The 264,012-nt window shown below is 34.3% G+C and overlaps 34 protein-coding genes, 4 long non-coding RNA genes, 2 other non-coding genes and 1 pseudogene across 55 annotated transcripts; 25 read left to right on the top strand and 16 right to left on the bottom strand.

The window, feature by feature from the left end:
• Positions 1-2,782: 2,782 nt before the first annotated feature.
• LOC110666353 (uncharacterized) lies at positions 2,783-3,362 on the top strand. Its single transcript, XM_021826808.2, has one exon. The coding sequence runs from the start codon at positions 2,968-2,970 to the stop codon at positions 3,256-3,258; it is 291 nt and encodes a 96-aa protein (XP_021682500.2). The 5' UTR covers positions 2,783-2,967; the 3' UTR covers positions 3,259-3,362.
• A 903-nt stretch (positions 3,363-4,265) lies between these two features.
• On the bottom strand, positions 4,266-4,619 carry LOC110666413 (josephin-like protein). The gene has a single exon (XM_021826898.2). The coding sequence runs from the start codon at positions 4,617-4,619 to the stop codon at positions 4,266-4,268; it is 354 nt and encodes a 117-aa protein (XP_021682590.1).
• Positions 4,620-6,868: 2,249 nt separating this feature from the next.
• Positions 6,869-7,808, bottom strand: LOC110666352 (josephin-like protein). Of its 2 annotated transcripts, none has more exons than XM_021826806.2 (2): positions 7,558-7,808; positions 6,869-7,473 (listed from the first exon to the last, which is right to left on the bottom strand). In XM_021826806.2, the coding sequence occupies exons 1-2, from the start codon at positions 7,639-7,641 to the stop codon at positions 6,973-6,975; spliced, it is 585 nt and encodes a 194-aa protein (XP_021682498.2). In that variant the 5' UTR covers positions 7,642-7,808; the 3' UTR covers positions 6,869-6,972. The 2 variants fall into 2 exon arrangements, with proteins under 2 accessions (XP_021682498.2, XP_021682499.2); XM_021826807.2 differs by having other exon boundaries at positions 6,869-7,452; positions 7,558-7,804.
• Positions 7,809-9,686: 1,878 nt separating this feature from the next.
• On the bottom strand, positions 9,687-10,814 carry LOC110632451 (formin-like protein 6; annotated as a pseudogene).
• A 3,205-nt stretch (positions 10,815-14,019) lies between these two features.
• LOC110632449 (phosphomethylpyrimidine synthase, chloroplastic) lies at positions 14,020-17,747 on the bottom strand. Of its 2 annotated transcripts, XM_058138099.1 has the most exons (5): positions 17,355-17,747; positions 17,148-17,275; positions 15,734-16,560; positions 14,699-15,375; positions 14,020-14,235 (listed from the first exon to the last, which is right to left on the bottom strand). In XM_058138099.1, the coding sequence occupies exons 1-5, from the start codon at positions 17,654-17,656 to the stop codon at positions 14,226-14,228; spliced, it is 1,944 nt and encodes a 647-aa protein (XP_057994082.1). In that variant the 5' UTR covers positions 17,657-17,747; the 3' UTR covers positions 14,020-14,225. The 2 variants fall into 2 exon arrangements, with proteins under 2 accessions (XP_057994082.1, XP_057994083.1); XM_058138100.1 differs by lacking the exon at positions 14,020-14,235 and having other exon boundaries at positions 14,695-15,375.
• Positions 17,748-18,295: 548 nt separating this feature from the next.
• Positions 18,296-25,868, bottom strand: LOC110666412 (ATP-dependent zinc metalloprotease FTSH 9, chloroplastic). Of its 6 annotated transcripts, none has more exons than XR_009144853.1 (14): positions 24,568-25,865; positions 23,742-23,807; positions 23,519-23,653; positions 23,337-23,402; positions 22,804-22,989; positions 22,629-22,715; positions 22,426-22,539; positions 22,193-22,317; positions 21,998-22,106; positions 20,966-21,094; positions 20,128-20,448; positions 19,922-20,045; positions 19,242-19,485; positions 18,296-18,561 (listed from the first exon to the last, which is right to left on the bottom strand). XR_009144853.1 is itself a non-coding variant. In XM_058138096.1 (13 exons), the coding sequence occupies exons 1-13, from the start codon at positions 25,447-25,449 to the stop codon at positions 19,367-19,369; spliced, it is 2,463 nt and encodes an 820-aa protein (XP_057994079.1). In that variant the 5' UTR covers positions 25,450-25,868; the 3' UTR covers positions 19,003-19,366. The 6 variants fall into 6 exon arrangements, 3 of the variants coding, with proteins under 3 accessions (XP_057994079.1, XP_057994081.1, XP_057994080.1); XR_009144854.1 differs by lacking the exon at positions 18,296-18,561 and adding an exon at positions 18,602-18,950 and having other exon boundaries at positions 24,568-25,866; XR_009144852.1 differs by lacking the exon at positions 18,296-18,561 and adding an exon at positions 18,602-18,982.
• Positions 25,869-27,884: 2,016 nt separating this feature from the next.
• LOC131175191 (small nucleolar RNA R71) lies at positions 27,885-27,992 on the bottom strand. The gene has a single exon (XR_009145353.1). It is a non-coding gene; the product is annotated as a small nucleolar RNA R71 (small nucleolar RNA).
• Positions 27,993-36,651: 8,659 nt separating this feature from the next.
• On the top strand, positions 36,652-41,611 carry LOC110666411 (uncharacterized). The gene is made up of 6 exons (XM_058138430.1): positions 36,652-37,822; positions 37,946-38,961; positions 39,309-40,373; positions 40,696-40,908; positions 41,116-41,280; positions 41,426-41,611. Exons 1-6 carry the CDS (start codon positions 36,652-36,654, stop codon positions 41,609-41,611), a joined length of 3,816 nt encoding a protein of 1,271 aa, XP_057994413.1.
• Positions 41,612-43,239: 1,628 nt separating this feature from the next.
• On the top strand, positions 43,240-45,459 carry LOC110666349 (sugar transport protein 8). Its single transcript, XM_021826805.2, has 4 exons — positions 43,240-43,487; positions 43,618-43,937; positions 44,044-44,670; positions 44,850-45,459. The coding sequence occupies exons 1-4, from the start codon at positions 43,346-43,348 to the stop codon at positions 45,321-45,323; spliced, it is 1,563 nt and encodes a 520-aa protein (XP_021682497.2). The 5' UTR covers positions 43,240-43,345; the 3' UTR covers positions 45,324-45,459.
• A 1,223-nt stretch (positions 45,460-46,682) lies between these two features.
• Positions 46,683-48,689, top strand: LOC110666409 (sugar transport protein 6-like). Its single transcript, XM_021826895.2, has 4 exons — positions 46,683-46,866; positions 46,952-47,271; positions 47,366-47,995; positions 48,145-48,689. Exons 1-4 carry the CDS (start codon positions 46,734-46,736, stop codon positions 48,631-48,633), a joined length of 1,572 nt encoding a protein of 523 aa, XP_021682587.2. The 5' UTR covers positions 46,683-46,733; the 3' UTR covers positions 48,634-48,689.
• Positions 48,690-52,146: 3,457 nt separating this feature from the next.
• Positions 52,147-55,433, bottom strand: LOC110666347 (transcription factor DIVARICATA-like). 2 transcript variants are annotated; one of them, XR_002497148.2, is made up of 3 exons: positions 54,099-55,433; positions 53,075-53,627; positions 52,147-52,412 (listed from the first exon to the last, which is right to left on the bottom strand). XR_002497148.2 is itself a non-coding variant. In XM_021826804.2 (2 exons), the coding sequence occupies exons 1-2, from the start codon at positions 54,521-54,523 to the stop codon at positions 53,129-53,131; spliced, it is 924 nt and encodes a 307-aa protein (XP_021682496.2). In that variant the 5' UTR covers positions 54,524-55,433; the 3' UTR covers positions 52,544-53,128. The 2 variants fall into 2 exon arrangements, 1 of the variants encoding a protein (XP_021682496.2); XM_021826804.2 differs by lacking the exon at positions 52,147-52,412 and having other exon boundaries at positions 52,544-53,627.
• A 4,104-nt stretch (positions 55,434-59,537) lies between these two features.
• Positions 59,538-63,923, bottom strand: LOC110666346 (laccase-4). Its single transcript, XM_021826803.2, has 6 exons — positions 63,689-63,923; positions 61,787-61,938; positions 61,428-61,672; positions 61,158-61,286; positions 60,112-61,032; positions 59,538-59,977 (listed from the first exon to the last, which is right to left on the bottom strand). Exons 1-6 carry the CDS (start codon positions 63,800-63,802, stop codon positions 59,847-59,849), a joined length of 1,692 nt encoding a protein of 563 aa, XP_021682495.1. The 5' UTR covers positions 63,803-63,923; the 3' UTR covers positions 59,538-59,846.
• Positions 63,924-66,496: 2,573 nt separating this feature from the next.
• Positions 66,497-69,663, bottom strand: LOC110666345 (phosphatidylinositol N-acetylglucosaminyltransferase subunit P). 4 transcript variants are annotated; one of them, XM_021826800.2, is made up of 6 exons: positions 69,508-69,663; positions 69,253-69,331; positions 67,964-68,200; positions 67,424-67,496; positions 67,131-67,249; positions 66,497-66,960 (listed from the first exon to the last, which is right to left on the bottom strand). In XM_021826800.2, the coding sequence occupies exons 3-6, from the start codon at positions 68,148-68,150 to the stop codon at positions 66,836-66,838; spliced, it is 504 nt and encodes a 167-aa protein (XP_021682492.2). In that variant the 5' UTR covers positions 68,151-68,200; positions 69,253-69,331; positions 69,508-69,663; the 3' UTR covers positions 66,497-66,835. The 4 variants fall into 4 exon arrangements, with proteins under 4 accessions (XP_021682492.2, XP_021682491.2, XP_021682493.2 ...); XM_021826799.2 differs by having other exon boundaries at positions 69,253-69,417; positions 69,508-69,662; XM_021826801.2 differs by having other exon boundaries at positions 69,253-69,323; positions 69,508-69,654.
• Positions 69,664-72,345: 2,682 nt separating this feature from the next.
• LOC110666344 (uncharacterized) lies at positions 72,346-73,398 on the top strand. The gene is made up of 2 exons (XM_021826794.2): positions 72,346-72,542; positions 72,643-73,398. The coding sequence occupies exons 1-2, from the start codon at positions 72,509-72,511 to the stop codon at positions 73,095-73,097; spliced, it is 489 nt and encodes a 162-aa protein (XP_021682486.1). The 5' UTR covers positions 72,346-72,508; the 3' UTR covers positions 73,098-73,398.
• A 10,650-nt stretch (positions 73,399-84,048) lies between these two features.
• On the bottom strand, positions 84,049-86,080 carry LOC110666343 (protein OCTOPUS-like). Its single transcript, XM_021826793.2, has one exon. It carries the CDS (start codon positions 85,872-85,874, stop codon positions 84,147-84,149), a length of 1,728 nt encoding a protein of 575 aa, XP_021682485.2. The 5' UTR covers positions 85,875-86,080; the 3' UTR covers positions 84,049-84,146.
• Positions 86,081-88,526: 2,446 nt separating this feature from the next.
• Positions 88,527-89,453, top strand: LOC110666432 (putative esterase C31F10.02). Of its 2 annotated transcripts, none has more exons than XM_058138102.1 (3): positions 88,527-88,823; positions 88,902-89,036; positions 89,137-89,453. In XM_058138102.1, the coding sequence occupies exons 1-3, from the start codon at positions 88,626-88,628 to the stop codon at positions 89,278-89,280; spliced, it is 477 nt and encodes a 158-aa protein (XP_057994085.1). In that variant the 5' UTR covers positions 88,527-88,625; the 3' UTR covers positions 89,281-89,453. The 2 variants fall into 2 exon arrangements, with proteins under 2 accessions (XP_057994085.1, XP_021682608.2); XM_021826916.2 differs by having other exon boundaries at positions 88,535-88,823; positions 88,902-89,042; positions 89,137-89,448.
• Positions 89,454-89,628: 175 nt separating this feature from the next.
• Positions 89,629-91,019, top strand: LOC110666342 (uncharacterized). The gene is made up of 3 exons (XM_021826792.2): positions 89,629-89,972; positions 90,156-90,296; positions 90,729-91,019. Exons 1-3 carry the CDS (start codon positions 89,781-89,783, stop codon positions 90,870-90,872), a joined length of 477 nt encoding a protein of 158 aa, XP_021682484.1. The 5' UTR covers positions 89,629-89,780; the 3' UTR covers positions 90,873-91,019.
• A 4,589-nt stretch (positions 91,020-95,608) lies between these two features.
• LOC110666339 (probable anion transporter 4, chloroplastic) lies at positions 95,609-99,494 on the top strand. 2 transcript variants are annotated; one of them, XM_058138031.1, is made up of 8 exons: positions 95,609-96,108; positions 96,396-96,622; positions 96,764-97,127; positions 97,295-97,339; positions 97,443-97,589; positions 98,197-98,334; positions 98,449-98,482; positions 99,219-99,494. In XM_058138031.1, exons 1-8 carry the CDS (start codon positions 95,659-95,661, stop codon positions 99,392-99,394), a joined length of 1,581 nt encoding a protein of 526 aa, XP_057994014.1. In that variant the 5' UTR covers positions 95,609-95,658; the 3' UTR covers positions 99,395-99,494. The 2 variants fall into 2 exon arrangements, with proteins under 2 accessions (XP_057994014.1, XP_057994015.1); XM_058138032.1 differs by lacking the exon at positions 95,609-96,108 and having other exon boundaries at positions 96,478-96,622; positions 96,709-97,127.
• Positions 99,495-100,711: 1,217 nt separating this feature from the next.
• On the top strand, positions 100,712-104,804 carry LOC110666338 (calmodulin-binding receptor-like cytoplasmic kinase 1). Its single transcript, XM_021826788.2, has 6 exons — positions 100,712-101,325; positions 101,641-101,885; positions 101,973-102,141; positions 102,404-102,493; positions 102,767-103,065; positions 104,130-104,804. The coding sequence occupies exons 1-6, from the start codon at positions 101,106-101,108 to the stop codon at positions 104,454-104,456; spliced, it is 1,350 nt and encodes a 449-aa protein (XP_021682480.2). The 5' UTR covers positions 100,712-101,105; the 3' UTR covers positions 104,457-104,804.
• A 974-nt stretch (positions 104,805-105,778) lies between these two features.
• LOC110666337 (alpha-glucan phosphorylase, H isozyme) lies at positions 105,779-114,861 on the top strand. The gene is made up of 16 exons (XM_058137601.1): positions 105,779-106,240; positions 106,315-106,551; positions 106,877-107,056; positions 107,622-107,798; positions 107,874-107,959; positions 108,144-108,333; positions 108,541-108,633; positions 109,570-109,754; positions 109,888-110,005; positions 110,094-110,222; positions 110,689-110,907; positions 110,996-111,199; positions 111,884-112,042; positions 113,111-113,374; positions 113,875-114,065; positions 114,434-114,861. Exons 2-16 carry the CDS (start codon positions 106,333-106,335, stop codon positions 114,558-114,560), a joined length of 2,541 nt encoding a protein of 846 aa, XP_057993584.1. The 5' UTR covers positions 105,779-106,240; positions 106,315-106,332; the 3' UTR covers positions 114,561-114,861.
• Positions 114,862-115,988: 1,127 nt separating this feature from the next.
• On the bottom strand, positions 115,989-121,637 carry LOC110666336 (zinc finger CCCH domain-containing protein 40). The gene is made up of 5 exons (XM_021826784.2): positions 121,447-121,637; positions 120,084-120,234; positions 119,705-119,974; positions 118,791-119,014; positions 115,989-117,076 (listed from the first exon to the last, which is right to left on the bottom strand). The coding sequence occupies exons 2-5, from the start codon at positions 120,186-120,188 to the stop codon at positions 116,203-116,205; spliced, it is 1,473 nt and encodes a 490-aa protein (XP_021682476.2). The 5' UTR covers positions 120,189-120,234; positions 121,447-121,637; the 3' UTR covers positions 115,989-116,202.
• Positions 121,638-123,413: 1,776 nt separating this feature from the next.
• LOC110666335 (uncharacterized) lies at positions 123,414-124,807 on the bottom strand. The gene is made up of 4 exons (XM_021826779.2): positions 124,364-124,807; positions 124,032-124,127; positions 123,750-123,887; positions 123,414-123,668 (listed from the first exon to the last, which is right to left on the bottom strand). Exons 1-4 carry the CDS (start codon positions 124,595-124,597, stop codon positions 123,627-123,629), a joined length of 510 nt encoding a protein of 169 aa, XP_021682471.2. The 5' UTR covers positions 124,598-124,807; the 3' UTR covers positions 123,414-123,626.
• On the top strand, positions 124,183-124,254 carry TRNAG-UCC (transfer RNA glycine (anticodon UCC)). Its single transcript has one exon. It is a non-coding gene; the product is annotated as a tRNA-Gly (tRNA).
• A 4,598-nt stretch (positions 124,808-129,405) lies between the features above and the next one.
• LOC110666332 (protein GRAVITROPIC IN THE LIGHT 1) lies at positions 129,406-134,020 on the top strand. The gene is made up of 3 exons (XM_058137447.1): positions 129,406-129,533; positions 131,851-131,997; positions 132,100-134,020. The coding sequence occupies exons 1-3, from the start codon at positions 129,487-129,489 to the stop codon at positions 132,872-132,874; spliced, it is 969 nt and encodes a 322-aa protein (XP_057993430.1). The 5' UTR covers positions 129,406-129,486; the 3' UTR covers positions 132,875-134,020.
• LOC131174403 (protein GRAVITROPIC IN THE LIGHT 1-like) lies at positions 132,881-134,020 on the top strand (the record flags this gene model as incomplete). Its single annotated transcript, XM_058137448.1, has 1 exon — positions 132,881-134,020. A coding segment is annotated over one exon (858 nt), but the record flags the coding sequence as incomplete, so codon positions are not given.
• A 407-nt stretch (positions 134,021-134,427) lies between these two features.
• Positions 134,428-139,433, bottom strand: LOC110666333 (mitochondrial uncoupling protein 2). Its single transcript, XM_021826777.2, has 9 exons — positions 139,078-139,433; positions 138,112-138,327; positions 137,949-138,027; positions 137,675-137,808; positions 137,122-137,220; positions 136,912-137,016; positions 136,126-136,200; positions 135,636-135,722; positions 134,428-134,912 (listed from the first exon to the last, which is right to left on the bottom strand). The coding sequence occupies exons 1-9, from the start codon at positions 139,273-139,275 to the stop codon at positions 134,874-134,876; spliced, it is 1,032 nt and encodes a 343-aa protein (XP_021682469.2). The 5' UTR covers positions 139,276-139,433; the 3' UTR covers positions 134,428-134,873.
• Positions 139,434-140,157: 724 nt separating this feature from the next.
• Positions 140,158-143,182, top strand: LOC110666331 (proliferating cell nuclear antigen). The gene is made up of 4 exons (XM_021826773.2): positions 140,158-140,668; positions 142,088-142,240; positions 142,344-142,441; positions 142,616-143,182. Exons 1-4 carry the CDS (start codon positions 140,350-140,352, stop codon positions 142,844-142,846), a joined length of 801 nt encoding a protein of 266 aa, XP_021682465.1. The 5' UTR covers positions 140,158-140,349; the 3' UTR covers positions 142,847-143,182.
• A 936-nt stretch (positions 143,183-144,118) lies between these two features.
• LOC110666330 (neutral ceramidase 1) lies at positions 144,119-150,428 on the bottom strand. The gene is made up of 10 exons (XM_021826772.2): positions 150,300-150,428; positions 149,836-150,215; positions 149,213-149,421; positions 147,944-148,288; positions 147,156-147,420; positions 146,795-147,065; positions 146,556-146,681; positions 146,236-146,299; positions 145,343-145,509; positions 144,119-144,955 (listed from the first exon to the last, which is right to left on the bottom strand). Exons 2-10 carry the CDS (start codon positions 150,156-150,158, stop codon positions 144,407-144,409), a joined length of 2,319 nt encoding a protein of 772 aa, XP_021682464.2. The 5' UTR covers positions 150,159-150,215; positions 150,300-150,428; the 3' UTR covers positions 144,119-144,406.
• A 12,937-nt stretch (positions 150,429-163,365) lies between these two features.
• LOC110666329 (protein ROOT PRIMORDIUM DEFECTIVE 1) lies at positions 163,366-166,625 on the top strand. Its single transcript, XM_021826771.2, has 2 exons — positions 163,366-165,413; positions 166,424-166,625. The coding sequence occupies exon 1, from the start codon at positions 163,892-163,894 to the stop codon at positions 165,272-165,274; it is 1,383 nt and encodes a 460-aa protein (XP_021682463.2). The 5' UTR covers positions 163,366-163,891; the 3' UTR covers positions 165,275-165,413; positions 166,424-166,625.
• A 23,955-nt stretch (positions 166,626-190,580) lies between these two features.
• LOC110666328 (chromatin modification-related protein eaf-1) lies at positions 190,581-204,906 on the top strand. Its single transcript, XM_058137534.1, has 5 exons — positions 190,581-190,822; positions 190,903-194,031; positions 194,206-194,779; positions 204,177-204,402; positions 204,801-204,906. Exons 1-3 carry the CDS (start codon positions 190,784-190,786, stop codon positions 194,392-194,394), a joined length of 3,357 nt encoding a protein of 1,118 aa, XP_057993517.1. The 5' UTR covers positions 190,581-190,783; the 3' UTR covers positions 194,395-194,779; positions 204,177-204,402; positions 204,801-204,906.
• A 371-nt stretch (positions 204,907-205,277) lies between these two features.
• Positions 205,278-207,367, top strand: LOC131174415 (uncharacterized). Its single transcript, XR_009144690.1, has 3 exons — positions 205,278-206,135; positions 207,074-207,133; positions 207,303-207,367. It is a non-coding gene; the product is annotated as an uncharacterized LOC131174415 (long non-coding RNA).
• Positions 207,368-207,563: 196 nt separating this feature from the next.
• LOC131174413 (uncharacterized) lies at positions 207,564-208,070 on the top strand. Its single transcript, XR_009144688.1, has 2 exons — positions 207,564-207,724; positions 207,813-208,070. It is a non-coding gene; the product is annotated as an uncharacterized LOC131174413 (long non-coding RNA).
• A 3,622-nt stretch (positions 208,071-211,692) lies between these two features.
• Positions 211,693-212,274, top strand: LOC131174414 (uncharacterized). Its single transcript, XR_009144689.1, has 3 exons — positions 211,693-211,913; positions 212,032-212,083; positions 212,204-212,274. It is a non-coding gene; the product is annotated as an uncharacterized LOC131174414 (long non-coding RNA).
• Positions 212,275-216,214: 3,940 nt separating this feature from the next.
• On the top strand, positions 216,215-220,049 carry LOC131174490 (uncharacterized). 2 transcript variants are annotated; one of them, XR_009144807.1, is made up of 2 exons: positions 216,215-218,902; positions 219,123-220,049. XR_009144807.1 is itself a non-coding variant. In XM_058137998.1 (2 exons), the coding sequence occupies exons 1-2, from the start codon at positions 216,410-216,412 to the stop codon at positions 219,396-219,398; spliced, it is 336 nt and encodes a 111-aa protein (XP_057993981.1). In that variant the 5' UTR covers positions 216,215-216,409; the 3' UTR covers positions 219,399-220,002. The 2 variants fall into 2 exon arrangements, 1 of the variants encoding a protein (XP_057993981.1); XM_058137998.1 differs by having other exon boundaries at positions 216,215-216,469; positions 219,123-220,002.
• Positions 220,050-221,879: 1,830 nt separating this feature from the next.
• LOC110666327 (tubulin beta-2 chain) lies at positions 221,880-223,685 on the top strand. Its single transcript, XM_058137968.1, has 3 exons — positions 221,880-222,431; positions 222,522-222,791; positions 222,887-223,685. The coding sequence occupies exons 1-3, from the start codon at positions 222,038-222,040 to the stop codon at positions 223,564-223,566; spliced, it is 1,344 nt and encodes a 447-aa protein (XP_057993951.1). The 5' UTR covers positions 221,880-222,037; the 3' UTR covers positions 223,567-223,685.
• Positions 223,686-225,621: 1,936 nt separating this feature from the next.
• LOC110666326 (uncharacterized) lies at positions 225,622-229,140 on the top strand. Its single transcript, XM_021826767.2, has 3 exons — positions 225,622-226,018; positions 226,330-226,372; positions 228,654-229,140. Exons 1-3 carry the CDS (start codon positions 225,746-225,748, stop codon positions 228,800-228,802), a joined length of 465 nt encoding a protein of 154 aa, XP_021682459.2. The 5' UTR covers positions 225,622-225,745; the 3' UTR covers positions 228,803-229,140.
• Positions 229,141-230,563: 1,423 nt separating this feature from the next.
• LOC110666408 (uncharacterized) lies at positions 230,564-231,852 on the top strand. Its single transcript, XM_021826894.2, has 3 exons — positions 230,564-230,660; positions 230,746-231,072; positions 231,609-231,852. Exons 1-3 carry the CDS (start codon positions 230,564-230,566, stop codon positions 231,767-231,769), a joined length of 585 nt encoding a protein of 194 aa, XP_021682586.2. The 3' UTR covers positions 231,770-231,852.
• Positions 231,853-232,408: 556 nt separating this feature from the next.
• Positions 232,409-237,499, top strand: LOC110666324 (uncharacterized). 2 transcript variants are annotated; one of them, XM_021826764.2, is made up of 3 exons: positions 232,409-232,646; positions 233,852-234,146; positions 237,019-237,499. In XM_021826764.2, the coding sequence occupies exons 2-3, from the start codon at positions 233,881-233,883 to the stop codon at positions 237,239-237,241; spliced, it is 489 nt and encodes a 162-aa protein (XP_021682456.2). In that variant the 5' UTR covers positions 232,409-232,646; positions 233,852-233,880; the 3' UTR covers positions 237,242-237,499. The 2 variants fall into 2 exon arrangements, with proteins under 2 accessions (XP_021682456.2, XP_021682455.2); XM_021826763.2 differs by lacking the exon at positions 232,409-232,646 and having other exon boundaries at positions 233,253-234,146.
• Positions 237,500-237,850: 351 nt separating this feature from the next.
• On the bottom strand, positions 237,851-239,160 carry LOC110666407 (uncharacterized). Its single transcript, XR_009144820.1, has 2 exons — positions 238,861-239,160; positions 237,851-238,101 (listed from the first exon to the last, which is right to left on the bottom strand). It is a non-coding gene; the product is annotated as an uncharacterized LOC110666407 (long non-coding RNA).
• Positions 239,161-239,263: 103 nt separating this feature from the next.
• LOC110666325 (mitochondrial import inner membrane translocase subunit TIM10) lies at positions 239,264-242,545 on the top strand. Its single transcript, XM_021826765.2, has 6 exons — positions 239,264-239,418; positions 239,509-239,559; positions 239,719-239,771; positions 239,991-240,029; positions 240,162-240,231; positions 242,294-242,545. The coding sequence occupies exons 2-6, from the start codon at positions 239,515-239,517 to the stop codon at positions 242,342-242,344; spliced, it is 258 nt and encodes an 85-aa protein (XP_021682457.1). The 5' UTR covers positions 239,264-239,418; positions 239,509-239,514; the 3' UTR covers positions 242,345-242,545.
• Positions 242,546-256,118: 13,573 nt separating this feature from the next.
• Positions 256,119-260,940, bottom strand: LOC110666321 (serine/threonine-protein kinase BSK5). Its single transcript, XM_058137641.1, has 10 exons — positions 260,527-260,940; positions 260,222-260,430; positions 259,948-260,083; positions 259,565-259,698; positions 259,361-259,466; positions 259,159-259,244; positions 258,729-258,917; positions 257,926-258,090; positions 257,028-257,141; positions 256,119-256,600 (listed from the first exon to the last, which is right to left on the bottom strand). The coding sequence occupies exons 1-10, from the start codon at positions 260,609-260,611 to the stop codon at positions 256,358-256,360; spliced, it is 1,467 nt and encodes a 488-aa protein (XP_057993624.1). The 5' UTR covers positions 260,612-260,940; the 3' UTR covers positions 256,119-256,357.
• Between the last annotated feature and the right edge of the window lie 3,072 nt (positions 260,941-264,012).

Below are 264,012 nucleotides of genomic sequence, written 5' to 3'. Positions count from 1 at the left end.
TTATTATTTTTTTAATGTTTTGGTTATTAAAATATCATTTAATAAGCTTGAGAGAAAATCTTAATTGCATATAATATTTTCTATTTACATTAGCGATTAAAAGGTGAGTCATTGCGAGATGAGCCGTTTATCGTTACGATAGAAATCAAGTGGAAGTGAAAGTGCAGTGATATGTGCAGCTGAGGCATCCTAATAGACTGATAAAATTTGTTTATATGATTTATAATTATGACTTTTAGTTTTTTTAATATTGATTAAATTATAACTATTATAATAAATTTTTTATTATAAAGAATTAAGTAGATGATTTTATAATTATAGTGGAAATGTCGTTTTGATTCATATAATTTATAATAATTGTGACCCTTAATTTTTTTAGTATTAATTAAATTGTAACTATTATCATATATTTTTTTTTATTAAATGCCTTATAGGTCTATTAGTACCTATATATTAATACATGTCATCAACTGACATCGTTAAATGATTAGAGAATTCAACTCAACTCAACTAAACCTTTATCCCAAGAATTTGGAGTCTATTATATAGATTCTTTTTCTTCATTATAAACGATTTTAGTTAAACCTTAAAAAATGTGTAATGCTTTTAGATTATGCTGTACTATTCTCTTTGAAGTCAGTTTAGGTTTACCCTATCTTTTCTTTCTATCCTATAACCTAATGTGCTCTACTTGTCTAATTGGAATTTCCGTATGTCCTACATGATTAAATCACCTCAATTTTCATTCTCTTAACTTATCATCAATTGACACAAAATAGAGAAATAAATGATTAGAGAAATAAGGACAAAATAGATAAATAAGAAAAATTATTATAAAATTAATTAAGAAATAAGAGTAAAATAAGCAAATAGATAAAAAGCTAATAAAGCGATTCTTAACATTTTGATGAAGTTCATTTTGAGACCAACATATTCAACTCACAAAAAAATTTTAGATACAATAGTAATTTTCAATTAAATGAATTCATCGACTAAAGTAATTAATATTAGGAGTATTTACATATTTAAAAAAACAATTAAATATCCAGTTAAATTTTGCATCTACTGAAATTAAGGCAGAAAAAGGAGGATTTAATTGTTGTCATGTCCAATTGATGCACCGAATATAAAATAAGATTTAGAATTTTGTTTTGAGAAAAAGATAGAATTTTGAATTTCTATTTTGTTCTGTTCAATCCATTGAAATAAATTTCAAATGTACAATAAACTTCAAATTTAATAAACCGTCCAATTGCAAAAAGGACAATCGCAACCCGCGAAGAAGACCCGGCCAGATTCTGGTGCTTGACATCTGACGAACACCATGCCACCACTACTTGACTCCATCCTCTTGGACATCATTTGTGGACCAACTCCAATTATTATCTCGAAAACACAAGAATCGAAGAGAGAGAATTTTCGGGTGAGGGGATGATAATTTCTTTTCTTTTTTTTTTTTTAATTTGAAAATCATTGGGATTTTAATATTATTTAAACTGAAATTGAGTAATTTAAAAAAAAAATATTGCATAATGATAACGAAGCAATCATCAAGTTGATAGTGGATGAAATTAATCCTAACTTCTCAAGTTTTTCATCCTAGAATTGCGAATTTCAATAATTCAGTTCACATTCTTATTTTATGGTGGTGTTTATATACTGATTGAGCACAATTTTGTTCTGGTGGCCTCATATTAATCTGGTTCATATGAAATCCAAAATTTTTATATGAGAATTGAAACTAGGAGCTTTTGGGCCTTGAGGACTCCTTTCACAGCGAGAAGCAGCACTTTGCCCACATCTCATACCAAACAAATCCACATATATGGGATTGAAGAGAGAAAATACTCTCAAGCTTGTTTTCTTTGCTCTCTCGAACTTATAGCAAAGCTTTTAGTTTTTCTATGACCATCCTTTGTCTCAAGAAAGGTGTTTTCTATTCTCCGGTTTGGTTGAGGGCCCCTCAACCCTTTTGTTTGGAGTTTATAATGGGTTTTGGTTGTTTTGGTTAGTAGATCTTAGGTGCTTGGTGAGGGATTCTTGTGATGATCTGCTTGAGACTGTTTGAGTGTCTCGTGCTGAGATGTGAAGGTTCTTTCCTAAGTGAAGAGACTCTGGTTTGCTGAAGGGTTTCACCTGTTGCAGTGTTTCAAGCTTCTGTTGTTTCTATGGGTCTTATTTGGTGGCTCTGCTCGACAGGAGGCATTGGTAGTTTTAACTCTGAGGATTTACTTCTACATTACAACTGGGAAGGCCATCCTCACAGCTTATAGATAGTCATGGAACTTTAAGGCAGCACCTCTTTATTGTGGTGGCTCTGTTTCAAGATTTGTCTGTTGGATTGTAAGTTTGGCTCACGATAGTTGGTGGATGTGCTGTGGGACTTTGGGCGACTTTGATCGTCTCTTTTTTTGACTTATTGGTTGCCTGAGTTGGTTTGTTTAGTTATGGGTTTGGATTAGTTTGTTTGTTGGGTCGGGCTTACTGTTGGCCTTGTATAGTGGCCCTTTTGTATTTGTTTAATCTTTTGTAGACCCAAGTTGTACTAATTGCCTTTATAGGCTTTAAATGCAAATAGCATATTAAAAAAAAATCCACAGATAAGAGCTGAATCCGATGGTATACAGGCAACCAAGTCGATGGCTTATCATCATGCCACGTGTCAAATTTTCATCGATACTTGCTTTGAATTTTTTTCTTATTTTCAACCTCTCAAAATATTAAAAAAATAAAAACCATTAGAAATATGCAAGAGCAGCAATCAAGATAAGCCACTTGTGGAGAGCTCGTGGCACAAGCACTTTCCTCCATCTCTCAACTCCCATCCAACGACTATAATTTCACTATACCAATAGCCAAGAAAAAAGAAATATATTACCATAGCCATACCCTCTCGATAGTTTCACTATCCTCACCTGCACATTTGAGAGGAAGAAAATAAAGCAGAGCTAGCTAGTAGAAAAGATAATGGCTTCTCTCCCAATTGGCTTCGCTCCTCCTACTTTTAGAGTGTATGCAGCCACAGCAGCAAAGGAAGCAGGTGGCAGTAAAGAGGAAAAGGGCTTTCTTGATTGGGTCCTTGGAAATTTGCAGAAGGAAGACCAGTTCTATGAGACTGATCCTATCCTCAAGAAAGTAGAGGAGAAGAGTGGTGGTGGTACCACCAATGGCCGCAAGAACTCTGTGTCAATCCCACAGAAGAAGAAGGGTAATGGTGGAGGCTTCGGTGGATTTGGTGGGCTGTTCGCCAAGAAATGAAATATAGAGATATATTAGTCTGTTATATTTGTGTCTCTGACTCCATTTCGATGTCCTTGATGATTCTTAAATTCCAAACTGTATGTGTTCTCTCTTTCTTTGCACATTACTTTTTTGGTTAAATTTCTTTCATGTCTATGGGGTGTATGAATTCATTTCAAATCACTTGCTAGGCCTTTGATTTAATATTGATTGATTAAGACTTGATCTATAAATTAATGGATCATCATCAATTTTTGTGAAACAATGAATCTCTAATCCAAAGCATTAAGTGGTACTTAGCTAATGCAAATGTGAGGAATTATATTCAGTTGTTTCTCAGAATTTAAGAGCAAAATTAGAGTTTTGTATCATGAAAAATCCTAAGAATCTAAGATGCTTTAATGTTCATCAGCATCCATTACATATATATACATTTAGATTGTAAACTAAAATGGCTTTCAAGTTTCCTCAACATCTAATATCTTTTAAGTCTTTGAATTTTTTTATTCTTCTTCCTTGACATCATCTGCAAATTTGATGTTTTCAAAAGGGTTTACTCTTCTTGTTTCTTTTAATTCCTTACACCTCAAAAAGCAAGAAAAAGATGCGAAAATGGGTAAATGAAAAATACAAAAAAGACATGACTACGAAATGAGTACATGCATTTGTTAAAATGGAAGTTCCATAAGGACAAATGAGATGGTTTTGGCAAACAAGGAAGATGGGGCATACTCAAGTTGCAGGACAGCATGAAGGATGTTAGAGTTCTACCTAAAGCATCAATGGCTGATCATGGCATGCTTTGAGAGCCGACCAAATAAAACAGCTTTGCCTTGTGCTATTTTAATTTTGAAATAAAAGCTTACAAAAAAGAAAAAGGGTTTCAGCTTGTTCAATCAGGCCTGCAGGAAACATTCCCTGTAGAAGAACTGAAACTAACAAAATTCTTTCTCGCATTTCCTAAAGGTTTTATTCTTTCTCACAATTCCTAAAGGTTTTATCAGGAAAAAAAGAAAAATCAATATTTAACTAGGATTTCCAGTAGCAGAATTTGACCTAGGGAAAGAAGAAGAGTTGATGAACTCAATACATTCTGTTATGGCCTCAGTTCTGTGAGTATCAATTGGAGCCACAAGAGGCCTTGGTCTTCCTGCAGATGATGGTCTCTTCCACTGTAAAGCTTTTGCCACCTTACTCTCAAGACGCTTGAGAAAGTTCAAGGGTGAAATTTCTGATCTTTTTGGTAGTCTGAATCCACAACAACATCCGGAAAGCCCTCTGTTCCCAGCAACTTTGTTACCAATAGAGTTCTGTTTTTGCGAAATGGCTTTCTTGCTGATACTTGGAATATGGTACTTTTGATTATTCTTTTTTGACATGACTATAGCTCGTCTCTTTGATAGAGTGTGTGTGTGTGTGTGTGTGTGTGTGTGTGTGTGTGTGTGTGGGAGAGAGAGAGAGAGAGAGAGAGAGAGAGAGAGAGAGAGAGCAGAAAATAGGTGGAAAATGGGGCAGAATTGCATTAATGAGATCTAGAAATATATAAAAGAAGAGAACGCTAGAACAATTCCAAAAATGAAAAAGCCATTTGTTTAGGGGCAAGAAAAAATGCTATGAAAAGTTGTTGGTTAAGACGGAAAATGCATGATTACAACTATCGAATTGTTACTTCGATATAAAGTAAAACATGAAAGGATCTTAAAAGCAAATTCAAATAATTGATGATTCAGTTTCTTTTAAGCACTTTTTCAAGGGGTATTTGTTGCAAAGTAACAGAAGATCATTATTCTACAATGCATAGTCAGCAGTTTTCCTTCATAGAAAAGTTTGGTCAGTTTCTCTTTGTTCATTTCTTTCAAATGATAACAGTTCACAGTCTAAATGAATATGCAAATAATAGAGATTTGATTTTCTTCAGAAAACACATACATCATGACAGATACAGGAAGATGCCCCTGCAAGACTACAAATGAAAAATAGAGAGCTACTATTATTTAGTGGGGACAAAGTATCACAAACTTGAGGCGTGAACAAAGAAAGCACCTACACCCCACACCCACACGAGGGCTATAGGCATCGACTAAATCACAAGGTTGCATCTAGCAGGAAAGATATTGACAGGAAGTGGGCTCTCTTGAAAACCATGCCTTAAAAGAAGAGCTTAAAATGTTTTCAGGCTTCTAACCCCATGGATGGTCCAAAGAGAGAGGAAAGTTACTTGAGACGATGGATATTTTCGGGAAACTATCTATTTCCTTAAATTTAGTTTTTCAAAAGGGGGTTCAAGACGGGCATCTTTAGGTAAAATCTGCTTGGGTGGCTTATCCAATTTGTATATAATAATAAAAAACTTTTTGAATTATGAAAATCCTTTACAGGCATAATCTTTCATTATTCAAGTTGCAATTCCTGGTTTTTGATGCACCAAGTCACAAAATAAGTGTCTAAGGCAGGTGCGAAGAATATTGAAAAGTTGCATAGCAGGTAAAGATCAATGCGTGATGGATCTAAAATTCCCAACCTAAACCTCCAAGAGAAGAAGAGAACCTTTCATATGGATTGAAACAATAACTGTGTAAGAGCGCACGAGAGGAAAACATTTACTTCCTCGTTATAAAATGTTACGTTATAATTGTGGAGGCATCTAAGCAGCATATGAAGATTGAAAACCATTATATTACCACTGATCCATGACATTTTGCAGTAACAACAAAAATATTTATCTTAGTACAATTCTCTTTTTATTATGCTTCCATGACTGAATTTATTCCTGCTTTGCCTTGCGCTTTTTTTTTCTTTTTTTTTTTTGGTCTAAGATTTACTAGTAAAAGCATTCGAATGTCGTCAAGATTTCTTGGTATTGACAATATCCAGTGAAACAAAAGCTTTGAAGGAGCGAGCTTGGAATAGAAGAAAATCATGTATTCATTTAGTATTCAATCATCACCTATGCAGTCGGGTGAGGATTTAGTGATTTTTACTCTTACCATCTGCCAAAACCATGGCCAGCAAAACCCAAAACTCGATTTGCAAAATTATCTGGCTTGTTTACCAGTTATTTACCTAATTCGAAGTGCTTTCATTTCCTGAGGGAACATACTCTGCTGCACTCTTTCCTTCCCCGACTAATTTTAACTGTATAGTTAGCTAAGCAAAGTTGAGGCCAAGCTATTGCACGTAAGAAAGCTTGACAGTCTCTCCAAACAAGAAAATATCAACAATAGCTCTCAACTCTTGTTTCTGTTAAGAGGATGAAATCACAACCTATAATTCCTATGACTAAAAGATGAGAATGGCTTTCACAGTTGACAAAGCAAAAGGAACAATTGAGTTCAAAGACCACTATATGTGAGGATTTAGCATCATTTTCTCCACTACTTATCCATAGTGTTAATCAACAACAACCTTTAAATTATGCTTAAAAGGCCCCTAAGCTCACTTCTGAGATCTAGCTACCACATGAACCCCTTGGCAACATTTTCTCTTTACTCCCTTAGTAATTTGCATGAAGCACAAATTATTTTCTTAATCACGCGCTTCAAAGTGGAATGGGAAGAATTCACCCCCAACTTACTAAATCACCCTAAATCAAATGATTAAAAAAATGTAAGAGAAGAAGAAAGAAATCTTGTAGAAAGACTGTTGCATTTCGTTTTGCTATTGAAGTGTAAGTACACAAAGATTGATGTATACAAAGTTCTATGACCACTCAAAACCAAAAGAAAAGAGAAGTCACTCTTTCTCATTCATGACAAGCAACACTTCCCCACCCTGACCAATAATGCAATCCAAGAATCCCCTGACCTCATCAGCATCCTGAAAAGCCATAGGCTCACTAAGATCACTGTCCAAATTATACCAAACCCCGCCAATCTTTCTCAAAGCAACCCAATGCCTACTCTTCCAAAGCCCAGCATACCGTCTAACTTGAACATTAAGCACTATACCAAACAATTTACTATCTTCAGACCCATTACTATGATTATCAAGATGAATTGAAGAAGCCCCATTTCGCCGGTCATGCCAAGCTACAGTCTTACCTTTCTCTTCAAGGGCGGCTATCAAGACGTTTATGTCATAGTTTCCAGTGAGGGAATTATGATGAGGCTTGAAGACAATAGAAAAGGGTGTCCGGTTCTGCTTGTTTGGATCATCCAAAACGAGTTTCTGAGCAATTGCATCCAAGCTGGCTCGAGTAAACTCATCCTTTTGCTGAAATGAGTGACATGGGTTCTGATTATGAAAGGTTTTTTTGTGAAAAAATCGAATAGAGCAAACAAATTAGAAGAGAAGAGAGAAAGGAATAGGGAATAGTACCTGGAAGAGATTATTGAGGGCGTGCAAGAGGCAGAATTGCAATCTTTGCTTCTCGTGATAAATTTGAGGCTTATCGAACTCCATCTACCTTCGACAATATTTTGAAGATTGAATCGCGAATAGTTAGAACTTGGAAATTCGAAGGGAATTTTTCTGGAATTGGGAGGTTTTTTTTTTTGTCGTTTTCTGTGAAAATCTCAACTGGTTGCGAGTTATTACGACTTGTGAGTTCAGTTATCTCAACTCCGTCGCCGGCTGAGCATTCAATGCTGGTACGACGTCGTTTGCATGAATTTGGCTTGCACTCAAGTACGGTAGGTTTATAGTTAAAAAATGGGATAAAAAGGTCTTCCCTCCGTGAAACGAGCCTAAACAAGAATCCAGACATGCACAATCCAACTAACTCTTCATTTAAAAAAAAAAAAATTCAATTTTTATATAATCATATTATTTTGAGTTAATTTTTAGTTTATTTAAATAATTTTTAGTTTATCTAAAATAATTTTTTAAACTGAAAAGAAAAAAAAATATTGGCCTCTTAGATTTCTAAACATGTTATCATAAAATTATGTTTCAGAGGAATAAAAAAAATTGTCACTTGAGTGAATCTAACTAGAGGTAGAAATTCTTTCTAAATATTTTATTTGGTTGCAGATCATTGGTGTCTTCCTTATGGAAACTCCACAGCTTATCGATTATTAACTTAAAATTATAATTATGTACCTATTGAATTTTAATTTTATGTTGCTGACCCTTTGATGTCTTCCTTGCTGATGCTTACTCGGACTGAATTTTATGTCCAAGGTTCATGTCCAGTTGATTAAATTTTTCACTAACCAGTTAGCCTTATCCACTTGGCTCTACAGTCCGAGGGGAATAAATGAAAACAAGGGCTCATTGTTTTTATTTGATAAATGTCCGTCCAAAACAGAATGCTCTTACCATTTGCTATTGTTCCTCTTCTAATGGAAACAAAAACAGCATTGAAGACCTTATGCCAAGGCAAGGTACCTCTTCAAGCTAAAGAAATGAAAAGAAATGGGGAGCAATAAAAATCTTTTCCTCCAACATTTTAGTCCACAGACAATCAGCTTAATTTAGATCATTTTCATGAGGTGCTGAAATCAATACCAGTAAGCCACTGGCCTCATGAATTGTGGAGCAATTTGTAATGTGCTGAAACACATGAAAGCTTGAGCATGTCGCTTGAATAAAGTTAAGAGTCGAGAAGTTAGTAAGTTTGAACTGTTATTCCAACATACTGATGAGCTCACAAAAACTTAATTATGTGCTATCATCTATAACTAAAATCTCTCTCACATTAATCAATCACATTTAAATTTCAAAGAGAACCTGAGCATTATTAAAAGAAAAGAAAAGAAAAGAAAACAAAGAAAGACTGCCCATTTTAAGAACATGACTCTGAAGAACATGTCTCTGAAAGCCAACATTTCACGCACGACAAGCTACCCATCCATCTATGTCTACGTCCCCACATCAGACTGCTGCCATTGCCCATGGGCAATAAAATCATATAAGAAAACTCTGCAATGATACAGAAAACCTCATATATAACTGAGAGTCCTGTCTTTGCCCCACTGGCTTCAACTCCTTACTTCACAACTAATCACAAGCATAGTGATCATCCTTCAGCTAGTACAGCTGATAATTTGAAATAAATAATATACAATAGTTGTGCATCTATTCCTATCGTGTTTAATACAATCGCAACAAAAAATTTGTATATCAGAAACTCTATCACTTCCAATCTGTACCATCAAAAGGTTTTAGCCAATTTCAATACAACAAAAACTCAGAGCAACAGATGAATGACTATGAGGTGTTTCACCAACTGCTGATTCATGACAGCCATCTTCTGAACATAACAATATCACTAGGAAGATAGCTATATAATCCATATCTGAAAGCCATATTATATTTGTGCTAAAAGATATTAGCCTGCTTTTTTGCCAATCATGTATTAAGGAACCCACAGGTTATTAGTTAATGCCACTATCAAACATTTCGCTCAACACCTAAGCATTGTATTCTACCCACCAAGTTCAACAATGTAGACAGCTAAAGAGAGAGCCACATAAGAGACACAAGCCATAAGCACAAGTAAACTCTTCCAACAGAAAAACCAAGCATCTGGTCTTATAATCACTCGCATATATACAAGTATAATCCATAAAGCCACAAACTTTAAATATTGACTATTGTGAATTGTTAAAATATACCTTTCTCTCTAACAATTGCTTGAATACTCACGGCGATAATCACGATAACCGTGACTATCACTACCCGCAACTTTCCCTTTCTCATAGTTACTCACTTCTTCCTGATCTTGATTTAACCATCCAATAGTGCCAGTAAGCTGGCTCCCAACGTTAATCTTGGCTACCTCGAAGAATAATCTACGGGAGCAGACGGCCCACTCGGCACACAATAATTAGGAGTCTCTTGCAACGACGCCGGCGGCGATCGCGATCGCGATGGCGACGGCTTGAGCTCATAAGATGATGACAACGATGAATCAACGGGAGCAGAAGGCCCCCTTGGCAGGTTGTGACTGGATGATCGATTATACAAGGGCCGAGAAGGCAGAGGCGCTTGCGGAGGATAATAGGAAGAATAATAGCCATAGTGATCAGAGTATGGGTACGGCGAGGGAGGGAAATCCCTGTAATCCCGTGCCGGAGGAGCCGGAGGTGGAGGACTGGGATTGTAATACTGACTATACGTAGGGAAAGTATGGTAATCTTGTATCATCGGAGGCAAAGATTGTTCTTTCACAGCGAGTTTCACATGGACCTTACCCTGTGGACGACCAGAAGGACGAATGACCTCGAGAGAGCGAACTGAGTTGTCAGACTCGTCGCAGCCGAGAAGCTGACTCAGTGGAAACTTAACGGTACCGACGAGGGGCTTGGGAGTTTCAGATGGCTTGCAGTGGAGGATCTCGAGCATAAGGATCGAGTCACTGACGGGACGAGTAATAGGCAGAGTGAAACGCTCGTTCCAAACGGGGCGAGTGGAGCCCGAGTCATCGGAGTGAGTAGCGAGCCGGTGATCTGAGTTGTCGAGATAGAAAATAGCATATGGCTTCAGATCGCCCTTTCGCCAATTAACATTTTTGAGGTGTTTAGCTGAGATTACTGTGATCTCCAGATCGAAATTCCTGGAGGCAGAGTAGGCCATGGTTGCTCTGCGCCGTCGCGGTTGCTAAGGCGAAGGGAAAGATCAAACTAGAGAACTGAATTTAGAGTTGGTAAATGGATAATGTTGCGTAGGGTCCACTGTGGGTACGGAGATCGACGAAACGACGCCGTCTTTTTGACTTTTTTTTGGTCGCCTAAACGATGCCGTTTCGATTCTGTAACTTTTTTGATGATAGTTATAAAAATGGTCGGCAGCACATCAAGGACGAATGGCAGCCTCTCCGAGAACCCACCGCCCTTCACCCACTTCTCTTTCTTCCCTCTCCTCCCCACTCTTCCAAATGCCTAAACTCATATCTCTCTCACATTCGAATATGAGTAATTTTCTTGTTCTAACGGGTATGTTAATCAAACGAGCTTCACATAATTAGAGGATGGACACAAACGCACACGTTAAACTAGCATGTGCTTACGCATATTGTCAAGTGTCGCTGGAGATTTATATAATACTCCATCTGTACTATAAAGTAGTGCAATTTATATTCACAAAATTTCAGATATTTCATTCCTTGAAACATGGAGAATGAGTCTTCCGTGTATGTGAGCCCCTGCTGTTTTTCTACAGTTAAAAGGATATGATGAGTCTCTCGGGCTTGTGTAGTTTCTTGGATACTGTCAGTTGACAGACTTCTATCACTCATTTTTTAAAATCTTGATTTATGACACAGAATCAAATTTATTGTGACAAAAGCGATGAGAGTTTTGTAGATATCTTGACCTATGATCCATGACAATCCATATTCAACTTGTAGAAGAATTGTACTAAGAAAAACAATTATTTTATTTGATGACTGCAGCTGAATCATATTGTTTTGTATTAATTTGCACTTTCTTTTTGTTGAAAAGTGCATCCATTTAGATCAACTACTTTGTCATGGTTTCTTATCTTTTGCTTCCTGATTCCACTATTGTTTCATCTTGAAATAGCACTATTTTATGTCTATAGAGATAGGTAAGGGAAGCTGTCCCAAATTCCAGGGGTCAAAAATTTGTAAAAGAGATGAGCATAAGTCGTTACATTGGATAGTTTTGGTTGCTTGCATAGTTACTCCTCTTTAGAAGTTGTAATTGCACCGGCTGAAGAAGACCAACTAGCTATTCTCATTTTCAAAAATTATCGGATGGAAAAAGAACATCTTACCTCTCGCTCATCGCAATTGTAAATTTTTTATTTCTCAAGAGGTAATTTTATTAGATACAGTGCTTAGACACATTGCGATTTTATGTACTAACTTCTGAACAGAACAATAACTTTTCTAACCCTTTCGTTGAGAATAAGTTTTTTAAAGTAAAAAAAGATTATTCAAAATTTAAAAACCTTGGCCAGAAAGTTTTTTTAAAATATAATTTTTGAAAGTTTTTGAAAAATTTTTATTTTTCAATCCATCTAATTGCTGAGTTAAAAAGTTAAAACTTTCAAATATTTTAAAAAAAATCTTTATTTCTTCTCAAATACTAAAAAATTATAAATATCTGAAAACCATAAAAAATCTTATCCCGAAAAACTTTATTTTATAAATCTTTAATTTAAATTAATCATCTCATGAGGTAACAGAAAATACAAAAAATTTATATTTATATATCAATATCTGCACACATATAATAAAATTACTTTCAAAATGAATTTCATCATATCGTAATAAGTAGTGCTTCATTAGAATTTTTTTATTTATTCATTTTATCTCTATTTTCCTAACAATTTTACTGTATCAATTGATAACATCTACCGACATGTAAATACTAATAAATTTATAAGGCATATGATAAAAAAATTATAACAATTGTTACAATTTAATTAATACTTGAATAATTAAGAGTTATAATTATAAATTATATAAATCAAAGTAATTCTTTTATTTTTTACTATAATGATGAAATTATATTTTTAACTATTTAGATAACAAAATTTATTATAATAATAAAATTTAATTAATACTAAGATAAGCCACGGTCCTAGTTATAAATTATACAAATCAACATCACACAATAAAAATCAAATTAGTCACCCTCTAATGCAAATAGAATGTATAATATCTAATTAAGATTCTCTTAAATTTATTACATAATATTTTAGTAATCAATATATTAGAAGAAAATAATGAAAATTTTACATAAAAATCATTAAAAAAATCTTCATCCAATAAGAATTTATTACACATTTTATTAATAATTTATTATTTATTCATTATATTCTTTTTAATTTATATTTATTTTCTTCATATTTTTACAATTTTTTTTATAAACTATTCTTAAAACATTTTAAACAAATTAAATATAGATATATAGAAAAAATTATATTATTATTTTTATTTAATTAAATAATACACCAACAATGATTATACCCACACATTACTAATGATAATAAAACACGAAACCGATTGATTGAGGAAAAAAAAAAAAACCCTGAAAAACAATCATCTTAAATTTCATTTTTAAAAATAGTTTAAAAATTATTTATTTATTTTAGAGTAAGTAATTAAAGTCCTCTGACATGTAATCATAATTTTAACAACATAAAAAAAATCTTGCAATTTCATCAACGGTATCAAACAAACTTTATTCAAATAAAGATAAACTGGCTAAGAGTATACCTTTCAGCAACGGCATCAAGATACTCTTGCAAGCAATTAAAAGAAATAACTACTAGACCATTAAGAGGCTTTTTTGGTTGCTGTTAACCTTTTTTTAAGGCACACAATAAATTATTATTATTATTTTTTCCCGGAAAACAAATTGTTCCTTTTTTCAGGAAGAGAGAACAGGCGCTAGTTCTAATATTCACTTCTATTTGTCATCAGATATAATCCATATTTTGGGGAATAGACGTTTTTAATTATTTTGAATGATCTTACCATGTATTAACAAAAATCAAATAGATGGCTGATCAAGTAAGATTCGACAAATTCTCTCTTCCCTTTTTAAAATATTGGTTGTAGAATTGCATAAATTGTCAGCCATGATGACGTTGCAGCCACCGAAGAGATAATCCCGGGCTTCATGGCAAATCTACACAATATGGATCAGCTTGCCCGAGCAATAGGAAGCTGCCTCCCTGTGCAAGAACAAAAAGGGGAAAAACAATTGCACGCTCCCTACGCAGGCATTATCCTGTTCAGGTTCAAAGGGACTTTCTCAGCCTGACCTGCTCTGTCTTCTGACCAAATGGCCAGTTTTAAAGCAGAAAACAGGCACCCCTGGTGCGTTTCTTTTGTTAACAAAGCAACCCAAAAAACAAAAGGAATTTAAGCATAAAGATTATGTAGCAATTGCATTATTGCTTTTTATTACTGCAACACACAAGAAGCAAACTAAGATAAAACGTTTCCCGTTCCTAACAAACTAAACCATCAACTTACCTCTATCTGGAAAGCAAAAAGGCATATCCCTTTTTTTCACAACCCAGCTATGCATCACGGTTCCAGCGCTTTTTTAACCAAATCCATGCACTCATACACTCCTGCAAGAAAATTCCAGTAGACATTTCATTACAAGTTTTGAGCGATAAAGGCTAAAGTCCAACTGGATAAAAAACACAAATATGATACCAAGCAGTAACGAAACCTTGATCCAACAAGGCTACTTCTGTACAAGCACTAGCATAACTAAGACTAATTACTGTATTTACGATCTTTTAGCGGACAAAGGTGTGCACTGTGATCATATGATAACAATAGTCCCATATAATCAGCATTCCTTGCTAGCAACCACCTTATAAAATTATATTTCCACTGGTTGGTCCCATATTACACTAAATCTTGCTAGTAGATGTTCAAGCAGCAAAGTGAGCATGTAGTAGTTGCAATTGGAAATTATTACTGTATTATTTACTTACACTATAGATCACATTCACAGATTGCAATTCTAAAACTCTCCAACATTAGTACAAGTCCTTTTTAGGTTTAAGTGAATTTGATCCTTACCTTTCAGAGGATTTAATGTAACTTGCTGGCAGGTAGATTTCTCCACCAACTTCACCATGTTGTTCTCCACTAACAGTTTTCTTAGCAGCCAGGAATTCAGCACTCATGGCATCCATCCCACGCTGCACAGCTTCCTCAGCACTACCATAACCATGCTCCTCTGCATACTTCCGCACATCCTCTGTTATCTTCATGGAGCAGAACTTTGGCCCACACATAGAGCAGAAATGTGCTACTTTTGCACCTTCTGATGGCAGGGTTTCATCATGGAAGGACATTGCAGTCATGGGGTCCAAGGATAAAGCAAATTGATCCATCCATCTGAACTCAAATCGGGCCTTGCTTAATGCATCATCCCAGGCTTGAGCATGAGGGTGACCTTTTGCTAAATCGGCTGCATGTGCAGATATCTTATATGCTATAACCCCCGCCTTCACATCATCCCTATTTGGCAATCCAAGATGCTCCTTTGGCGTGACATAACAGAGTAGAGCAGTGCCAAGAGCACCAATGTTGGCAGCACCAATGGCAGAGGTAATGTGATCGTATCCAGGAGCAATATCTGTCGTCAGGGGTCCAAGTGTGTAGAAAGGTGCTTCATTGCACCACTCTAGCTGTTTTTGCATGTTCTCTGGGATTTTGTGCATAGGAATATGGCCCGGTCCTTCATTCATAACCTGTAAATACATCCCATCAGGCAATCAGTAAAACAAATTTCTGGACCAAATAAATCAGAGATGTGGGCTTGTAACAGAAAAAATATGTTGAAGTTACCAAATGCTCATTTAGTATATTGTTTATTTTTGCCATTATGCTATATTGCAAAGGACTTATATTTGAAAAAGGCATCATGAAATTTACAAAAAAGCTATATGCTATATGCAGAACATCATATAGTGCAAACTTAACCAAACTCAGATTTGAATAAATTATGTAAAACCACAAGACCAGCAAAATGAAAATATTAATTCTGCAAATTTTGCCTGTTTTCTGTAGACACAATGCAAGAGATTGCTACATTAGTAAATTCATTACCTGTACATCCTTCTCCCATGCTCTACGGGTTAGTTCCCCTTGAGTCAAGAGCTCTGCAAACTGAGCAGTATCATTTGCATCATATATGGACCCAGGTCTCAGCCCATCGCCAATTGAAAGAGCCACATCATATTGATTACAGATGTTAAGTATGTCGTCCCAGTGTTCATAGGCAAAATTCTCCTTGTGATAAGCCAAACACCACTTTGCATGAATTGATCCTCCACGAGAAACAATTCCCGTCATTCTTTTTGCAGTTAAAGGAATGTATCGTAGAAGAACCCCCGCATGGATAGTGAAATAATCAACGCCCTGCTCTGCTTGTTCAATCAATGTGTCTCTGAAGACTTCCCAGCTCAGATTTTCAGCAATTCCATTAACTTTTTCAAGTGCTTGATAGATGGGTACAGTTCCAACTGGTACAGCAGAGTTTCGTAATATCCATTCACGGGTCTCATGAATGTGGCGACCTGTTGAAAGGTCCATGACAGTGTCAGCACCCCACATGGTTGCCCATTGAACCTTATAAACTTCATCCTCAATAGAGCTTGCAACAGCAGAATTTCCAATATTTGCATTGACTTTGACCAAAAAATTTCTTCCAACTATCATTGGCTCTAACTCTAGGTGCTTCTTGTTGGAAGGGATTATTGCCCGTCCACGTGCAACCTCTGACCTCACGAACTCTGGGTCAAGTTTCTCACGAGCAGCACAATACAACATTTCCTCAGTTATTATTCCTTGCTTCGCATAGTACATCTGAGTGTACCTTGGTGAGCCTAGCTTCTCCCGCCTATCAACCCAGTCTTTGCGCAGTTTAGGAAGTCCTGTTTAAACAATCACATTCAAAAGATTCACTAAATAAATTCATGATTCAAACCACTCTAAGCCTGAAAATATAGCCAAGAAACAAAAGGAAGGCAGGGAAAAACTATGAAGAGAATAAACTTAAGGAAAACTAGCACAGCAAACTATACTAAGCGACTTTAAGAAAAACCAGTCTGAATTCCTCTGAAGTTCCTCAAATTCCAATAGACTAGAATAAACTGCAATGCATATCCTTCCTAAGAGTCTTTTCCCTTTTGAAGCAAACAAGAGGAGAACATAAAGGATTACCATACCATGTTGCGACGACAGTTATATGAAGTTATACATGCCATACTGAGCTTACATCCAGTAGCAAATTATAAAATTGATGCCTTGTTATATGCATTAGTAAATTGTAAAATCACAAACAGGCAGAAAATGGGATTGATGGAACAACCTAGACACCATTTAGATTAAATCAATAAGATCTATGGAGAAAAGTAAAACAATAATTATACAGTCAATATTGTGAAATAATCCATGCAAAAACATTTTAAGTAGCACTCAACTCATTTCAATAATGTAAAAGTAAGAGTGAGCTCCGTACCTATTCGGGGACTAATGTTTTGAGGACCACTGGTATCATAATTATCAAAACTGGGTTCATCCCCAGACAAGTGGACCAGTCTGAAAGGAACTTTGAGAACATGACCAGATTGTTCGTGAACAATTTCCCTGTAAATTATTCATGCCAGAAAATCACATATCAAATCATATGTGAAATATAGATAGAATAGATGGAAGAGAAAGAAACCTGTGTTCTTTGGTACTCCTTGGAAAACACTGTTCGAAGGAGGGAAGAGGAAGGAAATCAGGAGAAGAAGGATCAACAGTATGCTTCCTCTGCTTAGTTTTATCTGAATTGGTTGTTGGAGGATCAAAGGTTAACGTCGCTCTGGGAACAGATGAAACCAAAGAACGAGGCAGCGTTTCTTTCTTAATAAATCCACGCCCAGCCACAACATCAAACCTCGGCGAGAAGGAGCTGCTCGGAAACTTCTGGGTGCCATTTTTGCACAAAGCTGAGGCCAAACTAGTAGCTTGCACCGAAGCCATTTTGTCACCAGAAAGAAAGAGAGAGTCTTGTCTGATCAAGAAGTGAGAGTGAGGAGATAAAACTGAAGTAGGCGCGGTCACGAGTTTTGCTTTGGCTTTTTATTTATAGGCGGTGCACCTACTGCTGCTATCCTCTCCAAAGCATAAAAGGTTTCCAAAAGTGAATGCTTACGTCTTACGTGGATAATAGGTCAGATATATCAGTAAAAATCTACAACAGTGTAAATGTCGCTCACGTGCACCTCACCAGGTATGGTCGACATTGGAGGAGCGTTAGATCATTTCGCAGATTGACACAGTGGTAGAGGCGGCGGCGGCTAAATACAGTGCGTCAAGTTGCTAGATATGGAAAATTTAGAAATTTTAATTGAATGAAATAATTTGTTAATAGAAATTTTTTAAATTTTGGCACAATATTTAACTAATTTGTTAATTATCTTCATAAGAATTTTAAGATGTAGACTTTATATAAAAATAAATTTAATAATTATTAAATTAAATATTTATATTAAAATTTATATATTTATTTATTCAATTACATATATATATATATATAAGCAATATATTTTTTTTAATTGATTCTACATAAATTTTAATATTAAGTTAATAATTATTTATTTTTATATAAAATCAACCTTATATCAGAGACCCTTTGTTTTTATTAACTTCAATTTGGCAGCAAAATTTACACAAGCTTTTTTACTTGATCAAGCAAAGATGCTACACAGGGATTAACGAAGATAATTGATTGCATAGGAGGAAAACCAAAAGAATCGCCTGCCGGTTTCAACCTTGATTCCATTTCCATACGTTTGTAGATAGAGCTAGAAGAAGACTACTTCAAGCGCTGCTCTGGATGTGATCCTCGCAAAGGTTCAAGTACTCTTTTTACTTTTTCTTTAGAGCTGTAAAGGAATTATCATGCTCAGAAAGCAACGTTGATAGTTTAGTCTCCCAACAAAAATATCAATATCATATGATCAAGCACTTTTCATCCTTCATGATATTTTCTTTCATACCCACTAAATCTGATCTGAGCATGCAAGCTACATACTTCATTACCTTACAGGGAACATTACACAGCTTATTTAACAAATTCCTGATTTAACAAACTCTCCCTCAGAATTGGGATTGCATTTTCTTCAAAATAAAAGGGTGAATCGCCAGTCGTTAATTTTCCAGTAACTTTTTTCTTCATTTTGGTCATCAACTTGTAATCAATCATCTGCTGTAGTAGATACTGAGTGATTGCCCCCACCACCGCCACCACCACCAATCATTTGCATGCAAGAATCTATATAATGTTCGATACAAGTTATGATATTCCTGCGATAATATGCACAACGTTTGCAGAAAAAGCTTTGCATATCTGAAATATTATATATTTCACTGAATATAGTACAATTTCAAAAACTGCACAGAATCTACAGCCAATATAGGACAATTTCGAAGACCAACGTGCAGGAATCAAAGATAACACTAGAATGGCAAGAAGCTTGAAAAGGCTCTGGAAGAAAAAAATCTTCAGATTTCCCCCACTTCGTCTATTTTTAGGTAGTTAATATCAAAATGAACAAAAATTTACCTCAGTGAAACTATACAACGTTGTGAGGCTAAGGTCAGGCCAATCACAAGGTTGCGCTATGATGAGCTATAAGCCAACTTCGTGTTTTGCTCAATAATGAAGAGCTGAATGCACAAATATTGCTATCACAAGCCAGCCTGCAGCGGAAGAAGGGGCTTGCCTCTAACAAAGATTGCAAGCTCTTTTGGAGCAACCACCAATTTTAACCACTCTTGCAGCTCCTCACCTTCTACTTTCTCTTTTTCTACACCAAAAAATGAATAAATAATGTATATTATTACAAGATAGAAATTGCAGATAGCAACATTTCCGAAGGACAACTAAATTTAAGCCAATTCCTCGATAAAAAAAAAAATTACCATGGGGATATAAATCCTTCATCAACCACTCTAATTTCATTTGCATGCCAGAATGGAGATAAGGACACCAGAAAGGCAAATATTTGACAAGATCTAGGGTCTGACAATTACAACCGTGCTAGCTTATTTAACATATCGAGGAAAAATAATACACCATAAAAGTCAAGCACCAACCACAATTTACAAACATTCTTGTTAATGAAAATGAAACAGATAAAATACTGGGAAGGGAGCAGCAATTAATGAATAACTGGGAAATGCATCAATTTGATAATGTACAGAGTATCACAATATTAAAACAGCTAAAAAGCAACATGTTACCTTCTAGGTGGGCGCCAAGCCCTTCCAAGATAGTGGGATTAGCACGAACAACAGAAAGTGCTACATCCAGGGCAGATTGCAACAACGCTTTCACCTCTATTTGAACAAGATCAACAAGATGGCCCTGTTATATTCAGTTTTGGATTAGTCATTAAGCAACAGTGTAGGAAGAAAGAAAGAGAAATAAACTTTGAATAACCCAGGACCTGATCCCTTCCCCATAGAGCAACTCCAGACTCATCCATCCCACCTCCAGAAAGTGTTGCTAGAGACACAGGTCCTATTGTCTGATTAAGACCATATTCTGCTACAGCCTTATATGCCATGTCAGTAGCTCGCCGTATATCATCCAGTGCACCTGTTGAGACACGACCTGAATACAGAACTTCTTCCGCTGCACGTCCTCCAAGAAGAGTAACCAAGCGACCACGTAACTCATCAATAAAGAGCAAATATCTATCCTCATTTGTTGGCGGTATATAAGTAAAACCCAATGCCCCTCCTGATCTTGGCAATATGCTTAACTTCTGATGAATGAACAAAAGTAATTATTATTGTCCATCCATGTTATGCAGATAGCCATACACGGCCGAAGAAATAACTTGTCTGGTATGCCTGAACTATAGGGCCCTTCAAATTCTATGCAGCACTTCAGAATCGGTACTTCATACTCTAATTATTAAACATCAGACCAATTCTAATCATCCCTTTGCTTTTTACATTTGTGAAAAAAATAGAGAAAGAAAGTCAACTTATTGGAATCCAACAATTTTGTTAGACTTTGATACTGTAAGTGTGTAATGCCAATATAAAGCATTTAAACCACCTAAACTTCTGTATATACAAAACATCTCAACAAAATGCTACGCATGCTACAACCAATAAGACAGTAAGACAGTAAATTTTTTATTTTTCATCCCATTAGCCCTCTCATTTGGCATATCATATCTTAAATGGATGCAGCTTCGGTATTCTTGAATTTAATTCCAAGGCATTAACACGAAGAAAAACTTGAGGGGAAAAAAAACTGCTTCCATGTTTTACCTCAACACGAGGTTGCCCCCCAGGAAGGAGGTTAGCAACGGCAGTACTAACTACTGCATGACCAGCTTCATGACGTGCAACCACAGCCTTCTCACTTCCTTGTAACTTGGCAGTCTTTTTTTCTATGCCCTACATTTAAAAGTAATTTAATTCAGCCCATTCCTTAGCTTAGTTTCAATGTTTACTCTTCTTTTTTTTCTTTTTTTTTTTTTACTTAATTGAAATGTTAAAAAGGAATATCTTATATAGTGAACATAAAAAATACTAAAATTCAACTCAAGGATGCCAAAGGAATGGCAACCCTTGTATAAAAGGTTCACAAGAATAAATGATGTCTCCTGTACAACACAACCAATGCAGAAAGAGATGAATCCTATACAAGGTGACACATTTATCAAGCATATCATAGCCTGTCTACCCATGAAAAATTGACTAGCAGACCAAAATTACCAGGCAAAAACCAAGAGTGAAACTTATACAAGGTGACAAATTTATCAAGTCTATCATAGCCTGTCTATCCATGAAAAGTTGACTAGCAGACCAAAATTGCCCGACAAAAGCCAAGAGTCTTTGAATGTAAAGAAATGTAATTTTCTTCCTCAAAACTCTCCCATGTTGGCAAATTCTAAGAGGGAAGGAAAGATCTTTGGTATCTTACTGCCTAGGGTCATCAAAACTAAGGGAGCAACATGAGCGCATTCAATTAAAACACAGAAAGGAATATACATTAAAACCAAGAACAAGATGTGCAATAAACATAAGGAAGAACATGGGCACACAATTTATGAGCCTGTAAGATAAAATGATATATTCAAGAGAAGAAAGGAACAAGGAATCAACATGGAACATTCTTGAAGATCAATGCAGGAGCAAACATCACAAGTGAACTGATGACTACAAGGGGCTTGCAAAAAGAATAAGTCTTAATAACATCCCAAAATTGAGCTTCAAGTTCAGTATAGCCTTCAGGGCCCATCTCCTATGCCACACACACACACACACACACACACACACAGAGAAATAGAGAGATACTGCTATTGACCGCTCCACCGCCTGAATGAAATCAATTTTTTCCACTAATAATTTGTTTTCCCTTCCAGCCAACAAAGCAGCTTCATTTACTAGATTTGCAAGATCAGCCCTGCAAAATATAAAATGGAAAAAGTCACTTCCGATACATTAGCTAAAAGTAGGACATTGAAGTCTCTTAATCAGGAGGAAATTTACCCAGTAAAACCAGTGGTCATAGATGCAATGTCACTAAGGTCAACATCCTCGCCAAGAGGAAGCTCTTTCTTGGAAGCATGCACTTTTAAAATGGCTTCTCTTCCATTCCTATCAGGCGTTTCCACCTATAGAGTATAGACCAAATGAGATAAATGTCTGAGACAACTATTTAGTGGAACTAGCTTGCGTGTCAATCTTGACCATCCAAAATGTGAAGAAGCTGAAATACAAACCATAACCACACGATCAAATCTTCCTGGTCGGCGAAGTGCAGGATCTAAGACATCTGATCTATTTGTTGCACCAAGAACAATCACAGCAGAGTTGCTATCAAAGCCATCCATTTCCTGAAATATATTTTCAAACATTTTAACTTCCATATGGACAGAGCAAAGATGTTTGATAATTCAGAAGACTACAGAACTAGGGAGTTTACAGTGAGCAATTGATTCAAAGTTTGCTCCCGTTCATCATTGCTGACAATGCGAAATTTTCCATCGCGACTTTTTGCCACAGCATCTATCTGTATGAAAGAAAAGACATGATCAGTATTGGCATGTTCTAGTAGTAAACATGGTTACCCAACTCAATAACCATTCCTGAAATCTTACCTCATCAATAAATATTATTGATGGTGCCTCCTTCTTTGCTCTAGCAAAGAGATCTCTCACACGGGAGGCGCCCATGCCAACATATAACTCCACAAATTCACTTGCAGAACAACTAATGAAGGGCACTTCAGCTTCTCCAGCAACAGCCTTTGCAAGAAGAGTCTTACCAGTCCCAGGAAGACCCACCTGTAAAATAGGCAAAGTGATACTCTCATATGCAATATTTCCTCTTATATATATCCATCAGAATCTAGTCTTCAATAGAATCAACACAAGTTAGAATACAAGCAGTTGATGTATGCAAATGAATATATTGCAGCAGCATAGCAAATGCTATAATCATTGCACAAATTTAGAGCAAATAAATAAAACTATGATGATTAGTAAACATAAATGTGTTTAACATTTTAAGGATGGAGATTTCTGGCCATAAATATCTCACCATTGCCAAAATGTTGACAGCAGACCCTCAGAAATTTCCAGAAACAAGGCTTTTAAGGCAATAAAATTATAGCTAAATTTCTGTGTCTTACCAAGAGAATACCTCGAGGAGGACGAGCACCAAGTCTTATATACCTGTCTGGATTCCTGAGGAATTCCTGGGCAGCAGTGAACATCATAAAAAAAAAGCCATTTCCTAATTAGTAGGAAAGATTTGGTACATCCAATAGACAATAACAATCCATTGAAAGTGACAAATCTAATACTAACATACCACAATCTCTTCCAACTCTTCTTTAGCCTCATCAACACCAGCAACATCAGCAAAAGTGATTGTGTCCCCTTGCTCAGACACTTTTGAACCTCCAGAACCTCCAGACTTGCGGTTCCTAATTTGACCAGGTGTATGCTGCATAACAGGCATGTATAAACTCAGAAACTTATTTTACTTAAGTGCATTCTCTTCCAAGTAAAGCAAAAGGCTTAATAGGTTGCACCTGAGAAAAGCTAACAGGGAACCGGTGAAGAAGCCCTGCAAGCACAGCCACATAGAACAAAGCTATCTGTGCAGAACAGATGAAGTCATAGATGAGAAACTTCATATGAGGCACATAATCTGCACCATGCACATGACTTCATAAAAAATAACCTATTATTCCTTCCAACTGTTTAAAACATAAGAGGTGCACAAATGAATTCGGTTCATTATATCATTTAAGTATGTACTTTTTCAACCCTAAAACGAAGTTAAAATGAATGGTTGTACATTTAAGTGCGCATATGAGAGAGATGTTGGAGCAAATAGAAAATCATGAAAGGAAACATTGGCAGATCATGCCAACAAGTCAACACTAACAATGACAGAAATGGCCCAAGAGCTGTCCACTCCCTAGGTAGGTTGCCTGATTGCCAATGCTGATAGGATGATCCGATTAAAGTATAATTTCAAATGTTGATCAATAAATGATCAATATCCAATCATTTGGGAATTACTTGACCTGAGTAGTATTTCCTAGGCAAACGAAGTACCCTGTGTTGAAATTCAATATCTTTATAACTACTGTTCTTGGCCATCTTGGCACTCTATTAAATTCAAATATTTAGTTATTAGACTACACTTAATCTAGTAGTAGTCCATCCAAACCGATGGTTGATCACTATCAAACCAATGCAAACTCGATAGTTTCAGCACAATCATCTTCCCATGGCTATATCTTAATCAACTTAAAGAACTTCTAAAGTAAATAAAGATGCTGAATTTACACTAATTACTAGCACCTCAGCTTCTTGAAATTACAAAAATACACCACCAAGTAAACTCACCAAAGCGGAGTTCAAGAACCCACCGGACCTCTTATCAGGGGATCCAAATTCCACCTGATTCTCGAGCATCTTCTCATAAGGAGTCTTGATATCACTCGGTCTAGTAGTTGTATACACAATCCTCTTAGTAGTAGGTGCCACACTCCTCAACAAAGACTCCGACTCGTGAAACTTAGTATTGACCACTTCGCTACTCTCATAATTACTACTCCTTTCATTTTTCAATTTGAACATGATATGTATCCCATCAACCTCCACTTTCTGCACTTGATTACTATTAATCTTGCCCAAAAACTCACTGTACGGCACACTAATAAAAGTCGTCGGTTGCCTCGGTTCCGACCCAGGTAAAGGGATCCCAGGCCGAAGCAACCGCATGACGAACATAACTATCCCTAATTGCAAAAGCAAGACACTAATTTCCTGCGCTTGAATCAACGGTTGCCATTTCCAGCTCTGTTTCTTCGACCACCACCAATGACTCTTCCCTTGCTTCTCTCTCCTCTGCTTTGACCCCGAATTCGGCGGATTATTACTCACCTTCTGGCCTTCGCTCTCGCTCCTTTTTTCGCCGGAACTTGCAGTAGAATCACTATCTTGACAGTTAGCCAAAATTCTATACTCTCTTATCTTCTGATTCCTTAAAAAACCTCTTCCCCAAACACTCAACCCTCTTCCGCCTCCTTGAAGAAGCGTTTTGGAAGAAACCACAGGAGGAAACGACACCTGATAAGGAATACAACGATGCGAACAGTGGTGGAGAAAAACCCTAGACCGGCAACGGAAAGGGCACAAACCATAGGAATAGTGAAGGTTAGAGGTGGAATTAGCTTGAAACTTCGTGTGCGTTATTGGCCTTAGAGTTTCGATCATCGATGACATGATCCCTCCCACAAAACCCTACTTAACCAAACAAATCAAATGGTACGTTTATTTATAAGTTATTCTCTAAGAAATAAAAGATACACTGGGAAGGGGAAAATCGCCGTTGAATATCAGCCGTTGGATTGATAGAAAAATGAGATGATATGAGATAATAAACCGCCTGCTTTCCGTTTTTGGATTCGTAGTTGATAATTTCTGTGTCTCTCTTTATGTGTTATCGTTATCGGCTGTTCGACCTTGGGCACTGACGTTGAACAGGATAGAGGTGTTCGAAGAAGACTTGGGTGCGAGGATGCGCATGGTTGAATCTGTGTTCTGAGATTGTGAATAAGAAACGTGGGAGATAGAATCGGAGGTTGATCCGATCGGAGCTTGGCGCGAGAAGCGACACACGTGTGGAGGGAGAGGACCACACACAGGCTTGAATTTTTATTGGGCTGTGTTTGTGGCTTTGAGATATTAAAATCAGCCCATTTTTGTCCATATTCGGCTAGAGGCTATTAGTTGGTGGGCTGTAATAATTTAATATTATTGATACATGCATTTTGCATAGTCATTTAAATTAAATTTTATAATCATTTTATTCACTTGTTAATTATTTTTAGTTAATTTTATTAATTATTTACATAATTTTTTATAATTATTAATTTTTTGATTAATTTATGATTTTATTTTATTTTGTAGGTAAAATAATATTTTTGAGGGACTAAAAAAAAATTATGCTAGTGAGGAGTGATTCCTATAGCTAAAGATATCAAAAACAAAGTTTGAAAGTTAAATTTATTTTCATTTCTTCTTCACCATTTTCTACATTTCTCTAACTGAGTTTTTTTAGTTTTAGTTTATTTTTATGATTTATTTCCTCTTTTATTTATAATTTCTTGTGTTAAACATGGATTGTGAATAGTTTTTTTTTTTTTATTCTAGAGTAAGGGATATAATATTTTAGTTATTTTTGTATATTTGAACTAGGTTAGTCATAATTTAATGAAATTTATGATGTTTAATCTATTTCTTGTATACTTATTCACATGCTTAATGAATGGCCCCATTAAGTTATGTTCTTAATCCTTGGTTGAAGCACCGAAAGAAGAAAACCAAGTGATAGTTAATCAAGAAATTAGACTTAATTAACTTAGATCTAGAAATAGACTAAGGGTTAACAGGGTTTTAATATATTGATTAAAGAACCTAATGGGTCTTGGTTAATTTTAACTCCACAAAAGTAGGATTAAGTTAATTAAAGCACTCTTTGTCTCACTCGAAAAAGTTTTCAAAAAATTTTATAATTAATTTCCTTTAAACCCATAAATTTCATAGATTGGGCTAGTTAGTAAAATCCCAAAATGACTTAAATATAAACCTTTAACTCCAGAATCGTCTTTTATCAATTATTGCTTAGAATTTTACTTTGAGTGTTTAGTTTAATCTCATTTTATTAATTTTTATTATTAATATTATCAATTTCTTTATTTTGCGAATTATTAAATTAGTCATTATTTAAATTTAGTTTTGCATTTTCATACTTTATACTTCAAATTCCCAAATTTCTTTTATTTATTTGATTAAAATACAATTTTAATATATTTTATTTTACATCAAAAATTCAATTGAAAACACAAATTTCCGTGGGAACGATATCTTTTTTCTATATTATTTGAATGACCCGTGCACTTGCGGTTGGGACACATCAAGTTTTTGGCGTCGTTGTCGAGGAGTTGTTTGTTTAAGATTGAATTCTTAATTATTTTAGTTGTTTATAGTTTTTTTTTACTTTTTTTATCTTTTCATTTTTTGTGTTTGTTTATTCTTTTTAAGTACTCTTAATATTTTATGAGAAGAGCTAGAAGTGCAAGTGACACATCCTTATTGTTTAATCCTGAAATTGAGAAATTTTGTAGAGCCAACAAGAAAGAGACCAGAAAAAGGAAAGAAGCCTTGAGAGCAACTGAAATTGAAGCAAAAATGGCTGATGAAAGAATTAGAATTGGTGGTGGTAATGCTGAAAATGATCGAAACAATGAAAATGCAACCCAAGGTGAAGAGGTTGTAAATACTAATGTGCCTAGGGAAAGTATGATGGATCATGCATTTCCTTGTTTTGATGACTTGAAAGAGAGTATAGCAAGACCAAGAATTGATGCAAATAGCTACAAGATGAATTTTGGGGTTCTTCAAATGATTCAAAATTCTCAATTTAGGGGACATCATTCAGAAAATCCACTCACACATCTAAAGAAGTTTGCTATGATTTGTGATATACAAAAACAACCTAGAGTATCTGATAATGCAGCAAGATTGAAGCTATTCCCATTCTCTTTGAAGGATAGAGCATTGGATTGGTTTGATTCTTTACCTCACAACTCTATTATAAATTGAGAGCAACTCACTAATGCATTTCTTGCCCAATACTTTCCACCTGGAAAAACTCAAGAGTTGAGGAATCAAATGATTGCTTTTAGACCAAGAGAAAATGAGACTCTTTATGAGTCATGGATGAGATGGAAGGAGTTGGAGAGACAATGTCCACATCATGCCATTCCTAATTGGATGATAAACCTGAATTTTTACACAAATGTCACTCCTGCTATCAGAGGAATCATTGATGCTCAAACTGGAGGGGAATTCATCATTAAGCATGAAGATGAAGCTTATGAGTTGTTAGAGAAAATTGCAAAAACACTCATCGATGGAGTAGTCCAAGAGGGTCAACTCCAACTCAAAAGAGGCAAGTTGCTGGAATGTAAGAGCTTGATCCATTCAACATGATCAATGCCAAATTTGATGCACTCACTAATGTCCTTGCTAAGAAAATGGAGGATTTAAGTATGCTAGTCAGTTCATCATCATGCTCTGGAAGTTCTCAACAGGTTGCTTATGCAGAAGGAGCAATGAGTTGTGGAGTAGATTATCCTTCATATGCTTGGAGGAATCATCCCAATTTTTCATGGGGGAATCAGCAAAATCAAGCTTCAACTCATAACTTTCCACCACAACAACAAGGGCATCAATACCAACAACCTAGGCAACCACTATCTAGTTTTCAACAAAGGAATGCAAATCCTGCACCTTTACCAAGACAACAAGAACGAAGTTCTACCACAGAGGCTTTATTACAACAAATTCTTGCTAATCAAATTAAGCATGATGAAGAGATGAGAGAGATGAAAGCAAGGCTAGAACAAATGCAAACACACAATAGAATGCTGGAAAATCAGATTGCACAACAAGCATGCTCATCAAGTACCAAATCTATGGGGAAACTTCCTAGTCAAACAAAAAATCCAAGGAAGCAATGTCATGCCATCACATTGAGGAGTGGTAAAATAGTGCATAATGAGAAGAGTGAAAAAGTTGAGAAGAGAGAAAATAAGGAAGATGTTGAGGGAGATGAAAAACAAGAGAGTGAAAAAGAGAGTATAAGAAAAGGTAAAGAGGATGTTGAAGAGAAAGAAGAGAAATACATACCTTCAGAGCCTTACAAGCCACAGTTTCCCTTTCCACAAAGATTTCAAAAAGCCAAGCTTGATAAGCAATTTGGGAAGTTCTTAGAGGTTTTGAAGAAGCTATATATAAATATGCCTTTTATTGATGTTCTTTCCCAAATGCCTTTTTATGCTAAGTTTCTGAAAGAAATTCTCTTAAATAAGAGGAGACTTGAAGATTATGAGACTGAAGCCTTAATTGAGGAATGTAGTGCTATTCTCCAAAGGAAACTTCCTCCAAAGCTCAAGGATCCAGTGAGTTTTTCAATTCCATGCCTCATTGGGGAATCATGTTCTATAAAAGCTTTATGTGATTTAGGGGCTAGTGTAAGCCTTATGCCCCTCTCCATCTATGAGAAGCTCAACATGGAAGATCTTAAGCCAACCCACATTCTCTTCAGTTGGCAGACAGATCAATTAAGTATCCAGAAGGGTTTTTGGAGAATGTACCACTGAAGGTTGGAAAATTCTACATCCCAATTGACTTTGTCATTTTGGACATGGAAGAGGATTCTCATATGCCAATCATTTTAGGGAGGTCTTTCCTAGCTACAGCTGGTGCTTTGATTGACGTGAAAGGTGAAAAGCTTACTCTCAGAGTCAGAAAGGATCATTTAGTCTTCAACATTGGCAATGATAAGAAGAAGCAACATGAAGATGTAGACTCTTGTTTGAGAATTGATATAGTTGATGAGTTAGTAAAAGAGCACTTTAGAAAGAGCTATTTGAAGACTTCTCATGAAAGTTGTCTTATCCATGAAGGGAGTATCAATGATGAAAATCCAAAAGAGGCTGCATTTGCACAACATTTGAATAGTAATCTACCTTGTCCTATGGCACCAATCTTTCAAGTTGAGCAAGTGGAGAAAAGTGAAGTAAAGCAACCATCTCTCAAAGAAAAAGATGCACCAAAGGTTGTCAAGAAAGAAATAGTCGGATTTTTAGACAAAGCAACAAGGATCTTCTAATGTGATGGAAAGAAAATGAAGTATAGATTCATTGAAGCACCTATTGGAAATAGAGGCAATAAATTCCAATTCCAGCCACTATGAAACATGACAAGAGTCCAGCTAAGGACTATAAATTAGCGCTCTTGGGAGGCATCTCATGTTCTTTTATTTTGCTTTTGTTGATTTACTTTTATTTGCATTACTTTTGTTTTTGTCTTAAATCTCAAATTCAATTTTTGATATTGTTGAATTTTGTTTTTTGTATATGTATTTCAATGGATGAAGGTTGTTGCACTGCTGGGGAGTTACTCTTAATCTGATATGTTATCCATTAACTCTCCTAAAATTAGTTTATTTTCATTGCTTCCAATGCAGGACCCCTTCTTAGCTTATGCAGAAAAATTTTTCAGCAAAAAGGGTCTGCAGCATATGCTATTTACTTCTTTGTTGAGGTTAGGCATGTATCTTTTACATATTTGTGCTTATCATGTTGATATGATGGTAAGTGGGTCATTTTAGTGGTTTTGAACTTAATTGGATTGTGTGATTCAATGTGCACATGCTGCATTTTATTGGCATAACTTGGAGAGCCTATTTTATTTTGTGGATAAGTGCATCTTTGTGTAGATTTTTATTGAGCTTTAATGTGCTAGAACGTTAATTTGTAGGGTTTGAGTTGAAATGGCATAATTCACAAATGTCTCTTATGCAGAACTTACTTCTACCGGCTTGTATGGTGCAATTGTGATAGATTCTGCATATATTGATGTGTTTTTTTTTATGATAATTTCTCATGGTTTATGCTTCACAGGGTTACATTTCTTCATTCTCATATATTTTTCAAACTTGCAAAGCATTTTTTATTGTAATCTGAATCTTGTTGAAATGTGCATAAGTAACTGCATAACTTATACAGCTTTCGGGTCTCACTTTGCCTTAATTTTCATTTCTGCTGAAACCTGCATAAGCTCTTGCATAACTTATGTAATCCTGCATAACTAAATTTTTGCCATTTCATTTCTTGCCGAAATCTGCATAAGGGCATGCATAACTTATGCAATTCTGCACCACCAAAATTTTTGCCATTTCCATTTATGCCGAAACTTGCATAAGTGTATGCATAACTTATGCACTCTTGCATAACTTCAAATCCTGAAATTTTCATTTCTGCCAAATCCCGCATAACCAAGTGCATAGCTTATGCACTATTGCATAACCAAATTGACTGGGATTTCTTTTCTGCTGAAACTTGCATAAGTGTGTGCATAAGTTATTCACTTTTGCACAACTAACTTTTTAGAATCCCCATTCTTGTTGAAACTTGTATAAACACCTGCATAAGTTATGCACACCCACTTTCCCCTTATGCAGAAATTCGCACATCTTGTGCAAATCAAAATTTTTGCACAACCCACTTTCTCACCTCCCACGTCCTGTCATTACTGTTCACAACCACCCTCCTTCTCATTTTTCTCGGCATCAATCCCTCACCCCCCTTACCTTTTCGCCGACCGATACCCTAACTTCCCCTCTATCTCTTTTATTTTCTTCTTCCCTCCTCCATTCCTAACATCATCGACCACCACTACCATGGAAACGGCTCCCCCTTCCCCTCAAGGCTCTCCTCTCCAAGTCACACCCCTCACTATGCAAGCCCCCAATCCCGATTTTCCTCCACAACAAACCCCTCCACCTCCATCACCTCCTCCAAAACCACTCCTTCAGCAGCAGTCAGCTCCATCCAGTCCTCTAGCAGCCTTTGGACAAGGGCAAGACCATAGAAATATATTAGTTTTTATCTTGCCCTTGTTCAACTTCTAAGAGCTTTTCTTTTTAGATGTGCTGGAACAATTTTAGTCTGTCTTGAATTCTGTTGTCTTGAAATACAATTGGATGGCTATTCCATTGGTTTTGCATTGCTTCTCTTTGCCTTTGCTGCTCCTTTATGCATACTTGTCAATACATTGTATATATTTATATACCTCTGCTGGTGTTTTCAAGTTTTTCCTTGATATATCATTATGCTGCAACTATTCAATATACTACACAGGCTATGAAACTACTTATGCAGCTGCTTTTCAACTTATATTTCTCCTTATGCAATTGTTCTGCATAACTTATGCAGTCCCTTATGCAACTCATGCTATACTGCACAGCTTGTGCAGTCTCCTTATGCACCTGTTCTGTAAAGCATTTATTCTGCAAAACTTGTGCAGCTTTCTTATGCATCACCATCATCTTTTAAATTCACATTTTAGATGATAAAACATTGCTCTATACCAGGTAACTCTTTCTTTTTGCTTTTAAATTTAACTATTCCTGGTTATTCCTCTTTGCTTTGAGTTTTCATGCTGCACTGCCTTAGACATTGAGGCCAATGTCCAATTTTGAGTTTGGTGGTGTGCATTTTGATTTTTGCTACATTTTTCACATTTTGAGTATAGGAACATCTCCTTCCATTCCATTTGTTTATATATATTGTAAATATTTTACATACACATCCACACATACATATACATAACACATTCACATACACATTACAAATCACTTAGAAATTGTACACATTGCATACAAATAGATTTCTTCCATTTAGTTAATGCATTGCTCATTTTTAGAAATCATGCATCCATGAAATAAAATCTTTTGCCAAATCCCTTGAGTAATGAGAAGTTGCCTATGAGAGTGATTTGACTTACCTTAAGTTGGGTTTGTGGATTGAAAGTTTTCTAAGAGGTGTAAAGTTTTGAAGTGTTTATCCCTTACCTATATCTTCTTAGCCAAAAAGCCACCCAACTAGTCCTTTAGAGATTGGAGTGTTTAGATGGAGTTATTGGGTAAAAGGTAGTCAAGTAATGTCTCACCAATCCTAGAACAAATTTTCTAAACCTTTCAAGGCGAAATATTAGCTTGTACTTGAAAAGGGAGATGATTAGGCATTCTTTGATTTAAACTTTTTCATTTTAAATCTTTGGCCTTTTTCCCAATTAAAACTAACTCTTGTAAACCCCTTTGAGCCTTTATATTCCAAATTTTTCTTGAAACCCTTATTGCTACCTAGCCAATGAACCAAACACTCTAACCTTTTCATGAGAATAATTATTTATAATATTAGGTACACTAAAATAAATAAATAAAAAAAAAAGATATAATGAAAGGGAGAAGAAATGCTTGTCATCTTGTAAAAGTGCTAGTTTATGTGCTTTTCACTATTGTCATTCAAATTGAAAGAAATCCACCCAAAATAATTAAAGGAAATGAGTTTGGGGGTGACATTTTTAGAGACAATCATCAAGAGAAAATATAAGATACAAGTTTAAAGTATCAAAGTATCCCTTCATTTTATGTATTTTGTAAAATATGCTAGCACTTGAAAAAAAAAATCTCATTGTGTATCTCTCTCCTCTTTATATATATATATATATATATATATAAAAGGGGTGTACCTTATGTTTTTAAGATTGAAAATATTCTCATACTTTGAATCCCTTTTACCCTTTTCCTTCTTAACCTCATTTTGAACCCCATAGCCCCATTACATCCCTAAAAGACCTTTGATCTCTTGATAGTACTTGCTACATTAGTGGAGATAGGAGTAGGGAGTTTGCCTATAGGATTGGAAATTTATTCATTCACTTATTAAATTCCATCATTTTATATAGAGACACTTTGGTTATTGATTATTCTAGAATTCCTTTTGAGCATGACTTTCTCTTTTAATTGGTTGGTTGGAGAATTTTGGATGATAATTGACTTGATGGCTAAGCGGTGAAAGCTTGGATAAGTATTAGATTCTTTACATCTTGAAGATGGGTATATGGATTATTGGTATGACTAAAGGTATGTTAAGTTACTTTAATAGGTGATTTTCATAGCTCTTTGGACAAGGCACCTCTAAAAATTGTATTATATTTTAAAGTTTGCTTGAGGACAAACAAAGATTTGAATTTGGGGGTATTTGATACATGCATTTTACATAGTCATTTAGGTTAGATTTTATGGCCATTTCATTCACTTGTTAGTCACTTTTAGCTAATTTTATTAGTTATTTAGATAGTTTTTCATAATTATCAATTTTTGGTTTAATTTATTATTTTTTTTATTTTGTAGGTAAAATAGTATTTTTGAGAGACTAAAAAAAAATTATGCCAATGAGGAGTGATTCCTATAGCCAAAGATATCAAAAACAAAGCTTGAAAATTGAAGAATGCAAAGTGGCAAAAAACTGCATAGCTTATGTAGTCTCGCACTCTGCTTATGCAGCTTCACGGAGAAAGCCCCTAAACTTGCCGAAAACTGCATAAGCTACTGCATAACTTATGCAGTTTCACGCCTCATTTATGCAACATCACGGTAAGCACCTGGAATCACCAAATTTGCTCAGAATCTGCATAGGAAGTTTGCATAACTTGTACAAATTTTCATAATGAGCTGGCAGAAGAATTTTTACACATGAATCCCTTCCTTAAACACACTATTTTAGGGTTATTTGTCAGAAAGTATAAATAGTGCCCTTAACTCATTTTTGGGGAGGAAGAAAGAGAGGAAGACAAAAAAATGGGCAAAAAAACAGAGGAGCAATCGACTTTCATTCTTGGGAAACAAAATCTAGCTTCTTCTTCTCTTCTTCACCATTTTCTACATTTTTCCAATCGGGTTTCTTTAGTTTTAGTTTATTTTTATGATTTATTTCCTCTTTTACTTAGAATTTATTGTGTTAAATATGGATTGTGAGTAGTTTTCTTTGATTCTGGAGTAAGGAATGCAATATTTTAGTTATTTTTGTAGATTTGAATTGGGTTAGTTCCAATTTAATGAAATTTATGAGGTTTAATCCATTTATTGTGTGCTTATTCACATGCTTAATGAAGGGCCCCATTAAGTTATGTTCTTAATATTTGGTTGAAGCATCAAAAGGAGAAAACCAAGTGATAGTTAATCAAGAAATTGGACTTAATTAACTTAGATCTAGAAATAGACTAAGAGTTAAGAGGGTTTTAATAGATTGATTAAAGAAAATAATGGGTTTTGGTTAATTTTAACTTCACGAAGGTAGGATTAAGTTAATTAAGGCACTCTTTGTCTCACTTGAAAGAGTTTTCAAAAGATTTTATAATTAATCTCCTTTAAACCCATAAATTTCATGGATTGGGCTAGCTAGGAAAATCCCAAAATGACTTAAATATGAACCCTTAACTCCAGAATCGTCTTTTATCAATTATTACTTAGAATTTTACTTTTGAGTGTTTAGTTTAATCTCATTTTATTAACTTTAATTATTAATATTATCAATTTTTTTTATTTTGTGAATTATTAAATTAGTCATTGTTTAAATTTAGTTTTGCATTTTCATACTTTATGCTTCAAATTCTCAAATTTCTTTTATTTATTTGATTAAAATATAATTTTAACATATTTTATCTTACATCAAAAATTTAATTGAAAACACAACTCTCCGTGGGAACGATATCTTTTTTCTATACTATTTGAACGACCCGTGCATATCGTCTTTTATCAATTATTACTTGGAATTTTACTTTTGAGTGTTTAGTTTAATCTCATTTTATTAATTTTCATTATTAATATTATCAATTTTTTTTTATTTTGTGAATTATTAAATTAGTCATTATTTAAATTTAGTTTTGCATTTTCATACTTTATGCTTCAAATTCTCAAATTTCTTTTATTTATTTGATTAAAATATAATTTTAACATATTTTATCTTACATCAAAAATTCAATTGAAAACACAACTCTCCGTCGGAACGATATCTTTTTTCTATACTATTTGAACCACCTGTGCATTTGCGGTTGGGACACATCAATTATTCCTATTAATTTCTAATTCTTTCCATTTAAATAAAATTTTCTTTTATTTTATATTGTGTAATCTATTGGCCATGAAATCAGATTGGCTATGCTAACTGAAAAGATCTGTTGTTTACGTTTCAGTACGTGTCCCTGGACTGGAACCTTCTACAGTAAGTGGCTGAGGCTGACTAATCCAAAGCGTAGTTGTCGTTGATGGTGAGAACTGAGAAAATAAATGGAAGTTACTTTCAAAAATCATTCATGGAATTAAGAAAAGAAAAAGTTAATGAAGGAAAATGGGTTGAAGATAGATGGTTAATGGAGGTAAAAGTTAGAAATGTTTTACTAAATTTCTAAAATTACAAAGACCAACATAATAATGATGCAATATCCAAAGACAAATTTGTATTCACCCTATATTCAAAGCTCATATACATCTTTACAATGCTATGAACTTCCCATGATTTTTTTTTTCTCCTTGAGTCCATTTTCTTACTTCAATAACAACCGCCAAGATACCTGTTTTCTATTTTGTTCTATTCTCAAAAATAGTAATTTCAAGTCCAAAATAAGAGGATCTCTCATAGCTCTCAACCAAACAAAAGTGATTGAACCAAATTTTCAGAGAGCAATCAGAGATTTTTTGGTTGGTCATCGTTTCTGGGTAAAACTGCCCTCTCGTCATCCTAATCAATTTTCATTGGTGTTGCAAAAATCATCTTAATAACCTACAATTTTTTTTTCTTAAGCGGGCTTTTAGATTTCCCAGTCATTTTTTTAACAAAGATCTCTTTCCTTTTTTTTTTTTTCCCTAATGTGGTTTTGTCATTATGATAACTTCATGTTAGTCTACTCTTCTGAAAATGCCTATATTTTGAAGGCAGCAGCTTTGTGAATTACATGGGATGATGCATTTAAATCTCTTTGGTTCTTTATAGATTGTTCAAAGAAATAAAAATGAGTATTGATGCAAAGGACATTCAAATTCTTATGTGGAGAACTTTTAAATTTTCCATGAACGCATGCTGTAGATTTGTACAGAACCATGCTTTTGTTTCAGGTGTATTGTTATTCTTGTTTGTTCTTTACTTGTTTCTTCCTAAAGTTTTCCATTTCTTGCTTTACTCTTCTCCATTTCTGGCCTGCACTGCTGTTTTTATCCAATTTTATTTGCATTCGCAACGTTCAAAAACCCAAAATGATGTGAAGGATCAAGCAGTATCATCTATAAAATCCCAGCCTCGAACATCTGATCTTGTTTTCAGTAGAGATGATAAGTCTTCTTTACAATCTCAAACACTATCACATAAAAATGTTAAAGAGAAGCACAAAGAATTGGAATCACAAACAGTTGTGGAGGAAAAAAACATGGTTTCCTCAATTCCTAATGATGATTCCATAGGTAGAGCTGTCCTGAATGAAGGAAAATCAAGAGAAATCACAGAAAATGATCCTGGAAAGGGTGTCTCGCGCAATGTGTCTATTGGTGAAAATATTGCAGCAGTCGGTGAAGCATCAAAGCCTAATCTCTCATCCTTGGATGGCTTGGGAGTGCAGGCTGCGAAATGTGATGATGGGGGTGAGGCAGAGGCGGAAAACTCAAGTTCTGAAGAGGAGGATGAAGAAGATAAAAAAGGAGGCAGGAATAAAGCTGTAGAATGGACTGAAGATGATCAAAAGAATCTTATGGATCTTGGGATAACTGAGCTAGAAAGAAACAAGAGGCTGGAAAGCCTAATTGCGAGACGTAGAGAAAGAAAATCATTCAAAATGCAAATGGAGAAAATTCTAATCGATGCAAACAGTAGCAGTCCAATACCAGTCGCTCCAGTTTTAGTTGCAAATGGCAATCCTTTTGAAGTTCCTAATAACCCAGATGAGCAAATTCCTGGTTCAGCCCCTTCTGTCCTGTTGCCAACTCGGAATCCATTTGACCTTCCTTATGATCCACTTGAAGAAAAACCCAATCTCATGGCAGACAGTTTCCAGCAAGAATTCATGGCAGCCCACCAGAAAGAAATGCTCTTCTGCAGGCATGAAAGCTTCACTTTAGGACCTTTTTTTCCGCTGGAAGGCAAGCACAATGAGTATGATATTGCAGGAAACTCCAGGTTAAGAAGGCAGCAAGGTGAGGCAACATTTTATTTTTGTCTTTTTTTTTTTTTTAACGAATGTCTTATATTCTTCATCTCAAAAAGAAAATGAAACCAGCAACTTCTGCTACTATGCTGAATCAATAAACATTTTGCAGATAAAGGAAATCATGACTGGCTAGTTGACCATTTATTACCCAAAAATGGAGAAACATTGCGCCGTGCATTAAGTGTTACTGATCTTGTAACAGAAGAAGCAGAAGCGGAAGAAGAGGAATCTTCCAACCACGCTGGAAACCAACCTGAAGAGGATGGAGAAGCAGACCACTGTAGGATGGAAATGGAAGGGCAAAGGATAGAGAATACTCATGGCATGGATTCAAGCTTAGGGATAGGAAGCACCATTAAAATGAGGACACATACCATCAATCAGAACAAAAATGAGTCAAACTCATCATCTTTATCAGAAAATAATAAAAGGATTATCAAACCAAACAAACTTGAAATTCTACCGCCTGTTTTTAGATTTCCTGATGTGGCGAATACTCCTTCACCAAATTCAGCTCCCTGTCCAATTCCTAAGGCCAGAACAGTAAATGAACTAGATTATGAAGCCAGCCCATCTACAATTGACAGATCAAGATTAGATAACCATTTACTTTACACAAATAATGGGCCTTGGCATACCCCTACCAATTCCATAGCTTCTGACATGCAACTGGAGGTCTCAGAAATTGGTTCACCTCCACTTACAGGAGATGAATCTGCTTCATCTAATGATGGAGATTCCTTGACTTATGATGGGGACGTAGAGAAGGAAATTACTTCTGGCAGTGAAGAAATGTGGGGAGCCTCACCTCATGCACCCAAAGTACAAGAACATGAAATGGCATATGGAGAAGTAAATGAGGTAAGTAGGGAGAATATTACAGGAGGCTTTTCAGGTTTCCACAAGGAACCTGAGGATCCAATTACATCGTCTTCAAGAATTGAAATACCTCAGGAGGGTCATACTCATTCAATTAATTCTGATCATAAGATCTTCAATGACATGGAACAAGTAGTTAAAGAAGTAGGGGAACAGAGGCCTTCTAATGCATTACAGGGATTTTCACTAGAAAAATCAAAGGGTGGAACGAACTCGCTTCGTGAAGGGTATTTGCAGAATCCGCAGGTCAATTAGTTTTAATACTATTGAATACTTTTGGCTGCTAAATAAATTTAGATCAACTTGCAATTTAAGCTTTGAATGACTCAAATATTTTACTAATCATCCTTGAAGTAAAGATATAATTTAAGTGACAAAACAACTTTATAATTAATGCTTAAGTAAATAGTTTAATTCTCGTGGTTGTTTTCTATCTATTTGGAGATTTAGTGAATCAAAAAGATATTTTTCCCCATCTTCTGAACATAAAAATTAATTGTTTTTTTGTGCTACTTCTCTTATCTCAGAGGAACGATAATAATTTTTAAAAATTGATAACTTACAATTGCAATCTTTTTTGGTTATTAAAACAGGCATCATCGAATCCTCCTGAGAAGTCTGTGGAGGAGTTGAACATTAGTTATGATATTGATGTCCCAGTCCATGCCTTGGATGATTTGGAAGGCCCAAAATCAGTTGAAGATAGGAATATTGGAGCTGAAAAATCCAACATATCAGAAGTCAGTGACATTTCAAAACTAGATGAAGAAATCAATTCCGAATCTAGCAAGCAGAGTGAGAGAAATTATTTGAATACTCCTGAGACGTCTGTAAAGGAAGTGAATGTTGCTTCTAGTGTGGATGCTCCAGTAGTTCACATGAATAGTGGTGCAACTGAAAAATCCATCAAGCAAGAAGTTGAGTTCCTGTCACAACCAGACAAGGAAAGTAATGTAGAATCTAGCAAGCATATTGAGAGCAAGTCATCAAATTCTCCTGGGATGCCTGCAGAGGAAGTTAACATTCCTTATAGTGTAGATGATCCTGAAGTCCTCATAAATGTTACTAAGACAGACATGAAAACAAGTGAAAATAGGGATAAATTTGAAAAATACATCGAGCAAGAAGTTTTAATAGACTTGTCAAAACGAACCAAGGAAAGTACTTCAGAAATTGTCAATTACACTGAAAACAATTCTGATAGGCCTCCTGCTAATCAACCCATCATTGAGTTTCTAATGCCGACCACAGAAGACAACAATTCTAATGAAGGTAAAGACGACTCGATACCATCTAGAGATGGTCAGAAGGAGCGAAGTACCCCAGAAGTTCGGGTTTCTGGGGTAAACCAGAGTTCTAATGATCCCTCTACATCAGGGATACAGCCAGAAATGACAGTTCAACAAGCTTCTACAGTTTCAACTTCATCTTCATCTCCCAAGTCTGTTTTACCAGACAGAACACCTTTAGATCAAACACCGTCAGATCTCAATCAGCACATGCATGCAGATGTTTCAGAATCTGGTATGGAGGAGAGGAGAGTAAGACAGAAGTTGTTATATGAACAAGTAACTGAAATTTTAGCCCTCACTGCAGCTCAAAATGCAGATCATGTAACAGATCATCCATCTACTGAAAGCACGTTCAAAAAATCTGAGGTCAGTAGTTCTGTAACACTTGACAATTTAGCAAATCATTAAGCCTGATCCTTAAGAAGCTTGATCCAAGCTAGGAAAATGTAATGATGTCAACTAAATTTTCGCTTATTTTGGCACAAGTATTCTGCATATTCCCCCTTGCATTGCTGACAGTATTAAAATACTATTATGTGCAATATGATCTCTCCCTCTCTCTGAGGAGACACGTGTGCACACTTATCTTTTCTGTTGATCTTAGAAAACTACTTTCTGGATAATTATGAGACAGAAAAACTAATTTAAATAAGATTACAGAACTTGTGCTTGCTCCTTTTGTTAACAGGAAACATCTATTACCCTTAAGAAATCAAATGATGAAGCCAGATGGATGTTCAACATAAACAAACCAGTGCAAGGTAATGGGGAAACCAAGGAAGATCTAAAATCTACGAAATCCATACTTGATGAATCGGAGACATCAATCAGTAAGGAAGTTGCTAAAGAGCTATCAAAACCACCTGTGGAAAATGTTCCTGATTTTACAGTAAAAGAAGAGGTATTAGTATTAAAATTGTTTCTATTTGCCATTGAGCTCCTGTCATCGCAGCACTGAATCACAGTCTATCATTTATATTTTTAATTTTCTACTCGGTTTATATCATGTGCCAGCTCAAGCTATTGCATATGTATCAAAGAAAACAAATTAGCTATGCTATGCTTTAAAGGAAAAATTAATATGCATGCCTTTCATGACATGGAATAGGATCCTCCAAGGGAATTTACACAATATGCTGATGGAAACTCAGGACCAAAAGATGCTCAAGGCGAATTGAAAGATTTGACAGAACACAGAACTGCTGCTAACCCAGCACAACCTGATGTTGAAAGTGATCATTTAGACATTTCTGTCACCATTGGAGGAGAAGAGGTGAATATAATGTTTATTTTTCCAGCAATTCAATCCTGCTGCTATTGCATGAAACTACAAGCAACTCCTTTCTAGCAAGTTCCTTCCGATTTTTATAATTTACAATTTTGATATAGTTGACATCTTGTGACATTGATACAAACAGGCTCTTCTGCAGAACTCTAGATCCATTAATGATGCAGTTGCTGATGACATGGTGATCAAGGAGAAGCTTGAGCTTGCTGCAGGTGAATCCCAAAGATTAGGCAAAAAAGCTGATACTACAGAACCATCAAAAGCCATGGAGGATACTTCTTCAGTATGCATCAAAGATACAAAAGCTGAAACATGACACAGCAAGCAACACTTTAAATCAAATAAGAAACATTGAGGATGCTGCACCAAGAGAAGCTAATGATAAGCAACGGTTGCTGAAGTCTCAAAGGTGAATCCAAATGTCTAACTCAAGACATAACAGAGTCACCATGAGATGATATGTATGAATTGACAAGCATCAAAGCCAGCGATTGACAAGTACTACTGAGAAGTTCCAAAAATAGAAATGGAAACAACTTCCATTGTTGAATCAAGTCAACAGAATAAGAAAATTAAAGTTTTAATATACGGTTATGAATTAGTATGCAGATGAAATTATAGCTATTGTATAATTGCTCAGTATTGCAAATTCTTCAGTGAGTTTTTACTATGAGCTTTACCATCACAAATATCAGCTGATGGGAAATTTAAACATTAGTTGTTCTCATTGCTTCTGGTTTTCTATTTTTTGACATGATTTTTGTACAAAATAAAGAGAAAGTTGTGTATCATATCAAAATTTTGACGAATTATTAATCCTTTTCTTATTTTATTGGACATGCATTTAAAAATAAAGATAATAAAAGAGGTGTCATATGGCAGTTTTTAAACATGCTTATTAGTCTATGCGGCAGGTTATAATAAAAGAGGTGTCACACGTACAGACTATTTATTGTTTTATTTTAATAATATAATTTAATAAATATTTTACTATACTTTATAATTTCATAATTATATTACAAAATTTTAATAAATTATAATTTATTTCAAAATTAATAATTAAATAAGTTGATTAATAGATTTTTTTAGTTAGTTTTTCAATTATTTAATATATGCCAATAAAAGGATAAATAAAAAAAATACATATGCTACTTAGCAATTTTGAAAATATCATTACTAAAATTCTTATATTTTAAATATAAGAAATATTTTGAATATATATATATATATATTAAAAATAATTCATATTTTTTAATGTAATTAAAAATTTTAAAAATTGATTTTAAGAATATATATAATATGATGAATATAGTTTTATAATTTTTGAAGTTGTAAATTTATGAAAATTTTAAAATTATTAAAAAATATACTAAAAATAATTTTAAATTTTAATAGTTAAGATAAGATTTTTATAGTTAAAATTTGAAAATATTTAAACAAATTAATTTAATATAATAAATAATTTTTTTAGATAAATTTAAAAATAAAAATAATAAAAAAGTGTCACTTCATAATTTTTAAATAATTTTTATAGCACACTCTATAATAAAAATGTACCACATATTCTATAATAAAAAAAGGCACACCTTCATAAAACTTTTTTAAAGGTTTCGCTTTAATAAATATATAGATTTTAATATCTTTTAATTAACATATTTAAAAGTATATGTATTTTTAATGGCAGTTTAAATAGAAATAACAAACATATCTTTAATATTGGTTTTTAGTGGGTAAAAGGCTTATCCAAGAAAGACAAAGTAAAATGAGAGGGATTTAAGGAATCGATAAGATGCTAAAATTTTTAATTAATAGATATTAAAAATTAAACAAAATTACTTGCCAGATGGACATATGTGATTGGACTCCTAGAATTTGAAGTTCTGTTGGACTCAAAAACAAGAGTTGGCTTCCCCATGTAACAGCCGCAATGGAAAGTCGCTTTGCCTGATAAAAGATAAAAACCTTGGCTTATAGTCTATAAAAACAGACCTCTGTTTTCATCCCAGGTCTTTGGTTTACATTATTTCATAGAGGAAGTAAAGGTCCCACCATGCCTGGCTTAAGCAAGGTTGAAGCTGCTGCTGGGGGTTGTCCTCCGGACTTCTCCGCCAAGCTCACCAAGCAGGTCGTTGTTTGTTCCATAATTGCAGCCGTTGGTGGTCTCATGTTTGGCTATGATATTGGCATATCCGGTACGTAAACTCACCCACAATCTTTCCTCTTTTCTTTTATTCTATCTTGGGATCTAGGGCTATTTTAGTTTACTCTAAATTCACCTGCCACAAACATATATCTCATAAATGAGTATTGATCTTTTTGTAGGAGGAGTAACGTCAATGGATAGTTTCTTGAAGAAGTTCTTCCCTACTGTTTTTGTCAAGAAACACCAAGCCAAGGCCAATAACTACTGCAAATACAATAATCAGTATCTTCAGCTTTTCACATCTTCTCTCTACTTTGCAGGCATTGTGGCTAGCTTTTTTGCTTCCCTAGTTAGCAAGAAGTATGGCCGGAAACCCACCATCCAAATTGCCTCTATCTTCTTTCTTATTGGAGCCGTTTTGAATGCTGCTGCTCAGAATCTTCCCATGTTGATCATTGGAAGGATGCTTCTGGGTGCTGGTGTAGGATTTGGTAACCAGGTGACTCAAATCATGCACAGCTTATGAGCTTCTTCGTGTAATTTAAATTGTTCTTGAAATTATTTTTTCTGTTACCTTCTAATTATTTGTGGAAATGCCATTGCAGGCAGTTCCATTGTTCATATCAGAAATTGCACCTCCGAGGTATAGAGGAGGCCTTAACATTTGTTTCCAGTTGATGATCACATTTGGCGTTCTAATTGCTAATATTATTAATTATGGTACTTCAAAGCTGCACCCATATGGTTGGAGGATATCACTGGGTGGAGCTGCAGGGCCTGCTATAATTCTTCTCTTTGGCTCTTTTATCATTGTGGAGACTCCAACGAGCCTTGTAGAGCGAGGAAGAAAAGAAAAAGGCTTATCTATTCTGAGGAAGATCAGAGGTGTTGATGATGTTGATGAAGAATATGCAGAAATTTTGAGTGCTGTTGAATTGGCTAATCAATATAAACACCCCTACAGGAACCTCGTGAGTCGATATAATAGGCCTCAACTTATTTGTGGCTCACTTCTTCAGTTCTTCCAGCAGTTCACTGGCATCACTGCAGTCATGTTTTATGCCCCTGTCCTCTTTCTGACTATGGGCTTTGGAGATGATGCGTCCCTATTATCAGCTGTTGTGGCTAATACTGTTAAACCAATATGCACAGTGGTGGCAATTTTACTTGTGGATAGAGTTGGAAGAAGGATATTGCTTGTTGAAGCTGCCATTCAAATGCTCATTTCTCAGGTAACCCAAAATTATTGAAAAATAAAATGCAAAATTATTCAGAATAGGCCATTATTTAAAAGAACTGTAGCTTTTTCATTTTAACCTTAAGTGATTAGTTCTGACCGTAAAATCAATTACTTTTTTCCCCATCTGTTGTTTAGCATTACTAACTCATATCATGGTTTTGTTCCTTATAGTGTGCAATTGGGGGAATTCTTGCATTGCACTTGAAAACCACAAATACCGTGCCAAAACATTATTGTGTAATTGTTATCTGCTTCATCTGTGTATTCTTGGCTGGTTTTGCGTGGTCATGGGGGCCTCTTGGCTGGTTAATTCCTAGTGAAACCTTCCCACTGGAGAGTCGAAGTTCTGCTTTGTTCATTACTGTTAGCATGAACATGTTCTTTACATTCATAATTGGCCAATCATTTCTCACCATGCTATGCCATATGCGATCTGGGATTTTCTTCTTCTTCGCTTTCTGGCTGCTTGTTATGGGCCTTTTTGCCATTTTCCTGCTCCCTGAGACGAAAGGAATCCCAATTGATGAAATGATTGATAGAGTATGGAAGAAGCATTGGTTTTGGAAGAGGCACTTCAAGGATTATGATGCTGGCAAGGGGGGGCAGGAACTCCAAGATAAACCAATGGAGAAGCCAATTGATTAAGATGTTCTGTTCCCAGACTTTACTTCTGCTGATTGTTAGTAAAAGATCAAATTGTAGATGGCTTACAGTTTTTTTTTCTGTTTTCCTTCTCCAGGATAATAAGAATGTTCTATGGTTTTTAATGGTTATTGAAAGGATACATGCAATTGATTTTCATTATCTTCCTCTTTTCTACTTCTTGAACACTGACAAAAAATGAGATTTGGCTTGATGGTAATGGATCTCCCAAACTAAGCCAACCCATTATCATCTTTGATGCAACATAATGCTCTGCATGAACATAAGCAGTAATTGCATTATATTCTTTTAAAGCCAACAGGTTTGGCCTTCTAATCTTATGACAAAAAACGCAGTCAAGTAATCAGTCTACTTTCTCTTTTGAAACCTAGCGGAATCCTTCCTGAAATTGATGCTGGAAGGGAGAAAGTTGTTGCAACTGTGAGTCCATTGTGTCAAGTGCGATGTTGTACCTGTTGCTGATTCATTATTTTATGCTTAAAGATAACTCTAAAAGGACAACAAAACTAGAATATACCAAATTGGGAAAATTGGAAGTTATATAGCTACAGAAAAAATTAATGCCACAATTCAAATCGTAAAAATATTTTCATATACCTTATACTCAGATAGCCAACTTTTTACTTGCAAGCTTAGTCTTCTTATGGTGTTAAGTGCATCTTCTAGCTTTGGAAGAGGTTCTAAGTTTGAATCCCCTCTTCCTCCTTTGCAAGAAAAGAAAAAAGTAAAATTATTTTTATATTTCTATTAAAAAATTATAGAAATTCCAAGCGCATTCAAGTAAGCATGAATTGCTTGGCCATTAGCCACACTCGAATCCCCTTAAAATATGTGATGACTGAGGATTTGCAGGGGAAGTGGATGACATGGTTAATTCAAGAACCGTTTATGTAAAACATTTAACCCTCATTAGATGTCTATAGTCTATACAGTAATATAAAGTTAGATCAAACTTTCTCTCCTGTCTATTGAATTTCTTTTTCTTGAATTTTCCAAGAGAAACGGTCTTTATGTTTTCTATCATATCCTCTCAAGCCCCTCAGATTATTCATGTTAGATTTTGACTGGGTTTGTTTAACAGCTAATAATGCAGTAGACTAAGTTTTTTTAATGTAAACTCTCTTTAATTACCCAACAATAGCAAGAAATTACAGATTCAACGGTCAAATATTGAAGGGGATATATTTCAGAAAAGTTGGGATAACTTGCTAAGAGAGATTTTAGGAACTCAGTGAGATACTGAAAATCTGAAAGTTGAGATTATTATATTGCCAAATGGCATTAACTATATGTATAATAGGAGCTAAAAATTAATCAGGTTTATCAAACAGTGAATTAAAATTAAGTGTTTCGCTTGATAGTTCCCTGTTCACTGATTGCAGAACTGCAACAATGCCTGGAAATATCATGGTGAAATCCTGCAGTGATAATGACTTCCCTTCCAAGCTAACAGGGCAGGTCCTTGTTTGCAGCATCATTGCAGCATTTGGTGGTCTCATGTTTGGCTATGATATTGGCATTTCTGGTACTATATGATCATTTTCCTTCCTGAACGTGCTCAATAGAGCATTAAGATTTGATTAATTACCGCAACTGCGTTTTTTTCCTAGGTGGAGTAACTTCAATGGATGATTTCTTGAAGAAGTTCTTTCCAATTGTTTATGTCAAGAAGCACAAAGCAAGAGAAAACAACTACTGCAAATATGATAACGAATATCTTCAGCTCTTCACTTCTTCACTCTACCTTGCTGCCATTTTGTCTAGTTTCGCAGCCTCTTTCTTCTGCAAAATATGGGGTCGGAAACCCACCATCCAAGTTGCCTCAATCTTCTTTCTCGCCGGAGCCATCTTGAATGCTGTTGCTCAGAACCTTGGCATGTTGATTGCTGGAAGGCTGTGTCTAGGTGCCGGAGTTGGATTTGGAAACCAGGTATACTATTCAGAACTAGTTAATGAGTTTTAGTTTCTTTTAGCATTTCTTGCCTTCTATATAAGTTCTGATGGGAAAATGCGAATTAATGCAGGCAGTGCCATTGTTCATATCCGAAATTGCGCCTGCAAAGTATAGAGGAGGCCTTAACATATGTTTTCAGTTGCTTATCACAATAGGCATTCTGATAGCCAATATCATTAACTATTTTACTTCAAAATTGCATCCATATGGTTGGAGAATTTCACTAGGTGGAGCTGCTGGCCCTGCTATAATTCTCTTGCTTGGCTCTATTCTCATCTCGGAGACCCCAACAAGCCTTATAGAGCGAGGAAAGAATGAAAAGGGTTTGGAAGTACTAAAGAAGATTAGAGGCGTTGATAATGTTGATAAAGAATATTCAGAAATTTTGAATGCCATTGAACTGGCTAAACAAGTAAAAAGCCCCTTCAGAAATCTCATAATGAAAAGGTCTAGTTGGCCTCAACTCTTTTGTGGCACAATTCTTCAAGTCTTTCAGCAGTTCACAGGCATCAATGTGGTCATGTTTTATGCTCCAGTTCTGTTTCAGACTATGGGCTTGGGGGGCGATGCATCGCTATTATCAGCTGTTGTCACTGACTCTATCAATGTGGCAGCTACATTGATTGCAATTTTTACTGTTGACAGAATTGGAAGAAGGCTTTTGCTCATAGAAGCTGTCATGCAGATGCTCGTTGCTCAGGTAAACAACCTCATTCCACTGAGCTTTTACACAGGTTTCTTTTCCTCTGACTTGAGCTCGAACTCGAAACCTTACAATCTTAAAAATGATATGAGTATCACTGATCCAAAGCTAATAATAACTCTGATATATGGATTTGTTTCTTGTAGTCTGTAATGGGAGCAACTCTTGCAAAGCATTTGAAATCTACAAACATAATGCCAAAGCATTATGCTGTGGTTGTGCTAATCTTGATCTGTGTGTTTGTATCCGGATTTGCATGGTCATGGGGTCCCTTGGGATGGCTAATTCCCAGTGAAATTTTCCCTTTAGAGACACGAAGTGCTGGTTTTTTCTTTGCTGTAAGCATGAATATGTTATGTACATTCCTAATAGCTCAAACATTCCTCTCCATGCTTTGCCGTATGAGATCTGGGATCTTCTTCTTCTTTGCTGCTTGGATAGTTGTGATGGGTCTCTTCGCCATTTTCCTGCTGCCTGAAACAAAAGGAATCCCAATTGATGAAATGAATGAAAAAGTGTGGAAGAAACATTGGTTGTGGAAGAGGTGCTATGAGGATTGTGGTGAGAAGAAATTACAAGAAAAAAAAGAGGACTTCAAAATCCAAGAAAATTTAGATGATAAGTCATTGGCATAGCATTTGTTAGCTTGCTTTTAAATGTTCCTTCATTATCATAAATGCAATTAACTTAATTTTTTAGGGTAATAAAAGGAATTATTTGTATTTAATTAATGGCTGAGGATAAAAGATCATTATTTAGTAAATCATCTTTAAACGTTATTTTTTATTATTAATATGTTAAATTGTCACTGCAGATATAATTTAATTTTTAATGTAAAATAGTATATATTAATATTATTTGAGACTCAATAATTTATAATTTTAAAAATAATTTCAATATCACTTAATTAAAATCTATAATTATAAAATTTAAGAGTTAAGGTCAAAATTTAAAAAAAAATATATAATAAATTATTTAATAAATTAAAATTTAAAAATAAAATTACAATCAACCCAAATTATTATATCAACAATGTTTTTGCCATTTTGGGTGGACCAACTTCTCCCCAAAACCCTTAAGAGTGATAGAAGAAAATGGAAATGCAACATATATTTTGAGTTCATTTGAAATCTGTTACGATCTCTTTTTGTCTTATTTTGAGACCTTTTCTTTTGGGTCTAATTGCTGGCCGCACAAATAAGGTGTAGCTTGTCTTCTTGTTAAACCCTTCAATCATTGGTTGAGATCTTAGGTCCCTATACCCACCATAAAGATATTTCTTCATCTGAGTTATCTGGCAACCATTTTATTTTGCGACTTTATTGCTATAAGCAAGATCCAAACTAGACAATAGTTTTTGCCATTATATGTTTTTGTGCCTAATGCTGCGAACAAATGCGAGTATTACACCTAAGAGATCATTTACATTTTAGGTATTACTATCTTGGATGCTTGAGAAGGAAATAGAAGTGATTCCTGAGAAATATCCATTGCCAGACACCATAGCAATCCAAGATTCTTCTTATGCTATTGGAGCTGTTGGTAAAGATCCATATGCAGAAGTCAGTACTGGTGATAATTCAGAGCTTGTGATCCCCTTCAATGAAGCTGATATCATAAGCTCAGTCGCTGATAGAATCCCCACCTTGCCCCTTGGTGATTTTGATATCTGAAGACCTTTAGTTTTAGATGCACGGCTCTTAGAAAAGATGGATGCTTTTGTTGCAGGTTGGTTGCCTGGAACTGAAGGCGCAGGAATCACAGATGTTATTTTCGGAGATAAAAACTGCCAGTGACATGGTTTAAAAAGGTTGAACAATGAATAGTGAAGATAACTTGTATGATCCATTATTTCCCTTTAGTTTTGGGTTGAAATACGATGTGGAGAAATTTTAGACCGAATTACTTCATTTACTTGAAGATAGGCTGGCCCAACTGCCCAAGATCCAAGTTTCTTGAATAAATTGTGGCTGCAAATACATGATGCATTAGTTCCTGCATTTAGCATTTGTGGTTTCTCGTCATGCACCACAAATGTGGATTATTTTACCACGATCCATGTCCATTCGCCATAATCATGTCAACTTTATGTAGTACCAGTATTTGTTTCTGGTCCAAGTTGTTTCATGGTTAGTTGAAAAGAGATAATCAACTTGGTAGTTGAATAAGGATAGTGAAGCTGGCACTGATCAATTGTGTTGTGTATGTGAGGTGTGTGCAGATATGCATAGGATGCGGTCATCACACAAGGGTTTACATCTGTCAATAAAAAAAAGTCCAGAAGACAGAACAGATTCTCAATCAGCGTTATTGATCATGGTATGTCCTTTTTACTATACCATTTTCTCTTCTCCAGAGATGCCTCAAATTGTGGTAGTGTAGTCTATTTGTTATACTTGAAGGGGTATGAATATTTCTGTGGTTGCTATTATTTATGTTATTGAGATTAATGTATCTTCTGTTCTCCCACTGCTCATCTTTTCTTTGATGTGCAACAGAATCACCAATCAGACTAGAGTTAGGAAACTAGGGAGGCAACAGGATAACCAGAAGGTGTGAACAGTTTTATTTGTAACTATTTAAGTTGTTGATGGAAATAAGAATAAAGTGAACAAGACTTGTTGAGAACTTGATGGAAAGAAATGACCTTATTGATAAAAATAAATAAATAAATAAAAGGGGATAAGCCCTATTCATGGTGTCCTTGCTTAATGGGAGGGAATGAATATAACATATGCTAATGACAAGGGTGGTTGGTGGGGCTTTTTATGATAGTTGCTTCGCTGAAATTAAACAATAGAGCCAACAGAACCAAAAATAGGTAAACAGTGAATGAGAAAGCAACAACACACCATAACTTTTTGAGTTTGTTTTTTAACCATTTGTCCCTTCTGATTTGATACTAACACTTGTATTTTTAGCAAGCAACTTTGCATCTTCTTGTGATAGTTACACACTATATGTCTCAGCAAATAAGATCTAGTGCCAATTGGCATCTCAATAAAATTCTATTGCATTATTTGTAATTAAATGCTATAACAATAAGTCGTTTGGAGGAAAAAGAAAAAGGATTTTTTTTTTTTTTTTTTGGTGTTATGTGTGGCGGCCTTTAATTAGATAAAACTTGAGGCTAAGTTCAGCTTTGTTGTGCTGCGTTGAATTATGTCATTTGAACTTATTAATAATCATTGCTGCTTTGTTTATATAAGATGATAAATCATTAATTTGATGTCATGATTGATTAAGAAGAAGAAAATATCTGAGTGGTTTGAGAGAGGGAGGGATGCAAAACCTAACTTGATCGCTGCACAAAAATGGGTCGCTTCATTGATCTTTATGATGATAATTGGTAAATCATCATGGTAATTTTGTCTTATTAGAGGCAAAATCATGAGTTCAACGCAGCACTTAATCGAGAGGAAGAAGTTTTTTTTTTTTTTTTTGGGGAAGACCGAAGGATACTTATGGCCAATGAAAATTTTATGCAATAAAAGAGAATCTCTATGCCCATTTGGGGATTTAAAAAACCTGGAATGATTAAGAAAAGGGAAATAAGTACCCTTTTCACCTAGTGAAAAGCAAAGATTGTTTTGTCTCCTAAGATGGGCTCATAATTGAAGCTTCTGATATAGATAATAGTGCATCTTTAATAGAGTTGGTTTGAGCCGTACAATGAGAATCACAATGCAATGTTGCTTTTCATGGACTTAAAACATTCTTGTGCAAGTGCAACAGTCTTGCCACCAAGGATGACAATCAAATGGGGATATATAGTTAAAGAATACCCACAAATCAAATTAATTTATTAATTAATTACAAGGGTATGCATGCCTGAATTCCGCTTGGTACTATATTATGCTAATTTAATCAATAATTTATAACCCTAAAAGGGATCTTCTCTTTTCTAGGAGGGTCTCATGAGAAATATAATGCAGAAAAATTTATCAAAGAAAAAGAAAAGAAAAGAGAATTGAGGAATGTGATGCAGATCAGCTTGATTTAGTGGACTGTAGAGTCAGCCTCTACTATGATTTGAAGGTCGAATACCAGTCAAATAGGCCATTTAGGGTGTCTGAAAAATTGATTAGTGAGACAGTTGCAAAAGGTTTAGAAACTAAAGTAGGTACTTAGTGCCATGGAAATCCAACTTAAAAATGCTTTGTGACTCAGCCAATATGATTTGAATATTTAGTTTACTTGTTCAACTTTTAGGAGATGGACATTAAGGGCATAATTTGGTTCTAAAAGTAGATCCATAGTTTAAGCTTGGACTTCTCTGGGTGCGAATTGCAGAACCAACAACAGCTATTCCAGAAACCACTGCTACCAATTCAGAACCTTAGACCTTAGTTCTCTGATTGCAGCAAATTCAAGATTTCTGTTCTCTTATTGCTGAAATGGATGAACTGTGAAGCTGAAAGAAGGGAAAAAAGAAAGAAAACAGAAGCAGAAAATTAAAAAGTAAAGGTGATTATATTTAACAGATTATATATTAAAAATATGCTCATAGAATTCATGACCTTATTATGCATCAACAACTATAGAAACAAACATAAAAATGCTAAGCTTTTATTTTATAATCGAAGATGCTTATTGTGTCGATCCCTTTATTTCATATCCTGTGTAGGCCTGAAATTCCTCAACGTTGTTTATTGATGCATGCAAATCTCTTTCTGCATTCTTCTAATCTTATCTTGGAGGAACCATCTTAAGTTATCAGATCATGGGGCGGGCAGGCAACTGTGAAGCCTAGTCTTACTTCAGAATCATTTACAATAACAATATCCATTGAAAACATTCCCCATGCTCATTTGGATAGTGCTCACCACTCTATACATTGAACGGATGACCTCAAATACAAGAATAACCCAGACCGGAGAATCTTCCCTCTCAGTTTCATAATTCAGAAATTCAAATGCCTGGTAAAACAGAATCCTTTATCCTCCAAGTTCAAGTGCCAACTATGGACTAAAGTCGAATTCTTTATGAAATATACAAAAAGACCCCCGGAAAACAAAAAAGTAAAGGAAAAAAAAAGGGTTGAAATGGAAAAAGAAATCACAGACAGAGCTATACCAATGAAACTAAAGAAGAGGTGGCATTGAAGAAATCAAAACCATTGCGGTAGTCTCATCCATGAGGGTGGTGCTGTGCAGATTGCATCTGAAAAGCTATACTTTGAGGTCCAATGTAAGATTCATGAACAGCACCTCTATGCAGATTGTGAGCCTGCATTTTGAGCCCATATGAGTTAATTCCATAAGAAGAAGACATAAACATATTCCCATGTGTTGCACTGAAAGCCATGGTCGCTCCAATATTGGGTTGATTCCATTGAAAATGTGTTCTAGGCATGGCTACAGCATTGGACTGCTGAGAAAGCACGGTAGTGGATTGATCAGGTGAAGGTGGTCTTTTACTGTCAGGCGGAGTTCTAATGTCATTAATGTTGACAGTTGTTATGTCATGGATGCTAGCTCTTCTCTTATCTTTCCCTCCTGAAAGCTGCCTGATAAAGTACTTCTGTGCATGACTAGCCACCTGTGTTGGTGTTCTTGTTACAACAAAATTCCGCGATATATTTCTCCAGTCTCCTTTGCCATACTTCTTCAAGCCCATCAGGAACAGCCTGCAGCAAATTGAGTTCTTATGATTTGTGGTTGATGAACAATATAATTATTAATATTATGGCAGGCAAATGTAGAATGTTATAAGGAATTTGCAAATGTATAACCAATAGAATTTAAAACGAAGTTCTGGCAGCTGTCGAAAACATGTCCATAGCACAAGCTCCAAAAACCAAACGAACAGAAGAAATAATTCAAATAATCTTAGTACAATTATGCCCTCTTCCAGATTAGATTCTAACATAGATTATACTACCTCTCTCTCTCTCTCTACCCATAAGCACTACATCTTTCCACCATATGATCCTTAAAATCAAGAGAAAACAAGATTTCAGAGAAAAACCTTCTCAACTGATACTTCCCATCCTAATACATAAAATTCAACTAGAAACATGGTGGAATTGTACATGGGCAAAAAAATGATAGTAGTCATAGAACATGAGCACCGACATAGTGTGCAAGGAGAAACTTACTTATGCTCTTCCTCTGTCCATGGAACTCCTTTCTTTCTCTCCTGATCAGCAGGCCGACCTGAAGAAGATCTCTTCCCACCAAGAACATAAGATTGTTTGAACCCATCATAGCTATTACTGCTAGACCAATCCAATGTGAAGGGAGAGGTTCTGTATCCAGGAATTGGAATCAGCCCTGCCTCTATATTGCTAATATCAACTTCTAATTCCCTGTAGTGCTTTATGACATCTCCTACGGTTTTCCCAGGGAGCATAGCAGCAACCCTATGCCATCTATCAGGAGTGTCCTTATCGTAGACTGCAAGAGCATTCTCGAAAATCTTGTTCTCCGCTGGAGTCCATATGGTGCTCTTGCTATCTTCTATTAGCCAATTTGTGCTTGAATGATACGATGCAGGTGAAAGAACTTCCATTTCCCACTTCATTGCATCCAATTAAGAAGCAAAACTATTATAACATGCCAGAGAATTGGAACAAATCCGCAATTCTTTGTTGAAACAGAGGGAAAGCAAAAAGAACCCAGAAAGAAAATGCAGAGAGGTGGAGGTTTCACCGCAAAAATATCAGTGTTAAATCAGGAAGCATTAGAGAGGAATCAGAATAGCTTTTTTCGTGGTGCAGTCATACCCCTGAGGAATCTAGAAAAGTCCCAACTTTCCAAAAATCAAACAAAATTTAGTACGACCATTTCTAATAATACTAAAAATAATCTCAAAATATTCCAGGATGGAACCCTAGAACCACTACTGAGATCTGTACCAAGTTAAACTTCCATGGGAAGCAAACCAGAAACAATTCTCAGGAACTGAGATAGAAGAAGCCAAGAATTTGAAAAGAAGAAAGCTTGGTAGTAAAAAGTGAAAACTAAGAGTAAAGCTTCTCTTTGCAGCTTCAGGCTCTTCGATGTATCCAAGCATGAGTAGGATAATAAAGAAAAAAAGAAGAGAGAAGCTAGAACTCTGAATAAAAAAAGTTAAAAAAAAAGGTTGGAAATGGAAAACCCAGGTGGGAAAACAGGTTAGACAGTGATTCTCTAAGGGAATTGGAGAAGTCAGAAAAGCTGGGAAAAGATCTCTCTGCTTTCTTCCTTTTACTTGAGGTCTGAGTAACAAAGAAACGAGAAGAAAGAAAAAGAAAATATATAGACAATACTCCTATGAAACGAGAGACCACAACGCTTGTTAAGAAGCTCAAAAGCAGAGGTACCTAGCTCCAAGGAATGAATCTAAGCTTTTTGCTAAAATCTTCAAGAGAGAGAAAGAGAGAGATTGAAGGTGGTGGGCTGTGATTGGAAGGTATGGGCTCTCTGGATACTGTAACAATGGAAAAAGTTCCCTCCTAGTCCTATTATATAAATAAATAAATGGTCATTCTCCTGTTTCTCTAATTTTTATTAGAAAATAAATAATAAAAATTTGTCCTTTAAAAAAATTAAAAATTTGATTGCAGAGCAGTGTTTAAATTCTTGCAACCCTCTTCCTTTTTTATATCCTTGTTTGAAAATCAAAATTTATAAAAATTTAATTTAAATAATTTTTTATTAATTTTTATATTTAAAATAAAAAATTTTAATTATTTTTAATTTAAAAAATAATCATTTTAAAAAATTATATATAATTATATAAAAATTTAATTAAAATTTTAAAATAATTTATTTCAAAAAAACCTACATATGTTTTAATAATAATAATAATAATAATAATGATAACCGTAAATTGTGACATTGTATAGTGAATTTGGCTTGCTCTCAAGGAAAGTAAATTACCAGATAATTTTGGTGTAAATTATTAGATAATAATTATTTTTTCAAGTGCTGAGTATATTATTTTTAGCGCATCGAATCTATCTGATAATTTACTTGTAGAAGTTCAACTATCGTAAACTATAGATCTGGACCGCCAGATAAAGCAACCTGTATGAAGATCAACCACTCCTGATGCAAAGTGATTTTTTTATTTCTGGTTTTTTATTGTTCCGTTATGGTCAGTTTCAATAGGCAGCCGCCAAAAGGACGGTTCAGATCATCAAACAGTAAAATCAAAATGGGGGCAACCTGGTGAGCATGGGACCCTGGCAATGTTACAGCACTTCTTATTGGGCAGTCACCAACCTCTGGGCCTCAGCCACCCAACCACCACCTCTCACATCTCCCCCTCTTTACCATTTTGACAAATGTTGCTGTTAGTTAGTGGAATTGAGTAGGAAGAATAATACTGTTCTCATTCTCAATCCAAGCGAGTGTTTAACACGACCTAATCAAAAGGGCTAGAAAGTTGTGGGACCCATTTTCTGTGTTTTGGTCACAACGGTGGGGCGTGAGCGGCACGCTCTGGGCCACATCGAATATCGCCACGTCCACCCTTTGGTATGGCTCCCTCTAGTAAAGCCTCAACGAATACAACCAAGCGGAAGCGGTCCCCTACTGATGTGACCAACTGCTCCACTGCTTTTGTCCTTATCCCTCCCACGCTCCACTCTTCTATACATTTCTAAATTAATTACATATAAAAAATATGCAATTAAGAAAAAAAAATACTATATAAATATTAAAGTTAACCGCCAATTTTGTTATTTTTATACTATTTTATTAATTTTTTAAATGAAAATTTTAAATTAAATAATATTTTTAATTTTTATTTTTAAAGAATGAGAAAGGGAAAAACAATCCAATAGATGTTCCCTTCCCCACAAACCGCCCTCCTCGGTCATTTTCATGATAGAATCTTTACGTATATATATACACTCAAGAGCCTAAAAATGAGAGCTAATCTTTTTTATCAATCAAAGTTCGGTAATGCTAACACCCCATTTGAATTGAGAAAAAATAAGAGGGGAAAAAAATTGGGAGTAAAATAATTTTATTTTTTATTATTTTATATTTGAATTGATAAAAAATAAAGAGAAAAAAAATTTTGAGAGAAAAATAAAAATTTTTTATCTACTTCTATTTTATCTTCAAAATAAAGAGAAAATAGAAAGAAAATATAAAAAATAATAAATATATTCTTATATTATATAAATTTTTATTCCTTAATTTGAGAGTAAAATTATAATTTTCACTATTTATAAAATAACTTCCCCTCTTATACTTTTCTTCTTTTATCCCAACATAAAATAGAAAATATACTTTTCTCTCATTATTATTAACTTTTTTTATATTTTTCTTATTATTATTTTTTTAATCCAAAAAAATACTTCAAAATTATATATATTAAATGTATTTATATATTATTTAAAAAAAAATACTTAATTTCAAAACATAAAAGCTAACTTAGGAAAACCCAAACCATACAACACAAAGGGTGGGTTATTTTAGGAACAACAAAAACAATGAGCTAGAAACAGAGGCCCAGCCCCACTACAAAAAGATAAGCTTTATTTTAGGCAGGGCTATGATTTGGTACCCACTTCCTTACATGTTATTTCCAGTAACCGACAACATGCATTTAACTTTCCTGAACAATTATTACAAAAGTACTGTACTTATATCTGTGCGTTGCCAGTTGCCACTTTCTTCTTCACCCTTGCATTTTCTTTATCCAATTCCTCAGTTTGCACAATATGAGCAATATAGTACTCAATCATTCATCTCTTACTACATTTATATTTATATATTAAGAGCTTCTTTTTCTATGCTAGTGACAAAAAAATTTACTTAGAATGAAAGTTTTCTCATTATTGAAGATTCAAATTATTATTTTTATGTCATAATTAATTAAAATTTTTGCAATAATTATACATGGAAAATGTAATGAAAGGGAGAGAAGGAGTGGGAGATGGACAAAAAAAAAAAATGGAAAGGAGGACCACAAAATGATTGCAAATAGAGATGGAGAAAAGGGGTAAATAGAGTGCGTTTAGCAATGTAGAAACCAAGACGGGGGCTTTGTCATAAAAAGCCAAAAGCCCAAAATGTAAAGATACTTTAAGCATATGTAACACGTTGCGTTGTTGACTGGTAAGGCCACCACTAATCATCTTTGTATTGGGCACCTCCATTCGCTCACCCCCATTCAATTCAAGGAGATTACGTGTCCATTAATAACCCTCCCCTCCACCATTCAAAGCTCGCATCATCTAGTCTCTTCCCCAACATCTCACTCTCTTCCTTTTTTATTTTAAATATATTTTATTATTGTTATACAAATTTTAATCACCAATAAATTGCTTAATTATGATATTAAAATTATCTTTGAAATATAATGAAAAATATTTTAATAATATTATTTAAATTTTAAATAAATGAAAAAAATATAACTCAATATGCTGAGAATTGTAAAAAAGAAGGTGGTCATTTTATTTGTATAACTTAATTATATTTTTATCCTACTTGTTAATAAAAAGTCAGAATTCTCTTTCTTTTTTTATTTTCCATATACATAAACATATTTATGCAATTGATTAACTTATGATTACATAGCTGAAAATGGTTAAATATTAGGCCAAAAGTGATATCTTATAGAATTTTTAAATTAATATATCATTTTATTTAAGAATAAGATCAAATATTTTAAATTGGACACCACCTTTTTCGATTCCTTTAATAATAATAATTATAAAAGTCACATCTTCTCTTAGTTAAGGGCTTTTTCTTTTTAATTCTTGTGGGAGAGTGCACGTAATTAAATATTAATATTATTTCAATAAGCATAAAAAAAAAAGTTTTTAGACGCCTTACGACTTACGCCCGTCATGTACTATGATTGTGACCATTCCAACAAGAATTTGAATCTGACTATTGAGTCTCCTTAATTTTTCCTTTTTACTGTTGTAATTCTCAAAGATTAGTTTACGATTTAATTTTAATTTCAATTCAGAGTTATATTCGATTTTAATTTAATTTTAAATAAATTAAAAATGACGAGCTTTTCATAGAGTGCCTTTTTAAGAGTTTTAATTTTAATTCATTTTATTTTTTATTATTAAATTATACTTTATCACTCTATTATTTAATGTAACAAATTTTATTTTATAAAAAAATAAAATTATGGTAAAAATCCAATTTTTCAAATAGAAACAGAACACGCCAACTAATAAGAAATCAATACTATTTAAAGATGCATGATTTGAGGACTTGATTTCTTCTTTATTATTTGGAGAAGCTTAGCTATCCTTTGAAGAAAATTAATTTGAACAGGCAGGCCTATTGAATAATGGCCCTGCTTCCAGATGAACTCAACCTCATGACTTTATAATTCTAATTAAGTATTCACCTTAATTTACTTGGATTTTAGTTTGTAAAAATGACAACCATATTAATTAAATAATTAATTAATCTTCCCCTTGCTTTAATTAATCACTTTTCTTCTCTAATGTAGAACTAAATAAGATTAGAACATAAACTAATATTAATTAAAAGGTAGATTGAAAATTTTCGCTCTCGTATCAATGCTACACCATGATTAAGGAAAACAAAAAGATTTATCAGTTATTTTGGAATTTTTAAATCAGCAAAATATATAATTAAATGAATTCCTGAAATATACATAACCTTTGGAGAGCAAAGTGTAGTACAAAATAAAAAATAAAAAATAAAAAATAAATTTCCGGGTTTTATTTGACTTTTACCCCGGGGCATGCAACTTCATTTTTCAGCTTCCTCGATCGAAAGAATTGTATGCTCTTACCAATGAGCATTAAAACAGCTCTGTAACTTTTCACACCTTTTAATTGTTCTCTTTTGGATAATTATCCCACACTGCTAGTTCCTTGAATTAAATGAAAATTTGTGTGCATCACTGGAATTCTCTAACACTTGGGTAGGTCATGAGGAGGAGGTAGAAGAGATTCGTTGGGACCTTTTCCATTATCTACAACGAACGCCATCTTCAATCCCCATGTTGTGTGAACTTCCAAATGGCAATGCATAAACCACACCCCTACAATACACAAAAGTAATAAATATATATATATATATTATCAATTGTTGCTACCCATGATAAAATTCAAGTGTCGTTAATTGATCAAAATCCTAGTTTGGAAATTTATCCCAAACTAAATTAAAAATGTTTACCTGGATTATCGGCTGTGAATCTTATAGCGGTCCATCCACCAGAAGGGACCCCAATAGTGTTCCTCTCCACAGGATCAACAAGATTGAAGTTCTTTGGATCTTTCTTTGGATTGAAGTTACCTGTTCCACTCCCAACTTGAAAGAAATTGAAGCCATGCAAATGGATTGGGTGGTTTTCTGGGGCAATCATCCCAGTATCTTGTAAAACTAGCTGCACCGTGGAGTTATACGCAAGTCTATAAACCTTTGTCCCTTTCATGGTCTGAAAGTTGGTTGGTTGTGTCCCTGTATAGTTGTATGGAATCGGTGGGTTGCCAGGGAAATCGTCAGTGAAAACTCCACTAATGTTGAAGAAATGGGCTTGAAGCAGTGAAATCTTTGGCATAACGAAGGTTACGTTATTGATATCCGCCACAACTCGGCTACCATTTACGCAAGTAGAGCAAGGATTCACTCCAAGCCCAACAGTGAAGAAAAGGGAATGATCGATCTTCAATGGGACTCTGGCAGGGTACTTTTTCGAGTTCAGGCTACGCAGAGCATTACTGAAGTTTGTTGCTACTGGGGTGGCGTTTTGGGGTGGTGGGGTGGTGAGGGTGGTGGCAGCACTAGCAAGGGTACCTGAATAATGTAAGGTGGCACTGGCGGTTACGTTGTCTACAGCAATGGGGGCGTCCATGAAGGGGGAGGCTGCAACCAGGTACTTGCCGGGGCTGCGGTCTGCGGTTAGAAGAACGTTTGTGGTTTGGCCTGGGGCTATGAGGATTGTATCAGTTTTGAAAGGTTTAACGTAGGCGGCATCAACCTCAACAACTGTGAGTTGGTGGCCAGCAATCTTGAAGAAGAGCTCTTCATTAAGTGCAGCGTTGATGATCCGAAGCATGTAGGTCTTGCCAGAATGTACTGGTAAGTTAAATCCTCCTGCAAATCAGGCAAAAACAGGAGCCAGTACACTCTATTTATCAAAGGAACATTAAATTTAGCGATGAAGGTATGAAATTTCCATGTGTTGTATGAGTAGGATATGATTTTTTTTTTTTTTAAACCTTGTGAAGGGCAGGCTGGGACAGGCCCTGGATGGCCATTGATGATGTGAGCATCTGAGACATTTGGTGCCAACCCAGACTTCATAGCTTCATTGATCACAGCTTCAACATCTGATTTCCACCATTCACCTACAAGTCCAACAAACCTAATTAAAAACGACTTCGTAATTAGAAGTAACTTCACAGGTTCTTTTCATATTATTATCATTTCTCTTTCAGAAATTGCATTTTCTTGTGGTTTTAAATTTAAACATAATTAATTAAGCTCACCTAGTATAATGACCTCTTCCTTATGGGGTGTGGGAAATGGATAAGGAACTCCACGCTTGGGCAAGATAACGATAGCACCATGGACAGTGGCCCTCAGCCAGAGGATATGTGCATGCCACCATAGGGTGCCCCTTTGGCCAGTAATGGTGAAATTGTACACAAAGCTCTGCCCTGGCTGGATTGGACACTGGGTTATGTATGCTGGACCATCTGCCCAACCAGTCCTCAGCTGCCTAATCCCATGCCTAAAATTAAGAATCATGATATCAATGCTTCTCATGTTAATAATAATAATAATAATAATAATAATAATAATAATAATAATAATAATGCGTTAGTGATTATATGAGTCCACCCACCAATGGATGCTAACATTGTATTTGACATGGTTGACAACCTTCACAAGCACAGTGTCATCCTCTCTAGCAACTAAAGTGGGTCCAGGGAACTTCCCATTCACAGTAACAATTGGCTTACATGAACATAATCTACTTGTATTTTTCATCACCACCTGCATAAAAAAATTGGCCATGAAAGGTATTGACAAGTCAATTAAACTTTGATTAAGATGACTCTACCTAATCATCTATTCATTATATATATATATATATAGAGAGAGAGAGAGAGAGAGAGAGAGGAACCAAAGCTACACCACACGGAATCTTGGATAGGAGACACTACTAATATCTTGGAGAATCAAATTCATTATATTAATTATTGTCTAATTTTTTTTTTTTAAACTAATGTAGCCAATATTATTAACACAGCCATTAATCGATTCAAATGGTCCAAGCCATTCAAAAGAAATCGAATTTTCAGACCAACAACTTATAAATGAAGACAACTGTTTTATTGTTATTTGAATGGAGTAGGAAGGGACAGATCTCCCATTAAAAGAAAAAATTGTGGTAAATTTTAATATGGCAAATAATATCTACGTACCTAATTAATGACTTTCGAATTAAGTAAGAGTAATTAATATTAATTAGTAGATATGCTTAACGTGAGGAAAATGAAACAGTTTTAATTATCTATCCATACATAGTGTGAATATTAAATTAAAACTTGGTGCAAGATATATTTTTCGTACGTGCATTTAATTTTATAATAACTATACATGTATCCCTCTCAGCTAATTCAACCTTAGCGATTAATCATTTTAATTAATTAGCAAGTGATTTTATTCACCAATTTATTATTTATAGTTTCAATTTAATTGAAATAATTAAAGAGATTTTTTTTTCACTTAAAAATTTCTTTAATCCAAATATGTATCTTATAATAAATATATATTTTAAAAATAAAATTAATATAGCATGCAAAAACTAAAGTCTATATATGATATCACCTTATATATCCCAATAATTAAAACAAAAAAAAATAATATGGTTTATTTTCTCTATTTTTTTTTCTTGAAGATTGAAACTTCCACGTCAAGAATTACTATACAGGTTTTAAAAAAACATGCTAGTACTTGTTGTAATCATCGTACATAAAGAGACATCAACATCTACATATTCTATGCACAAACTTCATTTTCATTGACTAAAACCTACTAATTTCATTATTTTTAGTAGGAAAAAAAAAATCCCATTTTTGTCATATGTGAAACATCATTCATTTGGTAGCTTTCATGAAAGAAGCAAATTAAGGAAGGAATTAATATATTAAGTTTAATTATGGGGTACGTACGTGTTGCTGAGTCATCTCAATTAAAAGCTTTTCGTGATAAACATCCAGAAATGAATAAGCCAAGAAAAAGAAATTATTAGTAATAAAAAGCTATAAATATAAGAAAAATGATTAAATGGACAACATATCAACCAAAAGTATATATAGTAAAGGGCCAGTTTAAGTTGTCATCAAATTAAAGACAGCTAATTAAAATTTTCTTGCGTCAGTGGATTTTGCTAATTGATTAATTTCTACACTTATATTCACTTAAACAAGAAATGTTATTATTGTAAGTTCTTTCTTTTTTTTCTTCACCTATATCGTAACTTGAGGGTGAAGCTCGATCCCAAGGCTTAACTTGCTGGGTATTATGAAACAGAGAGAGAGAGAGAGAGAGAGCGTGCAACTCCATTTTTTTAGGAATGAAAAGCTTTCTGGATCAATTTATTTTCGATTAAAATGATGAGCTTAGCCAGCTCTTGATGCGTCATAAAATGCACGCATGCATGCTTGCACCTCTTGACAAAAAGAAAAATGTAGCCAAGAAACAGGACCATTAGATATAGTTGAACGAATTGAGTACTCACATTGAACTTGTAGTGTCTAACCATGCACTCCACCGGTGCCGGAAAAAGCTGCAGGCAGGTCACCAGAGCTAGGAGCTGAATCCACGGTGCTATCTCCATCCTCCTCCTGCCCATCTTTTTTTCTTTCTCCCACAAGAGCAAATCTTTTTGGTGTTATTTTTCTTTAGTGCACGAAGAAATGTGTGACCGATGAAACTTATAAAGGCATAGTTTTTGCTGCCATGTCGTTTTAGGCAATTGGGTAGAAGCAAGAATACTTGAACGGAAAGCTCTCCTTATAGTATAGGGAATAAAAGAGCAGAAAGAAAACTGACTTGAAACTTCAAGTGATTTCTTGTGTATCACACAAAGTAGTTATCCATCAACTAAAGACATTTTTTGAAGCTAAGCTAGTTGAGCCTCTGGATGCCATTTTTCAATTGACTAGGTGGTCAGCAAATGGGTTTGGTCCAACCGTATTGGGTAAAGTACACCCGATCCCATCTAACATTTCACCAAAAAATAAGAATGCAACCATTGCATATTGCTTTCTTTACACTTTTGAGGTCAAAGAAGTGACATGGGCAAGAACCATATCTAGCATTTTGCTCACTTCTTTATTCTTTTCCTTTTTTTTTTTCCTTCTATTTATTAATTACTAGCTTTATTAGCATTTATATTCTATTTTAATGATTGTGGTTGAATTTCCACCAACTTGATTAGAAGTTATAAAGTGCCTTAGAAAGGCACCCATCAAGTTCTTATTTTGGGAACATTTGAATTTAATTAAAATGATTCAGAGATATAAAATTCTTATTATGCTCCTAATCTACATAAATTTGAATTTTTAAATTAAATGATTTCTTAACATGATCAAACTTAAATATTCATAATTCAAATTTAGGCTATTTTTATCTATTAATTAATAATATTATAATGCAAAATAAAGTGAAATTATGCTTATTTATTCTTCAAATTTAATTAATATTTACGTACAGAATTTGTTAGAAATATAAAAATCTTGAAGTATCACCTACATATTTGAGCTTTTAGATTCAGTGATCTTTTTTAACAATTCCAACTTCTTTAAGTTATATATATATATATATATATATATATATATATATATATATATATATATATATATACATCTTCCATAAATTATTTTACCAGAGATTCCCTTCATTACTAAAAAGGCAAAATGTTAAAAATGTCACAAAAATTTATTATTTTTATTGAACATGAAATAAAAATAATGCAAATATACAATGTTGACCATTTAACTTTTGGTCAATAATCATATTAGTGTCAAGAATCTTCTTCTCCAACAACCTCTTCAAAGTAGAAGATGGTTAAGAAATTATCTTCTTCTCCCTTCATCACTTTGTAGAAATTATCGCTAGATACATGATGATTGGCTCTGCATGTAGGAGTCAAGGACCGTTAAGAAAAGACCAATTACAGACTGAAGCTTGGAGTTGGAGTTGGAAGGGCGATTTCAATGGAGAAATATACAGAATATATATATATATATATATATATATATATATATATATATATATATATATATATATATAATTAACAAAAAAAAATTAAAATACGTACATATAATGATTGTATTATAACTATCATATCATAATGAATCTTATGTGGGTTTCATAATAAAAAAAATAAGTTAATTTAATTAATTTTAATAGTTGAGAGTTAATATTGCAAATAAATAAATGAAGCTAATATGATTATTTACCCTACATTAGAGGATTAAAATGCATCATTTACCTAAAAATTATGGATAATTACTATTTATCATATATGCACATGTATTAGAAAAATCTCCACTTTTTCATAAATGCTTCAAATTATAGTCAAATTTTATAATAAGTGCTCTGACAAAAATTTCAATTATATATATATATAGCTAGGATATTCTCTTAAAAATAATTTGAAATATATAATGTTAATAGCTTACTTAACCATTTCAATTTTTAATATATGGTAAAACAAATGATTACTCATATTTTAAGTTGAGTGCATCGATGTGATCTACTGACTAGATTTTAGTGGGATGTGACCATGTTAAACTTTTTTCTAATTTTCTTATTAATAAAAAAGTTGGCAACATTACATATTGATGATTTTATCATGATGAACATGGAAAAGAGAATCATGAAGAAGACATGAAAGAAGATAATATAAATGTGAAGGTATATTGGTATTATACATACCTTTGAGAAGTTAATCAAATATATTATATCAATATGTTTCACAGTTAATTAATTAATTAATTAAAATGAATGAAGTTAAAAGCTAGAAAGTAAACCTAATTTTCACGTGTTTAGATGAAATCCTTTAGAGATGATGATAAATGGAGCTGGTGGTTAGATGAAAGATACATATGAAATGTCGTCAATTCTGGTTGAGAAATGCTTGTTATGGATTTTGCTAGGGTGGAAATTTTTGTTCTGAAAGCTAGATAGGGTGGGTAACGGCTCATCTAATCAACCTTTCACTAGCTAATTTAATTCCACTTTGTGGAATTTTAATAACATGACAATATGGCGGCTAACAAATTAACCAGCTAATTGCTGTTACTTGATTGCTACTGCAATGCGATCTTTCTTCTAGAAAATTGGTTTTATAGCATAATTACTAACCAGTAGTGAGAAGGATCGAAGACATTTTGAAAAGATGTTTGCTTCCATTTCATTTCAGAGAGATTTTGGTATCCCTCATCATGCATCCAAGCGATCGCTGAGCTCATTTGGTCTGGAACTTTCCAGCAGCTAGAAGCTCGATGGATTACGTCCGGTGTACGAAAAAGCAAAAAAGTTAATCCAAGATTCATCTCACAGCACCATCATATTCATCAGGATTTATTGGAATCACCAATTCTACAATGCAACATACATACATACATACATACATACATAGAATGCCTATACAGTAGTTGGCCAAAATCCTGTCAAACTTTCATCACCTGTTCTTACTTTTCATCCTGGACTAGAAGCATGATGCAGGCTGATGTTCAAATCCTGTATGAAAGCCAAGGCTTTAGATTCCAAAGGCAAATGGCTCTTGTTCTTCTGGGTAATGGTCATTTAATTCCTTACAAACTGGAAGAAGGCAGGCAATGATGAGGCAGAGCAGACCCATCCAGGGGTGGATCCGTCATTGTACATTCTTGAACATGAGAATGTTAATTTTATCAATACTGATATCAGATATGGGTTCAATGGGCTGATCATCTCCCTCAGTCAAAGGAACAGACTCAGCAGGCTCCCTGCTGAATTCATCTGCAAAATACAAGCGCAGGATGATATAACAGCTACCAATAACATGGGTGTTAATAGAACCATAGCAAATGTCGTACCAACAATTACCGATTCAGTGAGAACCTTTACATTATTGATTGTGCTTAATCAATTTCTTAAAATAAAGGAACATAAACAATGAGCAAGCTTACCAAAAATTGTACTCAAGGAAGTTGGGGGAGGGGTTGACAAGAAGTTGAGGCCAAGGTAAAATGCAAGTGCTAGTACTACTGTAACCATAGCATAAGTTGGGATGGCCAATGCCCAGTACCTAAGAAATGTCAGCAACGAGTTAAAATAAGCCAATAAGATGGCTTTACACTTAAGCATTCCAGCTATATAACGGTGCTCAATGGTCAAACAAGCAATGTTTTTGGCAGAGAAAAAAATAAAAATCTAAGATCAAAACAACCTATAAAAAAGGATGATATGTAATGCCACTGACCTGTTGGGATAGTAAAAGACCCCAATTGAGTGCAAACAAGGTTCAGGAACGTATGCCCATACCAAGAAAATAACTGCTCAGGCAGAACAATTGAAATCAATATGAAATTAACAATTTATTCTTGAAGTAAATCCTTGAGTGGAATTCTTGTAGAACAACTTTGTAACAAAGGAAAGCAATTATATACACTGACCACTGATAGTTCAAATCGGATAATTGGAAGAGGTAAGAGATAAAAATACAATGTCAATGATGCAAAAGTACAATATTTATAGTATACGTAAGAATACATACAAATATTTTTTTTATCATAAGGTGTAACTGAATCAAGTTATTGTAACAGATTTATGAACTTTATCAAATCCAGACAGTAATGATAAAGAAAGCATTCTGCAAAGGTTAACTGTTACCTAGTAACTAATATAAATTTAGACATTAAACGAATTCATAGTATTCATGTGAATTCAGATTTCAGACAACAGCAACTTCAACACAACGTGTCAATGAAATATTAAAAACAAATGGCTGGAAGAAATGGACCTGTAGCAACAATAGTTGTAATGGACCCAACAAAACCATAAACTTCCGAAGTTTTTAGTCCATGCTCCCCAGACACTCCGAAGCCAGCAGCCTTGTCATTGGGGTCTTGAAAGTATACAGTTGCCCTCCTTCTCTTTGAAAAACTAAGGATTCTTCTAGGACTACTAACAGAATAGTGATCTTCCATGCTGGCTCCTTCAAAACATTCTGGTGTTTCACTATACTCACAAATTCTCACTGAAGCCACCAAAGACAATAGAATGAAAAAAAAAAAGTTATAGCTTGTGAAATACAATCGAAAGGGCAGAATGTGGATTATAGCCATAATTGCCTACAGAAAAATGCTATGATTGTTGATAAAATTTAAATAATTAGACACCTAACTGAAAAATATTTCGTATAATCAATAGCATCTAATAATATTGATCAGCACGACAACATCACAAAAACAACTAGGTTCTTATCAGTTATCACAGCTAATAAAGAATAGTTGTGTCATCCTCTATACCATAATTGGTAAAATAAATATCCATGATTATCCAAAACTAAATAATGTTTAATATATCAACTTCCAAATATGCACATGACACAAAAAAAATATTTGATTGATTTCTATTTCAACAAAAGAAAAGTAAAAAATAATTGACATCAACATAAAAATTTAATTTATATTTCTATCGCACTAACTTGATTGCACAGGATATTTAGACCATGCAAAATTCATAGAAAATGGTATATCTAGAGAAACATAGGTTAATCAAAACAGAAATAGCCATCCTGCAAATAATTGCACAATGATAGGAAATGCTAGTTCATTCTGCAAATACTTTTTCACTCATCCAAAAAATTGGGTTCTTAGACATCTATACAGGATCCCATTGGCGTCAATTTCACACAAAGCAAAAGGGGCTACAATTCACTGATAGGTCATTTTCATATGCCATTCATTTCCAACTAAACAGAACAAGATTTAAAATAGATTCATGAAAATTTAAGTTATCCACTGCTAAATTACTACTAAAAATGAAACTTAATGTAGGCTATGGCATCTCTTTTGTTCTTAGCAAGCAGTTGCAAGATATGAAATTAGTATCACAATTTGCATTAGAATTGCCAATGTAATTTTCTCTGAATACTAAAATGGTTATATCTTCCCAAGCTAGAAGGAAAGTGGACCATGATCCTATCATCAACATGCAAATGCAGAGGAATGTGTGTTTTACAGTGAAATGAAAAATCTTACCGGAGTTAAAAGAAAAATAAAATAAAATAATGAGATGGGTTATCACCTTAATGAGAATAAAATTCTTAGAATCTCGCTGCAAAGGAACAAAGAAAGCGGTTTGAAGCTGCTGTTACCCTAAAGATCTTCGTCGGAGCATCAGTGAAGGTAATTAATGGAAGTTCCAATCAAAAGCAGTATTGAAATATGGAAAATCTATATCCTCTTCCAGCTTAATTAAAGTAAAATTCAATCAACATAAAAGAAACAAACAAAAAATCAAATTTAATTTGTAAAAGAAATCTAGAGTCAAGTTACACACCGGACAGAGAGAGGATCTGAGACTGATGAGAGGGATATGGCGAGAGACCTGAGGCTGAGAGAAAGGAAGAGAGAGCGAACCGAGAAGGACGACGTGAGCAAGAGGGCTGGACCCTGGAGCGTTGGAGCCTGGAGGACTTTAGTTTAGGTCAAAACGATGTCATTTAATTTTAGTGATTGAAAAATAACACGAACTTTTTCACCCTGCGAACAGTTCACTGTTTCTTTTAAATAGATTTTCGATTTGATTTTGGTTCAATATTAAATACTTTTAATTTCAATTTTGATTCATTCTAATTTTGATTCTTAATTTTTATGCTTAAAATTATAATATTTTTTAATTTTTTTTAAATAAAAAATTATATATTTTTAATATTAAAATATTAATAAAAATATATTATTTAATTTTTATATTTTAAAAATATATATTATTTAATTTTATATTTTAATTTTATTAAATTATTTATTTATTTATTAAATTTTTTATTATTTATATTATTATTTAATTTATCTATTTTAAAAAAATTAATTATTTAATTTTTATATTTTAAAAAATACTACTATTTAGTCTCTCTATTTTAATGAAATTAATTAATTTATATATTTTTAAAAAATATTATATTTTGAAAATATTTTTTTTAAATATATATTTTTGGATAAAAATAAAAATTTGGCTATAAAGAGATAAATTATAATTTATATGTATTTTTCTTTAATTTTCAATTTTTTAGATATTATTTTTATATTTTTTATTAAAAAAATAATTTTTTTTCAATTATTTAGATATTTAAAAAATTAATTAATTTTTTATGTAAATAGCTTATAATAATTTTATAATCAGATAAAAAAATAAATGGAAAATGATGTGAATAAAGGTGTAGATATAGAAAGAAAAAAAATATCAAAAGAGAAATAAGAGGGAATAAGAGAAAGAGAAATAAGGAGGGAGAATTATAATAATTTTGATATAAATTAATGTGTTATTTTAAAATATAAAAATTAATTAATTTTATTTAAATAATTAATTAAATAATAATTTAATTAATATTAATTAATAAAATAATTAACAAGTAAATTAAACAGTTTAATAAAAATAAAATAAAAAAAATAAATAATATATTTTTTAAAATAAAAAAATTAAATATTTAATTTTATTAAAATATAAAAATTAAATAATAACTTACTCTAAGATCGACTTACATTTTAGACAGTGCTGAGAGTTAAGAAATTTTTTTTTTTTTTTGAAATGACAGCCTTTTTCACCGTCGGTATTACCGGCGGCATGCTACAGGTTACATGGACATGGCAAAAGCATGCTAGGGAGCAGAGATTCTCCCCCTGACCGTGCCGCCTTTGATCGTGTAAGCATGTCAGATAGAGCAATTTTTTAAAAATTTTAAATCCACGCCATCGATAATCTTACAAGCAGCAAGGAACACCAATGGTAAGACTGTGGTGAAGTTCACTCTGGTTTGAGAAATATTTTCCCGCACACTTAGATTTGAGCGCTTTTTTTTTCTTTTTTTTTTCTTTCCTTCTTTGGCAAAAAGCTCCAATAAGAGGGAAGCTCAAGATTAAAACACTTATGATCAAGTAGGCTTCAATCATTTTTCCTCACCTTAAAATAAGCAACTTTCGTTTTTTTTTTTTTTTTAAATACAAACTTTTTGTTGAAATTACCAAAAAAGGCGAGTAGTCTCCCATTTTGTAGAAACTTAAAATTATTATAGGAAATTTATTATTTTTTTTAAATAATAAAAATATATATCAATTAATAATAAAAATATAACACTGTTAAAATATGATAATTTTAACGAATTTCTTAATTTTATATTTTTATTGACTATTTAATACAAACCATCCATCTCAGCAAAATGATCTCAACTTTCTCATTCCTAATATATACTCATTCTTTCACAGCCCCTATCTACCCCCATCTCTTATTCTCTCTTCATTTCTTTTCTATTCATTGCTCTACCTCTCTATTTCCTTTTTTTTTTCCCTTCATTTCTCCTTTACTCACAACTGTATACCTCTCCATCTCTTGTCTCTTCCATTGCTCTTTGCCGACTGCTGTCTTCTTCTTAAAAAGGTAAAAGCCCAGTTTTGCATGTGGTTCCTTAATGCCACAGTCAGGGACGAGTCCAATATATAATTTCAGATGGGTAAATATGCATATCTTATGATTGAAAAAAAAAATAATGAAATAATGGAGCAAGATTTTCTTTTTTAATGGGGCAATAACTAAAATAAGACATATATTCATTCAAAATTTTGTTAAGGCAGTGGGGCAAGTGCCCCAGTGTACATCTGCCCCTAGCCACAACACTGCAGCCGCAACACCTTCCTTTCTTTTCATTGTCCTTTAATTTTTAATTCATTTTATGTAATTTGTAATATTATTCTTAATGATTGTGATTTTGAGTTAATCTGTTAGTGGAAATTTTATTTTTTAATTTTGATCTGATTTAAAATTTGTTACTTGGTTTAGAATTTGTGATTGTAACTCTGATTTGAGTATTAAAAAAAAAAAGAAATTTAAAAAAATGAATATTCAAATTGAATCAAATAATTTTTTTTAATTTTGATTTAATTGTTTATATAATTTAATTTAATTCGATTTTAATTTTAAATGAAATTTAATTTTTTATTTTTATTTTTTAATTTAATTTGATTTGAAAACCAACTATTTAGACACTCCTAATGAGAAACTGGTGGTCCTCTCGATTAAACGACAGGTTATATTTCGCATGGACAGGACTTGTCGGGCCTGAGACCACATTCGATTAACTTAAAATGGGCTTACCATTACAGTGGGCCTGACCTCATATTTTGGTTTTCCGATCTGTGCCGAATATGAAACGCCGCTCACGCGGTCATCTTATCTAAGGTTAGGTTAAGCTCTCCAGTCTCAACGGATATTTGCTTCGTTCGCAAACTTTTAACTTTAAACCACCGATAAAAGAGTTATACTCAAAGCAGTCATAGCCAGAGCCAAAGAAATGGTTCGTAAACGTTTTCAAGAAGCTAAAACAGGTATGAATTATAGTTTTTTCTTATTTCATCTAAACTGCTGTCCAACTGTTCGATGAAATGCTTGAAAAAAAAGAGAGAATAAACAGGTTAATGTTTTCAGGCTTTGAATATCTTAAAACGGTGAATTACGACAAGTACCTTAGGAAAGTAGGATTGGGAAAAGAAGACTGGTACTTTTGGAAGCAAGTGGGCAAGGCTTTGCTCTGCACCTACACACTATTTGGGGTTGCGTGGCTCTACAACGAAACATCGCCGCTTGGTTGGTGGACGCTAAAGCCAAAGCCAAAGGAGGAGCGAGAGCTAGCTCACTTGTATGAGAGGCGAGAGTTCCCATATCCAGGCGACACAGAAGCCATGGAAGAGTTCATTGCCAAGGGGGGAATGATCGGCACGACAATTGGACCCAAAGGGATTGTGGAAACGGATAAAGATGCGTATAATTATCAGAAAGAGTTGCAGAACAAGAAGTTTGAGCAAGAGGCGCAGAAGCTGTGGCTGAGGATGAGGAATGAAGTCATACAAGAGCTTCAAGACAAAGGGTATGATGTTGAGTGAGAAAGCCATTAAGGACAATCATGGTATGGGAGTTAAAGTGTTTGATGGAAGCTTTTCGGTTGTGGGTTTGTGCTTGTGTACATTTGAATGCCTGATGAATGTTTGTGTTGATGACAAGACTGAATTGTGCACTCCTGTCTGGCATGATTTCCCCAATATGATGTTTCAAATGGAAAAGAGAGACAATTGTGTTAAAGCATTAGTATTAGCATGCATGGTTTGATGATTAACTGTAACAGCAGAGTCCCTGTTAGCAACTGTGATGCATCATGTATGAATAATGGGTAGTCATTAGATTTTTTATGCTTCTTATAACCTCAATTACTCTTTAAGTAGCTATGGTTTTGGTTGAATGATGGGAGGTAAGAATTTTGTTGCAAAACATTTACTGAAACCCCAACCAAAAGCTGGAAGAATTGCAGCATCCAATAAAGAAATCAATTATACGTTTGTATCATGCACAAGGGGACCAACGCATGGACTGATACTAAGAAATAATTTAACTTTTTTCCCCGAATGGTTATTGATTCTATTTTTCAACATGGGCTCTTTTCCTTTTCTTCTGGAGAGGAACTTTTATAGTGTCCTGCCGATGAACAATTTTTTACTGAAAAGTGTCAATATCTTGCATGCTTGATTAGTTATGGCAGCAAGAACATATTGAAAACTATTCACATTTGGGCCACCCCTGAAGGGGCTCTATCATAAAAGATCAAGGGGAAACTTTTAACATATCTGCACAAGTGTCGATCATTGTGGATGTAGAATGCAGATGTTCTGGATGCAATTAAGATTGTTCGAAATTCAAACGTAACTTTCGCTCTTTCTAAATAACGATTAAGGACAAGCTACTGAACCTTTATTTGGATGAAGATTCAGGCCTTGGACGATGAAGATGTAGGTGAGAAGAGGACTTTGTACAAATCATAATCACCATCGAGTTTTGAAGATACGGGTAACGCAAGCTGATAAACGGCCACTTGCTCCTGCCCGTTTCAAGGGACCAAAAGGTACATAGCAGAATGCGGGAATCCTATGCAGAGAGAAACTCCAACAGGATCACACAAATCAATTTTGTCCAAAGAAGACTATTTTCATCAGAAGCAATTATTGGTAACCTGTAACAAGGGTTTGGGTCGGATCTTTGGGTCCCCACAAAAAATAACAGTGCTCTTCAGCTGTGTCACAGCCTCATAGGGCTAGGTAGTACAGGATTATTGATTTTTTTACCGCAAGTAAATTTCATTAAAGAACAAAAAGACCCAAAGGCCACTTATGGTGTAGGATTTAAGTTACTACCGATGAAACAAGCACCCAGACCAGCTGATAAACCATTCACAGTAACAAAATTAGAGAAAGTCTATGTCTAGGAATAAGGGTTAAAAAACACATCATGTTTGGCCCAATAGTTAATTCAGTTCTCACGTGTTTAATTTGGATTGATTTACCCTGACGAAAAAAAAAAGAGAGTGAACCACAGAGAAGTCTTGGCTAGGAGCTTTGAATTAAGTTAGATGACTAGAGCTTAACGTGAGTATAGTTCACCAGAGTCCGATGAAATGCATAACTGGTAACAGTCTATTTATACTGGAGAAGTATAACTCCAACACGACTTCTTTTCTGAGTATTTTTTCCATAATTGCTTTTGTATCCCTCCTTATTAATTAAAGGACAATAGTCATATCCTACACGACCTAAATTGACTTGGAGGAGAGTAGTACAATATGACCTAGAAGCATTACACATTTCTAAGGATTTAACCCAAAATCGTTCAGAGTGGAGAAAGCGAATCCATATAGCCGACCCCAAATTTTTGGGATAAAAGCTTAGTTGAGTTGAGTTGAGTCATATCCTACACCCTCTCATGAAACCTCAAGATCTCAATCATGTTACATGTTTCAGTAGTGTGAACAATAAAGGGCAACTCATCAACTGAATTATAACTACGAAAAAGCCTCACTTGGGTCCGAATTTGAGTTAAGAATAACTTCCTAAACACGATAAGGCATTTTTTGGCTTCCTCTTCATCACTACTTTTAGCATATAGCTGTCATTGACTCAAAATTACAGGCTTAATTTATGATTTATTCTAAGCCTTATTTTTTGCTATCAACTTTCTTACTATACTTAGCTCTCTTATTCTTGTATATATATATCTCTGCTGTAACTCATTAAAATACGCAAAAATATATAATACAAATATATCTTCTTGCATGGTATCAGAGCCATAATTTTATAGTTGTGAGATATTTGCTTTGGGTCTTTTGGATTGTTTGATTACTTTGTTTTTTTTTAGGCTTTCTTTGATGGATTTTCGTCTTCTCATTCCATCTTTTGTCCAGTAGTAATTATTCACTGCACCCATTTATTTTCACTTTGATTTTATCTCACAATTCTATTTTCATGGAAAAATTTGATGTGTCACAGCCTATTGGCACCATTTTGAATGGATCCAACTATGTTCTTTGGTCTTAAGAAATGTCTAGCTTTCTCAAAGGCCGGAAGCTATGGCGTTATGTCATTGGTGATGCCACGAAACCCACTGTGATCGAAGGTGAAGATGAATCCAAATATGCCGACCGCCTTGAAGAATGGGATTGTAAGAATCATCAAATTCTTACTTGGCTACGCAACACCTGTGTTCCATCCATCAAACCCCAATTTGGACGATTTGACACTGCCAAAGAAGTTTGGGACTTACTGGTCAAGCGTTACTCCATTACGAATGCTATTCATTGATTTCAACTCTATGGTACTCTTCACCGCATGCACCAAAAATCAGGTCAGCCTATTAATGATTTTTTGTCAGAAATGACTGCTCTATGGGATCAATTGTCATCATCTGAACCACTTTGGCATGACACTCCTGATGTTGAACTCTATGCTAAAGAAAGAGATGAATTTCGGGTATACCAATTTACTTTGGCTTTAAATGATGAATTTTGAGTTGGTCAGATCCTCTCTGTTACATAGGGATCCCTTTCCCAAACTTGAGATTGTAGTTACAGAATTACTGGCTGAAGAAGCTCGTTTTGCTAACTTGAAATCTCAGCAATCCATCATCACTACTGACACAGTGTTAGTAATACCAGTATTTTCTCAATCACAAAAAGTGACTTGCAGGTATTGTCTCAAGCCGGGGCATCTTATTTCCAATTGCTTTAAGTTGCAATCCAAGCAAGGAACTTGACGAAATAATCAATCACAATTTAAGTCTGGTAAGGCTTCTAATCACACTGCTACTGCTGCCACCGAAGGTTGGTCTTCTGGTGAAACATCTACCTTAGATAAACTTCTTAACCAGATAAATATTGATGCTTTAAAACAAGCCTTAGCCCACTCTATCACTGGTGTCCCCACTTCCACTGCTTCATCAGTCACTCTAGGTACATCTTCTTCTTGGTTTTTTTACTCTACTTGCTGTAACCATATGACAGCTGACTCTCGTCTTTTCAAAACAAAACATACCATATCTCATTCTCCTGTTATTCATACTGCTGATAACTCATGCATGTCTGTCAGTCATATTGGTGATGTTTCTGCTTCAGCTTTGTCTTTACCTAATACCTTTCTTATTCCTAAATTGTCTCTCAATCTTATTTATGTGGGACAATTATGTGATCTTGGTCTTAATTTACATTTTTCTTGTCATGGTTGTTATGAGCAGAATCCACAGACAGGAGAGATCCTTGGGACCGGCCGTAAAGTTGATCGTCTGTTTGAATTGACATCTCTTCACCTTCCCTCACATACTGCATCTCTTCCTATCCCTCCATCACAATGTGCTGCCTCTGTGTCCACCTCTACCTAGCATTCTCGACTTGGTCATGTCTCCTCTTCTAGACTAAAATCTTTATGTTCTAGTGGTCTTTTAGGAAATATTAAATATGAGAATTTTGATTGTGGTTCACGTGAACTTGGGAAGCGTCATGCTTTACTTTTTAATAATAGTGCTTCTATTTCCCTTTCTATCTTTGATCTTGTACATACTGATATATGGGGTCCCTCTCCTATTCCCACCATGGGCAATGCCACTTGCTTTGTGATATTTGTGGATGATTACTCTAGATTTACTTGGATTTATTTTATGAAAAACCATTCACAATTGTCTCAGATTTATGCTAATTTCACTACTCTTGTCAAAACTCAATTTTCCTGTACCATTAGAACTCTTCGAACAAATAACGCCATGGAGTATAAAGATACTGCGTTCCTCAATCTTCTCGCTCAAGATGGCACTACTATTCATCGATCTTGTCTAGGTACTTCTCAACAAAATGGTCGTGCAAAATGCAAACACAGACACATTCTTGACACTGTATGCACTCTTTTAATTTCTTCTTCTTGCCCTGAACGTTTTTGGGGAGAAACTGCTCTTACAGCTGTCTACACCATTAACCGCATTCCTTCTGCGACAATAAGTAATCAAACTCCTTATGAATGTTTGTATGGTCTCTCTCCTTATTACAGTCTTTTTTGTGTTTTTGGGTGTGCTTGTTTTGTTCTTCTTCAGCCACATGAACGCTCAAAATTGGAACCTCGTGCTCGGTTATTGTCACGACCCAACCTATGTGTAACACCACAAAATTTTAAATTTTTTTATTTTGTGAGTAATATTAATAATTTTATTTTATTTAAATTTTAGGAAATTATTTGAAATTTTTCGGATTTTAGAAATCGAGTTTAATTTCCCGAAAATATAAAAACTTTGATGATTTTTAAAAATTAATTTAAAAACCACATGGCAAAACTAAAAATATATTTGGAATTTACGAATTTTTCTGAGTTTTCTAGAAATTTTTCGAAATTTTTGGGCCTCGTTTTCGGTCCCAAGACAGAGTAAAAATTCAAAATTTTATATCTTGAATTGGACCGGTCGAATCGAATCGGACCGGATCGAACCGGTCGAATCGAACCGGCCTTCTTCTTCTTTTCTTCCCTTCCCCCGGGCATGCCGTCCCTCCTCCTCTCTCTCCCGTTTTCTCTCTCCTCCCTCACCCCCAGGCCGCGCCGCCGCCTCCCCAGCCTTCCCACCTCGCCGGCGCACCGCCCCGATGCCTCCCCACCGCCAGCCGGCCTTCCAAGCGGCTGGAAATGACGCGCGAAGCTCCCTCTGTGTGCGCGCGATGTTTCGGCGTCCCAGCCAAAATTCGGCCGATTCAGCCACCAATTAGGCCGGGTCTTATGTCAAACACCATCTACACCTTGAGAGCTTTCCATAGACACCAAGAACATCAAAATCCATCAAGCGGTTTGTTCAATTTTTGTCTGGGAATTTTAGCCCATTTTGACTTTTGGGCTAGATTTCTCGCAAACCGTGAACCCCACCAGAAAAACTGAGAGTACCAGAGCGCTCCACTTGTCGAGAGCTTCGCGAAAATATAAATTTCAAAATTTTCTGGCACAGTTTTTCGGTGGGTCCCACTGAATTTTGCAGTATTTTTCTGAACATTAAATGAGTTTAGAAAATTCCGTAAAAATTTTATACTAACCCCCGTGTTGTGGGCTTCGTGTAGGTACCTTCAATTAGCGAAAATTCAACAGTTTTCCGGGTCTGTGAATTTTCGGCCAGACAGACCGGCTACCAAAAAAGTCTTGGAATTGGATCAGGATTTTGGCTACCCCACCATTGTCAGATGCCTCGAGCGCGTTCCTGAGATCAGAATCGGCATTGGTAAACCTGAACCTTACTTTTTCGTAATTTTCTAGTGTTTAAATGGGATTGAAAATCTATAAAATATTTGTGGTATCTCAGAAAATTATGATTCTTTTTGCATTAGCCTAGTAATATTGCTAAGGACCGCGGGGCAAAGTTTTAGAATTTTTAGAGTTTATTTGGATAGTTTTTGCAAAAAAGGTCAATTATAAGGACTAAACTGTAATTTTATATATTGTGATTGATGACTGTTTGGATGGGCTTAGGAGGAGCTGTGTGATGTGATTGAGATGTGGATGTATGGTTGGTGGATATAGAAGTGTGTTTTAAACTCATTTGCAAATTGGGTAGGTCCTAGGTATAGGGGAGACTCTGCCGGATTTTCGGCACGACTTAGGACGTCTTTGGTCATTTTCTTAGTTTGTATTGAGTCAAATTTATTAAATGATTGTAATAAAATTGTCAGGTGAGCAGATGCCTTTCTTCCTCTACCCACCGCCACAAGGATCATGTCAAGTCTGTGAATAAAATATTAATTTTAATTGTAATTTCGATATTATTATATGTTCAAGCATGCCCATGCATCACTTATATGTATATATCTATGTAGTTAAACTCTAGGCACATTTTATGTTGCATTCACAACTGTTAAAGTGCCATAGATGTTGTTGTGGTAATTTGGAGCAATGTGCGTTGGCGCATGATATATGGCAGTTGATATACAGACTGCAGACACGGCTTGAGATCTTCACTGGGACCGGTCCTTCGGGTAGACATGGCTTGAGTTCTTCATTGGGACCCGATTTGGTTTATTAAGTGGAAGTCCGAAATGAGTTCTTGGGCACGAGTTGGAATAAGAGAGCTGTATAGGGGATCAGCTCCCATATATGTAGTGTTTGACATTATCGAGTGTGTGAGTGCTCCAAATTACCTTTTTGCTGTTATAATGTGAACATATTGCTGATGTTGCATTTCACTCTATAGGGTGCATTAACTTTAGATAGTTATAGAGATTATAGTTAAAATTGATATTTTACTCTCTGAGTCGAATGCTCACTCCTGTTCATTATTTTTCAGGCTACAGGAGGATTTTTGTTGTGGTTAATCTACTTTTCTCCTTCGCAGGTTGTTTATAAATGTTTGTGTAATTTTATTAACTCCTAGAATTTTCACATGTGTTAGAAATATTTATTTGATTTGGGTCTGTAATATAATTATCATGTTGAACCTGTAAACGTATTATTATATGCATGTTTGATAGACTGGATGAGGGAGCTGAGCTCCCATTTATTTTTATGACATTAAGTATGTAGAGGGTGAGCTGAGCTCCCCAATTGATTATATATTGTGTTTACAGGTCGGGTGAGTCAAAAACTCCCCGTTGAAAGGTCCACTTTATGGCCGGACTCTATCCAGTTGAATTCTTGAAATTGGGCCCAATGGGCCTTAGAGTTGGGTTAAGGAATAGTTAGGCTTACTACGGGCCTCGAAGCCTTAGGCTGGCCCAGGTCCTAGTGCCGGTCCGGCCCATAGGTTGGGTCGTGACACTATGGGCCGGACCGGCACTAGAACCTGGGCTAGCCTAAAGGCTTCGAGGCCTGTAGTAAGCCTAACTATTCCTCAACCCAACTTTAAGGCTCATTTGGGTCCAATTTCAAGAATTCAACCGAACAGAGTCTGACCATAAAATGGATCATTCAACGAGGAATTTTTTACTCACCCAACCTATAAACACAATATATAATAAATTGGGGAGCTCAGCTCACCCTCCACATAATCAAAATGTCATAACTCAAATAGGAGCTCAGCTCCCTCATCCAATCCCATTATGCATACAGTTAATAATTTTACGAGTCCAACATAACTTTTATAATACAGGCCCAAAATAAAAATAAGTGCTTCTAACACATGCGGAGTCTAAAATTTAACTCAATTGTACAAAATACATTAAATACTATTAATGGACTCACGAAGAAGAAGAGTAGGTTAGCCACAACAAATAATTCCTCCTTTGGCCTGGAAAAATAGATGAACAGGAGTGAGCGTTCAACTTAGAGAGTAAAATACCAATTTTAATAATAATCTCTATAACTATCTAAAGCTAATGCACCCGGTGGAGTGAAATGCAACATCGTCATAATTTTCATATCATAGCAGCAAAAAAGCAATTTGGAGCACTCATACACCCAACACTATCAAGCAATACATATATGGGAGCTGATCCCTTATACAACCCTCTTAATTCAACCTCTGCTAGCGAGTGTCTCTCAAGCCGGACTTTCGCTTAATAAACCAAATGCGGGGTCCCAACGAGTGACTCTCAAGCCGTGTCTACCCCGAAGGACTCTCAAGCCGTGTCTACCCGTCCTGTCCATATCCAATACCATACCACACGCACGCCATGCACACACACTGCTCCAAATTACCACAAACTACATCCATGGCACTTCAACAATTATGAATGCAATATAAAACGTGCCTAGTATTTAACTACATAGATATATATTTATAAATGATGCATGGGCATGCTTAAACATATAATAATATCGAAATTACAATTAAAATTAATATTTTACTCACAAACTTGAACCGAGGTCACTACGGCGGCTGAGCGGAGGAGGAAGGCTGTCCCGGCTCACCTGATAATTTCATTGCAATTATTTAATATATTTGACTCAATACAAGTTTAGAAAAGACCAAAGACACCCTAAGTTGTGCTGAAAATCCGGCAGAGTCTCCCCTATACCTATAATCTACCCAACCTGCAAAATGGTTCAAATAACACTTCTAAACTCAACCCATATCTCATCATCATTATATGGCCCCTTCTGGGCGCCCTCCAAACCAAACAATAATCACAACATCAGATAACTCAATTATAAGACTTCAAAACTAATATTTTTCAAAAACTATCCAAACTAACTTTAAAAATTCTATAAATCTACCTCGCGGTCCTTAACAATATTATAAGGCTATTGCAATAGGAATCGTAATTTTCTTATCATCCACGAATATTTTATAAATTTTATTCTAACCCAGTACAAGGCAAACATTGAGTAATATAGAGTTCGAGTTTACCTATGCCAAATCTGACAACTGGAACGCGTCTAGAATGTCTAAAAACGGTGGGGTAGCCTATAATCTTGACCCGGTTCTAAAATGGTTCCAGCAGCTTATCTGCTCGGCTCGAAATTGCAGATCCGGGCGACGATCGAATTTCCACGAAATGAAAGTACATACGCAAAGTCCACAATACCAGGGTTAGAACAAAAAAAAATATATATATATATATATATATATATAATAATTATTTGAAAATTATGGATGTTACAGTTATGTTGTTTTTTGGGCTATGGTATTGAGCATAAAGGGTATCGATGTTGGGATCCTATCTCTAAGCGTCTTCGTATCTCTCGTCATGTCACTTTTTGGGAACATAAAATGTTTTCCACCCTCTCTAAATTTCAATGTTCAAACAATCACTCGCCTTTCTTCACTAATTTTTCTGTTGAGCTATTCCCTAATACATCTTTTCTTAATGACGATAAGACTCCCCCTCCTAACATCTTTAATGCAGGACAAACAGATGATCAACTTATGGTGTCGCCTAAGAGATCTAGTTCTTCTGCAGATTCTGTCTCTCCATCCACAATTTCTATTTCTTCTGATGTTGTAACTCCTAGAGTACGTCACCCACCATCTTATCTTCATGATTATCATTGCTAGTCTACTATAGTTTCTTTGCATGAACCTTCCTCTTATAGGGAAACTAGTACTAATCCTCTTTGGCAGCACGCAATGCAAGACGAATTGCAAGCCTTATCAAAGACCTATACTTAGAACTTTGTTGATTTACCGCCTGGTAAAACTGCTATAGGATACAAATGGGTTTATAAAATCAAAACTCGAGCAGATGACTCAGTGGAATGTTACAAAGCTCAATTAGTGTCACAGGGCTTTACTCAGGAGAATTTAGGTTTTTGCCAAAATTCAGAGTTTAGGGACTCGATTGACCCAACTTAAACATGCATGAATGACGAACTGACTATTTGCCAAACAATAAGAGCTTGTTTTACCCTCATCCCCTGACTATCAACTATCATTATAGCAGTTGTATCACACCAAGGCCACTTATATATATATATATATATATATATATATATATATATATATATATATATATATATATAAAGCGCACAACAGGAGTTGAGACTATTAGACAGCATAAACATTTAAAGTGTTCATTTTCAGGATTTTCATTTAATTGCTCTAAAGAGTTGGACTCCAAATCTGTTACTTTACGTGAAAGTCCTGTTCCAGTTGCTAAAGCAATTCATGCATGCGCTAAATGTCTCAAATGGATGCAGGCATGCTTTGCAATCTCTTTTCTTTCTCTTTTTTGGATGGGGAAAATTAGAGATTTACTATCCGTTTATCGTCAAATGTATGTTCCATGTCATGAAGAAACAAGAATAAGATCTGTAGCCTAGCCTATAGCTAGAAAAGTGAATGGCAATCCCAATGAATCAAGGGCAATTTGCATGTACTATTGAAGTACCATACACAATTCTTAAAGACAGGGCAAAAATGACATCTGGTGCCGTACACTTTACACCTCACTAAAGTAAAAGATCATATAGGGATTTCTTCATGAACACACCAGTTACACTGACAAGAAGATCACAAAAGCATCATCGAATCCACAAACAAATAGACTACGGAAGTTACCATAAGAGAGCAGGATGCAGCAGATATACATCTATATCACATTATTTTTTGCAAAGAACCAGGCCAGATCTTGAAATGAGAGATTTTGTAAGGTTCTACAACCATGTACTTGTGCACGAGAGAAGAGAATCCATGTTTTTTTTTTTTTAAAGCAAGATTTTTGAAAATTTTTGAAGACCTCTGCTCTCCAATGGTGGTTAAGTAGTTTCTCTCTTCAAAATCTTCAAATACCTTCACCTCCTCTCAAACAAATATATATATATATATAAACTATTAAAAACCTTACTTTACTTTGTCACCTCCAAATAAAAGGTGACCTGCACTGCAGTGCACATGCCTCAACTACATCACGGAGATTAGTAGCTAGCATTTTCAAGGATCCATAGAGCAGAAATTAATTCATAACAAATTACACAAATACTTAATTCAATATGCAAGGATTGCCAAAAAAATACCATCCATACTGCCAGTTAAGCATCGTAATTGAATTCAAATTGTGGAAAAACAAATATTTTCTACTTATCATTTCTGCATTATTAGAAACGGGTAATAAGCAGAGAAAACAGGTGATAAATATGATGTGTTCTTATGTATTGAACCAGGAAAAACACATTAAGTCATGTCTTTACAACATCACATTCCATTAAAGAACAATTAATGCACCTTTACAGAACATTCCTTGCCATAGATTGTGAATTCTTTAGCCTAGTCTTTCCAGATTTGCTTCTTCCATAACTCCTCAGTGGAGTCAAGTAGAATCTCAACAAGCCGTTATCCGGGTTGTTTGGAGAATGCCTTGCACTCCGGTTTCGCTGCAGCACGAGCTCTTCTCTTCTCCCCATACCATTTTCTGTGGTCTCAATGCCACTCGCGCCACAAGCCATTTTGCTGGAATCCCTAGCACTAACAGTGTAACTCCTTATAAGCTTCTGGCTAACAGTCCCATTTGCCTCCACATTGGCCACCCCTCCCAACTCATGCCAAGACTCTGCTACTGGCCTATCTACCGCATTTCCACCAATACTGCTTTCCTCGTTCCCACATTTGCCCTCAACCCTCCGCTGCATCAAAGCCCAAACATTCAACACGCTACGCCACCTCTGCAACTTCCTGAATTTGAATCCCTTTTTGCTAATCCTGCCAGCAACAGAATCCACGTCCTTAGAAAAAGCATCTGTACTCCCTGCATGATAATCTTTAAGTGAATACCAATTTGAATCCCTCAATTCTTTCTCTGTGACCAACAACTTTGCCCCATGGAATAACCCAACCGTTTCAGGAGACACCATGGCATTGGATATTGATTTGAGTTCATCATCCCCTAATGTCAGTCTCCTATTTGAACCTAGGCGATCAAAACTCCTCCTCCTCCTGTCAGAGTAATAATCCCTAGTCTGAGCGGTGCCTCCAGGGCTACTCTTCCTTTCATTCTTCAAGTCCACATTCTCTTTCAGATTCTCAATCCCATTAGCAGGTAACTTCGAATCATCTATAGCAGAAACCAATGGAGCAAGCCGTGGGTATGTTTTGCCAATCAGATACCCATCCCAGGAAGCCCTGGGCTCATCAAAAGAATACCGTGCATCATCAACAGACAGCCTAGCCACATCAACTGTTAATCTTGGGTCAGTATCACAAGATCTCCTCCCAAACCCGTACTCTCCAATCTCCGATTGGGTCTCTCTTAATCTTCTGACACTCTGCTTCTCAACATCTACTACCAAATTACCATCTCCACCATCAACAATAACATGTTTCTTTTCCTTCTTGTCTTTCTTCTGCTTTAGCTGGCATTTCACTAAATTCTTCCTAATTACGGAAGCTGCCTCCCAAAAACTCCCTGCAATGTCCCTTAAATCTCTACCTGCATTTTTCTTTCGCTCCCATTCAAGATCTATAAATTCCTTCATTGTCTTAAACTCTCCATCCTCTTCAAAATCGTCTATGTTTCTTCCAGTAGCATTCACATTTGGTGCAGAAACCTCCTCTGAAATCCTAATTTCAACCCCATTTTCCACGTCTTCTTTCAATTCAAGTCCCAAAGCCAAACCCTTTGGCTTCCTATTCAAGCTGTATCTTCTCTTGTCATCAAGATGAAAGAGATCGGAGAGAGAGTTTCGAGCCCTTATCTCGCAGGACTTCCGGCGGGGCTCGGAGGTGTTTGTGGTACTAGTGGAGCTGGAGGAGGCATTGGGATTTGAGCTGCTTGAAAATGATTTGCTGCGACGGAGGTCAGCAGCGAGGTAGGTGATGGGGGTTTCCTGGTGGGTGTCAGGGTTAATGCCGGCGAGGCGTTCGCGGAGGCAGGAGGCGCAGAAACCGGTAATGGGTTTGGACGGATGGCGGTGGCAAGTAGAGAGGCGGAGGTGTTGGGGTTGGGACGGTAGAATCATGGCTGCTGGTTGTATTGAACGGAGACCAAGCTCATCCTTGACACACGCACATCCACCCACATAAACACACACGCACTGAGAGAGAGAGAGAGCGAGAGAGAGAGAGAGAGAGAAGTGAGCAGTGAAGTGGGTAGTTAAGAGTGGCCAGTACGTGGGAAAATGAAGGAGAGAACCCTCGATAAACCCCGTTTCTAAAATTTAGGTTTTATTAACAAAAATATAATTTTTTTTTTCCTTTTCTTTTCTCCTCTGCAATAGTAAATGAGCAGCAGATAAAATAAATTGTATTTATAATTAATAGTCGAGCATAGAGGATCTTATTTTTTTCTAAATATTTTAATATATAAATTATTTAAAAAACAGAATTTACATATATATATTTTCTTTTATAAAGAATATAAAAATAAAATAAAATGATAATAATTTTATTAAACATACTTAATCTATATATCTCATAATTTAAAATGATATATAGAGAGAATAGATTAAAAGATTTATAATTGATTTTAAATAAAATTAAATGATGAAAAATAATTTATATAATTACTTTGACTAATTTGGAATTGAATAATAAACAAGATAATAAGGATGAGGAGAAAATTTTGTTGATGTTGCGCTAAAATGAGGGAATAGATGGCAATTGGTCAGGTGGAGTGGACAATGAGCCTATTCTAACTGCCTTGGCAAGCCAACCAGCACCCTTATTTGCTTGTCTGCGGATCTGAGAAGGACAAAAGCCTACAAAATGCTGAAACAGAGATTTTAAATTAGAAATCACTGCAGCTAAGCTATATATATCCCGCGGGGTTAGGAAAGAAGAAGAGTCCTTTTATGGCTTGAACTACTATGAGATTTGGATTCTATTAGAAAATTTTCATCACCTGTTGCAATTGCCAATTGATCAATAGCTAACTGGATGGCCAAAGCTTCAGCCACTGCTAACCTTCAGTCTTCCATCTATCACTTTAACATTATATGGTCCCTCATGACAACTGCTACTCCTTTACCTTTTTCTTTATTTGCTTAATTACCACCCAAAAAAAAGTCATTAAAGGATATGCATGAAAGATTTAGATAGAGATTGGATTTAGATACTTCTCTTGAAAGTAAGATTGCATTGCTTAGCATCATCATTCTGCCCTTTAACCCAATATATATTTCAGATTAAATATTTCAGTGATCGAATATCTATATTTTCGTAGTGTAAAAGATTAAAATTTTATCCCTTTTAATAATAATTTTAAAATATTAATTAAAAATGTATATCCTAGAGAATTGCTCATGATGTTGTCATTAATCTATTTAAATTCATTATACTATTCATCAAGAAGTTATATATAATTAATCACATAATAATGATCTAGTAATAAGCTGTTAGATCTGAAAATCTAAAGTATCTAAGAATCAATTTTTTTTTATAGATTTTGTAAAAGAATATGCTCATAAAATCTTAAGTCAATGAGTTTACGTGTTATTCCCACTTATATGTCTATCACTCATCTTATTTTGTTCTGATATGGAAATTTCAAACTTACATATTTCTAACCCAAACTAACATTTTCTTTGGCAATAAAGAAAATGGAAAGATACATAGAAATTAAGGAAAATCAATAGAGCTTGATGCTTGATGTAGGGATTTCATGAGTGAAAAAATAAAATAAATAAAAAGAATGGATGAGTTGCTTTTGCTCGTTCCAACTTTTTATTGCTCGTCCTGTGAAAGTAGTAAAGTTAATGCGCATCGCTTCATGTACAAGCAAATGAAGTTAAAAACAAAAGTTTTTCCCCCTCTTTGTTGAATTACAGGTTTTAAAATTTTAGTTTTGTGGTTCTTTCACTTTAATAATAAGGTCTCACTTCTAAATATGTAGAAAAATCAATTAAATTATTTTAATTGATAAAATTTAAATTTTTTTTAATTAAAATGATTAACTTTTAACAATAATCCTGTAATTAAAATATGTTATTTTCGAATAGAGTAGTATTAAAGATACTAAAATAGTTAAAATTAAAATAGAATTATGAATAAAAGTAATAATTATGGGAGTTGAACTTTGATACTGGTTTGATATGGGAATTGTCAATAACAAGAGAGGTTCTCGAGTGTGTCCAAAAATATACAAGTGGTGAACCCCACAAATGAACACTACAATAAGCATAGAAATTTGCCCATTTGTTTCTAACCATACGTACACTATGGTTTAAAGTTTATATTCCGATGCCAATTTTGGAAAATGGAAACCAACCTAGGATTCTTTAATCTATTTATTTATTTTACACTTTTATTTTGTTATAAATTAATATTATTAAGGCATTCGAGAATACTGGTGATCTTCTGATTCTTTGAACACTTTACCAAATCGCACGTGCAACTGATCCATTACAATTTGGGGTTACCCTTCCTCTAGGCGATAGCTTTCTTTTTTACACTTTTACATTGCAAACCTTCCTATCCCTTAAGGTCTTTCAAAATAGGCCCATGTTAGGCCCATCATCAAACGGGCCTCTATCTTTCCACCCTTTTTTAACTTCTTTTCAAAAGAAATTGTTTTTTTTTTCCTAAAAACCAAATAAAGTGGTTAATGGAGATCTCTCCTGCTAATTGAGTCTTGTTATTTTAATTAATCTCTTTGACTGTGGGGGCAGTGGACTCGTTAAGAAGAAAAAAAAAAAAAAAAATCATGTGCGCCCAACAATCTCCATTATTTTATATCTCCGCCTCCGTACCTACTGCCTGCCATTTTTCATTCAATGAAAGACGGTGAAGGGGGCGATTTCTTACAGCTGAGCCAAGAAGAATCAGAAAGCGTTTTGACGTTTACTCTTCACCCTCACAGGCCCAGGGTCCAGCGCAGCTTCTTCGACGATTTTGCCTCAAGAGGCCTCCTTGTTGATCAAATCGAGCCTGGATTCATTTCCTGCAGTTTCATAGTCACTCCCAGACTCATTGTAGGAGAAAAAAAAATAATCTTCTAGTAGTCGACAGAAAACTATATCTGGCATTAATATTGGTGTTTTGATGTGTAGGATAGGAATGGAAATTACGCTAACGGTGCAATTGCGGCCCTTATTGATATGGTGAGTGGTGCTGCGATTCCTGTTGTAGGAGGTGCCGTCAATGTTTCGGTAGATATGTCAATCTCATTTCTTTTCACGGCCAAGGTCAACGTAAGCGTACGACTTATTTTTATAAGAGCCTACTGCCTGCTAATGCCATGGGTGATTTTCCGAAATTAAATTTATTTATTTATTAAAATTGCAGGATGAGATAGAGATTAGTGCAAGAGGTTTAGGACAGAAAGGACGATATTTTGGAACTTACACTCTTGTTAGAAACAAAGCAACCCAAGAGATTATTGCGGAAGCTCGACATTCTTTGTTTGACACGCGTCCTATCAAGATGTAATGCCATGATCAAATTTTTTTCCCCTTTTTTATGTATCAAAATGGACTCTTAATTATATTATAAATTAAGCTATTTGTTTTTTGGATGAGATATATTTTAAATCTCCACGAATTAATTTCTCGAGATGCAAATAAGCTCTCCAAGAGTTTTATCATGATGGTGTTTTATTTATTTTTGTTTTACTATAATTATAAGATTTGTAATTGTAAGTTGTTCTAAATGAAGAAACAAATTTGATTTATATATTTGTTAATAATTAAATTAATTAATTATTATTAAAATAAAATTTATTTCATAAAAAAAAATCGTTTTGCGACGAGGACGACAGTAGCTTTCAGTTTCACCGTTTCAGGCGTAGTGTTGAGATGAGCCCATTTGCAAGCCCAGATTAAAGGAGATATATTCGTGAAAAACGACGCCGCACGAAGTGATCCTCAACCGAATGAAAAAGTCTCCCAAATCTGCAAGCCGAGCCTGGAAAGCGGAATCGTACAGCCTTGATGGAGAAGGCGAAGCAGTTTCTCAAACTAAGCGAAGAAGAATTGGCAAGCATCTCGCAACTCACTTTCCACCCTCACCGACTCGGCCTCGATTGCAGCTTCTACGAAGACTTCGCCTTAAGAGGCATCCGAGTAGACCGGGTCGAGCCCGGCATCGTCTCTTGCACTTTCAAGGTCCCTGCTCGCCTCACCGTAAGATAATCCAATTCCCGCTTTCCTCAATTTGGCAAGATTATCTTTTAATTACTGTCTATCAGTTATTATTATTATTATTATTATTATTATTATTATTATTTTGTCAAGAAAGTTAATATAGGATGATTTTTTTTTTCTTTTAATTAAATTGCTTGGAAATGCGATAATCTATGGTTGCAGGACAGAAGCGGTAAGTTAGCTACGGGTGCAATAGCGAACCTGGTAGATGAAGTAGGTGGTGCTGTGGTGTATGTTGAGGGTCTCCCTATGAATGTCTCGGTGGATATGTCTATTTCGTTTCTTTCCAGTGCAAAGCTCAATGTAATCAAGCCCTTTTTACCGCGTATTTTTATTCTAATACATCTTAATTTCAACTATAAATGTTTCTAGTTTGTTAAGAAACTGTTTCTGAAACTGCACTGTGTCATTGCTTACTGTGCTAATAGCACGTTTGATTGTTTCGTAGACATAATGAAATAAATTCAGGTATATTCTGTTACAGTTGTAATATATATGCACTACTTCAATCAGAATTGATGATTATATTCCTATGGATGAGGATGATGTTTGAACTTGAATATTGGGTATATTTTTGTTTGTATCTGTTTGCTTCTTCTTTCTTTCTTTCTTTCTTTCTTTCCTCCTTCATCTTTTTTTTTTTTTTTTTTTTTTAATTTGCTGCTGGTTAGATGTTGATAGCTTAAGATTCAGGTTTTGTATCTAATTTTTGGTGTCATGGTGACTAAATTGCAGGATGAGTTAGAGGTCACTTCAAAGGTTTTGGGACGAAAAGGAGGCTATGCTGGAACAATTGTTCTTGTGAAAAACAAAGCAACAGGAGAGTTGATAGCTGAAGGTCGGCATTCATTATTTGGTAAACATGCTAGCAAAATGTGATTATATTTTACATAGGTGTATCATGCAACTTGGATTTTGATATTATCCTTCAAACATAATGTGCATGTGATGAATATCTCTTGTTTGTAATTCATAATTATGATATATGTAATGGAAAAAAAGATTCAGTATGTTGGCAATGAAACATATTCTGATTGTGTTTGTTTCCCCCTCCCCCTTGGCCCTTCCTGCCTTTTTTCTGACTAAAAGTCTCAGTTTGATCTTACCATACTGATGATTTGGAATTTCCAGGGTGAAACTTGAAAATAAGGTGATTTTACTTTTTAGTAAGCTAGTATAAGGTAAGCAATCGGAGGTCTTAGCCATGAAAAAACCACTTTTAAGAAAACAATGGAGGCTCATATGAGTAGAAGCCTCATGCATTGTGGACGTCTCTACCAATAGATTCCTAATTCCTAAACTTAATGTGCTCCATAGCAGGATAGTCCTAGAGTAATGTACAGAAATTGAGGCTCTCTTAGTAAACCTGCCAGAAGCTGAACATGGTGAGATTATCCCCTAGCTGTGCTAGTTCCATCATACCAAAATGTTGATATGATTTCTAAATTTTACCTTGGGTCTGCCAGCGAATTTGCCGTAAGTATCTCATGTATGCTCAGCAACCATCAATGTGGGATTATTCCCCTCAATTGCTGAGCATCTCACTAGTCACTAGGCAATGTATATATAATGGACTTTTTCCCCTTTGAAATCCTGTTATTTCCTTTATTTCATAAGTATGGGCATATTTAGGCACTGTGAATCAAAGCTTCAAATAATATTTAGCTTGTTTGGAGGTAATGCTTCCATTTTTAAAATGTGTGGATTAACTTGCAGATTGTAGATATAAATTCAAGCGGATTTAGATTTTAGACTCAATGCCAGAGTTATGCTGGGTGGATAAAAACTATAGCAGAAGTATATTGGATTTATTTGAATGATTAGTTGTTGGGGAATTATTTCATGGTACTAGAGTATGTTTCCAGAGTGCTATCCATTTTATCAACTAACAATTTCACCATTTTATTTATAAAGAAAGCATTAACTCGTGTTCAAGGGGCTAGTTTATCAGTAAAAACATTTTTCTTTCAAGAGGAGTCGAAACTTAGGAAAGCTATCCCTTTGTATGATTTATGCACATTCCAAGAAAAAAAAAATTTATCTAGGAAATGGGTAGAATACTAACAATTAATATTTTTAATACATGAATTCACTCAAAATCTAATTAAAATTTATCTTTAATTATTTAAATTCATTACAAACTCGATTATTATCTAAATATCGAATTCATTTAATTTTATATATTTTAATTAATAATTGACTCGTTCAGAGTGGAAAAAGCGAATCCATATAGCCGACCCCAAATTTTTGGGATAAAGGCTTAGTTGAGTTGAGTTGAGTTGAGTTAATTAATAATTGACATAAAATATTTTTTTGTTAATAATTGATATTTTAAAAAATTTAATAATTTTACAAAATATTTAAATTTTATTTATTTAAAATAGAATATATAAAAAAATTATAAATATTATTATAAAAAATAAATATATATTTAATTATTTATTTATATAAAAAATTTGAGTAATAAATACTCACGTACAAAACTCTTATTGATCCTGATAAGAATATTATTTTTTAAATTTAAATTATATAAAATTTAATTATATACTACTAGATTTATTTTATTTTGGTTCAGTCGAATCAGCTGCAAATAGCTGCCCCATCGCCATTCTTGATCACACAACAGGAAGAAATTTGCAAGTTCATTTGTTAATTTTTTAAATAAGATAAAATTTTGAAATTTTGCTCTAATATCTAATGATAATAAAATTTATTCTCAAAATAATAAAAAAAATTAATAATAATATTCAAAGTTATACTTAAGGTATTTATTATTTTAATATAAATTTAAATGGGGTAAATATAGAAATAAATTTTTTATTTTAGGAATTTCAAAAGCATATTAAACATGATTTAAAGAATTCTTTAAATTTAAATTATATAGATTAATAATTTTAATATTTATTATTAATTGTTTTTTTAAATACAAATTTATAATGATTATAGTAGTTATATTTGAATAGATTAAAAATTAATCTTTTTTTTATCAAAATTAAAATTTAAATTCTGGATTAATGTTTAAACCAAATTCAAATAGATAGTTGAAAATTTGTATTCAAATCAAAATCAAGTGCTGATTAGGTTGAGCTATCACCATGTCTATAATAAAAAAATATTTATTATAATGTTTAAAATAATATTTAAAATGTTTATTATGATATTTCTTATAGTATTATAATATTTATTATTTTAAAATGTTTATTGTAATAATTATTATATATTTAAAACATTTATTGTAATATTTAAAATGTTAGGCAATATAACATTTAAAATAATAATATTTTAGTTATGTCATTCACTATATAAGTCTTAAAATCTTTAATTTTAAAGTCTAACAAAAATAAAAATAAAATCAAAGCGTTTGATTTTATTTATAAATTAAAAAATTATTTAAAATAAACAAAAAATTATAAATAAATTACTTATTTATTTATTTTAAAATTATATTATAGTGAAGTAAAATTTTATATTATCTAATAATTTTTTAAAATATTAATACTATCTTCGTATTGATAACCACAATACTCAATAATTTATTTTTATTTAATTATAAAATTTTAAATATTTATTTAAAAATCTAATAAAAAGAGAAAATAAATAAGTGCTAATATTATATTAAGCTTATGAGTTCAGTAAATTTTTTAAATAAAATGCTAGCCTTAAGTCCCTTGTCGCTTATGAACGACGTCGTTGACCGTCTCTGACCTCAGTGGTTGATAGGTTCGATGAGAGACGTGTTATTTTTAAATTTTATTTTATCAATATAATCAAAGAAAGCATGGCTAAAGGGTAGCGAGCTAAAGAAACAAACACTTGCTTTAAGGGATTACACAAAAATGACATGTCCCAAAAAGCTCGCGAGACAATAGCTCAAGTCTATTCCTTTTAACAAAGCTGAAAGAAATGGACTCAAAAGAACACCAAAAGTATATTGATATCCGAAATAATGCCCTGAATCGCCATCGAAAGAGCACTTCCTTGAAGAAGAGACTTGATGACAATTTGTAAGTCCCCTCTCATCTACAAGCATATAAGTTCCCTATTTTTCAAATAAATGCGACCCACCTCAAATTCCACTTAAACCTTCAAACTTTGAACCAAATCAACCACTAATTTCTCAAGAAATCTAGTGATGCAAATAAAATAAAGTCAAGATTGTGTTTGGATTCTAAGATTTAAATTTAAAATTTGGATTTTAGATGTTTGATTTAAAATTTATAATTTCAAATTCATAAATTTAAAAATCATTTGTTTGACTAATAAAAAAGAAATTCACATGAAAGTGTCTAAAAATTGTAATATCACATAAAGTTTATACATTTAATTGCAGTAATATGAATTTGAAATTAAATCTTTAGTTTTTAAGTTAGTTACGAATACATAGAATGTAGATTAAATTCAAATCTACTTCCATTTAGAATATTTAAAAAAATATATTTAAGTAATATTTGGTATAAATAAATTCTATAAAATTTTATAAAATTCATTTATAAATTTAATATTTTCATATTTGGTTTAAATAAAAATTCATTTAAAATTTTTAATAATCAATTTCATAGAATTTATTATAACTAAATCAATTTCTATTAAAAGTAGATAGATAGAAAAAGACATAAATACACACATATAAATAGATAAATATACATAAATATAAATATAAACACAAACATTACAAATATAAACAGATAGATAAATAGATATACACGTATAGATAAACAATAAAACACATGCAACAATAAATATAGAAGGATATTTTTATAAAAATAACATTTTTAATTGAATTCTTCACTCAAACTAAACATCAAATTCATTTTATTGGAAATAAATTTTATATTTAATAAAATATTTATTAAAAAAAATTCATTTATAAATAAATTTTATAAAATTTTTTTACAAATGAAATATTAATCCAAATCTAAATGCATAGGCTTAAATCCCTGGATTCAAGCATAAAACAAGTGATGTTTTTTTCAAAAATAAGGTCAAAGTGATTGACTTGGAAAGATTGAGAATCAACCTTTTTTTTTTTTTATGCATTTTCAAGGAGGTATCTCAGGTCTTTACACATTGAGAATCAACCTTAGTAGTTACATATTTTCTTTATTTATTTTTTTGAAATTTTATTTAGAATAATGTTTTGGAATTGAAAAGTGTCAATTCACACTACTAAATCATGCAAAACATATTACGATTAACTTAATAATAAATATAAATTTTATCATTATAAATAATATATTACAATTATTCATGATAAAGAATTCGAAGAAAAAGATGTTTATATAAATAAGTAAAACGAGGGTTCTGATTAATTTTAAAAAAATGATAATCAACACTATTTTAATAATTACATTTTTTTTAAACTATAATTAGAATTTCTTAAGATTCAATAAAGTTTTCTATATTGAGTCAATTATACTATTTTTAGCTAGTAAAATTTAATTCTCTTCTATATCGTGCCCTTTGAGTCGTTCGCATCTTTTCATAGACGGCATTGTTTGGCTCAAAGAGTCACCATAGAAACCTTGTTCTTAAGGAAGTAAGTTACCCCCGTTCGCGCATCAGCTGGCAGGGCAGTCCTGTCATTTCATAAAAGTAACAGTATATATATATATATCTGGCGGCTGCTTCCTATCTCCAGTCGGCAAGGGCCAAGGGTGCTCAAAAAATGAACTCGTCGCTGTTGCTTAATCGGCCAAACAGTATTCACTCCTTTTCTGTGTTCCAAAACCACAAAACCCTCAAATTCAATATCTTAAAGCTTCAATTTCCCTCTGCTTTCGCCGAATTACCTAAGAACAACTGCTACCGAATCGTTTCCTTTCCACCAAGTTCTCTGCAAGTTCAACTGCGGCATGACTCGGTTGAGTTCGGTACAGTTTCGTTCTCGCGAGTTAGGGTTTCTTCGGACGATGCTCGGTTCGGTTCTTTACAGGATGATAGCGTGCCGCAGTCGCCGAGCTTTATGGAGTTTATAACGTCGGAGAGGGTCAAAGTGGCTGCTATGCTGGCTTTGGCACTCGCGCTTTGTAATGCTGATCGTGTGGTGATGTCTGTGGCGATTGTACCGTTGTCGCTTACTCACGGATGGAGCCGATCCTTCTCCGGTATTGTTCAGGTAGTCTTCTTTATGGCTTTTTTAACTTAAATTTTTCATTTCATTAGATAAGAATGAGAAATGGGTTAACTCTTTTTTTTTTTTAAAATATTATCAATAGTCGCAATACATAATTATTGATTTTGGAACTATTACTGCCTCTTAGAATTTATATAGGAATTATATGGTTAGCCATGAAAAACCAATGCTAGTGAAGTAATTTGATGGATTCTGTTTGCTTGTACTGTAGTGATTTACCTACTTCGTATCATTATAACTCCTGATTCATTGGTGGAAATTTTTTGCAGTCTTCCTTCCTCTGGGGATATCTAATTTCTCCGATAGCTGGAGGGACTTTGGTTGATTATTATGGTGGTAAGGTAGTCATGGGATGGGGTGTCACGCTTTGGTCATTAGCTACCTTTCTTACTCCCTTTGCTGCTGAAACTTCTTTATGGGCTCTAATGGCCATGCGAGCTATGCTTGGTATAGCGGAAGGTGTGGCTCTTCCTTGCATGAACAACATGGTAGCAAGGTATTGACGAGACTTAAATCCTGTTTGATAATGGCTGACATAGTGATGACTTAAATCGTGCGACTCTCTACACTTCTCTTTTGTAGTTAGAAAGTGGTCAGGCTAAAATGTTGAAGGAACTGTGTGAACTTTTTCTTTTAGATGGTTTCCACCGACAGAACGTGCCAGGGCTGTTGGAATTGCAATGGCTGGATTTCAGCTTGGATGTGCAATAGGACTGACGCTATCCCCAATCCTCATGTCACAAGGTGGAATATTTGGGCCATTTGTAATTTTTGGACTATCTGGATTCCTTTGGGTTTTGGTTTGGTTTTCTGCAATATCAAGTACACCTTATCAAAGTTCCCAGATTTCAAGATGTGAATTGAAGTATATTATGGGCAAGAAGCAGAAATCTTTTCCGACAGAGAATAATACCAAGGCCAGAGTTATCCCTCCATTCAGACGCTTGTTGTCTAAAATGCCAACATGGTCCTTAATTATTGCAAATGCCATGCATAGCTGGGTACTATATACGCATCATTACTTACATTTGAATCTTTGTTCTTAATTTCCTTGATACAATACTTGGAATGTTTGTTCTATGTGGTAGGCATTTATGGTCCAGTCTACTGCATATGAATATCTTGACCTTCTAGTTTGTCACTAATTATAATTGGAAACTTTCTGCAGGGATTTTTTGTTATTCTTTCCTGGATGCCTATATACTTTAACTCGGTAAGACCAAATACTTTGCTAACATTGTGGCTTGCCAATCAGCATTGGTTTGGCACAGATCTATTTCACAATACATTAGCTAAGAAGGTGAGATTTACTGCAGATATTTCATGTTGACCTCAAACGAGCAGCATGGTTTAGTGCTGTACCATGGAGTTTGATGGCGTTCATGGGATTCTTGGGTGGCATGTGGTCAGACATGTTAATAAGGAGTGGTATGAGTGTCACCTTGACTCGCAAGATCATGCAGGTATATTTTTTCTTCTATGTCATCCATATGAATATTGGTTACTATCTGTTCTGCTGATAATTAATGGTCTAGTTTATGCAAACTTGCTGTTTGTTTATGTTAAATGGGGATATTATGTGCAATCTGAATATGAAAAAATTGGAAGAAAGGGCAAATTAATTCTCATAAGTTCTCTCTTAAGTTATAGCTTATATTTATCCTGTGATTCAGCAATTTTCTGGTAATCAAACTCATTATTTCTGTAAAAATGAGTCTATGAATGTGGAACTTTTCACAAGAAGAGCTCTCTGAATTTTTTTTTTTTTTACCATATTGCTTCTGTATATAAAATATAGGCACCAGGGAAAAAAATAATATCTTTTTTTTTTCCTAACTGAATTGATCTTCCTCAGAATAATATCTTGTGTAAATTGGATGCAACTGTATGCCTGTATCACTCTCCTCTCTCTCTCACATCTGTGAACAGTATGCAGTAAAATCCATATTAACATAGTACAAAACTAGAAATTAGTTCCTTTAGACTGTATCTTATCTTACCATTTATACTTGATATTTTTTTTTATTGTGTGCATGAATGTCTGTTACCTTGAATGTCTGTCTTCTGCAGTCAATCGGTTTTGTTGGTCCTGGGATTGCTCTTATTGGTTTGACTACTGCAAAAAGTCCATCTATAGCATCTGCCTGGCTTACTTTAGGTGTTGCACTGAAAGCTTTTAGTCACTCAGGTTTTCTTGTGAACCTCCAGGTTAGTGTACTAAACTAAAGAACTTAAAATTTAAATTATGAACTGTCTTGATTTTTTTCATTTGAAATGTTTCCCTGACCTTTTGCATTTTACTTTTTTTTTTTTGTTTTTCAGGAGATTGCTCCACAATATTCTGGTGTTTTACATGGTATGACTAAATTCAATTCATATTTCAAACAATGATTTCAATTTGATTTAGCAATATATTTTGAGCTTATTTCCTTTGCTACCACCAATATTTTGGGATGAATGACTTGAAAAAACAACTAATGGGCCCTTCTTTTTTGTGGGAAGAGAAGAGGAGGAGGAGGGAAGGGAGTTTGTTGGGGGGTTGGGGTTGGTGGGGTTGAGGAGGGGCAGTAAAAAAGATGACTGAGAGAGGAAAAGACTTTATGAAATGAAACTTGTTAGGGTTGAGCTTTCAGTCTGTTTGGTTCAAAATCGAACCATGCTAACTGAAAAATTAAATCCGTTAATTATGAAAACCAAACCATAATAGGAGATATAATTGAATCCAATAGAAAATTTTCGGTTTGGTTTTTTGGTTTGGGCCTATGTTGGACCCGCATTGTTGGGCCTTTGTAATGTCAATATTCTTATTATTTGGGCATGCTGTAAGGTTCATAAAATCTACAAAATATCAAATACATAGCATATAAGATCCACAAAATAATAAAAACTTTGTTGAATCTAGTTAGTTCATTTTCTTACTGAACGAACTGAAAAAACTGAAAATTTGAAGGATAGTAACTGAACTGATTAGACAAAAAAAATTGAATTAGATCGGTTTGATTTTTCAATTAAAATTAATTTCTACTAAGCTCTACTGATGAGAAAGTAGTTGTTGTTTGGTGTGTTAACAACAACTCTTCACTTTGTTTTAGGAATCTCAAATACTGCTGGGACTTTAGCAGCCATTGTGGGAACTATTGGAGCTGGTTTCTTTGTGGAACTGGTGGGTTCATTCCGAGGATTTCTGTTGCTTACATCACTCTTATATTTTCTCTCAGCCCTGTTCTACATCATCTTTTCTACTGGAGAGAGAGTGAATTTTGATTAAACTGGTCAGTACAGCTTTTGTTCTCTAATCTTATTTTCTTGATAGCTGGATGTTTTGACAGAATGCTCTATCGATTACTTATGGTATTTGTTTTTCAATACACTGTTAAGCAGTTTGTTTCTATCATTTTGTTTCATGATGGACTGTTACGAATTATTGCTCCACAGTTTCGTGAACAATTTTTACGTCCACAAAATATTAGCCAAGAATGGATTGTTCAGAGTCTGCTATTGAGAGAGCAGTGTTTTTCGAGGTAGAAGGGGGAGGTTGGGTTGCAGAGTCACCATCCCCCCTGCGTTGAGGGGACAGAATTTTCTCCATCTTCTTGTGTACGAAATATGAGAAATGTTCCCTCAAGTATCATGCGCTTTTCTTCTGGCGTCAGGGTTTCTTAAGCAATATGAGCAAAAGATGTCCGAGGCATGATTTAAGGTTCGCTAATCGGTAGGTTTCTGCGTTTTAGCGGTTAACAAGATAACATTAAGGCAAATGGCCTTGAAACCTTAGGCCAATATATATATATATATATATATATATATATATATATATATATATATATATATATATATATATATTTTAATTGATCCTTGGGCCCATAGTTATGTTAGATAAAAATTTATAAAATAAAATTCACATTTTAATTTTGATTAAATAAATTTAACACATTATACTATAAATATTAAAATCTTAATTACATATGAAAGTATGTAATATATCTAAAATTCATAGAAAAATATATGTAAAAAATTGATTCTCAATTTAATATGAGTTGAGTATTATTTTGATTTAGTACTTAATGAAAAATTAAATCAAAATAATAAAATATATTTGTTTCGTTATGATTTTTTAAGTTTGGTAATAGGCCCTAAGGGGGTTGAAGAGCTAAAATCATCAAATGAACTTTGAAAAGCCAAAATTGGAATGGTGCTGGTTAGACTGGTTTGTATTTGAACTCGGTTTAATTTAATTGGAAACCAAAACTAGATTAAAGTTCAACGGCTTGAATCAAATCGAATTATTTTTTTCTCTTTGAATTAGATGGAAATTAAATTAATCTCATTTGATTTAAATTGATATATTTAAAAATAATAATTTTTTGAACAAACTGTTAAACTAGTTCAAATCTAATTAAAATCAAATGGAAATCGATTATTGAAGCTCTACAGGCTTGAATCAAATCGAATTATTTTTCCTCTCTTCCAATTAAATGGGAATTAAATTGAAATGAAATTAATATAATTTGATTCAAATTGGTATATTTAAAAATAATAATTTTTTGAACAAAATAACTGTTAAATTAGTTCAAATCTAATTAAAATCAAATGGAAATCAATCGGAGTAAAATTGAGAAGTGGATAATTCAATTCTGAACTCTCAATTCTAGAAACTATGATATCAGTTCTGACTTAAAATTGAACTGAAGCGGCCCCCTGGCTAGGTCCGGATGGAAATGGTTACAAGTTGCGAACTTTCTGGACTGCGAGATTAGTATATTCAGTAGTCGGTGCCCGGTTGACTTGGTAATTTCAATATAAAATTCTGCCGCGATTGATCACCTTTCCTCCAAGACAAAGCGCTAAACGCACTTGAGCTTGAATTAGTCCTGGAAAAAAATTAAACAAAGGTCAGCGACATGGAAACAACGAAATCCCCAATTGCTTACAAGTTTAAGCAAAGGACATAATCCACACAACAAGCCATATCTCTGCAAATGAAGAACGCATCGAGTACCTATATCCTTCAGTCAAGCCAAAGAAAACAGAATTCTCACACAAACAATGACCATGGCAGACCTCGAACTCGTCCTGTCTTCAACTATATCAAAAAAGTAGCTGGAATTTTCACAATTTCGCTTTTCCGGAGAAAAAAGGCAGCCGGAGCTGTAACTGGGCCAGGCAAAAGATACAACAGTCAAGTTGAAGGGATTTCCTGTAAGTTATTATCTTCATTTTGTTCAATCTTTATGCGAAAAAAAATCAATGTTGGTTCTCTTTTCCCGCAGAAAGAAAAGCTCCTGTTGATGAAATTACAATAAAATTGATATAAATAACAAAATCAAACAATTCAAGCTAAGGCATGGATATTTTGCTCTCACTCTGCCATGATACGTGGGATCATGATTGTTAATAGAGCTTCTGATTTTCTAAAGTTTAAGAGCTCTCCAGTGCCCTAGAAAGTCAACTTTCGTCCACTCATAGTTTCTTGACTTTCTTCTTTCAGAAACTAATTTTCCTTGTTACGTGCAGTTTCAACTGATCTTTCAACAGGAAGCAACAGTAAGAGTTCTTCAAGATTCAAATTCTCTAGTTCCTATGGCTCTTCAAGCACCACAAGTGGACTGTTTGGGACAGTCAATTTCTCCATTGAAGAGATTTATAAGGCAACCGGAAATTTCAACCCAGCAAATAAGATTGGAGAAGGTGGTTTTGGAACAGTATATAAAGGGAATCTCAAGGATGGCTCTCTTGTTGCTGTAAAGCGTGCTAACAAGGTACAGAACTATAACTATGACAGGATACAGAGTATTACGTTCAATCAATATAGTAATACAAAGTAATGATTTAAAACTCTCTGGCAGAATGATTATGATAAGCGTTTGTCATTGGAGTTCAAGAACGAAGTACTTACCCTATCTAAGATTGAACACTTGAATTTGGTAAGGCTATATGGATATATAGAGCATGGAGATGAGCGGATCATTGTGGTTGAATATGTTGGCAATGGAACTCTTCGAGAGCATCTGGACAGTAAGTTTTATCAAAATCTGAAAGCTTGGAATTACTCAGTATGATCCAGTAAAAAAAACATAAACAGGAATAAGCCCTTTAACAAATATTTAGTGGGGAGGGGTTGTCAAGTTTGAATCCTTGATTTTCTATTCTATGATGCGCAGACCCTCAACAACTAAACAATTAGCCTGATGGCTAAGCCTTTTAATGCTTTGAAACTATTAATGCCAGATTATTTTCTTGTAATAATCTGTTGAAATGTCATCATTCGATGATGCAGGTAGACGGGGAAATGGACTAGAGATTGCTGAACGTCTGGACATTGCAATTGATGTAGCTCATGCAGTTACTTATCTTCATATGTACACAGGTATAACATGATTTTCAATCAAACTAATGATTACATTTGGATCAAACATTCAGCTCGAGGTAACTTCATGATAGAACCAAAATGATGTCAATGCTTGAACTAGGAAAATCAAATACAGACCAGCATACTGATTTCAAATTTCCAGGCCTATTGTTGTTTTATGGTATTATATATAAAAGAATATTTGAAAGTTCAGTGTTTTAGTTGATTGAGCACATCTCTTTGATCAAATATTTTGGAACATAGAATCTTTTACTCTTTTATAACTGACAGATCCTCCAATAATCCATCGAGACATAAAAGCATCAAACATCCTCATAACAGAAAAGCTCCGGGCTAAAGTAGCAGATTTTGGGTTTGCACGATTGACTGCAGAAGATCCTGGTGTTACTCACATTTCAACTCAGATCAAAGGAACCACAGGCTACTTGGACCCTGAATACCTAAGAACATATCAACTCACTGAAAAGAGTGATGTCTACTCTTTTGGTGTATTGCTTGTTGAACTGGTGACTGGAAGACACCCTATTGAACAAAATAGACCATTAAAGGAGAGAGTAACCACAAGATGGGTAAGTATTTCAATTATCAAATTCTCATTCTTGTCATCAGTCAACAAATCAGGAAGCGACATGATTTAGCTTTCTGAGTTAGCTCTTCTGGTTCACATAGATTGGATGAGTATTTTTGCATACAAGTTAATTCTTGAGACAAAATCTGCATTACTAGTACTTTGCATAATCTCTGATACGAGCTCATATGGATAGAGATTATCTCTACCTTGTTCCTCTTTTAGAGTAGAGTCAAATTCTTCATAATCCAAGTACATGTATATCTAGGGAAAACCAATCAAATTATCTATTAATTAATTAGGAAAATACCCATGATATTATAAAAATATTGTTCTGGCCTAGCTTAACTGTTAGAAACATTTGGTTAGGCTTTTAGCACATGTGATCTCGATACATATAGTTGAAGCACTTCATTCCAGCTCTTCGAAGACCAATCCTGTTCCTGGAATTACATGGGAGAAATCCAACACATGTGGCCACTAATGTTATAGAGACTTGTCAAATCTTTATATGGCCTGTTCTTATGCATTAGAGACAGTTGTTGAATGATGTCTCAAGTCACCTACAAAATGGTCGAAGGATTGGATATTTATTAGGTAATTGGCCCAATAATAAAAATCCTGTTAGATGATAGAGTTGAAAATAATGTTTATCTTCCTTCAAAGGCTGACTTTTCTCTTATTAAAAAGAGCTCCTAATGAAGAAAAACAAATTTCAGAACTGTTCAAACTTATTATATGAAAATATTATTTGTCTGTTACTTTAAAATACCTGGTGTTATTAGGTATGAAGTGTTTTTTTACCAATTTTTATTTCCCCTTTGTTCTTGGAGAAAGGATCTGTGCTTCGACCAATGACCCACGTCTAAGTTTACCTTCAATCACACTGGCTAAACCAATCCTAGTTTGTGTGTGTCAGCAACGTCATGCCTCCTGAATTAAGGAAATTGTGCTTGCTTTAATTCTGTAAATGTGTTGGCCTTCAGGAAAAGAGGAGATTGTTAGCTACCCTATTCTTCAATAGCTTGTTACAAACAGATGAATTAGAAACATGTACATGTGCAGGCAATGCAGAAGTTAAAAGAGAAGGAAGCCATACTGGTCATGGATCCAACGCTAAGGAGGAGTCCTTCATCAAACATGGCAGTGGCGAAGGTCCTTGAATTAGCTAAGCGGTGCCTTGCTTCTCTGAGACCATCAAGGCCGTCCATGAAGGAATGTGCTGAGGTCCTATGGAGAATTCGAAAAGACTTAAGAGAAAAAGCCATGTCTTCTTCCTCTGCCTCTACCTCTCACCAGTCAGCAAATTATCCCCTCAGAGATGCAAAGAAGAGCAGAGAAAAAACATTTGGGATTGAAGATGGGGAGCGCTATAAATTTATTTCTGCATGAAAATACTTTATAGATTATTTTTGTTTGTTGCTTCGTTATCAAATTTCGTGCATAAGTTGCAGTTCTAAACATTCCTGATAGCAAATCTGAGATATGGGGATTTCAGGTTCAAATTACAGTATCAATCTCCTTTACATTTGCTAGGAAAGGTTCAGATATAATCCAACCTTAGAATGCAATGCCGGAAATCCAGTGCATTAAATCACTTCTTATGGTATTTCAAGTCGCTGTTCTTTAGAGCTGAAGAAATCCATGTCAAATTCTTTGCTTGTGTATTTGTATTCTTCATTGACATGTGAAGCCAAATTGTATGATGCGCTTGCGATATATTTTTCTAGCATTACTAAACTTGTCCTAAATAACAATAGTGGAATTGTATAGAGTTATTTTATAAAATTTCATTTATATAGAGAAAAAAATTAAAATATTTACTTTGAGACCCTTATAATTAAAATAATCCCCACAAACTCTTTTATTACTAAATTAATGCTCTTCCTTCTTCTCTCTTCACCTTCGCATTGGCTAACGTGTGAAATGTTTTTTTTCTCACATTTTCCTGTTTTTATAGCTCACAGGAAGGGGAAAATCATCTGATTCCAAGTTAGAATATCAAAGCACCCAATGTACTATCATCCAGCATGTAATTCCAGTACCGGTTCATTAATTGTTAAAATAAATAAAAAAATTAGAAAAAAAACTTATTTTCTCTTTAACTTATAGAGATTAGATTAGAAATTAGATTAAAAAAATTATATTAAAAAAAATTTCATGAAAAATATTTTTTAAATAAATATTTTTTATAAAAATATTTTTATTATTTAATTATAATGGTAAAATAATAATAATATATATTTATTATATGTATGTATAAATATTTTTATATTTTAATAAAATTATTAAAATTTAAAAAATATAAATAATTTTTTTAATTAAAAAATATTTTTTATTAATTAATTTTTTTAATATCATAAACATTAAAAAATATATTTTTTTTAAAAATATCTTCCATGAAATAAATATAACTTAAGATTTATTACCCTTTATTTTGACAAAATTTTCCCCGGAACTAAATAAGGGAATTCTTCATTATTTTTTTTTATATTTTCTTTTTTTTATTTTACCTGATTCTAAATATATAATTAATCTCATTTAAAAATTTATTTAATAAAATATTTAATAATAATAACAATAATAATAATAATAATAATTATTATTATTATTATTATTGTTGTGTCTATAAAAAGAAACTTCACAAGCGGTTCGTGAGTAGTTTACTCAAAATAAAAGCATTCAAGATCCGGAGGCCAAGCCATCTTCTTGTGCGGGCTTTTATTGAATAGCTCACTCCACGTGCAACCCGTACTTCCCTTCTGAAGAAAAATGCAAACGAAGCCAAATGTCGCCATGTTCAATTGTCCACCTCTTACTCATCTCTGTTATATGATTCATCACTTTCTCTCCCTTACTTCTCTCCCATCTCTGATATTTTTCTCCCTTCTCTGTTTAATTTTTGTCTCTTTCCCCTCCAGAACCGCGTATTCTCCTCCCTTGGACATTTCTGCAAATATCTTCCTTTTGCTAATTATTACTCCTCACTCCTTTCCCATTTTTCTCCCACTTGCTTCTCTGATAGCTAATCTCCCTCTCTCCATCTCTCCTTCTGTCGCTTTATCTCTTTACCATTACTGGTTGATTCCTTTTTGGTATCCTCAAAAAGGGTAGTTGCGTTTGATACTTGCTTCTGCGTCAGCTAAACAACTAAAGAAGCACTTTCTCCCCCCAAGTAACATCTCTTTTCTTTGTTTTCCAACTTATTATTGTTTTAGATTCCAATTCTAATTTCTTTTTGTTTTCAAAGAATTACTGGGAGGTCAGTATGGCAACTAAAGAAGCAACTAATGGTGCTAGCGTTACTGTTTCTGCCGTTTCTTCTAAGATTCCGGCAGCTGCGAACCCTTTGGCTGAAGATGCTTTAAAGATTGCATCCAATATTATTTACCATGCACAATACAGCCCTCATTTCTCCCCTTCCAAGTTCGAGCCGGAGCAAGCTTTCTATGCCACTGCTGAGAGTGTTCGTGATCGGCTTGTACAAGTACTGATATTTAAGACCTTAATAATTGAAGGGTTATTATTCATTTTGTTATTTTTTTCATGTGGTATTGTTTGTTTAGTTAATTCTTCTTTTGCTCTGTAGATGTGTTTGTAATTGCTCATGAATTTGTTACTATCATGTGGACTAAGATGGTTTCTAGCTAACTTTAAAAAGATATTTTCCATGTGATTTGCTATCAGAATGTAACTTGATTGGACTATTTTTCCAGGATGCAATAGAAGGTGAATAATAAAAATAATAAGGAATAATAAAGGAAGCTTTTGTTTTTGAACAAAGTTTGGGGTGATGTTTATATTCTCTGCAGCAATGGAATGAGACGTATCTTCATTATCACAAAGTTGATCCAAAGCAGACATACTACTTATCAATGGAATATCTTCAAGGACGAGCTTTGACCAATGCAATTGGGAACCTGGACATTCAAGGCGCATATGCTGATGCTTTAAATAAGCTGGGACATGAACTTGAGGAAATCGTTGAGCAGGTAATCCAATTGTCACATTCTTTTTGTGCAGGCCTTTTTTCAAGGGCCTATAGCCATGTAGCCCATTTCATGGAACTAAATTACCTGTACTTATCTTTTTTTCCTTTATGTTTTGCCTAAATTAAGCTTTTGCTTATTAGTAGATTCTGATCACATGAATTTCATAACTGTTTTCATCAAGTTATTAATTAACTACTTGTCCAAAAAAGTGGAAAAAAAAAAGTTGAAACCTGATTTCTCGTTTGTTAAATCTTGACCTTGTGAAAACTTATTTTTTATTGTTGGACATGTTTAAAATGAGTTCCTCTTTTTTGCTGTGTTTTTAATTTTTTGGCACCTTGGCATTTACGTGGCCATCATTCGATAAATAGAGACCCATTCTGACTTCATGGTGTCTAATAAAATAAATCCAGCTAATGTCAAACTAATAAACTGTGACTTCTTATGAAAGAGCTTCGTCAGTTTATTTTTCTTAATCACTATTCAAGTTTAGTTCAACATTGATCTGTATATTTCATTCCCAACTTGCATTCCACTAATGATTATTAGAAATGATTGTTTGTAGGAGAAAGATGCAGCACTTGGAAATGGTGGTCTAGGGAGACTTGCTTCATGTTTTCTAGACTCTATGGCAACACTGAATTTGCCTGCATGGGGATATGGTCTGAGGTACAGATATGGGCTGTTCAAGCAGAGGATCACCAAGGAGGGCCAAGAAGAAATTGCTGAGGACTGGCTTGAGGTCTGATCTCTCTTTAAAATATTGCGTAATGTCATTTAAACAAATTGATGTTTGATTTTGACTGGACTTATGCAGAAGTTTAGTCCTTGGGAAGTTGTCAGGCATGATGTTGTATTCCCTGTCAGATTCTTTGGTCATGTTCAGGTTAATCCTGATGGATCGTAAGTATTGATACTAAATCTTTTAAATTGACCATATTGCTGCACTCATATGCTGGTTTCAAATCCTTCAAGTATTAAGGGATCATACTCACTTTTTTCCCTTTTTTTTCTTCTGTTTATGTTCTTTTTTATTTTTCTTACAACAGACAATTTAACGCAAAATGGTTGCATCTTGTATATGCAGCCGAAAGTGGGTTGGTGGAGAGATTGTGCAAGCTCTAGCTTATGATGTTCCAATTCCAGGATATAAAACCAAGAATACTATTAGTCTTCGCCTCTGGGAAGCAAGAGCTTCTGCTGAGGACTTCAATCTGTTTCAATTTAATGATGGACAGTATGAATCTGCTGCGCAGCTTCATTCTCGAGCTCAGCAGGTTGGTTTTCAAATGTCATGCTAGGAAAGATCCTTTAACCAGTATTTGTCACATAGGATAAACTGTGTCAATTTTTGCTCATTGTGGAAAGGTGCTCATAAAGTATATGTGCCATGATGCTATCTTTGACATTTGATAAAGTATTCACAACTGCACAGTTTTTTTATGTATTCCTGAAGTGTGCTTGTAAAAATTGTGTGTATGCAGATTTGTGCTGTTCTTTATCCTGGGGATGCAACAGAAGAAGGAAAGCTTTTGCGGCTGAAGCAACAATTCTTTCTATGTAGTGCGTCGCTTCAGGTGGGAAACTTAACAAATTCTTTATACATTTTGTATTGCTATTCTGACTCAGGCTCTCTCAGTTTCATGTATGTTTGAGCATCTAATCTCTGGGTAATTCCTTACAAAATTGTGATAAATTTACTAGGATATTCTTGCACAGAATGTTTATCTGGGAAATGTAGATAGGTCCATTTGAGGACGCATAAGACGAAGTGGTCAAGCAAGCACTAGAAAATAAATAATTTTTTATAAAAATGGGCCTATATTTGGCTTCATGGAAACAAAAGAATTTTTGCTGAGTAAATTATTTTTTTCACCAAAAAACCTTGCCAAGCAAATCATTTTATTCACTAAATAAAACCCACTGGTTGTCAGTTGACGATGCTAGGGGCAACTCATCTGCCAAGTGGCTCTCATCATTTCTAAGCCCACTAATTCCCCAACAACCCTGCCCCCTGTTCCAAGAAAATTTTATGTGCACTTTAGTTGACTTATCTTGATTTTCCACATTTTTGGCAGAAGCTTTTTTTTTGTTTTTTTTTTTTTCTATTACATGCTATTTTGTTTCAGGATAGGCCAGTAATACTAATCTAATAATTGAAGTAGTCGTCGTCTGACCAGTTGGCTTGACACCATTCTGCTTGTGTGCCCTGCCCACCCACTTTATCTCACCCTAAATGCAATGGTATAGTTTGGCTGCACAGCGACCTGAGTCCCCATGTCTGCTTTTTCTCCACCTGCAGGCCTAAAGGTTGGCAAGGCAACACAAGATTAGATATGGCTGTGCCCTTCATTCTATGCTGACCCCAGGCTGGGTCTGGTTTGTTGGAAGTCCATATGAGATACAATAATTACAAACCCATGTTTCTTCGCGTTCTAATATTGCATGTAGAGTGGTTAGCTTGTCAGGCTAGTTTGCACTACAGTTCACCCTAATGTTGGGACAAATTGCAGGATATTATTATGAGATTTAAGGAGAGGAGAACTGGGAAAAGCTCATGGAAATGGTCTGAATTTCCCAGCAAGGTTGCAGTACAACTGAATGATACTCATCCTACCCTTGCAATTCCCGAGCTGATGCGAATTCTAATGGATGATGAAGGAATTGGGTGGGATGAAGCCTGGGATGTGACAACAAGGTGACTTGTTTTGTGATTTTCAGGACTTGTGCTTTTCTTCCTCTACCCTGCTTGTTCTGGCTTTTCACCACGTTTTGCCATGTCCATTTGCATTGAGGTCTAGTGAATATTGAATTTTTAATAATTGAACCAGGACCGTTGCTTATACAAATCACACAGTCCTTCCTGAAGCATTAGAGAAGTGGTCACAAACTGTCATGTGGAAGCTTCTTCCACGCCACATGGAAATCATAGAAGAAATAGATAAGAGGGTATATGACCTAACCATTTTCTGTTATTCAACAACGCATCTATAGTTGTGATGCTGTAGTCTGTAAATAAAGGTGTGAAATTTTGCAGTTCATTGCGCTGATACGTAGCAGTCGGACTGATCTTGAGAGTAAGCTTCCCAGCATGTGCATCTTGGATAATAATCCCCAAAAGCCAGTTGTTCGGATGGCGAATTTGTGTGTGGTTTCTTCACATACGGTAAGAGCCCATTTTCTGGAATCTAAAGACAGTGAGATGCACCGTCTCAGTTAACTGTCTTAGGCTCAAAATCATGATGGTAACCTGATAAGATTTTCATCACTATGGATGTAAATTTAAACCAGCAGGGAAGTTATTATTCCTTCCAGTGGATAGGAGCCCCTTAATTACAAATGTATTTTGGTTTAAATTCAAAATTATTGCCGGTCTAGATTACTTAAAATTTTGTCCAATGGACTGCTATTACAACTGAATTGTTGCTCTCCAACCTGTTGATTATGCTTTTTCGCCTAAGCTTCTCCTGTAATTTGTTGAAGCTCCGAGGCTTGTTGTTTAAACTGAAATGGTCTTCATGTGAAGCCCAGCGCCTATACTTTGTCGTTTGTAGAGACTTTTTTGTCCTATCTACTAGGCTCAAAAGGGCTTAATGTGAAATTTGCTATATGCTGTTGGCATTGTTTTGCAGGTGAATGGTGTAGCTCAGTTACACAGTGATATCTTGAAGTCTGAGTTATTTGCAGACTATGTGTCTATATGGCCAAAAAAGTTCCAAAATAAAACAAATGGAATTACACCTCGCCGTTGGCTCCGGTTTTGCAGTCCTGAGCTCAGTAACATAATTACAAAATGGTTAAAAACTGATCAGTGGGTTACCAACCTTGACCTACTTGTAGGTCTCCAAAAGGTGGGTATCTACAGAGTAAAGTGTCTGCGACATCCTCAATATAAAGTTGGTTTTGTTAATTATTCACTACTAATGTTTTCTTGAATAGTTTGCGGACAATGAGGACTTCCAAACTGCATGGGGCTCTGCCAAGATGGCTAATAAGCAACGTTTGGCACAGTACATACTGCGAGTGACAGGTGTAAGCATTGATCCAAATAGTTTATTTGACATACAAGTCAAGCGAATCCATGAATATAAAAGACAGCTTCTGAATATTTTGGGTGCAGTATATAGATACAAGAAATTGAAGGTATATAGACATCTCTTTTTCTTGTTTGAATTTGTTTCTTAATAATGATGTTGGTTACTCAAATGAACCAGCACATAGCCCAATATGAGTGCATTTCTATTTTAGTACTGTTCACAAACTTTCTACATAATAATCCAACTGTTTAGGCAGCAACTTCTTTTGTTGCTCACTCATTATAGCAACTTACAATGTTGAAGCCATGCCACCTTGGATCATGTCTGCTGTATTCATCTATTTCATTTTTCATTCTTTTTCCAATTGTGTGTCTGGAATGGAAAAACAAAACAAGATACAATTCCTTTAGTTACTGTAGTTTCAATTCTAAATTTTTGGGTACAATTCCTTTAGTTACTGTAGTTTCAATTCTAAATTTTAGGGTACAATTCCTTTAGTTGCTGTACTTTCAATTCTAAATTTTAGGCAATGATAACATAGGTTCTTAAAATCGACAAACAATCTAATTTTTGGGTGAAATTTCTTCTTGGGTTATATGATTGATTACTTTGGTTTTAGAGTGTGTGTGTGTGTGTGTGTGTGTGTGTTTAGGGTAGGGGAGGGAGGTTGGTTGAGGTGGGGCCGAAGCTAGACATTTGTTTGCAGGAGATTCTGTGCTTAAACTCTTTAATTTGATGTGGCATGACTTACTGGCTACTTTTGGGCTTCCTTTTCATTGGATTGTGACAGGAGATGAGTGCTGAAGAGCGGAAGAATACAACTCCACGCACTGTTATGATTGGAGGCAAAGCATTTGCTACATATACAAATGCTAAAAGAATAGTGAAGCTGGTAAATGATGTTGGCGCTGTTGTCAACAGTGATCCTGAAGTCAATAGTTATTTGAAGGTATTTAATTAGATCGAATTTTTAGAGAATGTGTGATGTTTTACCATAAATCTAAGCAGAACAGAACCTAGACTAGCTCATACCTGGCTCATTCATCAAACAAGTCCTAGCAAATAAGCTTAATTGAGTTGTTGACCTGAGCTTGAGTTGAGTAGAAGTCATCCTTAAGTTAACAAACCTTAAAACTTCTTGGAACTTTTTATTCATGTGCTTTTCAACCAAGTCGTAATCAAGGTATAAATGTACCTATTTGCAAATTTATAGCCAAACTTAAACAAGCTGCCCATGAACTTAGACAAGTTGAGCCCATTGTTGTTCAAACTTGGCTCATTTGTTGAACAAGCTTTAAATTTAGGCTTCAGAATTACTTGTTAATGTAAATAAATGAGCTTGAGTGAGCCCTTACTAAGTCAAGCCTTCATCTAAGTCAGGAAACACTTGATTCCTTTCCAGCATTAACTATATATGAGATTGAAACATTGAAGAAAACTGAAGGCCTCTAATTTTGCTACCAATAGCATTAAATGGGAATGAAGATATTCAGAGAAAGATTATAATCCAACTGGCAATAATATTTCTATGTATGTAACATGGCTGGTTATGTTCTCTAGTCTGATTGCCAACTTTGGCTGGTGAACTCTGGAAATTCGTGTTCATCAAACCTTATAATTTTGTTGTCAATCTGCTATTTGTAATATAAATTGCTTGGACACCGTTTTGTTTATATGGAAGGGTATCCCATTTCTGCTCAATATTAGAACTTTCAGTGATCTAAAGTGTTACCTGAAAGAGGAACCTAAACCCATTTCTCTTAAGGATTGAAGGCATTTTGAGATTTGTACTTTTTCTTAAAATTTTAAAACTTGCATGAACCCGTTCCTCTTAATTTTTTTCAGTTCATTTATTGTGCATTTGATTTGACATCAAAAGGTAGTGTGTGTGCATCTTTTGGCGTGAGAAATGAGATGTTGGAGTTGATTTGTTATGCGAGTTCACTAGTACACATGTACACACACTACATGTTTATGGCATATGCAGACTTGGCCACTAATGAATTTGACTTTTCAGGTAGTATTTGTTCCAAATTACAATGTATCTGTAGCAGAGATGCTTATTCCAGGAAGTGAACTATCACAGCATATCAGTACTGCAGGCATGGAGGCAAGCGGCACAAGCAACATGAAATTTGCACTCAATGGTTGCCTTATAATAGGAACTCTGGATGGGGCTAATGTGGAAATTAGGGAGGAAATAGGAGAGGAAAATTTCTTTCTCTTTGGTGCAACAGCAGATGAGGTCCCTAGACTACGCAAGGAAAGAGAGAATGGATTGGTAAGAAATTTGTAATTTGTCAACATTCACTTCACTGTGTAACTGCTATTTACTGATTTCCATGAATTTCTAGGTCATCTATGATGAACCTAAAAGGAAAATGGAGCTAGAACAAAACTTTGCCAAATTCAAAAGTGTTGACTATGGCAAGGGATTCCTATTAATTTAAAAACTAAATTAACTATGACACAAAGTACTGGCTGAAAGTATATTTTTCAATGGGCTTCCTTAAATGATATGTTACTTGACAGTAGCCTCTGTGCTGTTGTTGCACTGGATCTTAATTTTGCAATGAATTGTTATGAAATAACAATCTGAATAACTTTTCATTCAACAGGAAAATGAATTGAATACTATATTTTTTTCTTTTGTAAATTTTGTTTTGTTGCTTGAAATAATCGTCCTGCCTTTCCTGTTTTCTAATTAGTCTATTGATGCTACTTAAGTAAGCTGGGACCCTGATTCTTTGTCTAATATTTAACCTGCTGGTGATTACACAGTTCAAACCAGATCATCGATTTGAGGAGGCCAAGCAGTTTATAAGAAGTGGGGCATTTGGAAGCTACGATTACAATCCACTTCTTGATTCTCTGGAGGGGAACTCTGGTTATGGCCGTGGTGATTATTTTCTTGTTGGGGATGACTTCCCAAGCTATTTGGATGCTCAGAAAAGAGTAGATGAAGCTTACAAGTAAGATATTGAGTATCCTAGTCTTAAGTTTGACATTTCTTCATGTTTGAGGTTGATATTACTGCAAAGTTATATGTCTTGAAAACATATTATGCAGCCTCCTGAACAAAAAGACATTCTTTGACAGGCACTTAACATCATTGCTATTCTTCTCCAGTTTATTCTTTGATTAAACCTTAGGCTGTTTGACATATGAAGTCACAGCTGATCCACTTGAGCCTGCCTGGATTGATAACTCTGCCATAACTTTATTTGCTATGATCTTGTGCGAGAGAGAATCTGTATAAACAATTTACCGTATACATTTGACTTGTAAAATTAAGTTATTTGGTGATTGACCTTTTGAAAACACCATATGTTGGTTGCAGGGATAGCAAGAGATGGCTGAAAATGTCCATATTAAGCACCGCTGGCAGTGGCAAATTCAGTAGCGATCGCACAATTGCTCAATATGCAAAAGAGATATGGAATATTGAGGGGTGCCGAGTACCATAATTGCTACTATATGCCACTCATCATTCTATGTTTATGATTGTAATAAAGCATGATCAAGCTGGAAAGAATCAGGGAAATGTCAAGGGAAAGGAACCATACTTGTATCAAAATATGCATAAGTGGAACGCATCAATAAACCAGATGCTATGCATCTGTCACTCTTCATGTTTGTATTAGGAGATATTATTGCCCTATAAAATAATCTCTTTTTTGTTTTTTAATTTCCTTGTGTAATATCCTTGGCATGTTGATATCAGAATATCTGTTTTTCGGACAATTTAAACTACAGATTTGACTGCTATTTGTAGGTGCTGCTGCGAGTATACCTTACAGGTCAATGGAGCAGTTGATGCATCTTGAGTTGGATGGATCCAGAAAATTCTCTTTGTACAAGGGTGCCCAGGGTTCAAGAATTTTAGTAATAACGATTTTGGCTCCTCTGCCCTTGCGGTGAGACCATTTAGTGTTCCGTTAAATATTCATTGCTCGGTCCGTTTTGGTGTATTTAGACATCTCAAGTCATTTGAGCTGACATGAATTATTTTTATTTGATGATTTACTTTTAGTAGGCTAACAAGTAAATTTAATTCTTTTAGTGAAGAATTTCTAGTACAAACTTTGGTTAATTTTTTTTTTTAAAAAAATAAATTTGGTTTATTTAATTGAGTAATTTATATATTTCTATAAGATTGAGATAATTATCATTATTATATTGTTTCATATATTAAAAAAATTGTGGATTATTGTGAACTTTTAATTGTAAGAAGGTATCCTATTCTTTTTTTTTTTTAAATTGCCACCAAAATATAACTTTGGGGAAGATATGTTAATCGAGTCCTTTAATTTTATATAATTTTTAGTCTGTAAATCTTTCAATTAAATTTTTGATCAATTAAATCTAAATTACAAATTAAAGCTAAAATTTCCATTAAATCTGACATATGGCTCATAAAATAAATAAAATATACATATAAAATTAAAATTACAAAAACTAGAAAAAGAAACAAAACAATTTTTTTAGAGATAATGTTTGGCATAAAAAAGTAAGAAGCAATATCTGTAAGGAAATAGAAGTCCGACATGAAGTGGGACCGAAGTTGTCCATCTACCAGCAAAGCGCACAGAAATGAAAGAATAATTTGTCCAAATATATATATTTTTTTTTCTGTTACTGCAAAACAACGACGGAACGCTAAAAGGGTAGAATTGTTAAAAATATATATATATACTTTAATTAATAAAATTAAAGGAATTGTACAAAACAATTTCAGAATTTTTTTTAATCATTAGATCGAATTCAACGGCGATTGGTATTTTATCAAACGCTGCTTATTAACCATAATTTCACCCAATAACACGTGTCCAAAGTATAGAAGGAAAGGAACGCTAGCGTAATTTAGCCAGAAATTACTTATCCATGGATCACAATTATTGATAGCAACACTTCAAAGCATTCTGATTGTATAGATTGATTTAACTTCACACATAGAAGCGCCGCACTAAGAAAGAACTAGTATTATGGTGCATGTTTAATTCTAGTACAACCAAAACTAGAAGCGATGAGACATTTCAATCCAAAAAAGCAAGTGAATAATGTGAGAACTTGCCCAAATACACATCATCATTTAATCAATATCAAGCTTCATGGGTTTGATGAAGTTGATGCTCCAGACCCTGCAGGTGGGGGTCCAGAGCTTGCGGATGCTGGAGGTGCAGTCCTTGGTGGAGGGACAGAATGCTGGTGCTGCTGTGTGGCTTGTGGAGCCTGTGGCGGGGGAACAGCTGAGTGATATGATGATGATGGTGGAGGATACTGCTGATAAGGTGGCATCAGCGGCACATACCCATATGAAGGATAAAGTTGTTGGTGATATTGCCCGTGTGGCAGTGGCATACCCTGATAAGGATAGTGCTGCCCTTGCTGCCTCTCCAGTGTGTTTTTATTCTCCCCAGATCCCGTTGGCCCCCCATCTTGGGATGGAGGAAGGGCTCCCATTCTTTGAGGATCCATTGATGGATAAAAGGTTCTTTCCTGATGAGGTGGGGGTGGAATATTGAAGTAATGCATTGATGGAGGTTGGACCTGAGTTCCAGGAGGGTGTAATTGATTCTGCTGCTGAGATATAACTGCCCGAGGCAACATCCCACCATGAGCCATCGATGCCTGTTGCCTTGCTTCTTCTGAAGCTTCAGACTCAGGTTTTGGTGCTTGGGGTCTTCCCCACATCAGCTTCAGCCTCAGACCCTTGATAACTAACTTATTGGAGAGCTCTTCTGCAGCCTTCTCTGCACCTTCTCTGGTTGTGTACGTCACAAATGCAATTGCTCGCTGAGGCACCATTTTAATGGACTCGATCTCACCATGAGCATAAAAGTTATCCCTCAGATCCTGCTCCGTAATCCTTGCATCAAGCCCACCCACATAGAGGGTTTTAATGCTTTCATCCTCAGGCGGTTCCAGGGAGGGCATTTCACCAGCCTTGTTAAGTAGCTTCAGTGCCACTGGGTCATTCACTCTGCAAAAACACAGAAAAAAAAAATGAGAATTATACACAGGTTAATATAACTTCTAGAGGTTCAAACATTGCATGTCAACTTGCTAAGGTAAATAGGCTGAATAAAACGTGTTTGTGCCCCTTAATAGCCATTTACACCACAAGAATTGAAAGTTTACGAGCCATCAGATTGAAGCTTCGTCCCAAACAAAATAATCAATCTTAAACAATAAGCACCAATGATTCAATGAAAAGTATATTCCAAATTATGTGACTGCTTGTGAAGTAATGAGTCATTGATTGGGAAGTTTTTGGCAAGAAAAGGAAAAGGAAACAATACAAGCAAGAATTACCATAGGAGATAGGATTCTCTACCCTAGGAAGAGTTGGATCGAGTCTTGGTAAAGTTAAAGGAAGTGGAGCAACGAGTATCCCTTGTTGCATTGGCTGTTGTACAAGGAGGAGCCACCACTTCCGGTGCTACAGTGGCTGTAACTTCGCGAGCTGAGGTTCCTAAGCCAAGTGCTTTTAGTGGCTCTAGGAATGTGAAGGAAATTGATAACTTCCTTTGGAGTCTTAAGCAGTATTTTAGGGCGCTTGGTATTATTGATGATGCTAAGAAAATAGACCATGCGCCCCTTTATCTTGTCAATATCGCCATGGTATGGTAGAGAAGAAGGCAAGCTGATCGAGAGAAGGGCTTGTGCGCCATTGATACATGGGAAGATTTCAAGAAGGAGCTGAAACGCCAGTTCTACCCCGAGAATGTTGCTAGAGAATCTCGGGCTAAACTTAGGCGCTTGTCTCAAAGAGGTAATATACGGTAGTATGTTAAGGAATTTTTCGAGCTTCTCTTGGAAATCCCAGACTACCCAGAGCAAGAGGCTTTCTATGCATTCCTTGATGGCTTGCAACACCTGGCCAGAATAGAAGTAGAGAGGCGTGGAGTAGATAATCTTGCCTTAGCCATTGCTGTAGCCAGGTCCTTGGTTGAATTCAAGAAGAGTGACAAGGTCAAGGGCAAGAGCAAACCATCAAAGGGAAAGAGTGAGGGAGAGCCCTCACATGGTAAAGACGGAGGACCCAAGAAGTCCAAGTACAAGAAGGGATATTCCAAGGGAAATTACTTAAAGAAGAATGGAGAAAGGCTGCCGCTCAAATACTTCTTGTGTGATGGACCTCATCAGGTAAGGGAGTGTCCAAAGAGATTAGCTCTTTCGGCCATAGTGGAAGATAAGGACGCAAGTCCTCGGCCAAAGAAGGGTGCTACCATGGGATCATTGCAGCTTGCCGCAACAGTCCAAACCAAGCCAAAGGAAGTTAAGGGAGACAAGATAGGGCGGCAAAGGCTCCTAGATCACCTATAAAAAGGGACCTCCATGTTCATTTATACATAAGTTGTGCCAAGTCGAGTCACTTGTACAAATAGCTTTGTAAAGCTATTCTCTTGTAGCCTTAGGTTTGTATAGCCAATTTTATTGAGTTATAAAATTACTTTCCCTTTGCCAAACTCTTTCTATTGTTTGTCTTTGTTTCCTTTTGTACTTTCTCACTTTGTTTATCCTTTGTCAACTTTGTTAGTCTATTTTTAAGGCTAACCAAGTTGGGAGGCTGACTTAGTTCTGCCTAGTGATTAAGTGCGACATGGTTGGAAGTTGGTTTGAGGTTTATAAACCACTTACTCCATGACAAGTGGTATCATATCAAAGGAAAGAAAATGACCAATCGCACTTACCCATAATAACGATCTTTTATGTTTTGCTGTGATAACTCCCCAGTTACGGGCATCTCATGCCTATAAGGACACTCGGCACCTCGTGTGCATTCACCGCGTACGTAGAAACTACAAACATGTGCTCGGTTCCTTTTGTAGTATGGTGTTGTCCTTTGAAGCTTTAGAATAGTGTCATTTGGCCGGACCTTTCCATATGAAGATTCATAATCTATACCAGCTCTGGCCTGCATTGGCAACAGTCACAATAAGTGTCAGAATCTATATCCAAACATGACATGATTAAGGTACTAACTATTATCTAACTGAAGCAAACCGAGAACAATATTTGCATAGATCTCTCTGTAGTACAAAGTCAATTGAAAAATGAATCTCGATAAATTTTGAACAGATTTACATGAATGAAGCAACCGACAATGTAAAACCAAAATATCACATGGAGGCTTTGTTTGGTTCATGGAATTCTATTCCATAATTTCACATTTTGTTTGAAATTTTAAATGTGCAGTAATTATTTATCTAGAATAGACATTTTCCAAATTTGAGGAACATAAATTCCACAAATAAGTGAGGAATGCTGTTTTCTGCCTATGGAATGGCTATTCCATTGCATGAACTAAACAATGCATGACAACTATACAACATAAAAATGTGCAGTATTATAACAGATAATAAAAACTGTAAGTAATGGCATCACCCTGATAATAGAAATTAATAACTTGAATAGATACCAATTATCAAGTTGGATCATCAACATGCTAACTTAATTACTAGATGTCAAAACTCAAAGATACATTAATACACACTTGTATTTCATTCACCAATGGATAAAATTTAACATGTGCCCTTTCCTCAATAAAAAGTTCGCATTCCGGACATTACAAGGTTACTAAACTTTAAAACATTAATAATCTTACCCTGCGGTCATGCTCCTCAGCAAAGTACTCCCTGTTGACATCACTCTTTGGAATGGCATCATTGGAATTGATACTGAGAGCAGTATCTCGAACCTGAACTGGCAACCCATATTCTAGATCCAAAAGACAGACTTGACAAACATTTTTCAACTTGCTGCAAGTTTGGCAAATCTCAGACTTCTTAAATCTTGCATCCCGACCAGGCCTCCACCTAAAAACTGTAAATGGCCGCGTACATATCTTGCATTCCTTATCAAATTCAGCTCTAGTCTATATCCCAATGCATACAATCACAACAACAATGTAACAAAAATTCATCATGACAACATACTAAAACATAGAATACTCTGAAGCTTGCTACAAGAAGGGTTATACATACCATACGAACATAAGGATTGTCACCAAGGCAAGACTCACAGATGATAGGAAAATCAGAACGCTCCCAACCATCTGCCTCAAGATCTCTTAACAATCGGTGTGCCATTTCCTCTTGAGCCCTAGCTTAGGTTAAATCTTCACTATGCCTATTCCTGTCACGGTAAAGAGGACAGCAGATGTTTATTGTTCAATTTGAATAACAAAGCTGGTAAAAAAAAAATTCTCTCATTCAGGGCCAATCCCTAGAACTTTTGAGACTTTTGGAAGCTCAACAGGTGACTCATAACTGGTGGAAAAGGGAAGTTAATAGGCTGAATCAAGAATTAATTCATCTTATTTTCTGATTTCTTTGCAAGTTACAGCACGAATGTGATTTTGCTTATCAGAATCCATAGTTTATTAATTGTACTGACTTCAAGTTGACAAGCCAAACCATCTAAAAAGATTCAGAACATTGATTTATGGAATGTGTGACATCATTCCCATGCAGCAGTGCCCAAGGATTAGGGGTGTCAATCAGTTAGTTTGGTTTCGGCCTGAACTCTGAAATCAAGCAAAATTAATATATCCAAACCAAATTTCTTAGAATATAAATGTGAACTGAACTGAACTGAATTGCAGTTGGGTATTCTTTCAGTTATAGGTAGATTGTTCTCTCTCTTAAAAATAGACAGTGACATGAAATCAAATCTATTTAATCAATCAATCCATGAAGTTTAAATATCATGGGAAAAAACAATTCCAAACTGATAGTTCTAAAACGAAGTCAATAAGAATTAAAATAAATAAATAATTTGGACAGAACAAGGGAGATGCATATTTTGAGACTAAAGTGAGATTAAGGGTCAGAATCAAATATAAGAATTTGAGAAGTGATGCCGAGAGAGCTTAGTTACGAACATAATCTCAGATGGTAACGGGTCGGAGCAACCCTGGGCAAGCAAGAGAGCAAAATCAATTGCGAATGAGAGAGCCTGAGAGTGAGGGAAGACAGCAACAGAAGGAACACGTGAGGTGTCTTCTTTGTTTAAAAAGGAGTCCATCGAAGACAAGGCGAAAATCAGATTAGAATATGATTTGGAATGCCATATATTTCAAAATCAGGAAGAAGAAAAAGGAAATAGATCAAAACCTCAAAAGCAACGACCCAACTATAAACGAAATTTCAAAATATTAAACATATCAGAACATATGCAGAAATAAAAATTAAGAAAAAAAAAAACAGATATGAAAAAATCGAAAGAGCAGGCAGAAACCAAGCAGGAAAAAAGAAAATCTGATTCATAATGATTATGAATGGGGTTAAACATGAACAGATTTCAAAAAGCAGCAAGACCATTATTGAGAACGAAGAACTCAAATACCTTTAATTTATCCGAATCCGAACTGAAAGTTCTAATTTGTTAGTTAGGATTCAGCTGACTCTCTAAGATGCTGGGATAAGGTGAGAAATGACTAATTAACCAATTTGGGGAGAAAGAAATTTAGGGTTAGTATTTTTAGTTTGCGAGCTCCCAGTTTGGAAGTCGATAGGTCGAGAAAAGAACGACCATAGAATCTATTTATTATATAGTTTTTTTTTTCTTTAAAACGATGGCGTTTATACCGGAAGTTATCAAAATCATTTATTAATTGTTACACAATAAAATTTTATATTTATTACTTCTTTTATCAACTTTTATTATCTGTTATTTTTATTTTTTATAATAATTAAAAAATAATTAAATTATTTAAATTATAATAAAATATTTTTAATTTAATTAAATTACTATTTGTTTTATTTAATTAAAAGAAAAAAAAGAGAGAGTTGTTAACTTATATTTTAGAAAATTATATAAAAAATTATTATATTTAATAAATAAAAGGATAAAATTAAACAAAAAAAAAATTAAAACTTCCTGATTTTCTCAAAATGATATATAAGTATAAATAAAAATAATTTTTAAAAAATGAAAGATAATAGTGAGCAAAAGGGGTATAAATTTTAATTTTTAGGTCATGAAGTGAGAAATTAAAAATATATAGATATTCATTTTTATTATAATATTAATATTTTTCATGTTAATATATATATATTAAGTGTATTATAATAACTTAATTAAATAAATAATTATAAATTTTATACAAATTATAATTATGCCATTGCGGTAAAAATTTTACTTAGACTTGATTGATGGTGAACTCAAAGCCTAACACCATATACATTGTAACACCCTAGGCAAATCCTACATCGACAAAACACGGTTTTACATTTATGGTATCAGAGCCTGGTATCAGAGCCATTACAAATGTAATGGCCCGGCCCACTAGTGATACTGTCCACTCTGAACCGAATTAAAACGCGTCAATAGGGGTTACGAACCATCAACTTATACTGTCCGCTCTGGATCGAAGCCCTCACGGTTTTAAAACGCGTCACTAGGAGTTACGAACCATCAACTTATAAACCCAGCATCTCTTCCGTGTTTTGTCGATGTGGGATTTGCCTAGTATGTTACATACATGGTGTCTTAATCATAAATAGAGTTTGGCAATAATTTTTCTTAAGATGATAGGGTGTACATGCTGAATTTTCAATGCATCGCCACAAATTGCATTTTTGCTATTCTGTTTCAGAGCTGAAGACGAAAGATGTGAGTCTTGGGAAGCATACTACAAAAGGACTACATGTGCGTATAAAATTAGAGGAGCACATTACCTTGGCTACAGAGAAGAGAAGCATAAAAATGAAATTGATAAGTTAAAATTTCAGATGTCTGATGAAGCATTTCAACAGATGCCAGACTTTCAGGGCATGGTATGTTGATGCGCACCCCTTATGCTCAATGGTTGCTTATTTGTTTTTTAATGTGATTTTACTTGAATATTTTTTCCATAGAAAAGTTTTCATGGTCCGTACCCTGTTCCCCGATTGATTTGGCTGATAAAATGTGCAGAGAATCTAGATCAACCTTGGTAGGAAAGTCATCTATTCCGCCCCTTTATAATAATCCACAAGCCAATTAGGTTTAAGCTTTGCTATTGTGGGTTAAAGGTTGGGTTAAGCACAAGCGTTTGCACCCTCTGAAAGAACAGTTTTATTCAAGGCACGAAAGATTTTCAAATGCCCTGAAGGCATTGTGGTTATTGCCATAGACAAACTATAAATAACCACTATGCACATTCCAACACCCCATTAAATTTCTGGTTTCCATTTGTAGTTTTGTACCCCTGGCTTACCACCAAGGATGGAGCAAAAAGCTCCCAAAACTAAAACTCTGCAAGACATATTGTTTTGATCTTATGCAATTGCTTGTATGAAATCTTGAAAGTTTTAATATTAAAAATAGCCTTATTCAGAAGCTAGAATTAACATTCAAACACCACAAGCATCCAAGTACACTGCAATTATAACCATATATATTTAGCGTATGAACTACCTTAGTGGCGACAATGATAAACATTCTTTGTCACAGAGTGACCATAAGAGATAAGGTAGAGAACATTTGCAATATCTAGCTAGGTCTTAACTTGAAGACAACACATCCCCCAGTCACCCTGCCTTTCAATTGTCACTCCTTTTGGGCTTGTCTGAAGCCAAAGTGACCTGACACAAGAAGTTGAATTTTAGTTGAGCACAAAGTAAAAACTCTTGCTAATGAGTAATGAAGTAAGCAAGTGAGGGTACAGTATTGGCAGCTGCTGGAATCCATTCATTAGTTGCTGGGTTTCCTCTGCAAGAAGCATGGCAACAGGATACCGGATCTGGTGCTAAGCTGAAGGATTTTCCATTGATATTCTCCATTTTAATGAACCCTGTTCCTGTCTGAAATGAACAAAACTATCATAACAATCCTAACTTCAAAAAACACCAAGTACACTTGCATTTCCATGATCTAATGATTTGAACTTAATAAATGACAGCAGGCCACAATTTTTATGAAAGAAGGAAACTAAAGAAAGAAAATACCGTGTGGTGCTTCTTGTCAATGCAGTTGAGATCCTTGTAGTACTCTGTCTCCACAAAATCCTCCCCAACTTGGCCATTTCCATTGCAAACTAGCTTCTGCATGAAAAAGGTTCTCTCATAACTTCGATTAAAGGTGAAGTTCCATAACCGTGCGTTTGTAGTCCAACGGTTAGGATAATTGCCTTCCAAGCAATAGACCCGGGTTCGACTCCCGGCAAACGCAAGTGGTTTTTCTCTTTCTCAGATGCAACCAAGATCCCTCGACATGAAGGGAAGGATAAATTTCGATATGGAAAGCAGAAAATTTATAATAAATGGAAAAGCGGACAAACCTGAGGATCATTTTCGAGACGTTGAAACTCAACAAGTTCAGGGATGGAAGATGGAAGAGAATTGGTGAAGGGGAAAGCATCCACATATTGAGCAGAAAACTCACTGCGTTGAGGCTTAGAGTGACGCTTTGCAGCCAATCCATCAAAATATTCTTTTGTTTCCTCTTGAATTTTTGCTTCTTCCTCTGCTGATAAATGAATGTCGCTCCTGTGTGGCCTCCCATGGAACTCCATTTTTCTTTCTTTTTTCTCCTAATTAAGCCCTTTTTTTCCAATGATGATAAAGAGAGTTACGGCAATGGAAGATGCTTCTCCCTGCTTTCCTTTATGCTGTTGATATTTCTGACTTTGTACTGCCAATTGGGAACCTAAAAGAAAATATCTTTCTTTTGCTAAAAAATCTTAGCAATCTTATCCATTTAGACTTGGTGTGCGTTCAATTTGCTTGGTGTGGTCCCGCTAGTGTTAGGTAGACGGGAAGGCAAAGCATTCAAATGTTGATGAGGCTATTAATCAAGCCTCGTTGCTGTGGTACAGGCATGATGCGGATAAAAAATACTTTATTTTTTCCTTTTTCTGTATAACTCATTTTTGCTATTTAATGGATAAAATCATTATACTTATTTTATATTATAAAAATAATTTTAACTTAAAAAATGAGAAATATAAATATTTGTGAAATGAAGTTGAGGCAAATTTTATCTCATTAAATAAAAAAAAATAAGGGAGAATAAATAAAAATTTTCTAATCAGGCGGACAGAATCGGAAATGGAGCATGTGGTTTTCCGCCTCTCTTCACAGAAAGAAACCCTAATAGAATGGGCCACAGAAGTCAGGCCGCAAGGCCCACACAGCCCAACTTTAATCTATGCCTATTGTAATTTAGTATTCTTTCAAGATCCTCCTCGTGGAATTATGAGTTATTTTGTCTACAATGTCATCTTCGTATTTATGCTTATTAATTTGGAACTTGAATCTATTTGTAAGAAACAAAGAACGAATTTTCCAATAAAAGAGCCATTTTGAATTTAATATACAAGTTGGGTTTTAATTTTTTTTTTTAATTTTAAAATATTTTACAAATAGAACAATTACAGTAATTTTTCAAAAGTTAATATAATTGAATGTTATAATGTATGGTGGTAAACTTTTAATTTTTTTAATTGTTCACCTATCAAACAATAATAATAAGATGTTATTTAGTTTATGTATATATTTTTAATAAAAAGTTTATGTAAAAGTCTCCATCAATTAAAAAGTTAAAGTATACCATCGACCTCATTAACAGATTACATTAGAATTTACAAATTGCTCACTAAAAGAGATTTAACCAAATTCTCAATTTAATATCAATTAAAAAGTTAAAATACACCACCAACCTCATTAAAATATTACATTAGAATTTACAAGTTACTTATTAAAAAAAAGATCGGTTAAATTAAATTATCAATTTAATAGAAATATTGATTGAATTTTATCAACTAAATCATTTTTTTTTTCAAATGATACAGTTCATTAAAAGATAAATGGACTTGAGCTCAATACAAGCAAAAATCCAACTAAAGAAATAAAACAACAAAGTAGCCAACCCTAAATTTAGATGTCCAACCCTGATTAGCTAAAAAAATTGGATGCCCAAAATAGAACCTTAATGTTCTGGGCTCCGACCTATATCTGAGTGACTCAGGAAACGAGAGAAGCATCATCGCCGTCTCTAAGCAGATGAGTACTCGGACCAGCCACCCGAGGAAGACAAGACACTAGATAAAGCACAAAAGGGTAACCATCCATGGGCATAGTCATCAAACTGAGAGATTCTCCAACTACAACAACCTTAAGAGCCAAAAAAGATCCAAAAGTGAACCAAACTCAGAGCCAAAGTGGGGATAGGACTAAGCTTGAAGGAAGCATCACATATTAGCTCAAGGAGGGTGATGCAACATAACTCAATAGCATATAAGCGAAAGAGGTCGGCCATAGATGGCTTAGTTGGTGAAAGACCCTCGAGATACTAACATCCCAGAAATGAATGAACCCTCAAAGTTAAATTTAGCATGACGTAGATGAGAAGCAGTAAACCTGCATGTAATACTCAAGGCTGGACAAAGCAGCTTCCACCATAGTAGATCGATAAAGACTCTCTAATTAGTATTATCTACTGCAAAATCCACCTAAACATTATTTATACATATCAACTTGGTCGAAGGAGGGAAAGCAAAACCCACTTGAGAATCAACCCTCGTTAGGCGGTGTATAAAAACATTAATAACATAAAATAAGTGGTAACATTTTAGAATGGGAAAAATTTTAACGATCATAAAGCACACTCTCTACCTAAAAATGCCAATTTAACTTCAAATTAAGAATGCTCTCCCAAAAGCATGAGCCAAAACTTAGGTGAAGATGGCCTACTCAAAGAACAGACACCGTCAACTTGTATGAATAAAAACAATAAATGTCACATCTCAGAATCATCAAAAAGCTCTTGATTTTAAGGCATTTCTAATAATGTCATATTAACCCATCTGAATTTGATTGCCATGCACTAACACATACGACACACCATGTGGGATGAAGTAGACAGGTTATATCAAGTGACTGGTATTGGCACGTGGCAAAAAAGAGAAGTAAATGAATTATCAACCACTGAAATGAAATTAAATTTGTCGATTCAGGTTGGAATTTCAGTGTGTTGCACATTGAACCATTTACTGCACAAAAATTCAAGTTTAAATTGAATGGTACTGAGCAAGTGAAGAGGAGAAAACTTGATGCCATATTCACTCAAAAGGATCTAGGAAAATAGAAGGAAAGAAAGTTAAATTATTATTGTTATTATTATTATTGTCTTTCTGGGTTTATAAAGATGTTGCCTTGCATTTGTATCAATCTAGGATGTGTTGCAGCCAAACAAAGCTCTGTAAGTTTGATCACAGTTATCCCTCTTCCTTTTCATTGTTCTTCGATATCTTTTTTCCTTTTTTTATTATATATGAATGCACATTTCTTACCAGCTGCATGGAGTTAATCAAGTTACATGAAATGTTCAAGATGTGTAGAACAATATTGAAGATCTGCCTGGCCTCCTTAATCTTGAAGAATACAAGGGTCTAAATTAAAATGGTGCTATAGTTTTGTTTTTTAGGATATTTACAGGAGAAAGACAACAGAATTACAGCGAAGCTCTTATATGTATTTAGCCGGTTATACATATATGATTGTAAGCAAGCTCTTATATGTTTTGATGTTTTCATATCTTTGTAGCTAGGAGGACACAAATCTATCTAGTGGTTAGGATTATTTCATATCTTTAAGAAGGGCAATCTTGAAATATATATAAAAAATTGTGTCCTCTCTTTTAAGAGACTAAGCTTTTATTTATAACTTATAGACATAATCCATCAACTTTTAACAATCAGCTAGCTAATGTTTTTCCCAGCAATGTAAAAAGGTTAGTTGGTAGGACCTTTTTAATTGAACGGCTGGGAATTATAGTTATTATGAGTTATCTCCATCCATACTTTCAATATAAATATATTATTTTATATAATCGTCATATGTATAATAAATAAGTTTTGATAATTAATTATGATAAAATTTATATGAGACCTATTATAATTAATAATTATAATAAAATTATTATATATACAATGATTTTATTCTAAATTTATATGCAATATATATGAGGAACTTGAGAAATTTGTGCTAAAAAATTCCATATATTAAGTAGAGGCATGTTAGGAACGAGAATATATAATGAGTGAAAACTCTGCATCCATTTCACCAAATTGGAAGTCACTAAGAGATTATTAAAATTTTATATTGAATTAAAATTAATAAATATTAATTATAAAAATTTAAAATAATATTTTCTTTTCAAATTAATTAATTTTAAAATCCTAAATATATATATTCTTTTACTCTGTTCGATAATGATTTTTAAGGTAATATTTAGTGTTTTTACCTTTTTCATTTATATTGTTATATGGTATAAATGTTTATGTTAGTGATTATTAGAAGTTGAGAAAGTAATTATGATCATTCCTACCTTTTAAAAGTTGTGTTTAATATTTTTAAATAAAAAATACGATATTAATATTTTTATATTTAATAATTAATTTAACAATTATTTTTATCGAAAATATTTACTTTAAATAATTATATAAATAATTAATATTTAATAATTAATTATTAATAAAAACAACTAATATCTAATAAAATGATCAATAGTTATTAAAACATCTAATATTATCAAACAGCTAATAACTAACTGATTCTTTGATTTTTTTTGTAAGAGATAAGTCTTTGCTTCTTGATTAGTCATACAAGGGACAATAACTATATAAACTTTAATGTAAAGATATGGTTGCTTGCTTCATCATTAAGACGTGAAAACCATACATTCAACCCACTTAATTCAATCTAAAAACCTAAATTTTTAAGTGGTAAGACCCAAATATATCATATCAAAGTTTAATCTTTTATAATCTTTAATATCCCTGTTAATAATATGGGTTAGGCCAGCACAATCAAATTATTGATGTAGCGATATATAAAAATATAATTAGACTTTAATAATATATGTCGAGAAACATGATAATTAAAACACATAATTAAATATACAAGATTAAAAAATCATGTAAGAAATCTCAATCCAATCTAAAATTTGTGAGATATTTAACTCCAACTTAACTATGAAAAATAATTAATTAAAAAATAAAGAAAAATATTGGTTATTTCTAATCCTATCCTTCGATAGCTAGCAAGTTCCAATATATACAAGAAATATAGTAAAAAAGAAAAATAATATTTATAACGTAAAATATGAGGAAATTGGATGCCAAATTCAGTAAAATAGAAGGGGAAGGAGTAGCTAGTGACTAAAGTGAGGATGAGAATATAGAAAACTCAAGGTGATCCTTATCGAATCGAACATCTTGCTTTTGTCTTGTTGGTAAATGAACATCAGCTGTCATGCTCGGCTCGGCTGTTCTGCTTTCAACAACAACTTTACATAAATGCACATGCATTAATTTTATTTTATTTATCTCCCTGTTCGTTAATTTCTATCATCTCTCTCTCACTCTCTCGTCTTCTCTCTCTGTGCGATCTGCTAAGGATTATGTTCTCCAGTATGTTGCTTTGTTCCATGCATTCCAACAATTCAAGGTAATCATATCGTAATTAACTTTGTTTAAAGGTTTCTAATCTGATTATTAACACTTCTTTTTTAGCTTGCTGTTAATTCTTTTTTTTCTTCTTCTCTTAATTAATCTGCAGTTTCTTTCTTGCAATCTCATGCACTAATCATTCTCTTAATATATTTTATAATTATATTTATATAACTTAAAATTTAACCAATTAATTTAGTGTATATCAATTGGTTTTCGAGCTAAGAGGTATCGAATAGAAATATACTGACTCACCCATTAGTATGGAATTTTTAATAAATTTGTTAAATCTATAGGATATTTCATTCTATTATAGTTCTTAATTGAGTGAAACTTTAAGAAATTAGACTAATTAATAAATGACTTTGTTTTTATTTTGTTAATAATGTTTTTAATAACAGGATCATATTATTTCCTGTAATTAGTGATATATTATGTCTTAAAATTTGTAATTGTTTTGATTATATTCAATACTTTTCTATTATTATTATTAAATTAGCCCATAAATTATTAATTTTATTTTAATTATATTTAATGAGAATGAAGTGTATGCATATATGCCATTGTTTTGCTGAGCATACTTGAATTTAAGATGATTATTTCAATTTGCCCTTTCAATATTAAAAAGTTAAAATTATTTACACTCTCAAAAAAAAATAACACTACCTTCATGTATATTTTCTCTCCTCCCTCTATCTATTTCTTACTCGCCGCCCGATTCCCTCTCTCTCTCTCTTCTCAACCCTTCTTCCCTGGTCTCTTCTCCTGCGCATTCCATTTCTTCTAAATATATATGTAAGTACAGGAGAATAAAGAGGGGAGGTTTAAGATTTGTGCAACATGAAAGAAACCAGAAAAGAACTATTAAATACTACCTAACTTACCGATTACATCGTGATTATCGGCCAATTTTCTCAACGTAATCCTTGCTTGTTGGTCTTTCCACGAGATCCTCTCCATTTTCTCAATGGAATATCGAAATAACATTACATAGTGACCTTAGTTGGTCGGAATCGTTGTCCCGTGCAGCGCAGAATGATTGAGTGGTGCAAAGAAAGATCTGCAGGTGTAGAGCTCGGCGAAAAGCTTCGAAACGTTGGTAGATCTTGAAAGTGCCATGGAAGATTTGAGAGTGCCACAAGATCCTAAAATTTTAATTTTCAATTGAGATTGGTTGAAAATAGACATAGAGAGGAATATTTATTTTAATTAAATTTTTTTAAAAAAAGTAATATTTATATTTTTAAAATTTTTTAAAATATTTAAGAATAAATTTTAAAAATATTTAAATAGTGAGTGAAACACACTAAAAACACTTAAATTTAAATTGTTGCAAGCAAAACTGAGTTAATAAATTTAAATGCATGATACCTCATTATTTCTAAATAATAACGCGTCTATCACTGTGTAGAAGAGTTTTAGAACGTTTTTTTTTTTTCGTTTCATAATTATTAATACTGCTATAAAAAAAAGAATGATGAATAAACATATTTCAAAAATTTATCTACTCTACAAACAATGGAGGATCTTGGAAAAGGCAAAATATAACAGAAATGAAGATCAGTAATAGAGATTATAGACTAGAGGGGATCCAGAGACCATCTAGGGCTCATTAGATTACCTTCTAAGAAACGAATGTATTTTTATTTCTTAGTAATTTTTCAATATATCGAAACAAACAAACCTGTCTATAAACATGAAAATTTGAAATATATTTGAAATAAAATTCACAATTTATAAATTAAATTAACAAAATTAAATAAGTAAAATATAACTATAAAATAAAAAAAAATTATAAACATCCCTTAATTAATCTTAATATAAATAAATTATTTTTGTAAAAAATAAGGTGCAAAAAAGCATACATAATACTATTAATTGCAATAGAAAAATAATATTTATACGTTCACTTACTATATAAATAATAATAATTTCTTTTTTTTTGTCAAAATATAAAAAGAAATAGTTTGTGGAGTTGAAAACTTGGAAGCGTGACGTAGACGACCATCCCCCGTCCACGTGACGACCATTAACTAGGTGATGGAAGCTGCGCATTATCCTGATGTGGGTGGCATTTTCGTAGATCGTAACTCATTTCACACACGTATACGACCCAGACAGCGAGTTTATATCTAATGTACACCCAGAGTCCAAACATATATTCCTCCACTCATACCTACGCGCACACACGCTCTCTTCTTCCCTTAACACAAACTCCACTGATTTCACTGAATCTTGCAATTACTGGCTCACTGGTGAACGTAATACCGCTTCTGAGTCATTGATGACTGATAACCCATTTTCCGGTGCCCCAGGAGGAAGAAGAAGAAGCAACAGGGTCACCGGAGTGAACTCGAGATTGAAGGCAACGACCTTGGCTTGTTGTACTCTTTTCCTTTCGACAAAGATCCAGTGGTCGTCAAGCATTCGAGATTCACTCTCCGATCTAATCACATTCCCAGGTCTAACCTCTCAACACTTAATTATATTGTCAAGTTTGTGTATTTTATGTTGAACGGTATCACTATCCTGCGCACCCTCACTTCTTTTTGTGAATTTTGCAGCCAGGGAGAGGTGAAGCCAAAGAAGAAAGGAGAAATGGCTAACAAGGTATCAAATTTCTCCGACCTAATCCAACGAGTGGCGGCTTCCTGTTTGCTCCACCCACTTGCGGCCAGCAGGCATGATTCCGGAAATGTAGCCGGGGACGTGAGAGAAAGGTATGAGTACGAGACTGACGAGCGGGAGGACTTTAAGGAAGAAGAGGAGGAAGATGTGGATGAGGAGATGGAAGAGAAGAAAGGGAGTTTTAAAGGTTGGGATCAGGAGAAGAACAAGAGCGGAATGGTGGCTATTGAGAGAGTGATGGAAATGGAGATGCTAATGAACGAAGTTTTCGATTCTATCTCGGCGATGAAGAAAGCATATGTTAGTTTACAAGAGGCGCATTGCCCGTGGGACCCGGAGAGGATGAGGGTGGCTGACGTGACGGTAGTGGGGGAGCTAAGGAGGCTGGGTGTTTTGAGAGAGAGGTTTAGGAGGCGGGTTAGTATTGGTGGCCATGGAGGAAGAAAGAGAATTGATGTTGGCGGAGGATTGGGGATGTTGAGGGAGGTGGTGGCGCCGTATGAGGCTGCGGTGGAGGAGCTGAAGAGGGAGGTGAAGTCAAGGGAATTGGAGGTGGAGAATTTGAAGGATAAGCTGAAGAACCTTAGCCCCAGCCTGAGCAATGGGAATGGAAAGAAAGGGAGGTTCCAGTCAAAGAGGAAGGTCAGCTGCAGTCAAGCTGCTCAAGGTACTTTCTTCGACTTCCATGTATTTGCTTTATCTTCGAAATGACTATTATGGACTCAAATAAAAAGGTTACTTTTGAAAATAATTGGGGATATATCTGTAATTCAATTACTTGTAACACTTGCTGCAGCACCAGCACCAGATCTTTTTGAAGCAGCGATGAGCCAGGTGAAAGAGACTTCAAAGTCCTTTACATCTCTTCTCTTGTCCCTCATGCGCACTGCCCACTGGGACATTGCTGCTGCTGTCCGCTCCATTGAAGCCGCTGCTGCGACCACTGAAAATAACGCTATCAACAACCACACTACCGCCATCGCCACCACCATTGTAACCCACCACGCCAAGTATGCTCTGGAGTCCTATATTTCTCAAAAAATCTTCCAGGGCTTCGACCACGAGACCTTCTACATGGATGGTAGCCTCTCCTCGCTTCTAAATCCAGACCAGTTCCGCCGTGACTGCTTTACTCAGTACCGAGACATGAAAGCAATGGACCCTATTGAGCTTCTTGGAATCTTGCCAACTTGTCACTTTGGCAAATTCTGCTTCAGGAAGTATGTTGCCATTGTTCATCCAAAAATGGAGCAGTCATTGTTTGGAAACTTGGAGCAGAGACAGCAAGTATTGGCTGGTAGCCATCCAAGGAGTCAGTTTTATGGTGAGTTCTTGGGGCTAGCCAAAGCTATTTGGTTGCTTCACTTGCTGGCATTCTCACTCGACCCTGCACCAAATCAGTTTGAGGCATCTAGGGGAGCTGAGTTTCATCCACGATATATGGAGAGTGTAGTGAAATTTTCTAGTGGCCGAATTCCAGCTGGTCAGATTGTGGGGTTCCCTGTTAGTCCTGGGTTCAAGCTTGGAAATGGATCAGTCATCAAGGCTAGGGTTTATCTAGTGCCCAGGACATGAGTTTTTTCGGATTTCGGTTGATGAATGTAATTTCTGTGCGGTAGTATGTAATGGACAATTTGGCTATAGGGATGATAGGTTACGGATGCTAAGCAGCGTGTTGTTTTGTTGGGGATGGGATTCGCGGCCTGCTGTCAAAATCCACAAGGCTATTTCGAACATATTATACATCCATCAAGTTTGTTTGTGTTCTACACTTCCAAGCCTCTGAAAAAACATTCGTGCTTCAGGAAGTATGATTATTGCTTGAAACAATAGCAGTTCAGATTCAAGATTCGTCTATTTAGTTCTTATTCTTCAATTAAGTACTAGTTCATAAATTTCACAATTTATGGACATTTAACAATAGAGAAAAAAAAAAAAAAAGAAGAAAAGAAATTCATCAATGATAATTTGGAAAAAGAAATTTAAAATTTACATTGATATTCTAAACTGTATTACTCAAACAGATGAATATTCAAAGGTTGAATGCACTACATTTTCCATGGTAAAAAAGCAGTGCAATTTTTTTAATATATTTTATAAATCACCACTAATGAATTTGTCATTGTTTTTATTCATGTCATTGAACATATTCTTAAAATCCTTTAATTGAATTTGTTTTTTCACATGATAGCACACCATTGAAGAATAGGGACCCGATGATAAACAATTGAAGAATAAAACTTCAAAGAGCTTAAAAATGAATATATGAAAAATGAGTTGAGAGAATGAATTACCCAACCATTAACCGGGTTCCATACAGATGCAGGGCAATTAGATCCATTTGAGCAAGGGTTACACAATATTACAAGAATGGGTGGTACTTGTATAAATAGCCCTCAAAAACATAGGGTTTGAATCATTCAAAAGAACATGTGAGGATATAGTGCCGCTTTTGGATTGAGTTTGAAATGCAAATAAGATGATGACATAGTGATGCTTTCAGATTGAATTGGGAGAAAGAAACTTGTGATCCCATGGAAGGATAACTTTAACGAAATCTAGCCTGTGTCTATCATATGAAGATATTTCTCACTGTAACCAAGTGGAAAGAATATGAGCACTGAACCTTATTTTTGGTGGAAAAATCTCCAATAGTTGAAGAGGCAGAATACCAAACAGATGCATGTCTTCTTGCTTACTAAACTTATCACTAGTCATAATATATTTCTCTTGTGAATATTCTTTTCACCTGCAATAACCAAGTAAATAAGAATAAGCCTTCTCATGGTTGGCAGTAAACAGGATGGCTTCTACGAGCGGTTTGAGCCAAAAGAAAACATCGAAAACCTTTGATGTCCCATGAAATGGCCAAAGAAAATCATACAGCAAGTAGTACTTTCTCCAGCACAAATATAAAACAGCAAGTGGAAAGTGTCCATGCCAAACACAGAAGTGAATTTAAGCTAATATCATCATAGTATTACAGCCAATATAAATAGTTAAATCCTTTTTTAAAGAACATAAATAGTTAAATCCTTGATTTCATATGAAATGGTCAATGAAAAAGGTTCAGGAATAGTACTTTCACCATCACAAACATAAAACAGTGTGGAACCAAATGCATCCCTAACACATAAGTAAACCTAAGCTAAGATCATCATAGTGACATACCAATGGAACAGTGGAATATTGAAATTCTCAAAAAAAAAAAAAAACTTGCATTGTCGCATCCAACATACTTAGAACTTAAAATATCCTAAAGTACAATAAAGTATAAATAACAGTTTTCTACACTGAAAAGAAAATATTTTAAACTCAAGCATTTTTTTTAACCCTTTGAAAATATCTTACCCTGAGGAATGCGCAATACAACCACAGAATTCAAACCAATGAACGAAGCAAAAATGAAACAACTACACAAAATTCTAAAAGGATAACACCAAAAGTTAAAGACAAAATGTGCAAATCTTACCTGCTCAAGAGTCAAAAACATAATGACATTCCAAGATCCCAGACGACCAAAATTTGGGAGGAAGCCCTTATAAAAGGCAGAAAACCCCTGCAGTGCATAGTGGCTGCAAGTCACTACCAACATAATCAAGGTAGTGTTTCCATTGGTTCTCATATAATATTAGACATTGATTCCCCTTCAATCCACTAAGAACAGTTGAATAAACAAAAATTTTTAAGAAACTTGGGTTAAAAAGGAGTGAGATTAATAGGGAAAACAAAGTTAACCATGGACATGATAATTTGTAATGATAAAGCAGGTAATGATAAAGCAGGTTAAACAACTTCCTATACAGTTTCTGGAAATTACAGAAACATCAAAGAGTTAGAAGTTCCCAATATCAGCTTTGAATCTTCAACTGCTATTTAAATTAGTACAGCTAAATGTCAGCATAGCACACGGTATGGAAGGAACCCAGATGAAAACTTAGACCAAGTTAACAGTTAGCTACCTCATTCTTCAGTGTCTTGATGAAACAGTCAAGAGTGCTTTTGTACGATGAGTCTCCCATCATTCTAGATTTCACCTGGAACACAACATGCACAGCATCCAATCCAGTATTGAATGACTACGTCACCACCATTCATCAAAAAGTCTATAGAATTGCAAAATATAATCAAAATGTAAAGAATTTGTAACACAAACTCCAGTGACACAATACAACCTTTGTTATTCCTGTGCTGAATTCTCTAGATTATGCAAGGGCATGTCGGGTTTATTTTGGAAATGGAATGAAAATGGACATGTCTAAATTTCAAGAACCTTATTCCAAGTTTATTATGGAAATAATGAAATGGATGCTATTTTAATATAAGTTCAAACTATTTAGATGCAAAAATATCATAAATTATTTTGGTTCCTTGTGAACCGAACAAAAAAAACAATTCTATTTCAAGAATTGCATTCCATTCCTATTTTCAAAGCAAACCAAACACTGCCAAAATGTCAGATAAACATCAATGGTCACTCGTGAGTTCTGAATAAAGTCAATTGCAACAATAGCAAAATATCTTACCAGCTTCATTATCATTTCAATACTATGATTATTGTTTCAATAACTTTTAGAACAATGCCTATTCAATAGGCTTATCACTAAAAATGGTCTTAGCAAAAAGAAACAAAGCCCATAGAAAAGTAGAATTATGGCTATAAGCAACGATGAAGATAATGTTGACTTTTTTTTAGCTACTACTATTTATTGGCCAGATTTACAAGCAAGTGGACAAAGGAAACTTACCACATCAATGGGAGAACCAATACAGACTGCAAAAAACCCTGCACCGAGACCAGCTAGGAGATGAGTAAAAACATTGTCCATGAACCCAGGAATTTGCAAAATTGTCTGCATAACTATAACTAGATTAGGATGCCGCTGAGCAATTATATAGCCACAGGCCATTTCAACAATAAATAAAACTGCAACTTAAAACTAAACACTAGGTTTTACCTGTTTCACTTGATCATAACTGGCTAGTTCAGCAGCATTTATAATAGCATTTCGTGCTATGTTGGGTCCAAGTCCAGTCCACAAGGCACCTAGTCCTTCCTACTTTAAAAAGATTAAAGCATAAATATACTAGGCCTAGAGGAAAAAAAGGCAAACCTTTATAGTTTTTGCAATTAAGTTACAATCATCCTTTTAATTTATTAATTTTGTCCCTATTTTAAAGGTTAGTTGTAAATTTGCCCAATGGTCATAATTGAGTTAGGGGTGCTTACGTGGCAATTGACGATGATGAAAATATTAATTTTAAATTGAGGAACCCACATAATTCAATTAAAGTATTATTTTTGAAAATTTTAGGTTGGGTCCCACAATTTAAAAAATAATATTATTGTCCAAGTTGTAAGCTCCCTAGACTTCAAATTTTCACCGTTGGACATGGTTATAACTAACCTCAGAAACTATAACGAAATTGCTACAATTAAAAGGATAGGACATAATTGCAAAAACATGAATTACTAGCAATAAAATGACTACTGCGTTGTAGGAAACTAGCCTGTCTCACTATGGTAGAATAAGCATCCAAAGCTCCAGCATATCGCCTAGGCACACCACTTGGTGATTTTCCTTCAGCTTGCAGCCGCACTTTAACAAGATCAGTTGGATTAGCAACTGCAATTGCTATAGCACCTGTTCAATGTGAAGGATTTTCTAATAAGTTGACAAGATAAATATCTAGTTTCCACTTAATGACAGAAAAGAGGAAAGTGAGAAGTGACCATTGTTTAACACAATTCAGAACAGTCAAGACATATGCCAAATGTGTTTACCTGTTATAAAAGCTGCAAGTATCTTCTGGTATAAAGGAATATCTCCAACAAAATCACTGCCAACCAAAAATGTTTTAACCTATCCAACATGCAATTTGTGCGAAGATGTCAATGTCTATCAACAATTAATAACGTCCATTGATGGAATTTACTGAAGACATACAGGTTCATATAATCCAATCCTTAAACCTCCATAAATGAACTGGCGATGTAATCCTGCAGTGATGCCCTTCCAAAGTGCTGCTAAACCTTCTTCCCTAGCAATAGTAGCCACAGTACCCAATAAACCCCCATATTTGGGTATTACTCCATCCCCAGTAGAAGCTTTGCGTTGGAGCTGAAGCCTAACTTTGGCAGTGTCCAGAGGAATGGTACAGAACTGTAAAACCCAGGAGCACAACAGACATAAAAAATGATAATAGTAAACAAGATCTGGAGAAAGAAAGAATGAAAAGGAAACAGATCGAGCAAATGTAATCAGCTACTCTAGCAAAACAAATTATAACTATTCTAGCAATTAAAAGCCCGTATGAGCTATTTTAATCTCACAACACATGCTGAAATGCTGCTCGATAAGTAGTTGAGATTTAAGACTGCAATGTCTATACTTTCTACTTTCAAATCTACTAATTCATTCCTATGAACTACACTTTCAAATGACTGAGATAAAGGCATATTCGTGAGTCCCAAAACTACAAAATCAAGTTAACTAAAGCTGCAGCCCATCAGTAACAGATAGGAGGCTAGATACGAAGATGAAACAATAAAAACATTCTTACGCTTCCATTTCTGACCCAAATTACGTTCAATCAACTTAAGTGTACAATAAAATATGACCTATGTTCCACTAGAAATGGAGCCTATCAATTTAGATGTTGCAATAAGCATTCAAAATGTCATGGTCAGCTTTCATTTATAAAACCCCAAAATGCATTCCAAACAGTCAGAGAGAAGACTCTTAGATAATCAAAGACGAAAAATAAAAGCAGCTACCAAAACGGAAACAAGAAAAATCCCAAAATTATGATTCCCAACAAATCACCATAAAGCACTAAAAGGGACAAGTAGAAATTCAATATAAATCTAAAAATCAAATGGCAAGAAATAGAAAGAAGAAGAGAGTTGACACCTCGGCAAAACAAGCGGCGAAGGCACTGCAGAGGAAGACTTCAGCGAAGGAAATCTCAGATTTGGGCTTGAGATCTGCCATGAGGAGAGAAGAAGAGGATTGGGCAATTATGAGTTGAGTAAGCGAAGAAAAGAGAGAGAGAAAAATCCAGGGTTTTAAAAAGAGGAGAGAAAGAGAGAATATGAAGAAAAGGGACATGAAAATACAGCTTTCAATTGGCTAATGGCTAGCCATCGAAGGTTGTGTGAAGGTAGCTGGGTTTTTCACTGCTTGCTGTTGCTCGTCTTCTACTGCAATGTTCCTGATCTTGTGATTATATTATGAGCTGCTTCTGTTTCTTCGTCACAGTTCACATGTTATTATTAATTAGTTACTAATTATTTTTCATAGGCTTCATTACTCCAATATACTTTTTTTTAATGTTTATTTTAAATTTAAAAAAAAATTAGTTAATAAAAAATATTTTTTTAATTAAAAAATTAAATTATTCTTTTAAGAAAATAATTTTTATTTTTAAGAAAATTATTTTTAATTTTTTAAATTCAAATAATTTTATTAAAATTTACAAACCACATAATTAATAATATATTTTTTAAAAAAATATTTTTCATAAAAAATATTTTTTATGTATAAATTATTTAAAAAAAAAAATTAAATGTGACCTTATATTTATAATATTCTCAAAATATCTTTACAATTTTTTAATTATTATTAAAACTTTTTTATAATAAATTAATTATTCAAACTTAATAATAACAACTTTAAAAACAATTTCAATAATCCTGTATTAATATTTACAACTTATTGAATATTACATTTTTCCATAAGAAATTATTTTTCATTATTTTTATTAGATATAAAAAATTAGATAAAATTAATACTCTATATTCTAATAATATTAAAATTATTTTTAAAACTAATAGATTTCAAAGCGAAATTAAAAATAAAAGGAAAAAGAAAATTCATATAAAAATAGTAAATTATCGCTTTAGCCCTAAACAAAATATCCATTAGGCCCCTTGCCGTCTGGAAAACGGGTGCATGATAAAAAAATTTCTAACTGCTCTATACAATCCTTCCCCCCTCATTGATGGTATACCGTTTGGTGGCGGGAAACAAAGGTAAATCCTAATGAATCCCGCCCAATCCCAATCGCGCTTCTTTTTAAACGATTCCCACTCTTACAAGCCTCACAATCTTTCCCTCGCCCTTTGCTTCTCTGAAAACAAATCTCTGTACCTAAACCTAATCTGACACCTGAAATAGGAGAAGATGCTGGAGCTGAGGCTGGTTCAAGGATCCCTTCTGAAGAAGGTGCTTGAGGCAATCAAGGACTTGGTCAATGATGCCAACTTCGATTGCTCTTCCACGGGGTTCTCTCTTCAGGCCATGGATTCAAGCCATGTCGCTTTGGTGGCTCTCCTCCTCAGATCGGAGGGTTTTGAGCACTATCGCTGTGACCGTAACATTTCCATGGGCATGAATCTCAATAACATGTCTAAGATGTTGAAGTGCTCTGGAGCTGATGACATCATCACCATCAAGGGTGACGATGGCAGTGATACCGTCACTTTCATGTTTGAAAGTCCTAGTATGTTGTTTTTCAATTTTATCTGTTCTTTAATCTTTTATTTATTCTTTTTTGTGGATTATTTAGGGTTTATGGGGATTATGGTCTTGCTGTTTTGACTGGCTTTTTCTTTGATTATTTTGTGATACTTTCTAGTGTCATTTGTTTGTTTTGTGATCTGGGTTTTCTTAAGGAATTTAGGGCTTTGGTTAAGATGAAAGAATTTGGGATTGAGTCACCCACGTGGGTCAACCCCGATTCATCAATTTTGGTAAAAAAAAAAAAATCCTAACCGCATGTAACTACCATACGTGCCACTGCCATGCATAATTATATTGGCCAAAGGTGGCCACATTTCCTGAATGTAAAAGAAAAAAGAGTAAAATTCCTTGCACCTGTTAATGAGACTTACGAAAAGAGAGTAAACTCCTCTTGAAGACACTAATAATAGAGAACCAATACAGAGCAATAAAGTATGGTAAAGGAAAATGCAACCATGTGTGCATTTTTGGCTTGGTTCTTAGTCTTTAGAAACTCTCAAATCAATCAAGAAATGGAGCACTTATTTTCTGCAAATTAAGGTACATTTGGACTGGCTTTTCAATAAAATTTGTATTAATTATATGATTATATCTTCACTAATGATCAAGATTGCATGAACATGGATTAGAATCCATGTGTTTAATGTTTTCTTTAGAAGATAATTAGGTTTTTGGTGATTAATTGAAGTGTTTGCTAATTCAAGCTTATACTTCAATTCATTTATTGGGCGATTGTTATTGAAAAAAGATTGCGCATTGTTTATTTGCTAGGAATATTTTCTTAAACAGAAAAATAAATCAGTTTGAATCTCTAGGAGTGTTATATTAGTCAATGGGCTTTCTGATTCCATATGTTTGTTTTTAAGATTTAGCTTGTGTAGGAATCAACAATCTGCATTTTTCTTTGCACACATGTTGAAATTCAGGGCTTCTCTTTTTATTAATGTTTTTGGTTGAGAGAAGTTTGCTTTTCTTGTCTTCTTGAAGTATAGTTCTACTTGATTTAGGTTTATAATTGTTTGATTTGGCATGGTTTTTTTGCTAATTAAGGAATTTATGCTCTTGATGATCCTGGGAATAGAAAAGAAAATTTAAATTAGAATATAATGCTTGGGATGCAAGAAGAGAGTAACATTTTGAATTATAAATTCTAGATAATTCAGTCAAGTTCCCTTGGTTCTTATATCTGATAATTCAGTCACAACAATCTGTTTTCTTATGGTAACAATCACAATTTTGAGCAGCTTATATTCAATCATAAGTTTGGGAATGCATTTGGTACAGAGTATTACCACTTTAGCTGATCAGTAATAATTTTGACTTATCTGTGTGTGTAATTCCTGTACGAGACAAGAAACTGATATTTGTGTTTGTTTTCCCTTTATGTAATGTATTGAAGCACAAGACAAAATTTCGGACTTTGAGATGAAACTGATGGACATTGACAGCGAGCACCTGGGAATTCCTGAGGCAGAATATCATGCTATTGTCAGGATGCCATCGGCTGAGTTTGCAAAAATATGTAAAGATCTTGCAAGCATTGGTGATACTGGTATGTCAAAATATATTTATCACAAGTTCTGTAGGTGTTGCTTCTTTGTTTCATTTATGTGCCTTCTAACTTGCTAGATATTTTGGTTGATATGTGCACATAGTTGTGATCTCTGTGACGAAGGAAGGAGTAAAGTTCTCCACAAGAGGTGATATTGGCACTGCAAATATTGTTGTTAGGCAGAATACGACAGTAGATAAGGTATTCTCCTATTACCTATTATCATTACAAATGCAAATTACTTGGAGTAGCTGTTCAACATTATTACAGTTTTCTAGATAGTCAATATTTTGAAATAGCTGTGTACTTTTTGATTGCAATGCGACAATATCATGAGATGGCTATTGCTGATATATGGGCAACTTAATCTTACAGCCAGAAGAAGCAACAATCATAGAAATGAATGAGCCAGTTTCATTGACCTTTGCATTGAGGTATATGAACTCATTCACTAAGGCGACCCCATTGTCAAACACAGTTACAATCAGCTTGTCTTCAGAACTGCCTGTTGTGGTTGAGTACAAGATTGCTGAGATGGGTTATGTCAGGTTCTACTTGGCTCCGAAGATAGAAGAAGACGAGGATGAGACTAAGCCCCAAGTTTAAATGTTACTTGCATTGCTAGTCTTGTCTTCTTGTTCAGTGCATTCACATCTAAAGTTTTCAACTAAGGCTTAGGACGTTTGTTACTTCCATCATTGGCTATGTTGACACCTAATCAGTCTGTAGTTTGTAGAATTCTTAAAGCTTCTTTAGTGGTAAGATTTTTGGACTTCACTAGATACGAAGTTTCTTTAGTCCATTCTTATTTGTGGCTTAGTTCTGGTTTATGTTCCTTCTGCTTTAACCGTTTGGAAGTGATACCAGCAATGCCTTGGCTACGCTCGTGTTTCTGGGAATTTTTAGAAAACAATCTAAACGAGAAGAGTGGCTTATTTGATATTCATTTTTGTTATGCTAAAAAGTTCCAGCAATGACTATGGGTAGAAAGAGCAATCATAACATATTTCTTGCCATAGCATGGAAATCCAAACTTGAAACCCGAAGTTCTGTATGAATTATCATATGGTGTTAAATAATCAGAGAGAATTTGAAGAAGCTGGCTAGCAGTAGAAATTAGTCTATCCAGTCCCCACTTTCCAGATGGTGACAGCTGAAACTTGCAAGATGGCTATTGCTGATATATGAACAACATAATCTTACAGCCAGAAGAAACAACAATCATAAAAATGAATAAGCCAGTTTCATTCAGATTTGCATTGGGGTACATTAAGACATTCACTAAGCCGACCCCATTGTCTAACACGGTTAAACCGCCTGTTGTGGCTGGGTACAAGATTGCTGAGAACGGTTATATCAGGTTCTACTTGGCTCCCTCTAAATATAGAAGAAGATGAGGATCAGACCAAGCCCCAAGTTTAAATGTTACTTGCATTGCTAGTCTTGTCTTCTTGTTCAGTGCATTCACACCAAGCTTTCAACCAAGGCTTAGAACGTTTGTAACTTCCATCATTGGCTATGTAGACTACCTAATCAGCTTGTCACTAAAGCACCTAATCATTGTCTTCTTTGTTCTAGTTTTAAAAGGTGTTTTTGCGTATGCGGAGGGAGGGAGGGAGAGAGAGTAAAAGGGGCAAAGTACAGAAAATTAATTACCTTTACTCCCCAATCGGCTGAAATATGGTGATTGGTGACATAGTTTTCACACTAATTAAAGCCTATGATCCTATTTAATGAAATAAAAAGAATACCTTCACAATAACCTGATTTGTGGAGGCAGCTTAAGGGAAGCATGAAACTGCAATATGCGTACAGAATTATAAACTGTTCTCTCAGTTCTTGCTCCTATCTAAACTATTTTCTATTAAGGAACATTAATTAGCCAACTAAGTATCAGATAAACCACAAATTAACCACACTGAATAAGTGTAACCAACCAAAAAGGAAAAAAAAATGGTGAGTTGGTTTAGTACAAGGTAGCCCTGCTGCCCCAAGTACATCAGATATGGAGATGAATTAAAGTTTATCCTGATTTATTTTGATCAGGACAGAATAAGGGCTTCCTGAGTTAAAGGTGATATATGTAGAAACCCCCAGTAATTATATCATGATCAAAACAAATACAAGGATAGAATACATGTGCCTAAGTTATCAGAATAAGCTTTATCATTCTACAACAAAAGCACTAGATGAGCCGGTGAAATGGCGAACAGAACCCAGAAGGCTCTTTGCAGCACCAAAATGTCTTATTCTATAGACACCAGGTGTGGCAGACTGTGGGATCCTCCATTCCAAGGTTGCCTGACTACGCGCACTTAGTATTGAAGGTCTTGACCACTTAAAGCGAAGGCAAAAATCATCATCATCATATGCTGGAGCCCAGGTATCCTTTCCCTCAAGGATCTCCACAAGGGCAAATGTACCTTCAATCATGAGGTCATTCCTGGGGCATGCTGACCAGAAAACAACTGTTACTGTCTCACCTCTCTTGAAGGTAGAATTCTTTGGAACATCAGAAATGCAATCACCAAAATTTACACCGCCAGGGGTTGTATCCATTACAACTGGGGGAAGCAAGCTTATTTGCTTATTTAGGAGATCAGGTGGTTGCGGACCAGGCTCCACAGCCTGTCCACTGAGAAGGGCGCTTGCAAGTTTCTTGAACTCCTGAACATACGCACTGAGTGTGTGTGGACCAAATAAAGTGGAGGCACCCTGAGAATAATTTCACTTTCTGAGAAAAATGAACTATAGAGCTAACAAGTACCATACCCAGAAGCCCTAAAACAAAATTATGACTACTAATTTAGGCTCACACAATTATTCCCCATCATGATCCATTGAAATGCTGCTTAAAATCATGCAGTACCAATCTAAAGGTAGGAACTTGACAGCCTCATGGAACTCCCATTATAGAACCAGCTGGGATAAGCTAGTTTGGCTATTGAGGCATGTTCCCAAGGAAGTAAAGCAACCTAACCTACCATCATTTTCTGAATGCTGAAGCGTGTTTTAAGACAATAAAATTGTGGAGTTTTTCAGTGACTAGTTTGAATATGAAACTATTTTATTTTTATTTCATTAACTAAAATATATACTTACTTCGTATCTCTGCACTTCGTATTCTTCAAAGGTGGTCACGTACTGTGAATAAGTATTAGTCAAACCAGCTATAACAACATGAACATTGCCACTGAAATCTTTATTTCCACTTGTTAGCACCGTCCTCACAGCATCTCGAAGACGCCTCCCAGCCATTGTTGTGAATTCTGTTTGAAAGAAATGTAAAATTCATGAACTTTGAGAAGCATATTGGTTGGACAAACAAATATTGATGCATAAAAAGTGTTGAAACTAATTACAACAGAATAATATCATCGACCACTTGATTGCAATTAGAGTCAAAACCATGATTCTCCTATCAGGGTTAATGTTAGTATAATTGTTATTGCGAACACAGGTCCGATCAAATTGGGGAGGGACCTGCCTGTTCAGCCAATTTGGCTGGCTGTGCCATGCCAGTTCACCAGGCCCAGCCAGTTCGCCAGGCCAGGACAGCATTGGCCTCAGCATGGAACTGGACTATTCTCAAGCACTATTTAGTTACATATTGTACAGAATATAATGCTTATGTTTGAAATTGATGATAAAACAGTCAAATTTGGTTTTCCAACAAAAATGTCTTGTGTTCAGCCCGCCACAAGTTAGACACATTCTAATTAAACAAATAAATTCATTTGCATTGAAAAGACGTTGCACATTTCTCCATTGAACAAAATGGACTGTGCTGAGGTTGACCTCATTTGGTCCATCCCAGTCAACAATTATAGCTGGCAAAAACCAGAATTTAGCATGTTTTCCAATCTATGGCTATCAAACAAATTTCTCATTCCATCTAAAATCAGACATTAGTCTATTTGCAATAATGAGACAATAAATCTACAAATGATGAATCTTGCAGGGAAAGAAAGGAAAAGGACAATGCAAGTTTATACCTCCTGGTACACTAAGAATGACTAGCTGCCCCACTCTCAGGATCTGGATTGGAAGTATAGAAGGCTGCATAATCCATGAACAAACAATTAGTTTTTAGAAAAACTAAGTTTTTTAAGACCAACATCAAAAGACATTTGTTGGATAAAATTATTGAAAAAAAAAAATACCAGTTATCAAATACTATCACTAGCAAAATCTACCCATCTTGAGTTTTATAATGATCGAATTTGTGAGAGCATAAAGTATCATCTTGTTTAGAACTTTATTACTGACTACATTCTCGTCACACAACAAATGTATAAACAATAATGCAACTCACTGCCCAATCATACGGTTGCTTCATTTCACCAGTATCAAGTAAGATGGGTTTTGGATGCTGACAATCAATTTGTTCCTTATTTGGTGTTTTCAGGAAGTTACGGACCAGCCTCCAGAAGGTATTTCCCTAAGATTTATATCACAATGAAAACAATCACACAAAACATTCAGAAATTGAATATCACGAGCATTGTGAGATAGAAAAATTTGAGACACATTAAGATAACAATAAATGATTACCTTGTCATCTCCTTGCTTAAAATCAAAAGCTCCAGGTCCATCTGTTGTTCCTGCAGCAAATGCAAAGCCCATTGCAGCAGGACAAGTATTTACTACCTCAAAACCTCCCCCTTGTTTAGGAAGTGTCACTTCAAGCTGGGAGAAGTCTAGGAAGGTGTGACGATAATCAACCTTTCCATTTACTTGCTCAGATGCTTTGTTGAAAAGTTCCACAGCTTTTTGGAATTGCCTCTCCCCAATAATCCGTGTACTTTCAAACTCATCAGGATAACTGTCAGGTTAAGCTCAAGGTATAATTTAGTATTACACATTTAAGGCATATTGTACCATCAAAAGCACTAAAAGGAAGATGATTAAATACCCAGGTCCTCGGCCATAGCACAACTCATTCTTTCCACCACAGGTACTGTGGTTGAAGTCACAAGGTAGCCCAGTGTCTATACAGAAGGCTCCAAGCACATTAGGGCTAACATCACCACAGTTAGTTTGACAAAATGCAGATACAAATCCAGGTTTCTCAGCCTGCCTAAGAGTACTTCTGACACGCCTTGCAACACTAAGAATCTTGGTTGCTGGTCTACCAGGAGAAGACTGGAAGGATGCAGCAAGCTCCAGAAGCTCATGGCCTGCAAATACACAAATATCAACAAGTAAATGCAAGGATGACATTTTTCTCTCTCCTACTATACATTTCAATGGGCAACAGATGCAAAGTTGGAGCTATATTGCATCATTCAGATAGTTCAAATTCGCTCCTAAAGTTGTTTAACAGCACCGGAGCTGTGATAATAAGATATCAGATCCAAGTTCAGCACAGTAAATATTTTCAGAAGCTACAAATTGTCCTAAGCAATTATGCTTATGTTTTCGCATCAGTCACAAATTCATATATCAGTCATCCACACTTGCTTCTACGCAAGCTAAAAACTTTAGCAGATAATATGAAATTTTTCTCTGAAACCATAGATAAAACAAGCTTAAGCCCTTCTGAATTGCAGTATCTTTTTTTTTTTTTTTGGATAAGGGATTGGGTGATTGGGGACTCAAACCTAACACATGTCAACTAAGTGATATACTTTTAGCCATTGGACTAAACCAGGCTAGACTGAATTGCAGTATCTTGATAGAAGTGCAAAATGAGCAACTCACGATTACTAGGCAGGCGTGGAATTATGTTTGAGACTCTTCGAGGACTTCCATCAGCTACACTTTCATCAGAATATGAGCCGCCAACACCATTCTTTTCAAACCAGTCCTCCATAAATCGTGCAGCTGCACCCTTGTTATCCCCACTTACCAAAGAGTTTGTACGACTCATTGAAGTTCCATGAGTAGCAAACCAATTGAAGCTACCAACTGGACCCCACTCATTATCAACAAATTTCAGAAGAGTCATGTCTTTGTCAACATCGTACATGTATTTGTTACGCTCTTCTGCAGGATTATTAAGATATGCACTAGGACTGCGATTAACACCAGCATCTAACAGCTCTCCTGTCAGTATATAGTAAAAAGCCAAAACCTTCATGAGATTACATAAAACCATACAACCAAATCCAGACCCCTGAATAACAAGAGAAATGGAAAGGAAAAGACTAGAAGGAAAACAAAACACAAGCAAAAGGTAACAATAACAAGTTTCTCTACAAGAGCATAGATTCAAGGTGCAAAATAAAAATGGGTACGTTGTGGAATAATAAAGATTAAGACAACAATGAAAGGAGTAATTCTATGTTTAAATCCTTTTGTTAAGGGAAAAAAAAAACCAACATTAACATAACAATAAATGTATAATTGACTAAATTCTCTAAATGTTGAAGGTTATCATTTTCCTAGAAGTCACGAAGATGAAAGCCTTTTATCTTGCCATATAACTGGATTCATGCATATAAAGTATAACATATTTGCATGCATCAGTTGAGGCAATTTACTGCTATAGAAAAGATAAAGGAGGTGATGAATTAATGGAAACATTTTGGATAAAAGGCATCACATCACTAGACCGAAAGAGATCTTGAAGCTCCATATGAAATTAACAAAGAAAGTTGTTTTGTCAAAAAATTGCAGAAGCAAAAGTCATTTCAATCACAAAGCATCCCCAAATCAAGAAAACTCACACATGTTAATGCTACTGAACATAAATTGCAATGCTGATCCCGATTACAGAGGACTACTCTTTTATTAGGATAAAAGTTAGAGAACAAAGAAGCATGGAAGCAAAATCAATAAGTTTATAGACTTGATGCATTCAAGAAGATACCAAATTCCAGAACACAAATTCAAACACCATGGAAGCAGCCTCCTATTTTCTTTCCATCCATTAGACAAAGGATTCACAAATTAAAGATTATTCAAACATTTGATCCTGTTGACAAGCAGCAGAAGAATGCAGCACTAGTAAAAGCAAATCTCGCTTACCCTTATTCACAAAAATTGATCCTGGCCGGAGATTTTCATGAGCTTGTACTATGCTCTTCTCAATGCCATCTACAATAACATCAAAAGATTGACGCACAAATCCAAGTGATGTTATAATATACACAACGTATTGGAGGTAGCCCCCAGGACCAGCATGGGTATGAATACCACTGATAGCAACATTCTGTTCAGTATAGAGATCCCCATACCTGCCATTTATTCACATAATATTATTTCACAAGGATGATTTTAAAAACCAGAAAATAAAACACACTCCTGTGCATTCTAAGGTATGCACTTTTTTTCAACCTTATCAAACCAATCTTCCAGATTTCACATGTTCTGAAATTCTGCTTCTTTATTTTGCAGAAAATATCTTTTATATATATATATATATATATATATATATATATATATAATGTTTTGAATGTAAATTGTTTTCTAAGAAAATGTTTTACATGAAAATATTTTCCATTCCATAGTTTGATTACAATGTTAAACTAAAGTGTTTTTTTAATAAGATTGTGAGGAAGTCATGATTTTCCGTTAACCTATTTTCATAAGTGTCCCAAACGGCGAAAAGTATTTTCTCTGCCAAACTAATATGCAGAAATGAGGATTACCTCGCCTTCAATCGCTCAATCACTTTAATTTTCACAAGCTGTGAGGCCATGCAAGCATCCAAATTGACGAATACTACCCGGCTCGCCTGTGGCTCCGCCACAATAAAAGTCCGAGCCCGCAACCTAAAGTGAATCCCAGAAGCAATCTGCTCAGTGTTCGCATAACCCATCATATTAACATCAGCAGCAGGTCCTGTAATATCATAGCTCCCAAGCCCAATCAGATATTCGGAATCCGATAATACTGTTCCACTATTCACCAGCAAGAGCACTAGAGAAACCCACGACCAAACACGAAGACCAAATGGTGAAAACAACTCCATCTTGATTCCACCAACAAGAAACAAGCAAAAGAAGCTCAACCCTTTCTTCTCATTTCCCTGAATCAAACATACCCAGTTAAACACTGTGGGTAACAAAACTAAACACGAAATTAGAATATAAAAAGCATAAGAATTCTGCACCTTTCCACTTTCCACGAAACCAACTGGCTTTCTGCTAAACCTTGAACAGGAGACGATTATAAAGAGAGAGAAGAAGTTGGTATTTCAGGGACAGCCCACCTACGGTTCTTAGTGGGGTCCAAACCAAGAGTGTGGCAGTGATGACGTGCAGTTGGAGGCTTCCATCACGTGTAAGTTCTTGGATGAGTTATTTTGTTTTAATTATTATATTTTAATAATTTATTATAATAAAACCACTTATTTTTTATTTTTATTAATAATTAAAATTCAATAAAATCTTCACAAGCGTTAATAAGTAAAAAATAAGTGATTTTATTAAAATAAATCAAAATATAAGAACTAAAATAATTTACTCATCCTAAAGAGCTACTTTGCCTCAGCAAAGTTGAGTGAGGAGTAAAATTTATCCTAAGTTTTTAATAGGCGTAAGATCTATTTTGACCCTTTAAATGTTATCAAAAAGTTAAATTAGCTTTTAAAGTATTTTAAAATCCATTTAAACTCTTTAAATTTTTAAAAGGGCATATTTAAGTTTAAATTTAACAAAGTTTCAACGGAAAGAGTTACTCAAACTATCACAACCCAATTTATGAGCTTGACCAACACTAGACTTAGATCGACATAAAGCCTTCGAGACCTATAATAAGTCTTACTGTTCTCAAATCTATAACCAAAGCCTAAAAACTTAGGCCCAACATGCAAATAAAATTAAATAAAATAAAATATTTTTATTCGAATCAACCCAATCTGATAACCATAAAAAACTGAAGTCAGGGGAGCCCCGCTTAACCCTGATACCATCACTTATAAATTATTTAAATATCATACAAATCTTCATTTATTAATCTCAAGGATTTAAATTAATATGATTCCTAATAAGGTCCATACTACTGCTAACACATGCGGAGTTTTAGATCTCAAATTTAGAAAAAAATAATAAAATAATTAAATAACTGACGTTAAACCTACAAAGAAGAAAGCAGATTGCTGTGTAAAATAACTCATCCTATAGCCTAGAAAAATAGGTAAACAGGGATGAGCGTTCGACTCAGGGAGTAAAATATCGATTTTAACTATAATTTCTATAACTATCTAAAGCTAATGCATCCTAAAGAGTATAATGCAACACCATCAAAATTTTCATACAAATCACATCATATCAGTAAAAAGTTAATTTGGTGTACTCACACACCCAATAATATTTAAACAGTACATATACAGGAGCTGATCCCCTATACAGCTCTCTTAATCTAACCTCTGCCAACGAGTGTCTCTCAAGCTGGACTTTTGCTTGATAAACTAAATGCGGGGGCCAGCGAGATCATCTCGAGCAGTGCCTACCATGACTTATTCATAAAAGATCGGGTCTCAGTGAGTGTCTCTCAAGCCGCGTCTACCCATCCTATCCAAATCCAATACCATATACCACACGCACGCCAACGCATGCACACTGCTTCAAATTATCATAAATAACATTCATGACACTTCATCAATTAATAATGTAATATAAAACTTGCCTAGTATTTAACTACATAGATACATATTTATAAATGATGCATGGGCATGCCTGAACATATAATAATATTAAAATTATAATTAAAATTAATATTTTACTCACAGTACATCAGATATGACTGTAAATGTTGGGTGAAGGAAAATGGTCGACTCTGATCACCTATATAATTTTATTGTGAATTTATTAGTGCTAATTCAAATAAAAATAAATTTAAAGAGGCAATCCTAATTTATGCTGAAAATTCGACAGAGTTTTCCCTAAACCTAGGATCTACCCAACCTGCAAAAAGATTTAAATAACACTTTTAAATTCTCAATTTTCACAATCACATTTTATCAACATTATATGGCCCTCCTGGGCCCTCCAAATCAGATAATAGTCATAAACTTAAAAAATTATATTTTAGTCTATATAATTGATATTTTGTAAAAATCCACTCAAACAAACTCTAAAAATTCTAAAATTTTATCATGCGGTCCTTAATAAGGTTATAAAGCTATCGCAAAATGAATTGTAATTTTCTAATCACTCATGAATATTTTATGAATTTTTATTCAAGAATATTACTCAATTCCATAAGTTTCCAACAGCTAACATGTTCCTAATTCAACCCAAATCAACATTCACATACTTAACTCTCCATCCTCAAGCTTCAACCAATCATATAAATTTTAAATACCATAAATCCAGATGATCTTATAGGCTCAGATGCTAAAAATCTAACTAAAACCCACATATATTTTTCAAAAATATTCCACAATCATTTAAAAATTCAACAAATACCATAAAAATATCTCCAAATAATTTTACTTTCATCATATATTTTTCTTAGAATTTTTCTTGTTTAAGAAATACTGCATTTAAGCACCACAGATTGAGAAATAATGAAAATAATTTTATCCAAAGCTTCTCTGTTTCTCAAAAATTTTAAAAATTTATGAAGAAGTCTCTGGAAGTTGAATCATCCCCAAAGCTCACCGAAGCCATCGCCAAAACCACCGCGCCAACTACATCTGCCGGATCTGATCATACCATAATGTTCCTCTCCTCTTCCTCAGTCCATAGGTGGTCTCGGATCATTGATCCAATGGTCGGATTGTCCTATATCTGACGAAAAAACTTAAAAAATCCAAAATTTCTCTCCTCCATATCTCACTCATCCGACCACCAAATGTTGCAAAAAAGTTATCAAAAGAAAGCTCTAGGAACAAGCTTTCCAACGCCACCTGAATCGCCTCGATTGGACGTCAGATGAAGCAGGAATCGTGCTTGGAAGTTGCTGCCCATTGTGCGCACGTTTTTCTCTCTCCTCCATCACTTGCTACCGCTTCTGGTGCTTCTCCGGCCAGCTGGTGGTGAGCCGGTGACATCCAAGGTGAGGGGACCTCTCGCCGGTCGGCCATGGTGGTTAGAGGCTCACCGGTCAGAAGAAAAAGGGAGGGGGAGAGAGAGTGACGGGAGAGAGAGAGTTTTTGGGTGAGGGGGGGTTGCTGTTTTAACTTTTTTTTTTAATTTTTTTTTTTTTATTTTGGGTTGTTACATTCTTCCCCCCTTAAGAAAAATTCATCCTCAAATTTTCAAATAAACAAGGGATGAGGAAAGAAGGGTATTGGGATAGATGTGAGCATTTACTCCTCCAGCTATGCAAATATGTTTGAAACATTCTATTTTCCAAACTCTTCGTGCAGTATAGATCGCATTCCTCTACTCTCTAATTTTTACCGTAGTACCCTAAATGTCATCATATTTTACTAGAGATGCTCTTATCTCTTAACTATTCATTGGCCATTTTTCTAACATCTCAAGTATTCACTATACCTCTCTGTACTTGACTCGATGTCTCTTAACTTCAATCAACCTTGGCGTTTACCCCTCAACCTTCTGCTTCCCAAGGATATAACTTGTGTTCCTTATCCTATAATATTCTATAAGATGTTTTCTGTAGCACCTATCATAGGCATCTTATTATAAATCTTTACTTCTCATTTGACCTCAATGGTTAGTACCTGTGCATCTTCTCACTTTCATGATACTTCAAATTTCCAATATATTTATGTCATTACTAAAGTACTTAGACTAACCTCTATCCATCTTATGTAACTAGTTAGGTAGAGTTCCCTCCAAGGGCCAAGTGTATCATTTATCAATATTGAAAAGTGAACTGGGTCTCTCCTTCTATGTGACAAAAGTGTTTGTGTTCCTTGACAACCTAGCTAGTGCGACCTTATCATTTCCCACTCCTTCTCTGAAATGTAAGTATCTTGACTTCTTCCTAAAGCTCCTGATCATGTGATGTACTTTTTGATACATTGGCACTTAGATCGAGGCTCTACTACTCCCTTAATCTATCATCTCACTATAACTTGTTTTAAATATCTCTTAGTGTATCCTTAGCATACTTATTCCTCCTTATTCTCCTCATTGTAACCAACTCTGTTTCTGCTATTGTTGATAACTTTTCACCCTGTTGTACTTATTTCTTAACCTTAGTCCTATCTTGATTACTAGTTCCATTACTTCTGGAATTCTAACCTTACGATTGGCTCCTACCAGCACGTCCTTCCATTATGTGACATTTATAATTAACCATAGAAAATTTCTTCTTGTATCTCTCTTTCCAACTTGACCTTCAGAATATTATTATTTCCTACTACCCTTTGTAGTAAATTACTCTTCATGGTTAGATAAGTATCCTTGAAACTATAATTTTTACCTGAACTTTCATAGTAGTGAGAAATGAGTATTGTACCATAATCCCAGATAAGATATTTCACATGTTCACTCTCTTTAATATAATCACATCCATGGCCCACAGCTTTCCAAACTTCAACTTCAAATTTATCTATCAACAGCAATTTCATCCACTGAAACTCATCCACAAATAGCACTTTATACAGCTTATAGTTCAGAAGGGTTGCAAGCCCTGATATCTAACTCAATTTAACTTCTGTCACTACTCTAATCTTCCTTTCATACTTAACATTAAGTATGCACTTACCGTCATTCTCATACCAGGAGATTGTGTATGAATTGGTGCCTACCAAACTCTCAAATAACTAGGTCTCGTTGACTCAGTCTCTGTTCCTTATATAACCTTCTAGAACCAAAAGCACAAGCTAAACTTGAAGAGAAAGAAAAATATCCTCTTACAGTCAACTACACCCGATTGTCCATATAATAACATTTAACCTATGTTTCTTGGTCTTTCTCTTCAAACTTCATCATCTCCTAGCACAATTGTAATCAACCTATAAGGTATCATCTGCATGAACCCTTTACCATACCATTGTCCTTCCTGACATAATATTTTATAATTTATTAACTTTACTTATACTCGATCTATGATTCATACCTATCATCATTTATATTGTGCCCTCAACTTTTATTGAATCCTAAAGATTTCTCTCATTAATAGATTTTTCCAGTACTAATTCCACCTTTACCTATGGTCATTAATTTGATCCTTGAACTTTCTAGTGATTTATAACTACCTATACTTGTCGCTTTTCGTTCTACCCCTACTGTTATCCTATCATTATTGCTTCACTACAAAGTGATTATGTTGATCACACTAAAAACATTCGCCTGACATTCATAACGAACCTCTAACTACCTTCTCACTATCTCAAAAGTTTAGTCTAAAGCCAATGTGTCATTATCTATAATTCTTTCCTCTCATCATACCTATTTGATTCATTACATTGACTTTTATCCAACTTGCTACTTACTAACTTCTTTTCCCTACCTGATTAGATAATTCATAATACCATTACACACCTTTTAGCTTTTGCTCATTATTATTATATTCCTCGCCTAATCTTCTTGTTACTGTTAACAAGTTAAAGAAATCTTACTCCGTTGCTATCCACTTCACTTTAGGAATAGGGAATAGATAAAATATGATCCAATCATGTAACTCCAAGCTTTATATTCTAGCCCCCGGCACTACCTCGACTACATCATATTATGAGTATCACATTACTAGATTCCATACCTCTATCACTATTCTCACTAATGTGGTCCCATTTTGGGTTCTCCATCCTTGTCAATCACCTTGCCAAGAATAACACTTAGCCTACCCTATATCTTAACCTTGTTCATTTTATTATGCACCCTTCAAGTTGTCCTTTCATATATTTCTTTTATCTTGCCCATAATAGAACTTGACTATTATATTCCTGATTCCATTCTTCTTCCTAACATAACAGTTGTACTTGCTAACTGTATATTTCAGAGTCTCTACCAGGTTATCACATATCTGTGCTACTCAGATTTGGTCCTTTGACCACCCTAGCAAGTACTGCCACTGGCATTTAGATTATGTTGCATCTGTAATCAATTGTCCAAATTTTCATTATGCACTTTCTCTATCCACTAGCTTTTTGTGATTTATCTTCGCTAATTTATTACTCTTAACACTATTATAATTAGATTATACTATTGTTTTGAATAATATGAAGTTAGAAAGGAACTCAGGAAATTTTAGCCATACATTTATTGTGTGATCTCTATTCTTATCCTTTAGCCTCCATAATACCTTTACTACCTCGAGAATTGATTTTGTAGCAATTTTATTTTATTTATTTATTTATTATTTATTTTATTGTTATTATTATTATTATTATTATTCCATTTTTACTCAATTAGCCAAAACTTAAGATACTAGGCACCCAAATCCGTCATTCAATTCAAAGGCTTTATATCTATCATGATCTGATCATTTATGGTTCATATAATGGAGCTTGTACCCTCTCCAGGATACCCGAGCTAACTATTATCTACCACACTCTACAGTCCCATCTGGGGCACTATTTTATTGATCACCATCATTAGTAATAAACCCTTATCTCTCTTGAAAGAATAAGACCGCTTTACGTCATAACTGACTGCGAAAAAGGTACTACATCTACCACCTTGCCACAATCACGTCTGGTTATCTGCTCTCTTATCATACTGCAAACTCCTTAAAGCATCGTTTTATAAGCTATGAACATCATCCATAGCATCCTGTCTCCTTTAGGGGAGAAAAATCATACCCTACGCTCTACTGCTACACAACGAAGATACTGTTTTTCACTAAACATTAAACAAAAGGCCCATTGCATATCTAAGACCCAATATAAAAGACCAAATGGCCTCATCCTATAGGTGTTACCTTTAATTTATGACTATACTAAAACCTCTAGTCTTTCAGCAATTCCTGATGTAACTATAGCTCATTCTAGGGTAACTAAGTCACTGACTCTAGCTACCTTACAACTGTGACCCTTCGATATTCTAGCTCTAGAGTTTTAAATCTCTACCTGGGATTTCCAAACTCTTTTGCAATAATAAAACCCTGTTATGGCATAACTGTACCAAAATAAAGTATATTTGTAACAACCTCATTATGGAGCACCATAAGGATGCACGCAGCTCAACACAATAATTTCATGTTGGTACTGTAATCTGCAACTTACAGAGCGGACATCGAGAACATTATATAGTTACTACGATACGTCCTGACAGACTAGGTCTCACAATCTCTTATCACTCTTGAATCTACTGATATCATAAACTTACTCTGACTGGGTCATCCACTGACGACTGCCAGCAATGGTATCCTTACCCTTATCTAGGGCAACTGTACTTTCAAAACTCACTTTTATGTACTCATGCCTTGCACCAGATAGGCACACCACTTAAACCCATACTGATAAAAATATAGTATTTCTTGGAGTATGTATTTCCACGGCAGACCTCAACACGTTTGCTAAGTCTATTTCACATCACCATGTACTTCACAAAATTGAGATGCTAAACTGAAGCACTCTTATACTAATCGAGGAATAACATAGAATCTAGAAGCAAGGAATTACAGAAGAAGAAGAAACATAATCTTATACTCCACATGTGACAACTCTAGGTATAAACTTTCCCATGAAACTAAAGCTTAAGCTCTGATACGATATTTGTCACAATCCAACCTATGGGCCGGATCGGCACTAGAACCCGAGCCGGCATAAAAGCCCCCGAGGCCCGTAATAAGCCTTACTGTTCTCAAATCCATAACCAATGCCCAAAAACTTAGGCCCAACATGTAAATAAAATTAAATAAAATAAAATATTTTTATTCGGGTCAACCCAATTTGATAACCATCAAAAACTGAAATCAAGGGAGCCCCACTCAACCCTAATACTATCACTTACAAATTGTTTAAATATCATACAAATATTCATTTATTAATCTCAATAATTTCAATTAACATGATTCCTAACAAGGTTCATACTACTGCTAACACATGCGGAGTTCTAGATTTCAAATTTAGAAAAAAATAATAAAACAATTAAATAACTGACGTTAAACCTACAAGGAAGAAAGCAGATTGCTCTGTAAAAGAATTCCTCCTGTAGCTTGGAAAAATAGGTGAACAGAAGTGAGCATTCGACTCAAGGAGTAAAATATGATTTTAACTATAATTTCTCTGACTATCTAAAGCTAATACATCCTAAAGAGTGGAATGCAACACCATCAAAATTTTCATACAAATCATATCATAACAGCAAAAAAGTAATTTGGAGCACTCACACACCCAATAATATTCAAACAGTACATATACGAGAGCCAATCCCCTATACAGCTCTCTTAATCCAACCTCTACCAGCGAGTGTCTCTCAAGCCGGACTTTCACTTGATAAACCAAATGCGGGGGCCAACAAGATTATCTCGTGCCGTGCCTACCCTGACTTATCCACAAAGGATAGGGTCCCAGCGAGTGTCTCTCAACCCGCATCTACCCGTCCTATCCATATCCAATACCACACACCACACGTACGCCATCACACGCACACTGCTCCAAATTACCATAAACAACATCCATGGCACTTCATCAATTAAGAATGCAATATAAAACGTGTCTAGTATTTAACTACATAGATACATATTTATAAGTGATACATGAGCATGTCTAAACATATAATAATATTGAAATTATAATTAAAATTAATATTTTACTCGTAGTACACCAGAGACGACTGTAGAGGTTGGGTGAAAGAAGATGGTTGACCCTGATCACCTATATAATTTTATTGTAAATTTATTAGTGCTAATTCAAATAAAAAAAAAAATTTAAGAGGCAATCCCAATTTATGCCGAAAATTCGATATAGTTTACCCTATATCTAGAACCTACCCAACCTGCAAAAATATTCAAATAACACTTATAAATTCTCAATTTCCATAATCACATCACATCAACATTATATAGCCCCTCCTGGGCCCTCCAAATCAGACAATAGTCATAAACTTAAAAAATTATGTTTTAGTCCCTATAATTGATATTTTGTAAAAATCCACTCAAACAAGCTCTAAAAATTCTAAAATTTTGCCCCGCGGTCCTTAATAAGATTATAAAACTATCGCAAAAGGAATTGTAATTTTCTAATCACCCATGAATATTTTATGAATTTTTATTCAAGAATATTACTCAATTCCATAAGTCTCCAACAACTAACATGTTCCTAATTCAACTCAAATCAATATTCACATATTTAACTCTCTATCGTCAAGCTTCAACCAATCATATAAAATTTAAATACCATAAATCCAGATGATCTTATAGGCTCGAATGCTAAAAATCTAACTAAAATCCACAGATATTTTTCAAAAATATTCTACAATCACTTAAAAATTCAACAAATACCATAAAATATCTCCAAATAATTTTACTTTCATCATATATTTTTTTTAGAATTTTTCTCTAATTTTTCCTGTTTAAAAAACACTGCATTTAAGTACCACAGACTAAGAAATAATGAAAATAATCTTACCCAAAACTTATCTGTGTCTCAAAAATTTCAAAAATTTATGAGGAAGTCTCTGGAAGTTGAATCATCTTCAAAGCTCACCGGAGCCATCGCTGGAACCACTGCGCACGGTGGCTGACCGCTGGTTGCCGGCGACATCTGTCGAATCTGATGATACCATAATATTCCTCTCCTCTTCCTCCGTCCATAGGTGATGTCGAATCGTCAATCCAACGGTCGGATCGTCCTAGATCTGACGAAAAAGTTTGAAAAATCCGAAATTTCTCTCTTCCTTATCTCACTCATCCGACCACCAAATGTTATAAAATAGGTATCAAAAAGAAAGCTCTCGGAACAAGCTTTTCAACGCTACCTCAATCGCCTCAATCGGACGTCGGATGAAGTCGAAATCGCGCCTGGAAGTTGTTGCCCACTGTGCGCGCGTTTTTCTCTCTCCTCCATCACTTACCGCCGCTTCTGGTGCTTCTCCGGCCAGCTGGTGGTGAGCTGGCGACGTCCAAGGTGGGGAGACCTCTCGCCGGCCTACCATGGTGGCTGGAGGCTCGCTGGTCAGAAGAAAAAGGGAGGGGGAGAGAGAGTGACGGGAGAGAGAGAGTTTTTGGGTGAGGGGAGGCTGCTGTTTTAACTTTTTTGAATTTTTTTTTTTTTATTTTGGATTGTTACACAAACCCACTTGATAATAAATGAAAATCAATTCTCACAAAATGAGTAACTATAATCTTGGTAATCTAAAATCTTGAAGCAAAATCTCTAATGTATAGATGATTTCCTTGAAAATTATAAGAAAAAGACAAACGTAGAGATGGAGAATCTATTTCATTTTTAATCTATCTCCTTACTGTAATTAATTCGTAGATGCCACCTTAATAGCAATCCTTCTTAATTTTACTTCACATGCACAAATCATTCATTCCCTCACTCAAAAAAACAATATAAAATATAACTAAAATTATCATTCCACACCCTACATGAAGACAACAAATTGCTACAAACAATAGCCAAAAGGCAATCACTGCTAGCAAAGAAGACTTTTTGATTTTTATGCTTTTTTGTATCTCCCATCACAATTTCCTCTCTCTTACTTTTTTTAGAACCTTCGGTTATTCCGTATCAACTTCCTCCAAAACCATGCCAACTCCATCCATCTTTCTTAACCCCTTAATCTCATATTTCAGCTTTCTCTTCTCACCTAAGCAATTACCTCAGCATAAATTTAATCAAAATATCCCCATCATCTGCAATCTTCATTTTGCATGTGCATATAAAATTCAAAAACTCAATTATCAAATTAACATTACAACGTGATAACAATAATATATAATTTCATTAACTAAATTCATTTACTCGAAATTTCGCATATAAAAAAAAGTCTTTTAGGATTTGTGTCATTTCATATTGTTCATATTTTTGTGACAATAGCACCTCATTAATGGGTTAACATCTTCGATATGTCCTCTTATGCATGAACTGCCCCTTGCTAAAGCAAACGACCGCAACAATGACGAAGATGAATCAATTTTAACTTATCTCACAAATCCTCACACAATGATCAAGGAACCATCAAAATTTATTTAGGTTTTATATTAGATTTGTGAGTGAAAGGAGATGATAGTAAACGGTTAGAAAAAAAAAATGATATTAGTCTATCATGTGACAATGTGACTCATTTTTTTGTTCAAAATATGCTAATTACCATTAAATTTGGATTTAAATATGTTATTTTAAAATTTTGAGGAACTTAAATGGATCTTAAAGTACTTAAAAAATTAACTAAACTTTTTAATAAAACTTAAAAAAAAAAGTTAAAATGAGCTTTTTGCCTTTTTTAATATTAATATTACTATATAAGATTTCATTTATTTTATAAAAAATATTTTTTTAAAAAATAATTTTTATATTTTTAATATTTGTGATACTAAGAAAAATTGATTAAGCGAAAAATATTTTTTCGAGCAAAGAAAAAATAAAGTAAAAATAATTTTTATTTTTTAAAAGAAAAAATTATTTTTTATTTTTAAAATTTTTATAATCTTATTAAAATATAAACACACTTTTATATATATATATATATATAAAATTAATTTAACATTATAATTAAATAATAAAATATTTTTAATAAAAAATATTTTGTATATATAAATTATTTTTTCCCAAATAAATTATCATAGATGAATGAAAATTCTGTGCATTTGAATCACGCATTTGATTGGTTGATTGATTTGATTGGATGGGTCTGCGTTTGGACTTTTTTGGATCTCTGTTGGGTCCTCTTTCTGGCGGGGCATGGAAGATTACAGTACAGAAAATCTAATTTATTATTATTTTTTAATTTATCTGAAAGGAGATCCGAGCTTCATGAGAATAATGACAATGCCCAAAAATTAATTAGATTATGCAGCTCTGATTAATTATGGAAATATGATTAATTATCATTATTAAATTATTTCATATGACACACATTGGCGAAACCAAGGGCAAATGCCTCGTCAGTGTTAATTTTGCTTTATGTTACGATAATATTGAATGTTGCAGTATCATGTAATGGGCATTTTTTTTAATTCTATATTAGAAGTTTTTCTTTTAATTTAGGTAATTTTCTATGCTGTGCGCTCATTATATGAAAATGATTTTTTTAGAGTTTAATTAATAAATTTTTAAGTATATGTTAATATATATACATAAAAATAAAAATAAAAGTATAATTTTAAACAAACTCAGACAGATAATTTCTTTAAATTATTTAAGTTATGTTTAACTAAAATCGATCAATCATGTTGATTTCAAATATTTTCGAAGCAAAATTTGAATAGCTCACAAATAATTTGATTGATTTACATCTGCTCCAAAATCTTTGTAATTTTCAAAATTAAACTTTATCTGAATTAATCATATAGATTGAATTTATAAAGAAACCTCAATTTTACTAAAAAATTGTACCAGGTTATAAAGGAAATATCAAGGAAATTCGTTTGGTTGACCAATCTGACAAACCTATTAGGGAAAGAGAACAAAAAAGATGGTCCCGGGTATAATTAAGTTTTTTTTTTTTTAAGAAGGATATAATTAAGTTAAAGCTTGTTAATTAAGCTTAATAACTTAACATGAATTAATCATATAATATAAGATGTCAAGGATTGTGGGGCATAAATTTAGATTATTATTCATCTCATAAACCATAGAAAATTAGCGGGATAATCAACAAGTTAAGACAATTTCTTTCATATTAATTTTCTTACTGTGGGCTATTGCCCAAAGATTATACATTTAACAAGTTGATATTTAAAAATTACTCATTGCAAGCCGCAGGAAACCAATTTTTCATTTTTCAAGTGGTGACCTGATGTAGTCCAAGCACTTTCTGGTTTTGTTTTCATATTGGAAGGCCGTAAATATTAACTATCTTGGAAAAGGGAAAGACATGGAGGATCCTTATTATAAACAACTTACAAAAAACAATCGGCTATCTACTCAGCTTTATTTAAATTTTGTTATTTTTATTATTACGCTAAAAATTATTAGATATAATTAAAATTTATTTAGTATTATTATTTAATATATTAATTTTAAATTTATTTCTTTCTTTTTTTAACAATATTTAAAATAGTAATTTTAAAAAATATATTTATTCACAATCGAAGAAGTTTTTGGTCCTTACTGGTAAGGCGCGTGTATACACGCATGGTAAAGCAAATAAACAGAATAAACGTAGGGAAACCAACGCAGGCATTTTCACGTTGCTGCTAACCCAACTCCACTCCACAGCCAAGCCCAATTTCCCACTTCCATGCAGTGGCGCGAGACTCAAATCTGCCAATCCAAAACCTAAGCAAAAGGGCTAACTAAAGCCCAGATTATAATTCCTCTCCTTGTTTAAAGAAGCCGTTTTCATGGCTTGGATCGCCTCCACCCGCCCATTGTCGCCAAAATCCATGATCTTCTATCACTGTTATTCTGTAAAGGTTTTTTTTTTTTTTGAAGGGAATATAAGCAATTCTTCTTGATGGTTTTTGCTTGCATCGCTTCTTGGTCTGATTCTTCATGTAGTTTAATGCTTTCGTGTCTATTGTGGGAATCATTATCAAAGAATGGGATAGACAAGGGATAGAGACTGCTGATGTTGATGGGAGGCAACTTGCCAAAGTAAGTTATTTGCTGGTATTTCATTAATTTCTGTTCTAATTTGTATTCCCGTTGAATTTTTGGTGTCAAGTAGATATTATGATTCAAATCAATAAACCTCAACATTTTTGGTGAGGGTTTAATCAAAGAATATGATTCTGTTGGAAAATTTTCGCTTCCAAATAATACTTCAAATCAGAACCCATTCTAATCCACTGAGTAGAAGCTCACCCAAAATCCCATTTGGTCCGTTCAACTCATTTGTCCAAAAAAGATGGAGAAAACCAGCAGATACTGCCCAAACCCGCTTGGAGAACCGAACTAGAGACTCTAAACTGGACAAACTCACTACTCACCTCAAGAAACTCAAAACCATCCTCAAAATTCACGAGCTCATGTCCAGTAGAAAACGCGGCCCTTATGTATCTGTGCAATTGATGTCCCGTTGGAAAAACATTATCGGATTGAACTTGAGTGTGGGTGCATTTGTTCAGAAATACCCTCACGTGTTTGAGGTATTCATGCACCATGTTAGGAGGAATCTATGTTGTAGAATCACAAAGAAAATGAGTGATTTGATTGGTGAAGAAGAGAATATTATTAAGGAGTGTGAATTGGAATCTGTGAGGAGAATAAAGAAGTTGTTGTTGATTTCCAGAAGTGGAATTCTTCACGTTCATGCTTTGAGGTTGATTAGGAGGGAACTGGGTCTGCCAGAAGATTTTAGGGACTCGATTTTAGGTAAGTATAAAGATCATTTTAGGTTAGTTGATTTGGAAGTAGTGGAACTAGTTGACCAAGCTGAGGATTTGGGACTGGCTGAAATTGAGAAATGGAGAGAGAAGGAATATAGGGAGAAGTGGTTGAGTGAGTTTGAGATTAAATTTGCCTTTCTCATTAATTATCCCACAGGGTTTAAGATTGAGGGAGGGATGAAAGAGAAAATGAAGAATTGGCAAAGGCTTCCTTATCTGAAACCCTATGAGACAAAGGAGGTTTTTAAGGTGCGTACTCCTGGAGGGGTAGAGCGGTATGAGAAGCAGGCAGTTGCAATAATTCATGAGTTCTTGAGCTTAACTGTGGAGAAGATGGTTGAGGTTGAAAGATTGGCACATTTTAGAAAGGATTTTGGTATGGAAGTAAATGTGAGAGAATTGCTTTTGAAACATCCTGGAATTTTCTATATATCAACAAAGGGAAGTGCACATACTGTGTTTCTTAGAGAAGCATATGTCAAGGGGTGCTTGATTTCACCAAACTCCATTTCTATTGTTCGGAGGAAAATGTTAGACCTTGTCTTACTTGGTTCTCGAAATACAAGAGAGTTGCAACCTCAAGAGGAAGTTAAGAAGGAAAGTGACAGTTTGGTTTCTACAGCACATGCTAGAGGTACAACAGGTGGAAATTGGATAATTCCAATTCTTGACAGTTTAGACAATGGACTTGACCATGATATGGTTGCTTCATCTGAGGAAGATTTTGATGAATACCATGAGAATGGAAATAGTGAAAGTGACACAAGTGTTGGTGGGTGATATGAGTGAAGCATATGATGGACTTACATTTAATTGTTCAACTCCGGTCACATTATTTACTCTTTGAACATCGGAATATTGCTACATGGATAGTCTGATTAAGATGATCAATTGCTACCCCTTGAAATATCAAGAATTTGTGAGTTGCATCTATGCTATAACTTTTTCTTCTTTCTTTCATTTTTATGTTTTATAGCTTTTGTGTGGTCATGGTGAAGGGTTCTTAGATAATTTTACAATGCACTAAACTTTCCAATAATTTCATTATTGCTGATTTTATTCAGTTCATAGCATTTGCTTATCTTTCCATTCTTCTACTTGGAAATAGCATCAACATTACTGTTGCATGATGAGAACTCAAACTTTTGTGTGGATTTCCTGTTTGTAAAAGAGAATTCACATTCCATAGATATGTAGTAGTTGCATTAGTTTCTCTACTTAAAAGTATAGCAAAACTTTTTGACTGGTTATTTGGACTCTGTTGATGGTTGATGTTAATGTCAAATTCTAATTGTTGCTTAATAAATGAATTTGTTTGCTGGTAAATCTAGACTTGTTTCATATTTTTGGTGCTGAAGAAAAATTATCTCTGGTTGTATATTTTCAGATTATTTGTTGGATCAGTTTTATGGGTTAATAGAATGGTTCAATCTTTCTTTCATTTTAGGTCTATCACAGTCTTGTTTCTTTGAGATCAAGTATATCTTCTTTGTTTCGATTCCTTTGCTGTATTCTGGATTGGTTACTTTACTGGAGTTTTACTCTTATTTTTTGCTTCACTACTTCTCAACAAAAGATAATGTCAATCTTTTATGCATGGATGGTGCTATTGTCACAGCCTAATTAATGAATTTACTTTTATACCAATTCTGCCCTTGTATTAAAAAAAATATAAAAAAAAGAGGGAAAAGCCTTTTCTTTCACAGCTTGAATGTTGATCTACCATTGATTTATTAACCAAATAGTTTGGGTTTATATTTAAGAAGATTGGAAAGGAAGGGCCTAGCCAACGAGATGCATAAATTGAAAGAGTTTGGAATCTATTTACTTCTTCACTGCTTAAATTTGGTTACACTATAAATGTGTATGTCTTAGCTGTTTCTTGAAAGCCAAGATTTTATCTACTTGTTCTGTTGAAACATTTTGCAGGGTGTGAAGCTCCAAATATGAGGGATGATTGATTTGATTTTGTATATGTTTTGGAAAGAATGGATTCTTGACTTGATCAAAATGTAAATGATGGGATTAGGTCTAGAAATATGAGAGAACAGTATAATCAAGTTTTTAGCTGTTTTTGACATACGTTACTGCTTGACTTTTTTGTTCAAAATAGAGCCATTATTTCACAGAATTGCACGAAAAAAAAAAAAAAAAAAAAAAAAGATGAGCGTTTTGAAGGTTGATTGAAAATATACCTTCTTAATTTTGTTGCTTTCTAATTTCAAGTTTCCTTAGAGCTTAAATAGTGGATAAAGCCGAATAAATAACTTTAGCTTAGTGGTTACCCTTTTAGTAACAGCGCATCTTGCCTAATGGTAAACATTATGCTATCTAAGAACTTAAATATTAGCGATGCACGAGATCGGACGTCTGCACCCTTTATCACTGTTATTAAATTTGGGCTGGCCGGTCTGCCAAATTGATAGTGTAATCGTGAAATGTACAAAACTTGTACAAATGGAGGTACTTTAATAAATTTTTCTTTTTAAATGTGTAATGTTTATTAAGTTTTTTTATGAAGTTTTTAAATTTAAATTTAAAAATTTGTAAGTTCTCTCATCATTTAATCAGTCAAAACTCATTCTATCATTCTTTTAATCTGTTAGAGTTTATTATTATTTTAATTAATAATATTTAAGTAAAAAAATTATTCAAGTTACCCTTTTAAATAATATGTAAATAATATGCGGGTTTGATCTATCTCTAGTGTTCACCCCTGTTTTCTGGGCAGGGGATGGTGGTTTTCTCTGGTTGGGTGTAGGGTCTCCCTCCCCTCCTCTGTGTGGGTTGTTTATAGTTTTGGTTTTGGTTGGTTTATCTTGCAAATCTAAGAGCTTGCAGGGTGAGAGTTTTTTAAGGACAAATCTAGTTAGGGGTAGCCATGGTAGAACCTTAGAAGCAGTGACTTTTTTTGTTGAGGATGGCATATGATGGGTTAAAAAGGCTGTCGGTGGTTGCCTTGTGTCATCCAGCGCCCATTGGAGACCGACTCTTTTGTCCTCGCCAGGTGGCTCGACACGAGAAGCTCAAGCTGTTGGATGGGCTTGTTCGTTTCTCAAGCGACTGAGGAGCGAATGATTTGGATGAAAAAGCGCTCTTATTTATTCTTGGGTGTCTTTGTGTTGATCTACTTGGTTTGGCCATGGTGGGGTTTTCTATTGGTTCTTTCTTCTGCTGTTTAGAGCGATTAGTGGTTGGGTTACCTGTGGAGTGCTCTTTCTGTCCTTTGATGGTTCTCTATAGCGAAGTTCCAACAAGGGGTTCCGGTCTCTTCCTCAAACATGTTTCTAAGTCTTCGGCTCTGGATCCCTCTGCTCTTTTAGTGGCCAGGTTCAATTTTGTGCTTAATAGGTTTGATTTTATTATTTAGTTTGGATGTAACAACTTAAATTTTTTTTAATAAATATTTTTTTTATTAAGCTAATAATTTATTAATAATTTATTTATTATTTTAAATTTATATTTTCATAATGGTATTTTTATTAAATGAATATTATTTTTACATGTATCATTATCATTATCATTATCATTATTATTATTATTATTATTATAAAAAGAAAGAAAAGAAAGAAAAAAATTAAAATTTTTCCAAGAATGAATCTAGACAACATGTCTATTCAGATTCATTCCCAAAATTTAAAAAAAAAAGGGAAAAAGTTGGATGTGACAATGGCGTGTAGCAGTGGGCTACACCCACTTTCAGCAATTAAAAAAAAAATGATTTTCTCTCTCTCTCTCTCCCACCACCACCACCACTCTTTCTCTCTCATCTCTCTCCCTCTCTCCTTTTTCTTACTCTGGCGACTGCTCTCACTGGCTAACGACACCCTAGGCGGCACCAGCAGCCATCGGCGATCTCTAGCTGACATCCGGTCAAGCCTTCAGCAACTGCGGCAAGGCAGGAGAGAGAAAAATGGGTTTCAAATTTTGAACGCTCGTATTCGGTGATCCCGACGTCCGATCGGAGTGATTGCAGCGGCTATGGACTCCTGATAGAGAGCTCTTTTAAATGATACCTACCTTGTGGAATTTGGTGGGCGTTTCTGGCGCTGGCAAGGAGAGAGAAAATCGATTTTTTTTTTTTTAACTTTTCGATGAGATTTCTGACGATCTGATTGTTGGATCGACGACCCGAGACCACCTATGGATTCAGGAGGAGGAGAGGAACATTTGGTGTGACCAGTTTCGACAGATATTGTCGGTGACCGACCTTTGTGTGCTGTGATTTTGGCGGTGGCTCCGGTGAGCTTTGGGGATGATTCAACTTTCAGAAACTTCCTCATAAATTTTTGAAATTTTTGAGACATAGATAAGCTTTGGTTAAGATTATTTTTCTTATTTCTCAGTCTGTGGTATTTAAATGCAATGTTTCTTAAACAGAAAAAATTAGAGAAAAATTCTAAGAAAAATATATGATTAAAGTAAAATTATTTAGAGATATTCTATTGTGTTTGTTGAATTTTTTAGTGTTTGTGTAATATTTTTGAAAAAATATATATGAATTTTAGTTAGATTTTTAGCATATGGGTATATATGATTATCTGAATTTATGGTATTTAAATTTTATATGATTGATTGAAGTTTGAGAATGGAGAGCTAAATATATGAATGTTGAATTGGGTTGAATTAAGAATATGTTAGCTATTGGAAACTTATGGAATTAAGTAATATTTTTGAATAAAAAATTTATAAAATATTCATGGGTGATTAGAAAATTACAATTCCTTTTGCAATAGCTTTATAACCTTATTAAGGATCATAGGGTAAAATTTTAGAATTTTTAGAGCTTATTTGAATGAATTTTTACAAAATGTCAATTATAGGAACTAAAACATAAAATTTTAAGTTTATGACTATTATCTGATTTGAAGGGCCTAGGAGGGGCCATATGATGTTGATGAGATATGGGTTGAGTTTAAAAGTATTATTTGAACCATTTTGCAAGTTGGGTAGGTCCTATGTATAGGAAAATTTTGTCGAATTTTTGGCATGAATTAGGCTGTCTGTTGTCTTTTTAGAGTCTTATTTTAAATCAGTGCTAATAAATTTATAATATAATTAATTAGGTAATTGAGGTTAACTATTTTCCTTCACCTAGCAGTCACAATAGTTCCTAGTGTACTGTGAGTAGATATTTATTTTATTTACAATTTTAATATTATTATATTTTTGACGTATTCATGCATTACTTATACTTATATTTATGTAGTTAAATATTATGCATGCTCTGCTTTGCATTTATACTTGATGATATTACTTTGGTTGCTATGTTTTGATAATCTAGAGCTGTGTGTGTGTGAGTGGGTGTGTATGTGGTATATATGGATATGGGTAAGATGGGCAAATCGGCTTGAGTTAGTCTCGCTTGAGGGCCGGTCCTTTTTTTGAGGAAGTCGGGGTGAGTACGGCTTTGAGTTGATCTCGCTGACCCCCGCATATGGGTTATTAAGTGAAAGTCCGGCTCGAGTTGATCTCGCTGGCAGACATTGGATTAAGAGAGCTGCGTAGGAAAATCAGCTCCCCATATATATATAGGTGTGAGTATAGGTTTGACACGGGTGCGTGAGTGTTCCATATTATCTTTGATGTGATTTTATGTGATTCATTTGACTTGTATGAAGATGATGCATTCCATCTCCAATGATGCATTAGAATTAGATAGTTATAGAAATTGTATGTAAAATAAATATTTACTCTCTGAATCGAACGCTCACTCCTGTTCACTATTTTTTCAGGGAACAGTATGAGTTCTTTTTCAAAGTAACTTGCTTTCTTTCTCGCAAGTTCATTAACCGTTATTTATTTGTAATATTATTTTTTTAAATTTGTAATTTAGAACTACGCATATGTTAGTAGTATTAGGGATCTTGTTAGAGAGAATGTTAAATTGAGTTATTGGTTTTTACTTAACGAAAATTTTTACGATATATATATATAATTTGTAAATGGTGATAATAGGGTTGAGTTGGACTTCCCTCGCTTTAGTATGTGATAATCATCGGGTTGGGTTGACCCAAATTAAAATGAAATATTTTATTTTTATTTTATTTACATGTTGGGCCTTAGTTTTTGGGCTTTGGTTATGGATTTAGAAACAGTAAGGCTTACTACAGGCCTCAGGAGTTTTATGTCGACCCAGGTTCTAGTGTCGGTCCAGCCCATGGGATCGGATTTTGACATTGGGCTTAAGCTGAAACCCCTCCTTAATCCCTCAAATTTTAGTGAAAATTTAAATTTCATGTTAAAAAAAAAAAATTGTTTATCATAGTTACTTGCTGGGGAGGTAAGGCAATGGTGAAGGTCGACAGAGGAGAAGAACTGAAGGTTTAGAGCTGGAGTGGTGACTGGTGAGGTAAGAGTGTTAGGCGACAGAAGAGAGATGGGGTGGACATGCAGAAGAAATAAAGATTTGGAAATATATATATATATATATATATATATATATATATATAAGAAATGGATGGTTGAGATCATTTCCTAAGGATGGATGGTTAGGATTTAATGTAAGTAAAAGTAAAAGAGAAAAAAGGGTGAGTTGGGTGTCGAACTCAAGACCTGTATATGCTTCAAAAGGTAATTGACCACTAAGGATACTGTCGCAAGGGTTTTTGCAGTTGTCTGGACGAGCTCTCACCGAAGTGGGTAAAGTGAGGAGTCGCCACTTTAATTTTGAGGGAAATTAAAGAAAACCATTTGTAAAGGTAAATTAAAAAGAAACCACTTCGAATACAGAGATTCTAGGTTTGGGGTCCGTATACGGGTGGGAAAGGTGTTAGGCACCCCACTTCGTCCCTCAACGAGGGTAGACAGATTTAACATTGTGCTCTTCATAAATTAAAATTGCTAATTAGGGGGGGGGGGAAGGGGGAGGGTGTTGGAGTGACGATGTTAATCTTTTGTATGGATAAAAGGAATATTTGATATTTCACTATTCAAGGTTGCCCAAGAACATGAGTACATGGGATGACTCTTAGTGAGTAGATGTTGTGTAGCGGATTTTTGTTTAGGGTTAATTCGAATATTAAAATTGGGATATTTTGGATCCAGGTTAGGAGAATTCCGGTAAGAATTCTCTCCCGATCTCTTGATGTATTTTGTTAAGAATTTAAGCTGGAGATTTCGGATAAGAACTCTCTTCCGAACTCCACATACTTTATTAAGATTTGGCTGAGAATCGGGTAAGAACTCTCCCTCGATCTCTTAAAGTATTCTGTTTAAAGTTTAATTGAAGGATCTCGGATAAGAACTCTTCTCTGATCTCCACATATTTTAAGATTTTGGTTGAGAATTGAGTAAGAACTCTCCCCCGATCTCTTAAAGTATTCTGTTTAAAGTTTAAGTGAAGGATCTCGAATAAGAACTCTCTTTCGATTTCCACATAAATTTTTAAGATTTTGGCTGAGAGTCGGGTAAAAACTCTCCCCCGGTCTCTTAATGTATTTTGTTAAAAATTTAAGTGAAAGATCTCGGATAAGAACTCTCATTCGATCTCCACATTTTTTTAAGATTTTGGCTGAGAGTCGGATAAGAACTGTCCCTCGGTCTCTTAATGTATTTTGTTTAAGATTTAAATGAGATTTCGGATAAGAATCGGGTAAGAACTCTCCCCTGATCTCTTAAAGTATTATGTTTAAAGTTTAAGTGAAGGATCTCGGATAAGAACTCTCCTCCGATCTCCACATATTTTTAAGGATTTGGTTGAGAATCGGGTAAGAACTCTCTCTCGATCTCTTAAAGTATTCTGTTTAAAGTTTAAGTGAAGGATCTCGGATAAAAACTCTCTTCCGATTTCCATATATTTTTTTAAGATTTTGGCTAAGAGTCGGGTAAGAATTCTCCCCCGATCTCTTAATGTATTTTGTTAAAAATTTAAGTAAAGGATCTCAGATAAGAACTCTCCTCCGATCTCCACATATTTTTTAAGATTTTGGCTGAGAGTCGGGTAAGAACTCTCCCCTGGTCTCTTAATGTATTTTGTTTAAGATTTAAATGAGATTTCGGATAAGAACTCTCCTCCGATCTCTTTAATATATTGCGTTTAAGAATTAAGCTGAGCTCGGGTAAGAACTCTCCCCCGGTCTCTTAATATATTATGTTTAAAAATTAAGCTAAGCTCGGGTAAGAACTCTCTCCTGAACTCTTAATGTGTTTGCTAGAATGGCGTTTTGTAAGGACTTTGAGACTAAAAATTCAAGTAAAGGGTCTCTCTTGACCCCTCTTTTTTAGGGGGTGGAGTACCGAATACATAGGAAACCCGTGTAAAAGCTTTTCCTAGCCTACAGGACCTTATAACTAGGAGGACGACGAAAGACCGAACTCCTTTCCGATCTCCTGCGTGATAGCTTTATCTGAACTCTTTGGTCCGATCTCTTTAAGTTGCTTGCTCAGGATTCGAGCTTATTTTGATTCTCGATCTATTGTGTCATCCCCTGGGCTTGTTCCGCGGCCCGACCTCATGACTTATCTATTCAGCATAATTTTGTTCCCCATCCTATTTAACCCTTTTACCATACCCCTCTTTATTCAGTCCCAAAAATTCTTGTTAAGATACTCTTACCTATACTCCTTAGAGTATTTACAAGCCACTGAGGACTCAAACATCTACTCTTGAAGGGAATGAAAACTAAATGACGATAAATGGAATGAATGAAATAAAAGAAGATACTGGGAATAACTATTGACCTAAGTAATCTATTTTGAGATGTAGTGCGACTGGATATCAAAGAAATTTTAAAGGAAAACTGGAAAAAATAAAACGAGGATATTCGACAAAATAACGGTTTAGACACTTACCTGTAGGAAGTTGAGGAGATAAATGAGTTAACTCCGGTGTCCACAAGTCCTGCAGAGGTGAAAGTTGACGGCAGAAGGACTCGAACTTGCCTGACGTAATGGCAATAGATCGAAACCATGTTGAGCTTGGAGAGTAATGTGCCGATAATAGAGCGGTGAGAATGGAACTGAACGAAAATGGCTTCACAGAGTAATGAACAGGCACTGAAAATGAAAATCTCAGGGTTCAAAGCCCCCTTTTGTGAAAATACTTAAGAAAACTGGTTTCTAAAGTTTCTCAACACTACGAAAGCTCAGAATCGTAAGTAGCAAGACTGAATCAAATTTTAGAGTTTTTTCACTATAATCACCACCTTCTCCTTTTTATCCCTCCCTTCTATAGTATTACATGCAGGTATTTATAGAGAACGGGTGCCCATAATGAAGGGTCAGGATCTCACCAGGGGAGACGGAGGATTTAGATTCAAAAGGACATAATCTGATATCTCAGAATTAAAGAGAATCAAAATGGAGGGTTGGGATTTTATTCAGAATATCCGTCCTTTCTTCTCTTAATCCAATGGCTCAGGGTCTTGCCTTACAAGATGGATCCAAAGGCTGGAAATAAAAAGCGCCAAACCTGTCGTCTGCTTTTTGATCCGAGGGCTCTGGATCCATCCTTACAATTATGATCAACGGTGGAGATCGAGACGTACTGGACTGCCTCAACTATTTTGGCGTATGGCGGCTAGGCAGGTGTTTCTGCAAATGAGGCGTGTGGTGAGGATCTGATCATGCCTGCAACGCTTTAACTAACTCGGATCTGACGATGAGGGGAGTCGATTGAAAGTTATTTAATCTCTCCGTGCTTTCCGATCTCTATTTTCTTTCGATCCCCCTATTTTGACCCTTTCCTTTTTCGATCTCTCTCTCGTATCGGGTCCCTTCTCATTTCCCAATCTCTGGTCTCTCAATCTTAGCGAACTTACTAACTTCTTCTTTGTGCAGGTATGGCAGGTGGCTACACTTCTAAAGAGAGCCGCAAGCGCAAGAGGGAGGTCTCTCGAGAGGTGCGGGCGATGAAGGAGGCCACCATTACTGATGCTCAGACTCCTCAGCAAGAATTGGTAGAGGTACCGAGCTCCCCTCCCTGACTTCAAGAGCAGCCAGTTCCTGAAGTACAGGTCACCGTTCCTCCTCCTCAGCAGATCGAACTTCCACCTCCTCCGCCTCCTCGGATCTCTTCCAATGTGGAAAGGGAGTCTTCTGGTCCTTCGGTTAGGACGCTTTTCCGAGGCGCTCAACTCCTGATCCAATCGCTGGAAAGGAACCGCTCTACCTGAGGGAATCCTGGCCTAGCCAAGGTTATGGGCGCCTCCATCTGCTTCCAAGAAGATCGGAACAAGTTGGCAGAGGAGAGCATCGATGATATTTTAACTCAAACAATGAGTTTGGGCTTGGAGGCCATCGCAAATCAACATGTAATCAGAGAGAAAGCCCATGCCTTAAGGAGGGAGATTCTTAAGGCGGTCCAGGATGTCTCAGCTGCACAGGCTCAACTCTATCCTGCCAATGACTACATCGCCAGATTGAAAGATAGGATGAAGCGTTGCGAAGAGAAAATAACCGAAGTGGAGCAGGAACTTGAAGTCACTCGAGCTGGTCGATCTGCTGATCTCGCTCGTTTCGATGAGGAACTTCGGGCGAAGGAGGAGGAGCTCCGAGCCAAGGATGAGGAGCTCCAGACCAAGGAAGTGGAAAGCGACGAGGAGCCGGATAGAGAGAGAGAGAATCAGAGAGCGGATGATGTACCTGGGGAGCAGGCTGGGGGTGATCCACTTGCTGAATGACTTGTATATATTTTACTTTGAAATGAATTGAAATTCCTTTTTTTGTTCAATTTCTTGATGAGATCGGAAAGCGTTCAAATTGTATGAGTACTTAATTGTTTGAACGTATTTGAACATTAAACTTGAAAGCGATTATTAATCAGAGTATAAGAGATCGGAAAAACATTACACGTAAGCATGAGATCGAACTAAGCCATGACTAAATACCGGGTAAAACTTTAGAACATTAGAATTGCAAAGACTCGACATTTACTTGAACTCTTAAAATCGGAATCGTCATTAGACCGGATAGCAACCTTAACTTTATTTTAAGGAAAATCTAGGGTCTTCAAACGAAAAGCCCGATCACCTCATTAGTCGAATGAAGTTCTACAATATTTGTACAGAGAGATCTGAAAGTATCAGTAGGTAAGACTGTATGGTCCGGAGACCCAATATTGATTCGAACCCATTTGATAAGAGATCGGAAAACAATTAACTAAGCGTGGGGTCGGTTTGTTCCATGGTCGAGCAATCGTTAAGTTCGGAAAAGCCATTTGTGATCGAAAGACATTGGTTGAAAGCGGATAATAAAGTCGATTTTAAAGTTTCTTGACTTCGGAAGTTGGCTAAAATATGGTGTCTACATATACAAATATATATAATTTTTTTTTCTTTAATTTTAATTTATTTGGGTCTAATTAGTCTTTTTTTTTGTCAAAAATCAAACCAAATTGAATAAATTAAAATTTTCAAAAATCGAACTGAACCTAATTTCTATAAAAATCAAGCTAAACTTTCAACTAATTTGATTTAGTCGATTATTTTGGCTTAAACCGAATAATATTCATCCTTATTTAATTGATTAATTGCTAAAATTAATAATAATATATTGATTATGATTACTTGATTTATAATTTAATTGATCGTGATTTACTTGATTAATTGGTAAAATACGTTATAGTACTTGAATATGATATAATTTATCATAATTATTTGATTTATGATATAATTGATTATAATTTATTTGATTAATTGATAAAATACTTAATAATGTTTAATCATGATCTAATTAATTATAATTATTTGATTTATAATCTAATCGGTTATGATTTACTTATTTAATTAATAAAATACTTGATAGTATTTGATTATAATATAATTGATTATAATTACTTAAGATTTAATTGATTAATAATTACTTGGTTAATTAATATAATTGATTGTGATGCAATTGATTATAATTATTCCATTTATTGTCTAATTGATTAATAATTATTTGATCAATTGATTTCATTATTAATAGTTACTTAATTAATTGATCCAATTGATTTGATTTAATTGATCATAGTTACTTAATTTATAATTTAATTATCTGATTGATCTAATTGACTATGCTCTATTTTGTTGGTAATAATTGACTTAATTTGATTAATACAATTTTAATGATTCTCTAATTTAACTCCAAATTAGATTATAATTTAAATGAAATAATCTAATGACTTGAATCATGTTACTTCAAATTAAATTATAATGTAAATGAAATAATCGGGTAATTTAAATTTTTGGCATAAAAAATAATTTAATGAAATTGAGGGATATAAATTGTGATATACGTGTAATACAATGGGTAAGGACACATTTAGGCTCTAAACAAATGCGTGTTTGAGTCCTACGGATGAAACTTGCAATTTTTTTTTCTTTTTTTCTTTTTTTTTTTTTTTGTTTTTAAAGTAAGGTCATATGCCCGGTTGGACTTGGGTGAGTTAACCGATTCACCAGTTGTCTAGTTGGTTTGTACAAGTAAACTTCAATTTGCTAAATAAAAGGTATGAAATTTGAATTGAATCAATTATTAATATGGTTCTCCGTTAAATTAATTCGACTAATTGCTAGTTGTTCTAATCTAATTTCTAGCAACACTGTATGAAATCAATTATGATTGATTGAATTTTTGTGTGATTAGAGATGATTAATTAAATTTTTGATAGGCTATAATTAGTTGAGAGATTAATGGAAGTTATTGATTGGTTGAAGATTTGGTAGGACGTGATTGGTTGAGATATTTATGAGAGTTGATTGATTAAAGAAGATGAATGATATAATTAGTTGTATTTTATAAGAAAAATAAATTAATTTAGAGCCTAAATAATTTAAAGGTGAAGTAAACACTTCACCTTATTTCTATGTTTTCTGTAAACAGATTTTTATACACTAAGTGAAGTACTGTTGTAAATTAGTTTGAATTTTTAGTTAAAAATCATGTGCTTTGAATCCATGCATTCTTCTGCCATATTGACTTAAACAATAAAAGCAGTTAAGTCATTTTTAGAGGGCATTTGATATAAGATTAATAAAGGGTTATTATTTTTGTAATTTTTAATTTTTCATAATAATATTTAGATACTTAAAAGAAACTAAGTTAAATTTTTATCTTATTAATATTTATATTATCTTGAGATGTTAAATATTGTCATTGAATGACTTGTTTAATAATTATCCTACTTAAAAGTTAAAAACTTATATGGGCAACATTTAATTATTAATTTTTTTTAAACTTTTTACTAATTGTAACGCCCCAAATTTTAAATGTATTATTTTGTGAGTGATATTAATATTTTTATTTTATTTAAATTTTAGGAAATTATTTGAAATTTTTCGAATTTTCGAAATCGGGTTTGATTTCCTAAAAATATAAAAATTTGATGATTTTTAAAAATTAATTTAAAGGCCACTTGGTAAAACTAAAAATATATTTGGAGTCTACGAATTTTTCTGAGTTTTCTAGAATTTTTTCAAAATTTTTGAGCCTCGTTTTCGGTCCCAAGGCAGAGTAAAAATTCAAAATTTTGTATCCTGAATTGAATTGGCCGAATCGAACCGGACCGGCCCTTTTCTTTTTCTTCTTCCTTCTCCCTCGCGCGCCCGACCTTTCCTCTTTCCCCTCCCGTTTTCTCTCTCTTCCCTCACCCCCAGGCCGCGCCGCCGCCTCCCAACCTAGCCGGCGTGCCGCCCCGACGCCTCCCCACAGCCAATCGACGTTCTAGGCGGCCGGAAAACTCGCGTGAAGATCACCCGACGCGTGCGCACCGTTTCGTCTTCCCGGTCGATCCGACCACCGGTTGGGCCAGATCTTGTGTCAAACACCATCTATACCTCGAGAGCTTTCTATAGACATCAAGAACACCAAAATCCATTAAGCGGTTTGTCCAATTTTTGTCCGAGAGGTTTTAGCCCATTTCGACTTTTGGGCTAGATTTCTCGTAAATCGTGAATTCCACGAGGAAACCGAGAGTACCATAGCGCTTCACTCGTCGATAGCTTTGCAGCAATATAAATTTCAAAATTTTCGGACACCGTTTTTCGGTGGGTCCCACGAAACTTCGCAGTGTTTTTCTGAGCATTAAATAAGCTTAGAAAATTCTGTAAAAATTTTATACTAACCCCCGTGTTATGGGCTTCGTGTAGGTATATTCAATTCGCCGAAATTCGACAGTTGTCCGAGTATGTGAATTTTTAGCCAGACAAACCGGCTACCGAAAAAGTCTTGGAATTGGATCGAGATTTTGACTACCCCACCATTGTCAGACGCTCCGCGCGCGTTCCCGAAATCGGAATAGGCATTGGTAAACCCGAATCTTGCTTTTTCGCAATTTTCTAGTGCTTAAATGGGATTAAAAATCCATAAAATATTCGTGATAGCTAAGAAAATTATGATTCCTTTTGCATTAGCCTAGTAATATTGCTAAGGACCGCAGGGCAAAGTTTTAGAATTTTTAGAGTCTATTTGGGTAGTTTTTGCAAAAAGGGTCAATTATAAGGATTAAGCTGTAATTTTACATATTGTGATTGATGACTGTTTGGATGGGCCCAGGAGGGGCTGTGTGATATAATTGAGTTGTGGGTGTATGGTTGGTGGATATAGAAATGTGTTTTAAACCTATTTGCAGGTTGGGTAGGTCCTAAGTATAGGGGAGTTTTTGCTGGATTTTCGACACGACTAGGACGTCTTTGGTCTTTTTCTTAGTTTGTATTGAGTTAAATTTATTAAATGATTGTAATAAAATTGTCAGTGTGGATGACCTTCTTCCTCCTTGACCACCACGATGATGGCTTTGTCAAGTCTGTGAGTAAAATATTAATTTTAATTGTAATTTCGATATTTTTATATGTTCAAGCATGCCCATGCATCACTTATATGTATATATCTATGTAGTTAAACTCTAGACACGCTTTATGTTGCATTCACAACTGTTAAAGTGCCATTGATGTTGTTATGGTAATTTGGAGCAGTGTGTGTGCGTTGGCATGCGTGTGATGTGGTGTTGGCTATAGATAGGACGGGTAGACACGGCTTGAGATCTTCGCTGGGACCTGGTTCTTCGAGGTAGACACGGCTTGAGTTCTTCGCTGGGACCCCGATTTGTTTTATTAAGCGAAAGTCCGGCTTGAGTTCTTCGCTAGCACAGGTTGGATTAAAGAGAGCTGTATAGAGAATCAGCTCCCATATATTTATGATTTGACATTACTGGGTGTGTGAGTGCTCCAAATTACCTTTTTGTTGTTATGATGTGAAAATATTACCGATGTTGCATTTCACTCTACAGGATGCATTAGCTTTAGATAGCTATAGAGATTATGGTTAAAATTGATATTTTACTCTCTGAGTCGAACTCTCACTCCTGTTCATTATTTTTCAGGCTACAGGAGGATTATTGTTGTGGTTAACCTGCTTTTCTCCTTCGCAGGTTGTTTATTAATGTTTGTGTAATTCTGTTAACTCTTAAAATTTCTGCATATGTTAGACATATTTATTTAATTTGGGTCTATAATATAAATTGTCATGTTGGACCTGTAAACTTATTATTATATGCATGTTTGTTGGACTGGATGAGGGAGCTGAGCTCCCATTTATTTTTATGTTGTTATGAGTATGTGGAGGGTGAGCTGAGCTCCTCAATTGATTATATATTATGTTTACAGGTCGGGTGTGTCAAAAACTCTCCGTTGAAATGTCCACTTTATGGTCGGGCTCTGTCCTGTTGAATTCTTGAAATTGGGCCCAAATGGGCCTTAGAGTTGGGTTAAGGAATAGTTAGGCTTACTATGGACCTCAGGGGCTTTAGGCTGGCCTAGGTCTTAGTGTGCTTTAGGCTGGCCTAGGTCTTAGTGTCGGTCCGGCCCATAGGTTGGGTCGTGACACTAATTATATTCTTAGTGTAAGAGTATGTTTTGTAGTGAGGAAATGTGAAAGAAAAATAATAGGGAAAAGGGGAAAAAAATTCTCTTATTTTATTGAAAGGAGAAAAAAATAAGGAAAAATTAAAAGCTTACTTCTCCCACTACTCCAATTTTATAGTACAATTTTTAAAATAATTGTTATTGATATTTTATAAACTAATATTATAATAATAAGGTTAACTTAGATACATTAAATTCAATAATGATTTCTATAAAGCTATTACGAAGATCATGAATATAATTCATTGATTAACTTTCTATCATTCTTTATTTTAAATAATACTTTTAAATATAATATATTTATAGATTATATTGTAGTCAATATTATTTTTAATTGTAAAATTTATTTTAAAATAATATATATATATTAAATAAAAAATAAAAATTATAAAGTTAACTCAGTTAATTAAATTTCTAAAAGCCTCCTATGATTCAAATTTCTTTCTGACCTTGTATTGTAGAAAGGAATGATTGGAAAGAAAAATAAGTGAAATTAAAAAGAAAGTAAAATTTTTATGGAACGAAAAATTACTATTTTTTTCACAAATATCTTTCATTGGAAAAGAAAAGGAAATGAAATTATTTTGTTTATTTTTAACATTTTCATGAAAAGAAAGCCTAGAAAGAAAAAATTATTATATTTTTATTATTATGCCATATTAAATAAATAGAATTATATTAAAAAATAACTATTTGAGGGGAAAAGGCATAAAAGGGAAATATAAAATTAATATTATTTTTCACTATTTTCTGCCCAGATTGGAAAAAAAAATTCACTTAAATTTTCATATTTTATCCTTTTCTTATTACAAAACAAGAAAATTAACATATTCTTAATTTCTCTGTTCTGTAAAAAGGAAAAGGGAAAAAATTTATGAAGATTACATGGAAAATGCTCCATTTTTAAAGAATATTTTCAACCATTTTATTTTTTGTCCAACTTTGGCAGAAAATGATGAAAAATGATATTAATTTTTCCGTTTTCTTTTTATGTCTTTTTTTCCTTTTTAATATAATTTATTTATTTATTATGACATAATAATAAAAATATAATAATATTCTTTTTTTAACTTTTCTTCTTTTTTTGTAAAAACATAAAAAATAAATAAAATAATTTCTTTTTTCTTTTTTTTATAGAAAATATTTAGAAGGAAAGTAATAATTTTCTTTTTCATAAAAATTTTATTTTCTTTTTATTTTCACTTTTTTTTTCTCAACATTCGTTTTTACAAAAATACATCCTAAGGAGATATGAACCATAAGAGGCTTTTAAAAATAAATTAATTAACTTGAGAGTTTTTAATTTTTATTTAATATATATATATATATATATATATATATATATATATATATATATATATATATATTATTTGAAGATAATTATTTTATTACAAAAGTTTCTTATAAATGTTAAAAATTAAAAAATTAATAATAATCTTTAAAATTTTAAATATTATTAAATTTTAAAATATTATTAAAATGTATATAAATATAAATTACTAAATATTGATAATTTAATTTTAAAAATTATTTAATTAAAAATATTTATATTAATAACGTACTATATTTAATAATTTTATACTTAAATAATTTTTTTATAATGTATCGTTGCACCACTTAGGGGTGGTCACGATCCGATTTGAAACTAGAATCGAACCTAAATCAGACCCGTCAAATCTGGATCAAAATTGATCAAAACGAAATCGTTATTAAATCGAACTTAAATTGTTTTTCCATGATTTGATTCAAGTTCAATATATTATGAAACCGTTGAATCGTCGGTTCGATTCAATTTAAAACTATTGATTTAAAATCAAATTGAAACAACAGTTCGATTTAAACATGCACAGTCACATCACACTGCAATGCAACCTGTAGGCTAGACTGCACCTAGTGTGCTGCACCAGGACCGCGCCCCGCTGGGACCCCCTCCCACCCCCGCCCCCCGCCGCCGCCGCTCCCTTGCACTTTGTCAATTCATGGGTCACCTCCTTATTAATAAAAAAATCTTAATCTTTTTTTTTTTTTTAAATTTCAACGGCAAAATTTATATTATTTACATTTTTTTTAAATTTCAAACGGTTATAACTTTTCCCTTAAACAATAAAAAATTAATTAATTTTTAGGGATAATTTTAGAAATAAAAATTTATGAAATCTCTATAAATATCGCAACTCACTCCCTTAATTCATTCACATAATTCTCTAAAATCTCTCAAATTCTGTACACAATCATTCTCAAATCTCTTTATAATTCTCAATATTCTTTAAATTTCTACATTTTATTTTTTTATACACTCATAAAATTTTCTAATACTTCATTATTATACTCAATAACTTTATTATTATTTTTTTATACTATTATTAAAATTTAATATTTTCTCTATTACATTATTTTTTTATATCCACACAAAAATTTCTACTGCCTCTATTTTTTTTAATATTCTACACTAATTTTTTTTATTTTCAAATTTCTAGTATCTTTTTTTTTTATATCTTCTGCACTTTTTTTTTAATTGCTAGTACATTCTATTTTTGTTATCTTCTACACTATTTTTTTTTTAATTTCAAATTTCATCATACAATTTTTTTTTTTTTTAAGAAAATGGCAAGTAGAGGATTTGGAAGTTCATCAAGTAGCAAGGGGAAAAGTAAGGTTGGTGAATCAACATACCAAAATCCAAATAAGTTTACTGCACTTGATTTAGACAACATAATTGATTAAATTGGGGATGATGATAATGATGCTGAAGTTCAAGAGTTATTTTAACACACTGAAGAAAACCATAATCAACAAGCTGAGAAAGACGAGGTAAAAAAAGCACTCACATCCGATATTTTCAAAGTCCACTTTATAAAAAAATGAAAATCTGAAAATACATTTGATGTAATTTGCAACTACTGTGGCCAAGTTTACAAGTTCAAAATGAGAGGTGAATATGGCACATTCAAGAGGCATTTGGAGCAAAAGCATCCGACTAAAATTGGATATGATAAGTCTCAAACTCATATATTCGGGTATGCAAATTCTAAATCTCAATCTTTATTTCAATATTCTGATAAGAAAAATATAGAGGAATTAGCAAAAATAATTTGTATTGAGCATTTATCATTTAATTTTGGTGAAAAATTTTGGTTTTATTAATTATTGTCAAAATGCTTTAAATCTTAATGTAAAATGCATTCCTATAAATACTTCAAAACGCAATGTTTTTTCTTTATTTAGAAAAGGAAAAAAGAATTACAATAAAATTTTTTAAATATGAGTGTACGATTTTCTATTTGTAGTGATATTTGGAGTGATCATTGCCAAATACATTCATATATGGGTGTAACATGTCATTGGATTAGTGATGATTAGATCATGCAAAAAAAAATAATTACATTTTGTGTTTTTTATGAGAGACATACTGCTGATAATATTTATAGGATGATTAAAAATATTTTAGAAGAATATAAATTAGTTTATAAATTTTTTTTCAATTGGTTTTGATAATGCTGCTGCAAATTCTGCATTAATTAATGACCTTAAGAAAATTTGCCAATCCAGTTTTGGGAGAAAATTTTTTCATATTAGGTGTGCATGTCATGTTTTAAATTTGTGTGTGGAAGATGGTTTAAGAACCCTTGATGAATTTATTTCTCCCACTAAAAAAACAATTTCATTTTTATGGGGACATTCACAAATTATGAAAGAATGTGATAGATTTTGTAAAATAAATAATAGAATACCAAAAAGATTTCCAAGAAATGTTCCCACTCGTTGAAATTCAACATATGAATTAATAAATGAGTTATTTGGATATAGAGATTTATTGTGCACATTTATTAGCAATAATGTGCCACAAGTTCAATTATATCCACAAAATTTGGATACTTGTACAAAACTTTTAGATATTTTAAATGTTTTTAATGATGCTACATATATATTAAGTGGTGTTTATTATCCTATATCTCATTTATTTATTATTGAATGTCTTAATATTGTTGATGCATTGCAAGACCATTAAAATGATGTTAATTTAAAAGATTGCATTTCTAACATGAAAAAAAAAATGGTTGAATTATTTCAAAAATATTCATCCACTTTATCTTGTTGTTTGTGTTTTTTTATCATATATATAAATTAGATGGTTTAAATGATTATTTGTCTTTTTATTATTCATGTTAAAATCTTGATAATGAGATTGATTTTGATGTTCATACAATAATTATTGAAAAAAAATCTTGATAATGAGATTGATTTTGATGTTCATACAATAATTGTTGAAACTAAAAAATTAATTTTAGATTTATATAGTGAATTCTGTTCTTCTAGCCAACAATTAGTTTCCCAATCTGAGCCTTCTAGTCAAGTTCAGAATGAGCCATCATCCAAAACAAGCATGGATGATCGTTCTTTATTACAAAGGCAAAAAAAAAGCCTAGAGGATCCCTTGGTAATAATTCTGAATTTGATATTTATCTAACCACTATTTTCAAGTTTGGTGATAGTAGTGCAGGTAAATAATTTCTAGTACTTGATTGGTGGCGTCGACACACAAATACTTTCCCTACCCTTGCACTAATTGTTAAACAAATTTTAGCAGCACCGGTCTCCACAGTTGTAGTTGAACAAGCTTTTAGTGTAGAGGGTAGTATATTAGATGAGACATGATCCCAAATGGTTCTTAAATCATTAGAAGCTCAAACATGTTTGCATGATTGGATTAAGGCAGCCTTAAGGCAACAAGAGATCACACGTGAAGAAGATGAAGATTTATATGACATAGTAACCAATGGAACAATAACTGGATCAAGCAGTTGTGGAAGTGATTAGGGTAAGAAGGTTATCTAGCTCTAAATAGAAGGTAAGAGAATTATGTGGGCTTTGATTCCTCTAAACCCCAAGAAGATACGTAGGCAGCTTAATTTCTACAACATTAAGTTCAAGCACTTCTTTCTTTCTTTTTTTAACTAAAATTAATTTAATCTCTTTTCATTTATATAATTTTTTCAAATTCTCTTTTCATTTATATAATTTTTTCAAATTAAGTATACATATTTTTTATTAATTTTTATTACAAACACAAATAATGTCGTTTTCTTCTTTTCTTATTTTTTTGAAATATTTATTTTACTAATTTTTTTTTCTCTCATTTTTTTGATCAAACCGCCCTAAACCGTCCCTCGAACCGCCCAAAACCATCTCTTGAACTGCTCCAAGCCGCTCAACTCTAAATTGCCTATTAAACGGTTTCAAACCATGGCTCGAATCGGAATCGGCGATTTACGAACCACTCCTCAAACCGTCCCTTAACAGTTCGGTTCAGGTTCAATATTTCTCTAAACCTAAACCGGTGTTTCAAGAACCGTGACCGACGGTTCTTGAACTGTAGCCACCTCTACACCCACTGACACATTAATTGAATTAAAAATTCATCTATTCAAAAAATAAAATTTAGTAACACTATACTCAATTCAACTCAACTCAACTAATCCTTTATCCTAAAAATTTGGGATCGGCTATATGGATTCTCTTTCTCCACTCTAAATGATTTTGGGTTAAATCATCAGAAATGTGTAATACTTATAGGTCATATTGTACTACTCTCCTCCAAGTCAGTTTAGGCTTGCCCATTCTTTTCTTTCTATCCTCTAACCTAATGTGTTATATTTGTCTAATTGGAGCTTCCATATGTCTACGCTTCATATGAACAAACCACCTCAATCTCCCTTCTCTCAACTTATCCTCAAATTGCACAACTCCTACCTTTTCTCTAATGCTCTCATTACGGACTTTATCTAGTCTAGTATGCCCACTCATCCACCTTAACATTCTCATTTCTGCAATTCTTAACTTAAACACATACAACTCCTTCAGTGCCCAACACTCACTACCATATAACATGGTTGGTTGTATGGCTGTACAGTAAAATTTTTCTTTCAACTTATTGGGAATTTTGCGATCACATAAAACTCCAGTGGCACGTCTCCACTTCAATCTTACGGCTTTAATCCTATAACTAACATCCTCCTCACATCCTCCATCTACTTGAAGGACTGAACCAAGATATTTAAAGTGATTACTTTGAGACAGTACCATTCCATCCAAACTAACTCATTCTTTATCACCAGCTTTGCCTTCACTGAACTTGCAATAGATATATTCTGTCTTTATTTTACTTAAATCCCTTTGACTATAGAGTACTTTTTCAAAGCTCTAACTTTCTATTTACTACTTCTCACGTCTCATCTATCAGAACTATATCATCTGCAAATATCATGCACAAAGGGATACTCTCTTGTATATGTTTCGTCAATTCATCTAAAACTAATGTAAAAAGGTAAGGGTTTACAGCTGAACTTTGGTGTAATTCAACTGAGATAGGAAAATCTCTTTTGTCCCCTCCCACTGTACGCACAATAGTAGTTACTCATTCATATATATCTTTCAACACTTGTATGTACCTAATAGATACCCTATTTTGTTACAACACTCTCCATAAAACATATATTGGAACACTATCATAAGCATTTTCCAAATCGATAAAAATCATATGTAAATCTTTCTTCCTATCTCTATATTTCTCCATCAAGCTTCTAATGAGAATGATCGCTTCCATAGTTGAACGACTCGGTATGAAGCCAAATTGATTAGGAGAGATAGAAGTATCATGACAAAGTCGACGTTCCACAACTCTCTCCCATAATTTCATAGTATGGCTAATGAGTTTAATTCTCCTATAGTTTGAGCAACTCTGTATGTTTCTCTTATTTTTAAAAATAGGTACTAAAATACTCCTCCTCCATTCATCAAACATTTTCTTTGAGTTTAGAATTTTATTAAATAATTTAGTTAACCATGCCACTCTCATATCTCCCAAACACTTCCACACTTCAATTGGTATTTTATCGGGTCCACAGGTTTTACCCACTTTCATTTTCTTAAGTGTTTCCATTACTTCTAAAAATCTAATCCTTTTAGTATAATTCACATTATTGCTCCGTAATCTATATTCACGTTATTACCATTTTGACTATTATTAAAGAAATCATCAAAATAATTTATCCATCTTTCTTTAATGTTCTCATCTTTCACCAACACTTTTCCTTTTTTATCCTTAATGCACCTAACTTTATTGAAATATTGACATTTCTTTTCTCTAATCCTTGCTAATCTATAAATATCTTTCTCCCATTCATCAATTCCAAGTTTCTCATATAACTTTTTAAAAGCCTGCGCTATTACTTGACTAACTGTCTTTTTTACCTCTTTATTTGCTATCTTGTACTGTTCATATGCCTTATTATTATCACAATTAGATATTTCTTATACCATTCCCTCTTTCTCTTCATTGCCTTTTGTAATTCCTCATTCCACCACCATCTCTTTTGAGGGTGGTCCATGTAGTAACACTATTTTTTACACTAATTCCTTTAGAGTGATTAAAGTGAGTGATAGTGGGAAATGAAAGAGTGAAATTAAGCCTTTTATTTTACATTTTTTTATTTATAAGTTAGTAAAAGTTATTCTTTCATTTAGTACTTTAATTGATTGGAGGTAGGTGCTTAAATTTATATAATCTTAAAAAATTTAAATAAATTATAATAAATCTTAATTAAATTTAAAAGAATATTAAAAAAACTATTCACTCTGTCTCACAAAAATAATTTTATTTTTATCTATTTTTTTAAATAGTAATTTATTTATTAACTTACTACTATTTTTGTCAATGTTTATCTATTATTTTTTAAAAATGATTTTGTTAAAAAAATTATTAGAAATATTTTAATCACATTAAGAAATATTTTATTATAGTTTAGACTATTTAATTAATTTATTAATTAATATAATTATTTTTTAATTATCAATACACTGTCTGATTAGAAAAAAAAAGCAATTATGGCATTAATAAGGCATAAAATTGATATATAATTAAAGAAAATATTAATCAAATATCAAACAACAATATTTTGAGGGATAAAGTGCTTAACAAAATGATACATAAGCATATAATTAAAAAATATTAATAAAATTATTTTAAAATTTAACATAATGGTACACATCTTTAACTTTTCTAAAAATAACTGATAATTATAATTTGAGAGATAATAAAGGTTTTTTTTAAATTTTTTTTCATCATAGACGCTAAAAAAATATAAAAAAATAAAAATAATAATTTTTATAAAAATAGTGCAACTGTCATTTACAAACCAACTGATAAATATATTTTTAATATATTTCTCATGTATATAATTTTTTAATATTCCAAATACGAATATAATTTGAAAAAAAAAATAGATGTCCATTTATAAGTTATAAATAATACAATATTTATTTTTTAATTTTAATAATAAATAATATAAAATACACCAAGACGGTGTATTTATCTATTTATAAATTATAAATGAATTACATAATCAAGTATAGAGTTTAAAAATATATTATGTATTTATTTTTAAATTTTACTCTGAATATTATAAATAAAATTAATTAGTTTTTAAATTTATAAAAGAATTTAAATTTATTTCAAAAATTTTACTGTAATCTGTTTATATTCTAATGCAAACTTTAGCATTATTATTTGGAGCAAAAATTAGCCCTTTTTATTTTTATTTTATTTTTAATATCTATAATTATAAATATTTAAAATAATTATTAAATTATGTTATTAAAATAAAAAAATAGATAAGCTCATTGCGCCAATAATACAACTGTTTTCTAATAGGACAGAACGCACATTTTTGGGATTTCATTTTCACTGCTCTCCATATAAAAGCACCCACTTCACGTTCTTCTTCCTCCATATTTTGTTTGGACGTCTCTCCTCCTCTCTCTCAGCCCTCAGGTTTGTTCATTTCCTTATCTAGCTTTCTTGGAATCTTTCCACTTTGCTATGATATCTTTTGCTCTACTTCTCTCTTTTGCTGATCAGTGTCTTCGATATACTCATTGTAACCACGATCACACACAGAATAACTATTACCGTGTGGATCTTTTAATTTTAAACGGCAAAGCTCATTTTTTTTTTCAATAAAATATTTGTAGGTTTCTTCTAGGGTTTGAGAGTTTTGGGGTTTAAGTAATGCGATTGCATAGGGTTGCTCTTTTCTGTTTTTAATTTGTGTTATGTTTTTAAGGGATTCGTTTGGTAACCAGAAAAGATGGATGAGGAATTGGAACTTATTTTGGGTAATTTGTTTTTCTATATTATCTCTGCTCTTTGAAACTTCTACTTCTCTCGCTTTCTTTCCAATCAATGTCGCCAATAATCAATCTGTTTTCTAATAGGACAGAACGCACATTTTTGGGATTTCATTGTTAGTGCTTTCCATATGAAAGCACCCACTTCACATTCTTCTCCTTCCATAGTTTTGTTTGGACGTCTCTCCTTCTCTCTCAGCCCTTAGATTTGTTCATTTCCTTATCTAGCATTCTCGGAATTTTTTTTCACTTTGCTATGGTATCATTTGCTCTACCTCTCTCTTTTGCCGATCAATGTCTTCAATGTACTCATCGTAACCACAACCACACACAGAATAACTATTACTGTGTGGATCTTTGAATTTTAAACGCTAAAGTTTTTTTTTTAGTAAAATATTTGTAGGTTTCTTCTGGGGTTTGAGAGTTTTGGGGTTTCAGGCATGCAATTGCATTGCATTGCTCTTTTTTGTTTTTAATTTGTGTTTTATTTTTAAGGGATTCATTTGGTTGCCAGAAAAGATGGATGAGGAATTGGAACTTATTTTGGGTTATTTGTTTTTCTATATTATCTTTGCTCTTTAAAACTTCTACTTCTCTCGCTTTCTTTCTGATCAATGTCTTCGATATGCGAATATGCACAACCTAATTGGGGTTTCTGAGAGTACAAAATATATGGGTAAATATAGGACGTTTTACTAATTTATATTATCTATATTGTTATGTTGGATAGGATTAATGCTCACTGTGAGTCGAAGGCAGATTCTATTGCAGCATGGGTTTTGATAATGAGTGCGTACTGAACATTCAATCTCTGGCCGGAGAGTATTTCTGTCCTGTTTGTCGTCTGCTTGTCTATCCAAATGAAGCATTACAGTCTCAGTGCACTCACCTTTTCTGTAAGCCATGCTTGACATATATTGTGAGCACTACCCGTGCTTGCCCCTGTGATGGTTACTTGGTGAGAGAAGAAGATTCCAAGGTTCTGTACTCCCAACCACTGTTATATGATGGTGTTGGATGTACTTATATGATTACTTTTATTAACTTGCTGATACACTGTTTTTCCCCCAACTGCTAATTGCAGCTTCTTATTGAATCAAACAAAGGTCTTGCTGAAACCATTGGCAAGATAACAGTTCATTGTCTATACCATAGGAGTGGATGCACGTGGCAGGGTCCTTTATTTGAATGTACTTCTCATTGTTCTCGATGTGCCTTCGGTAATTCTCCTGTTGTATGTAACAGGTGTGGATTTCAATTTATGCATCGTCAAGTGCAGGAGCATGCACAAAATTGTCCTGTGAGTCTAAGAAGGATTTTTTTTTTGAACTGCAATTTTCATTTGTGCTTGCTTCGTTTAATTTGTATTTTCAATGACAGGGTGTGCAGCCTCAAACCCAATCTTATGCTGCTCAGGATGCTACAGCCCCAGGGACAACACCTGTTGGTGGTCAGGCAGGAAATGTTGCCACTCAAGTTCTGTCATCCCAAACTGCAGCATCTTCATTGCCTGGACAAGATCCCAATCAGCAGGCCAACCGAACTGCACTGCACCAGTCTGTAGTGCAGGCTACTGTGCCCACAGCAGAACAGTGGTATCAACAGCTGCAACAATATCAACAGAACTACCAGCTGTGTCTGAAATATGATCCTTACCAGCAGCATTATCAGCAATACTACCCTTATCTACTGCAAGCAGCTCCACAATACAAACAACCTCAGGTTTATGGCATGCCTCAGCTCCCTCAACCCCAAGTTCAACCTCAGGCTCAACTGCAAACACAATCTCAGTCACATCCACATGTTCAGCTGCCTGCTGGTGCTCAACCCGTGAACCAGCCACAAGTCAATCCACAGCAACAAACTCACATGACATCTCACCCCCAGTCTCAAACACAATCACTGATACACCCACCTCCCCATGGCCAACAGCAATCTCAGGCAACCCACCCTGTGCAGCATCATCCAGGACAAGTTCAAATGCCTCAATATCCGCAGCCCCATTCACAGGTTCAGCATCCACAAACCCAAGTTCAAGCACAGGCTCATTCGCAACTTCATCTCCAGTATCCCGTTCCTCAGCCTCAATCTGTACCCCATTCACAAGGTCTGCCACAAACAAACGCTCAACATCCTATGCAGCCTCATCAACAACCTTTCTCTTCTCAACCAAACCAGCCAATGATTCCTCCTCATCTCCAGACTCAGCCACAGCATTCATCAGCCAATGCAGTGACAGATCCCCAACCACAGCCTCAACAGCAAATGCAGCTGGGAGGTCCACAACATCCTGCACATTTTTATCCTCAAGGTGGGCCTCAACCACAATCACATCTTGTCCAAATGCAAAGTCAGTTCCCTCAACAACCTCTGCTGTTGCGTCCACCACAATCTCAAGATCCAATGCAAAACCCTCAACAACCAGGTTTGTTACCTTCACCTGGTCAAGTCCCTAATGTTCCTCCTTCACAACAGCAGCCAGCGCTTTCCCATTTTCCCCATCCTGGACTTCCTCATCAACGCGCTGTTATGCAGTCAGTCCAACAACAAGTTCATCAGCAGTATGTGCAGCAGGAGCAATTTTCGGGTCAAGGACTGGGGCCTATTCAGAATCAAGTGTCTCAGCAAGGTGCTCACGCACAGCAACAGCTGCATGTGCAGTCTCAATTACGTCCCCTGGGGCCATCCCCAACATTCCATCATCCTTCTCATGCCTATCCACAACCACAGCGGAATGTTGCATTACCACATGGCAGGCAATCCCATCAGGCCCAAATTCTAGGAGGAAGGCCTCTGGTGCCATCTCATGGAGTGCCAGCTCAGCCACATCCACACTCATCTGCCAACATGCAGGTAAGGCCAATGCAGGTTGATGCAGGACAATCAGGAAACTCCACGAGGACCAACGACCAAGATCAATTGTCTTCTGAGCAACAATCTGGGGCTACTGCAAGACTATTCTCTGAGAGAAAAGGGGATCACATTATTGAGAAAAGTTTAGAGGCTGAATCTACTAATAAAAATGATAAAAGGGATCCTAATGATTTGGATGTTGCTTCTGGTGTTGGAACTAATGGCAATAAACCCATGGATGAAGTCCAGGATATTTCAGAATCTCTTGGAGCAGAGAATGGAGGGTTTTTGATGAAGCAGTTTAAGAAACAACCTAAAGAGGCCATTGATGACCAGAAAGATGTTTCTAAGACTGAACACAAAAGAGTTGAACATTCTGTGTCAGAAGACAGGGAAATGAAGGGCAGCCATCTGTTGAGAACTCCATTGCAGGATGGTAGGTACCTTGAAGACCATAGTATGAAATCAGAGAAGAACAGGAATGTGACTCCTCAACATTCTGGAGGCTTCTCCTTGCAGAGTCAGGTGCAAGGGGAGGGCTTGGTACAGTCCTCTCATTCGGCTCCAATTGCTGACCACGGAAAGCAACAGCCTCCTTTAATTCCTCATGGACCTTCTGTCCTTCAACAACGGCCTGTTGGGTCCCCATTGTTACAAGCGCCTCCTCTTGGACCCGCACATTGCATGCAATTGCCTGGGCATCCTTCTGCTTTGTCTAGACCTTTGGATTCTGGACATATGCCTCATCCTGGACAACCTTTTAATCCACTCCCTGAACATCTCCAGCAACCTTTATACAAGCAGTCTCTTGTTGCTGAAGTCTCTCCTGCTGGCATTGCAGATCTGGGCTCTACTTCAGTCTTTGGGAGGGATCCAAGTCATTATGGTCCACAAGGACCATATACTCAAGGTCATGGACTCCCTTTGCAAGGTGAAAGAACACCATCATATGGCCATGAGTCTGACATGTTTCCAAATCAGAGGCCCAATTATGCGGATGGCAGAAGAATAGATCCACTTGGGCAACAAATTGGCATGCACACAAATGCAATGGGAATAAATGGTGCCCCAGGGCCAGACTCCTCGGAGCCTGGATTAAGGGATGATCTGTCCAGGCCTTTGCCAGATGAGCATAAGAGTCCATTTCTACAGAATCCAGCAAGAATTGTTGATCAGGCAGAGTTTGAAGAAGATACTATACAATGTGGGAATCACTTGCCCCCTTCAACGCCTCTTGATAGGGTACTTCATGGTTTTGGTATGGATTTACCACTGAAACCTCATGATAAGGGGCTGCATGCTATGAATCATGAGAAGGGTATGGATTTAACACTGAAACCTCGTGACAATACTGCAGGCAGCCTGCCAGATTCTGCTCGAACTCAACAAGATCTTTATGGGCTAGTTCATAGATATGGTCCTCATCATATGGATGGTTTGGCCCCTGGAAGTCCAGGTGGAGATTACCCTGGCAAATCCTCACATAGATTTGGGGCCTCTCCTGGACTTGATGATATTTCTGGCAGGGAATCACATCAGTTTGGTGATTCATTTCATGGTAATAGGTTTCTAGTTTTGCCCAGCCATTTGCACAGGCCTGGATTTAGGAGCAACTTTTCCCTCAAGGGAATTCCTGGGGATGGTGGATTCTGTACAGTTAAGTACTATATTCCTAATTTAAATTTGTTTTAATATTCAATAGTTCATGTTCTGTCAAAATACATCATATATGAAGTGAATTTTCTTGTTAACATATATTAATATATATATTTTTTAAATTTATGTTCTTCTTTTCCTTGAATGCTCTTCTTTTCATTCTGCGTACTCCAGGGTGACTTGTATACTTTTGATGGTTTGAGAAGGAGGAAGGCATCTAGCATGGGATGGTGTCGCATTTGTAAAGTTGACTGTGAAACAGTTGAAGGCTTAGACATGCATTCACAAACAAGGGAGCATCAAAAGATTGCTATGGATATGGTTGTGAAAATCAAGCAGAATGCTAAAAAGCAGAAATTGTAAGTGATCATGGGATTTAACATTCCATTGCAGCAGGTCATTTATTCAACTTTTGATATTTGGAAGAATCTTCTATTACTCCATTGTTTGCTTTGTTTTGTAGAGCTAAAAGTGATCATTCCTCACTCGATGATGCAAGCAAGTCAAGGAATGCCAGTTTTGAGGGCCGTGGGAATAAGAATTAAGTTGTGGTGCCATCTTGCAATGTGGATCACCTGAATGCATTGCTGGCTCAGGGTTGATTTTTTCTCTTTGGTATATTTGAACTTGGTGACATAGGTGACTCAACCCTCGATTTCTCTGCTTTCTGGGTGGTTTTGGTAGTCCCGTCATTTCAAGTTGCTGCCTTCTTAAAGGAAGTGGCTTTCAGGCCTGAAGTTATGTGGCAGTTAAGTTTGTTGGTTTTTTATTTTGAAGTTTATATTTTAGAACTCGGATATTTTATTATTGATGTCAGTGTTATCTAGCAAAAAATTGTTTCATCTTATGAGCTGATTGTGCATGTGGTGCTGACCTTAGTTTTGATATTGCATTTTGATATTAGTATCTTATATAATGCCCTTATCCTTGTGATATCATAAGTTTTAAGTTAAATGTGGTGTTATGACAACTTAACTGTACTCATCAAAGCATTTCGTACTAGGAAGTATTCATGTTAACCTCAAAATTGTAACTTCTAGCGTCAAAAGTGCACTGGTTGCTTGTATTCCAGCTTTCATTTGCAAAAGACATTGGCATTATCTTCTTGTTTCAAGATGAGAGTTTTTTTGCTATTGAAATATTAGAATTTCGATACTTTTTTATTATTACATCTAATTGAACTCAAAATATTGTAGTGTTGAAACTTTTAATTATTGAAAGTACTACTTAGAATGCCTTTTCGCTTCTTGTTCAGAGATGGCATTTGTATTAACTTTGAAGATGGTTTTGTACAGCCAAACTTCATTTTCCTTCATGTTAATTTATATTGTATGGAAGTCAGAAGATAACTTAAGCCCTCCTTGCATCTTTATTGTTGTGAACGTTATTAGGTTGTCTAGGAGAATTCATTCTTGACACTGAAAATGGAATGACATAAGAGTATTTGATAATATGTTTTGTCATTAAATTGATGCTTGAATTTAGCAACATTTTAAAGAGAATAATGGTCTTTAGTGCTGTGCCGATTGCTGCTGCCCAATGCGGTATTATTTTCCAATGCCTAAATTTCCTTTTAAATGGGATTTTCCATTTAATTCTTAATAAATTGAGGGGGTTGATGATGGGCTTATAGGCAGATGCTAAAGAAGATTATGCTGGATAGCTTCTGTTTTTTTGAGGACATTATATACTGGCTCTCTGCTAGCTAATGAGGGAATTTGAAGTAGATGTCATTGGTAGGAAGCATGTATGGTTCTTCTTATTCATGTTATTCCTGTAAAAGAAATGATAGCTTTGCATTGGCTGCATATTTGGGAACTTATAGCTATTGGAAGTTGAGATTTTAAGGTTGAGTTTCTGGGTTGAATACTATAGACGGCTATCCAAAAAAATCAGGTGGCTAGTACTGACCTGTGCAAGTTATGTATTGGCTGCCAACTCTTAAACATCTGACGTAGTTTGTAAGTTCAGTAGAGGAACAAAATTGGTTGTTTATGCTATCAGAATTTTCCATACATTCATGGCTCATGGAAATTCTTGCCTGATTTCATGTTATTTTCAGCGAACGTGCTGATTTTCAGTAGCATCATTGCTAAAGCAATGCTTCTGCTAAATTTTTCGTAATATATTAATATGAGGCATTTTATAATGCTGTCACATTTCATTAAATCTGTTAGTGTTGATTTCTTCTTTTTTTTCCCCATTTTTGGTGAAATTTTTTCATAATAAAATTTTTCAATTCGACCTGTCTTTTTACGCCAAAGCGGACAACAAAAAGGCTGAAAGTTCTGTTGAAAGGTTTACTAAGTCATCTTTTTTAGATGTGGTATGGTTGTGTTGGATGTACAGATGTAAGTAGTGATCTTTTGCTCATTGCCATTGATGTTCCTGAATTTTGATTTGCCAATTTTGGATTTTTTTTGAATATGTTACTGCTTTTTATGATCCAAGTATTCTATATTTGAGGCTATATTGGCATGGTCTTTGTGATTGTTGGAAACTTGAGAGGCTTAGAGAACTTGACATTGACACTCTCCTTTTTGAAAAGTTTCTCTTTCTCTTGCTATGCCAATTTGTATATTACAAATCATTTGCTGGACAGAATTTTGCTTTTCTGCTTCTCCTTGTTGCTTAATTAGCAATCAGTGTTCTTAGGATAATTTTTATCATTCAGATTAACTTTTTTATCACTTGAGAAATTTAAATAATTTGCCAAACTTGAAGTGAGGTTAGGTGGGTATTAGTCTAATGAAATTACTGAAGGTGAGGACTAGCCATAACATTTTTATTCAAATGTAATAGTGTTATTCTACTAAGCAAATTGTGAGTTAAACATGAACAGTTAGCTTGCATATGCCTTCAAGTCTTTTAGGTTCTATATGCCTGCAATATTTCATTTTTTCAGTTGGATACTTAAGAATAGAAAAATTTGTTGGATACTTAAGAATAGAAAAACTTAGTTCCTCTTTATAATTCTTCTAACTATGAAGCACTAGATTGTGGTTGTGGGTATTGTGGAATGGAGAGGATGGGCATTATGTTATAATGGAGCCTAGTTTTTGAGATTTATTGGATATCCCTACGAAATTGGTCAGACTAATGTCAAACAAAGATTTTCTTGGTCTACAAGAAAAGATATTTAGTCCAATTAGGATTAAGGTTCTGTAGGACAACTGGTATCTCTGTCTCCTCTTTATTACATGATGAAACATAACATCATTCAGTAAAAATGTTGGTTATTAGTTAGAGGAAATGCTTTCATTGATAAATAATTAGGGCCTTACAAAAACTATAAGCCTTACGTTTTCTATTCCAGTGCTTAGATGACTTCCTGACAATTTTAGGTGCCAATGTAATATTGCATCTTAGAGAATCAAAGTTATCTTGAGTCCTATAAAAACTTTGTGATAATTTATTGCTACTTTATGGTTGGTTTAAATTGATGTGTTGGGATACATAATCTGATATGAAGCTGCCAAACTCCACCTTAAAGTTAGCTCCAGGGGGAGGTTTGCAAACCCTTATATATAACATCCAAGACCTCCCTGCAGAACCGATGTGGGACACATAATTCCCGATCTCTTTAGACTGAACGTCCTCGTGAAGCAACCAGGGTCATGACTTATTCACCCTGATCTCTTCCGAAGAATGTCAGGAAACCTTTGTATATGGCCCACCTACCCATACAGAGTGAGGTTTTGATACCAAATGATACTAACCTCAAGAACGATGCTTTAAAACTCACGAACAGGTGTGGTTTATAATTTCAAGAAAGCCAAAATTAAGTTCAAACACCAAAGAATATCTTGACCTATCAATTATATAGAATTGAAAACGAAGATAATTCAAATGTAGAATTAAGGATTTTTGATCCAAAGTTTATAATCAAACAAGAACCAAGAATATCAAGATCGTTAAATCCTACAAGATTAATCAATCTTAAAGAATTTAGTTTTGGTTCAAGAAAGAATTTAGGAAAAATTCCTTTCTTGTATTAATTTAATCCAAAGTAATGTTTCCCTCAAAAAGTATTAAGTTAGCCTTATATATGCGGTCAAAACCTTAATTCCCTAAATTAAAGAAAATAAATAAAACCCTAAAAACTAATAAAAAAAGCTGTAGCGAGCTGCATTCCTACCTAAGGCTCAAAAACACATAGATAAGGCCCAAAATACATATCTGGCAATAAAACTATTCAGACTTGTCCTAGATAAAAAAAAAGACATTAAATTTGCATAGAAATCCATCAATTCTGTCCAAATATTTCTTGATTATCACCTACGCAAACATGGATCAAATTAAGCCACTTCTCATCTTCTTGTAGCCCCAATTTATTGATTGTATCTCCATATTTAGCTTCTTGTGCAACTGCTTCCTCAATCAACTCTTGCATCTTCTTAACTCTAGTCCTTGTGATTGGAGCTTCTTGTGCAATTGCATCTTAAATCATCTCACGAACATTCCTAGGATCTTGTTGTTCTTGTTGATTTCCATCATAATCTTGATTTTTGAATATGTAAACCTGGAAAAATAGGCAATACAGGAATCTATGAAGCCCATTTAGATAGGTACAATTTAGTCAAACATGTAAATGTTGTAAAACATTTGATAGAGAAAAGGACATCAAAATTTTGTATTTCCAAAATATCCTTCTTTGTGATTTTGAAACAGCCGTCAAACTTAGTAATTGCAATAATATTTGGGTTATTGAATGGGATTGTAGTGTCACGTATAACTTACTTTTGATTGGTCATACTAATTCCTAATCGTAATGTTATTGTATTATTGAGTGTAATTTCAGCCCTATTAACTATAATTGATGTAACAATTGTAAGTTTTAATTCTAATGCATGCTATAATTTTACATCTTATCAAAAAAGAGAATAATTTTATATTTTTCTTAAAAGAACTTTTAACCTATACAAAATAGAAATTGTTAGGATATAAAAGAAGATACTATTTACATTGTCATCAATGTATAATATAACAAAAAACCCTCTATGCATAATGGTAAATTTATGGATGTCCATAAAAAATAGACTTGTTGCTTATATTCAAATTCAAATCTTAAAAAAGTATTTTTGTGGTTATTTATCGTTCAACGAAATATAAATGCCAAATACATCATTTTGCACCTGACTTTTACGGTAAAAGTTAATTGACCTCCTGACCTTTTCCTTATCAACATTTATCACCTAACCTTTTAAAATTTGTAACATTTTAACACTTAAAATCGTAGTTAGCATGTTGTGTGGAATCACCTGTTCATATGTGAATGATGCTCTTAATAAAGATGACATTAAAAAAAAAAAAAAAACGTGAGCAATTAACTTAGTGACAAAATAGTAAAAAACTTTGTGTATCTTATACAAACAATCCAAAAGTAACCAACTTCTTTTTGATGCAAAGCAAAGCTTCCAACCTCTTCTTCCTCTTCTTCTTCGTCTTGCTAGTTACCCATTCCTTCTAACCCCTTCAAACACCCAAACAACTTCGCCTTTATATGCATTCCCACTGTTCGCCCCCTCAACTCCCCTCCATACGGAATCTCTATATTTACCAATGCCACTAAGTCCATCTTAATTCCATTCTCATTCATCATCAACATCTTCCCCTTCTTCATATCCATTTTCATCTTCTTCACATTGCCATCTACATCAATTGTCTCAATTTATTTGCTTATTCTCAGTTTCAATCACCTGATTGGGTAGCCGACAAGATCGTGGAAATGACTGTTTGCAGTTGCCGGTGGATTCCTTGAAAATAGAGTAATCGATTTTGGGAGTGGCAACATGAACGTTGTTTTGGTGTTATTGGAGAGAAGAGGAAGAGGACAAGCAAAGAAAGGAGGAGAGGAGTTTGGATCGAGAGAGAAGGCGGAGATTGATGAGAAGAAGGGATTCTGTGTGGAGATGGTTCAGGTGGTGGTGGTGGCTGGAGACAAGGGAGTCGACGATGATTGCAACAATGGTAGAGGGAGAAATGACATGATTCTTTTGGATTGGTTGTAGAAGATACAAAAATTAGGGCCTTAGGGTTACGTTTAGGGTTAAAGAAATTTTGCCTTTTTTTTGTATTTTTTTTCATTTTCTTACATGGCAGTAGTAATATACGTGGACATATTAAAAAGAACCATGTCAGCGTTAGTTTCCACGTCATCATGCTTGTTTATTACGGCCACTAGTCTCCCAGCATTAGGTGTTAAATTATTGCAAATTTTAAAAGGTCTAGTGTTAAATGTTGACAAGGAAAATGTCAGGTGGCCAATAGACTTTTCCTGTAAAGGTTAGGTGCCAAATTGTACTCGGCCAAATAAAAAAATTGCAATTGTTATTAAGCATACATTAAATAAAAAATAACATGAAATTTATTACTACTAAAGAGAACATTTTTACTAGTGCAAAATAATAATTTGTGGTAGTAATTTTATTTTATTTATTTATTTTTTGCTATAGTGATATGCATTACATTATTAATTTTTAATAAAATGTAATGTTTTAAATTATTGATAAATGAGTTAGTATTTTTGCATATGAAAGATATTTATTTGTTGTATACTTAATTAAATAAATAGAACAAACATTTGTAGATAAAAGTTTAGCAATCAATTTTTTATGAAAAGCATGGGTAGTCACCTAAATGTTGTACTGTACATCAATTTTTTTTTTAATTTTTTGCTATTATTCTATTATGTCATTTTTATAAGGTAAAAAAATTTGGAAGAAAGTGCAAATTTGTCCCTGAACTTTTGTTGGATGTTCAAACAAACCCATTTTTATCTTTTGTCCAAATAAACCCAACCTTTTCTGTTTAAGTCCAAATTAGCCCAACTTGTTACCAAAATTTTTTTCCTTTAATTTTTTATTAATAAAATATTAAATTTTATTTTAAAATACAAAAATTAATTAACTATTTAAATCAAAATCTAGAAACTGAAAATTAAAAAAAAGTATGAACAGAACCAAATAAACAATAACTCAGAAATTTAAAAGCGAACAATCCAAAAGCAAGCCAAAAATACAAGAATAATCCATACTATCTTGCTTCATCTCCGTCCCCTCTGCAGTTACCATTGGCCTTCTAATAGCTTTTTCTACTTCGTCTAGTTTCAACTAATTTTCCAGCTCCAAACTAAGTCTACATACATGGTTTAGTGGCTCACATACCTCGCATTTGTACCTAAAACATGGTTGAATTCCAGGGTTGAATTCCAACCACAGTGGCTCTAGAGCCCCAAGCCATAGCCAACAGCGAGCAACCTCTCGATTTTCCTAGATTCCTCATCCCATGGCCAAGCACATGAAACCAGAACCTTTCGATCGCCAGCTGCCTTCAAGGTGCTGGACAAGGTCTCCACTGCGTTTGAGTTCATGTTGCCAATCTGCTCTACGTTTTGACTTTGTGAAGCATGGAAACGGCATGGACTGAAGTTTCCCCGTTTCGGAAGCGTTTCTGACATATAACGGGTGGTACACGACAAGTAGACGTGTCGGGGCCGTGTCCGAAAATAGTGGAAGGTGGACATGTGTTTCCTCTTAAGAATCGTGTTTCATGAAAAAAAAATAAAAGAAAAGAAGAAATGGAGGACCAAAGCTGTAGACAAAAGAAAGGAGGAGGAGGAGGGAAGCACATGTAAATGAGTCTTTGGGAATTGTGACTGCTTTTTTCTTCTCCATATTTTAAGTGGAGTAAGTTTATGCTCTTTTTTTTTTTTTTATTTCTTTTGTTACAATGTTCCATGTGGCTGTAAAATGTCTTAAAAAATGGAATAAATATTTTTAATTAATTTATTAATAAAAAGATGAGAGCTTTAAAAAAATATAAATATTATTAATTTTAATTATATTTTTAATTATTTAATATTGTATTATTTTATTAAATCTTAAATAATATATATATATATATATATATATATATATATATATATATATATATATTTATATTTATGCGTTTTTCCCACATTTCATTTCCTACATTTTTGAAAATGTCATTTCCCTGTGTCCGATTTCGTGTTTCCTTGTGTTTGCGTTTTCGTTTCCCTTTTTGTGCATCATAGTTTTGACTAGAAGCTACTGGTTCACACATTGGAAAAATTTAGGAACAGGAGAAAAGATGGAAGGGAATAAAGGAGTAATTTCATTTGGGAAAGGGATAATGTGGGTTTGTAAATCTGGGTTTCTGGGTTTGTGGGATAGGATTATTAAATATTAGTTTTTTTTCCCCTTTTAAATTTTATTAAAAATAATAAATGATTTCTTATATTTAGAAAAATGAAATTTAATATTTTATTAATAAAAAATTAGGGAAATTATTATTTTATTTTTGTTGCAAAAATTAGGTAAATTTGGACTTATATAGAAAGTGTGGGTTTATTTGGACAAAAAGATAAAAATGGGTTTAGTTGAACATCCATAAAAAGTTCAAGGGCAAATTCGAACTTTCTTCCAAAATTTTACTGAAAGTGATAGAAGTTTTTGATTGATAATAAAATAACAGTTATACTTGTAATGTTTAAAATGTCACATGTATTTCAAGTTTTAATATTTCTTTTAAATAAAAATAGCAGTATTTATTATTTATTTTTTTGGGCTATTTTTTTTTAGTATTGACACATGCTTTGTCTATTATTTGTTATAGATTTAGGTAACCATGCATCATTTTATTTGATGTGATAAATATCATTGAAGGAAAGACAACATTTGAAAATAGTTTGAAATTGAATACCTATAATGTAATGTAAGCAGTGATAATACCTGTGGCTATGTAATTATAAATATTGAACCAGTATTTGAAACAAATAGAAGAAATGAATGTGGCTATGTAATTATAAATATTGAACCAGTATTTGAAACAAATAGAAGAAATGAAAATTTTTGAAAAATAAAAGAAAATAGCATCATTTTTTATGCAAATGGTATGCTGTGAATATCACTTACAGGGTGAAATTTAAATTGCTTGAAACCTAAACATATCAAAATTGGCTGAACAAGACCAACTATATTCCTTTGAGGTAAAACTAACCAGGTTGAATAATTTTCACTCCAAAAGCCTAATGAAAGGCGTTTATAATAGTTGGCACAGCCTGATTTGATGCAAACCTACACAAGTAGCAAATGCATTCTGGAAATACTCATAAAGGTTCCACATTAAAAAACATTGAAAGGTTCAACACCAAAGTTATACTAGTAATAGAATGAATATTGATTGATTGCTTTTGATGTGGACTTTAGTTGCAGCTTGCCATTATGATTGTTTTATGATTTCTTATGCATCATCAACTTCTTTTTCATTTATTCGTATTGCAAAAACTGTGGCAGTGGGGCTTTACTTGATGCTATGGGCAGCCTTTTTGAACGTCAGATTCAAATTCTGGACTTCAAAACCGTGCTTGTTGGTTCCGTGTTTTCCAGTTTTGTTGTTTTTATTCCTGAACATTCTTAGTTAGAATCATCCATTTAGACAATGACTCTGCTGTCTGGCTACTGTTTTTTACATTTTTGCCCCTTAAAGGTACACCCGTGCTGCTTTGTCAGTTCTTAGTTGTTATGTGGGTTTGGAAAATGGCCTGTAGGACTTCCTATTTCTTCAGATTAGTGGAATTCGAAACTTCACATGAAAAGAACTACATTATATATAATAGTTATGCTAGATTTTTTAGTTCTTGGCCCTTATCAAGGGTGTGCTCAAGAAATATTTTAATTCATGTGGCCCTTGAGTATTGGCTCAAGTGATTTATGTTTTTGGTTGAAATCTTACTGGTCAATAGAGAGAAAGATTTTGATGTTGTGCTAGATAAAGGATACTACTATGATGAGGAAAAAATTAGCCATGCTTTTACTTAAGAGAGATGAACATCTATGAATTGGTAATGAACAATCATTATTTGTTCATATGTCTTAATTATACACATAAATCTAGTTAGCAAATTAGAGAAATTTGGTCCTTTATAGCATGATTTAGCTATCAAGGACTTTTAGCCAAATCATGCATTCTATATATGACAAATAATGGCTGGAATAATATATGGTTGATGACCTGTCAAAGAAATGGATCATTGAAGATTTTCCTTAAAAATTTCCCATTTTGATTTCTAGGTTTCTTTATTAATGGACTTACATTTCTGGGTTTCTTTTTCTTTGTTTTAGTTGCTGAACCATGGAATGGATCCAGAGTTCTTGGACATGGTAGAAACTATGACAAAGGGTGACTACAGGAAATGCATGGAACAGAGATTCAAGGAAATGGTAGCCAGCAAAGGCCTTGATGCGTCTAAACTGAGATTGAAGATATGGATTGGGAAAGCATCTTCTTCCTTTGCAATCTCCCTGAGTCAAACATTGCTCAAGTTCCTGATCTCCATGATGAACGCAGGTAAAAATCAATCATCTTCATGTGCAATTAATTGGGTCCACCATTTTTGCTATCATCATTATTACTATTTTTTTTTAACAATAAATTTCATTAGTAAACACTTTTTTTTTTTTTTTTTTTTTTTTTTTTTTTTATTTAGGAAGATAGCTCTTCCAATTGGAATATTGACAATAATATTTGGTGAAGTAGATTGTTATGAATGCAAATTATGTACTGCTTTTCTAACATGGATCCAACTGTTTGTTAGACATGTAGTAGCAATACATAGAGCAGATTTTTTTTTCTATCAGAAGGTAGAATATTGGAAAAATTTTCAGTTAATCCATATAGTTTGAATTGTTTTTGGGCAATTTACCATCTTGTAAATGTGATTTTACTGAGTTTGGTTTCTTTGCTAGGTGGCTTGCAAAACAGTTCTTGCATCCTGATAATGTTCCAGAGTAAAATTATATTTTTCTTTGGGATAAGGACGTTGGAGTCGAAAATTTTGATCCTAAATGGTATGTTAACTGCTAAACTCTTTTGGATTATAAGAAAGCACTTTTTAGATTAGAAAATTAAAATGGAAATAGTGTTGTTGGCAATTCCAAAACTACTTGGAATAATATGTGGTCTAATTTCAACTTCCAATTGGAAAAAAAAGCTCCATATTGTCAATATTTAGTGTTGTTTAAATGTGGCTTTCTGTACTCAAGTTTGTTGATATAGCAGTTTGACATTTTATAGCAAGAGTAATCTCAGAAGTTTATGACCACTATAAGCAGGAAATTGTATGTTCACTTAGCAAGTGTTACTCTGATGGTAGCCATTATCATTGAAGGTATTCTTGATAATTGATATTTGCTATTATCTTGCTCTCTGTGCTGCAAGGGAATCTTCAGTTTCATGTAGGATATGTGGAGAACCATGTGTTTTGCATACAGCTAACACAGCAAATAACAAGGGAAGAAAGTTCTACTTATGTCCCTTGCAAGGATGCAACTTCTTTTGTGTATGTAAAACTATAGTCTAATCTGATATTTCTCATAGTTCTTCTAGAAAAGCTATCCAATTTGAATCAGTTAAATTTATTTTATCTGCTATTTTCTTCATAGAAAAATAAATAAATGAAATAAGATAAAAATTGTTCGATTCAAATTAAAATTGGAATGTTAAAAATGGATCTGAATACAAAAACAAGCCAACCTCTAGTGTTAAAACCTTCATTGAGCTAGATTTTATTTAATGCTGATGGGAGTATAACTTGAATAATGGCACCAATGGAAGAAATGCTCCCCCATGGAAAAGTTAGTGACTCGGCATCTAATCCTAGCACGAGGGGTGGCCGTGTGCAGAGTGGTGGACTTGCAACTGGTGGGACTTTTGTATCAGCCACTGGTGATCCTATATCTGGCAGGAGGTGTTACACATGGTGGTCTATCTCACTTTGCAAATGCCTGTCTTCTATTGTGGTTCTGATATGTTATTCTTTATTAAATATATCCCGTGTGCACACACATCTCTGTTTAAAATATGAGTTTCATTGAATTCAGTTAAGGACAGTTCACTAAATAAAATATGGTAAAAGGAAAAGAAATGAATTGGAAAATTGCAGATTTTTCTTGGGTGATTTTTCCATTTCTCCTTTCCTCTGCAGTTTTGATCTAATGAGCTATAATGAAATATTGAAATACATGGTTCCAGATTTTCCAGAAAGGAATATCATTCTCAAATGCTTTCAATGATCAATTCAGGTACAGCGAAACACTTTAGTTTTCCAAATCTACAGTAATTAATTTGTGATAGTTGAGAATAATTATGTTGTTGTGTTGTGTCCTGATGTATGTCCAGTTTAATTTGCTGTGCATAATGAGGGACAAGATAGTCCACAGATGACAGATCTCTCCTGACTTCTTAATGGGTTTTGGCCAAATCCAAATCTAAATCTTCATTTATTGTAGATGGTACCTATAGCTGTAAATTATGTTGCATTTTCAATATGTGCTGTTCTGTTGACAGGAATTACATTGTTCCAAATTGCAATCTACCAAGTGGTCAATTTACTCATCTTCAACTACTATTTTCTGTTTAAAATCCTTACTAATGCAATTAATTTAAAATCATCTTTTAACAGCATTTGATTTGGTGTTTCCTTCTTCATTATTTTGCCAATGGAGCTCAGATATAACTGATGACATTTTGCAGCAGTTGAGAAGCTTGAACGCAAATATTAGATCATATATCCCATTCTATAATTATTTTGCAGTAGATTTTGTGCTCAAGTCTGTAATTTTCTTCTTCCTTAGGTCATGCTTTCGTAGGTTTTTAGCACCTGATCTCAATACACACAAACTAAGCTTATAACAGAGAAAATTGATGTATATGCACAATAATGGGTAAGTTAGTTGGCGAGAAATTGAAAAAGATCAGTTAGAATATTAGCAATATTTTTCAGTTGCCTAATAATTTTCTTAAATTTAATGTGCTTGGCATGTTTCATTGTTTATTTAGCATTTAAAAGTTGAGATATGGGTAGTTATTTAGTTTAGAATCTTCTGGCTGTATCATAATTTGCAGTATGCATTTCTTTTGTTAGATTTAACAGCTTGACAAATAATTGCTCTACTATTCTTCTTTTTCCCTTTGAAACTCATAGTTACTGATTGATATAATTTTTTTTTTTTCGCAAAAGGATGAGAGGAAGAAAGAAGAGAGATGAAAGTGTAAATACAATGCTAGATGGAATGATGAGGTATGATTTATCATTCTGCCCCAATTAATAATTTTTGTATCTCATGATGAAAGAAAGCATAAATATAATGTTATTGGTATCTCATGGAACCTCTTAATCTAGATAAAAGAGATTAAATATTGATGAGATTTGAACTAATTTCTCTCCATTTTTGTGGTTCCAATTTTAGGGGCTGGGCAGGGACTCTTCAGGAATTATGGGAAATCAAGCTGGGAATGGCATATATGGTCCAGGCATGTGTTTGTTGAAAATTCTTTTTCAGTTTCCCATCAAGTTGTCTTGGCACAAAGTGTCATCAACAGCAACTAATAGTTTAAGGTTGAAAATGTGGAAAATGGAGTTGGAATAGTTAAACTGATGAGCAGATACAGTGGTAGGGTTTTGAATGATGGATGGTGGATGCCTTGCCTTATGACACTACCTTTGCAGGTTACATTGCTATATATGCAACTATGGCAAGTGGAAATGTGGTAAAAGCTTGCATCTTTTCAATAACCATCTGTTTGTGATTTTACATTTCTGGGTGCCATTGGAGTGTCAAATACTGGATAAATTTAAGGTTCTTACTGGAAAAGATAAAAGATGCTACTGGTTAGTGAACTTCCAGCATACGCAATTTTGAGATTAAAAATTGGTTCTTATTGGCAAATATTGATGCTCTATAGTGAACTTCTAACAGGAAGAAAAACATTTTCAAGTTGGCACAAGGCGAATGTGTAGCACCTGAGAAGATTGAGAATGTATATACCAAATGCTGATTTGTTTCCCAGTGTTTCATATATGGTAAGATTGTGTTGATGTTTATTAACGATGTTCTACCTGTGATTCATGGACTGCTAAATTTTTTATCGGTGACATCTTCAACTCCTGTTTAGTAGCTGTAGTTGCAGTATACCCAGATGTGTTGAGAGATTGGTCTGCATTCGAGGGGATCAAGGTCTGTTATTTAGTTAATATTCTATAATGTTCCAAAAAATATGTCAGTCACAATTTTATTACTTGATCAAAAGTGTAAAGTATCATCTCCTGCAAAATTATTATGGTTGCCTGCCTTTGTTTTGAGAGAAGCTTGCAGTTATAATATTTGCCTAATTAAAGCACTTTGTTTCCTAATGTAATCTCTGATTATATTGAAGTGAGGGCATCTTTTTTTTTCTTTTTTATGAAGTTGTCTAATTGCTGATTATGGTACATGTTTACATCTTTGACTATGGATTTACAAAAAATACACTTGGCTTCTTTTTTTTTTTTTTTTTTTTTTTATAATTTTCTTGGATTACTTTATTCATGGCCCGGAAAATCCTAGGTAGTGGAACTGTTGTGAACGTTTTTTCTTATCTAACTGAGTAGTCCCTGTGTCTGTGAAGTGAATAGCTGTAGGAGGGGGCGTGAGGCGAAATATCATCCATTAAAATTATATAAAATGCACCAGGTAATGCCCAGGAAAGATGGTAGAGTCACAATGGTCTCACTTAAGTACCACCTCCTTAGACAGCATTTCCTAGACATGCACTTCATACAATCCTAATAGAATCAAACCACTGGTAAGTACCGTCTTCCTATAACATTACCACGGTACTAAGGATTTATGCCACGAAGGCATAGATAGACAGGAGTAGCCACCCGGGTAATAACCGGGATATATTCAGTGTTTCTTCCGAGGGTCATGGATGGCAACTTACTCCTTGCAGAGTTTCCACAACCGTCATTACCATAGCCTAATGTCTAGGTTCGGGATAGTGGGTACGTAAGGGGAAGGTGTTAGGCACCCCTTACGCCTGGTCTAACCTCGTTAATTCAAGTGCCAGTCCTCTACTAATGTTTCTAGAAGTCTTGTTTATTATTCCTTTATTAAACTTTATCCTAAAAATGCAATTCTAATCCTACACACGCAAGTAATTCACAAAAGGATTGTTGTTTACACACAATTTTCATGCACAAGTAATTCCTATCTATGGGGTTGCTAATTATTTAAATGATATTTACCAGATGATTAAAATTAATTTATTATTGAGAATTTAATTTACAAACAAATTCAATTTCAAATAACTCTACGTTTCTATTTAACCTAATTAATTAATTTTCACCAAGTTATCCTAAGGATAATTAAACTAAGTTAATTATGTACATGTGTAATTTATTCTAATATCACATAAGGCCCAAATAATTACAACCTAATAAAGATTTATAACATGCAAATTTATTTTACAATTACCATGTATTAAATTAAATTTATTTACATGCCAATGTTAGTTTAATTTACAAACAAGATTAATTTTAATTTACAAAGTATTTATTTAAATTAATTACATGCAAAAGTCAGTTAAATTAAAAATAAAGTTAATTTTAATTTACCAAATAAAAGTTCTATTATTACTACAATTTCATGTCAATGGTTATTCGAGAAGTTTAGGGCTACTTACCTGTTGGTAAATGCAGTTGCCATTGGGGCAAGCTACCCTTAAAAAAGGGTATTCTCTTCTAGTATGACAATGATATCCCTGGCTTACTCCTGTTTAGCTCCGTATAAGCTCCACGCAAATGCCATCTTTGGTACTTACCTTAGGGCTACTTACCAATTTTGTTTGTAATAAAAAATAAAGAAACTAAAGAAAATAAAAGAAATAAAGAAAATATTAATAACAATTTATATTGGATTCTAACTCTAGTCTCCTAAAGGGTTAAGATTCCTAATTAGTTACAACTACCTAATAGTCTAAGTCTTCTAACATGATCCAAACACTTCATAACACTTCTTGAATTAAAAGAACACAGAAAAATAGATCAAATATCAATTAAAACCCAAGAAAATACAAGAACATGCATAAATATACAATTTCTAATTCTGGCAGATTAACGGTAGCAAGAAATCTGATTTTTTAAAAATAGTTATACATGCCTAAAAATCATAAAAAAATTATAGAAGACAGCCTACATATCATAAAAGATCATAAAATTTATAAATCAAATAAAACCCTAGCCGAATGGTCTACAAAAATCGTAACTTTTCTAAGTGACAAAATCGTACTACTTTTTTGTAAAATTCATAACTCATTAACCACAACAGATATGAATGCAAAGCCAATTGGAAAAGATTTATAAGATTCTGAAGTTAATTTTAGACACTAGATTTGCACAAAAATATTAAGGAACAAGAGAGATATGGGCTCTACAAGTCGGATATCTTGCAAATCAGATTTTATAGGAACCCTAATTTCAAACAGCCATAACTTACAAAATATTAAAACTTTTTTAGTGATTCTTAAGCTTAAAATTAATAGAATTTCGTGTAGAATATGAATATAATTTTTACAAATTTTTTACAGATTCAGAAAATAAAGAAAAATAATAAAAATACGAGAGACAGAAACTAAACATGTGCAGAGTTGTGTATCCCCTCAAATTAAACATGATTACATGATATATATGAACATATAAAATAAATTGAAGACAAGGAGCATAGAATTAAAATATTGTGTGACATAGATCTTAAAAAGAAAACAATAAAAACTGACCTTCTAGAAATCTTGTATGAAAATCTTCTTGAAGAAAAGAAAAAATAAGGAAAAACTCAAAGAGTCTTGAATATCTCCAAATTTTCTATAGCTCTGAATTTTCTCTTCCTCTTTTTTCCCACCCTCTCCTCTTCCCTTCTCTAGTAGGGTATTTATAGGTTTTGGGAGAGAGGTGTGATAGGGTTTGGAGTCTTAGGGTGATAAAGTTTTAGATGATTTAAACAACTACGATTGCAGAATTCGAATAAGACTGGGATATGGGTGAGGTGTTTCAACCAATAGGAAGACAGGAAAAAATGAAAGGCACCAATAGGGAGTGAGGAAGAGGTGTGGGGCCAAGGAGGAGAGAGATATTTTGTTATTTTAATTTTTAAAAAATAATTAAATGGGTCCCATTTAAAATTCCAAACTAGGCTTTCTTAGGCCCATGGAGCCCAATTAAACTTAGTTAGATTCATTTAAGAACTACCTATATTAAATTTAAACAAAATAAAATTTTATTTAAATTTAATTAAATTAATTTCCCCAAAACTTTATTATTATTATTATTAATTTTTTTTTTCAAGATCATGCCACAAAATTAATAATTCAGCTCCATGTCTCTAATTACATCTTATAGTCATATAATTTTTTCGTCATCGGGTTTCCCACAGCCTCAATGCACATACTCATCACAAAATAAGGGTCTACAATAGCCTAATAGTTTTTCTTAAATTTAATGGTTCTAGGCATATTTCATTGCTTATTTAGCATTTAAAAGTTGAGATATGGTGGTTATTGACTTTAGAATCTTCTGCCCAGCATCCATAATTTGAAGCATTTCTTTCTTTCTTTCTTTCTTTCCTTTTATTTAATCTTTTTTTTTTCCCAATTGTCCTTAATCTCCCACACAACAATACCTTTAATTGCAATATTCTTCCTAATTCCAATAGTGGCTTTTGAAATGTGTATCTGAAATTAACTGGTCCAGTTTATATTTATCTATTGCCTCTTCTTTGTTTCTGATCTTTTTAGTAAAAAGAAAAGAGAGAGAGAGAGAGAGAGAGAGAGAGAGAGAGAGAGAGAGAGAAATGGTGCCAAGTTTTGGGAGAGGCAAGTAAAATAAAGCAAATGGCAGAGAAGAAAATGAAAGAGGAGAAAGGTAAATATTTTTCCCCCTTAAAAAGTTTTCAATATGTCTGTCTTCTGTGTGTTTTGTTGTGGCAGTGCCCAGTCTTTTAGACATCACCGTGATAACTCCATATGGTACTCAAGTTGTCCTCAAGGTGAGTGCTAAAATTTAATTAATTACTCCTTATCTTTTCTAAGCCACCAAATTTGAAGGATGTCAATTTGGTCAAATAATGACAATCAGTTGCCTTACCGGTTGAAATTTTTTTGCAGGGGAGTGAATATAGAAACATGTCACCTTACAAACTATTCTTTATCTCGTGAAGTGAGCAGCATCACCATCTTTAATTTTATTTTCTTATTTTCTTCCCATAATTTTTCTGACATTAAATTTATTTTTTTATGATTATGACAATTTTAAATTCTTTTAATTATTTTATATCAGGTTAAAGGATAAAAATTGAATGATAAGTAGAGATTGTTGCTTTGAGGCCTCGTTTGCTCAGAGTTGTTGAACCAAAAATTCTGAATCTAGTCACCCATGTGATGGCTCTTAATTTTACTTTTTTGGTATTAATATTTTTTTCACACTCCGCCTAAGTAGTTTGCGTTTTGCCTGTCTCAAGCTGGATAAAGGAGGAGGGTTGCGGTAGGTAACAACTAAAATAAAAATTTCGTCACACCTTATGATATGGATTCAAATGATATAAACGTTGGAGCGTTCTCTACTTACGACGCACTACATTGGAGCCCAGGCGTAGTGAGAAATATGCAAGGGTGTAGGGCGTTCACCGAAAGCGACGCGCCATGTTGGCGCCTAGGTATGGTGTTAAGTGAGCAAGGGCTCCCACATCATGGACGGGTGTGAGTAAAGAAGTTAGTCCATAGGACAAATAGTAGAACAGATAGTAGAATAGAGCACAAAATAGACATAGAAAATAATAGAAGATATCATAGAAGGAGACCAATTAGGAAGGAACAAAATAGGAGGATGATTAGGGTTGGTACTTGGAATGTTGAATCACTTACAAGAAAATTAATGGAGCTTGTGGATACCTTGGAAAGGAGAAGGGTGAATATTGCTTGCATTCAGGAGACTAAATGAGTAGGAGAGAAAAGTAAGGAAGTGAGTAATTCATGGTACAAACTGTGGTTTACCGGAAAGGAGAGAAACAAGAACGGAGTGGGCATAATCATAAACAGGACATTGAAAGATTCTGTAATAGCTGTGAAAAGAGTAGGAGATAGAATTATACTAGTAAAAATAATACTAGAAGGAGAAACAATAAATGTAGTTAGTGCTTATGCTCCACAAATAGGAGTAGATAGTGAGAGTAAACAAAGGTTTTGGGAAGATATGGATGATTTAATGCAAAGCATACCGAATTAAGAGAATGTTTTCATTGGTGGAGATTTGAATGGACATGTAGGAAGTGATAGGCAAGATTATGAGAATGTTCATGGAGGTTTTGATTTTGGCAGTCGAAATGAGGAGGGAAAAAGTATCCTAGATTTTACTATAGCATACGACCTAATACTAGCAAATACCTACTTTATAAAAAAAGAGCCACATTTAGTGACTTTCAAAAGTGGGCAACATAAAAGCCAAATCGACTTCCTCTTAAGTAGGAAGACAAATAGAGCTCTATAGGGTGAATATTGCTTGCATGCAGGAGACTAAATGAGTAGGAGAGAAAAGTAAGGAAGTGAGTAATTTAGGGTACAAACTGTGGTTTACCGGAAAGGAGAGAAACAAGAACGGAGTGGGCATAATCATAAACAGGACATTGAAAGATGCTGTAATAGCTGTGAAAAGAGGAGATAGAATTATACTAGTAAAAATAGTATTAGAAGGAGAAACAATAAATATAGTTAGTGCTTATGCTCCACAAATAGGAGTAGATAGTGAGAGTAAACAAAGGTTTTGGGAAGATATGGATGATTTAATGCAAAGCATACCGAATTAAGAGAATGTTTTCATTGGTGGAGATTTGAACGGACATGTAGGAAGTGATAGGCAAGATTATGAGAATGTTCATGGAGGTTTTGGTTTTGGCAGTCGAAATGAGGAGGGAAAAAGTATCCTAGATTTTACTATGGCATACGACCTAATACTAGCAAATACCTACTTTATAAAAAGAGAGCCACATTTAGTGACTTTCAAAAGTGGGCAACATAAAAGCCAAATTGACTTCCTCTTAACTAGGAAGACAAATAGAGCTCTATGCAAGGATTGTAAGGTCATTTCAGAAGAGACTTTAACAAGTCAACATCGGTTATTGGTCTTGGATGTCAAGTTTAGGAATAATTCAACTAAGGTAAGAAGATATTGTGTAGTTCGAACAAAGTGGTGGGAGTTCAAAGGAGTAAAGTCAGTGAAGTTCAAAAATGAGTTTCTCGAGTCCGAAGCATGGAAGCTAGATATGGAGGCCAATGATATGTAGATACAGATGGCATCAAAGATTAGAGAAGTAGCTAGAAAAGTACTCGGAGAGTCTAAAGGACATTGACCACCCTCAAAAGAGAGATGGTGGTGGAATGAGGAAGTACAAAAGGCAGTGAAGAAAAATAAGGAATGGTATAAGAAATTACCTAAATGTGATAATAATGAGGCATATTAACAGTACAAGATGGTAAAAAAAAATGCAAAAAAGGCAGTTAGTCAAGCAAGACCACAGGCCTTTGAAAAGTTATATGAAAAATTTGAAACTAAAGAAGGGGAGAAAGATATTTATAGATTAGCAAGGAGGAGAGAAAGGAAATGTCAAGATCTCAATCAAGTTAGGTGTATTAAAGATAAAGAAGGAAAAATGTTGGTGAAAGATGTGGACATTAAAGAAAGATGGAGAAATTATTTTAATGATCTCTTTAATAATAGTCAAAATGGTAATAGCGTGAATATAGTCTATAGAACAATAGAAAAGAATGTGAATTATACTAGAAGGATTAGATCTTTAAAAGTAAAGGAAGCACTTAAGAGAATGAAAGTGAGTAAAGTCTGTGGACCCGATGGAATACCAATTGAAGTGTGGAAGTGTTTGGGAGATATGGGAGTGGCATGATTAACCAAATTATTTAATAAGATTTTAAACTAAAAGAAAATGCCTGATGAATGGAGGAGGAGTATTTTAGTACCTATTTTTAAAAATAAGGGAGACATACAGAGTTGCTCAAACTATAGGGGAATTAAACTCATGAGCCATACTATGAAGTTGTGGAAGAGAGTTGTGGAGCATCGACTACGTTATGATACTTCTATCTCTCTCAATCAATTTGACTTCATGTCCGATCGTTCAATTATGGAAGCGATCTTTCTCATTAGAAGCTTGATGGAGAAATATAGAGATGTGAAGAAAGATCTACACATGTTTTTTATTGATTTGGATAAGGTTTATAATAGTGTTCCAAGAAATGTCTTATGGAGTGTGTTAGAACAAAAGAGGGTATCTATTAGGTACATACAAGTGTTGAAAGATATGTATGAAGGAGCAACTACTATTGTGCGCACAGTGGGAGGGGACACAAGAGAATTTCCGATCTCAATTGGATTACACCAAGTATGAGCTATAAGCCCTTACCTTTTTACATTACTTTTAGATGAATTGACGAAACATATACAAAAGAGTATTTTTTGGTGCATGATGTTTGCAGATGATATTGTTCTGATAGATGAGACGCGAGACGGAGTCAATAGAAAGCTAGAGCTTTGGAGAAGTACTCTAGAGTCAAAGGGCTTTAAGTTAAGTAGAACGAAGACAGAATACATGCATTACAAGTTCAGTGAAGGCCAAACTGGTGATAGGGAAGAAGTTAGTTTGGATGGAGTGATACTGTCCGAAAGTAATCACTTTAAATATCTCGGCTCAGTCCTTCAAGTAGATGGGGGATGTGAGGAGGATGTTAGTCATAGGATTAAAGCCGGATGATTAAAGTGGAGACGTGCCACGAGAGTTTTATGTGATCGCAAGATTCCTAATAAGTTGAAAGGAAAATTTTACCGTACAGCCGTACGACCGGTTATGTTATATGGTAATAAGTGTTGGGCACTGAAGGAGTCGTATGCGTCTAAAATAAGAGTTGCGGAGATAAGAATGTTAAGGTGGATGAGTAGCCATACTAGACTAGATAAAGTCCGTGATAAGAGTATTAGAAAAAAGGTGGGAGTGGTGCCAATTGAGGATAAGTTGAGAAAAGGGAGATTAATTTGGTTTGCTCATGTGAAGCGTAGATATACGGAGGCTCCAGTTAGACAAGTAGAGCACATTAGGTTAGAGGATAGAAAGAAAAAAATGGGTAGACCTAAATTGACGTGGAGGAGACTAGTACAACATGACCTAGCAGCATTACACATTTCTGAGGATCTAACCCAAAATTGTTTAGAGTGGAGAAAGCGAATCCATATAGCAGACCCCAAATTTTTGGGATAAAGGCTTAGTTGAGTTGAGTTGAGTTGGTATTAATATTTTTTCATATATCTCTTATCATAAATTTTAATTCAATAATGAATTAATTCATCATTCCACATGTTTGGACTTCAAACATTTGCAATTGTTGATAGAATTGCTAAAGAAATCCAAATAATTTTCATCAATTTATGTGCCATTTGATACAGAAATGTTGTAGCTAGAATCTAAATACAAAGAAAGGCTTTATGTCAAGTGATAGATTATCTTGGGTGCTGTTGTCTCCAGATGGAACAACTAATCGCAAGGTCATTGTTTCTTTCTAACTTGGTGCATTCATTCCTGTTTGTGCAACATAACCGGCGATTGTTCGCTATTCTTGTGTTCAATTTGATCAATTGTGGTAAATTCCTAATGGCTTAGCACCTTCAATCTTTCCCCTCAACTTTCCTGGTAATTCCCTCCAATGTTCTCCACATTCTTTTGTTTGCTTTGGACATTTATTGGAATTTGCATTCTAATTCATAACTTGAAATTAGAGCCAAATTGCAGTATTTTGATTCTGTCTTTAATGGGGTACATATGTTTTTTGTTGGTTTTATAGGGTTTTGTGCATATAGAGAATGTGGATTGGACATGATTTTGGGCATTATTAGGTCATTATAAGGCATGCAGTTCAGTGATATTACAGTAGAATTAGATGATACCGTTAATGTTTGTAATTTACTCACATGTGTTCTGCACCGTTCTGGTATTTAATATCATTGATTTTTACAGATTCAAAAAGATTGATCTCTGATAACTATTCAATAGTGCATTTTTACAGATTCCCAAAGAGAACAATTGTAAAAAGAAAAAAAAGCTACCATACTTTTTTTTTTCACAACTAATAACCATATGGACTTTCTTGAAAATCCAAAAGAAAAGATAACCCACAGCAAAGCACATGTCATACCTAGTTCATCATTAACTTATGTTTTCCGTTTTAAGTGAATCTGTCTGGTTTTATCTAGTTTTGGTTCAACAATGGCATTATGAAAGATGGCCATGTCATAGAAATCCCAGAAGATGGCCATGTCATAGAAATCCCAGTAGATGAAGTGCACCAATAGAAACCATTGTGTACCACAAACATGGTCACAACAATTTCAGAACCACCCACTGGCAGATTCTGCAATTATCTAAACTATTGCCTGCTTCTCAAGATGTGGAAAAGAGGGAGAGGGATTGAGTGAGGAGAAGGGGAAAAAATATTTATATTAATATCAGCAATAAAATTTTATTGTTTTTCATTTAAGTTTGACCCAAACAGACTAAATTGTTATTATTTTCTTGAATCTGGCTGAAACTTGACAAAATTAAAAGGGTTGGACCTGTACAAATTTGAGGAAGGATTTGGATTGTCTTCTTCGTTTGGCCCTGTAAAATGTAAGGTTCATTTGCTCTTTTGCGATATCTGCCCGTGGTAATCCATATATCCTTTTTGTATGTATGAATTATGTTAAAAACGTTACCTTTTGGATGTACCATGACATGTATGCTCATTTGAAGTTCTGTTATTTGTATAATAGGCAATTGGGCATGAGGAAGGCGAATAAATGCTTATTTTGTATTGATGCTTTGTATGTCTGTTAAAATCTCTGAGTTAAAGTTTGCTTTTAAAAATATTTGTTTCTGCTCTTTGAATTTGCTTGCTTAATTTTATAGTAAATGGAGCTTGGAATGTGTAGATGTAATTTTATATGCAAGAACTCTTAACTCGAACTAGGTTTTCGAAAAGAAAAGATGAGTGCAAACTAGAGAAAGGATTTTGGTATAAGCACCCAATTTAAATAAATTTGGTAATTGGGTTTAGTTTAGTAAAGAAAATATCCTTGTTCTTAGTAGCTAATATTTGCCTTAACGTTTGTTTGCCTCATCTTTAGAGCTTCAAGTGTCTTCCTCTCTATTTAAAGAAACAGCATAGCATCTTCTAGTGATGCATACAATCTTCTACAGTTTTCGAAACTTGCAATTTTGTTCTTGTCTATGCTGTGCTGTGATGTATAATATGCAGAATAAGGGGTTGATTTTGCTATTTGTCTCTCAATTTTAGGAATTTTCATGTCAGTTTTTCTCAATTTTCATTTTGGTTGAAACTCAACTCTTTACCTCCTTAAATTTGGTCTCAAATTTCTCAAAATGAATCTCTTTTTCCTTTCCAAATCAAATAAAGGTTTTTTTTTAAAATAATTTGGAGTTTTTTAAAAAATAAATTTATTTAATAGCAATAAATTAATGTTGAGAGATTGAGATGAGACTATGTCTAAAATTGAGGTATGACAAATATAATTAACCCGCATCTAGGCCTGTTAAGAATTTGGTTTAAACCAACCAGGCAGATCGAATCGAACCAACCCGATTTGATTTTTGAGTTGATTTACTGATTTGGTCAGGTTGGCATATTTTACTTGAAGATGTTTATTTTGTGTCGGTCAGTTGATGAAATTATCCATCTTTACTTGGAAAACGTCTTCTTATGCCCTCATCTTTATCTTCTCAAAATCGCCTATAATCTGTCCCACTCCCACACCACGCTGCTGCTGCTCTAGTGCCGAGGAATATTTTGGCATGGGATGGATCTTCTAGGTTGTATTATTGGGGATTCTAACTGTCTGCATTGCATTTCTATTTGGCTTGAAAGACCTGGATGCTAGGTTCGAAAGGAGCAGAGGATTTCTGATTTTGCGCTCAAATCTCCGGTACTCATTCTGTACACAAATCTCTGGAATACTGGATCCATTTTACCTGTTATTCTTTTGTCAAATTTGAAGCAGTTTCTGGGTATTCTGTACTAATTTTATTTCTCGTAACTTTTGAGCAATTTGAGTGATTAGACATTTTTTCCTTTTTCTGCAATTTCTATTTTTCTCATACTTCCCTAAATTTCTGTATACCTAATTGAGCTGTTACACCTTACAGTTCAAGAATGTCTCTCTTCAAAATCTGGCTATCTGTAGTTGTCAGTCTCAGTATTTGTATGAAGCCCACAAGCTGTTCGATGAAATTCTTGCTGGAGACATTCACGCCTGGCCTATTTTGATATTGGGTTTTGGATTATTTGGACTGTTTACTCTGTTTATTGAGTTTTTCAGTTTGCATGGTATCAATATTGAGTTTTTGATAACTTCTTGTTTCTTCAATTGGGTTTTGCAAGAAACCATAGGTTGTGGGTGGAAACAAATGCCTGTTAATTGAAGTCATTGATGAGGACGGACTCCCTTCCATTTGGACCCAGTAGAATTCAATCTCTCTGAAGGCAGCATTATGGCTATAAATTTAGGTAAGAATAGTGAGTTGTTATTCTGATTGATTTGGATGAGATGATATTTAGTATGTATTTAAGGGATAAAGGTTTTATGATAAGATTTCCAAATTGATATAATTTTATGCGAGTATGATTTATGGAGGTTATCCAAAACTGGCATTACATGAAGGGCAGCTGTTTTCATCAATGGATGATTGCATTTTTGTGTTTTGTGGTCTTGAGTGGGTTTTGACATCTAGGCTTAGAATTATGGAGGTTCAATTTGTGATTTTTCAATCGGTGGGGATAGACTCTTTGCACTTCATAGCGAGGAAAATGTCTTTAATATATGGGAAAGTCCACCTCCACCAATTTTATGATTCAGATTATAAGGTGTGCTAGGTTTTTCAGTTAATGTTTCTTTCATTTTGATATGAATAATTTCTTTCCCTTGTAGAAGATAAAGGATGAATTCTGGTTAAACTTTTTAGGGTTTATTTAACAAGAATCATGCATACTTTTAGAAATCAAATTATTTAGTTTACTCTTTAGTTTATTCTTGAAGAAATTTGCAGTACCTGTTTTAATGATATGTATTTAGTTTGCTCTTGAAAAAATTTGCAAGGGAAGAAATTTGAAGAAGATAACCTGTTAAAAGTAACTAATTTTTTTTTTTTATTATTGTTATAATAACATTTGTCAAATATATATTGTGCTTTTTTTTTCCCCAAAGTATGGAGGGTAGCAAGTCTGCATATAATGGTACTTCTCCATTTTGAGTAAGGAAGGCTCATTTTAGACAATGTTATATGTCTATGTGAAGCGTAGACATACAGAGACTTCAGTTAAACAAGTAGAGTACGTTAGATTAGATGATAGTATAATATGACCTAGAAACATTATAAATTTCTGAGGATTTAACCAAAATCGTTTAAAGTGGAGAAAGCGAATCTATATAGCCGACTCTAAATTTTTGGGATTAAAGTTTAGTTTAGTTGAATTGTATTATTGTATATTTTAAATATGATAATGTGTGATGAATTTATTTCTTATTATTATTTTAATTTATTTTGTTGTGTAACTATATCTAAAGTTTATCAGAAATTTTACCATATTAAAAAATTACTTAATATGATTTTTTTTTTTATCAAAGAAACAAAAACAAAAACAAAAAAAGGAAAAACTTATTCACGCCTTCACCTTTTTAACGTTTAATGCCTTGCTAAGATTGTTAAGGGGTGTATTTTAATTCTGAAATACGAGTGTGTCTCGGGGGAAAAAAATTAAATAACTCGCCCGACCAATCTATCCAATCCAAGAAATTCATGCTGTTGCGTAGGGTCGGTTTGGGATCGCAAACTTACAATAATTTTATGTAATGTAGAATGGGTCGGTTTGGAATCAATCTCAATCCAAATCGGTTTATGAACCGTCTTACCCGCATCGCGGGATAACGATGATATATTGTCAGTTTAAAAATGTTGCCTTTTATTTCTAATAGATTGATTTTTTTTTTCTAATATTGGTCTTTTATCTCTTGTGTTTAGTGCCATGTCAGATCTTAGTCTAAATTATTGTGTTGCAAAAGGCTCATTTCTTTAAATTGGTTTTAATGTATTTTTGAAACTTTTTTTAAATGTAATTTAATGCATATGCTACTTTATTTAGTGAGTGGACTTTTGTAAAATCTAATTATTAAAAAAAAAATACAGGGAAGAAAAATAAAGTTTTAGGATTTGTTTATTTTATGAAAAATAATTTTATCTGAAATATTTTTTTATTTTTTTAAAAAATATTTTTATGAGAATAATTTTTTACAATTTGATTATAACATTAAATTCATGATATGTGATTATGTTACGTAAGTAAAAGTGTTTTTATATTTTAATGAGATGATTATATTTTAAAAAATGAATTAATTTTTTTTAATAAAAAAATATATTTTTAAATATTTTAAACACTAAAAAAATATAAAAGTTAAATTAAGTAATTAATTACTATATATAGAATAATAGGAAAAAGAGAGTATTTAGTGAATTAAGTACTTGATAATTTAAAATTGTGATTTATTTATATAGTGAATAAGTCTGCATGAATATTTTTTTTTAATGAAACTATAATGCAGCACGGTTTGTTCTATGCTATTTTTATTTTAAAAAAAAAAAATCGTTTACTAATTAGACAAATAATTGTAAGTAATTCCAGACGGAACGTAAAGGAAAACATGTCAGTACTGAGGCTGGCTGTCATGGGAAATAGTGCAAAGGCCTAAAACGGCGCCGTGCTCAATTCACAAAAAGGCAAAACTACTTTGCTGTCGGGTTGCGTCCAGCTGTATCCCTGAATTTGAATTTTAAAAATGATTTACTAGCCATAGCGTAGATTCAAAAATATAATATATTAAAGAAAAATCAAAAACAAAAAAAAGGAGCGCTCAAACTAACCCTCATTTCCTCTTCTATAAAACCTCCCTTTCCCTTCTCTCCTTCATTTCACCTCCTCTCTCTCGCTCTCTGTATCTCTTCGTCCTCTCTCTGCATCTCTGACTGAAATTCAAAGCTCTCGCCTTTTTTAACGATACCGAGCAATAATGCGTGAGATCCTTCACGTTCAAGGGGGGCAATGCGGCAACCAAATCGGAGCCAAGTTCTGGGAAGTTGTATGCGCCGAGCACGGCATAGATTCTACTGGTCGCTACCAAGGCGATTCAGATCTTCAACTTGAAAGAATCAATGTCTACTACAATGAGGCCAGTTGCGGTCGCTTTGTCCCTCGTGCTGTACTCATGGATTTGGAACCCGGTACCATGGACAGCATCAGATCTGGAACTTATGGTCAGATTTTTAGGCCTGATAACTTCGTCTTCGGCCAGTCTGGTGCTGGTAATAACTGGGCCAAAGGACACTACACTGAAGGTGCAGAGCTTATTGATTCTGTTCTTGATGTCGTTCGAAAGGAGGCTGAGAATTGTGACTGCCTGCAAGGTACGACACTTATATCTAGTATCTTCTGTTGACAAAGTTGTGTGCTTTGGAGGGATTTTTAATGGTTTTTGTTGTTTGATTTTTGAGCAGGGTTCCAGGTGTGCCATTCTCTTGGAGGTGGTACCGGATCTGGAATGGGGACGCTCTTGATTTCCAAAATTAGGGAAGAGTACCCAGATAGGATGATGATGACTTTCTCTGTGTTCCCATCTCCCAAGGTCTCTGATACAGTTGTGGAGCCTTACAATGCCACTTTGTCTGTCCATCAGCTTGTGGAAAATGCAGATGAGTGCATGGTTCTTGACAATGAGGCCTTGTATGACATTTGCTTCCGGACACTGAAGCTCACCACTCCCAGTTGTAAGCTCATCTCTAACCCTTTTATGTCATTTTGGGCAATTGTTTCCTGTTAAATTTATAATTCACATCATACTTTGGATTTTGTGTTGGGGCAGTCGGTGACTTGAATCACTTGATATCTGCAACCATGTCTGGAGTTACATGCTGCTTGAGGTTCCCTGGCCAGTTGAACTCAGATCTCAGAAAGCTTGCAGTGAACCTCATTCCATTCCCACGTCTTCACTTCTTCATGGTGGGTTTTGCCCCTCTTACTTCGCGTGGGTCACAGCAGTACCGAGCTCTAACTGTTCCTGAGCTCACTCAGCAAATGTGGGATGCAAAGAACATGATGTGCGCAGCTGACCCAAGACATGGTCGTTATTTGACAGCCTCAGCTATGTTCCGTGGCAAGATGAGTACAAAGGAAGTTGATGAGCAGATGCTGAATGTGCAGAACAAGAACTCTTCGTACTTTGTGGAGTGGATTCCAAACAATGTGAAATCAACTGTTTGTGATATCCCGCCTACAGGTTTTAAGATGGCAGCCACATTTATTGGCAATTCCACATCCATACAGGAGATGTTTAGGCGTGTGAGCGAGCAATTCACAGCCATGTTTAGGAGGAAGGCTTTCTTGCATTGGTATACTGGGGAAGGGATGGATGAGATGGAGTTCACCGAGGCTGAGAGCAACATGAATGATCTGGTTTCAGAGTATCAGCAATACCAAGATGCAACAGCAGATGAAGAAGGCTATGAGGATGAGGAGGGAGAATATCAGGAACAATACGAGTAGATTTCTTTTGGACTTCCAACTTTTTGCTTGTTTCTTTTAGTAGGATAGAAATGAAGAAACATTAACTGGATGTAGTTTCCTGTTTATTCAGTAGTAAAATTTCCTCCTTTGCTTGTTCATTTCCAAATTCTTGCACTTTTTGCAGCAATATGATTTCCGTGGTGGCATGAATCTTCTTGGGAATTTTCATTTCCAAAAATTAATAGATGGGTTTTATCATAAAATTATTTAATTATTTTTAAATAATCCTAAATTGCTGACTGACCACATTTTCTGCTACTGACCACATTTTCTGCTTTAATCAATTTATTTTACATTTAATTGATCCTAGTTAACTCTTAATGATCATGTAACTACATGATCATTAAGAGTTAACTAGGATCAATTAAATGTAAAATAAATTCAAGCTATTCTTATTGCTTGCTCTTTGTGTCCGGGTTTAATTTTTTTGTTTTATTTGCGTTTTTAAAAAATTAAGTATATATATATATTTTCAACTTTACTTTTATATAATGTTATTTTTAATACATTTTTTTTATTTTAATAAAATATAAGAATATTTAATTAATTATTAATATTATTTTTATAGAAACAAGATTATTAGATGAAAAATCTTAGAACAGTGCTTTTTAATATGATTGGGTTTTTGCTTTGGTGATATTTATTAATTATTTTAATTTCTTCACTATAGCTTTCTTAGCGCAAGAGCTCTTTTATTTTCTATAGCTACAGTGGATAACCCGGCGAAGTGTCGTTTCGGTGGGGTAAATATCACAAAATATCACACGCGAGAGTGTTTGATAAAAGCAGGTGAATTTAAATTTTATTTTATAAAAATTATTATAATTATTTTATAAATAAATTTATTTTATTTTATTATTATTTTTTAAAAATAAAAAATAAAAAATATATTTAATTATTTCCTTCATTGTTAAATACATATAATTTCTTTATTTCTTTTTTACTAGAAGCTGCTAATTATAATTTTATTTATAAAATAATTAATAAATTAATAAATTAATTTAAAAATTTTTAATTTTCAATCTCATTAATATTTATAAAATTAAATTAAAATTTTATAAAAAAATTAAAATTTAATAATTTTTATGAAAATATTCATAAAATTAAATAATTTTATTTAACAATTACTTGATATAATAAAAAATAAATAAAATATTAAATTTAGTTAATTAAGAGGGTGCTTAGTTTACCTGTTGAGTATAACTAATAGCTGATAGATACTAAAAAAACTAATAGCTGATAGATACTAAAAAAACTAGATGATAGATACTCAAAGAACTAGAGTGTTTGTTAAGCTTAAAAAAATAAAAATGATGACTGATGAGTAATTGATATGATATTCATTAGCTGCAGTTTGTATCAACTCTATTTTTATAGAGCTATTTCTCAATCGCTGATAACTTATTTAATTTTATTTTTTATTTTGATCATATTATTTTTTTATTAAACTCAAAAATTAATATTATTAATATTTTTATTTTTTTTATTTATAATTTTAATATCTTAATTAAAATATTTTAACTTTATTAAAATATTTTTTTATTAATAACATAAAATATAAACATTAATTTATATTAAAAAGTTAAAATTAATTATAGATTTTTTTATCAACAATAATAATTACTTTATTATTTTATTTATATTTTTAAAATTATTTAATTATTTTTTAAAAAATTTTAATTATTTTTTTTATTTTAATAATAAAATAAATAATATAATATAATAAATTAATAATTATATATTTATTTTAATAATATAATAAATAATATAATATATTAATTTAATAATTATATATTTAATTTAATAATAATATAATATAATAATAATATAATAAATTTATAATTTTATATTTATTTTAATAAAAAAATAAATTATATAATACATATTATTATTAATTATTTTCATATAATAATAATAATTAAATATAATTTTATTAAATATATAATATAAATTAATTATTATTAACTATTAGCTACCTGTAACGATTACTAATTAACAATTATAAGTTATATTTAACTGTTAAACTCACAAATGAATCAACACCGAGGTCATTTTATAACAAAAACAAAAACCTAATGATGAATAGACGGACTCGCTCAGCAGCAAAACCCCCTTTCAGAGAAGAGAGTAAGCAAAGCATTACATAATATCCAAAAAAATGGCGACAAGTCTCGTAAACAGGACATCAGCAACTAATCAAACCCTATGCTTCTTCAGATTGTCTTTCAACTTCCTTAAAAGCTTTAACACTTCTTCTTCCTCGGCTAATCCCTCTTCCACTGCTTCGTCTTCCCAGAAACCAAAGCGGAAAAAGAAGAAGAACCTATTCGAGGTCTCCCAGTTTTTGCCCAATTGGGGAATTGGTTATCACATGGCTAAATCTCATTGGAAAAACGTCTCTTATGAGATCACCAAGATCAATCTCTATAAGGTCTCTCCTTTTTTTTGTTTTTTCTGTGTCTTTCTCGCCTTTGCATATGAAACAAAATGGAAATTTTGTGTTTTCTGTTGAATGAGAAGTGAGGGGCATAAATGCAGTACGATTATGACAAAAACTAGGGTTTAGGGTTTATGGTTGGTTGAATTTTGGGTCTTTGTTTTTAGTTTGTATTGCTGTTTAGTTTTTAAGTTTTTAGGGTTCAAATAGACAAGTGAGATAGTTGGATTGTGTAAATAATGGAGTTCTTTTATTTATTTATTTTTTAAATTTGTTAAAAGGGTAAATGGTTGGTTCTGCTGCAGGATGGTAGGCATGGAAAAGCGTGGGGGATTGCTTATAAAGACGGTCAGTGTTAACTGTATTATTTTGCAGTTTCCTCCTTTGTTATTAGATGTTATAATTGGAGATTTGTCGCTATAATTGAATCCTCTTTTATTAAGGTTTAGTGAACTTGACATTAACACTATGTTTGGGAGGAGGCTTTTGGAGGTAAGACGAGGGTTTTAAAATTAATAAGGGATTGTCTGAGTGGGAAAAGATGTGATGAGCTGCAAACTCTAGATGTCTTTGAATGGATTGGGAATAGGACATACTTTTCACATTTCTTGAACTTATAGGTTCTAGAAAAGGTAGAGGTTTAACTTGCAAGCTTTTGAAACTATAAGGAATCAGTTTTACTCCGATATCCTTGATGGTATGGTGCTATATAAACCCACTTGCTTAGTTTAATTGTTTGATCCCAATTGTTATGGACTTAGGTGAATCACACCCTAAAAGGTAGCCATTGAGGTAGCCCAAGTCCATTTAAACCCACAATGAAATCTCATGTTTTTAATGTGGGATTTCAAGTCTCCTACCTTGCCCAATTAACCCACATTGAAATATCATACTTTTAATGTGGGACTCCTAATTCCATGCCTTGCCCTGCTAGGATCATAAAATCCCCCAGCGATTACACACCCAACATCCTTGGTGGCTCTTACTCCTACTGACACTGCTCTTGCTCGGGAATCTTTGGCGGCGCTTACTCCTACCAACACTAGCCTAGCTTGGGTTATTTTCTCCATGAAGCTACACACCCAATGTCCTCGATGGCTTTTACTCCAGCCGACATTGGCCCGGCTCAGTAATCATTGGTGGCTCTAACTCTTACTGACACTGGCCTGGCTCGGGAATTTTAATCTAGCTTGCAAGGTACCGCTTTCCAAGTCTTGAACTGTGCATGCGCATGGGTTAGGTCCGATGCCAATTGAATTGTCATGGATTTAGGAGAACCACACTCCAAAAGCTGGGTATCGAGGTGGAAAAGCCCTAGTCCATTTAAAACCCACATGGAAATCCCATATTTTTAATGTGAGATTCCAAGTCCCATACCTTGCCCAACTAGGTATATTAATGGTAACATGATTGACTACTGATGGCGCTATATTAATGAATTTTGAATTTATTTATTATAGAACAACTGAAGCTTTTTTAATTGCTTTTTCAATGCTTGAGAAATAAATGTCTTCCATAATTCTAATATCTTTAAATTTAAATACCATAAGAACCTTTACAAGAACAGTTATTTTAAGAACATTTTAAATATGCTAGACTGCTAGTTTTAATGATCTGAGGAACATATTTAGTCTCAACTCCATGATTGTACTGCAAATTCTTGTTTCTATCTCCCCATAGAAAAGGCATCAGAAGAAAAATATGGTTGCAGATTTAATAATCATGACATTTTCAGCTGCCGAGTTCCATAAATAAATTGATGGAGTAGCATCCATAGAGGATCTTCTTAAATTGCATGACTTGCATGCAAAATGCTGTAATTATGTATTTGTGGCATTTGATGGTAATTGGTCAACAGAGATTCTGTCATTTGATATATTGCTATGATTCTAATGCTAAATATAACTGAACCAATATTTAAGGCAGCATTGTGTTCAGGTAATTCTAAGATATTTTTATTGAATCATAGCAATACCTACACTTTTATCCAAAAAACTAATTGTTTCTGTAGTGAGGAAAAATTATAATTTAGGTGAGTATATCAAAGCCCTAGACTTGATGTCTTCAGATTTCATTTTTCACTTTTCAGCCCTTAAGTAGACTTTGGATTAGGCTACTCCTAGTTGAATGTAAATGTCTTTAGGTCATTTCTTCTTTATGAAACAAAGAACTGTGATACTGTTAATATTATAGGTTCATAGGTTATTGGTTAAAGTTCTCTGCTCATTGTATTTAGAGAAGTGTGTCTGTACTTAATGATTCATAGAAACCTCTTTATGCTTTTTGGATGGGGTTGTCATATGGAATTGTTTTCATTTCTGTTTGCCTGGTCTCCTCTTTATTTATACTGCATCTTTTTCCGTTTCTTACATTTCATCTGTCATCACCTTTTCTTTTAGAACATATATGCTGCCCTAGACCTGCAGATAAGAAAAAGCTGATGAAGTCCTGGTTTTTCATTTGTATGCCATTTGTGTCAGTGGTAGCAACCTCTTTAAATTGGCTTGTATCTTTGTTCAAGTTTAATACTTGTAGGAATGGAAGTGCTAGCTGTCAATGGCTTTGCTCTTTTTTAAAATTATTTTGTTTAATGTGGCAGCAAAGTTGATCTGTTTAGTATATATTACAGGAATTCCTGCTGATGCTCCCAAGAAGATAAGTGGAGTTCATAAGCGTTGCTGGAGATACATTCCAAGCTTATCAAAATCATTGGAGATGAAGCCAACCTCACCAAAATCAACAGAAACTGCCCAAGAGATTGAAGCTCAGGCAGCTTGATGCATTTTCATTTTTATACTGAGGACCAGTAGCCTGACCATATGAACCTGGTATCTTTTTTAGGGTTGATAACCTGAGTTTAAGAGTTGCATTTTTGGATATCTGGTGATCCTGTATCAACTTATTTTATGGATGTCTTGATGCTTTTTCTATAACATCCTTTTTAGATGAAAAAGCAATCGAAACGTGAATCTGCAGTCGGCAAACTTTGAACAATTTTCTGTTACTTCTGTAAGATCTTCTTGAAGTGGGATTTGAGTTGTGCTCTCTTGTAATTCATAAATAATGGAATCTCAATGATCGATCTATGTGCACTGTTGTGTGCGTTTATGAGCTCATGTATGCATGCTGATTTTTCTTTTTCTTCTATACATGGATTATGCAAGTCCTGCTTGCAGGAATTCCCTCCCAGAGTGTTTTTTATTTTATTTTATTTTATTTTATTTTTTGAGGTTGAGCATACAATGTTTTTTATGGAGATTTATTAGTGATGTTTTTTTTTTTTTGCGAACTTCATTTTTGCATTTCAACTTTTTTTTTTTTTTTAACAAGATAGAAGATTTCATGCAGTTGGGGATAAAACCCATAAAATGAAGATCATACAAGAAATTAAGAAATAAAAATATAGATTTTTTACATTTATCTTTGCATGCATAAATGTTGTAGACGAGTGAAAAATGCATTGATTTTGGGGTAGATTGATTCAAAGGTTTTCTACCAAATGGTAATTTGGTAGCAAATAAGTTTTCATTGATTTTTGTTTGAAATTTTTTTTTTCACCAGATAGGTACAAGCAAGAATTTTCAAAAAACTGTAAAGAATAACCATTTTTCCAAGTTTAGAAATCATATCAAAAGGGCATATCCATCGTAGGAACTCAACTCTACAAAATGGAGGAAAATTAAATAAATTCATAAAAAAAATTCATGGATATGAAAAAATTACTTTTATTAAAAAAAATAAATTTATAAAAAAAAATAATGAATATTAAAAAATTACTTTTAATATTAAGAAAATAAACTTAAAAACTCAAATAAAAGAGAAATAAAGGGCCATTGCAGGCTAAAGAAAAGCTAACAACAGCCCTTAATAGTGCTGCAAGAGAAGGGAACGCTAGAGTGGAGAGACACTCATGTATTATTTTTAGCATATTAACCTGATTATGAACAGGCGGGCCTCGTTATTTGAAAGTAATTTTGTCAAATAAAAGGATCAAATTGAGGCAACTGGTGGGATTATACCAGTAACCAAATTTTATTTTTAACAAAAATGTACAGTTTCCATACATTGCCATTATGTATGTATCAGTACCAATACATTAATCCAGAAACATCTGGCGTAATATTGCCCAATGAGAAGCAAACCTCCATGAAATTTCATGGCCAAAAAAACAAAGAATAGTATTGATGAACTTTGGGGTTGAGACTTGAGATTAATATTCCCCTTTCGTCATTTTCTATCTGCCAGCTTTCTATGGGATCCCATTTAATAGAATGACATATATGCATGATTTTTTTTTCTTCATATGATAGTCCTGAAGTTGCAGCTGGCTGATATTTACAAAAGGAGAAAGGTTCCTACGGGATACAGCGTCGCATAAAGGATCCAACAACAGTTGATTTTCGTTGCCAGCAAAACACGATAATACCAAAGGGCTTCAACCTTGTTTTATGTTGATTCCTTGTATTTGATACTAAACAATCATTGACCGTTAATGTATCCTCATAACACTTGTCTACTATATAAGCCCCGCAAAGCCTGATGTCACACATTCTTTACAAAAAGAAAAAGCTTGCTAAACTAAAAATGGCCTTGATCATTTTCCTTGCTACGTCTCTTCTCCTCAGTGGAGCTCTTGGTAAACCCATTTTAAGAATTTCTCCATTTTCTTTCTTCATGTAAATCTATAAAACCATTAACTCTTTCTCTTTTAAATTGTTCAGGTGAGCTTGTGTGCGAGCAATTGCCTGTTGAGCTTTGCTCATACTCAATTGCATCTTCTGGGAAGCGATGCTTGTTAGAGAATTTTCCAACAAAAGATGGAAAGGTTAAATACCAATGCAAGACATCAGAGGTGGTAGTTGATATAATGCAGGAATGGATTGAGAGTGATGAATGTGTTAGTGCATGCGGACTTAATAGGAATACTATTGGTATCTCATCAGATACTCTTCTTCAGCCTCACTTCTTGGCTAAATTATGCTCAAATGATTGTTATCAAGCTTGCCCCAACATTGTTGATCTCTACTTCAATCTGGCCTTGGGAGAAGGTATATTTATTTTTCAAAGAGTATATAGTTCCTTTTCTAATTTAATTTCCATGGCCATGAGTTTTGTTTAGGAAGGAGGTCAGGTTGATTATCCTGATTCTTCTTTTTTATATTTTAGCTTGTAATGGATTATTTATTTGTTTTTTTAAGAAAATTATCATTGTTTAATATCATATTTATTTATTATGTTTGACCAATAATGAATCATTTATATTATTGAAATTATAAATATTATAGTTAGGTGTCGGTCCTTGAATTAAAATTCGAGTAACGCTATTTAGCCCAACAATAAAATTTGTGTAATTTTAAAGTTTAGGGTTAGAATTTTAGGATTTAAATTTTTAAGGTTTAAATTTTTAAAATTAATTAGAATAGTTGACACATGTTATTGTCGGGCCAAGTAACATTACTCAAATCAAAATTAAATTATCAGATCCAGTAATTAGTTCCAAATTTAACATTTACCAATTAATTACCAACTGCACTGACATTAATTATACGAAAGAAATTAATCCATTTTGTACACTAATTTACAGGACTTTACTTGCCTAATCTCTGTGCCAGTCCTCGCCGGGCCTTGTCGGCAACTAGAAGTTCCGGTAATTCAGCCCCAGGTCCGCTCTCCGGCGGAGTTTCGCTGGCTGCTGCTCCCATCTCTGGTGATGTGGACCCAGCCTGTGCTCCATCTGCCATATGATCTTGTATCACAAGGAGTGAAAATGATCTATTACTTATTTTGTCATCAGAGTTATTTAGATTAAAATTCTGTCTGAATTACATTGTTACATCCTCATTTAAGTATTTTAAGCAGATAACATATTAAAATTAGCAAAACACATTAGTCAAGTTCTGTCTGATTTGTATTATTCTTAATATTGCATACAGCATGTTGCGTTTTCAAATTAATAAAAAGTAACCAAAATTACAAAATATTAATACAATTTATTGTATCAAACCCATATATTACTTTGTTTTGAAACTCGCTTACTTTTTAGAAAGTGAAGGGAGTGAGTTGCTTAATTTTTAAAAAGTTGAAATAAAATTATAATTAAACTAGCTGATTTTATCAACTTCATCAAATTTTTTAATAAACAACACCTAATAAATTGTCCTTTTCAATGCAAAAAAAATCACTAAACTTTCCAATTCTATGCAAAACAAGTCTCCCCACAGGAAAGGATAATGCATTTTTAATGTTTTTTTTTTCCTGTACAAAAAAGCTATAATAACTCACTCTAACAATATGCTTTATCTTTTTGTCACTTCCCACACCTAGAGAAAGGAATAATTGGTCTGTGAAGCAAGCAGTGAATTTTCGTCAAAAGGAAAAAAAAATTAAAAAAGGGTATGCTAAAGATTGCTCCTCAAAATTGGAGAAAACATATGGGACTACGTCTCGCTGGTCAGCTTTGTTTGAGTGTTGTCCAGTGGCGACAGGAAAGGGTGGCCAGCTGAGGCTAATAGAAACTGGACAATTTTTGTTACTTAGTAGGACAAATTTTGTTATGAGTGGCTAACTCAAGTACAAGTGTGGTCATTTTTCAGGCACACTTTTCCTCTCCTCTCATTTTCAGGTAATATCAAAACGCCCAATTTAACCTCACAACAACTGAGAATCCATTTGCTTTAGATTGCATTATACCCCTCTTATCTTTGAAGGGATCCATTTTTGTTATCTTTTCATGAACACAATTCACTGAGCATTTTTGTTAGCCTTAGTATCATAGTTAATTACTCCATTATTACCAAGAGAGTAATGCCATCAAATTAAAACTCATTGATAGTGATCATATTTTTTTAAGCAAACCTTTCATTAATTGGCAGTTTATTGTTTTGTTATGATTTAAGAAACATTATCCCTTGTTGGGTTTGATTTGTAATTTGTATTTATGTAATTAGCCATTGATAAAGTATAATTATAGTTTGATCTGATCAATCAACTGGAATCCTTTTATAAATTATAGCCATTGAAAAATAAAAGAAGAAAATCATAAGGGTGTATCATTGGTATGGGACCACCATGCAACTAGCCTCGAGATGAGAAATTGGCTGGTCAATTAAGAAGTAAGAGTTGTTAAACTAGCAGGCTTATACTTTGTCCCAGATTAATCCAAAAATGAAGCTTAAAAAAGGTATTCAAACCTTAATACCAAAATTAAATCATGTCCTTTTTGTATAGTAAAAAAATGGAGATGACCTGTGGTTTCTCCCTAATTCTAGGCCAGGAGCTAGGAATAGGACGTGCGTCTTGTTGCCAGTTCACAAACCAGCAACAAGAAAGGGAAAACAGTAAAAACTAAACAGTCTTTTGGAAAGTTAATATTTTCTTTGTAGGGAGAGACTTTCTATAGAAAATCTTGAGAAAAAAATTGAAAATTTAGAAATGTGTAATGGTTTGAAGGTTTGAGAAAGGAAAAGAAAAAAACTTCAGTTTGAAATGCAGCAGATGCATAATTATACTGCTGTGCACCAATACAGCCCAAAACTGACACAGATATTGAGAGAGAGTGATTTTTTGATGAAGTTTAAATAAACAAACCCCCTCCACCTACTCTGATTCTCCTACTCTCTCTCTATAACTCCCCCCTCTCTAGGTCCAAAACTCCATACCACTCCGTGTCTCTTAGTGGGTTCATGTGTGTTATAAACTTATAGTTCTATTCTAATTGAAGCAAATGTCTTAAACCCTTCAAAACCCCGAGCTCTGATCTCGTTTCATCAAATTTTCCTTCTGGGCGTCGCACGATGGCAACGACACACACTTCCCATTTTAACACAGGCCACCATTTGAGCCGTAGCAGCAGTGATATGTCATTCTCTGGAGAGATTGGTGCCCACAGGGACTCTTCAGTTTCAGATTGCTTGTCAGACGTAGATTTGGAGAGTGGGGCTTTGGAGGGGAAGCTGCATTTGGATGATAAAACTGACAGAGATTGCAGAATTTGCCATTTGGTTTTGGAGAGTAATGAGCTAGAGAATGGGGCAGCTATTGAGTTGGGGTGTTCCTGCAAGGGTGATTTGGGGGCTGCACATAAGAAGTGTGCAGAGACTTGGTTCAAGATCAAGGGTAACATGTGAGTAAGCAATTCAGCTTTTTTTTTTTTTAATTAAGAAAAGGTATTTTCTGATGCATTTAATCTGCATTTTCGGAAAATTTGGATATCCATTTGATGATTTTGAAGAACTCTTATGTGTTTTGTCTTTATCCAAGTGTGTTTTTCTGGAATATTATGTTTGTTCGTTAATAATTCCAGCTACCCTTTTCTTGGTTTTGGTAGCTTGAGGAATTTCTTTTGTACCAATTTGTTGGATCCAGCATCTTGGTGACTTGAAGTGTTCGAAAATTGAAACGGAATCCTGGAATCCTACTTGTTTGTGTTTGTCTGATTCGTACTGTTAACCTGTGAATACATTTTTTTTTCCACTTTTGTGTTTTCCTGTTTGTGCCAAACCCAAATTAATTGAGGGAAAATATCCACTAAAGTTTAGGTTGTAATTGGAAATACTACTCTCTTTGGATAATTAATACTATCTAGATTTCCTTTATCCTTGTTCAACTGAAGTTAAAGGCTTCAGTTTTCAGTTAAGCAAAAAAATGCGGCTTATTTAAGTTGGCATGTTGTGTGGCTTATGTTGGCTTATGCTTTTCTTCTTACTTACTTGCAAAGGTTTCCTAATCTTGTTTAATGATAGGGTAGCATATAAGCATATTTGAATTTCCAAATATACCTGAATAAAGTTTCTACTTAATCAAATTCCTAGCCAGATAACCAAATAGTTTGGCTAGGAAAGCCCTTGATGTTTCTTTTTGTGAAAATGTTTATGCTCAATTGAATTTGCTCATGAAATATTTCCTGTTTCAAAAATTTTCACAGTTAGGCTTTGTTTGTTTTACGGAAAATAACTTATATATGAGAAATATTTTTAATGAAAATATTTTCCGTTGTATGGTTGTAATGTTAAATTAATAATATGTATTTATTTCTGTATATATAAATGTGTTCACATTTTAATAAGATTATCAAAGTTTTAGAAAATGAAAAATGACTTCATCTTTTGAAAATAAGAAGTCATTTTCCTTAAAAATGACTTAATTTTCACTTTAACTAAGAAAATATTTTTCGTTGATCAATTTTTTTAAGTGTCCCAAACATTAAAAAATACGAAAAATATTTTCTAATTTCGTAAAACAAAAGGAGTCTTAATCAACAGTATCATACCTTCTTTGAAAAAAAAAATTTCTACTTATCCTGCTTTTACCGATCATTAACATATATATGTACCTTGTGGTTACTGTTAGCTCCTGTTCCTGTCATGTGTTGGTCATGGTTGTCTTTATTCTTTTGCCTCCTTGTGAGCTAGATGAATAACGTAGAACAGAACTGACCAGCCGAAGGCAAAGAAGTAATGACGAAGAAATAGCAATTCTAGTGGTCACCACTATGCCTTGGACCAACGATGATTTTTCTTTTCTCGTAAATCATAATTTAGAAGGCCTTTAGTGGTCACATTTTGTGAAATTTAACTTTGTCAAGGAGTGTGCGGTCCAGTGGTTAGCTTACACACTTGTCTCTATGTACTATCATTGACTCTTGAATGTGGACTTGTGCTTGTCTGCACATATGCAAATTTAATCCACTGCTGGAGTTTTGCTACTGTGGATGTCTGGGAGTACATGTCCTCTTCAGTTTATTGTCTCCATGCATGCATATAATGATCCAAAAGCATTTGATTGTCTCCCTCTTATTGTTATCTCCTGTTATCGGTTGTCCTTGCCTCATAGATCTCTCACGCTTTAATTATTGTATTCCTAGGGCTCGGTGAAGTCAAGGTTGTTGATGAAAATAGAAGTACTCATCAAATGGAATAATTTATTTGCCTCACTGAGATAAATTGCTGATTATCTTAAGTTCATAAAATTATCTTGGCCTCCTCATGTTTGAACCAGTGACCTGGAGTAGTGTCTGGAAGTAAGGAAACGAGAAGGAAGAGGCTTTTGATTATAGAAGAAGGTGTAATTTTTCTTGAAAACATAAGGTGGTTGTGTGATGCAAAAACTTCTTAGCCTATCCATGTGCGAATATTTTCACATTACTGCGTAAAAACACAACTAAAGAACCTACTTCTTTGAGAACACCTTTCTTCATCATTCTATTCGAATGATATGCAGCTGAGGAGCCATTTTGGCCATGATTTCATTTCATTTTCCACGTTGGTCAATATCGTGTACTGTTCATCCATTTCTTCTTTTACTTGGGAATTTGAGCCCTGCCATCGTGGTTATAACCACTGCAGGTGGTTTTTAGTTGTTGACTTCTTCATGTAGGTAATCATCTATCATATATTGACATATGTATATTTCTTCTGTTGAGTTTCGTTGACTATTTAAAATGCTAGTCACCTGGTTTGTATACTTTTTAACTAATTCAAGAATTTCTAGCCCTGTTTTAGCATATATGATTTTATTATTTTGGGATTTCTTGTCAACGTGTGGAAGTGGATACTAGATCAGTGAAACTAATCAAGAAAATCAGGATTCTTGAGGAGATGAAAAGTGCCAATTAGAATGGATGCATATAGATGGTTCAGAAAGGTAAATTGTACCCTTTTTCCCTGGTTCCATAAGGTAAATTGTATGATGTAGAAGTGAATGATTACCGAATAACCTAAAACTCAACACTATATGAATGCACAGCCCATTGTACGCTGCTAACTCTTTCTATTTTACATTTCCTTTAGTAAATTGAGTTGATGTATTTTATATACTGAGGCTAGGTTAATGCTTACTGCGTTTTCCATAAGGTTCAAACTTCACCTTTACTGTACTCTGGTTTTTCCCCAAATGCTCCATGCTTAAGGTTTCCGGCGAGCACTTCATTTTTAACTATCAGAGTTCTAGTTTGTTCTTTTCTTATTGCTGATGTATTTTCTTTTTAACTTTTGCAGGATATGCGAGATATGTGGTGTCACTGCACTCAATGTTGCTGGCGAACAGGCAAATGGGGCACACAGTGCTACCGCTGCTCTCTCATCAGCACCGACAGCACCTCTAATATCGGTGGAAACTCGAACATTCTGGCATAGCCGGCGCATTATGAATTTCTTGCTTGCTTGCATGGTCTTTGCATTTGTCATTTCTTGGCTCTTCCACTTCAAAGTCCTTTCATGAGTCGACGCAAGAGGAAGTAGCCCAAGGGATAAGGTGTCATCCCCAACTCTCAATTGGTTGCTTTGGTACCTTATTCACACGTATCCTCAATTACCCTTAAATGTCTTACTTAGAGGTGGTTCCACATTAGCATGCTACCTTGTGTACTTGTAAAAGTTTATGTTGTAATCATGTATTAGTTCTGGTTTCTTCTATGTAAAATTGTTTGAACACTACCTTTGAAAGAAAAGAAGCAAGTCTTTTAACTGTGTTTAGAAACCTATGTTGGTAAGGCTAGAACCAATTTGCCATTTGGTCTCTGGAGGACAAAGTAGTTTACCACTTGTACGGGCAAAACTGGAAACCCAGCGGACGTTGTTCTACTGGATCCAAAACAGACTCAGAAACTTCAGCGGCTCATCTATGGACATGCTTACAACGGTTAAATAATTTGGATCATTGTGTTATTAAATCAGACATGCAGATGCCTATACTATAATTCGTATGGACATGCTAATTAAGAGGACATGCCTCATTGCTTATGGCTTACCAGATGATTAGCTTTTTGCAATGTTGAGACTTGACAATCAAATTTAATTCATTATCAAACAAGTCAAAATATGCAGCATAGAGCATAATAAATCACTGTGATTGAATGGAGACAAATACATGCAACTGCGTTCAATTACACCTACAGAACTTGGATGCCAAGATCACATGGGTAAGATGTATCACATTTCAACCATCACTACCTGTTTCCATTTCTATGGTATTGTTTGTTCTATAATCACCAACAATCTTGTCGAAAGTGCTCCTAACATGCTGGCATATCAACATCAAATTCTGACATCCATCTTTCAATACCTCCCTTGCTGGATCACCTGAAAAATTTCATTCAAGTAATTGAAACTCACAACAGAAAAAGCGCGCATTAAAGTTGTAGCAGATGCATAGTTACTTAAAAGGTTGATGTCTTGATAAGGATTCACATGGAGTAGTAGAAAATTAGCAACATAAAAACCTCATTTGTAACTGTAAGACTACTGATGAATTGAGAATCGTAAATATAATATTCTTTTAACTGCACTTGCTATCTTAAACAGACAAGGGAGCATACATGCATACACATAATATGCGCCAAAGAGAAGAAAAATTCAAACCAAAGACTCATCCCAAGCATACCCTATTCCTTTACCATCTTGGCCCAAGTCCAGGGCTAAAATATCTGTAATAGGTTGCAAATAATTATTCAAGAAGATGATGCGAATTTCCAAAACAGTACTCATAATGAGCTAGTAGCAAAATTCCAAGAGCTCTGGCAATTATATAACAAAGAATGTAAAACTATACTCGTATATCAACCATTTGCATGGACCAAAACAATGTAAATAAATGCTTTACAGACAAAACCAACCCTATTGAATTAGAAATATTAAATGGATACTTGGTCTGCTTTAGATGGTCAATATTACTGTGATCTGCCACAACCCATGACAAAATGGGTGTTAATGCAATGAATCTATATCCTCATGAATGGATACATGGGTTTGCTAAGTTGCACAAGAACATGAAATCAAAATTGAAACATATAAAATCTAAGCACCAGAGGCAGAGATTAAGCAGAAGAATGGGTCACTGACTCTTGATTCAAGGTGAATCTGACAGCATTTGCAAGAATGTGATCTTCATCAACGAACGAGAACGTTGCTCTGCTTGGATCTGTATAGTACCATGCTCCATTGCTTCTAGTTACTCTGCAATCATAAAAAATTTATATATATCAAAAAAATCCTTGTTCTACAATCAAAACAGAAGAAAAGGAATCTTAAGCTTAAAGAAGGAGAACATTAAGTGAGAGATGGTATCTGAAACAAGGTAGTTATGGAGTAGAAGAATAGATAAAACCCCTCACAAGTCCAAAAACCCTATATCAGAGTTTTCAGTGGGCTAGAATCGTCATTTAAACCCTCTTAAAAATAGTTATTCAGGTTGCATGGACTCTCCTGATTGGCCCTTCTTAAGGCTTGAGTAACAGGCCTGTCTCTTCAACAAAGGCCGCACCTTTCTCTGTTTCTCTTTTAAATCAGACACCCTTCTTAAACCCTAATCCATGCCTCTTTTATTGAACTCTACTCCGTTCCACCTTTCAAGTCTCATTTTTATTTAGTTTAACAGTTTGTTGAGTACATATCTCACCGGTGAGATTTAACTCGTTGGCAATTCTTGCGCCTCTGATTCTAAAGTAGCTTCCTTTGATAGGATTTTTATTTGGGTCTTTGTTATTTCAGGGTCTAATGGCTGCTAATACTGATCTACCCCCAGGCGTGGACAAAGAGCAGGTGGGTATTTCTCCTTCACCGATTTGAGTTTCTCTGACATGGGATTTTAAAGAATGAGCTCGAATAGCACCTCGCTTTACAGATTATTATGGGGGAAAAGAAAAAGGCTTGCTTTTAAGAGTGTGGATTGATTTCATTTTTATTTTGATGATTGTGTAGGTTTTTGGCATGCTAGCTATGGAGATGGAGTATAAGGTAGAGCTGTTTAACAGGTAGCTCCATGTGGTTGTAAATATCACAACCAGCCGTTAACATTTTCTTCTTTGATTGTGTGCTTGATAAATTATGTACTTGATTCGCAGAAATATGTGAAGGTTAGAGCTTTCTATTTCGGTTATGTATTTTTACAAAATTTTGTAATATTTTTGTAGGTTCCCAGATAGAAATACTGAATTTTCTCTGTTCTGACTATTTATTTTCTGTTAATTCAGGCTTGCTATGGCATGTTTCAACAAGTGTGTTGATAAGAGGTAAGATATAATTGCTTTTATGTAGAAATCCTTGTGGAATTGGTGCAGCTCTGATCCAAAAAAAATCAGAGGTTATATGTTGTTTTGAAAATAAACCTTTTCAACATCGATTTTTATGCTTCTTGTTTTCAGGTACAAGGAACCTGAGCTAACTATGGGTGAAAATAGTTGCATTGATCGCTGTGTTTCAAAATATTTTCTGGTGCGTTGTTTACCTCTTTTCATTCGCTACTGGTTTTAATTTACACCTGGGCAGTAATTGGGCCAAGTTGAATCGATAAAATGCAGTATTTAAACTTAGTTTAGAAACTTAAAAGCCCAAAACTTAACTTGAACATAACTGTACTTTATTTTTTTTTGCTTGAACTGGACTTGATCATCAGTAGAAATACAAGTGAATAATTCTGATTCATCCCTAAATAAAATTTAGATAAACTTGGGTGTGCTTGAATTCAAAATCTATTAGAATTTTCTTCTTAGACGAAATAGTAAACATAATAATATAGTATTTGAATGCTATAATATAAATGTGTTAAAAAAAAAACTCTATTAGCTTCATGAGCTACTTGAGGCAGCGTTATCAAGGCGAAAGGCGACAGGGGGCCTTATGGCCTGGGGCGATGCCTTTTTGAAGCAAGGCTCCATAGTCTAAATTACCTAAATTATATATATGTGTGTGTACTTCTAACATATTAACAAATTAAACAATAAATTAAATAACTAATTAACAAGAATGTCAAGTTAAAGTAATAAGAATAACAACAAATTAACAATATCTATAAAAGTTAAACAACTAATTAACAAGAATATCAAATTAAATTAACAAAAATAAGAACAAATTAACAAAGTGAAAGTAAACAAATTAACAACACCCATATAAATTAAACAACTAATCAATAAGAATATCAGGTTAAAGTAACAAGAATAATAACAAATTAATAAATTGACAAAGTTAAGGTAAAAAAATTAACAAATTAACATTACCCATATAATTTAAACAACTAATTACCAACTAATTAACAAATTAACAACAAAATATTAAGAAAAAAAAGAAAAAAAAAGTAAAATTAACAATTAAAATTAAAAAAAAAAACTGAACAAAATAGAAAATTAACAAGACTACTGCATACCTAATACCCATACAGCAAAATTATATAAGAAGGAGAGGAAAAGGAAAAAAAAAAAAAAAGTACACAAAACATACTGCAGCACAGAATGGGGAAGAAGAAGAATAATGCCCATACATCAGCATTAGAGAAGGAGAGGAAAAGGGAAAAAAAAAAAAAAAAAAGGTTACCCAGGTGAATAATGCCCATACAGCAGCATTAGAGAAGCAGGAGAGGAAAAGGAAAAAAAAAAAAAAGGTTTCCCAGGTCGTAGCAGCAGCAAGGAATAGGGGAAGAAGAAGAAGATGAAAGAGGGATCGAGAGAGAGAGAGAGAGAGAGAGAGAGAGAGAGAGAGAGAGAGAGAGAGAGAGAGAGAGAGAGAGACCTGAAAGTGCTGCTGAATGCCATAGTTGAGACTTGAGAGTGCCGATCTTCCTTTCTCGTGAGGACTGAGGCAGGTGGCTTAGGGATTTTTCTTTTATTTGGCTTTAAATAATTTACAAAAAATTGTCATTGCATTACAAAGGCGTCGCCTCAAGGGGCCTCTCGCCTCTCGCCTCTCACCTCTTTGCTTCGGGGCGCTCGCCTCTTTGAAGGGAACCCAGGCGGTGCCAGGCGAGGCGTGAGAGTGGCGCCTCGCCAGGGCGCCTCGAGCGCCTTTAACAACACTGACTTGAGGTGGTTATCTTATTGCATGCTTTTGGCTAGACTTGCTAGTCTAGCTATTTGGTTCAAGCTCAAATTGGTATCGAATTCAAATATTTTGCTAGTCAAGTCCAAGTAGCACAATTGGTTTACATCCTGTATTACTATGATCAAGGTGGTCAAAAGTAAAATATTCAAAGTGATAGGTCTCTTCATTGCCTGACGAACAAAGCACAAAAAAAGCATCGAAATATGACTATATGTTTAGTGCTGATGTTGGCTTTTCCCTTGTTCTCAGAACACCCCTTTTGATTCTGCATGATGCATGTGATTGCTTTGATAATGTATTGGTGCTTGTGGCCATTCCACACTTATTATGAGTTTTTGGCTGTAACACTTCTGTTGGTTTATTTGTTTTTACCTTCTAGTTTTGTTAGTTGAATGGCTAATTCTGCTAATATATGCACAAGACCATTTTTTTGATTGCTGAAAGCTCCTTTCGGTTTTTCCAGGTGAATGGTATAATTGGCCAGATGCTCAGCGCAGGTCAGCGTCCAATGTGAAATTCGTATTTGTTGTAATTTGGAAATTTTCTAAATGAAAATATGGTGTTAAGTAGGGATGGGAAGGAGACTGAAACTGTGTATTTTTTTTTTTTTAATGTTCTATTTGCCTCTAATCCGTGATGTCATTCTGTTGTGCTCCATAATTAGCAACATTTTTGCTGCTTTAATAAAATTTTTAACCCTAGTAATTTTTCTTTATTAATGTATTATAATGATATATTATTTTCCACTTGTTTGTGCACAACAAATTACTTGGAAGAACATAATGGCATATGAATATCATGGTTAAATTATTTTATTGTTAATTGCATTAAAAAGTCCGTATAATTTAATTTCGCCTATTAAAAAGGACATTTGTCCATTTTCTTGTGCTTTTGCTTTTAGTCGATGTATTTGAAGATGTTCAATGGGGAAAGTCTTCTAATGCCAAATTTATCCTCCTAAACTTAACAATAAAGACCACAAATTTCCAAAATTTTTATGCCCCAAAGCCACAGTTTGTGCCCTTCTCTCTCTCTCTCTCTCTCTCTCTCTCTCTCTCTCTCTATCTGTCTGTCTCTCTTACAGAACGCCAGGTCTGCGTACCTGCGTTAGCCCAGCAGGCGCTCACACTCTGAGACAAGCTCAATTTGTTAAACATTTTGCGCTAGGATATATAGCAATCGTGGTAAAATTGATGTTGGATTCGCTAGCGCTCGCAGGCATGTACCAATACCACCCATTCCATTGATCCCAACAGTGGTTTGTGTGAAGAAACTATAGAACCTTTCACAGCCTGAGACCCTCAACCCCTCTTCCACCACTAAATGAACCTTTGCATAACCCAATAGATTTTCTCTCTTCTCCATTCTTCCACCACCAACCCCACCGCCAATACTTTCCTTATTAAAGCCAACACAGGCCATTCTCTCACTTACGCTCAATACCCACACTCCCTCCCTCACTCTCAATGCTCTGTTAAGAAAAATAATAACTCATAATTTAAAAAATATAAAATTTAAAGTGGTTTGGTATAACTTTAGTTCACAAATAAATATTATTATAAGAAAAATAATTACAAGCACTAAATTTTCTCTCTCACAAATCACTCAAATCCTTAAACCCAATTACACCCAAAACCTTACAAGAGAAATTCTCTCTAATTTTTCTCTCTCAAAATTGGGCTAAACCATCAAAAAATGGGTTTTCTATCAAAATTTGGCTCTATTGCAAAATGGTAAGCTTGGCACCTATTTGTAGTTTACATAAGGCGATCCACTCTTGTGCCAAGGAAGCCGGCAAACTTCTGCAACTTTTACGAGTTACATTATATATATATAATAGAAAAGTAAGGCACCGATTCAACAAATCTCTGCATTTTCAAATCATATAGAATTAACTTTTATAATTTTTGTAAAAGTCAATTTTCGCTTGCGTAATTCTTTCCACCATTTTTATCAATATTATCCCTTGCCTCAACTTGCAGATTTACAACTAATGTGCTACCTTTTAATTTGTAGAGATTTCTCATGCCAAGCTTCTCACTTTTCATGATCACAAAAGTAACTCGGCCAACTCTCATAACTCCACCTTGAATGGAACACCTATTCCCCAGGAAATCCAATTTTCCCAGAGAAATCAAGTTCCTTTTAGACTTAGAAAAATTCCTCACATCATCACACAATTTCACATGATCACCCTTCAACTTGATCTTCACTCTTTCAACACCTTCAACTTTCATCTTCTTGCCATTGGCTAGCTTTATTTTCTCTCCTTTCTTTACTTCAAATTTATCAAACCACTCCTTGTTTGAGCATATATCGAAAGGATAAGTAGAATCCATTAACTACTCATCTTGTAATGGATCCTTTGTTTTTCCCTTACAATCATCCACACTTAAAACATCACATTCAATTTCTTCATGAGTTGCAATTGTAGCAGTCCCTTATTTTCTACAACTCTTCTTAAATTCATTTGTCACGACCCAATCTATAGGCCTGATCGACACTAGGACCTGAGCTAACCTAAAGCCCCCGAGACTCATAGTAAGCCTAACTATTCCTTAACTCAATCTTAAGGTCCATTTTAAGCTCAATTTCGAGAATTCAATCAGACAGAGTCCGGCCATAACATGGACCATACAACAGGAAGTTTTTCACTCACTCGACCTGTAAGCATAACATATAACAATTTGGAGAGCTCAGCTTACTCTCCACATATTCATAATGTCATAAAATCAAATGGGAGCTCAGTTTTCTTATCCAATCCAATTATACATGCATTTAATAGGTTTACAAATCCAACGTGACAATTATAATATAGACCCAAATCAAATAAAGTACTTCTAATACATGTGGAGTTCTAGAATTTAGAAAAGTTATACAAAACATAACCGATATCACTAAATGACCTGTGAGGAGAGAGGCAGGTTAGAACTCAACAAGAAATCTCCTGTATCTTAGAAAAATAAGATGAACAGAGGTAAGCATTATACCAATTTTAAGCATAATTTCTGTAGCTATCTAAAGCTAATGCATCCTAAAAAGTGGAATGCAATACCTTCATAATTTTCATACAATTCACATTATAACAATAAAAAGGTAATTTGGAGCACTCACGCACCTATATAATATTCAAACAGTACATATATGAGAGCTGATCCCCTATACATCTCTCTTAATCTAACCTCTGCTAGTGAGTACATCTCAAGCTAGACTTTCGCTTGATAGACCAAATGCGGGGGCCAGCGAGATCAACTCGAGCCGTGCCTACCCCGACGTATCCATAAAAGGATCAGGTCCCAGCGAGTCAAGCTCTAGCCGCATCTACCCATCCTGTCCATATCCAATGTCACACACTACACGCACGCCAACACACGCACACTACTCCAAATTACCATAAAACAACACCATAACATTTCATCAAATAAAGATATAATATAAAACATGCATAGTATTTAACTATATAAATATATACTTATAAGTGATGCATGAGCATGCCTGAACATATAATAATATTGAAATTATAATTAAAATTAATATTTTACTTATAAACGTAAACCGAGGTTACTGTGGTGGCTGGACGGAGGAGGAAGGCTGTCCCAGCTCACCTGACAATTATATTATAATTATTTAATATAACTGACTCAATACAAGTTTAAAAAGAACCAAAGACACCCTAAGTTGTGCCGAAAATCCAGCAGAGTTTTCCCTATACCTAGGACATACCCAACCTACAAAAAGGCTCAAAAATACACTTCTATATCCACAAGTCACACAATCATACCTCAATCACATCACATGGCCCCTCCTGGGCCCATCCAAACAGTCAACAATTATAATTTTGAAAAATTATAATTTAGTCCCTACAACTAACCATTTTTACAAAAACTACCCATTTTTACAAAAACTACCCAAGTGAGTTCTAAATATTCTAAAATTTTACCTCGCGGTCCTTAGCAATATTGCTAAGCTAATATAAAAGGAATTATAATTTTCTAACTACCCATGAATATTTTATGAAATTTTATTCTAAACTTAGCACTATAAAATTGAAGAAACTAGGAGTTCGGGTTTACCTATACCAATTTTGACGCTTAGAACACGTCCGAGGCATCTGAAAATGATGAGGTAGCCTATAAATTTGATCCAGTTTTAAAGTGATTCTGACAGCTTATCTGCTCAGCTTGAAATTATAGATTCAGGGGACGGTCGAATTACCACGAAATGAAAGTACTTACGCAAAGCTCACAGCACTAAAGGTTAGACTAAAATATTTATATTTACATATAAAATAATTATTTAAAAATTAGGGGTGTTACATTCTCCCCCCTTACAGAAAATTCGTCCTCGAATTTTACACAAGACAGAATAAAGAATTATAAGATTACACAGTGGACAAGTACGTGTACTTATTGCGTATGTCCTACTCTGACTCCCAAGTACACTCTTCTACCGATTGGCTCCTTCACAAAACTTTAACCATAGGGATCTGTTTTGACATTAGTGCCTCATCTGAAAGTCCACTATGGCTATTGGCTGCTCCTCGAAGGTTAGGTTTTCCTTTAACTCCATTGTATCAAGTTGTAACACATGGGAAGGACCAGGTATGTACTTCCTAAGCATGGAAATGTGGAACACTGGGTGGACGTGAGAAAGGTTTTGTAGTAATCCAACTGGTCAGCAACTGTTCCAACTCTATCAATGACCTCAAAATGTCCTATGTATTTAGATGGCAGCTTGCCTTCCTTCACACACCTCATAACTCCTTTCATTGGGGAGAGCTTTAGGAATACATAATCACCCACTGCAAACTCTACATCCTTTCGCCTAGGATCCGCATAGCTCTTTTGTCTGCTGTAATATCCTAGCTATCATTGTCATTTCGCAGCGAAACTCATACCTCAAGTCACTCCTTAATCTTTTTTTAACATCTTCAGTACTCACTATACCTCTACTATGTTTGACTTGATATCTCATAACTTCCATCAGCTTTGGTGCTTACCTCTCCTTCATTGTGCCCTAACGTATTTCTTAGTGACTTCAGTCCCCATACCTCTGTTTCAACAATCTCTGCTTTCTACAGACATGACTTATGTTCCTTATCCTATAATATCCTATAAGATGCTTTACTGTAGCACCTAACATAGGTATCTTGTTCGACATCTTTACTTGTCCTATGTCCCCATTGGTCAACACCTATGCCTCTTCTCATTCCGATGATACTTCAAATTCTCAATTTACTTGTGTCATTACTAAGGTCCTCAAATCAACCCCTGTTTATCTTATGTAACTAATTATGTAGAGCTCTATCTAAGTATTGAGCGTTCATATTTTATCTATTAATAGTAGAAAATGGGTTGGGCCTCTTCTTTAACCTAACAAAAGTCTACATATTCCTAAGCCATCCCGTCAAAATAACTTATCGTATCCTAATCCTTTTATGAAAAGAGAGTTACTTGCCTTCTGCTTGAAATTTCTTACTATCTGATGTGCTTCCTGACACATTGGTACTTAAATCGAGGCTCCATTATTCCTTTATCTTACCATTTCACCATAATTTGTTTTAAACATCCCTTAGTGTGTCCCTAGCGTACTTATTCCTTCTTATCCTCATCATTGTAACCAACTCTACTGAGCTTTTCACCTATCCTTTGAATCTTATCCACTTTTTTTTTTTTTTTTCTGTTTCTGCTAGTGTTGATATCTTTCTAACTTATTGTACTTATTCTTTAACCTTTGTCCTCTCTCACCCTTATGCCTTTCCTTCAAGGATATCCATCCCAACATCTATTTTGACTTTCTTTTTATCTCTCAGTCCTATCTTGATTACTAGTTCCATTACTTCTAGGATTTTAACCTTACGATTGGCTCCTATCAGCACATCTTTCACATTATGTAACACTTGTAATTGACCCTAGAAATTTTTTTTTGTGTCTCCTTTCCTAACTTAACCATTAGAACATTATCATTTCCTACTACCCTTTGTAGGAAATTGCTCATCATAATTAGATAGGAGCCCTTTAAACTATAAGTTGCAGCTGAACTAATATAGCTATGGGAAATGTGTGCTAGGCTATAATTTCGGTCAAGATACTTCACGTGTTCATTCTCCTTAATACAACCACACATACTGCCCACTGCTCTCCAGACTTTAACCTTAAAGTTACCCATCAGCAATAATTTCATCCACTAAAACTTATTCATAACTAGCTCCTCCTCTAGCTTATAGTTCAGAAAGGTTGCGAGCCCTGGTGACTAACTCGACTTAATTCTAGTAACTACTCTGATCGTCCTTTCATACATAACATCAGGTATAAGCTTATCGTCATTTTCTTTTTAAGAAGAATGTGTACAGACTGGTGCCTATCAGGTTCTTAAATACTAGGTCATCATAACATTATTTCCCTTACTTATGTACACTTCTAGAGCCAAAGGTATGATCTAAATTTGAAGAGAAGGAGAAATCTTCTCCTACTGACATCAACACACCATTCATGTCTCTTGGTCTTCTCCCTGAAATTTCATCATCTCTACATAAGATATCAACTACAGCAATCCTTCTATTGTACTACCGATTTGCTTGATATATCATCTTAAGATTTTCTATCTCCACTTGTACTACAATTCTACCTTTTTATGCCTACCTTAACTCTTTTGCATCCCTATAGTTTAATGTATTCAAGAAGACACCTCTCACTAGTAAACTCTTCCAAAATGGATTTCAATCATACTTACTGTCATAACTCTTATACTTGTACTTCTCAATGACTTATGAATGTCACTCATATATATCTCTTTTTGCTCTATCTCCTTCTGTCGTTTTGTCACTCATTTTCATTCATGCTTCCTTATAAAGTGACCCTATTGGTCATACTAAAAATGCTTACCTAATCCTTGATCGCAAACTCCATAATTGTTATCTCACCACCTCTACTCAGGTCCTAAGCCTATGTGCCATTTTCCACCATCCTTTTTGTTCGTTATGCCTATTTGAACCATCAGGTTTACTTTTATTTAACTTACTACTTATTAATTCACTCCTTTGCCTGATAGGACAGTTCAAGACACCATTGCACATCCTATAACTTTTACTTGCTCTAGTTACATTCCTCAACTAACTTTCCTCATACTGTTAGAAGACTAAATGGACTTATCCCATTGCTACCTACTCCATCTTGGAAACAGGAATAGACAGAGTTTGATCCATATCCTGCAACTCTGAACCCCATGTTTTGGCTCCTGACACTGCCCGAACCATGACCTGCTCTAAGTCCTAAACTTTTGGATTCTATATCTTGACAGCTATCCTCACTTATGTACCCTCATTCTAGGTTTTCTAATATTGCCTTTCAATTCATCATATTTACCTTGCTCACGATGACACTTTATATACCTTTTATCACTATATTGCCTTTCAATTCATCCTATTTACCTTGCTCAGGATGACACTTTATATACCTTATATCAGACTTTGATCTTCCTGACCTTGTTCTATTCTTGGCTATTCGGTTTGCTCTTTAATTCATCTCTTTTATATTACCCAAAGTAAAACTTGACTATTTTATTCTTTAGTGCTACTCTCTTTCTTGATCTGACTGTCATATCAGGAACTTATATCCCTTCACTGTCTCTATCAAGTTATCAACACCTTGATGTTACTCAAAATTGGTGATTTAACCACTCTGGCTGGTACTTCTATTGTCATTCGAATTTCTCTCCTGTTGCATCTAAAATCAACTATTCAAATTTTCATTTCTATATTTCCTTTTATCTATTGATATTTTATGACTTATTTTCGCTAACTTGTAGTCATTGTCCTTTCCTCTGTTTAACCCTAAACTACCCTCTAATACTTCAAGGAGGAAATCTACAAGATCCCTTTTTTCCTTACTACTCAAAAGCTCTACATCTATCATGATATGATCCCTTATGGTCCTTACAATGAAAATTGTACTCTCCTTAAGGGGATACCTGAGCCACTATTTCCTATCACACTACAGTCCTATTTAGGACATTATTCCACAAATCATTATATTAGTGATACTCTTCTATCTCTCCTCAGAAAACATTACCATACTCTACAGTATAACTGACTGCAAGAGAGGTACTACCTCAACCCCCTTACTACAACTATATAAAGCTGTCTGCTCTCTTTTTATATTGTCAACCTTCCTATAATGTCATTTTGCAGTCTACGAATATTATTCATAACCTCCAATCTCCTTTAGGGAGTAGAGTCATACTTACACTCCAATATCACACGAAGGAGGTGTTATCTTCATTAAACTTTAGGCAATACGTCCACTGTAATGCCAACACTGCCAACGATCTCATACCAGAGACCAGATGATCCCACCAAGTAGGTGTCACTATTACACTGCAATCATACTAAAAACCTCTAGTCTTGTGCCACTTACGCTCTAACTCTGCACTCAAAGTAGGATAACTGAGTCATTAACTCTAGATATCATCCAACTGTGACCTTTGGTGTTCAATCTCTAGGGTCTGAAACCCTAACTAGGAGTTTTCCTAACTCCTCTGCAGAAATAAAACTTTATCTTAACATAACTGTACCAAAACAGAGGTTGTTTACAAACACCCTAATCATGGTGCACCACAGGAAAGCACGTAGCTCTACACAATAATTCTACGTCAGTATTGTAATCTGTAACTTACAGCACAAACATTGAGAATATTGTATAGCTACTATGGTATGTCCTGACATACTAGATCTCTTGATCTCTTATCTCTCTTGAATCCACTGATAGCATGAATTTACTATAACTAGGTTATCCATCGATGACTGCCAACAATGTTACCCTCACTCTCACTTAGGGCAGCTATATTGCTAAAAATTACCTTTATGTTCTCGTGCCTTATACCAAATAGGCACGCCACCTAAACCTATACTGACAGAAACATAGCATTTCTTAGAGTATGTATCCTCATGGCAGACCTCAATATGTCTGCTAACTCTATTTTACATCTCCACGTACTTCACGAAAACCAATACACTAACTGAAACACTCTTATATTACCCGAGGTATAATGCAGAAGTTAGAAATAAGGAGTTACAGAATAAGACAAAATAAGATTCTATACTCCGCATGTAAACCCCTAACCAGACTCTTCTTAAGCCTTAGACATGTATTTCCCGTGAATCTGGAGCCTAAGCTCTGATGCCACATTTGTCATGGGCCAACCAATGGGCTAGACCGGCACTAGGACCTAGGCTAGCCTCAAGCCCTCGAGGCCCGTAGTAAGCCTAACTACTCCTTAACCCAATCTTAAGGCTCATTTTAAGCCCAATTTTGAGAATTCAACCACACAGAGTTCGGCTATAACATGGACCACACAACAGGGAATTTTTCACTCACCCGACCTATAAGCATAACATATAACAATTTGGGGAGCTCAGCTCACTCTCCACATACTCATAATGTCATAAAATCAAATGGGAGCTCAGCTTCCTCATCCAATCCAATCATACATGCATTTAATAGGTTTACAGATCAACATGGCAATTATAATATAGACCCAAATCAAATAAAGTACTTCTAACACATGCGAAGTTCTAGAATTTAGTAAAGTTATACAAAACATAACTGATATCACTAAATGACCTGCAAAGGAGAGAGGCAAGTTAAAACTTAACAAGAAATCTCTTATATCCTGGAAAAATAAAATGAACAGGAGTGAGCGTTCAACTCATAGAGTAAAATACCGATTTTAAGCACAATTTCTATAGCTGTCTAAAGTTAATGCATCCTAAAAAGTGGAATACAAAACCTTCATAATTTTCATACAATTCACATCATAACAGCAAAAAGGCAATTTGGAGCACTCACGCACCTATATAATATTCAAACAGTACATATATGGGAACTGATCCCCTATACAGCTCTCTTAATCCAACCTCTGTCAGCGAGTATATCTCAAGCTGGACTTTCGCTTAATAGACCAAATGCGAGGGCCAGCGAGATTATCTCGAGTCGTGCCTACTCCGACTTAACCATAAAATGATCGGGTCTCAACGAGTCAAGCTCCAGCTGCGTCTACCCATCCTGTCCATATCTAATGTCACACACCACGCCAACACACGCACACTGTTCTAAATTATCATAAAATAACATCCATAACATTTCATCAAATAAAGATACAATATAAAACATGTCTAGTATTTAAATACATAAATATATATTTATAAGTGATGCATGGACATGCCTGAACATATAATAATATTGAAATTATAATTAAAATCAATATTTTACTCACAAACGTAAACCAAGGTCACTGTGATGGCTAAGCGGAGGAGGAAGGCTGTCCCGGCTCACCTAAAAATTATATTATAATTATTTAATATAATTGACTCAATCCAAGTTTAGAAAGAACCAAAGACACTCTAAGTTGTATCAAAAATCCGACAGAATTTCCTCTATACCTAGGACCTACCTAACCTGTAAAAAGGCTTAAAAATACACTTCTATATCCACAAGTCACACAATCATATCTCAATCACATCACATGGGCCCTCTTGGGCCCATCCAAACAGTCAACAACCACAATTTTAAAAAATTATAATTTAGTTCCTACACTAACCCTTTTTGCAAAAACTACCCAAATGAGCTCTAAAAATTCTAAAATTTTCTCACGCTATCCTTAGCAGTATTACTAAACTAATATAAAAGGAATTATAATTTTTTAACTATCCACAAATATTTTATAAAATTTTATTCTAAACCCAGCACTATAAAATTAAAGAAACTCGGAGTTTGGGTTTACCTATGTCAATTCTGACGCTTGAAACACATCCGGGGTATCTAAAAATGATGGGGTAGCCTATAACTTTGACCGGGTTCCGAAGTGATTCCAGCAGCTTATCTGCTCAGCTGAAATTATAGATCTGGGAGACGGTCGAATTGCTACGAAATAAAAGTACCTACGCAAAGCCCACAACACCAGAAGTTAGACTAAAATATTTATATTTACATATAAAATAATTATTTAAAAATTAGGGGTGTTACATCATTGATCTCTATAAGGTCTTCTTTCATCCTTTTATAATTATATTGAATATGACCCTTCTAATGACAGTAGTAACACTTTTTGTCTGCAATGTCTACTCATGGTATCGAGCTTGATTTACTATTTTGTCTTGGATTGCTTCCTCGTATATTACTTCTACCATGATTAGAACTCGTTACAAAAGCCCCACCATCATTGCTACTACTTTTATTCTTGAATTTCTCATCATCCAAGATAACTACAGTAACTTTCTCCACCTTTAATGTCTTCTTTCCAATGATTAAGGCTGTCACCAAAGTTTTGTGAGATTGTGGGAGAGAGGTTAAAAGTAAAAGGACTTTATCTTTTTCTTCTATTTTCACACCAATACTAGGCAACTGGGTGATTAATTTATTAAAGCAGTTGAGGTGATATTTAATATCAGTACCTTCCTCTATTTTGAGTTGGTACAATTCCTTCTTCAAATACAAGTAATTTGTGAGTGATTTAGACATGTACAAGCTCTCCAACTTCTTCCATAAAATAACTAACGAAATCTCCTCTAAGACATTGTGCTTTACATCAGAGGCTAACGTCAGTCTAATCATATCCACCGCCCTTTGTTGAAGTTTTTTTCAATCATCATCTTTGATAGTTGCTACTTACTTCTCGTTCAAAGCCTGAATTAATCCTTACTATACAAGGATATCCTTTACAGTAATTTGCCATAAGCTGAAATTATTTTTCCCATTGAATGTCTTTACTTCAAATTTTGTGCTCATTATTTTTAGATCTCACAAATCTCAGCTCTAACACTAATTTGTTAAGAAAATAACAACTCACAATTTAAAGAACACAAAATTTAAAATGCTTTGACATAAGTCTAATTCACAAATAAATATTCTATTATGAGAAAAATCATAATTACAAGCACTAAATATTTTTCTCTCATAAATCACTCAAACCCTCAAACCTAATTACACCCAAAACCTTACAAGAAAAATTATTTTCAATTTTTTCTCTCTCAAAATTAGGCTAAACCATCAAAAATTGGGTTTTCTATCAAAATTTGGCTCTACTACTAAATGGTAAACTTGACACCTATTTATAGTTTACATAAGGCGGTCCACTCTTGTGCCAAGGAAGTCGTCAAACTTCTGTAACTTTTACAAGTTGCATTTTGTTATGTTATTATTATTATATATATATTTTTTAATTTTTCGAAGGACCAAGAAAAGCTTTGCAGCTTACAAAATTGACACGGCTAAGAAAAGGAAATTCTTAATAGTTAAGAATTCAAGGCACCGATTCAACATGCTTACTGTCACAGAGGTGACTCAATCCCACATCGGTCAAGTATGGGGGAGTGACTGGGCTAATATGAAGGGGGTGGCCTTGCTTGGGTAGACGCGTTTTGGGTTGGACAGAGGCTCGGCCCAGGAACAAAACAGTGCGGGCCGTGGCCCAAAGCGGACAATACCTACCCACGTGAGGCCCCCGTGACATTTGGTATTAGAGCCGACCCATCTTGGTCGACTCACGCCAAGCGCACAGAGGTGTAGGCAGGGTGGCCGGACTGCAACGAGGTCGTTGCAGGATCGGGTGGGGGAGATGTCACAGAGGTGACTCAATCCCACATCGGCCAAGTATGGGGGAGTGACTGGGCTAATATGAAGGGGGTAGCCTTGCTTGGGTAGACGCGTTTTGGGTTGGACAGAGGCTCGGCCCAGGAACAAAACCGTGCGGGCCGTGGCCCAAAGCGGACAATATCTACCCACGTGAGGCCCCCGTGACACTTACTACTCTCTATCTACCAATGACGGTGCTTTTATCTTTGGTTCTCATTCTCTCCACCTCCCAATTCTCTATTTCTCGACTTCTTTTTTTCTTTCTTTCGCCTTATCATCTCTCCCACCTACTCACTCAGTTGCAAGTCCAACATAATTAAGGAAATCTAACTCTGAGAGCTCTAAATTGTATTCGTCATATAGGAATAGCAACGAAATGGGTCAAGGGTGAGGATTACTTCCCATTTCCACCCCACATAATTTTGAAGTCACGGTAGAGATTCCCTATCTTAGAGCAAGGCAGAACGGGTCGAGTTTCCTGCATGGACTTTTCTTTCTATTCTTTATATTTTTTTCATTTTAATTTTATTATCATATAATATAAATATATTTCTTAAAAAATAAATTAGAAATTAAAAATGTCAGTTTTAAATAAAATTTTAATAATATATCTATAATTTTTATTAAAATTATAATATTTAAATACATAAAGATAAATCTGGGTAGGAGGGCTTCTCCTCATCCCTGCCTACACAATATAAGCTTGGAACGGAGTTGAGAAAAATTGATAAGGTTGGATCGAATCCGGAAATAACTACCATCTCTATTGCCACGTCCCAAACAGCTCGCATATTCCCTTCTCTCCCTCTTGACACCATCCTCATCGATTCGCCTGAGTTCCTCTCGTTGTTGGCCCAATCCAACGCCACCACCCATGACTGACAAAACCCAGTTTGAGGTGAACCATTCTGATACCTCACTTACATCACAAATATCAATGATGACTACACAAGGGTAGACAAACGTTAGGGACGAAGCGACATTGAGAGAAATTGAGAGGAACTCGATTAAGGATAGGGCTTAATATGATCTTTTAATTTTGGGGTTGTTCTTAAACTCGCTAGGGTAATTTAATCTTTTCCAAATTGACGGTAAAATCACAAGCACGAGAAAATAAATGGATGTCTTTTTAATCGACAGAATTAAAATGCAGAAACTTTTTAGTGCAATCGTAAAAATACAGACACTAACTAATAAATTTTAACAAACCCCAGGTAATTCACTCTTTTAAAAAAACTGTACTCTTAACCAAGAACAAGAGTGTGGAAGTTTTTAGAGATGCCTCCGAAAACCTCTGTATGTGCTGCCAATGTTTTTAAAACCGTAACAGAGATCAAACCAGCCTTGTAACTGATTTGCAGCAGCGGTAGCTTCTGGATTAACGAGGCTGACCAGCCAGTGTGGTCCAGTTTTGAAGACACTGTTGCTTTATTTGCCCATAAAATGGAATAATCATGGACGTGGAGACAGAACTTGTCTCTGATGTCTTACCAGAAATGAGCTTTCTAGTTAATGATCATTTAATCAAATCAAAGATAAAAGGCATCCCCTACTCTGTGGATCTATATAGGCCTATATCAATGCCGATTCTCCACATTTTAGTCCAACCCATTGGAAAATTAGACTAGCGAGGGAAACCATCTTAGATGATATCAAATGGAGCACAGAATTGTGTTAAATTTCATTGTTGCCATCATTATCTTTCAGCTACAACAGATGAAACAAGTTGTGAAAACTGGAGCAGTTCCTCCAGAATCTGGATCAATATGATAAATAAAAGCATACATCAAACATTAATTTAAATGAACAAATGCCAAATAAATGGACAAAGGTGGATACAAGGAATATTTAAATGGATAAAGATTTCTTTTTGGTTTTTTTGAAAGAACTATACACTTTCATTTTCTATGTTTTTGGGCTTCCAAGGATGTGCCATCTTTTAGAGTTTCCTGTGCATCACTGTCCATACCAAGGCTAAAGAGGGCAGCAGCTTGGAGATAGAACGCAGTGGCCCACTCAGGAGAAACTGCTTGAGCTTGCATTGCATCTCCAAGCGCTTGTTGTGGCATGTCACTTATCAAGTAGCATAAGCAGCGTCTGGCAAATACTGTTGGTGATACCATTGTCCCACCATCAATGAACTACATAAACCAGAGAAGAATATTACATTATTGATTAATCAGGAGAAAGCTTCACATTTTATTCTTTAGCAAATTGAGCTTTTTGAATGCAGATAAGAACACAACTAATTCTTCCTGAACATAAAAAAGCCATATTTTTTCAAGAGTAACTTGTGTTTCTCCTCTTGTCAAGGACATGCTACAAAAGAGATATTGGTGTTTCCCCATCTTACCCACTACCACAATGGGTAATTTCCTATTTTCTTGCTCTCTAGGACAGAAATCACTGTGTCATTCTATTATTCCAATTTCTAAGTACAGAAGCACGTATCACCAATCTATAAACCTGCATCATAACTGTATATTTCATTCCACTCAGATCTGATGATATAGCCTTTGCATGGAGATGATGATGAAGACAAACTCTGATTAAAAAAAATTGTCTTACTTGTGTGTAACAATCAATGGCAGTAGCAAAGTCCTTGGTTCGAAAAGCAGCATCACCACGCTTCTTACAATTCAGTGTTTCCTGTATTTGATCTGTCCACATTTGGAAGGAAAGCTGCAAAGCCAAAAAAATTAAATGATACACCACATAAAACGGGTGAACAATAATAAATAAAGCTGAACTTTGCTGATAACAATATGCAGCTAATTGATGCAAGTCATCTCAGTACATTCAGAAGGAAAGCTGCAAAGTAAAATAAATTCAATGACACTCCACATAAAACAGTCGAACAAAATAAAGCTGAACTTTGCTGAGAACAACATGCTGATAATTGATGCAAGTTGTCTCTGTACATTCATGTTTAGCTAGCAGTGTTTGTACCAAGAATTTGTAAGTATCGGAGAAAAGAATTGTCTGTTTTTGATAGGGAACCATCGTTGATGTTCTTGAGGAGAGCTATTATAGCTTTTACTTGATTATGGAAAGAAAAAAAATAATAACAAAGGGCATAGGTTGTGTGAAAAAACTCAATATAACAAAGTCTAATATCTAGCAGTAGTTATAAAATTAACTTTTCAACTTCAAAATAAAAAGATTAAAAGAGAGACAGAGATTATCAGATCAGGCCCATTCGTGGGCATGGATCTGTAAGTGGCAAGGTAAGAAAGGCTCAGATGATTGGACAGTGAATTAAAAATAAAAGATAATGACACACTAGTTTTGTTGTTAGGTGTTCATGAGAGTATCCCTCAAAAAGCAAAAAGAAAGGAAAAGATGATGACATGAGCAAGCTATTAAAAACTTAGAAAACTTGACCCAACAGGCATTAAAAATATATAGGAACAAAAGATTTGTTAGCCTGAGCAAAAGATGTAGCCAAACATTGGTCGTTACTAACCTCATTTGCTATCCCCTCATCATCTTTATACCCCACCTTCTCCAGTATCTCATGCATCGCAGTCAGATCCAATCTTGAGCAAGCTTCACCTAGACATGTCAATGACATTGTTTGCTTTGGGGATGGTGCTCCATGTGGAATGCCCATCAAAACATAGGATGGAACCTGTAAAATACCAGTAAATGAGATTTTATGATATGTTTCATGGAATTTTGGTTTAGTCACTCAAAGGCATACCAACCGTTCAAAACAAAGTCAGATAATCAGCACTTATAATTAGCAGTAAGACCATAAAGGTTGACCAAGGCACATTATAAAATTAAGCTAAGCTTGAGGTTACATGAAATCTGTTCAAAATGTCACAAGCTAAGCTTACATAAACAATCAATTTATATCCTCAGTTCTTCAGAATTATATAGTTTACTTTTTCTTGGTATGAGCTTGAGCTTAAATTTAACTGAACTACCAATATCAACACAATCAAAATTGACCTCATACTTGACAAACTTTACAAAGCTCAAACTTGAGCCATGTTCAAATCCAACATAAATTGGACCAAGTAAACTTCAAACACGAATAAATTTGATTTAATTCATTGTAAAAATAAACTACATTTGGTAATTAAAGAGTTCAGCCTCCAGTCAAAAAGCTTGAAAGCAGTTAATAATAGATGACATGACAACAGTCATATAACATCACATTATGAAAACCATTAAATTTTATCTCAACACCATAAGACATTAAAAAGACAACCTTGGACTTATGTGGAAAGTTAAGGACTTGAAAAAAAAAACATGGTGTACCTCAGTTTCTTTCTGAAGAGGAGTCAGAGCAGTGACAAGAGTCTTTGCATTTGGCCTCTCACGAGGTTCATACTGTAAACAACGAGAAGCTAACCGCACTAATTCAGTTCCATCATCATTTGAAAAATGACCCTCCAAACATGAGTCCATCAGCATCAAAAAGTTTTTTCCACGTATAAGGTCAAGTGCCTGCCAAAGAAACATTTAGCTTAAAACTTTCCAAACTGACAGAATTCAGCATTATCATCATAATGATAATCTACTTTCAAGCATTTAAGCTAGTTATTTCCTTAGGAAATGATACCTAAACATAAAACATGTCCAAGAATGTACATTTTTTATTGCTGATTAAACACCATGGATATCAAGAGAAATCTATATCATTCATCCCACCTAAAACAAAGATCAGTCTAAGGGGATTATAGATTACATGGCTTGGAGGTATGTGTTTGCCACTAAGAAGATCAAGCAAAAGTGTGCCAAAGCTGTAAACCACACTTTCTGGTATGACTCTTCCTGCCATATGAACATATCTACATAAGCTCCATTAAGAAACAAAAGTACAAGTTACAAAAATCAGGAACTAATGCATAGAAAGCTGAAAGATGAAAACAATTAGCTGCAGGTACTACCAGTCCTCAAGTACTCAGGAGGGGTGAATGCCAAGTTTGTACTATAGCTCTTGCCATCTCTGCTATTTTTCATTAGGCCGAAGCAGGAGAGCCTTGGATTGCCATCCTGACAAGTGGTACCTCAATTTAATGAGTAGCTCACAAGAGAAATCCAACTTTGCAACGATGACAAAAATCGAAAGACTGATAAAATGGATAAAATACCTGGTCAAACAAAATTCTATAAGCATTAAGGTCATGATACAAGGCCCTCCCTTTACTGCTGCAGTAGTCCAAAGCTTGAGCCAGATAGACAGCCACTCTCAATCTCATTGCCCATTTCATGGGCTGGTTTTCCCCTGAACCAATTCGATTTAGAAAAATCATATCACTTCAGCACCACAAGTTAAGCACTAAAACCCAATAAAATTAAACAACTTGGTCTTGGGAGATGTTATAAAACAAAAATATGCTATTAGTTTTTGATATCTTTGAAACGGCTCGCATAACAAATTTCAAAGAAAAACAAATTAACAGTAAGCATAACCAATATGCTGTCACACTTATTATTATTAGATAAAAGAAATTAGCAAAGAAGTGAGGCTTACAATGAAAAAGATGTTTAGAGAGTGTCTCATTAGGCATGAACTCAGCTACCAGCAACCTCTCCTCACCTTCACAGCAACACCCAATCAAATTCGCCAATCTCTCATTTCTCAACTGCCCCACCGTTCTCGCCTCCTCCTATAAAAAAAATACCCATAAATCCAATCACAGTCAATTTCCAAAACCCCACCAAAAAAAATAAAAAGAAAGGAAAAAAGAGTAAAAGAAAAGACAAATATAGCAACTATTAGGAAGAGTATAGAAATGAAGACGAACGAGGAACTGGCGAGAATCGGGCCAAGCGGATTTGTTGAAGCGTTTTACGGCCATCCAGCAATCATCATCTTGAAGTCTGCCTCTATAAACCACATTGGGAGCTTTCTCGCCATGCTCGGATACAATATTGTCCGTGCTGAACCCTGACGTGGCAGCTCGTAGCTGCTCCAAGCTGAACTCTCTAAACCCAGGTAGCAAGTCCCCATTCTCTGCAAGTAGTAAAGCAAAGATAATGAATCAAATGGAAGATACAGCAAGTTTTCCCGGGAAAGTGACAGAAACTGAAATGTAGTTGGTTTACTAACCGAGATCGGAGGAGTCATTTAGGTTGGATTTGAGATGATTGGATGGCCACCAGCAGAGTGATAATTTGGAGCACCGAGCTCCCATTTGGCCAAAACTCAATTTCTATGAATCACAGGAGAAAACCCAGGAAAGAAGAATAAAGAAATAAAAGAAAGGATAATCTTCCACTGTGTGTGGAGCTGAAGCCAAGGCTCAGTACTTCGTTTTACTCTCTCACTTTCTTGGGTCGTGCCGATGAAGAGGGTTTTTAAGGAGAGAGAAAGAGATTTAAAAAAATACGGATAATTACTGAAAAAAGTGTAGAAGAGTTCCTGTTTGGGCAGCGAGAATTTAAGAGAAAAGAAAGGAAACTTTTTGGATCCAAGGAATCACTCACTGTCAATACATTTTCACCTCTCATCATTCTCTCGTTTCTGCTTGGATTTTTTTATTTGAAAAAGGTTTCGGTTTTTCTAGTTTCACTTCAGTTTTAAATTTGAACAAACCCCACTCTCCATTACAGCGCGTGATTTTACATAAGTGTTCCTCTTATTTTGTTTTATTAATTTTTAATAAATAAAAATAATTAAATCTATTTACAAATACTTTTCCTTTAACGTAGAGATTCAAATGTGATTTCATAATGATGCCTCTTTAATTATTGAACTTGATAAAATTACTTGTATTAATATCACTTACAATGATATTATTTATAAATTGTGAGTAATTATAAATTTAATTTCTTAATTAAAATGGAATAATACGGAATAATGTGAGTAGATATGTATGGTTATATATATATATATATATATATATATATATATATATATATATATATATATTTTATATATGTGTCTCCTTATGCAATGAATTTACAGTGAGTGGAGAGTGAATGAATAAATCGGGTGGCGATTAATAGCGGAATGAATGAAGGACATCGCTGTCATCGGGTGTGGTGTGTGGGTGGTCAAAGTCAGAAAAGGTAGAATTCAATTGGGCATTTGTGATTAATTTTTTAACGATAGTTAAATCGTGGTGTCACTATCGTCCAATCCCCAGTTGTAAACAGAGAGTGTACTGTTAGGTTATATAGTTAAATTGAAGGGACAAAATTTGATTATTTTGATAGAAAAATATTAGGTGTAATTTAAAAAATATTAATTAATAATTTTTAATTATTAATTTGATTATTCTTAATTTAGTAATTGAAATAATAAAGGTTTTAATTAATTATAATATTGTTTATAATTATTCTTTTACTAAAAATAAGTAATATTTATTTTTAAAAATTACTCCATGGAGACTATTTCTAAATTGTTAATAATTCTTATTTTTATAAAAAAAAAAAATAAATTGAAACTTTAAATCACAATGGAAGCAGTTTGAAATGATTGGTGATAAGTCAAACAAAGGGGTTGAACTTATCCAATTTTCTTTCTTCGCCTAAAGTCTAAAGTCTAAAACTTTAGAGAGTTGAATATAAGCTACATATGATAAAGTTGATATAATTAGAGGTAGAAGTTGCTTTTGTGTTTGAGGTTAATTTCCCACTTTAGGCCACAATTGCCAATTGGTGAGCCTTTTTTAGTATTCAGATGCCAAAAAGAGTGTCATTTTTTAATGGCTTGTGGGTTCTGTGTCATTGATGGTAATTTAGGCTTTACATTTCCTGTTCCTTTATTTATCCTATAATGAATTAAAAAAAAATTTATATTTTCTGTCTATTTGGATTGGAGGAAGGAAAATAAGTTAGAAAAAATAATTATGACGCAACTTTTTTTGTCTAAAAAATAAGAAAAAAAATAAGGATTGAAAGGAAAATATGTTATACTTTCCCTCGAGTTTGTTCTCTCCTACTCGTAGAGAAAAGAAACAGTGTAGGGCAAAATCACCTTTTTTAATTTATAAAATTATATAATAATCCTTTTATTTTTATTTTCATTTATGTCTTTTAGTTGTTTACATGTTGTCCTTTTTTTTTTAATACTTTTGACATCAATGATAAAACAGTGAAGTTATATTTTATGAGCTCCCTTTTCATAATTATATATTTAATATAGTGTTTATTAAATTAAAATCTTTATTCACATAAAAAAATAATTTATAAGATAAGGGTAAGATAGTAATTTTAATTATTTTGTTTTCACTCTTTTTCATGAGAAAATAAATTTATTTTCTTCCTTTTCCAAATACAAAAGGGAAAATAAATGATGAAAAATTAAAAAAAAATTTCTCCTTTTATTTTCCTTCCCTTCCTATAATTTATCCAAACATAGCTTAAGAAATGTTGATAAATCTAAATCAAATTATTAAATATTTATTTATTTATTTACTTATTTACTTAACACGGTTTAATTTTATTGACTAGTGACATAATTTAAATATGAAAAAAATATATTTTATTTATTTATATCATGCTTTAATTATGTATCTCATAGGTGAGACACACTTCCTGGGAATGAAAATAAAAATAAAAATAAAAATTTGATTTTTTTATTTAAATTTTTTTCAAATGGGTTCTCTCATACCTATTTTGTTGTATAAAAAGGGGAAAAATACACACATTTCTACTCATAGCATTCACTTCCTTTCCTTCTCATTAAATGCATAAAGGGAAAAGGAAAAGAAACATTCAATGGTGACATTTTTTTCCTTTTAGTAATGGAGAAGAAGCAAATGAGCCTTCGTTCATTTCCAATTAAGTAGTTTTATTTTTACCATTAAATTAATTTAATATTAATTTTAAGCATAATATGTAAATCTAAATATTATTTTATTTAAAATTAAGTTATTTAAAAGTTGCATGTGAAGAATTCTACTTCATTTTTATTTTCAAAATAAACCATGCATGATCTTGCTGTTGTATATGCTACTACATATAGAGTGAAATGAGAATATTTCCCCCTGCTTGTGCACATTCCTGTCAAGAGGAAAGCTTAGGACTTGCTAATTCTGATGTCTTTTAAACAATTATCAAATGCAGAGGACCAAACCAGACTGTCTGCTGCTAAGCAAACTTCCTGATTTGTTTGTGCCCCAATTTTGTAAGCAATACAGCTACAGCTGGTGAAACTTTTGCTAATTGTGTTCATAAAATATTCAAGGCTCTTTTAAATAACCTATAATAATATATCACAAAGATACTTGTGCTGGCTGCTAACACATAACTTGCCATGTATAAAGATGTTTCAATATTCAAGTCTTTTCCTGCATTATGAGCTTCGAAGTTTTACACACAACTCATGCAATTTGAACAAATTTTAATTTGGTGTATGCAATTTGAAGTTTTCAATATTCAAATGCTCCTTCTCATTAAATATTTAATTTGATCATGGAATAATTGAGGTCTTTAGTAAGGCATGGATCAAATGATGAAAAACTACCTAGCCCAAGGTGAGGTTCTTCTTGACCTACTTTTCCAGCTCAATTGACTCAACATGGACCTATCTCTCTCCTATTGCCATCATCTAGTGTATGCAAGAACACCTACAAAGATTGTGGCCTCT

Source organism: Hevea brasiliensis, chromosome 16 (genome assembly GCF_030052815.1).
Source record: "Hevea brasiliensis isolate MT/VB/25A 57/8 chromosome 16, ASM3005281v1, whole genome shotgun sequence".
Lineage (NCBI taxonomy): Eukaryota > Viridiplantae > Streptophyta > Magnoliopsida > Malpighiales > Euphorbiaceae > Hevea > Hevea brasiliensis.
The sequence above is the reverse complement of the archived record's forward strand: the minus strand, read 5'-3'. Positions and strand labels throughout refer to the sequence as shown.

What these genes read in the sequence shown, in the direction of transcription:
- LOC110666353 (XM_021826808.2), top strand. Translation starts at nt 2,968, where the DNA reads ATGGCTTCTCTCCCAATTGGCTTCGCTCCTCCTACTTTTAGAGTGTAT.
- LOC110666413 (XM_021826898.2), bottom strand. Translation starts at nt 4,619, where the DNA reads ATGTCAAAAAAGAATAATCAAAAGTACCATATTCCAAGTATCAGCAAG.
- LOC110666352 (XM_021826806.2), bottom strand. Translation starts at nt 7,641, where the DNA reads ATGGAGTTCGATAAGCCTCAAATTTATCACGAGAAGCAAAGATTGCAA. An exon ending in CCCTCAATAATCTCTTCCAG is followed by an intron (nt 7,474 to 7,557) that starts GTACTATTCCCT and finishes TTTCATAATCAG; the next exon opens with AACCCATGTCACTCATTTCA.
- LOC110632449 (XM_058138099.1), bottom strand. Translation starts at nt 17,656, where the DNA reads ATGGCTTCGGTGCAAGCTACTAGTTTGGCCTCAGCTTTGTGCAAAAAT. An exon ending in AGGAGTACCAAAGAACACAG is followed by an intron (nt 17,276 to 17,354) that starts GTTTCTTTCTCT and finishes AATAATTTACAG; the next exon opens with GGAAATTGTTCACGAACAAT. An exon ending in CATGGGAGAAGGATGTACAG is followed by an intron (nt 15,376 to 15,733) that starts GTAATGAATTTA and finishes ATGTATTTACAG; the next exon opens with GTTATGAATGAAGGACCGGG.
- LOC110666412 (XM_058138096.1), bottom strand. Translation starts at nt 25,449, where the DNA reads ATGTCATCGATGATCGAAACTCTAAGGCCAATAACGCACACGAAGTTT. An exon ending in CAATAATATTTATTGATGAG is followed by an intron (nt 22,716 to 22,803) that starts GTAAGATTTCAG and finishes TCTTTCATACAG; the next exon opens with ATAGATGCTGTGGCAAAAAG. An exon ending in GCTTGGCGCCCACCTAGAAG is followed by an intron (nt 19,486 to 19,921) that starts GTAACATGTTGC and finishes TTTTTGGTGTAG; the next exon opens with AAAAAGAGAAAGTAGAAGGT.
- LOC110666411 (XM_058138430.1), top strand. Translation starts at nt 36,652, where the DNA reads ATGAGTATTGATGCAAAGGACATTCAAATTCTTATGTGGAGAACTTTT. An exon ending in GGTATTTGCAGAATCCGCAG is followed by an intron (nt 38,962 to 39,308) that starts GTCAATTAGTTT and finishes TTATTAAAACAG; the next exon opens with GCATCATCGAATCCTCCTGA. An exon ending in GCACGTTCAAAAAATCTGAG is followed by an intron (nt 40,374 to 40,695) that starts GTCAGTAGTTCT and finishes TTTTGTTAACAG; the next exon opens with GAAACATCTATTACCCTTAA.
- LOC110666349 (XM_021826805.2), top strand. Translation starts at nt 43,346, where the DNA reads ATGCCTGGCTTAAGCAAGGTTGAAGCTGCTGCTGGGGGTTGTCCTCCG. An exon ending in CTATGATATTGGCATATCCG is followed by an intron (nt 43,488 to 43,617) that starts GTACGTAAACTC and finishes ATCTTTTTGTAG; the next exon opens with GAGGAGTAACGTCAATGGAT. An exon ending in TTCAAATGCTCATTTCTCAG is followed by an intron (nt 44,671 to 44,849) that starts GTAACCCAAAAT and finishes TGTTCCTTATAG; the next exon opens with TGTGCAATTGGGGGAATTCT.
- LOC110666409 (XM_021826895.2), top strand. Translation starts at nt 46,734, where the DNA reads ATGCCTGGAAATATCATGGTGAAATCCTGCAGTGATAATGACTTCCCT. An exon ending in GAGTTGGATTTGGAAACCAG is followed by an intron (nt 47,272 to 47,365) that starts GTATACTATTCA and finishes GAATTAATGCAG; the next exon opens with GCAGTGCCATTGTTCATATC. An exon ending in TGCAGATGCTCGTTGCTCAG is followed by an intron (nt 47,996 to 48,144) that starts GTAAACAACCTC and finishes TGTTTCTTGTAG; the next exon opens with TCTGTAATGGGAGCAACTCT.
- LOC110666347 (XM_021826804.2), bottom strand. Translation starts at nt 54,523, where the DNA reads ATGAAGTGGGAAATGGAAGTTCTTTCACCTGCATCGTATCATTCAAGC. An exon ending in TGGACAGAGGAAGAGCATAA is followed by an intron (nt 53,628 to 54,098) that starts GTAAGTTTCTCC and finishes AATTTGCTGCAG; the next exon opens with GCTGTTCCTGATGGGCTTGA.
- LOC110666346 (XM_021826803.2), bottom strand. Translation starts at nt 63,802, where the DNA reads ATGGGCAGGAGGAGGATGGAGATAGCACCGTGGATTCAGCTCCTAGCT. An exon ending in TTAGACACTACAAGTTCAAT is followed by an intron (nt 61,939 to 63,688) that starts GTGAGTACTCAA and finishes TTTTTTATGCAG; the next exon opens with GTGGTGATGAAAAATACAAG. An exon ending in TACAATGTTAGCATCCATTG is followed by an intron (nt 61,673 to 61,786) that starts GTGGGTGGACTC and finishes TCTTAATTTTAG; the next exon opens with GCATGGGATTAGGCAGCTGA.
- LOC110666345 (XM_021826800.2), bottom strand. Translation starts at nt 68,150, where the DNA reads ATGGAAGATCACTATTCTGTTAGTAGTCCTAGAAGAATCCTTAGTTTT. An exon ending in TACAACTATTGTTGCTACAG is followed by an intron (nt 67,497 to 67,963) that starts GTCCATTTCTTC and finishes CTGCCTGAGCAG; the next exon opens with TTATTTTCTTGGTATGGGCA. An exon ending in GTCTTTTACTATCCCAACAG is followed by an intron (nt 67,250 to 67,423) that starts GTCAGTGGCATT and finishes GACATTTCTTAG; the next exon opens with GTACTGGGCATTGGCCATCC.
- LOC110666344 (XM_021826794.2), top strand. Translation starts at nt 72,509, where the DNA reads ATGGTTCGTAAACGTTTTCAAGAAGCTAAAACAG. An exon ending in TTTTCAAGAAGCTAAAACAG is followed by an intron (nt 72,543 to 72,642) that starts GTATGAATTATA and finishes TAATGTTTTCAG; the next exon opens with GCTTTGAATATCTTAAAACG.
- LOC110666343 (XM_021826793.2), bottom strand. Translation starts at nt 85,874, where the DNA reads ATGATTCTACCGTCCCAACCCCAACACCTCCGCCTCTCTACTTGCCAC.
- LOC110666432 (XM_021826916.2), top strand. Translation starts at nt 88,626, where the DNA reads ATGAAAGACGGTGAAGGGGGCGATTTCTTACAGCTGAGCCAAGAAGAA. An exon ending in TAGTCACTCCCAGACTCATT is followed by an intron (nt 88,824 to 88,901) that starts GTAGGAGAAAAA and finishes TTTGATGTGTAG; the next exon opens with GATAGGAATGGAAATTACGC. An exon ending in TTTTCACGGCCAAGGTCAAC is followed by an intron (nt 89,043 to 89,136) that starts GTAAGCGTACGA and finishes TTAAAATTGCAG; the next exon opens with GATGAGATAGAGATTAGTGC.
- LOC110666342 (XM_021826792.2), top strand. Translation starts at nt 89,781, where the DNA reads ATGGAGAAGGCGAAGCAGTTTCTCAAACTAAGCGAAGAAGAATTGGCA. An exon ending in AGGTCCCTGCTCGCCTCACC is followed by an intron (nt 89,973 to 90,155) that starts GTAAGATAATCC and finishes CTATGGTTGCAG; the next exon opens with GACAGAAGCGGTAAGTTAGC. An exon ending in TTTCCAGTGCAAAGCTCAAT is followed by an intron (nt 90,297 to 90,728) that starts GTAATCAAGCCC and finishes ACTAAATTGCAG; the next exon opens with GATGAGTTAGAGGTCACTTC.
- LOC110666339 (XM_058138031.1), top strand. Translation starts at nt 95,659, where the DNA reads ATGAACTCGTCGCTGTTGCTTAATCGGCCAAACAGTATTCACTCCTTT. An exon ending in GTTTTCTTGTGAACCTCCAG is followed by an intron (nt 98,335 to 98,448) that starts GTTAGTGTACTA and finishes TTTGTTTTTCAG; the next exon opens with GAGATTGCTCCACAATATTC. An exon ending in ATATTCTGGTGTTTTACATG is followed by an intron (nt 98,483 to 99,218) that starts GTATGACTAAAT and finishes ACTTTGTTTTAG; the next exon opens with GAATCTCAAATACTGCTGGG.
- LOC110666338 (XM_021826788.2), top strand. Translation starts at nt 101,106, where the DNA reads ATGAAGAACGCATCGAGTACCTATATCCTTCAGTCAAGCCAAAGAAAA. An exon ending in CTGTAAAGCGTGCTAACAAG is followed by an intron (nt 101,886 to 101,972) that starts GTACAGAACTAT and finishes ACTCTCTGGCAG; the next exon opens with AATGATTATGATAAGCGTTT. An exon ending in TCTTCGAGAGCATCTGGACA is followed by an intron (nt 102,142 to 102,403) that starts GTAAGTTTTATC and finishes TCGATGATGCAG; the next exon opens with GTAGACGGGGAAATGGACTA.
- LOC110666337 (XM_058137601.1), top strand. Translation starts at nt 106,333, where the DNA reads ATGGCAACTAAAGAAGCAACTAATGGTGCTAGCGTTACTGTTTCTGCC. An exon ending in TATGTAGTGCGTCGCTTCAG is followed by an intron (nt 108,634 to 109,569) that starts GTGGGAAACTTA and finishes GACAAATTGCAG; the next exon opens with GATATTATTATGAGATTTAA. An exon ending in GCCTGGGATGTGACAACAAG is followed by an intron (nt 109,755 to 109,887) that starts GTGACTTGTTTT and finishes TAATTGAACCAG; the next exon opens with GACCGTTGCTTATACAAATC.
- LOC110666336 (XM_021826784.2), bottom strand. Translation starts at nt 120,188, where the DNA reads ATGGCACACCGATTGTTAAGAGATCTTGAGGCAGATGGTTGGGAGCGT. An exon ending in CTGAGGAGCATGACCGCAGG is followed by an intron (nt 119,015 to 119,704) that starts GTAAGATTATTA and finishes TTGCCAATGCAG; the next exon opens with GCCAGAGCTGGTATAGATTA. An exon ending in ATAAAAGATCGTTATTATGG is followed by an intron (nt 117,077 to 118,790) that starts GTAAGTGCGATT and finishes GTGTTTTTGCAG; the next exon opens with AGTGAATGACCCAGTGGCAC.
- LOC110666335 (XM_021826779.2), bottom strand. Translation starts at nt 124,597, where the DNA reads ATGGAGTTCCATGGGAGGCCACACAGGAGCGACATTCATTTATCAGCA. An exon ending in GTCTCGAAAATGATCCTCAG is followed by an intron (nt 124,128 to 124,363) that starts GTTTGTCCGCTT and finishes TTTTTCATGCAG; the next exon opens with AAGCTAGTTTGCAATGGAAA. An exon ending in TTGACAAGAAGCACCACACG is followed by an intron (nt 123,888 to 124,031) that starts GTATTTTCTTTC and finishes TGTTCATTTCAG; the next exon opens with ACAGGAACAGGGTTCATTAA.
- LOC110666332 (XM_058137447.1), top strand. Translation starts at nt 129,487, where the DNA reads ATGTTCTCCAGTATGTTGCTTTGTTCCATGCATTCCAACAATTCAAG. An exon ending in ATGCATTCCAACAATTCAAG is followed by an intron (nt 129,534 to 131,850) that starts GTAATCATATCG and finishes CCGGTGCCCCAG; the next exon opens with GAGGAAGAAGAAGAAGCAAC. An exon ending in CGATCTAATCACATTCCCAG is followed by an intron (nt 131,998 to 132,099) that starts GTCTAACCTCTC and finishes TGAATTTTGCAG; the next exon opens with CCAGGGAGAGGTGAAGCCAA.
- LOC110666333 (XM_021826777.2), bottom strand. Translation starts at nt 139,275, where the DNA reads ATGTCCCTTTTCTTCATATTCTCTCTTTCTCTCCTCTTTTTAAAACCC. An exon ending in TCGCCGCTTGTTTTGCCGAG is followed by an intron (nt 138,328 to 139,077) that starts GTGTCAACTCTC and finishes TGGGTTTTACAG; the next exon opens with TTCTGTACCATTCCTCTGGA. An exon ending in TTGGTTCTCCCATTGATGTG is followed by an intron (nt 136,201 to 136,911) that starts GTAAGTTTCCTT and finishes GTTGTGTTCCAG; the next exon opens with GTGAAATCTAGAATGATGGG.
- LOC110666331 (XM_021826773.2), top strand. Translation starts at nt 140,350, where the DNA reads ATGCTGGAGCTGAGGCTGGTTCAAGGATCCCTTCTGAAGAAGGTGCTT. An exon ending in TTTCATGTTTGAAAGTCCTA is followed by an intron (nt 140,669 to 142,087) that starts GTATGTTGTTTT and finishes AATGTATTGAAG; the next exon opens with CACAAGACAAAATTTCGGAC. An exon ending in TGCAAGCATTGGTGATACTG is followed by an intron (nt 142,241 to 142,343) that starts GTATGTCAAAAT and finishes ATGTGCACATAG; the next exon opens with TTGTGATCTCTGTGACGAAG.
- LOC110666330 (XM_021826772.2), bottom strand. Translation starts at nt 150,158, where the DNA reads ATGGAGTTGTTTTCACCATTTGGTCTTCGTGTTTGGTCGTGGGTTTCT. An exon ending in AGCAACCGTATGATTGGGCA is followed by an intron (nt 146,300 to 146,555) that starts GTGAGTTGCATT and finishes TGGATTATGCAG; the next exon opens with CCTTCTATACTTCCAATCCA. An exon ending in CATTCTTAGTGTACCAGGAG is followed by an intron (nt 145,510 to 146,235) that starts GTATAAACTTGC and finishes TCTTTCAAACAG; the next exon opens with AATTCACAACAATGGCTGGG.
- LOC110666329 (XM_021826771.2), top strand. Translation starts at nt 163,892, where the DNA reads ATGATTCTGTTGGAAAATTTTCGCTTCCAAATAATACTTCAAATCAGA.
- LOC110666328 (XM_058137534.1), top strand. Translation starts at nt 190,784, where the DNA reads ATGCATCGTCAAGTGCAGGAGCATGCACAAAATTGTCCT. An exon ending in AGCATGCACAAAATTGTCCT is followed by an intron (nt 190,823 to 190,902) that starts GTGAGTCTAAGA and finishes TTTCAATGACAG; the next exon opens with GGTGTGCAGCCTCAAACCCA. An exon ending in GGGATGGTGGATTCTGTACA is followed by an intron (nt 194,032 to 194,205) that starts GTTAAGTACTAT and finishes TGCGTACTCCAG; the next exon opens with GGTGACTTGTATACTTTTGA.
- LOC131174490 (XM_058137998.1), top strand. Translation starts at nt 216,410, where the DNA reads ATGTCAAGTGATAGATTATCTTGGGTGCTGTTGTCTCCAGATGGAACA. An exon ending in ATGGAACAACTAATCGCAAG is followed by an intron (nt 216,470 to 219,122) that starts GTCATTGTTTCT and finishes TACACCTTACAG; the next exon opens with TTCAAGAATGTCTCTCTTCA.
- LOC110666327 (XM_058137968.1), top strand. Translation starts at nt 222,038, where the DNA reads ATGCGTGAGATCCTTCACGTTCAAGGGGGGCAATGCGGCAACCAAATC. An exon ending in GAATTGTGACTGCCTGCAAG is followed by an intron (nt 222,432 to 222,521) that starts GTACGACACTTA and finishes ATTTTTGAGCAG; the next exon opens with GGTTCCAGGTGTGCCATTCT. An exon ending in GAAGCTCACCACTCCCAGTT is followed by an intron (nt 222,792 to 222,886) that starts GTAAGCTCATCT and finishes GTGTTGGGGCAG; the next exon opens with TCGGTGACTTGAATCACTTG.
- LOC110666326 (XM_021826767.2), top strand. Translation starts at nt 225,746, where the DNA reads ATGGCGACAAGTCTCGTAAACAGGACATCAGCAACTAATCAAACCCTA. An exon ending in CCAAGATCAATCTCTATAAG is followed by an intron (nt 226,019 to 226,329) that starts GTCTCTCCTTTT and finishes GTTCTGCTGCAG; the next exon opens with GATGGTAGGCATGGAAAAGC. An exon ending in GGGGATTGCTTATAAAGACG is followed by an intron (nt 226,373 to 228,653) that starts GTCAGTGTTAAC and finishes TATATATTACAG; the next exon opens with GAATTCCTGCTGATGCTCCC.
- LOC110666408 (XM_021826894.2), top strand. Translation starts at nt 230,564, where the DNA reads ATGTCACACATTCTTTACAAAAAGAAAAAGCTTGCTAAACTAAAAATG. An exon ending in TCTCCTCAGTGGAGCTCTTG is followed by an intron (nt 230,661 to 230,745) that starts GTAAACCCATTT and finishes TAAATTGTTCAG; the next exon opens with GTGAGCTTGTGTGCGAGCAA. An exon ending in CAATCTGGCCTTGGGAGAAG is followed by an intron (nt 231,073 to 231,608) that starts GTATATTTATTT and finishes ACTAATTTACAG; the next exon opens with GACTTTACTTGCCTAATCTC.
- LOC110666324 (XM_021826763.2), top strand. Translation starts at nt 233,818, where the DNA reads ATGGCAACGACACACACTTCCCATTTTAACACAGGCCACCATTTGAGC. An exon ending in TTCAAGATCAAGGGTAACAT is followed by an intron (nt 234,147 to 237,018) that starts GTGAGTAAGCAA and finishes TAACTTTTGCAG; the next exon opens with GATATGCGAGATATGTGGTG.
- LOC110666325 (XM_021826765.2), top strand. Translation starts at nt 239,515, where the DNA reads ATGGCTGCTAATACTGATCTACCCCCAGGCGTGGACAAAGAGCAG. An exon ending in CAGGCGTGGACAAAGAGCAG is followed by an intron (nt 239,560 to 239,718) that starts GTGGGTATTTCT and finishes ATGATTGTGTAG; the next exon opens with GTTTTTGGCATGCTAGCTAT. An exon ending in AACAAGTGTGTTGATAAGAG is followed by an intron (nt 240,030 to 240,161) that starts GTAAGATATAAT and finishes TCTTGTTTTCAG; the next exon opens with GTACAAGGAACCTGAGCTAA.
- LOC110666321 (XM_058137641.1), bottom strand. Translation starts at nt 260,611, where the DNA reads ATGGGAGCTCGGTGCTCCAAATTATCACTCTGCTGGTGGCCATCCAAT. An exon ending in AAATGACTCCTCCGATCTCG is followed by an intron (nt 260,431 to 260,526) that starts GTTAGTAAACCA and finishes TACTACTTGCAG; the next exon opens with AGAATGGGGACTTGCTACCT. An exon ending in CCATTGATTGTTACACACAA is followed by an intron (nt 256,601 to 257,027) that starts GTAAGACAATTT and finishes TGGTTTATGTAG; the next exon opens with TTCATTGATGGTGGGACAAT.